At 40.2% G+C, this 288358-nt stretch overlaps 2 protein-coding genes and 1 non-coding gene across 6 annotated transcripts; all 3 read left to right on the forward strand.

Moving 5' to 3' along the window:
* Window positions 1-498: 498 nt before the first annotated feature.
* Window positions 499-126492, forward strand: GAB1 (GRB2 associated binding protein 1). Of its 4 annotated transcripts, XM_066385827.1 has the most exons (12): window positions 500-1482; window positions 88838-89132; window positions 99623-99848; window positions 100260-100340; window positions 104723-105315; window positions 106539-106624; window positions 106822-107122; window positions 117231-117320; window positions 118975-119068; window positions 120473-120596; window positions 123015-123137; window positions 126134-126492. In XM_066385827.1, the coding sequence occupies exons 1-12, from the start codon at window positions 1411-1413 to the stop codon at window positions 126290-126292; spliced, it is 2244 nt and encodes a 747-aa protein (XP_066241924.1). In that variant the 5' UTR covers window positions 500-1410; the 3' UTR covers window positions 126293-126492. The 4 variants fall into 4 exon arrangements, with proteins under 4 accessions (XP_066241937.1, XP_066241924.1, XP_066241932.1 ...); XM_066385840.1 differs by lacking the exon at window positions 117231-117320 and having other exon boundaries at window positions 499-1482; XM_066385835.1 differs by lacking the exon at window positions 100260-100340 and having other exon boundaries at window positions 501-1482.
* A 27382-nt stretch (window positions 126493-153874) lies between these two features.
* Window positions 153875-192306, forward strand: SMARCA5 (SWI/SNF related, matrix associated, actin dependent regulator of chromatin, subfamily a, member 5). Its single transcript, XM_066385857.1, has 24 exons — window positions 153875-154508; window positions 157851-157925; window positions 162520-162686; window positions 164306-164406; window positions 166292-166392; window positions 167160-167339; window positions 169366-169521; window positions 169609-169740; window positions 170296-170364; window positions 171657-171766; window positions 173569-173795; window positions 175462-175583; window positions 176049-176201; window positions 177547-177679; window positions 180298-180446; window positions 180636-180755; window positions 183325-183435; window positions 183735-183848; window positions 184039-184161; window positions 185494-185626; window positions 186167-186285; window positions 186700-186912; window positions 190416-190523; window positions 191081-192306. The coding sequence occupies exons 1-24, from the start codon at window positions 154332-154334 to the stop codon at window positions 191144-191146; spliced, it is 3159 nt and encodes a 1052-aa protein (XP_066241954.1). The 5' UTR covers window positions 153875-154331; the 3' UTR covers window positions 191147-192306.
* TRNAA-GGC (transfer RNA alanine (anticodon GGC)) lies at window positions 175626-175701 on the forward strand. Its single transcript has one exon. It is a non-coding gene; the product is annotated as a tRNA-Ala (tRNA).
* Window positions 192307-288358: the final 96052 nt, after the last annotated feature.

A 288358-nucleotide genomic window follows, 5' to 3' on the forward strand; every position in this document is an offset into this window, starting at 1 on the left:
TATGGCGCCCATCTCCGTGCCATGCCCTCCCGGTCCCTGCCCTTCACTCTCCCGGACAGTCTCCTTTTGGGCCATTTAAAGGCTGTCTAGAGAAAACTCCCCAAATTTCAGATCTCGTGCATAGTACAAACTCCGAACAGCCACGCGGTGTGCCAAGATGGCAAACCCGACAGGACATTCAAGCGTTCTTCACTCCTCCCCGAGCCCAAGCCCTGGTCTCGATGCTCTCTCCTCGGCCTCCCGGCCTTCCCCGGCGAGGAGCCAGCTGGGGGCTCAGGCTCCTCCACCACTGGGCGGCTGAGGACCCCGCTCCAGCCTCCCGAACTACAGATCCCAGGGTGCCTCAAGGACTCCTGCTCCCTCCCTCGCTCACTCCCTCCTCCGCCCGTTGCCACCTCCCTGGCCCTTGTTGTTTTGGCTGGAAGCGCTCGGGCGGAGTTTCAGAGAAAGTCTGGGCTGAAACAGGAGCTGGCCCGAACGTGGGAAGGGAGGAGAGGGAGCCGAAAGGCCGGGAGAAGGAGGGGTCGGGCCCCCGGCCTGGGGGCGAGGAGGCTCAGAACCTGCCGCACGCCCCGGGTTGGGGAGGCGGCGCGGGAGGAGCCCAAGGGCACAGGACAGTGGGGTCCATCCGGGCGTCCAGCAGCCGAGCGCCTCTGTCCCTTCGCCGCTCCCCGCCCTCTTCCACAGCGGAGAGCGTGAACCCACCCTTCGGCAGACCTGCTCCCTGCCCAGGGACGCCCCGAGCTTCGCCTCCAACCCGGACCTGCCCAGAGCCTCCTGCCCACGGGACCCTCGCGGCTTCCCCTTTCCTCCCGGCTTCCCAGGCGTGCGGGGGAAGTGTCCCACCCTCCCCCGGGGAGGAGGAGGGACAGGACTGCCCCGGGCGCGCACCGAAACCGAGAGCGGGAGAGCCAGAGTGGGCGCCGCGCTGGGCATTGTGAGTGAGTGAGTGAGTGAGTGCGTGAGTGTGCGCGCGCGTGCAGCAGTGTCTGTTTCGGAAAGCGCTCTGGGGCGGTCCCGTCCCTAGGGGGTGGAGCGCAGGGGACAGGCTTGGTACCGGGGCAGAGTCCCGTGGAGCCCGAGCCGGCGGGACGGTCGCCTGGCGGCTAGGCAAGCGCGCTGAAGGGAGGCCAGAGTGCCCTCGGCGGGCGGCGGCCCCAGCCCGGAGGTGTCGGCCTTGGCGGCGCAGCCGGCTCCAGTTCCCGTCCCGGCACGGCGCGGGCGAGCCTCGGTCGAGGAGCCCCAACGCCTGGCGCAGCCAGCCCACCCCGCCCACCCCATCGGACTGGGGTGCGCGGCCAGAGAGCTAGGTCTCCACAGCTGCACGCCCGACAGGCGTCGGCTGTGTCGGCAGCGCGCCCGCCCGCCCGCTCCTCCGTTGTCCCGGCCAGAGCCCGAACGGCGCGCACCATGAGTGGCGGCGAAGTGGTCTGCTCCGGATGGCTTCGCAAGTCCCCCCCGGAGAAAAAGTTGAAGCGTTATGTAAGTAGAGCTTATGCCGGGGCTCCGCGGGCCTCAGCGCCCGCCCCTCTCCCCCGCCTGCTCGCAGGCGGCTGCAGCTGGCCCCGCGCTGGGCTGGGTAGTCCCCATCTCGGTCCCCTCGGCGCCTGTGGGCCCGAGTCTGTACCCTTACACCCTGGCCTCCACTTTGCGGGGAAACTTTCTTCCTCCAGATTACAGATGCCTGCTCTGTGGGCCTCGTTGGCCCTGAAGAGGGCCTGGGATTTCCACTTAAACGCCCGCTACATGTTTCGATTATTCCTTTTAGAAAGGGCAGGGGGAAGAGCATTCTCTTTCCCTTGTATTTGCATGCGATCTTTATGCGACTGCTGTGTACTAAATTTCCCGCATTAGGAATACCACTGAGGTTGTAGAAGTCACCAGCCTTATCTTTGGTCCGCACACCCTCTCTCTTTCTCCTGATATGGGTTTACAGACGGAAAGCGGGCTGTGGATCTGGGAAGTTGGCATTAGACAAGCATCTGAAATCCACAAAAAGAGAAAGAATAAGAAGTTATTACGCGCCCTGCCGTTTGCTTAGCAGGGTTCACATTTTCGCGGTTTTGAATCCAGCTAGCGACAGTGGAGTTTGGCCCAAGAACCTTGGCAGTTTGCTGCGAGAGGAGGGCGCTGGAGGGAGTCTGGTGGCTGGTGTTTGGGCGTCTAGGACATGCTGTCAAATCCCGCAGGAGGGGACAGCAGAGGCCCGTGAGGATTCTGTGGTCTTTTCTCAGGCCACCAGAGTTGCTTAAATGGTATTTGTGTAATTGCTACGAGATGCCGATTATGTGTGAAACCCTTTTAGCTGTTAGGAGAAATGTTCCTTGAAAGAACCAGCCTTGCTTTGGTGGAAATCTGTGCTCTCTTCAGGGATCTGGCATCTTACTCTCTTCTCCCCCGTTGGGTCTTTGGTCGTTGTTAGCCTGCAAAGGAAAAAAGTGACACTTTTTCCCTGGCACGTGGAACAATTTTTTTCTAGCAAAATATCTTTCAAAAGCAAAATGTATGCCCCCTTAAATGTAAATTTGCTACCAATGGCCAACACTTCTAAAGGAACCTGTTACTTGTTGAAGAATATCTACACCCAGTGTTAGAATCCAGTTTAATCCTATTAGTCACTGTTTGCTTACACAAAACCATGTGAAGTAAAATACTTAGCTTCACCTACAACTGACCAATGAGTTTCTTGTTTACTTTCTGCCAGAATTTGTAATAGACAAGTAATTCTCATTTAAGAACTTGTTGCCACAAATCCTAAAAAAATTCTGCAGAGATTTTGAATCCTTCTAAATTCTGTCTCTCCACTTATCACAGTTTGCTGGTAGAGATTCTAAACTTTATTCCAAAAATTTGGGAGAGGCAGTGTCTCCCCCGCCCCCCACAGCTCTTATAAAGGTGTATGTGTGTAAGAAGAGGGAGTAGAGAGATAAAGAGATGCATTTGTTTTGAGAAGGCACATTCAGGAAAGACCTAGACCTAAATGATTGGGTTCTTGGAGGAACTAAGAAACAATAAGTTTGCTGAAATTGGTAGTGATAATAGAGGTTTAATGTATTCTTTCACGTGGTTGGTCTGTGGCCCTCTGAAGAGATGCTTGCACTGGACTAGGCACTATGAGATTAGGTAATATAGCAAGAAAAAGGCCCTGCTTCTTGGGCTTACGATTGAATGTAATATAAACCAGGAAGAAAATCAGCCAAAAATGAAAGTCCAGATTTTAAAAATGTTATTATTTCATTTGATCATTCCAACAGTTTTATGAGGTATCTGTTTTACAGATAAGAAAACAGTCTATATAATGAGAATGTGGCAGAGGCAGAATTGGAACCAGAATCTGATTGACTAGGTTATAAAAAGGTTAATTCAGACTAGATATCTCTAAAGGTCCTTTCAGATTATAATTTTTTGCTCAGTTGGTTAGAGCATCGTCCTGATAAGCCAAGGTTGCAGGACCCCAGTCAGGGCACATGCATGAAAGAATCAACCAATGAATGCAGAAATGAGTGGAACAACAAACTGATCTCTCTCTCTCTCTCTCTCTTCCCCCTCCTCTCTCTCAAAAATTAATAAGAAAAAATTTTAAAATATTATAATTTTCTAGTCTATGAGTATTAGTTCAGAATGCAAGAAAGAGGTGGGGTGTGGATTAGAAGGGCATTGCTAAAGAAACATACAACCCTTCAAGTGGCTTTCTGAGTCTAAGGGAAGATGAGACAATTGTATAAAAAAAAGTGACCTGACAGTGCGTAGTGGTTTTGGACTGTGTGCCAAGCTGAGTGCTATGTTTTTTGGGGTTTTGGGGTGTTTTTTTTTGGATAGATGTTTTGAGCTTGAGGAACAAGCTCAGTGTAGTATGAAACCATGGGAATGCTTTAGAGAGACAGTGGGTTCCTAAAATTGTGTTTTCAACAGGGGGAAGAATCTGCCTAACAGCTGGAGGGAGGTTGAGTTTTTCTTGCCTGGAGAAATACTAGTGTTTTCTTTACTCACTAGTAAAGTACAAGGAAATGGCCCAGGGAGACAGTGGGCAGGGTGGCTTTTGGGATAGAGGGGTTCAAGGAGGTGACTGGGGTGGGGGTTACAAGTGAAAATGAAGCTTGTGTGTATTTTAGCTGTCAAGTTGGTTGACCAGAAGATTTTGAAATTTCCAGATTATTGATCTTTTGACTTTGGTATCTAATTCAGATTGCCTTTGCTACAGCAGCTTTGACCCTCAAAGATATCGGCATGTATTTATGCATTTCCTATGCTTGTTTTCTCTTCATGTAATATCTTTGTTTTCTGGACAGAAGAAAACTTTGTTGGCCTCTGAGCTGGCAGAATGTTTCTTGTTAATGGTTTTTAATGACTGGGTTTTCTGTGAAAAGATATTTGGATGCATGATACTATAATTGTTAAAGGAGACTTCAAGGAGTTTGAGCATTGGTTCTGTTGGGAAACATTTGGCCCTTGGGACTTTGACCGTTGTCTCGCTCTTTATAGTATTTACGGGGTGGTCCCAACATTGATGAAGATGATCCATAAGGGCTTGTAAGTGACAAAAAAAATATTTTTAGGTTTATCTTTAAAGTCATCGCAAGTTATGGCTCAGTGCATTCCATTTACAACTCCATTTTATGTTCCCTGGGCACCGTCAACTTAAGCAGCATTATTTTTGCCTAACTGGCATGTTCATCTGACATGGAAGCTTTTCTGGAGTTTACTGAACCTAGTGAAAGGGGCATAAAAGAAAGTGAGAGAAAGGCTGGAGTAGTGAGTAGATTCTGTAGCTTTTTTGTCTCTGTAACTTTCTGTATCTTTATTTGCAAAAGGGCGAGAACCTCTCATACCTGTTTCATTCTCTGTGAATTTTTAAAATTCTATTTAAAATGGAGGTGAAAACTGACATGCTTTCTCTCAGTTTTGTGGCTACTGTATTGTCGTTTTTGTCTTGTGTTTCCTATTAAACAGCTGCTTTTTTACTTTTAAGAACCTGACTGGAATCATGCACAGATCACCGCCACTAAGGGATAAAGAAAACAAGTGAACTCTTTGCAGCGTACACTCCACAGACTTGCTCAGATTTTTAAAGAGTTATGTAAACACCAATCAGCATTTGAAATAATGGTGATATTTTCCTCAGAACTTGAAATTTTGAGCTGGGATGAAAAAGTAAGTGTGGGAACAAAGGACTGATTCACGCCAGCTGGCTGTCACCATATCTCTGCGGGAGGAGCTTCCCTCTGGCCTGCCCCGAGCCTGGAGGCCATATTTGGGCTCCTCCATGGCCCTGCTGTCAGCATCAGGCAGGTGTGCCATCTCAGCAGGAGAACCTGCTTCTGGAGCCAGGGCAAGGGGGCCCGTTAGCTGCCAGCCAGCCTGAGAGCCAGAGCTCAGCCAGTTCGCGGGTGTACGATCTACACCCAGCTTGAGATCTGCTCCCCTACTGTCAGTTAAGAAGATGGTTCTTGTCTGGACTTCCAGAACACACCCCAATTCTAGAAATGGTCCTAGAAACAGAAACAGCCTCTTCCTCTGGTTGGGCACCTGACATCTTACATGGAAAGGGGCATGGGCAGCCAGAATAGCAGCCTCTCCTTGGTTCAGGGACACCGGACAGCTCGGTGCTAAGCATTCAGTCTTTGCTCAGTAGTGTCGCTACAACAAAGAGGACTGAGATATCTGGAAGTGTTTCCTGCACCTATAGGCAGTTACCAGAAGCAGTCAGTGGATTTTGAAGCTCTTGCTTACAGTGACCGAAGTAGCAAAATTATTCTGTTGAAGACATTTTTTTTTTCTTGCAATCTTCCTGTTAGTAACATTCCATTCAAATTCCAAATGTTTTCTTTTTCCCGTTTCCAGTGCGGCAGGAACGTTGTTTCTATTAACAGAGATCATCAACTGCCAATTACAGTTAAGCCTTTATGACAGTTAATGATAGCTAATTTTTTCTCTGTGCTGGGGCTTGATGAGTATGGAACTGTCCATCTAAAACACGCTGCATTTCCTAAATCTTGTCCTTTGGGATTCAGAACTACATTAGGGAGGTGCACTGGTTTGGAGAGGAGTTTTAAAAGAGTTCTACTGTTCTAAGAATTTGTTTTCAAAAAGTTTTTTAAAGATCGTCTTTGAACATAATATAGTGCAGGGCAAGAGTTATACTTGGATAATCTGGTTTATAGCTGAATTGTTTATTTCTGTGTTTTGTCATTATAAGTCTGCTTTAAAAATATGAAAGAAATATAATGACAAAGCACTTTTTAAGGTTAAATGAATTCCCTATTTTGGAGTCAACATAAAAAGTGTAGATAAGATCTTGATATTTTGCAGATTGGGGAATTTTAAGAGGTGGTACATTTCAGAAGGTGAAGTGCCAGCATTCTGATTTTCTTACAGGGATGAACACAAAAGAAAGCAGATAGCAGTAGACTGTGTGTGACTTTGTTTTTGAACGGTTTTGGGTAAATTGTGCTATTATGTAAGGAACTCCAGACTGAAGGACAGGACTGGACTTGACCACTACCTGCATCATCTTTTGACCGATCTGATCCTCAGTTTTCTTATCTGTAAAATGCAGGAGGGGTAGGCAATAGACCTGCATTCTAAACTCCTGCAAGTTTTACATTCCTCGTCAGACATTTTCTTAGGAGATGGAGGCCGATGTGGAGACTTCTCAGTAGGCCTCCTTTCTTAAGGAGTCTTAAGAAATAAGTCTTAATTTATTGCTCATTTTAAATAGTCAATGGCTATATTAGGGACTGCTCAAGTCGAGGACCCTGGGTGCTTTGGTTAACCGAAATGCAGGCTCGCTGAGCACAGGCAGCAGTTTCTGGGCTGGGAACTGTGTCATCAGCACCCAGGGCAGTGCCTGGCTCAGAGAAGCGCATCTAATCTCTGTTGACTGAATAAAAAAATGAACAGGTATTTCTGGAGCTTTTGTATTGTGTCATGTGGAGTATAATGGAGGGAAAGGCCCACTCCCTGCCCTGAAGGGGTTTCTAATCTATTTGTGAAGAGAACCTGTAATTTATGAATGTACACTTAAATTGTTTTATAAGACATGCTGTAAGGCCATCTGTGATTAATTGTCAAATGAAATGATACAAATAATAGTTGCTTAAGAGTTCAGACTGAGAGGGGAGAGGGGAGGAGGCTGCTAGGGAAGCTTCAGACGTGCCTTTCAGCTCAGTTCTTGGAAGAACTGAGATACTGCCGGCAGAAATAGCAAAATCATAAGGGAAGTCTGATTTTTCAAGGAAGAATGAAGACTTTGTGTTGAGATTAGACATCTTCGCGAAGAGAACGGCCTGAGAACAGCTCAGGTACATAGGTGGAGTTTGCACAGAGCTGTACTTCTGGTTCCCGTTGCAGAAGTTTCTGCCTCTGCCGCCACCGAATAATGCTCCTGACCTGATCCTGGACTGCAAGGGATTTTTTTTTTTTTTTTTTGTATCAGACTAGAAACAAACAAAGCAACTTGTTTGGTCACCTGAACTGATTAAAATTCCAAGGGACATGTGTTATTTAAGATTTCTTTATGTCTGTTTTGAGCTAAATAATTCATTCTGGCAAGCCTTTGGTTTACAACAGAGAGAGCATGTTTTGGTGGGAGGAAGAATAAAAGAGCCTTTGATTCGTTTGCTTCTGAGTTGAAGTAAGGGGGCCAGCGCCGCCCTGGGCTAGCCTCTGATTTTGGACTTTGGAAGCCATCTTAGCCCAGCTGTGGGAGTGCCAGCTAGGGTTGGAGGGGAGAGAATAATAACCCACGGGGTCATGTTAAATCCTGTCTGACTGTCGATGGAGGGCTTTCTCTCATTTCACATCCCTTGCATTAACACGGTGGCTAATGTCCACGAAGTTAGAGCTCCATCTGAATTTGTCACTTGAACTTAGAAGTCATGACATTTCTGTGACTCCTTTTATCTCAGTCTGTCCACTGAATAAAGGAAACATATCATGTCCCAGGTTGCGCCCCCCCCCCCTTTTTTTCTTTCCTCTTCAGTGACAAGCGCGAATGAAATTAGCATTCTTTTATTCTTTGGATTGCTGTTGGGGGAAAGTGGCTCCTTGTGCTGTAGATTTCTACATCCATTAAATAAGTAGCCTCTTCAGTTGCCAGCTCTATGGCTAGGTGAGCCTAATGAATTGCAGATGGAATTCAGGCTTGTGGAATTACTGGGAAAGGTCATTTTAGGAACTGGAAGTTTTCTGACCACTCTCGGCTTGTATGTATGAAGACCTTAAACCATACAGAAATGCCTTACCTGGACAAAAGAGACTCGTTTGTTTTAAGCAGTTCTTTTATTCATAGGAGCAAAATTCTCCATAAGTGAAAAGAAAAACTCTGGTTGCTGAATGCATATGAAGTAGAACACAGATTGCTACATACAAAACAGTTGAGACTGTGCACTGCAATGCATGTTAGGTTGTTATCTCTGCTGCATTAGCTCTTGAAGCATTCTGATTACAACTTGTAGCTGCCAAGCCCGGTCCTGCAGTGTTATCTGGAGCAAAAATTTTCCATGTGGTTGTTTTTAGCAGAGCTACTATATGCAAACTGGACATGAAGATGTAAGTTGCAAAAAGAGCTTCTAGAAGAGGAAATGTGAGTTATCTTCATTTTTTTCTACCACTTGATTGTTCTTTACTTAGTGTGCGTTTCAGACATTTTTATCATATTTCTAAACTGAGTTTGCTTTTATTTTTATGTACTGGAAAGAATGCCAAATTCACCACAAGTTCTTCTTATGGTGGCTTTTTTTTCCCTGTCAGCTTTTTACTTTGAATTCATACTTGGCCTAGGTAATTCCCAATGTGTTAAAAAAAAATGTCCCCAAAGGAAAGAAAAACATGGCTACATTGTTCTATGAATTAAAAAAAATATACCAAGAGTCCAAATATTTCTTTTAAATGTAAAAAAAATCTTAGGTCATTTTTTTTGTAGGAAAAAAAAAGACTATACTTTAGCTATCTTGCTCATTGTTTTTCTTTTCCCCTTTTTATTTTTCTTTGTTTTGACTCATGTAGTTTAAATTTCTTTTTTTGAAAAGCAGTATTATAGGTTCTTTAAGAACATCATGCATGGAATGGAAGAAGAAAACATCAGAAGTTTATTTTACATTTGAAGAGAAAAGTGACAGGAAGACATCTTCTGGTCTAAAGGAGGGGACATATCAGTTAACATCAAGGCTTTTTAACTTCCACGTTGCTTGGGTGCGTTGCATATTGTCATTATTGTTTAGCTATTTTGCATGAAGTAAGCTGGTGAAAATAATTTTAGTTAAGAGGCTCATTTTCCTGAAATGAAAACACAGGAAAATAGATAGAATCAGGAGGTTGAGAACTCAATCTGTTTTTGTTGTTGTTTTTATTATTTAATTGGCATCAACTACCCAATTGCTGTAAAATTTTCTTCACTTTTTTAAGTGGGAGAAAGATGAAAGCATTCTTTGTCCCATGGATCCCTTCCCTCTTGCTTTTTTCCTCTTTGTTTCCATGTTTTCCTCTGTAGTATAAGCCTGGCCACCAACCTCACAGAGTATGTATGCATCCTGACACACACACTTCCACCTTCTCTCTAACGAGGGGGGTTAGCCCTGGCCTTGTAATGCGGTAATCAAGACTAGGGATGATAATGGTCCGCAGGCATGTAGGTTGTTTTTCTCTTCTGAAACGCAGTCTAAGTTACTGCTGTACTGGGAAATGTGGTTAGGCCACTTTCTGACTAGCAGAACTCCTCCCTGAGATGACTACCTGGTTAAAGAATTAAGTACCTGGTGCGCTTTCCCAGTTCCAGTCTGTCACACATTCCTGGCAGTGCCTTGGCCAGATTCTTGCAGTAACCAAGATGGAAGTGCTTCTGGTTGGAGGGATGACCCACTTGACTGGCAGGAGAGAAGTGCTTTCATCTTTGACTCTGGGAAGAAAAATACTTGCTAAAAGGCTACCTCCTGTGTTCTGAATTCCAGTGGTGTTACATAGAGCTTGATGAGGAATGATCACCTCATTTCACTTAAGGAGGTATTATTTGAACCCCCTCCCCTCTGGCAAAGTTATAATTGGCCCCGAAGTTGTGTAAGAGTATTGGATTTTACAAGTTCCCCCTGACAATTTCAGGTTTAAATGCTTGAAGTGTGGAGGAAAGGTAAAGGTAAATACTACACTAGTAAGAATGCAAAGTATTTGGGAAGCTAATTGGATACTAGTGATGCTGTTACCTGCACAACCAGAGATTCCTGAGTAAACTTCAATAGATAGACAGGTCCTCTCTCTCCAAAGAAAGGGACACAAAATTAAATTGGTACTATTAAATAGTATTTCTCTTTTTCTATCTCTTCATTCAAGCAAATAGTCAAAGCAGGAAAAGCAAAGCTAATATATTTTTTAAATATCTCTTTGTAGATGATCTTTATAATAACTCACAGTATACAAAGTAGAAGGTATATGCACTTGATTTGTTTACAAAGAAAATTAGGGCTTCATTTCACATTCTTTGGTGTTTGTAACAGGGTATTGATGTGCAGGGCACAGGGATGGCATTTGTTCTCTAAAACGTACAGTGCAGGACCTTGCACAATCTATTGAACAACATGACCAAATAACTGAAGAATTTTAAACTTTAAAGATTATAAATCATCTTGTCCAATGTTCTCAATCTTTTCTAACCCATTTTTCTCTAAGACACTGCTTGAATGTCTTTTGACTTTCTAAACCAGTGTTACTTTCTGTGATTTGTGTCACCCAAACGATAGCTAGGTTGAATATCTTTCCCAGTCATACGTATTTCCTCCCGTAGTCTAGAGTCCAGCCTCCTTGTTCTACAGGGAATGAAAAGTAGACTCTGGGAGACTAATGGATTTGTCCAAGGTCAAACTAGTTAACCAGCTGCTGTGGTAGGGCCACATGTGTCACCTCCCAGGTCAGATCCTTCAGTCACTGAAGGAAGGCCCTTTGGGAAGAATTCAGAAGAAGAGGACCAAGAGGGCACTATCTCCACTCTTCAAGAGTTATTAGGGACTTAGGATGCACTCTGTGCTGCACATTGTGTTATGATCAGTGGTGCGTGAGACAAAGCTCTGGAATAATTTAGCAGAGGGAGGTGAATTCAGGGACCCTCTGAAGCCTTAATGAAAGTGGTAAGAGAGATTTCACCGGGTCCTTAAAAGATGGGTTCAGTTTTCAAAGATGGGGCTAGAGTGAGACTCTATTCCTGCCCTTTCCAGTTAGACACTTGAGTGGGTTTTGTGTACCTGGCTGTCCCTTCTTCCTTACCTGCCATTCATTTCGTAATGGAATATAGCCTGGGTCCTTTTCCACCACTCTTGTGTAAACAGCTCCCTCTGTGGCCCTCAGTGACCTCTGGTTGCCAAATCTAGCAGAACTAGATTTGAACTTTTAGGTTCTTCTTTTTCATGGAACTCCTGATGGAGATAACCAACCCCTCTTCTCAAAATATGTTCTTCCCTGTGCCTTCCTGATACCAGGTTCTGGGTTCCTTCAGTGTTGGAGTTCCTATGGGTTCTAGTGGTGACCCTGCACGATCTCCTCTCCATCTCACACTGTTCATGGTTCTTTGTCTGGGAGTTCATGAACTCCTTTGAAAATGTGATAAAAGCTCTGGGCACTCAGTTTCCACAGAATCCTTACAAACTTGGATGCAAATGTTGTTATAACTTTGCACATTTTCTAACTGTAAAGCCAGTAGCCAAGGCCACCATCACAGCCGCCTGGCCCATGCAAGTTCACATTGGATTCGGACAGTCGGTCAAGAAACAACGGAGCCAAAAACTGGTGGGCCATCATCTTTAATCCTAGCTTGCACCCAGCAGACAAGTAAAAACACACACTGGGCTCCAAAACCCACTCATTCAGTGCTCACAAAGCTATTATCCGAGTTTCCTAGAATCAAAGGTTTCTAGCTCACCAGACTTATTCACCTCTGTTCCTGTTGGGCAGATAAAATGTATTATGCTCATTTTGTTAAAGATGATGCTGCCCACATGGAGGCCGTTGCTCACGTGATATTAATGTGTGTCTCTGTGGGCTGTGGGCAGGCAGGATCCTTGTAGCCTGGGGCTTGGTTTTAGGATTGAGCCTTTCCCACCTGTTTTGATGTAGGGTGGTACAATCCCATCATGCTCCAGATAAGTGACTTGGTATTAGAAACTTCCCTATTTTGTATATTGGATTAAAGGTTATGAATCTACACTATAAAATGGGGGCAGAACAGGAGCTTGCGCTCTTGGTTCCTGAGATTAGCATTAGAGAGCAGAGAGCAGAGAAAGGCCACATGGAGGAGGCCAGGAGAAGCAGCCAAGATGGCGGAGTGTTGAGTGAGAAGCCAGTTTGTGCAGAGTTTGTGCAGGGAGAAGGAAGGAGATGGGGAACAGAGGTGAATAAGTCTGGTGAGCTAGAAACCTTTGATTCTAGGAAACTCGGATAAATCAGTAGCTTTGTGAGCACTGAATGTGAGTGGGTTTTGGAGCCCAGTGTGTGTTTTTACTTGCCCGCCGGGTGCAAGCTAGGATTAAAGATAATGGCCCATCAGTTTTTGGCTCCGTTGTTTCTTTACCGACTGTCCAAATCCAATGCGAACCTGCATGGGCCAGATGGCTGTGATAGTGGCCGTGGCTACTGGCTTTACAGTTCCCCATCTCCTTCCTTCTCTCTGAACAAACTCTGCACAAACTGGCTTTTCCTTCAGCACTCCACCATCTTGGCTGCTTCTCCTGGCCTCCTCCATGTGGCCTTTCTCTGCTCTCCTCTCTAATGCTAATCTCAGGAACCGAGAGAACAAGCTCCTGGGTCTGCCCCACTTTATAGTGCAGAAATCAAAAACCTTTAATCCAATATACAAAATAGGGAAGTCTCTAATACAAAGTCACTTATCTTTGTGACTTTGAGGCATGATGAGATTGCACCACTCCACATCAAAAAGGGTGGGAAAGGCTTAGTCCTAAAACCAAGCCCCAGGCTACAATGATCCTGTGGAGGGGGGGGGCCACAGCCCACCCCCAACACACATTAATATCACCTGGGCGACGGGCTTACACGTGGGCAGTGCCATCTTTAACAAAGTGAGCATAATATATTTTATCTGCCCAACACTAACCTTCAAAGCCCACCTATGGATCTTAAATAGCCCCTGAATTGTACATAGGCTGATGATTCGAAGATCATATCTCAACCCATGTCCCCTCCCCATCTATGGATCTGCTTAGATAGCCTACACTACAGCAACTCAGAGTAAGCATGTCTGCAGCAGGTCTTACCAGCGCAGCCAGTCGGAACCTGGTTTTCTTAACTGTTTCCTCTTAGTCAGTTGCTCCACCATCCCTTGTCCAGTGGCTTAAGCCAGAAGGTTTTCTTTGTGGCCTCTCCCTCATTCTTCACCAACCTCAGTGACCAAATCCTGTCCGTTTTACCTCCCAAATGCCTCTTGACTTATTGACCCCTCTGTTGCCTGAGCTAGTTTTTGCCTTTCTTCTGGATTGTTGCACTAGCCAGATGGTCTCCTTCCTTCCATTCCTGCCCCTCCCCCCTCCAAGCTGTCCTTATCAAGGCGGCTGAGTGGCCTTTCTGAGCACATCTGATAATACCACTCCTCAGACTGAGGCTGTTCTTCAGCATCCCTTTGCTCAGGAATGCCCAGGCCTCTCCTCAAAGGATGTAGGGCTCTGCCACGTGGCACCTGCTGTACCTCCAGTGGCATTTGTCTACTCATTTCTCCCTCCAGCTCTCATTTCTGCTGCCCTTCATGTCCCAAGGTGGCCTTGTGACCTCTCCTTCTGACTTTTGCTCGTACTCATCGGTCCCTCCTCCAGGAATTCCTGACCCTCCCTTGTCTGCTAACTTCTGCTCCTCTGCCCCCTGGGAGCCTCCCTGAACTGCCCCAGCATCCCTCACGCACTTACATATGCACGTACGCACGCACTTATGCACGCACTTACACAAGCACTTATGCACGTACATGTACACACGCACACAGCTGGCCATTGCCTCCGAGCTGTCCTCCTTGGTTCTCAGCTGCCCCTGCAGCACAGCCGCTGTCACACCTGATTACACCCACCTGTTTAATTGCCTGTTTCCCTGGTAGATGATGGGGCCACATTGTGATTTTTGGTAACATTGGGCACTTTTGCCTTCATGCCCCCACCCCTACCTACAAAAAAAAAAAAAGAATAAAAATTATGTTTTACATCTGCGTCAATATGAAGATGAATATATTCCAAGCTGGTTTTGTTGTTATATATGCATTATTATGATACAGATATTCCTCGACTTCGAAGGGGGCTATAACAAACCCAGAGAGGTTGAAAATAATTGCCTGCTTGAAATGCATTTTATAAATACATCTACCTTACAGAACATCCTAGCTTAGCCTAGCCTACCTGAAACGTGCTCAGAACACAATTACCAAAACCGCTGGCAACTCAGTCTCCTGCAGAAGCTGTATACCCCGCTGATTGCCCAAGGACTGGACGCTGAGCCCGCTGCCACTGTCCAGCACCACGGGAGGGTCTTGAACCGATTATCGCTGGCCTGCGAAAAGGTCAGAATGCCAGATTCCAAGTGCGGTTTCTACTGAAAACGAATAACTTTTGCACCATCATAAAGATGAAACAGTCTAAGTCAAATCCTTGTAATCTGGGGACTTGTCTGTATTCACTTTTCTGATTTTGAAAAAAAAAATTAATATTAAATACTTTTTGTGGGTTCCTACAAGATTCAGGAGTCCTAGCACTGTGCCTCCGTACCTGATGGATAGTTGGGTATGTTAAATGGACAGATCGAGTTGTCAGCACCCTTCAATTGATAGATTGTGACCAGGGATGTTTCTTTATGTGGCATTTCTGTAGTGGCCTGGATAGCTTACTAAAACAATATTAAGGTGCTGTGTTTTAGTCCCTAGTAATGGAAAAATGTATGGAAAGTTAGCGTGATAAAAGGTGCATATATATATGTATATGTATGTATTATATATATGTATATATAATATATATGTGTTACATATACATATATATGTAAGAGCAAAAATCATGAGATTCATATGATATCAGAAATAGGTCCTGTGAGCTCTTTTACTAATATAAACATTTGTTCATGTTGTTTCTGTGTACAGCAGTGGTTTTTAGTGGGAACGGGGGGATGATTTGCCCCCACCGGGGACATTTGGCAATGTCTGGAGACGTTTTCAATTGTCACAACCAAGGGTACTACTGACTGTTAGTGGTCAGGGGTGGGAGTACTGTACACATGCTGCAGTGCACAGGACAGCCCCCCAGCAAAGAATCACCAGCGGAATGTCCACAGTGCTGAAAGTAGACACAGTCCTATAGAGCAGGGGTCCCCAACCTTTTTTGGGCCACGGACCGGTTTAATGTCAGAAAATATTTTCACGGACCGGCCTTTAGGGTGGGATGGATAATGTATCACGTGACTGGGACAAGCGTTAAGAGTGAGTCTTAGATGGATGTAACAGAGGGAATCTGGTCGTTTTTTAAAAATAAAACATTGTTCAGACTTAAATATAAATAAAACGGAAATAATGTAAGTTATTTATTCTTTCTCTGTGGACTGGTACCAAATGGTCCACAGACCGGTACCGGTCCGTGGCCCGGGGGTTGGGGACCACTGATGTAGAGGGATCCTTTATAAAGCGTGGTTCCTGCATCTGTATTATGTATCTAATTTATTTCCCTGCGTTTCCATCAGAAGCCATTATTCAGGGGCAAGGGGCTGTGTGGCAGCACTGGAACCAAACATTTATTTTTCTGACTTCCATGAGGCTGAGAAAAATAGTCATCGAGGTGACTGAGCTTTTGAACAACGGGTTTTGTGCCCCTTTTACATGGGTTTATATAATCGACAAAATCTTTCTCCAACTGTCTGTTGTCGTGGAAGTCATTACCAAATACTCATTTTGCCCTTGCTAATTCTAGCCAGAGTACAACCAATTGTTGTCTGGGTGGGGAGGGGGGGTGCTGAGTCATTTATTCATGCTCTTTATTACCTCTTGGCTTGAACATCACCATTCATTGTTCACAAGCCGCCCAGCTTGTTTACTTTTTATAAATTACATGTAATCACTCCTCTTGCAGGTCTGGCTACTGTAATTGGCAGTAGCCACGGAGCAGGGCTGACAGGTCTGCGTTTATGCTGATGTCTCACATTCAGTTCCTGTTGTACTTGCCGGGCTTTGTTGCCTCTTCCACCTGTGTTTTAAAAGGAAAGTGAAAAGAGAGCCACCACCATGCTGTCTTCTCATGCTCTGATGGTACTTATTTACAGCTTGGTAGAGTCCCTGTGTCCTTAGGTTTGGGGAGAGTAGAGGATTTGGGTCAGTGGTCCTCAAACTTAAGTGTTGTGTAACAATCACCTGGGTAACTTTTAAAATGAAGATTTTCCTTCCAGCTCTTTTCATTCACTTCTCCTTTTTTTTTTTTTTTTTTTTTTTTTAAATTAAGGTATACTTGACATGTAATATTATATGAGGTTCTGGGGTTCAACTTAGTTATTCAATATTTATATCCCTTTGAACTGATCATGGCAATACATCTAGTAACGATCTGTCACTGTACAAAGTTTTTTCAATACCATTGACTGTAGTCCCTAAACTGTCCATAAAACGAAGGTTCCTGAGCCCTACCTACTTTCTGATATTTTTAGCAAACCTAGGTAGAGGTCCAGAAAATGGCATTTTCTAATCCAAACCCTGCTGATTCTGATGTAGGCGGTCCTTATATACTTGGAGAAATTCTGAGTTGGGCATAGAGGAAAAAAAGAGAGGAGGAAGAAAATTCAATGGAAGTAAAGATGTACAAAGAGGGGGTGAGGGAAACAAGAACCAAAATTTATAAAATAATTTAGCCTCTTTTCTGTGAGATAAGGGAAATATGCTTAGAGTTTTATAGCAGAGACTTAGATGAGACTGTCTCCCTGTGACACTGTTAGAGGATGTCAAAAGTGAAAGGGAATTTTTAGAAATGTTAAACTATGAGAAAGTACCTAACTATTGGCAAGAGGCTCAAAATACGTTATTAAATCAAGGAAGGTATTATGTCGGTATCGATGTAACAAAGAGTGTGAGTTCCTGAAGGAGGAGTTTATGAATGACTTAAAAATGAAGAGGAGAAATGAGAGAGGATTAGCTCTTCGCCAGAGCTTTGGTTATTGGATCTGAAAGCGTAGTGTTGAAATACGGTCCAGGTTTCCTGGACTAGTTCTGACTTCAGACATTCTTTCCCATCATCTTCATAATACGTGTCTGATTGGCCCAAATTTTTGTTAGTTGAGATCTTTTTGATGTGTATGAGCACCGAAGTAGTTGTATTTGACTAAAGAAGTTCTCTCGCTTCTCTCTCTTTCTCTCTCTCTCTCCGTTTAATATGTGTATTCTAATCTGTCTCTTTCAACCTAAACTTTGATTTTAAAATCCATTTTAAAGAAAGAAAGCAAAAGACAGAGATAAGCAAGGCAGATTCTTTTTTAGAAAATTGATCAAGAAGTAGAACCAAGTAGGAATGGTTGTTTAATCCTAACAGAGAACTGACGTGGTGGAGGGGTCAGTTCCAATCACCTGCTGAACTTACTTCATTTCTACAATAGAAAGCCATGATATTTTTTGATATATTATTTCCTTAGGGTAACTTTGTGATTTCTTTTGATTACCTTGCAGAAAGATCTTGACACGCCCCTTGCCAAAAATAAGAGGAATTTGGAAAGTTACTTATAAAAATAACTCATTAGCTTCTGTTAAATCCTTTATCCTGCTCTACCTCTGCATCAGAATGAAATGAATGTTCCTTTTTACATTTACTCTACCCGAATCGTCTCTGTGTCTCAGGGTTCATGTTCCATGCCAGAAACCTAGATTACCTATAGAAGTTTCCATCATTAGTTTGCTCATCTTGCCTCCCTCCCTTCCTTTCTGCATTTTTCCATGCTACCTCCTGTCTCCATTCCTTTACCTAGCCTCTTAGATACCATACTATGCCCATCTGCTCACAAGATCTTACTGGATCTTCCTATCGCCTTTGTAAGTGTTGGATATCATTATTGTTATTCTTTTTTAATATTTTTTATTCTTCAATGACAGTTGACATACAATATTATATTCATTTCAGATGTACACCATAGCAGTTAGTATTTATATAACTTACAATGTGATCACCCCTGTAAGTTTAGTGCCCATCTGACACCATACATACTTATTACAGTATTATTAACTATACCCCATATGGTGTACTTTACAGTCCTGTAACTGTTTTTATAAGTGGCAGTTTGCACATCTTAATCCCTTCCTCATTTTCGCCCATTCCCTCAGCCCCACCCCCAAGCCTAATGTGGCAACCATCAAAATGTTCTCTGTATCGAGTTTTTTTCTGTTGGGTTTGTTCCTTTATTTTGCTTCTTAGATTTCCCCAAATAAGTGAAACCATATAGTCTTTGTCTTTCTTTATCTTACTTATTTCACTTAGCATAATTTCCTCTAGGTCAGTGGTCAGCAAACTCATTAGTCAACAGAGCTAAATATCAATAATACAATGATTGAAATTTCTTTTGAGAGCCAAATTTTTTAAACTTAAACTATATAGGTAGGTACATTCCTTATCGAGGTAGCACCCGCACGTGGTATTTTGTGGAAGAGCCACACTCAAGGGGCCAAAGAGCCGCATGTGGCTTGCGAGCTGTGGTTTGCTGACCACCGCTTTTTCAATCCATGTTGTTAACAAATGGCTTTTGATCTTTTTTATGGCTGAGCAATATTCCATTTGATATACATACCACCCCTTTATTATCCATTCCTATATCGATGGACACTTAGGTGCCTTTCCTATCTTAGCTTTTGTAAATAATGCTGCAGTGAACATACGGATGCATATGTCTTTCAAATTAGTGTTTGGGTTTCTTTGGATAAATAACCCAGAAGTGGAATTGCTAGGCCCTTCTTTGTCTCTTGTTATAGCCCTTGCTTTAAAGTCTATTTTGTCTGATAAAATTATCGCTACCCCAGCTTTTGTTTGTTTGTTTCCATTTGCATGAAATATCTTTTTTCATTCATTACTTTCAATCGGTGTGTCTTTCGATCTGAAGTGGGTCTCTTGTAGGCACCAAATGTATGAGTCTTATTTTCTTATTCATTTAGTTACTCTATGTCTTTTAATTTAGCATTTAATCCATTTACATTTAAAGTCATTATTGATAGGTATGTAGTTATTGCCATTGTATTATTCATCTTTTCAAATCTTTTCCCCCATCTTCTTAAAAAAGTCCCTTTAACATTTCCTGTAATACTGGTTTGGTGATGAAGTCCTTTTACCTTTTTCTTGCCTGACAGTCTCTATATCTATCCTTCCCTACTCCACTCTCCTGACCGGAAGTCCCTCATTATTGTTATTATGTGAAGTCTCTACCACACCCTCTTATTGCACTGACATTCCAGGTACAGTCGGTTAGTAGATCACTTCACTGCTGGAGTGAATATTAGAGGTTGCTGTTGGTGCTGGAACCCTATATCCAGATTCTACCATGTCCTCTGGCAATCAGGAAGGCCAGATTCCTGGGACTTCTACCCTGCACTGAGAATGAAGGCCGGGCTCACAACCTGTTCTCTTCATTTCTGGTAACCTTATTTTCTTGCTTGCATATGTTTTTAAAACCATACATTTGGGAAACCTCTTTTCTTACTATATTTTCAGATCTTTTTCTCTACAATTTATATGTTGTAATCCTACAACATATTCCATACGTTGGTTAACACATGGTGATAGATGTTTCAATGAATAATTAAATTGGCTGAGAACAAGTATAAATGCTCTGAGGGAGAACCATACATTAAGTAGTCTTCCAAGTGCAGCATAAAAAAATGTAGTATATACATTTTCAGTGGGAATATTTTAACTTAACATATTCTGGTTTTGGTTTAACATATAGAAAAAAGTTATAAAATATTAGGTAAGCAGATTTATTGTGGTTTGCTTAAGTTTATAAAGGGAAATGTTTATTTAATGATTATATAAGATTTATCATTAAAGTTAATATACATATTTAGCGTTATAGTAATTGTCCTTTTACTTATATTTAAATAGAAATTAATCATAGATTCACTTAAAATTCATGGAATGTTGGTACTTTGACTATTTCTGTTTTAAGGTATAATTTTTAATACTCAGAACATAAAATTCTTTAATAGCTCTGTACTTACTTCAGTGATTCTTAAACAACCAAAAGGTATTCTTTTATGATAGTTTTTAATGCATACAACATTTTTTTTAGCAAATATGGTTTTTATTCCCAAGCTGGAGAAATAGTTATATGTTGAGAAACTCATGTTTTTAGTAAGGGAAATTGGAACATGGATATTGAAGTGTTTTTAATCTTTCAAATAAGGTTCTAGCCTGGACAGCATCCCTGTCTGTTTTCAGATAGAATCTGTTGTTTTTCCAAACCATGTGTTTCCAAAGCAGAATACATATTCATAGCTTGTGAGATTTTTATTGAAGCAGTTAAGGAGAAGAAAAGGACTCAAGGAAGGTAAAGGTAATACGGTCAAGTCTCCTCAATCTCTCTGTTGTTGTTGTTGTAGTTTAATTGAGGGTAAAAACACATCACATGAAATTTGCCAGCACTTTTTGGGAAGGTGTGCACCCCACCTGTGTTTGCTCCTGCACTCTAGTAGGAAGTTAGTTCTGTGGGATTTGCTCACCTGAGCCACACAGAAGATCCTACTTGGTGCACCTTCGGAAATCCCACACCCCTTTCTGCCCCTGAGGAAATTCTTTCCTGGTCTTAGGTTCAGTGCTCAGTTTAATCTTGAGCATAAGACAATGAGTCACCCTGGGTAAGTATGTAGTCCCATTTTTACCTTCCTTCCACCCTGTCTTTCATTTTTGAACTTAAGCTAGTGGATCCTGATTTTCTTCAGGAGTTCTTGTGGTCTGGGGACTAAATTCAGAACTGGGAGATGTTGCGACTTTTTTTTTTTTTTTGGAACCAGCACTTTCTGTTCCACTGAACACAAAGCTGCATAGCCTTGGTTTTAAAATTCAGACTCCTCTGTGTGGAGTGTGTATCTGGATGAGGAAACAGGTGGATGTTTTGGGGGGGGGAGGCTGGGAGACAGAGGGAGGAAAAGTTTTAAATAGTCTGATTTTGTGGGGGAAATCTTGAGATTTTCTTTTTTAGAATAGGCACAAACCAAAAATGAGTATCTGGTTGCTTTGTGATTTCATGGTATACACAAAAGAAATACTTCATATTGGGCTCAAGAGATAATTGTTGAATAGCTGTATTAAGTGCTTAGATTTCTTGAGTTCTGCCTTTGATCCCAGTTACCATTATCCACACACCGTGTAGCTACTACTTGCATTTCTTCATTTGTAGACAGAAAACTTTCGCTGGGGAATTATTTTAAAAAGAATATTTGCAAAGCGGCTTGGAATCCTGATGGTACTTTAAATAGAGTACTTAAAAAATGTAAACTACCAGTGCGTATGTTTTTACACCCGATAGAGTACTCTGGGAGTGGGAGTGACTTGAGCATAAAAACATTCATTTGTGAAGACAGCATTCATTTGAGCAAAGCCATTCTCTGTAAATGCTTATTGAAAACTGACAGTCTTTGAGCCAACAGGCAGAAATCTCACTCAGCAAGTGTTTGGCACACCTGTGTTAATCTGCACGCACGGGTTCAGTTCACACAAAGAAAAGGAGGTGGGGTTACGTGATGAGAGCACTACGTTCGCCTCATTAACATATTTTGAATAACTGTATTAGCATATTTGCCAACTAAACTAGGCGATGTGGAGGCCTGCCCGCGAGCGGAGGGAACTTCTGAGGAATATAGAGATCTGAGCCTGTAAAGTGCTTACTTTTTATTTTTGGAGGGGGAATCATTTTAGAATATCCTATTTAGGATATTTTCCTTACTCTCCCAACAACTTTTTTTTTTTAATTCTGCAGAATTCTCGGATCTTCTCTTTTCTCTGCCTTTTTGTATATTTTTAGTAAGAGGTGAAAGATATATACTATCTGAAGAGAAACCAGAGTGTTTTTCTGTGTGTGTGTTTTTTTGCGTTTTTGTTTGGGTTTTTTTTGTGTGTGTGTTTTTTAAAGTATGTATCACACTTGTCTCAAAAATCGCTTTTAGTGTTCTCTCCTAGATAAGAGTGCGTTCCTACTCAGCCTGTTTGTTTTTGTTTTTGTTTTGTTTTGCTTTGTTTGTTTTTGTCTTTGTAGAATTAGTCCTTAAGCTCTTTCTCTGAGCCTCGCTGGGGAAGGTCTTCTGTAGGCTCATCGTGTGAACACAAACGGTTGGAACAGGACAGACAGGATAAACCAGGGTGCCTGTAGCGCCAGCTCCTACCGAATAGATGCTCAGATCATAAAGATGCCAGCCCCGCTTAACTCTGTAGTATACGGACGGTCTTTACAAGGTTCTGGTTTGGCGACCTGTCTCTGTATCTGTCAGAAATACAGACTTTGCATGGACATCTGCCTGGCTGAAACCACAACTTGACGTTTTAAAATTAGTCAAAGGAGTAGCCGATTAAAACCAGGGTTTCTCTGATAGTCTGACATGTCTGGTTTTAAGGGTGAGAAGTTGAGATGGAGGATGTTCTCTAGTTCTCGTTTGGGTGCAGCTCAAGGGAATATCAGGGAGCTTTTCCAAAAACCATTCACCGTGGTCCCCCCCCCCCCCTTGTTTACCTGTTGCAGTGAAGGGTGGGTAGAGGTGACAGTTTAATGAGATGTCATTTGAATCTAGACTCTGTGGGAGGTTGCTCCACCATGTAGTGGTTTTCATAGTTTAGGCTAGTTTGCAACCCAGCCTCATGCTTACTCTTTGGAATGGAAAGATACATCCTGATGATACCAACTCTCACTCCTCCTATCAAAGATTTTGAAATAATATATTAAATATACATTTACTATGATTGCTAAAAGAGGTTTTTTTCCCCCGGTTGGAGTTTTTTTTTCTTCTTTGTGTCTTTAAAGGTTGTTCTTAAAAGTAGTTTTGAAAAATTAATTTTAGAGAAGAAGAGGAAGAGAGAGAGAGAGAGAGAGCGCGCGATCAATTTGTTGTTCCGCTTATTTATTCATTCATTGGTTGATTCTTGTAAGTACCCTCACCAGGGATCGAATCCACAACCTTAGAGAATTAGGACAATGCTCTAACCAACTGAGCTACCTAGCCAGGTTAAGACTGACTTTTTCAAATCACAAAAATGGAATATAAAAAATGTAAGCTATTTTCCCCACCGAGGAAGAAAGAAGGGCGTAGCCACGAAGTGTGGAATAGCAAAAGCTTTATTTCAGGGGTCCCCAAACTACGGCCCGCGGGCTGCATGCGGCCCCCTGAGGCCATTTATCCAGCCCCCGCTGCACTTCTGGAAGGGGCACCTCTTTCATTGGTGGTCAATGAGAGGAGCATAGTTCCCATTGAAATACTGGTCAGTTTGTTGATTTAAATTTACTTGTTCTTTATTTTAAATATTGTATTTGTTCCCGTTTTGTTTTTTTACTTTAAAATAAGAGATGTGCAGTGTGCATAGGGATTTGTTCATAGTTTTTTTTATAGTACGGCCCTCCAACAGTCTGAGGGACAGTGAACTGGCCCCCTGTGTAAAAAGTTTGGGGACCCCTGCGTAGAGCGCTTCTCAGAGGAAGTTCTCTGGTCCACCAGATGGGGACCAGAGAAGTAGTGTCAACTCTCCTCTCCTGTTTGAGGGTACTTTTAGCGTCATTAGGGTGGTCGGGTTGATATGACATGGTGAAATTTCATTGGCTGACAGTCATTCTTTTTCAAAGGGCTCCTGGGAAGTTTCTTTTGGTGTGCATGGGTGTGGGTGGTTCCAGCCAAAGTTCCTGGGCCGGGTTCCTCACGTGACCTTCCCCCATTGCCAGCCGATCTCACAAAAAAACAGGAAAGAGCAAATGTGATCATAGCTTAAAAAAAAAACCTAGAAAATGAGAACTTAGGAAAAGAACTCTGGTACATTAAACCAAGTCCTAAATTTTTAACAGGTCTTGTATATATTTATATTTTATATACCAATCACATGCATATAAATATGTATGCTTTTAAATCTCTAGACTGAAGTTATTAAATTTCAGCTAGCTTTTGTTGAACTTCACTGATTAACTTGTGATTTTGTTAATGTTATGTGAATATTATATTTACACAATCATTATCTGCTCTTAACCAATCACAACTGATTCTTTACAACTTCTTTTCCCAATTGATACATACCTGTATACAAGAACAAATTTATAAGTGATTGTCATCATGTAATTCACGGCATTGTAAGGTTAAGGAATCCCTTTGCTTACCATTTAGTATTTTCCATTTTATTATAAAATGTTAAGTAATGTATTTATGGAGCCTCTCTATTGTGTTGGTTTATCGTATTATAGGAATACTTACGAAATGTTTCCCAGTTTCACTGTTTAAGACGGGGTAGTCAACCTTTTTATACCTACCACCCACTTTTGTATCTCTGTTAGTAGTAAAATTTTCTAACCGCCTACCGGTTCCACAGTAAGGGTGATTTATAAAGTAGGGAAGTAACTTTACTTTATAAAACTTATAAAGCAGAGTTACAGCAAGTTAAAGCATATAATAATACTTACCAAGTACTTTATGTTGGATTTTCGCTAAGTTTGGCAGAATAAATCTTTATAAAACAACTTACTATAGTTAAATCTATCTTTTTATTTATACTTTGGTTGCTCCACTACCACCCACCATGAATGCTGGAACGCCCACTAGTGGGCGGTAGGGACCAGGTTGACTACCACTGGTTTAGGACATCTTCAACATCTCTGAGGGTGGTAGATATAAAATCTGTTTCTCAAGCAAGTACATGCATGAAACTAAAACAATTTATTCAAGTCATACAGCCACACTAGTGAAACTTAAATTCTGGCCCTAGGCCCACATTTAAGCTGATAGTCTTTGTGTGTGGGAAGAAGATACTAATTACTGATAATCTCTTTATAATGGGTTAATAGTTTTAGGTCCAAATATGAGTTATTCAATAGGTATGCCAGATTAAAAAACAACAAATGAAATATAAATACTGACTTTTGTGCCCCTTTTCATTAATTTTAGTGACTTAGTAAGTTGATATTTACGGAAATACATATGATAAGAACCTTTTTTACTGGTTGTCTTATTCTCTGTATCTTACCGAGAAAGTGTTGGAAGAGAATAGTGAATGGAGAAGCTGCCTGCAGGTGCGGTGAGGTCTGACTCATGTGACCGTCCTGGCAGCTGGCTTCTCGGGTCCCTGGCTTATTTATATATCCTGCAGTCCAGACTGGCTTGTCCTGTTTGGTAGGTTTGTTATAAACTGCAGAGCTGAGTAAATGTGTGATAACATTTTCAATGGCCTCAGAAGGGAACAGCCCTTGAGGGAGGAGCGATCTGCAGAGGGCCCCAGCTGTCAGGTGCGCCAGGGTCAGCCTCCTCGGGGGCCATTTCCATTTTCTCCCAGTAACAGGAAATAAACATGAAACTAGAGCGTAACTCCTGGCCGGAGGACCACTCCTTTGCCCGGGTGACATCAGCATGCCAGGTCTGATACCAAGAATGTCTGATACTGAGAGGAGATTTTCCCTGGTCAGTTAATGAGTGCTGTACCTGTGCAGAAACCAGAAGACCAAACCGCTTTCGCCTGCCTGTGCCCAGGATGAAAACAGAGAAGGACAAAGGGAGCTAGAGGAGTCCCTGTTCCCCTCCTACTCCGGTGTGTAAGGAGAGGGAATGTTTCCACGGGCTTCATGCTGAGCGTGTCTGTTGGCTGCACAGAACTGGGTTAGGCTGACATGCAGTGCTCAACTCATCCCCAGTGACAGGGTGACTGGCTTATCGAAAGCATCCTTGTCCTATCTGTTTAACTTGATGAAGGCTGTGCTGAACCCTCTGGATGTCCCCTTCAGTGTTAGGTCTGTCCTTCTCAGATTCACTTCTCATCAGGCCCCCAGCTGGAAACTGGGATCTGATGGTGAGTGTGAAAGTCTCCCCCTAACCCACGGGGCCTCACTGAGATTTGCAGGGCTTCCCAGTGTCACAGGTTGCTGGGTGGTGGCCATGACCTCCTACTGCCATGTGATGCTCTGCAGCCTCTCCCTCTCTCAACTGTTCGTCTCAGGACTTCTCTTTGGGGGGGAGGGAAGAAAAGAACCCTAACTTAGAAGATCTCAGTTTAGCAGCAGCCTACGTTTTCCCCCATGAGTCACTCTTAATTCAAAAATATCCTAAAAGAGGTTGTCATTTCTGTAGGTCAGGCAGGTTGCAGCCTGCTTGATTTTTTTTTCTTATCTTGGGTTAATAATGATTTTAGAGGGTAGAAGAGGAAATGGCGCTTTTATGAATGTTGCATAAAATTATATGGCCACGTGCAAATGATCTAATTTCCTATGAATCCTGGCATATAGACAGAAGCTTCATGTGTGTAAGGAGATCCACCACTATCAATCACCTAGTCTGAAATAATGAGAGAGAATAACCCCATATACTATAGATCACATACATTTTTTTTTTAATTACAGTTCAGAGTTGGGAAACGTTTCCAACAGTTTACATTCTTTTGATTTTTTTAAATATTATTTTTGCTGTTTTAAATTTGCTTTCACTGTTTGAGATTAAAAAAAATGCCTTCCTATCCTAACTTTTGAACTGAAGGTTAAAAACCTATGTCCATGGAGTTACTGTCTTTTCTGTGGCTGACTGTTGGGTTCCATCAGCAGAAGATTGCTAGGTCTTCAGAGGACAAAATGGAAAAATGAAGTTAAGTTTAGGACAAGGAACTCAGAGATCGCAAAAATTGCAAAGTAAACTTTTTTAAGTGAATGAATAACTGGCCACACAGACTCTTTTCCTGTAAGTTCCCTTTTCCCAAGCCCTTGCCATCATACTAAAAAAAGTGTTTTCTTGTGTGCTGAGTGTTCTCAGAATCCTGCTGCTTACTGTTAGTAAGAATTCTGTCATGTGCCGGTTTTGTTTTTCACGTGATTTCTCCATCCATTTGGGTCTTACTGAAAAAAAAATTTTTTTTAAGTCCAGTGGTAAAAGTTAATGATAATAAGCCAAAAGAAAAATTTAATACAAACTTCTAAACAATTTAGTTATAGCGATGAGGAGGAATTAAATATATTACCCAAGGTGAATGAAGTTAGCTCATTGGAAGAGGAGTATCAATTCTAAACTAAAGATAAAGTATGGATACTTAGTTCCAGCTTCAAAAATTACATTTTTCATATCCTACCTGGCCTTTTCCCCAGGGATATGTATATTTAAGATTTCTCTGTCAAGCTAAGACAAGGCGATGCTACTGACTGAGCCGGCTTCAGGAAGGGCATTACAGTCCTTTGGGAATAATTAAGCAAGGAGATAAAAATCCAAGCATTCTGAAGGATGCAGTTGGACTTCTTGAGGAATTGGATTCTTTAGGGCATCTAAGAAAGTAGCTGTATGTTGTTTTTTTTTTAAGGGATAGTGTTCTGCCTCACTCAGTGTAATGGGAAAAAATAAATCTTATTAGATACTACTATGAGAACTGCACGGTGATGTTGTCATCCAGTCGTTCTCGTTAAGAAACGATCTCAGAAATGCTCAATAACATTTTGCGTGGCTGCTTCCTCTGACTCCCTTACCTAAGGGGAGGATCTCACTGTATGTGTTTACACTGTAAATCTTACCAGTGGCCTTTGACCAAAAGTAATAAAATGTTACCTGACTTGGCCCTGGCCGGATGGCTCAGCGGTAGAGCGTCGGCCTGGCGTGCGGGGGACCCAGGTTCGATTCCCGGCCAGGGCACATAGGAGAAGCGCCCATTTGCTTCTCCACCCCCCCCCCTTCCTCTCTGTCTCTCTCTTCCCCTCCCCCTCCCGCAGCCAAGGCTCCATTGGAGCAAAGATGGCCCGGGCGCTGGGGATGGCTCCTTGGCCTCTGCCCCAGGCGCTAGAGTGGCTCTGGTTGCGGCAGAGCGTTGCCCCTGGTGGGCGTGCCGGGTGGATCCCGGTCGGGCGCATGCGGGAGTCTGTCTGACTGTCTCTCCCCGTTTCCAGCTTCAGAAAAATACAAAAAAAAAAAAAAAATGTTACCTGACTTGGTGGTGTATCAGTCAGGATTCTCAGCTGTAAGCAACAGAAATCTCTGGCTAATTGCATCAGAAAAGCAGTTTCTTAACGATCAGTTACATAGCTTGCAGTCTTTCTGGGAAAGCGGAGGACAGAGTTGGGAACTAGGAACAATGCCACTGAACTGATCCAGGGAACGTGTCATCACTGCCTCCTGGGCCATGACCTTCGGCCTTGCATCTCACACCCTATCACCAAGGACACCGGACACTGGCCACTGGACACTGACACGACTGCCTCTGGAGGCTGCAGTCACTGCCACCCCCCGACCCAGGTTGCTGTATATTCCTTGTGTCTTGTAACCGCTTGAGAGCCAAAGGCTGGGATGAATGTGTTTGTTGGAGCCAGTTGACCTGGCCGTGTGCTTACACTCTGTTGCAAGGGCTGCTAAGAAAACAATTATCTTTAATTTTCTGCTCTGTAGCTGTAGGGTTAATGATTTGCCAAACATAGGAAGGGGAGTTCAGATGCTGGACGACCTAGAAGAACCATATGAGTCTACTACCCCTGGCATGTCGGAGGGTTAAAAATATGGACAACAGCTACCCTCCTACAGAACTTTAAAAACGTCTGCTGACAATGGGTATGAGGAAACGCTGTCAGAGCAAAATCCATCATTTTTCAGTGTTCTCGTAACAGCAGCCTCTACAGACATAAGAGCAAGCACTCTGTTTATTGAATAGCTGTTACGTGCTGGGTGGTGGATTTTTTTTGTTTTGTTTTTAATCTCTAGTCCACACAAGAATCTTGAAAAGTAGACCTCCAGACTCCATTTTTACAGGAATAGAAACCAATGCTCAGAGTCACTTCCCAAATGTTCCCAGCTGGCATATAGCATTGCTGAGATTCACACCCATTCGTGTGGTTCAAAACCTCCGTGTTTTCTGTGGTAGCAGGTTTCCTGGTCACAGAAATTCTGTGAAAAAGCAAAGATGACCTCCCTGATGTAAATCAGAACATCTGTGGGTGCTTCTGCATCGTTTCCTTCCTAACCCACTAGTTGTCGTTTCTCCTGAGTTGGGAGACCCTCCGGGCTCAGGGGAGTGGCTGGGGCTAGAGCTACAAATTCAGGAACTGTAAGACGAGAAGTGTCCCCAGGGCTTCGGTGCGGGGCTTCGGGCATCCGCACAGTCATCCAGGGGGAGTTTGTAGGGTAAGAAAAGAGATGGTGAGACACTCCAGAACCCTCTTTTGTGAGGAGGAGCAGAAGGAGAGGAATCAGCAAAAGACACAGAGTGGTTTTTACTTGGTTGAAAGAGATCCAGAGTAGAGACGTGTTAAGGGAGCCAAAAAGTCAAAGTGCGAGAAGGACGGTGAGATTGGGAGCCAGGTGCTGCAGGAATCAAAACAGGAGGGGAGGGAAAATGGCCACTGGAGTGAACTGGCTAAGCAGGGGGTTCTTGGTGGCCTTTTGTAATCTGGAATAATGTTCTCCAAATCGTCCCCCTCTCTGTAAATCAACCATGGAGTGCAGTGATGGGGGTACTGCCCTGTATTTTAGGTTTACATACGCAATGGACGCATACAATTTTGCGTTTAAATTTTTAATTCCTTTCTTTAATGATCCTTTGGCCTTGGCAGTCTTGGGGGTCACACCCAGGCAGGGAACAGTTGGGACGGACTAGAGCATTTCCTGCCTCCTGTCTGGAGTTACCCTTGTTGATTTGGGCACCACCGTCCCACAGAAACGACCCTAATGGATTCCCACTCAGTCTGGTATGTATATTTTATGTGGAAGCTCACCTGCCACTTCCCCTTTCCATTCAGGCAGCCTTGTTAGATCTTGCAACTTCTTTGTCTTTTTGAACATCAGGAAGCCTAGTGTCATCTTAAAGCATCCTTGCAACTGAACTTTGGAAAGGATGAGTGATTAAAACGTGGCTATTGACCACTTAATTCCTCCCTCTTTAGCTTAGAGTACACAGGCATGGGGCTAAAAGTATTCCTGGAGGCGTTCAAGGGGAAACTGAGGAGGTGTCAGAACAGATGTTAATATCTATGAAGACATGTGTCCGGAGCAGCCTGTCTGAGACGGGCCGGGGCAGGACGGCCTTCTGTGGTTTCAGGGCAGCCTTGTCCCATGGTCCTCCTCTGCTCTCAGCGTGATTCCTCCTGGGTCCTCTCTCTCTCTCCTTACTGCTGCAGTCGTAGGTGTGCTAGTGGGCTCCCCCAGGCCCACGTCGGTGCCAGGCACCCTGGCCCCGCATTAGTTGGCACTGGGATCTGTAAAAAGAGGTGAAAGCAGGGAAGATGAAGATGAAAGTTCTCTGTGCACCTGAATTCCAGTTACTTGTTTATGTCACTCATCGCCTCTCACCCCCATGGCAGAATGGATGCAGACAGGAGGGGGAACAGGAGGGAAGGGTGCCTGAGCTGTCTAATACTCTCTTCCTTTTCTGCTCATCAAACCTCGCCCCCCACCCCTACTCACCCTCACCCCATTGTTCCTAATCCTTCCATGTCTGTCTTCCCTATTGGACTATGAGCCCCAGAAGGAGAGAAACCATGTTGATTTTGGTCTCTGCTGTGACCCCCCTAGTGCTCAGCTCAGGACCTAATGTATACATCACCAAATATGCTTTCTTGGTTAGTGAGTGAGCAATGGGAGGCTAGTGGGAGGAAGCAACTTGTCACTTCTCCCTGTATCATTCTTGACAGCTTTACCCTGATCTGATTTCTTATTCACCTCACCTTCTCTAACCTTGAAGGAGCCTGCCTCCGGGGCAGCAGCAAGACAATGGTTCCCACAATGGGGTGCTAGACACATCATGCCAGCATGCAATTTCTGCATGGTGGTTAACCTGTTGGAACTGGATGTAGACTTCAGGAAGCTCCTGTGGGCTGGCCAGAGAAGCCAGCCATTGCATACAACATTGTTTCTATGGGAAAATGCGTTCTGAGTTCAAATAAATACTTACAGACACACTTTTGGGTGACGACCTTTCCGCTCATTGAGGACTGCCATTGCGTGATCTCCCCTTCAGGCTTTTATTCATTACTGATATATAAATGAACAACAAACCATTTCTTTGTAGAAGGAGCAGAGCCAGAGATTTTTCCCTTCCGAGATGGTAAACTGTTACATTAAAATGAATTTCATTCATCCAACAAACAGAGGAGTTTATTTCAAATGTATTTATAGAGCGCGTGGCATATGCCAGGCTTCCTACAAGGATTCCCACATGAATAAAATAGAGACTCTGTCCTAGCGAGGTCAGAGGCAGGTTTCCAGTTAGATCGGAACCAGCTCCTGTAGTCCACAAGCTCACTTCTAGCTCTGAAATTCAGCAGCTCTGTGCTTCTGAATTACTCTATTCATTTCCTCATTTTCCTCATCATCTACGACTCTGTTATAAAATGTATTTTTAGACAATAATGCAGGAAATATACTGCTCATGAAAATTAGGGGATCAGGGAACATGCAGATACTTCAGTACTTTTAGCCTTTTGTAGGGTGCATTTTCACCGTTGAAATAAAAGTTGGTTTTGCAACTCATTTGTATAATCGAACAACTTTCTCTGACTTGTCATTTGCTTTTCTGATGTTCTTGTTTAATAAAAAAAAAATCAAATGCTTTTTTTTAATCACTTCATATTCATTTTGGAACATCCCCTAATTTTTGTAAGCAGTATATTTACATTCATAAGTAACAATTAGTAGCAACAACCCCCCCTTTACAGCTTTTGAGTAATTCTAAAGTTGGTCTCTGTATTTACTATTAAGAATGTAAAAAGCTAAGAATAGTTATTTACTGGCTTTTTATTATAAATAGAATGAAGCCAGACATATCATGAAGTAGACATAAGTAGAATGATAGGGACTATTACTTTGAAAGAAGTACTAGACATAAATAGAATGATAGGGGCTATTACTTTGAAAGAAGTATTTGCAAGGACAATAAATATGGATGTTGGATTAACAATAATTTGTGGGTTTTTTCCTGCATGCTTTTCTGTAATTTTGCTACTTTTGACAGCAAGTGCGTGTCACTGCCACCATCATCCATACACACATGCTCATATAGAGTATTTCTTCAAACAAGCATTTATAAAAACATTTCAGTGAGGTGCGCCTTTCCCCCCAAATTATTTACATATGTGTCTTAATACTTGGTGAACAAAACCTAGTTTTGGGGAGCTAGGATATGGAAAATCAGGATATTTCTAGAAAAAATTCTACAGACCATTTATAAAATATACTTAGAACTCCCAGGAATAAAAAATACACCTTTTTGCACTTTCTGAGTTATGACATGATTGTGTGAAAATAGTCTTATTCTGCCCTGAAACTTGGAAAAGTTACACGGTAGTTAACTTCAAATCTGCTTTGAACCACAAACTTTATTGGTGGATCCTTTTTATTTTTAATAAATCGAAGTCTGTAATTCAAGTATACTATATTAACTGTTTCTGTCCAATGAATGAGTGGCCGTTTCCTCGCTGGACCTGGAGAGAAACAGGTATTACGTCCGGCTTCTAAAATTCCATTGAGTGATCAAGGTAACAGGATAACCCCTGAGTTAGTACTTAAACTAGAATTGGTAAGTACATTTTAGAGTGTTATTTTTCTTCTTTACAATAATCCCCAATAAACTGCATGTTTTATTGCCTTCTTGGTTTCTTATTCATCATGTTAGCAGTTTCTTTTAATGTAAAAATCCATCAGTAGTTGGAATCAGCTCCCCATAATTATGGGAAATTGAAAACCCACATTTGAGGAGTAATTCAGCTGTAGTGAAAGAACAACTCATAAATTATTCAGTAACTTGCTTCAGTGATCCTGTAAGTATTCTTTGCTGTTCTGTTGCACGCGGTGTGATAACCCATGAAGGTAGACACCACAGCTTTCCGCCAGCAAAAAGAGCTCATGATCTAGACTTGGCAAGAATCTTGAATAATTCAAACCAACTGGACTTATATTAACTTCGTCTAATCCATACTTCTTATTATTTCGCCTTTATAGAAATTAAAAGTAGAAACAATTCGGCAAGCTTATTGGAAGATTGTTTTTAACTAAAGTTTCCATTTTTTAGGAGAAGAATCACTTGATTGCCAAGAGTCAAATTTAAAATGAGGGAAAGAAAGGCCTTTCTTGATGATTGTCACATGAATGGTACACAATAAATACTAATTTCACTTAGAAGCTTAAGGCCACCTCACAGTCCACAGGTCTGCGCAGTGTGAGGCATTTTTCTTCTGTTTTGCCTTCAGTACGCGCACATGGTGCAGAATTGATCGGCTCTTTATGGTTTTATGCGCAGTTGTAGTACCTTCTTCAGTTTTTACTCTTAAAACAAACATTTAATTAAGCTGTATTTAAGCTTGTGATGAGCCAAGTTTTGTTGTATACTTGAGTTTTTTTCTAAGTTCATTGTGTACAGAAAAATACAAAGTCAGAACTTTCTGGTAAATATAACCCAGGAGAAGACATTGTTAGCTTTCTAAAGTCTTTGACCCTTTCATAGAGGAAGAGAGGAAGACACAGTAAATTAAATACTAATATCAGGCTCACTCTGTATATTAAGGATGAATAAATGAACCACCAACATAGAATAAAACCCAACCTGAAAATGTGTGATTATTCTTTTTTATATGGTCTTAGAAAACATATGCAATGGAGAACAACTTCAGGTTTCAAATTAACCCTGCTATTTAAAAATTACGCTTGATGTCATATAAGGGACGCTAATCAGTTACACTAATGACCTGTGTTCAAATATTGAGCTTCATATGACTTGTGCTTCTTTATCACTTATTTATTTATTTATTTATTGTATTTTTCTGAAGTTGGAAACGGGGAGGCAGTCAGACAGACTCCCGCATGTGCCCGACAGGGATCCACTCAGCATACCCACCAGGGGCGATGCTCTGCCCATCTGACCATTGCTCTGTTGCAACCAGAGCCATTCTAGTGCTTGAGGCAGAGGCCACAGAGCCATCCTCAGCGCCCTGGTCAATTTTGCTCCAATGGAGCCTTGGCTGCGGGAGGGGAAGAGAGAGACAGAGAGGAGGGAGGGGGGAGGGGTGGAGAAGCAGATGGGCACTTCTCCTGTGTGCCCTGGACGGGAATCGAACCCGGGACTCCTGCACGCTAGGCCGATGTTCTACCACTGAGCCAACCGGCCAGAGCCCTTTATCACTTATTTTTAATACCTGAAGGGAACCTGATTTGGGGGGTTAGGAAGATAGCAGATTCATTTCTTTGAGGAAAGTTCTAAGGCACTGAACCTGCTGTTATGTCCTCTGTACACCTGTGGTATTCTTTACATGTAGTTAACACATAAGCTGAGGGGAAAATATGTAGAGGACACTGATCTAGCTATTCAAGTTCTTTATTAACATATATCTTAAAAAGGATAAATTTTGTTTTTTATAATAGCTTTATTGAGCTATAAATCACACACTATAAAGTTCACCCTTTGCTAGTGTACAGTTCAGTGGGGTTTTTTTAGTATATTCACTACAGAGCTATGCACTCATTACTACTACCTAATTCCAGAGCATTTTTATCACCCCCCAAAAGAAACCCCATGGTCATGACAGTCACTCCTCAGACCCCACCAGCAGACACCCCCACCAGCCGTAGGCTGTCACAAATCTACGTCCTGTCTATGCGGACCTGCCTATTCTGGATGTTTCAGACGATAGAATTATGTGATATGTGGCCGTTTGAGTCTGGTTCCTTTCACTCGGCATGTTTTTAGAGTTGCTCCGTGTTGTGGCATACATTTGCACCTGTGCCTTGTCATGGCCATCCCTTGTATGGCTGTATCACACTGTGTTATACATTTATTTTTGAGCTAAAAATTTTACAATCTTTGAGGCCCTTTGTAATTTTCCCAGGCTTCTTCCTCTTGTCTCTCTGTGTCTATGTCCCACACCTGTCATGGCTGGGTCTTCACAGTTGGGTTTTTTTTTTTTTTTTTTTTTTTGCTTGAGGACTATTTCAAATGCAGCTTCCTTTCTGAATTTTCCCCTTGGTCCCATGGGTAACAAGCAATGCCTCTTCCTTCAGATTCTCACAGTTCTTTGCCTTTCCACAGTTTCAACTTGTGCTTTTGGTTATTTATATACTTACCTCTCATTTCAGATTTGAATGCATGAAACGGGGACATTTCTGTTCCTGTCACAAGTAGCCTTACAAATAGCCAAAAAAAAAATCAATAAATAGTTTTTGAAGTAATGAATGAGATCATTGGAGATCACCTGAGTGTCAATAAGGTGAAGGCTGTGATTGACATCTAGTTGGATGGATCTAGCCAAAACACTGTCTCAGGAATTAGGGAAGATAACTACTACTTTTTGAGGAAAACCTGTCTTCTCATTATTAGTGTGGTGATCTAGTGTCTGGCGCATAGTTGGGATGCAGTGTTCATTGAACTGGACCCAATATCCGGTTGCAGGACTGGGAAAATGTTCAATGTTTCTAGAAAGGAATTTCTATAGTATTTATTTATAAATATACTTAGAAGCCCCAAGTTTAAAAGGGAGAGAGTGAGAGCATATGTTGGTCAAATGAGGAAAGTGTTTGGAGAATGCCTTTCTGTTAGGAGAGTCTCAGAGCAGTTGCTTTTCGCTTTTATATTGAATATGTCCGATTTGGATAGTCAGCAAATGTTTGCTTTTTTTCCCTTTTCCCTTTTAGAGGAATAGGTTCCAGTTACACTGAAATCTCCATAACACAGACTGTGATTAGTTCTCCTCCAAGTGCAAGGGCCTGAGGGTACCACTTCCATCTTTTTGGAAGCTGAGTTTGGGCCAGCCTTAAGCCGGAGGCAGAACCGCAAGATTGGATGAAGTTCTTTAAACTCTGATGATGGGCCATTCACACAGAATGCTTCTCTTGGGTGCAGCATTGACTTTGATTGTGGGCTAGTGTTTTTAGTCACATCCAGAGGGCTTTGAGAAAGAAGAAAAATGTATTGGTAAGTCCTACTTTTGAAGAATAAAGAGTGAATGGGGGTTCTACTAGCATGACCAAGAACTTCTTATGTTCTAGTGCTAATTACTTTATGTGGTCAAAGATCAAACAAAGGACAGGACGCAGCCCAGTGTTGGAAGACATAATAAGCACCTGGCTTTTGGGGTTCTCTTAGTTTCTAATCTTTCCCTAACAGTTGTCCCCAAAACAGGACTGTGCTGTTTTTGGAGATGATGCCTCTCCATCATCTTGTGATTGTCTAAAACTTAGATATTTAAACAGTTGATAGCTTGTTACATACAGTAGGAATTTTAAAAGTTTTATGACTTTCATTTTTTTCTTCTCCATTCCTATGTCTCTTAAGTTACCAAAGACATGCCAAATTTCTATAAATATATACAATTAAACATATTTTAATTATAGTGCATAAGCAGCTGTACTTGGCAGTAGATTCCTGTGGAAGTTTTTCTTTATATTTTGTGCAGTTCTCAAGACTTGTTTCTCTTTTGTGCAATCATTTATAAAGTTGTCTTTATTTTCCATTGTCTAAATTCATCTGGTTTTATGTGTACTTTTCACACCCAATCTTTTGATTGCCTAAGGCTTGCCACGCCCCTCGGCCATATACAGAAATGCTAACCCTTACCAAACATTTTTATTCATCTTATATCACTCTGTTGGCAGTGAGAAAAGACAGCATTTCCCCAGTTGATGCATTCTTTGCAAGGTAAAAATCAGTGCAGGGTGAAAATATCCTATGGCCGTAGTAATTTCCACCAAGGGTCAGCCTCAATAATAAAAGATGAAAAAGAGAAATTTGGTGGTGTTCACAAACCTACATCTGGCAAAAGAACGTCACATAGACATGATTTCCTGATAACTGCCGTTGGTATCTAAGAGCTGATATTGTTGCACGATAAACCTGACATTGCTTCCTGTTTCTGAAGGACTGATTGCATGTGAAGCCAGTTTGCTTGGTAAGCCGGGAAACTGCGCTTACGGAATGCACAGGAAGTCCAGCTGCTTGGGCTGTTGTGCTGAGACGCAGGACTCACTGTAAGCTGCGTGGCTGGCTTTGAACACTGGTCTCAAATAAGTGAAAGGCCTAATGTCACCGTCATAGTTGCACTAAAACTAGTGAATATGAGTTACAGAGTTGGCTGAGTAGAAAGGACACATGTCTGCCAATGTGAGGTGTGCAGCCCAGCTCCCCAGACCTTGAGCCGCGCCCTCCCTGTCCCTGGAAGTGTGCTCACAGAAACTGGATGCGAACCCACATAGATGAGGCAATGGTCAGGGGGCTGCTGGGAAGCAGGTGGTGACATTCAAGTTGGATCATTTGGGAAACATTTAAGAAAGAGACTACTTACCAAAACGTAGAGTCTAGTGAGCACATAAGGGTGAGTCAGAGGGGTTGGAAAGGGCCAGTACTTACAGCTGAAGAGGAAAAAGGAGGAAGTGTTATCAAACACCAAGAGAAACAGCTGTCCTGCTGGGGTCTCCAGGCAAGGGACATGGCCATCCATTGAGAATACATAGGGTATAGGCAGCAAAGCTGCCTCCTGACCTCAGGCTCCTCGTCCCATTTCCCTTATGGCCAAACCCAACCAAAGACCAAAGAACAAGAATTTGATGCAGTCCCGAACTATTCAGCCTCCCCATGCTCAGAGTGGGGATGTACCGCATTTCCCCATGTATAAGACGCACCTTAATATTGGGGCCCGAAATTAAAAAAAAAAATGTATTACATAAAGTTATTGAACTCAAGTTTTATTCATCATAAAATTCATACAACATCTCATCACTGTCAAAACTCCCATCCATTAGCTTGTCCTCACCTGTGTCTGATGATGAATCACTGTCTTCATATATTGCCTCGTCCTCAGTTCCATCCATGGCATTTGAAATGCCACAACCACTCTATAAGATGCACCCAGGTTTTAGACCCCAAATTTTTGGGGGTGTTGGGAGAAAGGTGCATCTTATACATGAGGAAATACGGTAGGTGGGGCATGGATCTGGAGGGGGCTGTGGACACTGTCCAGGACAGATGCTATAGAAGAGATTCCTGTATAGAAGGGGTTGTACCTATCGTTTCCATTGATACAGCAGAACTCGCTTCTCTGAAGAAGCATTGAGTCTCCAAACCACTGGAGTTCACCTAGTTCAGATATCCAGAAAATGCAGATTTCCTATTCAACCAACATCTAATTTAATATTTTCAGTTATGGAGAACAACATCTTGCTTCCAGAGGCAGCTTGTTCTGTTGTTGGAACAGGTCTCGTTATTGGGAAGGTTTCTCTTGCATTGAAGCGTGCCATCCCATAACTTGTAGTGGCTGCCAGTTCTCTCTTTGGGAGCCGCACAGAAGAAGTCTCCTCTCTTGCCCTTTATCTTTTATCTCCATTGTAGCCTTTTTTTGTTGCTGTTGAACAGTCATTAATGTATTCAGCATGTATTTATTGACTTTCTGCTAGAGACCAGGACTTATTCTAGGTGCTGGATATTGAGCTGTGAACAAGACAGAACTCCTGTATTCACAGAGCTTCTAGGCTAGTGGGTAGAGACAGACACTGAGCAAATAAATATATTTATATAATGTGATGTCCAGGGGTGATAATTGCTGAGACCATCAGCTGCTAGCCATCTTCACAAGAAAAAAATGATGGTTTAAGTTTGGTCTAAATTCATTATGAGTCACCAGTGTATTGCTGTTGCCAAAAAGCCCAATTCTGTTTTAGGCTGTGTAAGTAGAATGCCCAACACTAGAGAGGTCATTTCCTCTGCTTTCTTATTGTCCTTCTGGACCTGGAGTGTTGCCTTTGCATTGTAGAGGGGCATTGACAAATGGGAATTTGTTCAGGGGATGTCCCCATTATATCCTCTTAACTAGTTGAAGAAAGCCATCATATCCCACACAGAGCATCCTTAAGGCCAAAACTGCAGCAGTTTCTCCTGTGGTGTGATTGTTACACCCTTAATTGTCCCGGTCTTTCTCAGATCATTCATTTCCTCTTAAATGTGCTCCCAGAATTTAACTTGGTTCTCCAGATGTGGTTTCAGCTTGGGTAATGCGTAGTAGACTGTTTCTCCCCTTGACCTGGTTATTTAATTTTTATAATACAGCTGGATTGAATTTTTTTTAACTGCTATGTTACTTCTGATTCTAAAGTACTGTTAAGCCAAGTCTCCAGCATTTCTGTTTGTACAATTTATGCCTTTGCTTAAACATGGGACTCAGTATTGCTATTAAAATAATCATCTCAGGGCTGTCCATGCAGAATTCCATTACATTTTACAACATTAAAATTCGCTTGAATATTACCTTCCACCTAACTATGGATTGTCTATATAAGGTCAACAGTTGCCCAGTCATCACGGCCATTCACATGCAGGTTCCCATTAGATTTGGACAGATGGTAAAGAAACAGTGGAGCCAAAAAATGGTGGGCCATTTCTTTAATAAAGTCTTGCACCGGCCAACAGGCAGCACACAGGGCTCCCAAAGCCACGGACACATTCTCCGGTTCCACAACCAGGAGAGTTTTCTCCGATTTCTCCTAGAATCAAAAGCCCCAACAGTCTCAGCAGAGCTCACAAAAGCCCCTCACCTCTGGTTCCTCCTCTACATATCCTATCCCTTCTCTCTGCACAAACTCTGCAAACATGGCTTCTCTTTTCTCTGCCTCCTCCCCTATTCAAAAACTTTCTGGCGTGAAAACCTCTCCTCCAGCAAATATGAGCAAGACAATGGCCCTTCCCAAGCAGGAAGGTAATTAGTAATTTCACAGATCACATACCTAGTGCTGCCCAGTGCCATTTTTAACAATAAAAGTGAGCAAACTCAAAAAACACAAATTTTATAAACTTATTTGCCCAACATCTACAAAATTAGTAAGCATAGTCTCAGACTTCATCTGTGTGATTAATATAATTATTTAACTAAAAAAGAATAAGGACACTGGACCTTTCTTTCAGGTTACAGCCCCTTAATAGTTAATACTCTTTTAGGATGACCTTTCAAAACACTGGGGGTGCCTAAGCTATGCCATCCATCTCACAGTCCTTCATTCTATCCAGACAGTCTTGAGGAATGAAGACATCTTCTGTTTATGGCATTTCTCTGATGCCAGCCTTATCAAAAAACACATTAGGATACTTGACACGACGTTGGAGAATACAGTAAGCCCTTGCTGCACCTGCCTACCCTCGAGTCTTAATCATCCATGGACTTGAACACTGCACAGTAGAATTGTGTTTGGATCCGCGCAGGCTCGCCCATCTGTGGTTTACCCTTCCCGCATGTACCCTTTCTTCTTCTCTGGAACCTCCCCCTTCACGGACAGGGAGCTGACTAGCAGGCGCCGTCTTGGTTCCTGAAAATGAGAGGAGGCTAAAGTTTAAAAGTGGCCTTTGTTCCCTCTTTTTAGGATGGGCTACCATTTACAGTGTCAAGTCTCTTTCTCGATCACATCTAGAACACTGGGCTAAAATAGAATTTGAATAACCAGACCTTCTGAGTTGTTGTTGTGAGGGCTGTGTCGTCTTCCCCAGGATTTTTACTTTGCTTCTCATGAGCTCCCAAGCAAGTGAGGGAGCGCTGTATTGTCATGGTGGCTGGTGCTGCTGTCTGTGCCTGGGGTCCACCTGGGCCCCCTGTAGCCTCCTCACGTACCTGCCAGCGGTGAACTCTTGCACTCAGTCTTCGGCAGGTGCCCACAGCATTAGTACATGTGTTTGGTTTGGTTTTTTATTTGTGAGCTCCCTGGCTACAGTGTTTTCTTTAGAGACCTCCTTATTGATGAGTTAGAAAAAAAAAGACAACATTGACCTCATTCTTCCTGGAAATATCATTGTTTTTGAAAGAGTTTGGTATCCTATTTTCTAGGATTTTCTAGATAAAATGTGGAACGTCATAGGCTCTGCTTAACTGCCCATGAACCCATGCACCTTGCTGGCAGTGTAACTTGAAGCGGGAGAGTTATGGAGGCCATCTCTTGCCTGCTACAGAAGTGTCCACGGACCAGAATGTGGTGAAACATGATAAACCTGCAAAGCCCGATGACTTTTTACTGAGGGTTTGCATTGACTGCAGGTTCCAGGAGTTGCTTGTGCTGATCGGAGGACCGGTATCTTAGGAGGATGAGCCTATTGACTAAACTTAACGACCAGAAGTGGTTGAACAGTTTTCCTTGCTTTTTGTGTGCCGCAGAGGAGAGACAGACCCCCTCCCAATGCTGGCTGCTGTGGGCATCTCAGACTTTAGATTCATAAACAGTGTGTTCAGACTCTCCAGCTTTGGCATTAGCTTGGGTGTGTTCTGCGCTGATTTTATACCGAGTATCAAATTTCTTTCCTTTTGACTGTAACTGATTTTCAGTTGACTAAAAAAGTACAAGTCATACCTACGTTTGGTACCTGTGGCTGTTCCAGACTTCATGTGGGCATCACTGTCCACCTGGCATTGCTTCAAAAGTACTGTCACAGCTTCAGTGAACACCTGTCTGGTTTATACTGTTGTCCCGACGTAACTCACTTTTTTTTTTTTGTATTTTTCTGAAGCTGGAAACGGGGAGAGACAGTCAGACAGACTCCCGCATGCGCCCGACCAGGATCCACCCGGCACGCCCACCAGGGGGCGACGCTCTGCCCACCAGGGGGCGATGCTCTGCCCCTCCGGGGCGTCGCTCTGTCGCGACCAGAGCCACTCTAGCGCCTGGGGCAGAGACGAAGGAGCCATCCCCAGCGCCCGGGCCATCTTTGCTCCAATGGAGCCTTGGCTGCGGGAGGGGAAGAGAGAGACAGAGAGGAAGGGGGAGGGGTGGAGAAGCAGATGGGCGCTTCTCCTGTGTGCCCTGGCCGGAAGTCGAACCCGGGACTTCTGCACGCCAGGCCGACGCTCTACCACTGAGCCAACCGGCCAGGGCCCCGACGTAACTCACTTTTGGAAGTATCTTGGGTTGGAAGGAAAATTTTACGATTCCCTTGGATACATCCCGGAACATCCCAAAAAGTAGGTGGCTCCCACCGTGCAGTCCTTGCTCTGACCGCTGGGCCTTCTTTCTTCACCTCTCCTTACAAAAAAGAACCCAGTGACTTGTAGGACCAGCGACCCAATAATCCATGGAATACGGTTAGTCTTCTTAGAAGGACATTTGATTACATCATCCCTGAGAAGGACAGAGATGATATTCATGGCGCAGGAACCAAATCTCATCATTTTGGTGGAAAGAAAACACAGTCTTAATGTAACGGAACTTTTTGAGCTAGATTGATTGATGTAAAAACTTGCCAATGAAGTGATATTTGCCGAATAAACTAAGTTCTGATGCCTAAGGGGTCTTGTAAAGATCCCTTGGGCTCTTGCAAACCACACTGCAACTTTCTTTATCCAAGTTCTGACCACTCCGTCCACGGCTCTGTCTCCTTCACTGGATGGTAGCGCGTGGCCGGCAGGGACCATGGCTTGCTCATCCCTCAACCCAGTGCTGGTCATTCAGGAGGTGCGGATAGGAGAAGGAGGGAGATAGGGAAAGAACGGGAACCATGAATAAGTCCTGTTGCTTTCTGCTTCCCTTTTAGGAACTGAAGCTGCCTGTCTAGGAAAAGAAAAAGTGAATATTTTAGGAAATGAGCTCCACACTTTTGCATATGACAAATCATTTCATTCCCCGGGTTTGTTACTCTACAGCAGGATTTCTCGCCTCAGTCCTGTGAGCGGTACTGACCGGGTCGGTGTGGTTACAGGGCTGCCTGTGCGCTGTAGGGTGTTTCATGAGCAGCATTCTTGGTTTCTACCTGCTAGAGCCAGTAGCTCACCCCACCCCCAACAGTGACATACAAAAATGTCTCCAGACACTGCCAGATGTCTGGAGGGCAAAATAGCCCCCTCCCCGTGCTTGAGAACCATGGCTCTGCAGGAGTTTGTGTCTGGGATAGAGGCAGAGCAGAGAAACCAGCAAATAATGAAATTTGGGGGTTGAGGGGAAGTTAGACATCATCAAGCATGTTGTTTCTCCTGGCGTTCCTCACCCGCTCCCACTCCAACACACACCACCATTTTCTACCTGAAGAAACTGTGATCCAGTCCTGGCCAGATAGTTCAGTGGGCATTGTCCTTATAGACAGAGTTGCTGGTTCGATCCCCAGTCAAGGCACATACAGAAACAGATCAATGTTCCTGTCCCTCCTCTCTCTCTCTCAATCTGTTTCTTCTTCTCTCAAATCAATAAATTAAAAAAAAAAAGAAAGAAACTATGACCCAGGGGATTTAGTGAATATAAAAAAGAAAAAAACTACAAGTGTTTGAGGTAATATTGATTGTGGACTGTAAGCTTCTCTGTTTTAAGTTTGTTTACAGACCAGGCAAATGTGTCTGCTTTCAAGGAACTCAAAATAAGGAAACATAAGCTTGTGGAAACAGATAAGGGGGGCTGAGGATTGCAGCGCAGAAAAACTAAAGGCAAGCAGCACTAAAAAACGAATTTAACATGCGTCTTGACGGTTTTTCAGATTACCAAGAGTAGAGAAAACCCACTAGACTCTGGCTAGATTTCTGGCACAGCCCTGTGGAGCTATCTAGGCTTAATATTCGACTATTTTAAATGCTTGTATCTAAAAAGAAACAGGAAAGAGTATTTAAAGTAAAAATAATTTGCCCTTTTCAAAAAAAATGACTTGCTCTTTCTGTCTAGATATTCAAGATAAAGCCTATCTGATGAGATATTTCTGCTGTAGGTTGTGTTTTATTAGGGGCATTTTGTATCTTACTAAGAATTCTCACAGAGAGGTAAGAACACCGAATTAAATATTAGCTGCTTGTGGTTATTTTCAGACTTATCTCAATAACTAAGAGAATAGGGTTCTCACACTTTGTACCTTTTGATTACATACAGCTTTAAACAGGTTTACACTGTCCTTCATCAAAAATTATAGAGGATCGGCAGACTGAGACGCTCTGGGAATGAAATTAGGCAATTCAGAGTTTCTCATGCGTGTAAGCTGCGTTTTGGTTTGAGCCTTTCCATTCTTAGTCTGTGTTTTCCAAGATTCTGTTGGCAGGTCTGTCCTGAGTGAGGACATAAGAGAAAATGGCAGGATACTGAGCCACCGGGTCCCCACAATACCTGCTGTTGGAGGTAGGGTGACATCCATCAGGCAGATTTTTGCCAGAACTTTCAGTTGAGCGAGTGTCATTTTGAGATTGGGTCTGATTGTTCTTTCTTTTTTGCTTTTGCTTGATTAGGTTTAAGCATAACGCAGTCATGTCTGCACCTACACAGCAGGAACGTTTCTGAAAAATTATGGGTCAGTCCATCTTTAATAAGTCAAAGAGCATCAGGAGCACTTACTAATTGAATTCATTCTCATGTTCTGGTCACCCATGTCCTTTAATAGACACAGTGATCACACCCATTCTCTGATTCACATATCAGCTGGAATTTTTTTTTAATCTTCTTAAACCTGGCACCTCAATTCTCAATGAAAAAAAAACAAAAACAAACTTCTGACCATGTACGTTGATGATTTATTGGAAATTCATAACTGAAAGCCAACCATTCTACTTTCTGGCATTTGGAATTCCTTGGCCGGGAGACAGTTTTTCTGAGAGCATATCTCTTGGAGGGCCTCAAAAAGTTAATTATTCTGGCAAAACGTCCTTTCTGAACTTTTTGAATCATTGCAATATTATGCTGATTTATCCAAAAAGTGGATTCTGACTTGAATCACTGTGCAGTCCTGGCAGCCATGAGCATGTCAGATGTCTTGGCAGTGTTTGGGGCAGAAGGGGACTTCCCACTTCTTTATGTAATCCACAGTCACAGTATGTGGGAGTTTTATGAAATTTCTTCTGTTGTACTGAAATTCTTAGCTTTTCATACTGTCCATGCAGCTCAGTGAAAACAGGCTGTGTATGTGGTGTGTGTGTCTGTGTGTGTATTTAAACAAAATGAAGAAAAGTGAAATCCAAGCAGTTCCTTAAGTTTGCTGTGGTAATTATTTTTAGGACATGTTCATGTGTTCCATACAATTTCTTTTTAAGTTAGCTGATTGGAACTTGGAACAGAGCTGCCTATAGAAACAATAGTATATAGCATATGTGGTGAAGTTTCCAGACTAGCCCTCAAAATTTATTTAACCCTTCATGTGCTAGCAAGCTGTACAATACAAGAAACAATAATGTGCAGCTTATACAGACACTGTTTAATGATATAAAACCTGCGGCCTTCTGCAATGCTAGAAATTAAATAAAATTGAAAAATGTTTTAAACATGAATACGGGATAGAAGATGGGTTTGGAGGGAAAGGACTTTTAGAGGCTTGGTGGTGGAATAGGAGAGGCCAGGCAAACCTGAAGAGGTGCTGTTAGCAGTTTGAGCATCTTGGACAATTACATCAATTTCTCAAGACTCGGTTTCTTCCAATGTCATGAAGTTGTTTTGAGAATCAGAGCAGAAAGTGTACACGAAGGTGATCTGTAATCTGTAAAGTTCTCTACAAGTGTACAGTGTAAGTTCCGGTCCTTTCTTTAATCATGAAAACTCTATGTCCTGTTCTTTTCCTTGACATGCATGTATTAGTAGCAAAAGTCTTTATGCTTAACAGCAGTGAATAAGGTCCCTTTTAGCCCACAGACAGAGTAAACGTATGTCATTTTGACTCACTTGGAAGGTAGCGACATTAGCCTTTTTGAGACGGGTGAAATTTCCAAGGTAATCTCTCTCTCCTCCAACTCATGCTCTCATTCTTCTGGTGTCCATATTCCTCCTTTCCTTTCCTCGTGTGAATATGTCTTTCTTTGCCACCTCCTCAAGTTTTAGGTTACACACCAACCAGGCTCACGCTCCAACCAGGCTTACCTCCCTGTGGCCCCGGCCTCTCTCTGACCCATGCCTCTGGCCTCAACCCAGCGCCCCGCTCCTGGCCCACCTTGCAGGGGACCAGTCCTGATGGGGGGGTTCTCCTGCCCAAGGTCTCCCCACACACCACCCCAGGCAGCTGGTTGGGCCGGAGGGCACAGAGCCTGGTTGCAGTACTTTTGGCGTGACAGGCCCGGCCTTGGGCCCTAACCCTGGAGTAATACTAGAAGTGCGGTGGGCCCGATCCCGCAAGCCCAAGCGGCTTTGCTGGTAGGAGCAGTGTTAGGAAAGGAAACGGGGGATCAGCAGCCACCACGGGGGAGCACTTTCACGGTAACCCACCAAACAAAGAGGCAGATCGACAGTTATAAATCCAAGGGCCACACTGAATAACGTTTCATATCGGAAGAGGCCTTAGAGATCAGCAGATGCGGCCTATTCATTCTGGAGCGGAGAAGGCTTTAACCGGGATGGGTGAATGATTTGCAAGTGTCTTTTACCTTCCGAACCTGAGTCCTTTCATAGCAAGGCCTAAAGACACTACATTTGGGTCGTGTGCCCCCTCTCTCCCTGGGTAAGGTTGGCATTGGTTTTGCACAGCCGTGTGCCGAGGTCCTAGGATTTGCCTCACAAGCCACAAAGACCAGAAATGAAGTAGGGGGTAGCCTGCCACACCACCTCTGACTCCCGACTCCCAAACCAGGGAGACGCAGTAACACTTGGTGAGCAAGGCCATTTGTGGGAGCTTAGGAACAAGAATTAGGACGCAGTTCCTGCTCTTCTAGAACTTACAATACCCTGTTATCTTAACCTCACTATAATGAGAGAGCCACGTCCGGACCATGAAGTCCCGATGGATGTTAGTGCACAGGGTTCTTCTAGTTTTGCCTCTTTCACTGGTTCTAGTTAAGACTCAGAAAGATTACTTACTTCTTGGGGGCTTAGTGTTTTCATCCATAAAACATGGAGCTTGACTACTAAAGCCCTATGTCTGTACATTATGTCGTGAGTCACAGTCTCACGATACCTCTTTATTTCCATCATCAGGCTTTTGATCCCCATCATATGTTTTATTTCAAGAAAATCTCAACCAACATGTAGACACTAACTAATTTATTTGTTGATGTGATAGTGAACTTAGCAATTTATTGAACCGCACTCAACTAGCGAGTAGAGTCTGGAAATGTGTAATGGTCTTCAACTTGAAGACAGGACTAGATCCCAAACCTATGTAAGATAATTTGGATTATTATATACCTCATTAGGTTTGTAAAATAGAATATACTGACTTTTCGATATCCAGAGGCTTAGAAAGTAAAGCAGAGGATGATTATGATGAAAGAACTTTTGGCTTTACAAAGGGATTGGGCCACAGAATTCCTTTTAATAGGGAGTTCCTCTAGTGCATTGAAAATGTAATATGATTTGCAAAAGCTTAGTTTACGTGCCTCAGAAATACGCAGTTGGTTGTATTACAACTCACAGTTCTCTTCAGCAGTTCTGAGTGTGAGTGTACACTCTAAATATCCTTTCCGTTACCTAATTGGGAATCTTTATGGTTTGAGAAGGTTTGGGTTTTTTTTTCCTGTTGTGTTGGCATTTCACTGACCTTTCTTCCCTCACTCTCCATGTTCTTTCCAATTGTTCATGCAGCATTTGTTTGTAAAACAATTAGCTCAGACACTGGGAGGGCAACTCTGGCTCTTGGCTGGGTTGCCCATTTAGAGGACGGACCTGTGGCTGGGGAGGTGGGAGGCTTTCTGTAAGGGCAGGATTGTGGCCTCTTACAAACAGATGTAGCTTCACATGTCGGCACTACTTGTCACTAGCATTCAGTGAGGCAGTTAACCCCTAAGAACCTCAGTTTTTCATCTGTAAAATGGGACGAATCAGAAAAATGCTGATATTACATGATAAATGAGAGCATTTATCTTTTATGAAAGGGCCGAATAAAACAAGTACTCAATATGAGGTTGCTGTGTGTCCTACTCCTCCAGTCCAGGGAGCAGTCACAACAGTAGCCCTGGGTGTAGCAGGGATGGAGGCCTCCCTTAGGTTTAGGCGGATGGGGCTGGATGCTCCAGCAGAGTCAGTGTGGGGTAGCCTGGTGTCATGGCTGAACCAGAGAGCCTGCGTTCAGCTGTCCTGCCTTCGTGATCTTGGAAACATCATTTATCCATTTACCTGTTCCTGATCTGTAAACTGAGGCTAATAGCACTTACCTCTTCAGGTTGTTGGAGATCCCTGGTATCCATCTGTGTCAAGTGCTCAGAACAGTCCCTGGCAGATAGGTCTCTGTGTTTACTACAGCCTGTTGCAAGGAAACCTTTTTTTTTGTTGTTAGGTTAAATGCGAACTTGAACGAGCTGGCATGGAAGAACTGTAGGTTTTCTAAGGAGAACTGATCTTGCTCAGCAAGGAGGCTGCTGTTTCTGAATTGCACTCGGCCCGTTTCTCTAATGGGAGAGAGATTTGCTCTTAGAAGTCTGCAGCAGTCTTTGGGCTCTTCCCCTCTCCCTGCCTGTCCACTCTGTACAGCTTTTGTTATTAATGTGGAGCGGTTGAAGTCACTGATTTGGGTGCAGGCCAGGCCAGCGTTGCTGTGGGCATATATTACTCTCCTAGACTCTGGTCATGAACAGGATGATGGAAGACAGAGGTACCGGGACGCTGTCCTTTTAGGCAGCCCGCATGAAAGGTGTGTTTGTTGTCTTCGTCACATTGATGCTAATAGATCAGAATTGTATTGAGTATCTTAGCAAGGCTTCCAGGTTTTTTCTTCTTACCCTACAACCTTTATCTCTTTGGGCTGTCATTTTGCTTGCTCTCTGGTTAGACAGACAAATGCTGTTTTGTTATGTATGCCTTTCTCCATTGTTTCATTGTTGGAAGTCTTCTTTTCAGTTAACTCAATATTTATTTAAGGCAGGTAAATTTTTTCCAAAAAAAGCTGTATATTTCTGTAGGACACACACACACACACACACACACACACACACACACACACACACTTGGAGATTATTCAGTCTATATTGTCTCTTTTTTTTTTCTCTCTGTAAATAAAATAACCCTATAGAGAAAATATTTATTGAACTAGCAAGTGAAAGTGTGTTTCCCTTAGGAATAGTGTAATTCGAGAACACACTTTTCTGCTCTGCTTTTGTACTTGGGGCTTGGGAAAGGAGTTATTGTTGTTCTGGAAAAGCAATGGAATTTTATCACACATTTTCCTGAAACTCCCTAACTTCACCTTTTCCTGAAATACTTCTTTCAAACTCCTGTTTTCCTCTATTAAGAGGTTCCATCATGTAAAAAGGAAAGGAGTTTGATTAGTTTGGACTTTTTTAACGATCTGTTGGCTTTATAAAAAGAAGAGACTGTTTGTCAGAGAAGCAGCACTTGGAGGATCATATGACCATTAGTGTGAAACTCGGGGCAGTGGTATGTTAGCTTGAGCCATTAAGATTTTTTTTTTCAGTATTGTCCAATAAATACGTGGCCTCGGACCCTGCTGGGCCTTGTGACTGGGAACAGGAGACACTTGATCCTGTTTTGGATTTTATTCCAACTTCTGTTCCCTAATTGTGGGAATTCTTTATGGTTTTATTAACTCTTATTGTGAAATAAAAACTGACTTTCTAGTTGACTTTAGCCCCACTGCTAAATTGTGACATGCATGTATTTTTAAAATATAACAGTTGTTATTGTTCTTCTTTCCTGATCTTTTTTTTTTTTCAATTTGAAAGCAGTAATTGAGAATTAGAATTCTTGGAAATATCCTTCCATAATGCTATGTCACAGATGTCTGAGAGCACCACGCACCCCGCGCTCCATTTCTAATGCCAATTTAGTGAAGATAAAATGGGGATAATAGCTGTGTTGTAATGAGTCTAGACCCTCTCTGCAGTGGCTGTGTTTGTGCTACCTCTCCTCTCTGTCAGTATGCTCAGAGCACCGAGACTTGTGATGTGTGAGTTTCTGAGGTTGTTATATACGATTTCAACATAAAGTAGTGTGCGCTGTTCCCCAAACCGCATCTGAATCCTCTAACGGGACACAATGAAAGGAGAAAACCGGCCTTTAGTGTCCTGATGTCCCGTGGCCTAGTTGTTTGAACAATGTATACTTTTATGGTATGTTATGGAAAATTTTGAAAATGCTGGGAAGTACAAGTACTTTTACCACTCAGAGAAAAACTGCTGTTGAAATGTTATTTACTTCCAATGGTCTGTGCATGTTTATATTAGTACGTTGTCATTCTTTTATTATAAGAATGTCTATAAATCTTTTTGAAACATTTTTTCTTAACATGATAATATATGTGAGGACAGTTTCCTTATCCCAGTGTATTCTTTGAAAATTTGATTTTAAATAGCTGTACTGTTTGGCATCCATTATACTTTGGCTCTGGAAATACTTAGAGATGTTCCAAATAAAAGATTCCATTTTGGGGTTGAGGTCTTCCTTCCTAATTTTAAAAATAATCAGTTTTAAAAATTAATTGAAAACATGTCAATTTTGTGCTTAAGGTAGACATTTATTCTTTGCTATATTTCTGTAACAAAACATGTTCTTTAAATATACTACAAAATCTGGGGAAAGCGACAACTAATTATAAGTCATTTTTAGCCACTTAAAGCTGATTCAACAAGTGAAATTTTCAAAGAATCAACTTATACTACTTAAAAAAACTTAAACTAATTTTGAAGTAGGTTAAAATTTTGCCACTGAATTTGGGGGGCGTTCATCTGCCATGATCAGTTGGTGCCATTTCCTGGCTTGTAATGTTGGGGCAAACTCAACTTTCCCTGAGCCTCCGGGCTGGACAGGACAGGAAAAGCCACACAGGCAGGGACAGGGAGCCAGATGGTCCCCTGATGGGTGGCAGGCTCCCAGCAGAGACGGATGCCACACCTGACTGCCGGGGGTAAACAGCAAATGTCGAGGCAGCATTGCTCACCCTTTCCTGGAGGGCAAAGAAGCCCTTCCCCTCTGCTGGCATATTTTGAAACGGCTTTGCAGGCTCTCTTCCGCCTGGAGTAGCAGGTGTCCGGGCAGTTAACTTTTAGTGGGCAGTGGAAGAGGAGGCGGTGGAGGCCAGGCTGGGGCTGAGTTGGCAGCCCTGTGGCTGTCTCATGAAATCCACATTCTGGCATTCTCAAAGCCTTTCAAAGGAATCTGGGTAAGTCATTTAACCTTGTGTCATTTTGGTTTACTTGGCTTCTAGAAAGGAGTAGTAATTAAACCAAATGGAGCTGTCAGTCAGTGAATCTCAGTGGCACGTTGCAGGTTGGCAAGGGAAGCCTGGAGTCACAGAGCCATCTCTGAATTTCATCCTCAAATTGACTACTGTGGTTTGTCTGTCCTTGACCGGAGGGAGCTGATTGAGGGAAATGAACGTGCTTGAGAGGCACATGTCCCTGAGTTAATATATCTGGGCAGCTACTTAGGAACAGTGTGACTTTGGGCACATTAATCTCTCTGGACCTCATCTGTAAAAATGATCATGATAATAATGGCTTTCAAGATAAGTGAGAGCTTGTATTTTATAAGTGCATGGCGCAGAATAAGCTTTCACCAGATATTAGCTCTCGTGATGATGATAGTTCCGTGCCGAGCCATCTGACCACAGTGTGGGTTTGTGATTGATCATTGGTCTTCCAACAGCTTTGTAACAAAGCCCTTTCCCCTTCTGAACACAGCCTCATTCACGGAGATACCCCTGAAAATGCAAAGCTTTATAAACAGATGTCCCAAAACATATTGACCTCAGTAAAAATGTTAGGAGTTTTCTTTTTTTTCTTTTTTTTCTCTTCCTGTCTCTTCCAGATGGTTCCTACTGGCCCAGGACCAGGATGGGACCTCAGTAGAAAAATGCCTTCCATCTTGTCTCTGCAGCACCATCCTGAGGGTGTTGTCCCCATCTTCACAGTCAAAGGTGACTCACCGTGATCTAGAAGTTGTACATTTTCACTCCCCTTCTCTCCGGCAGAACAGAGTCACATGACCACAGCAAACAAGGATCTAAGTGACAATCAGCCAGCTACCTGTCATTATAAATAAAACTATACTGGTACATAGCCACACCCATTCATTTGTGAATTGCCTGTGGCTGTACTCACATTACAATGGAAGGAGTTGAGTAGTTGTGACAGAGACCATATGGCCTGCAAAGCCTGACGTAGTTGCTCTCTGCCCTTTTGCAGAAATTTGCTGACCTCTCTAGGGAAAAGGAGTCTTAGGGGAGCAGCTGGTAGTCTCTGCCACAGTAAGGGCCGTGGTGGGCCAGTGAGTCACTCACTGCTTAGAAGTGCAGAGCTAGGAGTTGGTTCTCTTTTTTTTTTTTTTTTTTTTTTTTTTTTAAATTTTTATTTATTGATTTCAGTGAGAGAGGCAGGGAGAGAGGAAGAGAGACAGGAATATCAAGTTGTTCCTGTATGTGCCCTGATCAGGGATCAAATCGGCAACCTCTGTGCTTTGGGATGATGCTTAACCAACTGAGCTCTGGTGGGCATCTCATTGACTTGTATTTTTCTGAGGTGAGAAGCCAGGAAACAGAGAAACAGACTTCTGTATGCACCCAACTGGGATCCACCTGGCATATCCACCAGGGGGCGATGCTCTGCCCATCTGGGGCGTTGTTCTGTTGCAACCAGAGCCATTCTAGGGCCTGAGGCAGAGGCCATAGAGCCATCCTCAGCACCTGGGCCAACTTTGCTCCAGTGGAGCCTTGGCTGTGGGAGGGGAAGAGAGAGACAGAGAGAAAGGAGAGGGGGAAGGGTGGAGAAGCAGATGGGCACTTCTCCTGTGAGCCCTGGCCTGGAATCAAACCCAGGACTTCCACACACTGGGCCAACGCTCTACTGCTGAGCCAACTGGCAAGGGCTCATTGATTTTTTTTTTTTTTAGAGAGGAGAGAGAGAGAGAGAGAAAGAAGGGGGTAGGAGTGGGAAACATCAACATGTGGTAGTTGCTCCTCATACATACGTGCCTTGACTGGGCAGCCCACGGTTTTGAATTAGCGACCTCAGTGTTCCAGGTCAATGCTTTTACCCACTGTGCCACCACAGGTCAGGAGTTTGTTCTTGTGAAGACCAGTGACCCATGGGAGAGTGACTTGGTATGCAACTGAGTCTTGGAGAAGAAATGTTGAAGGAAAGATGTAAGGAGCCAGGCGTGAAGTGGCCTGGCGGAGCTGGAGGGGGGAGTATTGAAGGTGGCTTATCAACTGAGCTTCCATGTAAAGTGGCGCTTCATCGTGGAAGTCCCCCTTCCTGCCCTGCGGCCGGCTCTCCATCTGGCTTTGGCACTTGCTGCGGCCCCACTGCGGTCAAAGGCTCTTCACCGGTTGCCTTCTCACTGGTCTCTCCGCATAGCCTCAGCTGCCTGCGAGACCCCAGGGTGACCTCCTGTAAGTGTGGCTCTTAGGTTGCACCCCTCTAACGGGCTTCCAGTGGGTTCCTGTAGCTGCTGAGGAAAGGCCAGGCTCTGTGGTTTGCCACTGTAGGTCTTCCCACTGATGATTTCCGTTTTCCTCCAGCGTCTGGCACACGCTCAAGGCTTTTGCCTCGGGGAAACGCCTCCTGGCCGCTCAGCACTTTGCCAGCTCTGTGTCTCTGCCCCCGCTGTCCCTGGAGCCTCACTCTGTCAGGAGGCTCTGGGGATGCCTGACTGTCGCTGGCCCGGGGTAGGCGCAGTCACAGCTGGGCACGTGGGGATGCTGATGTCCTCTTAGTACCACCTACATGTGTGTTTCCTCTCCCAGCTGGGCCCCTTGTCCCAAGCCAGGGCTGAGCCCTCCCTCCTCGAGCGCGCTGTTTCTGTCATTGTGGCGCTCAGACCCTGTGGTGTGAGTTATTCCGTGCGCGGTTCCAGTCTTGCAGACTGTCAGGTCCAGATCGGACTGAACTGCTGGGTCTTCACTTTCATCCAGTAAGTGTTGGTCGGTGTTACAGGGGCGCTGTCTGCGAACAGCGCCATCCACAGGGTAGCGCTCTCACTGAAAATGTGACTTCTTACGGGGAGGAATTTAAGTGCAGAGGAAAAGAGGGTCCTGGTAAGCGAGTTGAAATTTAAGATCTTAACCCAGAGCAGTTTCCAGCTAGTTCTTTAGAGAAAGAATAGTACATTTTAAAAATACTTTCTTAAGACCTAAAGCAGTGGGAGTTACCCCCCAAAATTAAAAATAGAACTTCCTTATGACCCAACAATTCCACTTCTGGGACTATATCCAAAGAAACCCAAAACACTACAGTAATTCAAAAGAATATATCAATATATGCATCCCTATGTTCATTTACAATAGCCAAGATTAGGAAGCAGCCCAAATGCCCGTCAGCAGATGCACGGATTAAAAAGCTGTGGTACATTTAAACAAGGGAAGACTACTCAGCTGTAATTAAAAAAAAAAAAAAAAAGAAAGAAATCTTGCCTTTGATAACAGCATGGATGGACCTGGATAGTATTATACTAAGTGAATTAAACCAGGCAGAGAAACACAAATACTATATGACTGCATTTATATCTGGCATCTAATGAACAAAATAAACTTACAAACAAAATAGAAACAGACTCATAGATACAGAGAAAAGACTGGCAAAAATGGGGTGGAGGAAGGTGGAGGAGGGTAGAGAGGGGGTAGATGGTGATGGAGGGGGATTTGGCTTAGGGTGGTGAACACACAGTGCAGCTTACAGATGGTGTGTTACAGAGTTGTACACCTGAACAACAATGTCACCCCAATAAACTCAATTAAAAAATAAAAGATAAAAGTATTTTCTTAAGACCTGAAGCGGTGTTTGAACACAGTCCTATTTGGAAGTTTTAAACAGTTCCTTGAAAACCCAAGACTGAGTCAGGAATCAGACAGCACTTTCGTGGAGCACGAGGGAGGGGAGCATGTGGGCGGAACCCCCTGAGTGCAGAGATGGGCCACCCGCAGAAAAGCCAGGATTGGAGCATTTTCTAAACGCTACTGCCAGAGATATATGTGACGACCTAAAACAGGGACTTTCAACCTTTTACACCTCATGGCATGTAAACTAATTACTAAAATTCTGTGGCATACCCAAAAAGATATTTTTTGCTGATCTGACAAAAAATAGGTATAACTGATTCATTCATACCAGGGGGCTATTGTTACATTGAATGCTGTCATTTTTTTATTTGACAAACTAAGGGAAAAGAAGTCAGTACCCCTGACTACAGAGTCAGGTATTGCATGTTTTAAAAATTCCCTGCGGCAACACTAGTTGAAAATCGCTGACCTAGAAGATCCATCTAAAATCACTCACATTATACTCACAGGGGTGGTATTTTCATAGCTTCATCTTTCCACAGTTGGTATTCAAACATAAGGTGAGTTTTTATTTTTTTATAGAAATGGTTTACCCTGTGGAATGCCAAGTTCTTTTTCTTCCTCTGTCTTCTGAACTGACTGTACAACGAGGAGACCAACCTAAATATTGAAATGCTTGCTTATGCTGGCAAAGAATTCTTCTTGTTCACTCATCCCTCGTTAATTAATACCTCGTGCACTTGGCGATGATGTTGGGAAGCAGACTGGATACACATGAATTTTAACTGTCTAGTCAGACCTTCTGAAAGGATTGGAAGGAGGATGCAACATAGGCAGAATGAGTTGTGAGACTTCGCCTGGGAGTTCCATAGCTGATGAGGGAACCTCTATGGTGCCGACAGCCCATCCCCCACCCCCCTCAACAAAGGGCTGTCTGACAGGCAAGCACCAAAAGGGAAGCGTTTTCTTTTCTTGCAGTCTATGCGTTTTGCAGTTATTAAGGAGTAAGACAATTGTGGAATTTTTATTCAAGCTTAAGTTAGGGTAACCATTACCATTCTGTGAAAGCCACTGCTCCACCCCCATTACTTACCTCCACTTGCATGTACTCTTCTGTGTCCAGTGCCTGGCATAGCACTGGATGGACAGTCGGTGCCCAGTTCGTGTTTGTTGAATGAATAAATAAACAGACTCTGGCACGTCATTAGAAGAGCTTTCTGAAAGAATAAATGAATTCTTAAGCAAAATGATTTTTTTGAGGGGTAAAAGTGTAAAAACACAATAAGCTCATCTTTTCAATCCCCTTCGCCCTACCAAACCCCTCCAGTGCTATGTCCTGGCAACTGAGTTTTAAAAGTTTGGGAGGAGTAAAGGTGTGTGGCCTCGTGTTATTGAAAGGAAAACCCCAGGGTTGTGTAAGTGTTTCACGGGCCCTTTCATAATAAACATAATATGAAACACAGCCAAAATAAGTTTGTTTTGAATGCATCCTGTGTCTCACAGCACTCAGTAGAGGTACAGACCTAGGCTTTGTGTGGAACAGAATACACTTTTGGAAAGGGAGTGGAAACTTTCATCCAGAAGGCTGTTTTCACCTTGGCCTGCTATCTTATTTCTTCAGAGTGTAGGGGGTTTATACAAATTTAGATCTTCAACAAACAGATTAAGGTTATTTAGGAATGAGCCAAATATAACTTTTATCCTTGCATTTTGAGCTCATAATTTCTGCTCTAGGTAGATAAGAAAAATCTCAATTAGGGCAAGATGGTACAATTGCACAGTGATTAGGCTTCCTTTTCAGAAACATTGTTGTGTGCTAGGCATTTGAACTCGGCACCAACCAGACCTGTGGTGGATCCTTGCTTCGCCGCTCTTTGTCCTTGGGGAAAAAAACCCCTCTAGTCTCCGAATCTGTGTTTCTTCTTCTGGAAATGGAAATAATAACAGTCCTTCCCTCAGAGGCTCATTCTGGAGATTATTCAATATAAGGCACTCTGGACATTGCTACATGTGGTGCTTGAACCAACTACGATGACAACCCTTTGCTGCTGGAACAGTGACCCCAAAATACAGTGCATTAAAGGAGGTACAACTTTATTTCTCACTCCTATAGCAAGGTGAGCTTTCTGGGCTTGCAAGACATCCATGCTCCTTGCAGAAATTCAAGGATCCAAGTTCCTTCTACCTTGTTCTTTCACCTTTTCTACATTGGTGAGTCCATTGGAGAGTCCATCTGCATAGTCAGAGCAAGGTCACAGGCACTCTATGTCCCAACCTCAAGGCAGGAAAGCAGTTCAGAGGCATCGTGTCCAGGGTCTTTAGGCCCAGACCCAGAAAAGGTACCCATCTTGCCACGCACTTGTCATCGGGGAGAATTGAGTCACTTGGCCGCATCTGTCTACTGGAGAGGCTGGGGAGTGCGATGGTGTGATTTCCAGCCAGGCGCCAGGTACCGCCTTCCCACGCCTTCACTGGGGAAGGACGGAAGGCTAGATTTCAGTGAGCAACCAAGGATCTGCAGCACTGCGCTTAGTCAATGCGACCATTATTTATTTATTAGAAAAGGATATAGTTGGCCTGACCTGTGGTGGCGCAGTGGATAAAGCGTTGACCTGGAAATGCTGAGGTCGCCGGTTCGAAACCCTGGGCTTGCCTGGTCAAGGCACATATGGGAGTTGATGCTTCCAGCTCCTGCCCCCTGTCTCTCTCTCCTCTCTCTCCTCTCTCTCTCTCTCTCTCTCTCCTCTCTAAAATAAATAAATTAATAAAGAACACAAAGCAGGAAAATCTGTGGCACTGATTAAAATTAAAGTGTATGTACTGAAATTTCTTTTAAAAAAAAAAAAAAAAAAGAAAAGGATATAGTTCAAGTGATAGTTTTAATGTCCTTGGGTCTAGAGGGCAGGGGAATTAAGGAGCGGCGACAGCATGGAATCTGTGTGCCCCATAAGATGTTGTTTTGGGGGCAAGAGGATCCTTTGAGAATTGAATCACAAAGGCAGGTGAGCCGGGAAAGAAACCAGAAAAGGTGGCAAGAAGCTGTCAAAGTGATGAGACTGTGACCAAAGGAGTGAATGGTGTTGGTTCACTGTGCTCTTCCTCTCCGGACACCACTAACCAGAAAGGCCTGCTCTGTAACTTAAACTTGACCCCTTATCTGACCTGGCGAGGACAAAGTACACCAGCTTCTGGCTTCCAAAGGAACCTTTTCTAGCAGCTGAGTCCTCATTTCCAAGCGCAGAAAAGAAGGCAGAGAAGAGGAGGATTGCAGCAGGGAAAGTCACCTTGATCTTTCTTTTTAAAAGACATGCTTTGTTCTGTGGGATGGAGAAAATTGTATAAATACTCGTGGAGATTATCTCTCATGTGACACTGTTGGCAAGGGAAAAACAAAGGCTAAATACACGAGTCTCTGCATTTCGAAGTGTTTCAGGTAAAAATTAACTATTAAGCAAGCAACTTTTCTCAACAGAAGAAATGCACCAATTCTTAAGGACATCCCAGTTGAAGGTAAAGATCTGGTGTTTCAGACAGTATTTTTAACTGCTTATAAAAATTCCCTCCTCACAGATATTTTAATTCTGGTATCTTTGGCAATTGCTAAGAAACAGTAAGAGAGGATGAAGTGAGGTCCTCAGTTACTTTATAGTGTTTGAAAAAAAATCCGCAATTTCAGGCTTGGTGGGTAGCAACATACAGTGGACTTGTTTGTATGTAGGTCATGCTTGTGTGGTTGAAAGCAGGGGTGATCTTAAAGAGCAGGAATCTGTTTTTGTTTTTATAAGTAACCCATTGCCTGATTGCTGAAAACAGCTGCATTTATTTTAAACGGATGGTCCCAAGTTGATTGGGGAAAAAGGGAAAAGGAGGCTGTGCCCCGATTCTTATTTTTCCCACACTGAAAACGGCAAAAACCATGAACAGTCCTTATTGACTCTGAACCAAATGCTGTCTAAATCTTTACCTCTGAGGAACAAATTGTCTAAGAGGTGGGATTGTAGATTCAGGGAGCTGCTTGACTTCTGGAGTCAAAGTAAAATAAAGTGCTTCACGGCCTGCTTCGTGATTGGGTTATCGAAGCTATTGAGGCATTGTTGAAACAGAGCTCTTGATTTTTAAAAGAAAATTAGGTTGTGGTGAAATACGTGGCGCCTCTGAAGACTTACTTCAAGAAATTCAGGTGGTAGGTGGTGATGACATGTTCGTGTTTTATGTGAGTGGGACCTTGCCAGAGGACCAGGAAGACCACAGATTGAAAGTTCATTATCTCATGATTTCCAAATTCCACAGGGTTCTTAAGTTTGTAGTTAATTAGTGACTCTAGTTTCTGACATTGAAGATGAGTATTTGGGTAATGCAACAGTGAAGGATGTTGAAAAATACAGCATCTTTTTAAATATGCTGATGCTGTTTTCAGACATCAGTGAGCAAATTACAACAGTAATTCTGTCCAACCAATAATGTAAGGAAGATGAATATCCTAGTATTCTGCGCAATACTAGGTTGTTGAAGCTCACTAGATTTCTGTTTTTTATTAATTCCCATTCATGATCATTGCACCTGGTTCCTGATAAGCTGTACGTCTTTGTGGGTGTCCTCTCAAAGCACCTACAATTCTTTAGTTTGATATTTGCATTTTCTTTTTTTTTAAGACTTTATTTATTTTAGAGAGAGGAGAGTGAGAGAAAGGGGGAGGAGCAGGAAGCATCAACTCCCATGTGTGCCTTGACCAGGCAAGGCCAGGGTTTTGAACCGGTGACCTGACCTCAGCGTTCCAGGTTGATGCTTTATCCACTGCGCCACCACAGGTCAGGCTGATATTTACATTTTCTTTACCTTCATTGTTTTAGTGCCAACCCACGATTGAGGGGTCTTGGGCGTTCGTGGACTGCGGATTATAAATTCACCTGTCTGGAATATTTCACTTTTGCTTCTGTCTGTCTAAATGCCCAGGCTTGTATGAAGTAATGAAATCATAGCCCAGCAGCCAACAAACTACAGCCGGTAGGCCTGATTATGTCTAAGAGGGTTCTTTGCATTTTTAAAAGATTGGGAAAAAAAGAAGAGGAAAAAGAGAATGACACAGAGACCACTGTAGCCCACAAGACCTACAATATTTCTTATCTGGTTCTTTACAGAAAAGTTCGGCATCCCTGCCATAGAAAGATGGTATAATGGTACGTGATTATGGGCGCTGGGCTCTGGGGCCAGATTGCGTCGGTTCAATTTCTGTCTTTACCACTTTCCAGTCTGACCTTAGGCAAGTTACTTAATCTCTCCTGTGACCCATTTTCTCATCTATAAATGGGAATAATTACAGTGCCTACCTCACAGGGCTGTGGTGAGAACTTTGTTAATGTATAAAAGTGCTTCAAACAATGCCTGGTACTTAGTGACTACTCAACAAATGTTAATGATTATTATTATGATTTATTATGGTTGTGAGTTTTTAGAGACCATTTGAACTAGTCCTCACTTTCAACAAGTGAATGTCCAACTTATCGAAGACTATTTTCTGTTTTCTTCATTGAGAATGAAGGCCCATGTTCCTTTTAATAGTGCCTGCTTTACTGAAAAAAGAAAAGTCAAGACAGACCCATACTTGAGTGTAAAAAAAAATGCTTGAAAGCATAAAAGGAAATGATAACCGCTCTTTAAGTTAAGAAAAAGACATTAAATGTGACACTAAAAAAAAGCAAACAGCCTGACCAGGTGGTGGCGCAGTGGATAGAGCGTCAGACTGGGATGCGGAGGACCCAGGTTCGAGACCCCGAGGTTGCCAGCTTGAGCGCAAACTCATCTGGTTTGAGCAAAAGCTCACCAGCTTGAACCCAAGGTTGCTGGCTCCAGCAAGGGGTTACTCGGTCTGCTGAAGGCCTGCGGTCAAGGCACATATGAGAAAGCAATCAATGAATAACTAAGGTGTTGCAACACATAATGAAAAACTAATGATTGATGCTTCTCATCTCTCTCCGTTCCTGTCTGTCTGTCCCTGTCTATCCCTCTCTCTGACTCTATGTCTCTGTAAAAAAAAATAAAATAAATAAATTTTAAAAAAAAAGCAAACAGGCTCTTTCATTTTCTCTTTTTCTTTTTGTGACAGAGAAAGGGACAGACAGACAGGAAGGGAGAGAGATGAGATGTATCAATTCTTCATTGTGGCACCTTAGTTGTTCATTGATTGCTTTCTCATATGTGCCTTGACCGTGAGGCTACAGCAGAGCGAGTGACCCCTTTCTCAAGCCAGCGACCTTGGGTTCAAGCTGGTGAGTTGTACTCAAACCAGATGATCCAGCACTCAAGCTGGTGACCTCGAGGTTTTGAACCTGGGTCCTCTGCATCCCAGTCCGATGCTTTATCTACTGCGCTGCTGCCTGTTCAGGCGCAGACAGACTCTTTAGTGTACTTATGATAACGTGCCGGAAGAAATAAAGTGGAAATGAAAGCTATAGAAGAGGGGATAATGATTAAAGAGAGAAAGAAGAGGACACAAGAATAAGAAAGGTAGTCAGCAGAACAGGAGAACCAACCAGAACCAAAGGAGAGGCTGAGGGTTTCCCCAGGACAGCCAGCATTCGCAGCCCTCCTGCCCGTGGGAGTCCGCCGGCGGTTCCAGTGTAATCGTTTTCATTTAAAGAAAGTGAATCCTTTCATTTGGTTCTTTCCCACTGCAGAAATAATTTTTCGGCATCATATATACAAAATCATCCTCTTTTGTATATTTTTTAGGCCAAGTAATTTTCTTACCTTTAGCCACTTGCCTCAATCATCATAAAGCACTTGTGGGTTCTGAAGTAACCTTCTTCATCTTTTTTACAACCTCTTTCTGTGCTCCACATGCTCTGTTCAGTAGGAGAAGAATCAATTCATTGTTTACAAAATGTAGAAAATGTGTTTAAAAAAAAACAAAAAAAATTTTAATGAAGTGTAGTTCATGCTCTTTTTTTCCTTCTTTTCCACGTGAGTTGTTTATGGTCTTGATGCATATTGGACCGGAGAGGTTGAGTGTTCCAGGCCTGGTGTTTGATGATGTCCAGGGATTAAAGTAATGGCCTTGCATGGCGATTGCACGGTGAAGCCACATGTTGATTGTCTCGTTTTATTAGCTGATGGAGACCCTCTCAGAGGACAAGAGTACAGATCCTTCAGGCCTGCTGCTCCCAGGTGTCCACCCGAGGAGTTGGATACTTGTCACTGCCCAGTAGGGCTGTGTTGAAAATAGTTGTGGCTTCGTGTACTAAAATACATTTTATGAGAGTGTTATAACACTTCCCCACATTCTTTGGATTATTTAGGTAAAATTAGGACTTTGAAATAAACTTTTCCTTCATAGCAACCATAGAATTTTAAAGGCAATCCTACTTGTTTACTAGTTTTTGTTTTCCTCCACTAGAATTTAAGTTCGCTGAAGCTAGTGAATTTTTGTTTCTTGGGTTATTACTCCTCTATCAGCTAGAACACTGGCACAGGTAGGTGCTCAATAAACGTTTTTGGAGGAGTGAATGGATGAATGAATTAAATATAGCTACTCATTATTTCCACTGAAATATCCTCTCCAGATGCATAAGCTTACCAGTTAATGACATTTTAGATGTCATTTTTGCTAAGAAGAATATTTTAAATTTTGAATGAATTCTGTTTAATAAATATACAGTTGAGTACATGAAAGGGAAATTGAAGGTGAAATCCATGCCTTCATGGATTAATAGTATCGTAAATTAAATGGTAAACAGTAATATGTGCATGACTCAGGCAGGCAAGGGTTCCTTAGTGGGAACTCTCAATCCCCCCAAAATTCTTGACAGGACTTTTATAATACTGTTCCCTTTATTTTAAGAGACTAGCATTATAAATACTAACTTTTTTAAATGGTATTTTATACAGAGAATGGTGGGGGATGGGTGAGAGGTAAACCACAAATAACCAATAGCGGGTAACCACCAAGAGCCAAACCAGGACTTGCTTCTCTTTGGGGTAGAACTAGGGTTGGAGATGCCCAGGGTGAGTTTATTGTGTTGCCTATAAGCTCTCCTATACAATTTGATGTTTTAACCTCCTGCAGGTATGATTATAATAGAGCATTTTAATGTAAGTACTTTTATTCACACCTGTTGTTTTAACTAATGTGCTAAGAGCTTGGTGGACCAGAGTGACTCAAACAAGGAGAGTCTCTGTCTTGAAAATGCTTACAGTCCACTTGGAGAGATAGGGTGCTACACAGACTGGCAGAAACACAGTAAATATGATTGCAAATTATGATTAATGCTGTCAGTTTAATTTCATAGCACACAAAAAAGTTAGTGTTGCCTGTATAAATTTAAGTCTTTAGCAATAACACAACACTAATTTTTAAACCATCATTATTTGGGAGTGGAAACAATTCTTCCTTGACTAGCCTATTTTGCTCTATTTAACTATAAATATACTACATGCTCCAAATCAGATGTACAAGTGGAACAGCTGCCTCTTCATTGTTTTGTTCCTTTGTTACTCAATTTAATGAACAATTTGAACCAACTCCAAAACATTAAATTAGATGTATAAGCATGCTTTAAGAATTATATCATGATGTTAGTGTATTTAAAACTTAGTGATATCATTGTCTAAATATAGTAAATTTTAAGAAAGTCAATTATTTGAGCTACTTTACTCTCTATAAATAATTTGGCAGTACAACAGACAAGAGATAAAAATTAACCAAGGATCCATATCTAAGTATAGAATCAGGGAAATTCCCCACCCCCCACCTTCCTTCTTTCTGACATATGAACCTTGGTGATTACAATAAATCTTTTGAGATCCTTGGTTGAAATTTGCCTTTCCTTGCTTTTCTAGTAGAGATCGGAGCAACAACAGAGACGTTGGGAGAAACATTACAAGCACAGGAGTTTTATCCTGTCTTCCCTGATACTTCCATGGCTGACAGTTTTGTCCAAAGGGGACAGATAAACAACCAGAAGAAGATGATTTTCGACTGTCTCGTTGTTATCCCTCCCACCGTTTGTAGCATTCACAACAGTCTGAGGACAGAAAACTTTAAATCCTGTGTTTCTGTATCCTAAGCATTTTCTTACTAAAATAAACCTGTGAACACTTTATCTCCTTTGATTTAGGTTATTTTGTTTCCTCCATGAAAAGGCTGCTGTGAGGGTGTTTAAGCTGATACTGCATGTGTGTAAGGTGTAGTCATAAATCACTGGAGGCTCACTGCTTTTAGAACCTGCCAGAATGATCACACTGATGCACTTCCACAAAGGGTGTTAAAAATAGTAATTAAGTAAACTCTGTTTATCTTAGTCCCTGTATTCATCTCCATGTTTTTTTGTGTGTGGATTTTGTCACTTGACTTTTCTACAGTTCTGCTGAACAGAATCTCTGCCAATGCTGGAGGAGTGTTGTATGTACAAGTACTTGAGGGGAGAAAACCTAGAATCATTTGTTTACAATCATCATGACTGATTATGCATTCCGAGTGCACTGGAAGCTACGGCCGAAACCACTGGGCCACTGAAGTCCAGAAACTACTTCTAAGGCTTGCATTTCCCCTGCAGGGATGATTTTCGATGTTTTGTTCAGTGAGTGTAGTTTCTATAACCCTGACAGTCAGTCTTGCAAATGTGTGTCACAGGTCACAAGGGGAGGGGGTGTCACATGATTGGCTGTTTATGTAAGTCACAGTAGCCATGCTTGTCATCTTCATATTTAAGGAACTGTACATGTTGGTGCAAAACTCTGGTATAAAATGGGCAGCCAGTTTAGAAGGAAAGTCGGCTGCTGCTGCTGATGAGATCATAGAGAAAGCCCACACCCCTTTCTGGATGGAAAGATCCCCAAGGAGATACGCATGCTTTCTGAGAGGAGTCACTCAGCCACGCCTGCCACCCCTGAGCCACTGCCTCTATTTCACTTTACCTGCTCTCAGAGCTGCTGTGGAAATGAATCCATAGATTTCCAGGATCTTCTTTCTGGAAATGATTTTTGGTTTTTTGCTATTCCTATCTAATGAACACCAAAAGTAAAGTGGCCAGACCGTGTCAACTTACTAGCAGTCAGTAAATTATTTGTCTTCTTAAATATTAAGAAAGGCATCTACTACTGAGAGGTGCAGACTTTTCCATAAAAGGCAGTGATTACAGGGTCAAAGGTGCACAAGGAAATGGTGAACCTAAGTTGATGCAAAAATTTTGTCTTTGGGACAAAAGTGTTTAATAGGAATTCATGAGTTTCACTCTTCTATTCTTGAGTGACTGATTTGTGGAAAGCCTGTTGTGGATTTTGATTCCTTATGCTCTGTTCTGTTCTTTTTATCTGTTTTCTCTGATTTTTATAGTGCTTGCCTTTTTTTCTTTTTTCTTCTTTACTCATAAGGACTCCACTAGGGGGCAGACCAAAGAGTGGAGAATAAAGGGAACCCATAACAGTGCATTGTGTTCACTTTAACTTTATGCCCTGAATTTATAGCTCCTTCTGCATACGTTGGGGAAAAGTTTTCCTATTTAGTTGTGTTTAGTATAATAGCATCTAAACTAGTTTTTAGTATGCTTATTTCTACATCTGCAGTGTATTTATTTTATGCTGATTTAATGGTAATTTTTCAGTTAATTTATTGTCGTAATACTTATTTTGCTTTTTTAGCATGTTTTCACCATCAAACCACTCAATAATGAACACTTAATAATTGTTTATGGATGACTATAATGCTGATCCCTATAGGGTTCACCTTACACTGTGCATCGCGACACATTCATTCTCCTGACCAGGTGGTGGTACAGTGGATAGTGCCTTGGCCTGTGACATTGAGGACCCAGGTTCAAAACCGGAGGTCGCTGGTTGAACACGGGCTCACCAGCTTGAGCATGGGGTTGCCAGCTTGAGTGTGAGATCATAGATGTGACCCCATGGTTGCTGGCTTGAGCAACGGATCACTGGCTCAGCTGGAGCCCCTCGGTCAAGGCATATATAAGAAAGCAATCAGTGAACAACTAAAGTGCCACAACTACAAGTTGATTCTCCCTTCCTGTCTCTCTTCCCCCCCCCCCCTCTCAGTGTCGCTTTAAATAAATAAATAAATAAATAAATAAAAAAGACTCATTCATTCATTCACTCACTCAGTCACCAGTTGCTGAGTCCCTTGCCAGGCCTTATGTGTTAGGTTCTGAGAACAGAGCAGTGAGGAGCAGGCAGGTGCCTAGGTGATTGAGTATACACAGATGATTGGTTATGGGTGCCCGCGAGGCCATTTGGTATAAAGACTAGGCTGAAAGGAACCAGCAGGGATTCTTAAAGCCTACACTGCTGGGTAGTTTTTATTTCTGATCATTCTTTTCCAACTGTTCATAAAGATTAGACTGCTATCTAGGGTTGGTGTGGGGACTTCAGGTGGAAACGAGAGAACTAGCCTCTCCTCTTAACCTGCGCCGTATCTGAGAGGCTAGCTAAAGATGTGGGGTTTATGTTTTAATTTTTTTCTATTATAATTGACATTTAATATTATATTATATAGTTTCAAGTATACAGCACAATGGTTAGACATTTATATAACTTATGAAGTGATCCCCCCAAGAAGTCTAGCACCTGCTGGCACCACATATAGTTATTAAAATATTTTTTGACTATGCTCCCTACCCTGTACTTTACATCCTGGTGACTAATTTGTAACTGATATACCAGGACAGTCCATCTGATAGCCAAAGGGCTACTAAGTGACTAATGGGCGAGATCATATACAGTGTAGAGATGCTGGACAAAGGGATGACTCATGTCCTAGGCAGCACGGAGTGGGATGGTGGGAGATTTCATCACACTACTCAGAAATGCATACAATTTAAAAGTTATGGAGTACTTCTGGAATTTTCTATTTAATATTTTTCAGGCTGTGGTTGATTGTGGGTAACTGAAACCATGGCAAACAAAACCACGGATAAGGGGGAGACTGCTGTATTTGTTTTAGTCATTATTTGCTTAGAGCATCAACCACACACACAGGGCATTCTTTGACTTAAATATTTTAATTGCTGGAATGCATCTGGGGTGCTGTGCTACGTGGGAAATCCTAGGGTAAATAAATGGCTTGTGTTTTTACAATCATCAAATGTACTTTCTTGTTGGTTTTCAGAAAGCGTAAAAGGGAGGTCTCCACCTTTATTTGTATAATGCTAGCATGGTAAGCAAGACTTAGAAAAAGTCACAATGTGAAATATTAACAAATTAAAATTTTAAATCTGAGAATATTAAATCTCAGAAAGTTAAAAGTGTGGCTCATGAAATCAAAAAAGTTCTTTATTTAAAAAGTTAACTATTTAAAAAGTATGTATATGAATAGAAATTAGATGAAAACATTGAAAACCGTTTTTGGATGGTGGTGGGATTATATATCCTTTCCATAATTTTCTAGTTGAATTTGTTGTTCTTTGGAGTTTATTAAAAATAAATTTGTTAAGAAAATGCCCATATGGCTTATTCTGGAGAATATGTCACTTGAATTTAAATAATCTCCAGAAATATAGATTCTATCCAGTACTTTAAGAGGCACAGACATTTGATATTTATGACCTACAACTATAAGGCTAAGTCTGTTGTTACAGGGGTTGTTTTTTTTTTTTTTTTTTTTGCTATATTTTTAAAGCTTCTAAATTTTAAGACTTCTTAGAAGAGGAGAAGATTAAATTTATACCAGTTCTATCCAAACATTAGTAAGAGACTAAATAGACATTTTTTTCAAAATTAATAATATACTCCTTTGGCTCCTGAATGGTATTAGTACAACTGCCCTAAGCGGTTCTGATTGATGTGAGCGTTATGGTTTTTCACTGGAAAATTTGCCCTGTGTTTGATTTAGAATGACCTCACCCTTCAGGAACAGGTTAAAAATTAGAATTATTGTCCTCAAAATGTGCACACTTGTAGCAGTCGGGGTGTGGGGGTTCACATGTATGTACATGTCCCTCTTGACTTCCTGTCTACAGTTATCTGTTGCAGCAGGGTCTACAGATTTCTGCTTGCGGAAGGGGAAAGGGTAGTTCCACTGGGAAGTGGACGTGTGGAGTGGAAAACAGAGGCAGGATATCCCCTTTCAGACTTTGAAGAAGGTCGGGTCCCACCACGAAGAGTTGGGGGGGTCTGTGGCATTCTGGAGGCCCTCTGCTTAAATGGGGGAAGAGGCCCCATATTTTCCTTTTCTGCTGGCCTTCCCCCTTCCACACCCACCCCCTCTTCACTCTAGTTCAGTGCCACCAATGTGTGGTTAAAGTAAAATACTGAAATGTGGATTTCTGCGGTGAAGTGTGGGATGTACCGATGATGTCTCTGAAAAACCCAAAGCCAATCCCTGTCCTCTGGACCCAAGGTTTATATTTAGAAGACAGTGTGGATCCTGTATTTTCTCAATGCTGTAAACATGTTTGTGTGGTTATTTTTAGCTTTTACAGACTTTAGTGAGCATCCAAGTTGGCAAATCAGACAGTCAGTTGTCTGTTTCCTCAGATGCCGGCAGCCTGTGAATGACTGATTGTCTTACAGGTTTTCTAACGTGTGTAAAGCAGATGAGTGTGTAAATTATGTGCCACCTGCCTGTGGTTCACCTATATATGCATTATTAAACATACTTTGCATATATATATATGTATATGTATATAATATATATATATATTAGCTTTTATGGACCGTATAACTTGGATAAGAGTTTTCCTTGGAATTCAGGATGAGTTGGGTGCTGCCAAATGGGACTGTTACTCCTTTGGCAGAACTAGTCATTTTCTCCCCCCACCCTTCTCTCCTAGTCCTCATGCACTGAATCATGCAGACACTGTACAGATCCTTACAGTCGCTGTTATTTTCAGTCCATTGTGTTTGCTTCCTGTTGGTCACAGGTGATGAGGCTTGAGTGCTATGGGGGGAGTGGAGGGCTGACAGGAAACAGAAAGCGGGCCTCATTTGGGGCTGACACGCGACAGAAGGGACAGGATAGCCCTCACTGTGTTGAAAACAAAAAGAGGTAAATGGACAACAGCTTTTCTCAGATGAGGAGATTGCTATCTGTATATCACATGAATGAAAAAAGCCTATTTCCCCAAAGAACTATGGTTTTTAAAGAGGGTAGCGCTGCTTGACCGGGCGGTGGCGCAGTGGATAGAGCGTCGGACTGGGATGCGGAAGACCCCGGTTCGAGACCCCGAGCTCACCAGCTTGAGTGCGGGCTCATCTGGTTTGAGCAAAAGCTTACCAGCTTGGACCCAGATTGGACCCAAGGTCGCTGGCTCAAGCAATGGGTTACTCGGTCTGCTGAAGGCCCGCTGTCAAGGCACATATGAGAAAGCAATCAATGAACAACTAAGGTGTTGCAACGAAAAACTGATGATTGATGCTTCTCATCTCTCTCGCCATTCCTGTCTGTCTGTCCCAATCTATCCCTCTCCTCTCTCTCTGTCTCTGTAAAAAAAAAAAAAAAAGAATGCACTTAAAGAGGGTGGCGCTTCTGTCTTGTTACGGAGGGGACAGGGAAGTCAGCAGCAGCAGCACTCGGGCTGAGTCCCTTGTATTCGCATCCAAGACTTCTTGATGTCATTACCGGCGGAGGAATTTTTGTATCGTGTTCAACTGCGTCCTCTGTTCTCTTTGGATGAGGTTATTGTTCCTTGCATCTTGAACTTAACATGTTTTGTAGTCAGTGACTCCAGAATGCATAATTTATCTCCTTAGAAGTATGTCTTTCACAGGAAACCTTTTACTGCCATATGTCTTCTGCTCTCTCAGAAGAAAATTATAGCAGGCATTTGGGGGGGGGGGGGGGGCTTATGGCATATAAATGTAATTATGGAAATTTGGAATTTTTTTTTGTAACACTTCAGTGCTTTTCCTTTGGTTCTTAATGTGTGTGTTGTTTTTAAAATGTGATTCAAATTTCAATGTATTATTGTTTTACTTTATTATAAATTGTGAATGTTCAGTAAGAAACTTAGAAGAAAAAAATGACGTCTTTGTATGTTTTGCTATAAACTCGGAACACTATCTACCCCAGAATTATTTTGACTTGGATAATTGAACAACAAATAGCGTTTAGAAATTTGTTGGTTTTATAGGAGATAACGTTTTATTATTCAGATTGTTATTGGTGTTACGTTTTTCTAAACCTCTATTTAAGCATGCATGCTTTGCCCAAAAAATAATAACAGCCGCCTATGCGACATGTATTGGTGGCAGGGTGGAGAGTAAGTTTGCAGAACACGGGAAAATCAGGAAACAGGTTCACATCATTGTCAGCCTCTTGGGCGCAGCTGCTTACAGCACCACTAACACAATGTAAACGTTTACTTTATGTTTTATTATCACTTAGAGCTACAGTTCTTCAGTGAGTGGATTTGCTTCTCCCTCAAGTCAAAGAAATGGCCTTTAAAACTGCACTGTCTCTATGATAGCTCTAGCCACGTGTGACTCAACTGAATTCAATACATTAGACAATCGATTCCAGCCACTTTTTCAGGTTCTCTGTGGGCACATGTGGCTGGTGGCTACAGTGACGGCCAGCTTAGCCTTTTCCATCCCTGCAGAATGTTTTGTGGGGCAGTACTACTCTCAAACTGCCTTTAGAAGTCACATCTGTGCTAGAAAACTGTATGACCTTAATTTCAGATTTGATATCAATTTCCTGTCACTTAAAACAACAATATTTAAGTAAACTTCTCACTCCTGTTCTTTGATTAAACATCTACACTGATAACATAACTCATAACATGTAGCATTTGCCCTCATCTCGTTAATGACATTACATTCCACCCTCGGAGTCTAGAGTGTCCTCATACATAGACACACCAGAACAGTGTTGAGTTTGTGTGTGTGTATGTGTGTGTGTGTGTATAAAATATATGAATACGTCTCAGAATTTTTATATACATATAATATATAACTGTATATATAAATAAATATGCTAACAAATAATTTTATAACTAAAATATGTCAACATTCTCATAATATAGTAGGTTACTGTCTGAAGCTGTAGATTCTAATATTGGCATATTGGCATGATATCATATTGGCTTGTTCCTTTAGTTTCACTTTTTGTTGACTGATCCTTGTAGAGTTGGAGGTTTGGTTGGGTTTATGGCTGAATTCTTACAGTAGTAAGAAGGCCCACTGCTGGTTTGATGTATTGTGCATTTATGTCAAGACTAACTTAGGGAAGAACAGAGACAGCAGCGTCAGGGTCACCTGGACTCATTTATTTGTTCATTTATTCAGGTAACACACATGCCTTTTAAGCTGCCAAGTCCTTGCAGGCTGTTCACTATGCTAAGCACTTAAAATGGAGTAAGATGGGCTCTTGGGGAAGAAAGCAAGAATCCGAAGGATTGATTGACACGCAGGAGGAGAGAGCTCAGATAGTGGTGTGCACAAGGTGCTCAGATACCAGAGCCGTCAGCCCTGCCTGGCACAGGTGATGGGAGCCGGAAGAGGTAGAAAGGAAGGTGTGGCCAGTCTTCCTCCACACTAGCTTCCACTTACTCCAAATGGAAAAGATTAGTTCTTTGCCAAGATCTCAGTATTTTGGAAATTTTGCAAACCATGGGGGAAAAAATCTTTAAAATACCATTCAGTACTGTCATTTTAATGACTGTGTAAGACTCCTTTATAGAGATATATCATAATTTATTTACTCAGTCCCCTACTGGCACCAACTGTCCTGGTTTGCTCAGGTCTGAGGGATTTTCCAGGACGGGAAGCTTTCAGTGCTAAAATCAGGGCAGTCCTGGGAAAACTAAGATGCTTGGTCCTCCTGCCTACTGATGACTCTTAGAATGTGTCAGATATTTACTAATATAAACAACACTGAGTTGGCTATTTTGATGCCTGCATATTTAGTTCCATTTTGCATTATTTCCTTAGGTGAGATTCCTAGAAATGGAATCAATGGCTCAGTGACTCTGGGCCTGCCCGTCTGAGCTCATGATAAGGCCCACAGCCCTTGATTGTGTTTGGGCTATTTCCATCTGGATCGGTAGGAGTCTGCCTGAATGTACATGCTACCTCTGCTGTCCCAGGTTCTTAGGGACTATATTGCAGAAGTTGTTATCACTAGCTGCGGCTCCCATTCTTAAATCTCTGACTGGCCAGATTGCATAAGCCTCAAACTACCTTTTGTCTAGGTCAGAGGCAAGCTGACTCTGATTGCAAAAGATAGAGTGGACTCCCTGACTCCATTTTCCTCTGGCCACACCTTGATGTGAACTCACTGACTCTTATTCCACATAGTAGGATGGAAAGGGTGATTTTGGATGAAACACAAGGCAGGTGGTTTTTCTTCCCAATTCGAGTTCAAGTATGCATCACCCTAGGCCTCCATTCCCAGTCACACAAGACATTGCAAGCCTCCCTTCAGCCACCTCCTGGGCAGGATAGGGGAGCTTGAAATTCTGGAGTTAAGAGTATGTCCGTCAATGGACGAGTGGATTAAAAAGCTTTGGTACATATATACTATGGAATACTACTCAGCCATAAGAAATGATGACATCGGATCATTTACAACAACATGGATGGACCTTGATAACATTATACTGAGTGAAATAAGTAAATCAGAAAAAACTAAGAACTATATTAATCCATACATAGAGGGTACATAAAAATGAGACTCAGAGATATGGACAAGAGTGTGATGGTAACGGGGGGGGGGGGAGAAGGGGGGTAGGGGAGGGGCACAAAACCAGATAGAAGGTGATAGAAGACAATTTGACTTTGGGTGAGGGGTATGCAACATAATCAAATGTCAAAATAATCTGGAGATGTTTCCTCTGAACATATGTACCCTGATTTATCAATGTCACGCCATTAAAATTAATAAAAAAAAAAGAGTATGTCTCCGTAGCCCTGACAGGTGGTCATTTTGATGAGATAGGAACTAGTACTTATAAGTAAAAATACAGTATACTCGATCTGCCCCATAATGTGGTATTGAAAGTTAATTCCGTGAGGTGACCTACTTCCCTATGGAACTTCAGTAACTAAATTTCCCTGGTTGGAGGTGGGATGGGGGCGGGGGCAAGGTCTCAAATCAAACTGTTCTTTGCAAAAAGAAGTAGTATGCTGTAGTCTTATTTCAAATGTTCTTAATGTGCCTTTTTTTCTAAGGAAAGATTTCATTGCTTTTATCAGATTTTCAAAACAATCCAAGGCCCAGAAAAGGTGCAACAGCTGTGTACTTTGTATAAATGCTGAGGAGGGTTTGTCACTACCTTTTTGTTTGTTTTCTGCAGGACTTACACAGAGCTTTGGGGTAAGTATCAGTTAACAATGATTCCAACAACCAGTTCTATGCACTATTAAGTAATAGTGTGTTTAAAATTCCCTGATTCCCTCCTCCTCCGCCCCCAGCTGCTATAGTATTTCTGTTGAATTTGATGTTTTGGTCAGTGTGGCTGTTATAAAATTGTTTCTGGTGCTGCTAATTTGTTTTTGTCCAGGGTATGTATGTAAGCTCCCATTTAAAAGGTTTTTGGATTGGTTGTTAGCCTACATCTAGGCATTGTTCTGCATTATTTTTGGTGTATTCTTGTTTATATTACTAAGCTAAAGTTAGCACAGATAACACTAGGCTAGAAAATGGTGACAATAGTTTGAAAACAGGAAATTTTAGGCTGTGTGTGTTAGGAACAGATGATCATAATGATAGAGTCAGTGGAGTGGAAACTTCCACCAAGCCTGTTTTTTCCTTATTTTGCTCTTTGAGAAAAGATGGTGCTTCCTGGAAAACAACTCAAGTGTTTTAAAGCAAATGGTTTTCTTTTGTCCCTGCTTCATGGTTCATTTGTTTTTCTTTATATTATTTGCCCTGATAGTATTATTATGGAAACAATATTTTAATAAGTAATTCCCAAAGTGCTTAGCTTAGATATATCTTTAAATCTCTATGTATATTACCATTTACTGACATAGTTTGTAAATAAAATAGTATGAAGAGTATAACCACCAGACTTTATGCTAAGAAAAGAAGTTTGTTCTTTTAAGTGCTCCCAACTTTCCTTTTTTTAACCCCCAAAATTCCAGTCTTTAAAACAAAGTAGTTGTACTTTATTTATCTATGCTATTTCCTGACTGAGACTCCTTCCAGATGTATCCTGGAATTCTATATTTAAAAGAAAAGTTAAATTCATTCATTCATTAGTTGCAGAGCAAAAAGAAGAGTATGCATTTCCATATGTACATGAACTTGTCTTGTTTTGTGTACATCATTTATAGATTTAAAAAAAAAAATTTAACTTTCTTTTTTAGAGCATTTCTAGACATCAGCTTTTTAAACACATGTTTTTTAAATTATAAGAATAATAAATGAAAGTTCCTTGACAACTCAGAGTGTAAAAAAAGTATACAAAATAAAAATGTGAGACTTGTCTGACACTTCCATTTCTATTCCTGGAATTACCACAGTTAACACTTCCTGTATGTCTCCTTCCAGACCTGTTCTCTAAACATAGTTTGTGTTTGTTGTGTGCATACAAAAACACAATTGTTCAGACAAATGGAATCACAAATATATATATACAATTCTGCAGTGTGCTTTTTAAAAATTCAACAATTATCTTGTGGGCATTTTTCATGTACATAGATCAGTCTTGCTTTTTTAAAGGTTTTGTATCAATTTATTATTTTATAGCTGTCTCGTAATTTACTTAAGTTTAACTTTACCCTGCTGATGATGGAATTTGGATTAAGACCTGTCTTACTAAGAATAGCTTTTTCATCCAGCAATCCAATGCTGTCTGTTTATTGGGATGGTGGTTCTCAGTCTTGGTGGTACAGTAGAATTACCTGTTGAGCATTTAAAATCACCAATGCCCAGGCAGGGCTAGGATATATTGGATCTTAGGTGATACCCTGGGCATCAATTATTTTCTCAACTTCTCCAGAGATATAGTTAGGGTTGAGAATCACTGGACCACCCTGAGCTCTTCTCTTTTGGCTATTTTCTTAATAATTAGCTCTTCCAGTAAAGGTATAGGGGAGCGATTAGGGGGCTTTGGCAAGTGTTACACCAGGCATGTGTGCCATGATCAATACAATAGAGAACTCGGAAAACAAGTATGAAGAAACATATACCTTCAGCCCTAACACTTAACAAATTTCTGAGATTATACATAAGTTTTGAATTTTACCAAAGAACTCGCAGTAATGATCTTCATTCCTGAAATATCAGTTGTAAAATGCCTTGTAAGAGATTTCAAAATAAGAAGATTCCACAGCCCCTCCCAGCCCCCACCTCCAGCCCTGCTTTGCTAGGATGACATAGGGTTTAAGATCACAGCAGTGGTGTTACATAAAGAAAGGGCCGCTGGCTCAGGATGTAGAAAAGGCTGTTCTTCAGGTTATCAGGTCAGGCTCAACTAGAGAGGATCTGGCTGCTAGAGACCTGGCGCAGCAGGCACTAAAGCCCTTCCTGAAGTACTGGGGGGGGGGGGGGGTATGGTTGCTAACACGCTGCTGGGGAGCTGCTGCTGGGAGCTCACAGGAGCCACGGCAGATGGCTCCCTCACCTTGCGGGGAAGTGATGAAAGCTTCCAAGAAGAGTTCTTGGGCTAGGTCTTGAAGCATGTGAGTAGGAGCTCATTGGAGGAGAGCGAGACCGTGTATTAGACTAAAACCAAAACAAACTATAAAGCCATGGAGGAGGAAACAAACTATCTTACGTGGGTGTTCATGCAGTCCCCTGTAGAGGTGAGTGATCGGAGAGGTGAGGTGGGTAAGTATGATGCTGAGACCCTTGTGTGGCATCCTGGGAAAGGAGTGTGAACTTGACCCTGATAACAGTTTTGGACTTTGCTCTCCATTTCCTGAGATCCTTTCACTAAAGATCACTGGCTTCCCATGATCATTTAGACGAGCTGAACGGAAGACTTTAAAAACATTCCATCCAGGCTTCGAGGGCTTCACAATGTGTGAAGCGCTGTCACAGATACAAAAAACATTTACAGCATGGTCTCGACTTTCAAGGAACTTGAAGTCTGGTTGGGAAAATAATTCACAAGCATTTGGAACTTCTAGAAATATGCGTAGTAAAAATAACAGATGGTTCCAAACTGTTCCATCGCAATGCAAGAGACATTTCAGGGCAGTAGTTGATGGGTTGCTGAAAGCCCAGAGAGAAGGGGTGGTGAGGAAAAGGGCAGATTTGGACAGAATTCTGAAGAATGAATGAGGTCTCCAATAGTAGGAAGGAGTTTAAACATTCGTCAGTAGGATAAATATTGTGAACAAAAGTAGGGAGGGGATTATAAACCACACTGGGAAGAGCAGAAGGCACGAGAAGATAAGGAATTGGACATGTGCTTAAAATGACCTCTGATTTTTTAAAAATTCTATTTTACAGAGCAATCTAATTCTGTCTATTGATTGGATAGTGGTTCTTATTCTTGGTGGTATGTTAGAATTACCTGTTGAGCGTTTTTTTGTTGTTGTTGTTGTTGTTTGTTTGTTTGTTTTAGAGAGGAGAGGGAAAGACAGAGAGAGAGAGAGGAGAGACAAAGAGAGAAGGTGGGGAGGAGCTGGAAAGCATCAACTCCCATATGTGCCTTGACCAGGCAAGCCCAGGGTTTCAAACCGGCAACCTCAGCATTTCCAGGTCGACGCTTTATCCACTGCGCCACCACAGGTCAGGCACCTGTTGAGCATTTTAAAACTCCCTATGCCTGAGCCAGGGCTGAATCCCCATACCAAGCTATAGTGGATCTCAGGTGACGCTCCGGGCACCTTTCTTTTTTTTTAAGTTCTCCACATATTTGCTGTGTTCATTTAGGGTTGAGAATCGCTGGAGCACCTTGACCTCTTCTCTTTTGCCCATCCGTATATTTGCTGTTTCCTCGATAATTAGCTCTTCCATTAAAAGTACAGGGAAGATGTTAGGGGGTCTTGGTAAACATTCCACCAGGCACTTGCTCTGTCAGCTATACCACAGAGAACTCAGAGAACAAGTGTGCAGCAGTGACCAAGTTTTTATTATAACTGGGCCCATTTGCCATTTAGGCAAATTAGGCATATTTTGTGACTGTGTTCATATTATTGCAGATAGTGGTTTCAGACTATGCAGATTGAATTTTTTTTTAACCGCTAGGAATATCTATTGTATGTAGGGAGGCCAGGACGCCATGTGTACTTTCTTGCCAATGTGAATGTGCATATCCATTCCCTTGCTTGAATGTGACAAGTCTATCTTCAGTTTAATATATGCACTTTGCTTAAATACAGAAAGTATTTAAAAGGAGAATTCCTTTCAAATGAAGTTCTAAAATACCCCTCATCTCTGTAGAGATATACTATTTTTTTTTTTAGTAGTAGTTTATGGTTTATACACGTCTACCTTGCCTGACAATTCTTGTCAGCTGAATTGCAAATGTGCTGGGCAGGTGGCAAGCGTGTCAGTACCCCCATAAACCATGAGTAGTGTGAGAACTTCTGTATTTTACCCTTGCCCCTTTGATCAGCATGTTCGGCAGACTGGGCACCCCCCTGAGACTGGGCAAGGGGGGAAAGAAAGATGAAGGGTGACGAGATGGGGCTCCAGCCCTCAAGAAACTCACTCTAGGGGTGTCAAACACGGTAACTAAGAATGAAGCAGGAATGGCGAGCGTGGAGGGACCTGCGGGGATGGTGCCCCAAAGAGGGTGAGCAAATCCTGGGGGTGGGTTATTGTGCCAAGGAGAAGTACCGCATTTCCCCATGTATAAGACGCACCCTTTTCTGGAAAATTTCGGAACTAAAAACTGGGTGCGTCTTATACAGTGGTTGTGGCATTTCAAATGCCAGAGATGGAACTGAAGACGAGGCAATATATGAAGACAGTGATTTGTCATCAGACACAGATGAGGACAAGCTAACGGATAGCAGTTTTGACAGTGATGAAAAGTTGTATGACTTTTAAAAGTTGTATGATGAATAAAACTTGAGTTCAATAACTTTGTGTAATACTTTTTTTTTTTCAAATTTCGGTTCCCAAAATGAAGGAGCATCTTATTATACACGGGAGCATCTTATCCATGGGGAAATACGGTATGTGTAAGGGCCAGAGGCAGGGCCAGAAGCTGACTGTGAGGGGACCTGCAGGCCTTTCCAATGTGGTCAGAAGGCAGAGAGGCAAGAAATGAGGTTGGGAGAGACGTGGACCTTGTGCCCTGCCCTGGAGAGGCTGGGCTTCATCCCACAGGCACTTGTACTCACTGAGCTTAGGGACTGTGGACATGGCAATGCAAATACTCCAAACATTATGGATATTTATTTAGTTTGGCAGTCTGATCTAAACATATTTTCCTCTGGGACCCATGGACTATCCATGCTGTTCTCTTTTGATGTTAATGTAGCAGCTTGAAACCCTGACATGAGATACTTGTGTCAGAGTATGGTACTTTTGAAATGCAGACTTGCTGATGAAGTCTTATTTCTGCATCATTTATTCATTTAAAATTGCAGTGTCTGTTATATCCAGGAAATGTCAACAACAAAAAATTGATATAGTTCTTCTCAAGCAAACCAGCCAGTAGTCTAGTAGTTAAAATGATTTTTTTTCCCACATGAGTTTTGCTGAAAATTGCTTCGAGTGCTTGGTTCTGAAAGTTTCTAGAAAACTTGTCCTTTCTGGCCGTTGTGCTCTGTAGTGTTGATGAGGCAACTGGACAGCTTTCTCCAGGGCTACCAAGGCAGCAGGGATAAAAATAGGGCCAACTTTAAGAATGCCAGATATTTTCAGATAACAAAGACTGATTTATGTGGACCCGTTTTGTGCTCTGACAAAACATAGAGAAGCTTTTGTGCTGTGATTAGCAAGGGTGCTGATGTCAGTTCTCTTGTCCAGCATCAAGCTTTATTCTGTGGCTAAATTGTGCTTTGTACCATAATCCAGAGGACCTTTGTATCTGCCTTATTAAAGTGTGTCGTTTATGTAATTGCTTTTGTTTTCCAGTTTAATCTGTGCCAGATTCAGTGAGAGTGACTCATTTTGTGACCGAGACAAACATTCACATTTGGATCATGTTAAAAATATAAATAAATAAGTGGCAGGTGCTGCTTGGCTAAATTCTGCATTTGGATGCTGTCATTTCCTGCTGTAGAAGTGTCCGTCTCTTATATAATGTCTGCCCAGGCCTCTGTAATCACGAGCCCAATCTATCTAGTGCACCTCGATGCACTGCTACACACTTCTTGGCTGTTTCTTTTAGTTTCCAAGGGCCTTTTACAATTTAACAATATCGTTTTCACAGAGAAGCAGTGAAATGGATAGGGGCGCCAGAGTTAACCAGAAGACAAGAGAGTGACACATATGCTATGGAAAAAGGATACGTCTCATTCTTTTCTCTTTCAGTCATCTTCCTATGGTGTTCTGTGCATGCATTTAACTAAAGCTGCCTTATGTTTATTTTATTATACGTATGTTCAGTATTGGAGCTCTCTTCCTCTTGTGTGGAAGAGGTTTTGAAAGCACACCTTTCTATTCAACCTGTCCCAGGTAGCTAATCTAATAGTCTCAGAAAGTTTACAGTTTTATAAGCATAGGGAAATTCTATTTATTGTACAAAGATTTCTAAGTGCCAGGCATTGTGCTATGCGTTGAGTTTGGAATGACGAATAAAGCAGATATGGGCACTATCTTCATGAACTTTACAGTCTGCTTAGGGTGTTAGCTAATAAATAAATACCAAGAAAAATTGGATGCAAAGTTACAAAAATCAGGACATAGGTAAGTAACAAAGTCCCTAACACTGTGCCCTGCTTTCCATTGGGAAGGTTGGGTTGAGGGTGGTCAGAGAAGGGAAGGCCTGAAGGTCAGAGCGAGCCTGGTAAAGACTGGGGGTAAGAACAGACTGGACTGAGAAAATAGCATGTGCCAGGTCCTTGAGGTAGGAAACAGTTTGGCATCATACAGACCATATTATTAGAAGGGAGACGTAACAATGGATAAAAACAATTACAGATGAACTCTGCAAGCACAGCAGTATGGCACTATTTAGTTAGTATAAGGGCAAATGACCCTCCACACAGTTCAACACTCCTGAGAGCTTCTCCAAAGTGTCGCTCTAGAAACTGAGGTCTCTAATACCTGCCCTGAGTCACTAAGGAATGGATAGGTTAAGTTCAATGAATTGTGTCAGAAGGCATTTTAGAAAGATTTCCATGTGAGACATTAAAGTTTTAAAAAGTCATTTCTGTGGTTAAAGGTGGAAACTGCACTCTCTGGAGAAATTGATTACTAAAAGATATGATTCCTTGATGGCCCTGGATAAGTGACATAACACTATACAGTGGTACCTTGAGATACAAACAGACCAACATACGAATTTTTTAAGATACAAGCTGCAACTTGGTTCATATTTTTGTTCGAGATCTGAGCGAAATTCCGAGATATATGTCGTGATTCGGGAAGCTGCCGCTAGTTGGCGCGTTGGCGCACTGGTCCAGTATCGGCTTAAGAACTGACTTATGAGCTCTGTTGTAGAACGAATTAAATTCGTATCTCAAGGTACCACTGTATTATCTTTTCTGTTTACTTCTCTCTTACTTTTTAAAGCTTACTGCTTTATAGGGAGCTATCCATAAAGACATAATTTTACTAAAAGATGACATTTATTTATTTATTTATTTATTTATTTATTTATTTATTTATTTATTTATTTATTGGTAAATAGATGGCCCTGGACGGATGGTGTAGTGGTAGAGCGTCGGCTCAGCATGTGGATGTCCTGGATTGGATTCCTGGTCAGGGCACAAAGGAGAAGCGACCATCTGTTTTTCCCCCAACCTTTCTTCTCTTCCCCTCCTGCAGCCATGGCTCAATTAGTTCAAGTGCATTGGCCCCAGGCGCTGAGGATGGCTTTGTGGAGCCTCTGCCTTAGGCACTAAAAATAGCTTGGTTGCCAGATGGGTGGAGCATTGGCCACAGATGAGGGTTGCCAGGTGGATCCTAGTCAGGGCAGGTGGAGCAGTCTATCTCTCCATCTCCCCTCCTCTCACTTGGAAAAGAAGGGGGGAAAAAGAAGACAAAGTAAATAGATATCTTATATATTAACTGAATTGATTTTTATAATCCAGAAACTGCTAAATTCATGTTAATTTAACACTATGACTTTTCAGTATTATCTTAAGCTTGTGTAAAACTCCACATTGCCGCCTTCTTCTGGACAACAATCATTTACTTTTGCCTTTGAGCTGAAGTCAGACTAAGAAATTAATTTAAAATCTTGATGATATTAAGGAACTACATATTATTTTTAGGTCTTTGTTATTTCTGTACTAGTCTTATTAAAGGATGCCATAAGTTTTTCCACGAAAGAATGCCTGTCCATTTGTGCAGATATTTTGCCGGGGCTGCTATATTCTCACATGTTTTCTTGTATGGTACAGTATTTTCTTCATAATTAGTAAACTCTTCAAGAGTAGCAGGTGTGAATTAACTTGTATACTTCTTTCCACATGTACCTGACACACTATTTACAGTAGAATCAATAACTTATTGACAGGTAAACTCATTGATTTACTTCTTAATCTAACTTTTCTTGAATGGATACAATTTAAAGTATCTATTATATATAATGCTAAATCTAAAGTTATCACCCAAGTTAATTCAGTTATTGGTATAGTTATCCAAGATACTAAAGACCAAATGAGCTGGTGTATAGACCACTCAGGCCATTTACTTTTCATTCTTTTTGTCCCTGCCTCACACCATTGTCCCAGCTTCCTGGCTTCTCCGTCAGCAAACTACAGGTCAGAATTAACTCATTTCAAAACTTAGAAAAGTTGGTAAGGATGGAGGCTAAGACCAAACATCTGCTAGAGAAGTGTATGTGGATTTTAGTTAATTTGCTTTTCTCTCAGCTCACCTGTATTTTTCAGGATAAAATGAAGCAGTTTTTAGTTGATGCCTTTTGTGTTACCTATGCCAAAATTTGTGAAACATAAAAAATAGAAACCCTCTCATGTCATACTAGTATTGTTTTGGGTAGCAGATTTTTAAGAAAAGACTGATATGTGTTAAGGAATAGAAATAATGTTTGGGGCCCTGGCCAGTGGCTCAGTAGATAGAGTGTTGGCCTGACGTGTGGACGTCCAGGGCTCAATTTCCTGTCAGGGCACATAGAAGAAGCGACCATCTGCTTCTCTCCCACCATCCCCCCTCTCTCCTTCTTACTCTCTCACAGCCAGTGGCTCAATTGGTTCCAGTGTGGCCCTGGGCACTGAGGATAGCTTCATTGGAGCATGTGTATCAGCCTCAGGCACTAAAAATAGCTTGGTATGCGAGCATCGGCTTTAGATGTGGTTGCTGGGTAGATCCCGGTTGGAGTGCCTGCGGGAGTCTCCCTCACTATATCCCCTCCTCTCACCTAAAAAAAAAAAAATAATGTTTGAGGGAACTGGACTGTGTTATGGTACCAACATCATGAGCATTCTTTGTCTAAGTAGATTATATGTAGAGCACTAAATGTATGTACTACTATGAATAAAATTTCTGAAAATGCCATAAGCATAAAGTTGCCATTACCCCCAAGTTACTACTAAGAGAGACATACCTTGTCTGGTTATTCTTTTTCAGTAACACAGTATCAAGATGTTGTGGCTGGTTCTCCATCCTGATCTCCAAATGTACAGTGGCCATTAGGAATATTTTATTTCATTGGGGTTCAGAAACTGTCCTGTTTCTCAGTCTCCCACTTCCTGGAGTGTCCTCTTGGGTGATCTTACTTTGCATGGTCAGTCTGGAGTAGGGGTGACTGAGACTTGCTAAAACGGGCCTCTCTGCAGTCTGACTGCCAGCCAAGGAAGACCAGCAAGGAGGAAGAAGGCTTAATTTGGTTCCTGGGCAGAGATGTTAGGTTTAAAGACTGCTGAAACTGACCGTGTCAGTCATGTGGTTCTGCCTTTACTATTTGGTCATGCAGATTTTAGGGAAGATAATGGTAAAAGAATTTTAGGCGACTTTAAGCATAGTATGAAACTCAAAGTTTTCCAAAACTTGTGCAGGGAATACATAGTATGGTATGTATAGGTCCAGATTGCCAATATACGTTTGCTGAGAGCAACAGCTGATTGTTTCCTTCAACGTATACAAGTTATAAATTTTAATGTAGTTCAGTTTACTTACTTGTTCTTTTGTTTCCTATGCTCTCAGTGTCATATCCAAGACATCACTGCCGAATCTGTCATGAAACCTTTCCCTATATTGTCATCTAAGAGTTTTATAGTTGTAGCTCTTACATTTAAGTCTTTGAGCCATTTTGAGTTAATTTTTAAATAATGTAACAGTCTAACTTTATTATTTTGCATGTGGGTATCCAATATTTCTATAGTATCATTTGTCGACATCACTGTTCTTTTTTTTTTAAAATTTTTATTCATGTTAATGGGGTGACATCAATAAATCAGGGTACATATATTCAAAGAAAACATGTCCAGATTATCTTGTCATTCAATTATGTTGCATACCCATCACTCAGTCAGATTGTCCTCCGTCACCTTTTATCTAGGTTTCTTTGTGCCCCTCCCCCTCCCCCTCTCGTCCTTCCCTCCCGCGACCCCCCACCCCCACCCCCGGTAACCACCACACTCTTGTCCATGTCTCTTAGTCTTGTTTTTATGTCCCACCAATGTATGGAATCATGTAGTTCTTGTTTTTTTCTGATTTACTAATTTCACTCCATATAATGTTATCAAGATCCCACCATTTTGTTGTAAATGATCTGATGTCATCATTTCTTATGGCTGAGTAATATTCCATAGTGTATATGTGCCACATCTTCTTTATCCAGTCTTCTATTGAAGGGCTTTTTGGTTGTTTCCATGTCTTGGCCACTGTGAACAATGCTGCAATGAACATAGGGCTACATGTGTCTTTACGTATCAATGTTTCTGAGTTTTGGGGGTATATACCTAATAGAGGGATTGCTGGGTTATAAGGTAGTTCTATTTTCGGTTTTTTGAGAAACCACCATACTTTCTTCCATAATGGTTGTACTACTTTACAGTCCCACCAACAGTGAATGAGGGTTCCTTTTTCTCCACAGCCTCTCCAGCATTTGTTATTACCTGTCTTGTTGATAATAGCTAATCTAACAGGTGTGAGGTGGTATCTCATTGTAGTTTTGATTTGCATTTCTCTAATAACTAATGAAGATGAGCATCTCTTCATATATCTGTTGGCCATTTGTATTTCTTCCTGGGAGAAGTGTCTGTTCATGTCCTCTTCCCATTTTTTTATTGGATTGTTTGTTTGTTTGTTGTTGAGTTTTATAAGTTCTTTGTAAATTTTGGATATTAGGCCCTTATCTGAGCTGTTGTTTGAAAATATCATTTCCCATTTAGTTGGCTCTCTGTTTATTTTGTTGTAAGTTTCTCTTGCTGAGCAAAAACTTTTTAGTCTGATGTAGTCCCATTCATTTATCTTTGCCTTCACTTCTCTTGCCTTTGGAGTCAAATTCATAAAATGTTCTTTAAAACCCAGGTCCATGAGTTTAGTACCTATGTCTTTTTCTATGTACTTTATTGTTTAAGGTCTTATATTTAGGTCTTTGATCCATTTTGAATTAATTTTCGTACAAGGGGACAAGCTATAGTCGAGTTTCATTCTTTTGCATGTGGCTTTACAGTTTTCCCAGCACCATTTGTTGAAGAGGCTTTCTTTTCTCCATTGTATGTTGTTGGCCCCTTTATCAAAAATTATTTGACCATAAATATGTGGTTTTATTTCTGGACTTTCTATTCTGTTCCATTGGTCTGAGTGTCTATTTTTCTGCCAATACCATGCTGTTTTGATTGTCATGACCCTATAATATAGTTTGAAGTCAGGTATTGTAATGCCCCCAGCTTCATTCTTTTTCCTTAGGATTGCTTTGGCTAATCGGGGGTTTTTTATAGTTCCCATGTAAATCTGATGATTTTTTGTTCCATTTCTTTAAAGAATGTCATAGGAATTTTGATGGGAATTGCATTAAATTTATATATTGCTTTGGGTAATATGGCCATTTTGATTATATTTATTCTTCCTATCCACGAACAAGGAATATTTTTCCATCTCATTGTATCTTTTTCGATTTCCCTTAACAATGGTTTGTAGTTTTCATTATATAAGTCCTTCACATTCTTTGTTATGTTTATTCCTAGGTATTTTTTGTTGTTGTTGTTGCAATCGTGAAGGGGATTATTTTTTTGAGTTCGTTTTCTAATATTTCATTGTTGGCATATAAAAAGGCTATGGACTTTTGTACGTTAATTTTGTATCCTGCGACCTTACTGTATTGGCTTATTGTTTCTAATAATCTTTTTGTGGAGTCTTTGGGGTTTTCGATGTATAGGATCATATCATCTTCAAAAAGTGATACCTTTACTTCTTCTTTTTTGATATGGATGCCTTTTATTTCTTTCTCTTGTCTGATTGCTCTGGCCAGAACTTCTAGCACCATGTTAAATAAGAGTGGAGAGAGTGAACAACCCTGTCTTGTTCCTGATTTAAGGGGGAAAGTCCTCAGTTTTATGCCATTTAATATGATGTTGGCTGATGGTTTATCATATATGGCTTTCATCATGTTGAGATATTTTCCTTCTATACCCATTTTGTTGAGTGTCTTAAACATAAAGTTGTGTTGTATTTTATCGAATGCCTTTTCTGCATCTATTGATAAGATCATGTGGTTTTTGTTCTTTGTTTTGTTGATATGGTGTATTACGTTAACCGTTTTACGTATGTTGAACCATCCTTGAGATTCTGGGATGAATCCCACTTGATTATGATGTATGATTTTTTTAATATGTTGTTGTATTCGATTTGCCAGTATTTTGTTTAGTATTTTAGCATCTGTATTCATTAGAGATATTTGTCTGTAGTTTTCTTTTTTTGTGCCATCCTTGCCAGGTTTCAGTATGAGGGTTATGTTGGCCTCATAAAATGTGTTTGGAAGTATTGCTTCTTCTTCAATTTTTTGGGAGACTTTCAGTAGAATAGAAACCAAGTCTTCTTTGAATGTTTGATAGAATTCACTAGTATAGCCGTCTGGGCCTGGACTTTTATTTTTGGGGAGGTTTTTAATGTTTTTTTCTATTTCTTCTCTACGAATAGGTCTGTTTAGGCTTTCTGCTTCTTCTTGATTCAGTCGAGGAAGGTTGTATTGTTCTAGGAATTTATCCATTTCTTCTAGGTTGTTGAATTTAGTGGCATAAACTTTTTCATAGTAATCTACAATAATTCTTTGTATATCTGCGATGTCTGTGGTGATTTCTCCTCTTTCATTTTGGATTTTGTTTATATGAGTACTTTCTCTTTTTTTCTTGTTAAGTCTTGCCAAGGGTTTGTCAATTTTGTTGATCTTTTCAAAGAACCAGCTCCTTGTTCTATTAATTTTTTCTATAGTTTTTCTGTTCTCTATTTCATTTATTTCTGCTCTGATTTTTATTATCTCCTTTCTTTGGCTGGTTTTGGGTTGTTTTTGTTCTTCTTTTTCCAGTTCCTTAAGGTGTGAAGTTAAGTGGTTCACTTGGGCTCTCTCTTGTTTGTTCATATAGGCCTGAAGTGATATGAACTTCCCTCTTATCACTGCTTTTGCTGCATCCCAAAGATTCTGATATGTCGTATTGTCATTTTCATTTGTCTGTATATATCTTTTGATCTCTGCGCTTATTTCTTCTTTGACCCATTCATTTTTTAAAAGTATGTTGTTTAGTTTCCACATTTTTGTGGGGTTTTTTTCCTCTTTTTTGCAGTTGAATTCTAGTTTCAAGGCTTTATGATCGGAAAATATGCTTGGTAATATTTCAGTTTTTCTGAATTTGCTGATGTTATTTTTATGGCCCAACATATGGTCAATTCTTGAGAATGTTCCATGTACACTAGAGAAAAATGTATACTCTGGCACTTTGGGATGAAGTGTCCTGTAGATGTCTATCATATCCAGGTTCTCTAGTGTTTAAGGCCACTATATCTTTATTGATTTTCTGTTTGGATGACCGATCTAGAGCCGTCAGCAGTGTATTGAGGTCTCCAAGTATGATTGTATTTTTGTCAGTTTTTGTTTTTAGGTCAATAAGTAGCTGTCTTATATATTTTGGTGCTCCTTGGTTTGGTGCATATATATTAAGGATTGTTATGTCTTCTTGATTCAGCATCCCCTTAATCATTATGAAATGACCATTTTTGTCTCTGAGTACTTTTGCTGTCTTGTAGTCAGCATTATTATGAGTATTGCTACGCCTGCTATTTTTTGGATGTTATTTGCTTGGAGTATTGTTTTCCAGCCTTTCACTTTGAATTTGTTTTTATCCTTGTTGCTTAGATGTGTTTCTTGTAGGCAGCATACAGTTGGATTTTCTTTTTTAATCCATTCTGCTACTCTGTGTCTTTTTATTGGTGAGTTTAACCCATTTACATTTAGTGTAATTATTGACACTTGTGGATTCCCTATTGCCATTTTATAAATTGCTTTCTGTTAATTTTGTATCTTGTTTGATTCTTCTCTTTTGTATTTCTGTCATTTGTTTTTGTTTGTTTGTATTCCATACTTCTTTCCTCTGTTGCTACCTTTTTTAAGTCATGTGCTTTTGTGGTGGTTTTTTCAAGGGTGGTTACCATTAAGTAATGAAAAGGGTACCTATCATATTCATTGTAGTACCCTATCTTGCAAGTGTTTCTGCACTTCATCATCTTTTGCTACTGTTAATCTCTGTCCTCTCCCTCCCTTCTTTTTGCTTTTGTTGTCACAGTTTAAAATTGGTTTTATTGTGTTCTTGGTGGAGCTTTTACTCGTGGTTTTGTTTTGTTCTTTGGATCTGGTTGGAAAACCCCCTTTAGTATTTCCTGGAGTGGGGGTTTTCTGATGATAAATTCCCTCATCTTTTCTGTATTTGTGAATGTTTTTATTTCTCCTTTGTACTTGAAGGATAACTTTGATGGGTATAGTATTCTTGGGTGAAAGTTCCTCTCTTTCAGGACTTTAAATATTGGGGTCCACTCTCTTCTAGCTTGTAGACTTTCTGCTGAAAAATCTGATGATAATCTAATAGGCCTTCCTTTATATGTCGTATTCTTCTTTTCCCTGGCTGCCTTGAGAATTTTTTCTTTGTCGTTGGTTTGTGCCATTTTCATTATGATGTACCTTGGAGTAGGTTTGTTATGGTTAAGAAAACTCAGTGTTCTGTTTGCTTCTTGAATTTGAGGCTTTAGTTCTTTCCACAGGCTTGGGAAGTTCTCATCTATTATTTGTTTGAATAAATTCTCCATTCCATTTTCTCTCTCTTCTCCCTCTGATATACCTATTATTCTGTTATTCTTTTTGATGGAGTCAGACAATTCCTGTAGGGCTTTCTCATTTTTTTAAATTTTTGAGTCTCTCTCTTCTTCTCTCTGTTGTGCCTCAAGTTGCTTGTCTTCTATGTCACTAATCCTACCTTCTATCTGGCCTGTTCTGTTAGCTAAGCTTGTTACCTCGTTTTTCAGTTCATGAATTGAGTTTTTCATCTTTGTTTGATTTGTTTTTATCATTTTAATTTCCTTGGAAATATATTCTTTGTGTTCGTCAAGTTGTTTTCTGAGCTCCCTAAATTGCCTTTCTGTGTTTTCTTGTATATCTCTGAGTATTTTTCGGATTTCTATTTTAAATTCTCTGTCATTTAGCTCCAAGTTTTTCAATATATTAAATTTTTCTTAATGGCATCTGAGAGTAGTCTTGTTGATAGCACTTCACCTTCAGGGTGTGAAACTCTCGGATGCTCCAAGGATAGATTTTTCTGTCTCTGGTTGTTGAACTTGTTGAAATTTTGGGGAGATTTTTCAGTCCGTGTCCTCACGGCACCATTTCTATGACATCACTCTTGACATCACTGTTCTTGTAGTTAGTAAACACTAAACCTTCCTTGTTTTGTTGACTTGGTACTACGTATCGGTATAATCTCTTCTAATATTAGTCAGTATCTTCTAATACTCTATTAGAAGACCTAATAGAAAATAATAAATATATATATACACACATTATTAAGTTAATTTGGGCATCCATAAACTGCTGGAGTAATAGATTCGGAAACAAAGAAAACGTTGTATGTAACTTTTTTTCTAGATAATGGCTTTGTAAAAATTGATTTAATAAATGTCTCAAATTAAGAGGAGATGGATATTTTTGTTTTTTTTCTAGGCATGGAAGAGGAGATGGTTTGTGTTACGCAGTGGCCGTTTAACTGGAGATCCAGATGTCCTGGAATATTACAAAAATGATCATGCCAAGAAGCCTATCCGTATTATTGATTTAAATTTATGTCAACAAGTTGATGCTGGATTGACATTTAACAAAAAGGAGTTTGAAAACAGCTACATTTTTGACATCAACACCATTGACCGGATTTTCTACTTGGTAGCAGACAGTGAGGAAGAAATGAATAAGTGGGTTCGCTGTATTTGTGACATCTGTGGGTTTAATCCTACAGAAGAAGGTAAGTTCAAGGTTTTGTTATTTATGCTTTCTTCTTTATTACTACATTTTAAGAACTGCTATAAAATTCTGTTATTTCAGTTACATAATGTAATATTTGGCATTTCTTATAATAGTAACAATATTTGGGGGGAAAAACAACTAAACCCGTTCATCAGTTTGGGCAGAAACTTTTTATAGATTTTAGAAAGAGAAATTTAACCATTGTGGGGCAGTGTCTAAATAAATGTCCTGAAGAAGAGGGTGACCAGAAGACATACTATTTAAGAGCCTTTCTTGAGTTCCTACATAAATGTTAAGTTGAACCTCATGATACTGCTAATATTTGACTGTTTCTGACCTATTCAAAGCAGCATTTTCACATGGCTCAACTTAATTCTTTATATGTTATTTTTAAAACTATGTTGCCAGAGTGATTATCAATATCTCTGAAAAGCAAGTGAGAATCAGTCACAAAACATGATGATAAGGTAATAAACCAATGAGTTTACTTAACACAGAGGTAAGAAGGAGTTCATGTTTGGATAAGAGGTACTGGAGAAAGCTTCTCAGAGGAAGACACGTTGTAAATTGCGGACTTTTAAAGGAAGTAGTATTTCTACATACGAGATACAGAACTCCCCAGGCTTAGGAACTCGAGAGAGGAAAGACCAAGGGAAGGAACAGAGTCTGCTTGACGCCAGACGGCAAGGGGAGGGTTGCTTCAGGAGCTGAGATATGGGGTGCTTGTCCTGCAGAGAGGTCTGAGGAAAAATTTTACTAGTGGAATTCCTCTCCGGTTGTGTTTATATAGCTGTCCTGACCACATATTCCTTGTCTGCTTCTCTTTTTAAACAAACACTAAGAACCTATGTAAGGGACTCCAGCTATGCATTTCGGTTTGCAGAGCCAGTAATCATGAATTAGGTCTCTGACCTTAATGTCTTCGTGGTTATGCTCACATTTACAAGTGTGCATTTCCAAATATCTATATTTAGAAGCTGGAGATCCAGTGAGGGGGCGGAAAAATTGTATTAACAGTCAACATCAAGTTTTAGATTGAAGTGAAACCGTAATCGTCTCTAATTAGCTCAGGTCAGTTTGCTGCTTACTCTCTGGCCAATCAGCAGCCCAGGCGAAGGGCCTTCCAGAGCTGGGATTGGCCCAGTGGGGCCGGGGAAACCCCTTGGTGAGGACTCCAGAATGCCCAGGGAGCAGGGCGCAGAGGGAAGGAGGCATCTCGCTTAGACAGGAGGTGGCTAATGATCTGGAGACTTCAACAGAGCTCCAGAGATTAGAAGCCTCAAGACAGCGTTTCATGTGGGGAATTAAGACTTTGTTTTTGTCAAATTACTAAATGTGTTCATATTATAAGTAGGAGAGGTTATTATTTCTAATTCCAGTTAAACTCTTTTCCTTTCTTGTCTGTGTATAGAGTCTTTTTACTTAATGGTTACTTAACAACCACTCAGTAATGATAATTATTGGATTTAGATACTACATTAGTTCTGTTATGTGATGTTTTCAGTTAAAATAATTTAACTCGTTGTATAATCTTTTTGTTGATATTCTTTTTCCTGCTAACCTTTTCAATTTAGAATTTGTTTTGGGAACATAAAGGCAGGCGTCTGTCCCCACTGGTTGTCTGTATAGTTTCTACTGATCTGAAGACTAAGTGGGTGTTCTTCCATCTGTCTTTGTTTTCTTTGTAATTCTTCTAAATATATTTAACAAAAGAAATGCAATGCCCTCCTCAAGAGCTATATTTTTAAGTTAAGAAATGTGAGCATCTAAGTTTTGCAAGTCCATTCAGGAGCGAGTAAGAGTTGAGAAACCCCAAAATAAGAATTTCTAATGCTCATCATGTCTCAGATTAATTCTGCACGTTTTAAGGCATGGAGTCTAGTCCATTTGTCTGCCTTTGAATGATTCTTATCACCTGGGAGACTGATGAACACCCAGTCAGCTCTGGGAAGAAGAAAAGCTTTGTCTGCTTTAGAAAGTTGATTCAATAATTTACCAAATTACTTGAGTTTACAAGCACTTGACTAGGCTTTGGGCATTTACTCGACCAATGTCTACTGGATGACTAGTTAGGGAGGCAAATGGCCAACATTGCACACATGGACCTAAACATCTAGTGGGAGAGGATTCACACCCAAAATAATTTATTACAGGTGTTGATGAGTGCAAGATGTCTATATGTAGATATGTATATATTTTATGTACATATATAAAATTATACTGTAATATATATTTAATTTATATAATATATATTTAATAAAGTATTACTGTATAATACAAAACTATAGCTAGTAACACTGGCCAGTGGCACAGTGCATAGAGTGTTATCTCGGAGCACTAGTTTTGCTGTTGTTCCTGGTGTCTCCTGCTCCAACTTGGGGGCTGCCAGCTCGATCCTGGGAGTGCCAGCTTGACTCTGAGGTTGCTGGTTCGAGCCCCAGTCAGGACACATATAAGAAGCAAGCAGTAGGTGCACAACTAAGTGGAACAATAAGTTGATGCTTTTCTCTCTTTCCTTCCCCCCTGAACTTTTCCTTCCCCTCTTTCTCAAAAAAAAAAACTATAATTAATATGTAATATTAAAGTATGCTAAAGTGGTACTATATAAATACAGTTCTTGCCCTCATAGAACTTGCAGGCAGTCTAGTAGAAGAGACAGGCAAATAATCTGGGAATTATATACCAGTTGATAACCACTCTGCTAAAGAAAAATAAATTGCATAGACAGCAGCTGCATTTCGTCTTAAGAGGGTCAGGAAAAGCGTAGGTAGTTTTAAATGGCTCTGGGACTATAACCAAAAATGTACCGAGGACTTTATTTTTGTACTTAGTGGAACATTTTCTTTGATATTAGTAGTCAGAATTCATCACAATGTTGTTTTTCAGTTTATAAACCTACCAGTATAGGGAGAGGGGGAAGTTCTGAAACTTGAAAGCTACATTGACCTCTTTAGTGGCAAAACTCCCAAATCTTTATAAACAGATTACAAGTATATTTGCCTTGAGTGAAACTCAATTTGTGAACTTTTTATGTTCACAATATTCATAAAAGGGGAAGTTATAAGAAAAGTAATAGTATGATTAATCAAATTTGACAAATATAATCTGAGTTGGTTACCAAGAACAGCGGTGCCAATCACAAATCATTCTTATCTGTTCACTCAAACAAGCCCCTAAACTTCAGTTTGCCAGTGCTTTCTGAATTTAGTTCATGAGCTATAGCTAAATGCAACTGCATAGTTTTCAAAATTCTACAATTCCAACTGTTTGCAAGTTTATCCTGGTCACATCCCACATAGCCAGTTAGAAACGTCTGACTTGACTATGTTGAAAATTTGAGTTTCTTAGAAGAAATCAGTAAAAAATGAACAGTCCATCATTGTGTAGTATCAAGAACCACAAAAACATTTTATTTCACTTTATACTTTGGGGTTTTGATGCCTAGCAGCAAAACTGCAAAAAGGTTGTAAAATCAAACACTGTACTTCCTTATTCATTTATAGTAGCTGCCTTTGCTAAGTGCTTTTTAAAAAACAATCTAAACATTTAAAGATTTGTATCAAATTCTAAGCCTCCGAGAACTGTTATTATCCTTTGTGGTCACATTCATACAGTTTAATATGACAAGGTAAATATCGAAATGTCTTTGTTCCTCCATTGACTTTGCTGCCTGCTCTATGTTCTCTTGCTTCCAAACAGACCCCCGACCAGTCACTAAGCAGGAGTTTTTGTTATTACCTAGACCTGTCCCCTGAGCCCTGTTCTCTTCCCATTTCAGAAAACTGAAGACAATCCTACTCTTGACTTAAAACTAATAACACAAAATGGTATTTCATTACACTAGTTTTAGGCTAGACGTGGGAAGAAGTAGACTATGCGTGGATATTACAGTCTGAGAAAATAACTATCCCCAGTCCCTAGGAGAATAACTAATTTTCTCCTGAAAACAAAAGGAAAGGGGAAAAATCTGACCTGTGTTTTGATTCCAGGAACCTCTCAAAATATCGTTACCATGTTATTTCCGCTGCCCGAGGTGACCACGGCTATTATTGAATACGCAGAATGCTGGCAGGCTGAATCTGTTTTTAAATGCTAGCTCATTGAACTGTGTGTGGTTCCTATGAATGCTTTTATTTAGTAGATTTGAGGGTAAAAACTAATTTCTTTTGTTTTTCTTGGAAATGTGCAGATTTATTTTTGTTTCTTCACCGACTTGGAAGCTGGTTAATCTGCTGAGCAAAGGCCGAGAAGCACAGCCTGAGAGTTGTGTGCGGCTCACTGGCTCAGCGCAAAGGCTCCCGGTCTAATTTCAGGATGTGCCATTAGAAAGTTGCCTCTCAATAGTTGAGCTGCTTTTCCCAACATGCCCAACTACTAGTGGCTTTAAAAAAAGTGTGATTCTCTGTTGGATTTTCTTCCCTTTGGGAAAGTAGGTTAGTGAAGTATGTGATCACTGTGCCATACACCTGAAACTAATGACCAAAAAAGTAAAATAATAATAATAATAATAATAATAATAAAAAGTAGGTTAAACTAACATGTAAGAATATACGTATGCTCCCTCTCCTCTAAAGTGGTGCTTCCTACTTAGGAAACTTAGCTTTCTTTGTATTCACCTTTTAAATTTGTGTATCACTTACTACTATGAAAGCACAGAACTGAAGTGTACAGTTCAGTCTAGTTTTATATATCCGTCTATATCCATACATAGAAATAGAATCTGTGTAATTGCCATTGAGATCAAGAAATGGACATTTCTAGTCCCCCAAAAGGTTTTCTCATTCTTCTTCCCAGTAACTCCTCCCCCCCAAAAGCCCAAATAGAACCATTATTTCATTTTTATAACCTATACTTGAACTTCATAGAAATCAATCCTTCGATTCTGGCTTGTTTTTCCTCATGTGAAGTCTGTGGGATTCATCCATGTAGCAAGTGGCAGACCTTCCTTCTGTGTAACATAACTATTGATCTGTTCCAATGCTGAGGGAAATTTGGGTTGTTTCCAGTTTTTAGTTAATACAAGTAAAGCTGTTGTGAATGTTCCTATATGTCTTTTGATGGACACGAACACTATTCTTTTGCATATATACTTGTGAGTGGAATTGCTGCAACACTATAAACACACACACACACACACACATATTTAGCTTTAGAAGATTTAGTAGCTTTACTTTTCCAAAGTTATTAAGTCAGTTGCTTTTCTGCCGGCAGTATATGAGACTTTTAGTTACAGTGGTACCTCATGGTGGTTTTAATTTGCATTTCCCTGGGGACCTCTTCAACCAGAAAGTTTGTTTTATCACAGTTCTCAAGCTATTGCCCTTGAGATCTTGATTCACTGAGTCTCCTGAGATGAGGGCCAGGTACCTAGATTTCTAAAATACCCCACAAGTGATTCTGATTTCATGACACCTCTGAGATAAGATTTAGGCATTTGTCACCACTCCCTAAAGATTTATTTTCAAAGCCTCCAAGAAAGTTTTCACAGTCTGTTAAGGAGATAGTCATGACAAATAAGGTAATGTTCCTACTTGAAACATGTTAAATAGATCAGGCTATGATTAGAGGTCCTTCAATATTTGATTAAATAATTTGAATAAACTGCAGGTTGCTTCACTGAAAATTGCAACTACTGCTGTTTCTTGTTTATATCCATTTGTGAGATTTACTTTTATAAAATGTTCTTTCGTTTAAAAAGTGGTGTGTTGAGAAGGGGGAAAATTATTTTAGCATTAATGATAATGCATACTCTTTGTGGTCTCTTATTTTCTAAGTTAATTAGACATAGATCTATTAAAAATGCTTTTTGATAGAGGGGAAAAAAATCCACAGGCTCTAGGTGGTTATCTCAGTTGGTTAGAACTTTTTCCTGAAACACCGAGATTGAGGGTTCGATCCCCAGTCAGGGCACGTACTGGAAGCAACCAATGAACATACAACTAAGTGGAACAACAGCAAATGCTTCTCTCTCTCTCTCTCTCTCTTCCTTTCCCTCTCCCTTCTTTCTTTCTTTCTAAAGTCAATCAATAAAAGAAAATTTACTAAAGACCTGATAAATCAGTAATCTGTAGAATTAGAATAGTCTTGACCTATTTACCATTAATTGTGGTAACACTTTTGCATTAGAAACCAAAAACATATTCTATCAGGAAACGGCACCCATCTTCAGAGAAGAAGATCGCTCCTGATCTCCTGACAAGGACCTGAGCAACACCACAGTTTTATTACCACCTGCTCAAATACAGTATGTTTGCAGTTAAAAAATTAGAGGACCTGTGACATCAACTTTGAAATATTCTGCCTTACCAATAAGAAAAGTAGAATTGCTTTCCTGGGCTAGAAAAAAGATGTATTATTTTGAATGTTTAGAGAGATTATCTGGGCAACCCAATTTCTGTGAGGACATTATGGTTCCAAATAGGATAAAACTGTGCATTAAGGTAAGGACAGTTGTGGACCAATTTATTATTTGTGGTTCTCATATAATAACCTACATTTATCCCCTGAAAGCTGGTTAAGGCTTTCCTTAGCAGTGTTTATTAGTTTTCGAGTTTGCTTCAATAGCTTATTAGTCCTTTAATGGACGCTAATTATACTCTACGTGTCTTCTGAATTAAGAGACAGGAAGTAATTTTACACATATAAGCAAACCCTAAACTGATGTTTGGTTCTCAGAAACTTGACCTCAGCACTACCTGGAGGGAAACCAAAGTGAGGCAAAAAGCAACAAACATGGTCCCTCGACTACTTGTAGAGTCAAATGGACGCAAATCATGTGTTTTTATAAGGCAGAACAGAAGCATCTTTTTCAGATCAGTTGACAAACTTTGGCCAGAAATTTTATGTTAGAGCGTATTAAGACACAGAGCAATGCTTACCTTAAAATATTCAGCGCTGGGGTCAGATGAACATGAGTGAAATAATCCAAAGACTAAAACTTCTGAAATAGCGCATGCTCTGAGTCAAAGAGGTAGAGCTGTGTCGCTTCCCTTTTAAAGACCTTTGTATGCTGTTGTTTGGAATGATTGGGCTTGCTTTCTCCAGCTGTTTGAACGTCTTTTCTTTCGTGAGCTTGCTAGTGAACAGGATGAAAGTTTCTCTCTGCTTACTGCCTCCTCGAAATACAGTTGACCCTTGAACAGTGTGGGGACTTAAGGATGCTAACCAATCCATAGTAAAACATTCACCCCAAAACTCACTTGTTCCTTGGTATCTGCAGGGGATCGGTTCCAGGACCTTATATAAAAGTCTCTCCAATTAAATAATGTAGAACAACACATACAGTTGGCCCTCCTCATCTGTAGATTTCCAACCACAATGGAAAATACTGTTTTCAATCCATGGGTGGCTGAATCGGAAGGTGTAAAACCTGCGGGGTATTCAGGTTTCCCCCGACTGTGTATTTATTGAACCTCATATAAGTGGATACTCACAGTTCAAACCCATGTTGTTCAAGGATCAACTATCTATCTGTTTCCATATCATGAATAAGATTTTTTTTTTTGAAAAAAGAATCTTTGAATCCCAGTCCTTTTCCTCCCCACCCCCAAGAAAACTAAGAAGATCTTGCAACTATAAAGAGGGTTAACACTTTTTTTGTGATTCACAAGTGGGAAAAATGGAAGGTTGAAAATGAGATGGTCCCATTGTGTTAATAAAACAAGGTCAGACAAACGTGATTGATTGGCTGAGTAGTCCCCCCTCCGCCCACTTATACACACACACTTAAAATGAAGCGTGCCCTCAGTCCATGTAGCCCATAACCATCCAGTTTAGAAAAAACATTAAAGAAAAGTGTATCTGTAACAACAACCACCTGGTTATTGTCCAGATGGTTATTCTAGGAGTTAGCAGTTATTCTAGGAGTTAACAGTTGAAAACTAGAATTTATTGTATTTTATATAGTAATGTATTTCCAGGGATTAGTTTTATTTTGTTTGAGTCAGAAGTAAAAGTTGAACTGGATTATACAATTTTACCATGCCTCTTAGCTAGGGGAAAGAAGTATACTGCTCGCAAAAATGAGGGGATATTTCAAAATGAATATGAAGTGATAAAGAAAAAGAAGCATTGGATTTTTTTTTTTACTAAACAAGAACATCAGAAAAGCAAACAAGTCAAAGAAAGTTGCTCAATTATGCAAATGAGATGCAAAGTCAACGTTTATTTCATTGGTGAAAATGCACCATACAAAAGGCTGAACATACTAGAGTATTTGCATGTTCCCTGACCCCTAATTTTTGCGAGCAGTGTATATAAAATATACTTGTGAATACAGCCCATAGTGTACTATAACCACTTTCTAATCTCTCTGCCTTTTTTATTTTCCCTCCTGTCTTTCTTAAACTCTTCTGAAGGTAAATATTTTTCATAGTTCTGTTAAGATTAGCAGATCCCAAGGACTTATTCTGAGTCACTAATCTATTGCATTTTAAATCCCCTTAAATAAATCTCGGTATATCTGCAACTGCACCAAAACAGTAAAACGTTTCATAGGGTTTGTTATATACACTATTTATAATCAACATCAATTAAACACAAAAGGGTATTTATGAGTTCCCTCTGAGATAATGGCATTATGCTGTAAAAATGTCCAAAAATTCATTTTTTCTATCTGCACCATTTTCTGTTCCTGCCTTTCAGGAATAAGAAGGAATTAATTCATTAACTCCTGGCATGAAGTGTTAGATTTTGTTGGATGAGCTTATGTGAAGACTTGACGTTGCATGCAGTGTCTAAAATGTTAGACATTAACTCAGCTTCTGTTAGCTTGGGCCAAACTCTCCCACCGAAAAAAGTGTTCGGACACCGTTAGCCTCTCCCAGGGCTCACAAATTTCTCGAGGGCTAAATCTCAAACTGCACATACAAGTCCATGGGTCTTGCAGATTTGGGAGTGCCCCTTGCTTTAATCTCTTTCAACTTGACAGAGGAAGTGCTAAGTGAGTTTGTTTGGTGGATAAACCATTTTTGACCATCTAACACAGTGGTCGGCAAACTCATTAGTCAACAGAGCCAAATATCAACAGTACAATGATTGAAATTTCTTTTGAGAGCCAAATTTTTTAAACTTAAACTATATAGGTAGGTACATTCCTTATCGAGGTAGCGCCCTCACGTGGTATTTTGTGGAAGAGACACACTTCAAGGGGCCAAAGAGCTGCGTGTGGCTCACGAGCCGTGGTTTGCTGACCACGGAAACAGATGGAAGGCACAGCGAAGGATGAGAGTTCTGGTCATTTTTGTTTGTTCTGGGGACCCACAGGTACAGATAAACTGCCATAGGTAGCCATATCATGTGTTATTCAAGCTTCACAATTAGGGTGTGCATTTCTATGTCTAGGAAAAAGCCATAAAATGAGCTACATAAACTTGGCTGTGATACCTGTATGAATATTAAAGTGGCATGTGTAAAGACCTGATCAAACATTATGTGGACTTCATCTGTAGTATCTAGAGAAGGCAGAGGTGACACATAACTAACTCCCTGGTGAATGACCAGGCCACATGACCTGCATTTGATTTTACTTGGGAGAGCATATTAGTGTAATGAATAGATTATGAATAAGATGTGCATACAGTATAGAATTAATATTACCTAGCATGAACAGACAACAAACACATGTATTCGTTCATCTGTAAGCATTTACCTTTTTCTAGATTTATAGCCATTAGTGTCTAACCAGACTCACAGATAATTTTTACTCTGGGCCCTTAAAAATGTACTTGATTCTGTCCGTGATCACAGTGGGATTTTATTTTGAGATTTTCAACTCATTTTAAGTCACTTCCTTCTGCACAATGTAGCCATTTTCATATGTCTTCTCAGGACATAAAGTGCTTAATAAATTACATCTTTACCTGCTGACCCCTTTTGCACGAAAATCCTACAGAAACCCAATAGATGGCGGAGGAGACGATGAACTAAGGGAAGAGGTGATGCCTTCCAGAAAAGCTCTCTCCCAGAACGTGAACCCCACAAGTAGCGCTGTCTCCCCAGAATCTGCTGAGAAGCAGACGGGGTGGACAGCGGAATAAGGATGAGGGTGGGACCTGGTCCTGGCACTCACAGCGCCGTGCTGTGGACCTCTAGGTGCCACGCAGTAACATGGGTCACCTTGGAAGGCTGGCTTGGCTTAGGGAGCGCTTGATTATAGCACAGGGGAAAGACTGCCTTTTGTGCTCAGAGTGTAGAACATCTTCCTTCCAGGAGCCTCAAAACGAAAAGCCTGGTTCAAGGCCAGACTAACCAGGTTTCTTGAGAGTCTCTGGAAGGAAGATCCCTACTCTGCGGATCTCTTTGACACTGCCACTTATTTTCTGTGTAAGTGTTGTCATTTAGGTTGTAGTTGTTTTCACTGACGTGAGTATGGTGTAGCCTGTTTCCGTGTATTGAAGCCATTTATCTCCAAACTTTCAAGTGGCTTTGCTTAAGAAAAAAAAATGTTCAAATGGGAGAGAGAACGGTAATCCGATTTTGCTGTCGCAGATCCTGTGAAGGCCCCCGGCAGCTCCTTACAAGCACCAGCAGATTTACCTTCTTCTGCAGTCACCACACCGCCGTCCGCCCAGCTGGACGCATCCTCGGCTGCCCAGCCTCCTCCATATCAGCTAATTAACCTCCCGCCACACCTGGAGACTCTTGGCATCCAGGAGGATCCTCAAGACTACCTCTTGCTCATCAACTGTCAAAGCAAGAAGCCCGAACCCACCAGGTAAACCACAATACTCCCGTGTGTGTGTGTGTGTGTGTGTGTGTGTGTGTGTGTGTGCGCGCGCGCGTGCGCGCTCGTGTGTGTACACATTTAGGCATCATTCTTTTCAACATTTTTAACCCTGATTTGAAGCTTTAAAATAATAACAAAACACCTGGATAGGCTCATACTTTAGGCTTATATTTCAAGTTTATATTCCTCCACTAATCATGTCTGGTATTCATGAAATTTTATTGAAGAAACACACTCTCTAGCATCTTGGGCAAGGGCCACATTTACCAAAACGCTCTTTGGGGAACCTGCCTTCTGTTTTACAGTCTCTGTTACAGACTCGCAGTATTACTTGCTTAACAGATTTCACTGATTTATAAATGGTGATCTTGCTCCATTTCTTATGTGATTGTAAACCAGCCAGGGTTCATCTTTTGTTTCTGAAGAAGGAGAGGAATACCTACTACTAGAAGATTTTGAAAGCAAAACGATTCCATTGCAGTGAGTCTGTTGTGTTTGCTTTGGCTCGGTGTGAGAAACTAATCGTACAGGCAAAATCCCAATATAGCAAAATCTATGGAAACTACAGATTGGGCTTTAGTGAAATTTGATGAGATCAGATAGATGGCTGAAAGCTATGAAATTTGAATTTTCATGCCTAGCGATGAAGCAAAGCTTACCCAAGCCTTGATCATACAAATTTTTAAGTAGAAAGAAGTATATGGATTTCAGTGCTTGACCAGAGGTAGCATGAAGACCTTCCCACATGCTGGTTTTCCTGTCATCTCCATTGCTGCTCCAAGACCCCTCTTTTCTCCTAAGCTATGATACATATTTTAATTTGACACCGAGTAATCGGAAGGCTTGAGGTAATGGTAAGCGCTGGAGCTGAAAAATAATGAGCAGGAGGCCTGTCTGTGCCATTAACAGCTGTGACAACTAATGATATCAGGAATGTTTATTATCTTAATTTGTATTGTAAATGTGGGGTGAACTGCATAATAGATGTAAAAGATTTTTAAACAGGCTGATTAGATATTAAGCCTTATTTTTTATAACAGAAAGATTTTTTTTTTCATGTAGAAAGTGTTACTGAGTTAGGAATATACAAAGCACTTGTTTAAAATTTTTTACCTTGGCCTAGTAGCTTAGTTGGTTAGAATGTCATCCCCATATGCCAAGGTTGTAGGTTTGATCCCTCCCTGGTCAAGGCACATACAAGAATCAACCAATGAATGCATAAATAAGTGAAACAAAAAATTGATTTCTCTCTCTCTCAAACTCACTCACTCTGTTACTTTCTCCCTCCTTCCTTCTCTGCCTTTCTCTCTCTCTCTCACTAAAAATTTATATAGAATTTGTTAAGATCCACAAATTAGTTTCTGTCCCTAAGATAATAGAAGCAGCCTGACCAGGAGGTGGCGCAGTGGATAGAGCGTCGGACTGGGATGCGGAAGACCCAGGTTCGAGACACCGAGGTTGCCAGCTTGAGTGCAGACTCATCTGGTTTGAGCAAAGCTCACCAGCTTGGACCCAAGGTCACTGGCTCAAGCAGGGGGTTACTCGGTCTGCTGAAGGCCCATGGTCAGGGCACATAGAGAAAGCAATCAATGAACAACTAAGGTGTTGCAACGCGCAATGAAAAACTAATGATTGATGCTTCTCATCTCTCTCCGTTCCTGTCTGTCTGTTCCTGTCTATTCCTCTCTCTGACTCTCTCTCTCTCTGTCTCTGAAATAAATAAATAAATAAAAATTAAAAAAAATAAATAATAGAAGCAAGCACTTCAAAGATGGATTTCTATATATTTGTTGTAATGGGATTTTACTTGTAAGTGCAAAAAAAAAATTTGTTTTGATCAACACTAGTTAATAATACCAAATTCTAACTTGATTTTGCTGTTTGCTGTGAGTATTTAAAATTACACACTTGCAAATTTGTTACCTATGCTACTAAGATTTTATTTTATCAACTTTTTAAAAGCCAACAGCCAGGTGACAATTTTCAGTACAATTTCTTTCTTTTTTTATATATTGTCTTTCATTGATCTCACTGTTCTTGCAACTTCCCTCTTGTAGTAGAAATTATGCTCAGATATATTTTGCATCTACTTTTCTGCAAAAGTGACACTTAACAAATATTTATGATGTACCCACTATTTTGTTAGGTTCTATGCAGGTACAAACTAATTACGTAAGTTACAGCTCCCTCAGATACAGTCACCTCCATGGTTTACAAGTCAACCTTGTGGAGAAGTTAAAACGTGTGAGCATTTAGTAGACGGAGGCCAGGTGTGAGAATTGCCTTGCAAACCCTTGTTTTGCCTGCGAGCCTCAGCTCAGACATGTGGAAGAAGCATTCCCCCCAATGCCCAGGCTGGGTTAAATGCCTCTCTGGGTTTTCACAGCACCCTGGTTGTACCTCCAACTAGGATGATTTTTTTTTTAATTCATTCTCCACTAAACTATACGCTAGTCAAAGGCAAGAAGGTTGTGGTTCATTGTACTCTTAGTGTCTTATAACTCACGTGTTTTAATTCAGAGCAGTGCACATCTGAGAATATGAGAGTATGTGAAATTCCTGTACTGGGAAGGGCAAGATTTGAACTGCACCTGGTTGGTGAGAGAAAAGGAGACTGTAGTTAGTAATTTGCATAAAATACTTGAGGGGAAGGAGACAGTGAGAGTGATAGGTAGAAGAGAATGAGGAGGAAGGTCAGCTTGAAGTAAAGTAGGAGGACATACATAGGGCATAAAAGGTGAAGCCAGGTTGTCAGTAGCCTCAGTGCCAAGGGGAGTCGTCGGTGGGGTTTTGGAGTTCCGACACCTGAGGGGACCCTAAACAGGATTTTCTCTAAGTGAGTGATATGAAAACCATGTTTTGAAAATGCTGCTCTTAAAAAAAAAAAAGAAAAAAAAAGAAAATGCTGCTCTTACCGCAGCGCCACAGTGTGATCCTGTGCATAGACTGGAAGAGAAGCTAGACGAAGTCCATTGAGGAGGGTTCAGTGGTGTAGAACTGAGCAGATACACAGACTCCATCTTGGGGTGGTGACAGTGGGAATAGAGCAGGGGATGGACACGTGGTTAGGAAGGAAGACTTTGTGCCTGAGTGATGGTGGAGATCAAAGAGAACAAGTGAAAGCTGATTGGGCGTGGCGCTTAGGAACCCAAATAGAGACGTTTCCTCTAACAGCAAGTTGGAAAGGGCGATCAGTGGAGCAGTGAGTTGGGTTTGGCTCGGTACACACGAGCAAGGTAATCCTGGGATAATGAATTAGAATTCGCAGTATATTTAAACAGTTAGAAGATATGGGACCCAGAGTTTAGTGAGAAGATGGGAGTTGTCAGCATTCAGTGGAAGGTGGCCATCTGAGGCGGGAGAACTTTTTAATGGTGTGTGTGATCAAGACTGCGCGAACTAAATTCTATTGGCAATTCCCAGGAGAAGAGACGGGAAGAAGGGGCAGGTCAGTAAACAAGAAAATAATTGGTGAGGGACAAGGAAAATCAGGATATCACAATATGGGCTCTTAGTAACAGCAGAGAAGAGTCTCAACCAAAAAATGGAGTACACAGAGCAATCAGGGAAGATAAGCCGTTAAGAAACTATCGCAAGTTCATTTTTTTTTTTTTGTGTGTTTTTCTGAAGTTGTAAATGGGGAGGCAGTCAGATAGACTCCCGCATGCGCCCAACCGGGATCCACCCGGCATGCCCACCAGGGGGCGATGCTCTGCCCATCCTGAGCGTCGCTATGTTGCGACCAGAGCCACTCTAGCGCCTAAGGCAGAGGCCATAGGGCCATCCCCAGCACCCAGGCCAACTTTGCTCCAATGGAGCCTTGGCTGCGGGAGGGAAAGAGAGAGACAGAGAGGAAGGAGAGGGGGAGGGTTGGAGAAGCAGATGGGCGCTTCTCCTGTGTGCCCTGGCCGGGAATCGAACCCGGGACTCCTGCATACCAGGCCAACACTCTACCACTGAGCCAACCAGCCAGGACTTCGCAAGTTCATTTTTAAAATGAGTAAGTTGAAACTCCCATGGAACTTCAGACAACACACATGGGTAGTTGAGGCATTCTGCCTAACATGACAGTGTGTGAGTGTGCTGGTGTTGGTAGCTTAACTTTGCCTGACACCCAAATTTTGTGGTACCACAAAGTGCAGAGACTGCAAATGTACTCAAAGTATAAAATATACTTTAATGAGGTTCCTCAAGGTTAATTATAGTTGGGAATCAGCTCACTCTAGCTTGTATTGTGTTCCTCTTTAGAGTATTGGCAAAATGCTTGTTAAAAAAAATTAGTAGAAAGGAAAATACGCAAAGCCTTTTAAGTGCCACCTCCTTGCAGATCACACTGACTTGATTCATTTCCAGATAATCATTAATAGACTTCCAGTTTTACCGCCACTGTATTTTCCATGGGGGGCCCGAGGAGCAAATGGCTCACCTGCATACATTGTGTTGGCACGAGGTGTTTGCATGCTTTTCAGCAGAAATGCTTTTCTTTATGTCTGTGTGTTAATCATTTACTTTTCTCAGATTTTGTACCTTACTAATTCCGATATTTCAGGGATTATAGTTTTATGTGTGGATTTAATAGGTGGAGTTGGGGGTCTGGGCAGGTCCAGGATGGAAATTAGGAGGAATGTTTTTGGTGGTTTGTGGTGGTGGTTTTGTCATCTGGTGTATAATCATAAAAAATGGGCGGCATTCGCGCTTGAAATCTTATGGATCAAACCAAAAAGAAAAAAGAGAGAAAAATCGAGTGGAGAAAAAACCATGGATTTTGATTGCTAAGCTAGAAATATATTCATTAAAATGTTGTCTCAATGTCTTCACCGTGTTTTATTTTTTTCCGTCATCGACAATTTTTTTTTATTTAGAACGCATGCTGATTCTGCAAAATCCACCTCTTCCGAAACAGACTGCAATGATAACGTCCCTTCTCATAAACACCCTGCTTCCTCCCAGAGCAAACATGGAGTGAACGGCTTCTTCCAGCAGCAGCTCCTGTACGACTCGCCGCCGTCCCGCACTGCGTCCATCTCCGTGGACTCCAGCCTCTACAACCTGCCCAGGAGTTACTCCCACGATGTCCTACCAAAGGTGTCTCCATCCAGTACCGAGGCGGATGGAGAACTCTATGTTTTTAATACCCCATCGAGCGTAGAGATGCCGATGAGGCATGTGTCTCTGAGCTATGACATTCCTTCCACACCTGGTAATACTTACTATGTTCCACGGACATTTCCAGAAGGGGCCCTGGGGCAGACGTCAAAGCTAGACACTATTCCTGATATCCCTCCACCCCGGCCACCGAAACCGCACCTGGCTCACGAGCGGTCGCCAGGGGAAACGTGCAGCCTCCCACGCACGGCCTCCGACACCGACAGTAGTTACTGTATTCCCACGCCAGGGATGCCGCCCTTGCGCAGTAACACCATCTCCACCGTGGATTTGAACAGCATGCGGAAAGGTCAGCCATCGTTGGCTTGCACTCTATTAGAGATTCATGATAGAGCATCGGTCTGGCTATTTGTTCTCTCCAGCATAGTAGGAGGTCAGAGGAGAGTCCCCAGCCCTGCAGTGACCCACTCAGGTAGCTGAGACATCCGAGTCTGAGTAGGTTCCCAGGAAGGTGCCTGTGTGCTGTTCTGCAGGAAGGGAGAAAAAGTTGGGGGAGTTTTTCATCCCTACAGAAGCAAGGCCTTAGTGATTCCTTGCTGCTTAAGGAAGTATGCACCCCTCTCTCCCGCTTTCTATGGATCCTGGAAAGGGGGGTGGGGTGACAGACCCTCCAATGGGGCAGAGGAGCAGTAAATGGACCAGACTCACAGCGTCTGCGACTCATTCATTCCCTTTCCTGCACTTGTTTGCCACTATGGCCACTTCTGTGTATCACATCTACTGGGCTCCATTTCCTTCCTTCCTAGACAAGCAGTTTTTACATTGTGTCTTACAGGTAATAATCAGTCCCAGTCAAGCCACTCTGGTTTTTGTTAGGTGTTACTTATTTTTTTAAGCACTGAATCTTCTCTCCCCTTATTCCTGCTGCCTCACTTATTTCTACACCGTCCCCCAGAGCCTGCCAAAAGTGACAGACCTTGACAGGAGAAAAATTGAGTCTGGGTTATACCCTGAGATTCTTGAAGGTATCCGACAATAGAAAGCCGAAGTGTAAAATGCATATCCTCTAAAACCGTGTGCTTATATAGTTGTATTTTGTGGTAGAGTTATCCAGCTGTCTTAGAGAAGATAAAGATTTAATGCATAATGAATAGTTCTTACGTCAATGCTTATTTAGCCATTTGGTACCAATTTATAACTCCCTTCTTGAAGTATTTGTATAATCTGGGTATAAATCAGTGAGATATAAATTAGGCTCAAGGTGGTGTAAAAGATAAGAAGATAGAAGTATATCTTTCTCCATATTTAGACAATCCATCTCATCCCAGAGTTAGTCACTCACAGTCAGAATCAGATACTGGTGCTGATTAGCATATGGGTAAGTGTCAACATTTTGTAGTGATTTAGTGTGCCAATTCAAGATACTGTCCCGTGAGCTTCCTTTTTAAAGTGTGTGCATATGTGTCTGCCTGTGTATGTGTTTAAAGAAAGAAAGGAGAATAGGTCCTTCCCTATTACCCTGAAAACTGGCAAATATGGGAAGAAATGTTGATAGTTTGTTCTTTATTTTAGATGCTAGTTCTCAAGACTGCTATGATATTCCACGAACCTTTCCAAGTGATAGATCTAGTTCACTTGAAGGCTTCCATAACCACTTTGTAAGTATAATTGACCCTGGCATAATTGAATGTATATTTCATTGTCAAAAATCTTCACGCTTAGTTCCCCAGGACTAAATGAGATGGTGAAATAAAAGCCCCTGCTGATCCAATATGAATAGGTGTGACATACAAGTGTGTTTTTCCTATTTGACCAAAGGTTTTTGTTTATTAAAAGAAATGTATGTGTGTTTTAGAAAATCAAAAATGTGTTGACAGTGGGAAGTGTATCAAGTGAAGAGCTGGACGAAAATTACGTCCCGATGAATCCCAACTCACCGCCGCGACATTCCAGCAGTTTTACCGAACCAATTCAGGAAGCGAACTATGTGCCAATGACTCCAGGGACATTTGATTTCTCTTCATTTGGAATGCAAGTGCCTCCTCCCGCTCATATGGGCTTCAGGTCCAGCCCGAAGACCCCTCCCAGAAGGCCCGTTCCTGTTGCAGACTGTGAACCACCCCCCGTGGACAGGAACCTCAAGCCAGACAGAAAAGGTAAGGAGAACATGGCGTAGGTCAAGGGTCAGGGTCGCTCATGTCAATCTACACTTAACTGTCATTAAGTCCAGAACAGAATTGGGACTAGAAATACTGAAGTATTTTATATTACCTTAGATATTAACTTGTTTAAGCAATACTGCTGTTTATTGATTAATAATAGGTTGATACCTAAGTGAAATCTTTAAATCTCCTTGCTCTAGGATAGAGGTTACAAACTAAAACACTCACAAAGATTGGCAGGAAACAAAAGAGAGTTATAAACTCGAATGCCCTAATTGGAGTAACTAAGAACTCCTTGGCTACAACCCTTTGTTGACTTGTGAAAATAATAAAGACCTGTTAACCTTCTGATATATCTAGAGAAGCCAGAACTTTCAGATTTTATGTGTATTATTTTTTGATGTTTAAGTTCTAACCGCTAATTTAATTATTTTGAAAGATCAAAACATTGCAGACCAAATCATAGTCTATACTAGTATCAAATCAGACGAGATTATTAATGCACCTGACAGCCAGGTTGCCTGTATAATTTTTCCACTCTGTTTGTATAACAACTTCTTAAAAATTATTCTGTTTTTGCTGGGGTATAAATAAATGCTTCTAGTCTGTTCTTTCATAGTGGCCTTCCTAAGTAACATTAAGTTATATCAAGCAGCATGGTTTGTTAAGAGCTCAGTGTTAAAAAACCTCTTCAGCCAAACTGGTGATATGTACCAAAGTTTTTAAAGTTTGGGTTTGAGTGGTTATAACCCAGACAGCTAAGCTGTGTTGCAGTACACTGTCGGTGTGACATAATCTAAACAACCAAGCAAGTCACTATATCACCTGTGTAATGAGTGGCACAATTTTTGGGGTAGTCAGCACATTTAAAACATCTCAGGTGCTGAATGTAGCCTTTTAAGAGCATGCAATATTTGTGTAAATTTCTCATTAACCTGATCTTGGGTCATTAATATTAACTTTAATTAAGTCCCAGTTGTGGGGAAGAGAGACAGACTTACTCAGAGTATCTTAAGAAAATAGGTTTTGTTTCTATTCTGCTGTCAGTAAAGACACTCCTGAGCTGTAGTGAGCAAGTGATTGGGAACAGCGGACCCTGGAGGAGACTCCCACTTTGTCCTGCTCTCTGCATTCTCTGCATGCCTGTCCTGGGGGAAGTCTTTGCACCTGCTTTGTTCTCTTTCACATTCTGTCCTTCTTTTGTTTTCTTCTACTGTGAATCCTCTGCTTCACGTGATTTTCTGCTTGCCCAGGACTTTGGCTTACAACGCCCCTCTGTGGCCTTGGTTCTTCCTAGTGGCTCATGCCCTGGTAGCTGCCACACCTCCTTCATTATTTATTCATTCTGGGTTGCTCAGAGAATTTGATTGGTCTCATTTATCCTTTTATACCAAGCCACATTATAGATTGTAGGTCAGGCCGTAGCTTGGCTGCTGTTGGGGGTCAGGTGCCCATCTTTGGCCCACCAGCTGGAAAGATAGTCCTGTGTGACACTTACAGCTGCCACCCCAACTCCCCCAGAAGCAGGGCCACAATCAGCATGGTTACCTTAGAAAAGGTAGGTGTGTCACCAGCTTTTTATTTAATCACTTTTCCTTCTGTTACTCTTTTTCTTCAATTGTCTTTGAATTTATTTAGACATGACTGGTCATTTTATTCTGAGCCTACAATATGTGAAAGTATGTTTGGACATGTACACATTTATCCTGGAGCTCATGGGTTGTGTAAGGATTAAGATACAAGTATCCTGAGCGCTTTGAAGTATTGAAGTGTTCATGTTCATGCTCAACTGGCTCTTTTTTTTCCTGTAATTGATGCGTGTTAGACGTAGAGCGACACTTTTTTATCCCCAAGTGTAACAATTTCATATCTTGCGCTCCCCCATCAGTGTGGAGGCGGTATGGATGGGGTAAGGGCACAGGCTTGGAGTCCCACCAGCTTTGCTCCCCACCTGCCCCTTCCTCCCCTCCCGCTGTGCTGAATGCAGTTTGAAAATTCCCAGTAGCTTTTCCAGGTAATTATTCTGTGTGGTGAGCATAATGCAGAATCCGAAAGATCCCTATTTGTATGTTTTAGAAAAGTTGATGCTTTTAGTATCATCTAGGTCTGGCAGACACATCTACCCCATATTATATTTTTCATAACAATAAGGCATGTATACAATATGTGATATATTATATACGTATTACATATTTGTATAATTATACCTCCTGATGTGTATAGTGAAAGTACTGTATATTCTAGTACATGACAGATTAATTGTGCTAGTCCTCTAACTGCCGTAAAGTGACTTCACACTAGAACAGAACTAAGTAGGTTCTTGGTTACATCTGGTGATTGTGTTCAGTCTTTTAAAAACGTAACTGAACTGTTGTGAGACCGGCTTGAATTTATGGGCCAGATTGTTCGTTTGGTATCTTTTCTTAGATACACAATGAACTGAGAAAGCACCCAGAATAAATACCCAGAAAGATTTTGACAAAATCAAGGAAAATGGATTTAGCAAAAACAGTAAAGAGGTTACTAAAATCATAGTAATAATTAAAATGTTTTTGCTTTTCTTTAGTTCTTTTTCAGCAAAATATGATGCAAGAGAGGATGCATGAGAAGGCATTTAATATTACAGGGCAGACTTTGTCAACCCACTTGAGAAAGTTTTAACTATCCAAGAAAAACTCATTTTAAAACCCAAATTCAGATCTTGGAGCAAAGTTTACTCTTCAAAACTTAAACTGTACCCTGGCTGGTTGGCTCAGCGGTAGAGCGTCGGCCTGGCGTGCGGGGGACCCAGGTTCGATTCCCGGCCAGGGCACATAGGAGAAGCGCCCATTTGCTTCTCTACCCCCCCCCCCTCCTTCCTCTCTGTCTCTCTCTTCCCCTCCCGCAGCCGAGGCTCCATTGGAGCAAAGACGCCCCGGGCGCTGGGGATGGCTCCTTGGCCTCTGCCCCAGGCGCTGGAGTGGCTCTGGTCGCAGCAGAGCGACGCCCCGGAGGGGCAGAGCATCGGCCCCTGGTGGGCAGAGCGTCGCCCCTGGTGGGCATGCCGGGTGGATCCCGGTCGGGCGCATGCGGGAGTCTGTCTGACTGTCTCTCCCCGTTTCCAGCTTCAGGAAAAAAAAAAAATATATATATATATATATATATATATATAAAAAAAAACTTAAACTGTATACAATGTCTTATTTGGTCATGAAATTCTTCTCATTATGCATAGAGCATCAGATGAGTCTGTTCTAAATATCTAATTTTGTGACATCAGGTACATGACTTAATCTGTTATTCTAGTATCTCTTATTAACTAAACCTAATAATAAGCAAACCTAATTCTATAAGATATGGCTTGATTTGTTTCAGAGCCCAATGTAACTAGTTCAACATCCAGTATAGCCAGTTTCTGGAGTGTCTTCTTTGGAAGAGAATGCACTAAATGAATGACATTCTAGCCTTGTTTATACCCCAATTATAGATGTCAGCTGCTGTAGTTGGTAATACAGATGAGTTTTTCAAATACTTCTGAGTAACTGAAGCGGCAGAAATATACAGATATTTTAAACCTGTATGTTTAATGTATTTTTATGGATCCTTTGCCCACCCCCTAACCTGTAGCAGCTTTAGTGCCATCTATACCATTTCTGCCATGATAGTATTTGTTTTGAACCAAGTTTTGTGAATATTACTAGAGGACAAAAACATAATTTTCATGCATTGTATTAAATATTAGGAAGGCAGATAAGTCATGGGAAATGCAGCACACGTTATATATATTTTGGTTGTTTTTATTGAAACTTTTCTATTTTAATGGAAAAAGAATTGTAAAGTTTGAGAGGTTTCTATAAGATAGCTATCATGGCTTCTCTTTAAAGTCAGTTCTCACATAAATTTACCATATTTAATCACTGCCTTATCTAAGCTCCTTCCCCCATCCAGTCTCCTTCTAACATGATGGAGCAGCTGTTTGAGCCTCACATGCTCTTTCTCTTTTGTGTCATTTGGTTTTGTCCTTTCATGGCTTTGTGCAGTAGTTCTGACCATTAGTTATGGTATTGATTTTTATTTTAATTTTTATTGATTGATTGACTTTAGAGAGGAAGGAGGAGGGAGAGAGAGAAACATCAACTTGTTTCACTTATTCATGCATTCATTGCTTGATTCTTGTATGTACCCTGACCCAGGTATCAAACCCGCAACCTTGGCATATCAGGATGATGCTCTAACCAACTGAGCTACCCGGCCAGGGCCTAGGATTGATTTTTAAAATGCAGCACAAGGTTACTTCTGTTGTTTTTGTACATGAGTTTGATTCAAGTGTCATTATGTCTGGGTCCTCATTTTGGTGTAGGAAGCACTGGGAAAACCAATCTGAAGGACCTTCCCTGGGTGGGTCTTTTCTGGGCAAAGTGATATATTTGATATAAATATATATTTTAAATATATATATATTAAATATATATTTATATATTAAATATATATATTTCATCTAAACATTTTTTAAGACATCTTCTAAAGAAGTTTTTGAATGTAATTAAAAATTAACCAGCCTTCTCAGAATGACTTATATACTATAGTAAATGTTTGTAAAATGGATGAATGAAACCAGTAAAAGCAACTAGATTTTAAGAAACAAGCAGTACAACTGAATCTTTTATTTGGCGTTACATTTTAAAGGAAGTACATTTTTACAGCATAGCCTTTACATGTGGGATTTTTTTTCTCCCCTAAATATGCTTGACCTTCCTATATAATTACCATTAATATATTCTTCTCTATACAATGAGACCATTAAAACAAGTGTGAAAGTTTTTAGGATGCTACCTTGATTACTTTTTGGAATTAGCAGAGGATAATACAGTGGTACCTTGAGATATGAACAGACCAACATATGAATTTTTTAAGATACGAGCTGTGACTCGGTTCATATTTTTCTTTGAGATCAGAGCGAAATTCCGAGATATAAGTCATGATTTGGGAAGCTACCGCTAGTTGGGGTGTTGACGCACAGGTCCAGTATCGGCAGTTTGATATAGGAGTTGACTGACTTACAAGCTCAGTTACAGAACGAGTTAAATTCGTATCTCAAGGTACCACTATAATGTGAATTGCTTTTCTTCTTTCTTGAACTTTGAGATGCCTAATGGAAATAGTAGTATAATTTGGAAAACTTTGGAAGAGTATAAGTAATTCCACGTTGAGCTGAATATATGTAGGCAAAACGTATTAAAATAATACTCCATAGTGTACAGACTTTGCAAAAAAGGATTGCATCTGCTTATCTGAAACAACGTCGTGTGACTGACTGCCTTGGCCCTATTTGGGGATGACCAACTTTTAAAACAACATTCATTCGCTCTTTTTCCCCTTTAAAAGGACAAACAAAAAATTATGACCCTGATCGGATTATACACCACCAGCTTTAAATGTGGTGGATTTAAGTGTTTCCCAACTGTAGGATATGCCCTCAGCTAAGTCTTGGGTCTTTAGACACAGGGAAGAAAAGATGGCTTCCTTGAAGAAGCTCACAGTCCAGTGGAGAAGGTAGAAAAGTAAACACATTATCATAATGAGCGTGGAAGGGGCTGTGGTTGAGGTAAGCTCTTGGCACTATTAGCTAAGTTCCCCTGAGGAAAGTCTGAGTGGGTGAGTAGCAATTAAATGATGGCAGAGGAGGGAAGGATGGTGGAGGATTTCTAGTCAGAATAAACATCATACCCAAGTTCTTCAAAAAGAGGGGAGATGGGGCTGACTCATCCTGGGTGGGAGGGAAGGAGGAAAATGTGAATGGGGGGACGAATGCCAGATGCCTTGCAAGTGCCTGATCCTGAGAGTATTCTGATCCCCGCTGAGTTAGGGCTTTATTTTGAGTACACCATTAAAGGGCTTTAGGCAGGCAAGTTAATATCATATAATCAGTTTGCCCTCTAGAAAGCTTGTTCTAAGATTCAATGATACAATTTAAAAAAATTACTTTTTTTTTTGTACTTTGTATTTTTTTAAAGTGAGAAGCAGGGAGGCAGAGAGACAAACTTCCGCATGCGCCCAACCAGGATCTACCCAGCATGCCCACTAGGGAGCGATGCTCTGCCCATCTGGGGCGTTGCTCCATTGAAATAGGAACCATTCTAGCGCCTGAGGCAGAGGCCATGGAGCCATCCTCAGCGCCTAGGCCAACTTTGCTCCAGTGGAGCCTTGGCTGTGGGAGGGGAAGAGAGAGACAGAGAGAAAAGAGAGGGGGAGGGGTGGAGAAGCAGATGGGCCCTTCTCCTGTGTTCCCTGATTGGGAATTGAACTGGGACTTCCACATGCCGGGCTGACGCTTGACCACTGAGCCGACTGGCCAGAGCCAAAAAAATTAAATTTTTAAATGTAGAATGTCATAATGTCATGCCTTTTTTAGCATCTTTCTCAGAGCGTGCTTTGCCCCATTTTCCAAACCCAAGGTTCTTCAAGCCTTGGTTTAGAGATGATCAAACAAGAAAGACCTAACAACAGTCCCCTTCCTTGGCTCTTAGTTAGCCCCTCTTCAGGACTTAGTGATTTTTGAAGTTTTGAGGGCACTGGGAGTGTAGGGGGAGGTCATTTAGCCATACAGTGGGAGCTCATTACTCCCAGGAAAACCAAGTGAGTGAATGCACATTAATAAAGGAAGGAAGGACTTAAGATTCTGGATTTTTTTAATTCTTGGGTGAAGGAAATCATTACATTGTCATAATAAATATAACGTGAAATTGTTATTGGGAGATTAGAAAGAAAGTGGAATCTAGAATGAATCCCTAAGAGGTCTGATGTGGGAACTGCAAGTATAGGAAACAAGGCAGGTTTGTGGTGAGTCAAAAAGGAGACATTCCATTTTGAACATGTAGTGTGAATGCCTGCAAACCAACCATGTCATCCATGTGGGTGGTTGTGTGGAAATGTAGATTAGGTGCTAGGGGAAAGATCTGAACCAGGTGAAGATTTACCAACTGGTACTTCAAATAAGAGAGCAATCACATGACCCAGAGATTGACAGTCCCAGGTGAGATCAATTTAGCCCAGGGTTCCCCAAACTTTTTACACAGGGGGCCAGTTCACTGTCCCTCAGACCATTGGAGGGCCAGACTATAAAAAAAAACTATGAACAAATCCCTATGCATACTGCACATATCTTATTTTAAAGTAAAAAAACAAAACAGGAACAAATACAATATTTAAAATAAAGAACAAGTAAATTTAAATCAACAAACTGACCAGTATTTCAATGGGAACTATGGGCCTGCTTTTGGCTAATGAGATGGTCAATGTCCGGTTCCATATTTGTCACTGCTAGCCGTAACAAGTGATATGATGCGCTTCCGGAGCCATGACACGTGCGTCCTGCATCACCGAAAGTAGTACTACACGTGAGTGACGCCGTGCTTTGTGGCACTGCCACATACAGTATTCCAGTACTCTCACTGACCACCAATGAAAGAGGTGCCCCTTCCGGAAGTGCGGCAGGAGCCGGATAATGGCCTCAGGGGGCCACATGCGGCCTGCTGGCCATAGTTTGGGGACCCCTGGTTTAGCCCATAAGGGTTAAAGCACAATAGGAATTTCACCTGTAGTCAGTGCTGTTTGCTAAGTGAAAAAACGAACAAAAAAAAACCGTTGCTTGCTTTGTTCCATTCTTGTCTAGCTAAAGGCAAGTTGTAACTGCCTTGGATTTGAAAGTTGAGGCTCAAATGAGTTCCTCTTGTTTGTGCTCAGAATGTGAGAATCGGTGTGTTTTCAAATTGGTTCAGTTTTACCTCTACTTTAGAGTTTTTATTTCTTATTCTTTGTTTTCACACTTCAACAATCAGAAAAACATTTAAGTATTTGCTTACAGGCAGTAGAGAAGACAGGGCTAAGACAAGCATTATTTGTACCTTGAACTTCTTTTCCTTTCTTTCCTTATAAGTAATACTGAGCTATCACCTGGGCATGACCTTTATTTCTGACTGGAACACAAATGTCACATTAAGTTTGGAAGGATACACAAAAATGTCTAAGTGTCTCTGCGCAAGTCAGCACAGCATATCTATGACGCGACCTTTATCCTAAAATCAACCTTAAGCTTTGGATGGAGTAGAAAATACATGTAGATTTTTATAAATGCACTTTAACGATCTCACACAGTACAGTATTTTTCTGTTAAGAAAACCAAGGAATACTCTTGAGAGTACCTGAGAGATGGCCTGGGTTTGGAGGCAAGATGATGATCTCGGTGTCAAGTGTTGGAAGGACAAATGGAGGTGACCTGTTAGACAAACTGAAGTATATAGAACGAGCTCATTACTAGGGAGATTTAGAAGCCACGTGGCCTTGATTATGTAACCACAAATATAGGTAAGATACTGAGGGCGTAAGCTGAGAGACGTAAAGAATGACCGCTGGTAGATAAACCGCAGTGCAAAATCAGGTGGAAGTGCAGAGAAAGTGGGTCTCTTTGGAAAGGGTGAGGGCAGAGAACACGCTGAGTAAGTGCCAATGAACTAAAACTAGTGCAAAAATCAATTTGTAATTTTTAAACATCATCTCCCTCACCGGTCCACCATTGGTGGCATTCACGTCGATGAAAGATCTCAAACAACTGAGGTTTTAAAACCGAACTCCAAACACTGACTTTCTAAAATTCTCTCTATCCCAAAGGGACAGAGAGGTACAGCAAAGCGGGCTAGTCCAGGGGCATCGCACCAGCAGGTAGGAGACTGGACGAAGCCTTGATTTAGTCTCCAATTAAAGGTGACCTGAGCAAGTCGCTTAACCTCTTTTCGTTCTCCACAAACTGAAGAAGCTGGGTTTGGTCTGTAAGGGCCTTTCAGCTGCAAAGTAAATGTGTTTTTGTATGATAAAGCTTACCCTCTGCCTCCTACTTTTTCTTTTTAAGAGATGTACACTGTTTTGGAGGAGTACAATAAGCTGACATGCCCCTTGGTTTTAGAAAGAGGCCCTGCCAGCGTGGGCCCTGGATAGGTCAATGTCAGGGATAGGATCATGGCCCAGAATTTAAGCACCCACATCTTAAAGCAGGCCTGCCTCATTTCTGAATTAACTCAATGTATTAATTGCCTAGCTTAGAAAATTGGTTAAGTAGAGAATTTTCATGTTGTGTAATCGAAATAATCACATTTTAAAGAACATGGAGATTTGGGTAGATGAGGTGCTAGATGACACTGCATTTTATTTTACCATCTAATAGATTTCAACTCAGCTTTCTAAATGTCATGAGAAAAGAAAATTTGGTGCCATTCAGAATAGAACAGCTTATATAACCTACTCAAATAATATCACTACTCTGACATCCAGGCTTCCTCTGGGAAAAAGTTTGAGGCCAACTGCTGGGTGGTGACGCTGCCCCTTCCACAGGTTTTCCATCACTACTTGTTTGTGCCAGAGAGTAAATGAAAAGAAAATGATTGCAAATGAATTTATGCTCTCACAGCCTTAAGTTAAAACTAGACAACCAGCAGTTACAGAATCTAGACATCTGACCCTGGCAAAATGGTGATGTCACCAGACAGCCACTTAGTATCCAGGGGAAACAAATGTCCGTTGTGGATTAGCCAACATTGTAGCATACACCTGCTTCTCTAGAAGGGGCTTGGTCAGGAGAGGAAAGAATAGTCAGATTAAAGTTTTTAAAATACCTCCACCAAACTAAGAGGGTTATATTATGAAAGGAGATAGGTCTCTGTACTCTCTTATGACACACCAGCCTTGGAAGAAAAAGTGTACTGAAGATCGGATTGAGATTTAGAATGTCTTCATATGACCCAGTTTCTAAGGAATGTTAAAAGCGCTAACATGCTTCATGTTCTTTCTCCTTCCCACCAATAAAGAACTAACCAGGCCACTTATCCTACTAAAACCTTACCATCTTTTATAACACTTGGCTTATTACATGGGTGCACGCAGCTTCCTCCTTCCCAATGTATTGAGCCTGGAGGCTATGTAGCAAGATGGGAACAGTCCCCACAAACAAACTTTTGTTTATGCTTTTGAGATGTAACATTTCTGCTCAGGGCTCGTTACTTTTTTTTTACAGAATCCATTTTTCCAATTAAAAAAATAACATATTAAGAAGAGTCTTCTTTTTACCAATTAGGTCAAAGTCCTAAAATTTTAAGACCCAAACCCCATGGTTTAGAGCGAACTGATTCACAAACCATACGTGACTTTGCTACGAGAAGAAAGGGTATGTACTTCATGCTGGATGGGGCGTTGGGAACTTCTTTATTTTGTAGTTGTTGTTTTTTTCTTTCAAAGTTAAGAGCCTTAAATGCAACTGCTGTGGTAAATAATGCTTCCCTGCAGTTACTTCTAAAGTGAATGTTTGCCATAATACATCGTGAGTCTCCTTGTTGTGCTATTAACACGGCATGTGAAATATTTGATAATATGTGATATTCAGTCTTGTCCTTTTGCATTCTTTTATCCCTTTAGACATCAATACATTGTTTTCTTTAAGCTTGTGAGCTGCTTGTGAATTCTAGTTGTCCCCTGTATTTATATATAATGTATGCTTTCTGTTCTGAGATAGAATACAGATTCATGTCTATGGATTAATTATTTTATGGCATGACTTAGAATTTAACAGCTAGACTGCTGTTAACCTTTGGGTTTAAGAAAAGTGAAACAGAAGAGTTACAGAAATACTTTCATTTAAAATATCAGCACAGTATTATTTGGCATGTGTCCATTATAAGTATAGAGATGAGCAAAATTACTTTACCTTGAACTTAAATTAATCTCGTCTTCAGAAGATCACATGGAGTTTTTGTATTTGAGTTAACAAAAATACCTCATTATAAGCCCCAGAGAATCTGCCTAGCCCATTAAAATGACTACCTATTTTATAGCTTGATGGTAATTATAACATAGTTGATTAAAAGTATACATATATGGACAAAGACTAGAAGAAGGAAACCTGGAAAAATGAAAAATTTTTTCTTAGAATAGCAGGATGAAAGGTAACTAAAAATGCTTACCGAGTATGTTTAAGTGGTCTCCTAAAATATAATATTAACAAATAATATCATTTTTAATTCTTTCACTCATTTTATTACTTTCTGAAAAATGTTTCGGTCTCGATGTTAGCGGCTGAGAGCTCTGTGGTATGTACTAACATAGTACTGTAACTGTCTTCTGCAGTAATGAGGTCAGTAAGCAAAGACCGCTATAAGTAACTATAAGAATATTAGCATTTATTTATTTTTATTTAGTTTGTTCAAGAATACTGTTGGTTAAATTAAAAATTTGAGATAATGGTTTAATTATGGCTTTTTCTCAGAGCTAAGTTTGAGTCTAAAAATAAGCATATGGCTTTATTTTATTTGCTTCCAGATTGGGCGTGAATTAATTTAGACTACTTGGTCGCTAATTTTTTTTTTTTTTTTTTTTGGTTTGGGTTTTAGCAAAGTTTTATATTTAATACTTTTTATACATTATTTTATATGTATAGTTGTATAACTGGTACTTCAATTTTAGGATAAAATTAGGTAATAATGAAACAAGAAAGTCATGAAAATTATAAATCAACCACAAAAGAGTTGCATCACATTACTTACTCTCATTCTCAGTCTGTCTTTATAAAATGTTTACTTAAGAAGCAACATATTATAGTAAAGCTTTAGGCTTTCAGTCAATAATCATGAAACATTATCTGATTAACTTTGTCACTCATTGTTTAGCTGTGTAACCTTGGGTGAATCACATGACATCCATGAACCGTGAAACCAGCAGGTCTTAGGTGTACTCCAGCGTTACCATGTAAATATATAGGGAGAGGATCTGGTTTTGTATCTCAAATTTCTGTATACTGAAATCTCCTTTTCTCTCTTTTATTTCAGCCAAGCCAGCACCTTTAGAAATCAAACCTTTGCCAGAATGGGAGGAATTACAAGCCCCAGTCAGATCTCCCATCACCAGGAGTTTTGCTCGAGAGTAAGTCTTTGTTTATAATATGTAGCTTGATTGTTCATTATGGTGGAAAACATCTAGAATAGTGGTTTCCAAATTATGGCCTAGGAAGCCCCCCTTTTGGGGGTTCTGTGAGTTCAAAACTATTTTCATTAAGACACTAAGATGTCATTTGCTTTTTCCACTCTTCTCGTATGAGTGTACACTGGAGTTTCTCAGAGGCGACATAGTATTTGATGACATTGTGTAACAGCTAACAGAATGTGTATTTATAGGTTTTAATTTTTTTCTACTGTTTGTAATATGCTAAGTATCTATAGATATAACCCATATAAACAAAAGTTCCTTAGGAGTTCTCAGTAGATTATAAGAGTGTAGAAGGCCTGGCCTGTGGTGGCACAGTGGATAAAGCATCTACGTGGACTGCTGAGGTCACCAGTTTGAAACCTGGGGCTTGCCACCTCAAGGCACATATGGGAGTTGATGCTTCCTGCTCTTCCCCCCCCCCCTCTCTCTCTCTCTCTCCTCTCTAAAATGAATAAATAACATCTTTTTTTAAAAAAATTTTCTAAGTCTGTAATGGTTTCATGAGGCTAGAAATTTCTAAGAACTAGTGATCTGGAAAACATGGTAGATTCTTGTGGGAATTATTTAATTAAGATTTACTTAAATGTATATAGAAGGGCCTGACTAGGTGGTGGCACAGTGGATAGAGTGTTGGCCTGTGACACAGAGAACCCAGGTTCAAAACCCCAAGGTCACCGCTTGAGCGTGGGCTCATCTGGCTTTATCACAGACTTACCAGCTTGGAGTGGGGTTACCAGCTTAAGCATGGAATTATAGGCATGACTCCATGGTCACTGGCTTGAAGCCCAAGGTTGCTGACTTGAGCCCTAGGTCACTGGCTTGAGCAAGGGGTCACTCAGTCTGCTGGAGCCCCCCTCCCCCTCCCTGTCAAGGCACATATGAGAAAGCAATCAGTGAACAACAACTAAGGTGCCATAACGAAGAATTCATGTTTCTCATCTCTCTCCCTTCCTGTCTCTCTATCTCTATCTGTCCCTCTCTCTAACTCTGTCTCTGTAAAAAAAAAATTGTATATAAAGGGGAAATGAATATATGAAGTTACAAACTTGTGTTGAGTATGTGTTCTTATTGCATGTATATACACATAGCTATTTTCAGTAAGAATTCTTAAATCTTTCTTTTTATATCTGCGACTTTCTACTTATCCTCTAAATCATTAGCAATACCTTTTCTTTGTTCTACACAGGTCATTTGATGCCCCCAAATACACATTTTTCAAGATAGCTGTAAATATTGGTTGTGCATTTGAATGTATGGAATAAATTGTATTATACTACAATTGGAAGTGATTTTAGAAACGTCGTCAGGGCTGATGTGTGTAATGATGGTTTCTGTCATTAGCTCCTCCAGGTTTCCCATGTCCCCCCGACCGGACTCAGTGCACAGCACGACGTCAAGCAGCGACTCACACGACAGTGAAGAGAATTACGTCCCCATGAACCCGAATCCTCCCGTGGAAGACTCAGTATGTCCAGTCTTCATCTGCACTTCTCTTCTCTTCCCTCCCACCTGTCGTCTTATCTTTACATCTTTCTTTATACTTGAGGAGAAAGGATAAAAGACAACTTTTTCTAATGCTTTTTTTAAAATACTATGATAAAGTCTAAAACCAATAGAGGGTCAAAGTATAATATCAATTTCTAAAAAAATTAGATATAAAATTAGTTTAAAATTCTAAAAGGTTCCCAGTTATATAGTTCTTTAAGATAGGCTTGAGTTTTGAAACTATACCAGAAAATACTTTTTACTGGATGCTGCTTACTCATTTATACAAAGATCCAAAGTCAAGCATTGCGAACTGAGCCCTTAATGTGACTCCTGAAATTCACACAATAATTCAGCATTACTAAAGACAAATATTGTTACATAATAATAGCAATAAAAATATGTTCAATAAATTTATGTGTTTTTAAAAGAATTTAGAAAAACAAAACACTACTGTTGTTTTTATTTTTATATTTTAATTTGCAGAACACTCAAAATAACTCCTAGAATCTTAGGATTTTTCTAAACTGTTTTTGTGAAAACACTGAATTAAAGGCTAGAATACAGTAACAGGCTGTTCCCAGTTGAGATCAGATCAAGAGCAAACAGACTTCCCTATAGGGACATAAATTTTTTTTTTTTAAATAAATTTTTATTAATGGTAATGGGATGACATTAATAAATCAGGGTACATATATTCAAAGAAAACATGTCTAGGTTATTTTGTCATTAAATTATGTTGCATACCCCTCACCCAAAGTCAGATTGTCCTCCGCCACCCTCTATCTAGTTCTCTGTGCCCCTCCCCCTCCCCCTAACTCTCTCCCTCCCTCCCTCCCATGTCCTCCCTCCCCCCACCCCTGGTAACCACCACACTCTTGTCCATGTCTCTTAGTCTCGTTTTTATGTTTAGGGACATAAATTTTAACAATACTTCAAGATGAAAAAATTTCCACTTCCAGTAATAATTAGAAAACAGTTTAACTAGCCATTCTGAGAAATTCTCTTTAGAATAACTCATTGAGTACATTGTATGTGCACTCAATAAATGCGTACATCATATGAACTCATAGGTTCCTTGCATAGCCGTATGAGATCTGTGAATTCTAGGTATTTCCAATTAGGGAAATTCCAGGTATGGGTTCTTTCATGGGTCGCATTTGAACAATGTTTCTCACACATACACATACACACACACACACTCCTGCTTGATTTTTTTTTAATGTTAGAATGAAATATTGATTCATTTAGAGAAAAAAAATCTGTTTATTTATGAATTAGAAAACAAGGCACGAAGAAAATGGCTATTTGTGCTAATTGAATACCAAAACTTGCTTTTTTTTTTTTTTTTCTTTTTTGGTGCCCTCCATATTGTTATTGTCAATATCTTGCAATGTTTTATTAGAAGTAGTTACAGATTTGGTTTAAAACTCTGTTCCTACAGATAGGGCCGTCACATTGAGTCGTGCTGAGTATTTACTGCACAAACACCCTGTACCCAGCATGCGGTCTGCACACCATGCTGTAGTCCTGACCCTGTCCCGCTTGCCAGGCGGTAGGCTGTGCCGCAGAACTATGTCACCCCAGAGGAAGGAGCACCTCTCTCTTTCTAACTCACAAAAACGTTGTATATGTACTCTCAGCAGCCCTGCTTAGAAATGAAGAAATACGCTGTATTTTTAGCAACTGTCTTTGCCATGAGTCCCACCTTACTCTCTGTAATCTGAGCAAAAATTCCTGTCCACTACCTTCCTTTTTTCTCTCTCTCTCTCTTTTTTTTTTTTTTTTTTTTTTTTGTGATGAGACAAAAAGATGGACAGATAGGGACAGGCAGACCAGAAGGGAAAGAGATGAGAAGCATCAATTCTTTGTTGCAGCACCTTAGTTTCTCATTGACTGCTTTCTCATATGTGCCTTGATTCAGGGGGGCTAGAGCAGACTGAGTGAGCCCTTGCTCAAGCCAGCAACCTTGGGCTCAAGCTGGTGAGCCTTGCTTAAACCAGATAAGCCTGCGCTCAAGCCGGCGACCTCGGGGTTTCAAACCTGGGTCCTCCACTTCCCAGTCTGATGCTCTATCCACTGCGCCACCGATAGTATTTTAATAACATTCAGGTCAAGCTATTGCAACTAATTAATGGTAGCTTGACATCCCAGTCTCAGTTTGAAACAAGTTTGACTTTTGAAACTACTTTTGGCTTATTCGAAGCTAAGTCTAAATTCGTTTTTTAAACATCACTTATTTTGCCCCAGTCCTAAAAGGTTTTTTGGTTTTCTAAGCAGACATGTTTCAAGCTATGTCCTCTTAAAATAAATATTTAGGCTTCAGTAGATGGCAGGCGAGGAAAGCACTGTGTCACGTGGCTGTTCAGCAGTTGATTTTGTTGTATTGTACTTTCAGAATCTTTTTGGCAGTAACAGCCTTGATGGAGGAAGCAGCCCTATGATCAAGCCCAAAGGAGACAAACAAGTGGAATACCTCGATCTAGATTTAGATTCTGGCAAATCCACGCCACCACGGAAAGTAAGTGAATCCTCCTTTTATAAGTACAGGGTGGGCAAAGGTGGGTTTATAGTATGAGTACAGGAAACACAGAATCTATTCTTGTACTATTATTTATTAATTATTGTATCATTTTCTATATGAACAACTGGAAACCTACTTTTGCCCTACCCTGGACAATTAGTTCACATTTTAAACCTAAAGAATCCTGTCTCCTTTGTGGGAATTTTATTAGTATGTTTATATAAATTTAGTAACATCTGTTACCTAATGCAGTTTCAGAAATCACAAGTAACAAAGTGATGGAGACAAAAAAATTAATTTTTTCCTTTCTCATGGGTTGGAAGTGATACGCTTTCTACTCTTTTAGTGGTTACCATTGAACTGCTTATGATTAACTTAGTACATCCTAGAGTCAATCATCTTCGCTTTCTCCAATGTTAGCTCCAATTACTCGTAACCCTTCTGACTTTTGTGCTATTTTTTGTCCAAAATTTCAGTTTTTTAATTTTGTTAAAACCACAGATGAGACAGTAGTAGCAGTAGTACTCTTATTATATGGACAGTGTTTGTTTATATATATTTTCCTGCACGTTGGCCAACTTCTCTTTTTATTCCTTGTATCATGAACCTTCCTCCTCTAACCGCTTTTTTCCTCCTGAAATACACCCTTTAGGAGTTCCTTTTGTGGAAGGATGCTGGTGGGAAATTCTTGCAGTTTTTGTTTAACTGAAATGTCTTTATTTTGCTTTCATTTTTTAAAAAGAGGTTTTTTGTTTTGTTTTGTTTTGTTTTTGAGTTCATGCTTATTGACTGACAATAAATTTCTCTTGACAAGTAGAAGATACTGTTCACTATGGTCTGGCTTCCGTTGTTCCTGTTGAAAAGTGTGCTGGCTGTCAGTCTAATTGCAGTGTCGTCGGTAATCTGTCTTTTCTTTCTGGCTGATGGGATGCTCTTTTCTGTGTCTTTGATATTATGCAGTTTTACTACAGTGTGTCTAGATACCTAGAGATAGGTTTCTTTTTATTGATCCTGCTTGGTAGAGGTTATACTCTCTTTATTAATGCTTTTTTTTTTTTTTTTTTTTACCAATTCTGGAAAAGTTTCAGTTGTTATCTCTAAATGCTGATGTTGCTTTTCCACCATTCTTTTTGCATTCTCCCTTGCAGTTTCTGATCAGACATTAGTTAATATTTCTCATTGTTTTTTGTACCTCTTATAGCTCTTTCATATCTTCTTTTATTGTCTATTTGTGCTTACTTGCATAATTTCTTTAGATCTATCACCAGGTTCACTAATTCTCAACTCTTTTGTTTAACCCATTTGCATTATATTTAATTTCACTTATCTTTTATTTCTAAAACAAAGTTGTACTTGGGGTTTTTTCCCCCCAAATATGCCTAGCTGATTTGAATTGCTTCTTATTTTTTTAATTTAGTTTTATTTTTTTGAATTTCTTTAAGCAGTTTATACATATACATTTTATACTGCTTATGAAATAATTTCAATAGCTGAAGTGCTTGGAGGTCTGAATCTGTGCTTATTGATTTGCTAACTCACAAACTTGATGGCTTCTTTCCTCATGTGTTTTATACATTTTTATTGTGAATCCATTTTTCTGAGGCTCTCTGTGGGAATCCTGCATTGACTTCTGCTAAGAAGCAGGTGGCGCTACTGTGCTAGGGCTATGTCAGTTCTCTTCAAGGGTCTCTAGCTGAGCGGGGTGTCCTGGTTCAGCATGCTCTCCCACTCCGGGGCCTCTGAGTGCATTGATGAGATTGATGTTCACCCTAATGACAACGCTGCCTTTAACATTTGGCAGCTCTCTGCTCCCTCTGTTTGCCTCACACCTTGGGTGTTTTCCTTATATTATACTAGCAAGCACAACAATCCATTAATAATTACTTTTGTTTTAAGTTAGCTAGTATTTAGTTATATTTTAGGAGTAAAAGGGCCAGCCCATCAGCCTATCCCTGGTAGGCAAACTGTGGCTCATGAGCCTCATGCGGCTCTTTGGCACCTTGAGTGTGGCTCTTCCACAAAATGCCACGTGTGGGCGCTGCCTCAATAAGGAATGTACCTACCTATATAGTTTAAGTTTAAAAAATTTGGCTCTCAGGCCCTGGCTGGTTGGCTGAGTGGTAGAGCGTCGGCCTGGCGTGCGGAAGTCCCGGGTTCGATTCCTGGCCAGGGCACACAGGAGAGGCGCCCATCTGCTTCTCCACCCCTTCCCCTCTCCTTCCTCTCTGTCTCTCTCTTCCCCTCCCGCAGCTGAGGCTCCACTGGAGCAAAAGACGGCCCGGGTGCTGGGGATGGCTCCTTGGCCTCTGCCCCAGGCGCTAGAGTGGCTCTGGTCGCGACAGAGCGACGCCCCGGATGGGCAGAGCATCACCCCCTGGTGGGCATGCCAGGTGGATCCCGGTGGGGCGCATGCGGGAGTCTGTCTGTCTCTCCCCATTTCCAGCTTCAGAAAAATACAACAACAAAAAAAATTTGGCTCTCAAAAGAAATTTCAATCGTACTGTTGATATTTGGCTCTGTTGACTCATGAGTTTGCCGACCACTGGCCTGTGTAATTTGCCATTCTCGAAATACTGCTTTTCAAGAAACATTTCTTAGCTCTGAAAGTAAGCACTGACATGTGCTGTCAGGACTTGAAAGAGTCAAGCATAAGCTGAAGGTGAAAGGGAGAAGCAAGTTGTATATGTTAAGATGAATCAGGTATCTGCTGTCCTTATTCTATGAGAATTTCATCTGTGACTAGGAATATTAGTTTGAATTCTTATTATATATAGTACTTTTATATTTAAGGATAAACAGTGAACAGTGAAGGGAGAGATATTTTTTAATTGAGGTAATATCATCTGCTTTATATGTGACCAGATAGAATTTCGAGAGTTATTCATTGTGCATGTGTATCTGTGTTTTAATACTGAATTTTGCTCAGGAGCTCTCACTTTATATGTGGAAATTTATGAGATTTTTTTTATTTGATTTTTTTTTTTTTTTTTAAGCAAAAGAGCAGTGGCTCAGGAAGCAGTGTGGCAGATGAGAGAGTGGATTATGTTGTGGTTGACCAGCAGAAGACCCTGGCCCTAAAGAGCACCCGGGAAGCCTGGACAGATGGGAGACAGTCCACAGAATCTGAAACTCCAACCAAGAACATGAAGTGAACGTGTGCTCTGCCATGTCTGAACACAAGAGAACTGAACTGTAAAAACAAACCCTGTTTGACTGAAGTTGGCTTGACGTTCCTACTCTAGGTAGATCCTCAGCTGAGTAGAATTGAAGTCAAAGGACCTTTCAGACACAATCAAGCAATTTAGACTGTCAGTGGTGCTTTGAGGTATCGGAACAATTCAGAACATGTAGATGATGCGGGAAAATAGGACTGTTTAGCCCACCACCACCCCCAGAAAAAAATTGGTTCCGTAGTTGACACACTTGTAGTATTACTGTATTTATGCACTTTTTCATTTAAAACCTTGGTTGGGCTGTTCCCAAATGTACCTTAACATAATTCCTTTGGGAGCTTTTGTTTTTCCTCACACTACTCTCTATAACAATACTAAGTTAACTAAGCTACTTTTAGATTTGGGGATCACTCTTTAAACTTCAGTGTAACATGTAGATGAGAAGTAAATTCACAAGTTACCTTTCCACCTGAAACTTCAGGTGGTAATCATTGAACTGCAGAGTCTAGTTGGACTCATCATTCATTGTCTTCTAGAATGCTAAGGATACTATATGTACTGGTATTAGGACCTAGTTCTCTTGTTCATGTACAGTTAGTTCTCAGTGGTAGAACTTGATTTTGTTAATGACAGTGTTCCTAGTTCGCTGGGTGAAGATTCTGTGGGGTGGGATCTTGTACCTCGGAAAGACTGAATAATTACACTACCAAGTAAGCTTACAAATCACTGATGGCATGAGGTGATGATGTGCTCTCTCTCACACTTGTTAACATGCGTTAAACTTTACATTATTTGCAAACCGTAGTTTATATAACTAATCAGGTACGTACCAGGCACTGATGTGCTAATACACTGATCAGGTTTGGACAGTGAGCTTTTGTTGTGTTCTTGTTAGTCCTAATGTTTGGTTTCCTGTTTGGAACTAATGAAACAGTTGACATTCACTGTTAGTTATAGCTGCATACTGTGATTTTTTTAATTAGACAATAATTGAGATTTACTACTCTAAGAATGAAATTCTATCTTTTGACACTATAATACCCTTTCTATAATTTTTTTTAACTTTACTTAATATTCTTCTTGGCCTTTATATTTAAATCCCTATGCAATTAATATTTTATACTTGCATTTTTTTAAAAAAAAAATAGATGTTATATAAGTGATTCTCATATGTAGCACCTGTTGCTTTCCAGTTTAAAAAAAAATTAAGGATTTTGTACTGTGATTTATATTCACTGCCCCAATTCAAGAACTATTGGAGCCTTGCTATAATGTGAAACTTGTAGTCGTGGACCTCTTTCAACCAGGTTTCTGAAACCCGAAGAATCATATCATTCTGTCTCACTTGTAATATGATCCTGTGACATGGACATCAAGACCACAATTATAGTGAGGCTACAATTGTATGTATCTGTCTTGGCTTTGCTACGTAGTTTAGAAAACAAAGAGTTGTTTGTTTGTTTGTTTGTTTGTTTAACTAAATGACATACAATCTCTTATTGATTTGAGACCGACTGATAGTTTTTAGAGGGGCATGGAGACAGGAGTGCCCATAGCTGAGACGTGACCCCCTCCTTGCAGAGCCCACTCAGTACACAGATGTGCCCTGATGTCTGGCCTCGTGGCCCAGTAATGTGCCTGATCAATGTGATGGGTTTACTTCCCCGATCCACGAACTCAAAATGTTCATAGCAAGATGAATTGTAGACTAGTAACATTTGATGCTTTTTAAATGTTTTCTTCTTTTTAAAACGAAAATTAAAACCCAGAAGTGAATTTTAAGGTGGCCTTTTAAATAAAAAGATTGTCTGAGTTTGGCGTGCACAAGCTGTTTTATAATGAAACCACAAAATAAAGTCTAAAAGCATTGAAGTGTGCCTGACCGTTCAAAACACAATACAGTTGATGTGTGATGATAAGAAAGTGTGTTACGTAGAGGAGGACCATATTTTGAGACTAAAACACAACAAATATATGAATTCAAAAACAGAAATCTTGGCCCTGGCCGGTTGGCTCAGTGGTAGAGCATCAGAAAGGCGTGCGGGAGTCCCGGGTTCGATTCCCAGCCAGGGCACACAGGAGAAGCGCCCATCTGCTTCTCCACCCCTCCCCCTCTCCTCCCTCTCTGTCTCTCTCTTCCCCTCCTGCAGCCAAGGCTCCACTGGAGCAAAGTTGGCCCGGGCACTGAGGATGGCTCTGTGGCCTCTGCCACAGGCGCTAGAATGCCTCTGGTTGCAACAGAGCTACGCCCCAGATGGGCAGAGCATCGCCCCCTGGTGGGCGTGCTGGGTGGATCCCGGTTCGGCGCATGCGGGAGTCTGTCTGACTGACTCCTGGTTTCCAGCTTCGGAAAAATACAAAAAAGAAAACAAACCAGAAATCTTGTTTAAAGCTACCTATCAGAAGAGTCTAAGGCAATTATGAATTTTTTAGTGTAATTCTTTATTAGGAGTTAGGATTTTTGAAGACCTGCAACACTAATTTGTAGAAGTGTTCCATTTATGCAGAGGAATTTAAGAATTGAAATGTCTTAGGCAGCCTGTTTCAGATGTTAAACATTGTATTAACGAATTAAATTAAAAAACAGATTTTTTTTAGAGCACTATTTTCCAAACTTTTTTTAGCACTAGAGTCTTTTTTAAATTATGTGCAATCCCAATACATAAAGCCTGAAAAGTTTATCAGTACAAATGTATATTAAGTTCACATTTATGTTCACTTATTTTAGTCCATGACTAAGAAGAATATTTCTTTTTTCTTTTTTTTTTTTTTGCATTTTTCTGAAGCTGGAAACAGGGAGAGACAGTCAGACAGACTCCCGCATGCGCCCGACCGGGATCCACCTGGCACGCCCACCAGGGGCGACGCTCTGCCCACCAGGGGGCGATGCTCTGCCCATCCTGGGCGTCGCCATGTTGCGACCAGAGCCACTCTAGCGCCTGAGGCAGAGGCCACAGAGCCATGCCCAGCGCCCGGGCCATCTTTGCTCCAATGGAGCCTTAGCTGCGGGAGGGGAAGAGAGAGACAGAGAGGAAGGCGCGGCGGAGGGGTGGAGAAGCAAATGGGCACTTCTCCCATGTGCCCTGGCCGGGAATTGAACCCGGGTCCTCCGCACGCTGGGCCGACGCTCTACCACTGAGCCAACCGGCCAGGGCAGAAGAATATTTCTTAACACAGTATGAAATTGGGGATATCGAGAGTTGGTGAAAAGTTTCACCGCCCAATTTATTTCTCTACCTTGTTTTATTTGTATACTGTCAAGAAAATTTGGATTCACACAAACATAAGGAAGTGTAAATAATAACAACGTTTAAACACACATCTTAGGAGGTTCTTAAAGTTATATTCCAAGGTCGAAACTAAAATACATTATTCTGGTAGTGGAAGTTACTACATTAGCGGTCTCCAGTATGGTAAAATCATGATATGTAACGGATTAGAATGTGTCCTTTTATTGGTTTTTAAGTGTGTACTTATAAAAACAAAATTTGAGTCAAACCGTTTTAAAAACCCTACTCACCACTTCTAGGAAGCTGAGTTTCAGCCAGGCCTGGGTGGAGCACCACTGATTTAAACATGACAGTCATAAGTCTGAAGTCTTTTTCTCCCACGTGTTTGATGTTCTCTACCTTTTCTTCCTTATTTTGAAAAATGGTAACAATTTCATGAAGGTTTGAATACCAAAGCACAGTTCTGTTTCAAAAATTGAAATTCAAACTTGAATAATATAAGCTACTTAACCCCCAGAGGGTATCACTTGGTAAACTATAAAAGTTGGTTTTTATCTACATTCTAGTATATACATTTTCATCTTTATTTCTATCAGTACCATATAAGCTACTGTGAACATTTCAGAGAATTCCATAAAGGTACTATGAGTGCATGTGTGTGGATAGATAGCATTGTATTTAATTATTTACTAAATTTAATTTGGTAGAGAAATACTGCTATACTTGTAGTACATTAAGGTCAGAAGTCAGAATTTATACTGGACTCTTTACATTTAATTAATGGTGGGAGGTCACAATCTTCATAAGTGCATTTAAAGTGGAACTCGAACACCAGTGTTTATTTTTCCTTTCCTACAAATGGGATGTTGTCTGCTTTCTCATTTAGTGAAATCTGTATTTTTTTAATATTTGGTAAAATGCTCCCAAACACTCTTAGTGCCTTTTCATTTGGCCCCTTAAAAGTACTGGTATTAGTATGTTGAATGAATACAAAGTGTTCAGAATTTCAGAAACAGTGAGGCAGGCTTCTCCTTCAGTTCTTCTCGTCCTTAGATCATTCTGGTAGGTCTTGTTCTCCATTGTCAGATAAGCAGTCAGGCCCATGACAGAGATTGTACATATGACCAAATCAAGTGAATACAGAGAGAGAGAGAGAGAGATCCCAGGATAAGAATTATTGTCGCTAACATCTGATATATATAAATCTGCATATAATTCAAAATACTTAAAAATATGAGATGAAGAGCCATGGTGTAAATGAATAGGGTATATACATCATAGACTTGATAGTATTAAAAATCAAATGTCAGATTGTAGCAATAATTGGTTTTATTCTGACTAAATATGTTTATACAATACTACAGCCTGAAATAATTTAGTTTGTCTTCTCTTCCAAAGATTAATCTTTTTTTAGTTCAGTAGATGTGTTATAAGTTTCAACAAACTATTTAGTCAAGGACTTAACATAGCTTCCGCTTCCTCTACATAAAAAGACATGGCTTCATGTGAGTTCTTGTAACCTAAGTCAATTGTTGATGATCATCCCAAATTTCAACAGCAGAATCTTATGTGTAAATTGATTTCTCCCCTCTTGCACATCTTCTTTTGTAAAGATCCAACTGTAGATGTTTTCTGCTACTAAATAAACCTTTTCAAACAATTTGGTTTCAAGACCTTAAAATAGTCCATTTGAATACGAAGATTGTGAATCAATAAGAACATATAAATTTATATTTTCGACATTTCCTTAGAGCCATTCTCTAAATCAAAATTTTAGTTCTGTATTGACTCTGTTTTCCAGTCCTACTTCTATAGGGTCACTCATTTGCTGTAACAAAGATGTCGCTAAGTCATGCTAAAATACAGTGGTCATGCTCTAGGTAAACAGGAGAAGCTTCTGAGACTGCTGTCACATGCACATGTCTTTGTCTTCTTGTCATCTAGCCAGTGCCACAGGCCTTTTGTTCAGTAAAAGGCCAGCAATAAATAAGGATCTGTGTGCAGCTTTGACCATCAGAAAATAGGTTTTACATGTAAAACATGACTTCGGAAAGAAGTGGCTGACTTTTTCATTTCTATGAAAGTTTTCAGACACCTCCAGTATTTTGTACACTCCAGGGATTCCTCTAAGTCAGTCCTTCGGCCTACTCAGCCCAGGATTTTGGGGCTCTGACTCATTAAACCATAAATGGGAAATTTGGGATTGGTGAGGTTATCTTCTTTAAGCTCATTCTGGTCTCATGTCTTTCTGTCACTTTATAAATAGTGAAATTTCTATTGGGAAAAGCATCTTTCCTTTGTTAAACACTTTTTTTTTAATTACAGTTTTGTTAGAGTTTTATGGAGAGTAACTTGGCTTCTTTATGACTGTGTTATTGCATGTTTAAAATCTGAGTCGTGATAAGGAGGCATTTTATTAACTGTTGTGATAGGTAAATTCCTTCCTCAGAGTCCCTGTTTTAAGATTACCAAAAAATTAATTTCTTAATAAAATACTAAATGAACACCTATAAAAAGTTTCTCGGATGTTTCTATAAACTTTATTAGAATTTTATTACTATTTTTAAAAAATTTTTTAGATTTTCATTTTTAGAGAGAGAAGAGAGAGAGAGAGATGGAGAAAGAGAGAAAGAGAAAAGGGGGCAGGAGGAGCAGAAAGCATCAACTCCCAGTTGTACCTTGATCAGGCAAGTGCAGGGTTTTGAACCAGCGACCTCACCTCAGCGTTCCAGGTGGATGCTTTACCCGCTGTGCCGCCACAGGTCAGGCTAGAGTTTTATTACTATTTCTAATGGTTATGTGGATAACTAACTTTCAGCATAATATGTCTCTGATTTTGTGGTAAATGGTGCTCACAAAATTTTGAATACTCAATGTGTGGGATGTATGGTGGGACAGAAAAGAAAAAAAAATCTCTCAAAATAGCCCCCTTTCTCAAATACGGTATAGTGATGACTAAAGTGTCTGCCAACTTAGCTGGGCCATAGTGCCTGTGTTTATTCCAACACTGGCCTAGATGTTGCTGTGGAGGTATTTGTAGATACATGATTAACATCTATAATCTGTTGACTTTAAGCAAAGCAGATCATCTTCCAGAATGTGGACAGGCCTCATCCCAATCAGTTGAAGGCTTTAAGAGCAAAACTGGTTTCCCACAGAAGAGTTCTGCCTCAAAACTAGAACATTGCATCCTGCCTGAATTTCCAGCTTGCTGGCCTGCCCTGCAAAGTTCAAGTCAGCCCACAATTGTGTGAGCCGATTCCTAAAAATAAATCTCTCCAGTGGATGATGAATGGATGGGTGAATGCATGGATGAATGGATGGGTGGATGGATGGGTGGATGGATGGATGGGTGGATGGATGGGTGAGTGGATGGATGGGTGGGTGGATGATTGGATAAATCAGTCCTATTGGTCTGTTTCTCTGGAGAACCCTGACTGATACAGGTATTAATTCATTCATCTGAGTGCTTCTTACACATGTACCAGGCAATGGTTTTGAGGTTTAATTTGAAATAAATTGGTAAAATTTTTTTCTCTTCTAAAATTGAAAGTGTTCGTGACTTTCTGAAGCCATGTGTTAACAGTAAAACATGTTCTGCTTCTGGTGGCCATAACATTTTTGACGTTTAGGAACCATTAAATGAGCATCTCCAGTGAGGGCAACAGTATACTAAGAGGAACAGAAAGGTTATTATTGGTTTCTTGGTAGGTGGGGCACAGAATTTCATTTGCTACCAGTTGGGTTGTATTATTTAATTATCCCTGCTTTAAACACCCCTTTTGTATGTAAAACACCTGCCCTTTATACCTCTACATGTACTTTTTATCAACTTTGTAAAAGCAGTGATTCTGGAGGCTGCTTGTTTCAGTCCTTAGACAAAGCAATAATTCCAGAATTCAGACTCAGAAGAAAGCACTGCTGTCTCAGATAGTTATTCTAGTGGATGATGCCCTATTAACAATTAATCATTTCACTAGAGTAGCTGCTAAGTGTGAGGCATCATGCTAGGTGCTATGAGAAATCCAGAGAAAACCTATATCATCTTTACCTTTAAAAATAATACATGTGAAATCATAAATTATATGGGATGAAAAATAATTTCTTCTGACATACTGAGAATGAGCTACTGAAAGAATGACTGTCAAAGTATGTAGTCAAGAAACACTTCATAGATTCTAATTGGTAGTTACAAAACCATCACAAGGATGTTCAAGTACAGCATAGGGATTACAGTCAATAATCTTGTGACAGCTATGTGTAGTGTCAGGTGGGTACTGGAAATGTTGCGGAGAACATTTTGTAAAGTATACGATGGTCCAGCCATTATGCGGTGCACCCGAAACATACAAAGTAATATTGAAAGTACACTATAATTGAAAAATAGTAAATAAGTAAATAAAACACTTCATAGAGGTTGAGCTGCTCTTTGGAGGATTGGTAAGAAGGAAAAAAGGAGGGCTTCCAATAGGAGAATAATAGGAACAATTTATTAGTTTGCTGTGGTTTATTTTATGAGGAGTATAAAAAAGAGAAGAAAGAAGATGGAGAGCTGTATTGGGTGGAAGGTTATAAGTATTGTATTTAATGTATCCATGTAACAAGCCAAACTGTAAGGGCATTTTAAAAAGTAATCTATTTTCATAACTTCCATGGTCAGAAAAAGAGTTTTGGTGGGCAGTTCTGGCTGAGAGGCTATCGAAATGACAGTCAGATCAGCAGAGACTGGAGTCATCCTAGGGCTGAAGGATCTGTTTCCACAGTGGTCCGCTCACATGACAGGAGACCTGTGTTCCTCTTCATGTGGATTTCTTCACCAAGCCACCTGATGTCCTCACAGCATGGTGCCTGGCCTCCCCCCAAGCTAGGAATCCCAGAGGCCAGGCAGAGGCTTCAATGCCTTTTATGACCTCAGCTTAGAAGACACTCATTGTCACCTCTGCTGTACTCCAGTGGGTCACTCAGTCCACTCCTGGTTCATTGTGGAAGCAGACTCACAAGGACATGAATAATCAAGAAGGATCCCCAGGAGCGTCTTCAAGGCCAGCTGTCACAAAGGCAAAGCGGAGTGTTAAGAAAGATGGTATATTCTGCTGCCTTGTGTAGCTGTGAGCACGTGATCCGGGACTCAGCCATTGGGGTTGTGGTTTCCTGAGCCAGCTTCCCGATTTCTGATTGTTCCCGTGGCTGGCAGTTCAGTGGCATCATTCTGAAAATCATTCCTAAAGGCCTTTCACACCCACCAGTGACTGTAAATTCCTTCATTCTCTACATCAAATTCACCTTTGTTTAGAAGTACTGGAGGGGCATAAGTCTGAAAATTGACACAGAGGTCAACCCACTTGCATTCTGGAATATTTTTTCTTACTCTCATACTGTGAAACTGTATAATTAAAAAAAATTGGGGGAGAAAGAGAAAGAATGCTCACAGACCATTACTTTTCTATCTTTGAATGTGTAGTTGGATTCTGCTTTTTTGCAATGACTCCTGTCATGTTTTCCCAAGTGTTGAGGATCTGACTTGTCATCTTTTTGTGTGTGTGTGTGTGTGTGTGTGTGTGTGTGTGTGTGTGTGTGTGTGTGTCAGAGACAGAGAGAGAGAGGGACAAATAGGGACAGACAAGAGATGAGAAACATCAATTCTTCGTTGCAGTTCCTTAGCTATTCATTGACTAACCTCCCACATGTGCCCTGACCAGGGGGCCACAGCAGACCGAGTGACCCCCACTCGGGCCAGCGACCCTGGGCTCAAGCTGGCGAGCCCCACTCAAACCAGATGAGCCCGTGCTCAAGCTGGCGATCCCGGGGTCTTGAACCTGGGTCCTCCACGTCCCAGTCCAACACTCCATCCACCGCACCACCGCCTGGCCAGGCTGAATTGTCATCTTTAAAGATTGCATAATATTGTCTGAGCTGTGGTGGCACAGTGGATCAAGTGTCGACCTGGAATGCTGAGGTCCCCAGTTCGAAACCTCAGGCTTGCCCGGTCAAGCCACATACAAGAAGCAACTACTACGAATTGATACTTCTTCCTCCTCCCCCACCACCTTTCTCTATATATATGCTCTCTCTAAAATCAATAAATAAAATCTTAAAAAAAAAAGACTACATAATATTTCTTCAAATATTTAAAAATACTCAGTGACAATATCCAGCACAAGTGTGGAGAGTGGAACATGATCAGATACTACCAATGGAATCATAAATTGGTACAATTTTTTTAAAAGATTTGATTTCTGGACTTTACAGAGAAAGGAGGAGGGAAACAAGAAGAATCAACTCATAGTTGCTTCACTTTAGTTGTTCACTGAATGCTTCTCATATGTGCCTTGACCAGGCAAGCCCAGGGTTTCAAACCAGTGACCTCGGCATTCCAGATCAATGTTTTATCCACTGTGCCACCACAGGTCAGGCAGGTTAGTACCATTTTTTAAACAGCACTTGATCATCCAATCTTAAAACTTGATACTATACTTAAGCTTTAATCCAGCAATTGCATTTCAAGGAATTAACCCTGAGTCATTAAAGGTGTGCACAAAAATTTATCTCCAAGGAGTTAGGAGCATATCCAACAATGGAGGAATGGTTAAATTGTACATACATATGTATGTAGCCATTTTTAACATAGAACAATAATCTTCAAGTGTGTTTCTTTAACAGGAAAGACCTCTCAAACAAGAGGGAGACCATCCAACCCTCTTTCACTTGGTTTAATTAGGGTACCTACACTTTTTCTTTGCTCTGAAGTCTACTTTGTTTTTCACAAGCAGAAGGCAAATGCACAAAGAACAACACACACATGGACACTTGATTTATGATGAGGTAGCTAGCTCTGCTGAGCAGTGGAAAAATAATGTTATTTTCAATTGTGGTGGACAAACTGGTTATTCATATAAATAAATAAATAAAAGAACATTGACTTCTAGCTCACATCATAAACAAACAGCAATTCCCTGAACCTTGTAAACATTGTGAAAGTCAAAGCAACACAGTTAATATTGGATAATTGTATCCTGATTTGGAGTAAGAAAACATTTCTCAAAGAGGACTAAGAAAAGAATTAGTCAAAAAATAAAAGATTGATAGATTGGATTATATCAAGATTAAGAATATCTGTTCATCAATAGACACCATTAAGAGAGTCAAATCAAAACACTCTGTGTTAGCCTGACCAGGCGGTGGCGCAGTGGATAGAGTGTCAGACTGTGATGCAGAGGACCCAGGTTCAAAACCCTGAGGTCACTGGCTTGGGTGTGAGCTCATCTGGCTTGAGCATAGGCTCACCAGCTTAAGTGCGGGGTCACTGGCTTGAGCGTGGGATCACAGACAAGACCCCATGGTCACTGGCTTGAGCCCAAATGTCACTGGCTTAAAGTCCAAAGTTGCGGGCTTGAACCCAAGGTCGCTGGCTTGAGCAAGGGATCACTTGCTCTGCTGAAGGCCCCCCTCCCCCCAAGGTACATATGAGAAAGCAATCAATGAGCAACTAAGGTATTTCAACGAAGAATTGATACTTCTCATCTCTCTACCTTCCTGTCTCTCTGTCCCTATCTGTCCCTCTCTCTCTGTCTCTGTCACACAAAAAAAACACCCCACAATACTCTGGGTTATATTTGCAATCCATGTAATTGACAAAGTCCTTATAACTTAAATATATTTAGAATTCCTATAGATTAATAAAAAGAACAAAACAAAAAAATCCCAGTAATCCAAAAAGGGAAGGAGACAGAATTTTCACAAAACATATAAAAACTCTGAAATATATAAAATGGCTCGATCTTCCTAGTAATGGGGAACTGTAAATTAAAACCACAATGTCATAATACTGTACATCCACCAAATAATTAAAATGGAAAAGACGACCAATATCAAGCGTTAGCAAGAATGTGTAGCAACAGTTCTCATACGGTGTTAGTTGGGAGTTCAAACATACAACTGCCATGACTAATTTTTTTATGAAAGTTGGCACATGCACATACCCTGTGGTTAATAATTATATTGCTGAGCATGCTTATTTGGACAAAGAGACATATACTAGATTGTCCATGGTAGCATTTTTTTATAAAACCAAACATGCAAAATAACCCAAAGAGTGGAAAAGATAAATAATGTCAATTTTTGCAATTAAGCTATGACTGAACTACTATGTAAATGACCTGCACACTGATGATCTCACAAGTACAATGTTGACTAAAAGAAGCTAGACACAAAAGAATGCCGGTGTGATTTTACTCATAAAGTTCAAAAACGAAGAAAACTAACTCAAGGAGGGTTTGTTTGTTTTTAGTGTGTGTGGGGGTGGACAGACAGGACTGGCTGAAAGGGAGAGAGATGAGAAGCATCAATTTTTTATTGCGTCATCTTAGTTGGTTATTGATTGCTTTCTCACATGTGTCTTGACAGGGCAGGGGTGGGGGGAGGCTCCAGGAGAGTGAGTGACCCCTTGCTCAAACCAGTGACCCTGGACTCGAGCCGGCGACCTTGGGCTTCAAGCCAGCAACCTTTGGGTTCAAGCCAGTGACCATGGGGTCATGTCTGTGATCCCACGCTCAAGCCAGCAACCTCGCGCTCAAGCTGCTGAGCCCACATTCAATCTGGTGACCTCAGGATTTTGAACCTGGGACCTCAGTGTCCCAGTACAATGTTCTATCCACTGCAATACCGCCTGGTAAGGCAATTATGGTTGTTTTTTTAAAAAAGATTTTATTTATTGATTTTAGAGAGAGGAGAGGGAAAGAGAGAGAGAGAGAGAGAGAGAAAGAGAGAGGGAGAGAGAGAAGGGGAGCGGAGGAGTGGGAAGCAACAATTCATAGTAGTTGCTTCTCATATGTGCCTTGACCGGGCAAACCCAGAGCTTCAGGTGAAGCTTTATCCAGTGCACTACCACAGGTCAGGTAAACCATGGCAATTGAATGTATACTTAAGATTGTAAAACTACAAACAAGGTAAATCCATTTCCATAAAAACAAGAATAGTGATCATGTTGGCTGGGGAGTGAATAACTGTGAAGGGGTAGACGAGGATTTCTGGGGGTTCTGGCAATGTTCTTTTCAGTGACCTGAACAGTGGATATATAGTTGTGTTTACTTTATCATAATTCATTGTGCTGCATATTTTTGTTTTGGTGCACTTCTATGTGTTTGCTTTCATAATAAAAATGTTAAAAATAATCTATTGTCAAAAAATTTAATCTGAACCTAACTTTCAGAGGACATAGCACTAGGAAGCAATTAGGCAAAATTTAGAACAGTCCATATAAAACAACTTGCTAGTTTCTATTTATTTTTTTAAAAATCAGTAAAAAATAAAAAATGAGGGAATGTTCTGGAGCAAAAGACTGAAGAGACACAACAACCATGCTATGCATAAATCTTGATGGGGGAAAATACTGCATAAGACATTTTAGACACAAAGAAAAACATTTAACTAAACTAGATAATAAATTACATTAAAGAATTACTCTTAATTTTCTCAGGTGTCGTAACAGTATTATGGCAATGTAGTTGAATATCTTTCATGAAATAGATCATTTCATGAAATAGATCACCTTAATAAAATTAATTAGGGGATCAGGGAACGTGCAGATACTTTAACCTTTTGTATAATGCATTTTCACCAATGAAATTAAAGTTGGTTTGCATCGCATTTGCATAATCGAACAACTTTCTTTGATTTATTGTTTGCTTTTCTGATGTTCTTGTTTAATAAAAAAAAATCAAATGCTTCTCTTTTTTTTCACTTCCTATTCATTTTGAAATATCTCCTAATTTTTGTGAGCAGTATATTTAGGGTTAGAGCACCTGAAGAAATATGACCTGAAAAACTCTAGGGGGGAGGGAGATGCTCACAACACACACACATGGACAGAGAAATAGGTTTAAACAAATAAAGCAAAATATTAATTGTTATCAAGATGGTATTTATTGTAATGTTGGTTCAACTTTCTATTGAAGAGTTTGATAGTAAAACATTCAAAAATAATTGGACAATTGTATGTCCCTATACCCAGAAAGAAAAAAAAAAGCAAGAAAGGAAGTTGGAGAGGGAAGAATAAAGGGAAAATGGAAGGGAAGAGAGAGAGAGAAAACAGAATGAGAATAAATACTACATGGGGGAATACTTGTATATGTTTTTAAAAAGCTGTTAGTATATATGGAGACTATTTTTTAAAACATTTAAAAACAATCTCTTTATAGTTTGCATATATTTTCCACATCCCTTTGATTAAATCCATGTATTAGTATAAATAAGCACAAAATAATTTTCCTTATAAGATTTTTCCTATCATATTTTAAATAAACAATCACATATCTCAAAACATAAAAAGCATAAAATATACAACAAAAAGCATCCCTCTCATTCATGCCCGTGTTTGTTTTTCCAGGTCTTGTGCACTCATAAGCAAATTTATCATATTTATATATATTAGACTTGTAAATGTCAATTGTTTTTGATGATGCTTTTGCCACTGAGATTATATTTGCATATTTCCAGTTGCTATAAACAAATTTGTTACTTGGTGGACAGCGAGCGCCCTCTTGTGTATAAACCTGAACCTACATGGTAAGTCCTGGCAAGAAGTGAAATAAATTTATATGAATATTCTTTCATGGAATTCTAGTCTAACTTTGTCTCTGTAGAGCCTCCTTTTTGAGAAATTTAATACAAATGGAATCATATGTGATGTGGTCTTTTGTGACTTTATTATTTTCACTTTGCCTAATGTGCACAAGGTTCATTCGGTTGTAGCATATGTCAGTACTTTGTTCCTTTTTATAGCTGAATAATATTCCATTGTAGGGTTGCACCACATTTTAATTATTAGTTGATGGACATTTGGATTGTTTCCACTCTGGCTATTATAAATAATGCTGCCACAAACAGTCAATTGTTTTCCTTTTACAGTTGCAAAGATGGAAGTCTTCTGAGCTGAAAAGAGAACTCTTAGGCTTGGAACAGGAGGAAGGAATTGTCCTCCTCAAGACTTTGCTTTGCCCACTGACAACATCCACTATGCCTGGGGGCTCCTGCCATCCCCGGTCACCCCAACCTTCACCTGAAGTCCTGTCATCCATGTATCATTCCAGTTCTCCAACCCCCAAATGATCACCCCGTCAGCTGCCCCAGTCTCCTGCCCTTTTCCCTTTCCCAGACGTTTCCTCTGGTTCTCTGCAAAATTTCATCTGGATTTTATGCCTAATTTGTCTTGATGGAATATGGGCTCCCCTGAGGACACACTTCCCCAATTCTTCCACGTGGAGCTATTGTCTGTCCCACGACCTGGGAGCAGGAAGTGAGTCTCCTTCCCTCTCCAACACTGCTTCAAGTAAATTCTTGTTTCTCCTCCCCAAATCCTAGTAATTTGGGAGTTTCAGACATCACCCTTCTTGTCGCTATAATCTAGTGACTCCTGGTCACCTCTTCTTATTCAGTGGTCACTCCCTCTTGCTCCCTCATGGCTCACAGTCCTTCCTCCTCCCTTCTCCATTCCTTTCAACATTCTGGGTGATGTTCATTTCCTTCTGACTTTTATATCCTCCTGAGCAGTTCGGACAGCACTCTGCCTTCTCTTGGTTTCCAAATTCCACCTGCTCCAGCTGAAGCACAATCAAGTTTCCACCCTCGGTCTTGCAGAGTCAGGTCAATTCACCAAATGAATAATTGGCAGAATTTACTTAATTCTTGTTAATTTTAATAAGATTAAGAATTCCCTGCCTGTCAGTAATGATAGCTTTTTAATATCTGGACTGGAGACTTAATGTATTTATTGTCTTTATGTTTGCTTGATCTATAACTGAAACTGGAATTTTAAAATAGAAACTGTTCTCTGTCGATATCTGTAATGCTAGAGAACCTTTACTTTTCATTGTGTGAGTGTCAAGGTTTTTGCATCTCTGGATGTTATTGGTAGATTATATTTTACAGTTTTAAAAGGTCCTTTTCTGATTGGCTGGTAGGGGTATATAAGCATTGTCACGAATTGAATGTTCCTGAAATTCTCAGAAAGTAACAAATTTGTAAGGTGACCAATCGTCCTCCTTTAGGGAGGAGTCCTTTTGTAAATTCCATCCTCCCTCAAAAAGTACCCTCCTAGCCTGACCAGGAGGTAGCACAGTGAATAGAGTGTCGAACTGGGATGCGGAGGACCCAGGTTCAAGACCCCAAGGTCACCAGCTTGAGCGCGGGTTCATCTGACTTGAGCAAAAAGCTCACCAGCTTGGACCCAAGGTCCCTGGCTCAAGCAAGGGGTCACTCGATCTGCTGAAGGCCTGAGGTCAAGGCACATATGAGAAAGCAATCAATGAACAACTAAGGTGTTGCAACGAAAAACTGATGATTGATGCTTCTAATCTCTCTCCATTCTTGTCTGTCTGTTCCTAACTATCCTTCTCTCTGACTCTCTCTCTGTCCTTGAAAAAATAAATAAATATTTTTTTAAAAAAAGTGCCCTCCTACATGTCCTCATTTTTGATATTGGAAGACTCATTTGTAAATGTCCATATTTGATCTATGCAGAGTCAATCCATTGCGTGTGATTTGATGTATTTGTATTTGACATGACGATTCGTCAAGGATCCATACAGTGCAGCAAGACGCATTTATGAGACGCATGCACTCCACCCGAGAGACCTTGAGAGAGCACGCGATATACCGAGTGTGCAAATGGCTTTGTGTACTTCCTACTGAAACACAACATGGCACATATGACATTGTAGATTCACGATTATTTCTTTCTCAGTGAATATTCAATCATAGACAGGTAAGCACTATTCACGTTTTATTAATTCATTATCAATTTAATAATTTCCAAATATATATAATTTTATTTACAAGTATTTTTCTGAAATTCGAATTTCAAGGTGAAAATCTAACCTCAAAGCATACCTATTAATAACGCATTTTGATTAAATAGTTGCATAAAACAGACGGTTTTTTAATTAGAAAATGATAAATACACTTGAATATCACTCCAAATTAGTGGTTTTGTTTTTATTTAGTTTTACTAAATGAGTACTTTTTTCTTACAATTATTACTAAAAATTAATAGGCATGTAAGCATAATTACAATATAAAATATTACAAATGTTTTTATTATGCATTTATCATATTATAGTGTATTATTGCAATGAATAAAATGTTTCTTTTATTTATGATATTGTTTTCAATTATTTTTGTCCTCCTTTTCATTGTAAAAAAGTCGGTCACCTTAAAATTTGTAAAACTTTAAATGTGCTAGATAGACTCTAGAAGGAAATAATTCTTAATAAAATTAACCAGTCATGTTTTTAAGAAGCCAAGTTCACAAAATTTAGTGAACCTTTTGCAGACATGAACAGTTTAATATTTATTTTAAGAAAACTAGCTGTCTTTTCTGGTTTATCAGTGTTAAATACAACGCAAGCTTGTATTTTATCCTAGTTGAGAATGTTCTTCCTAAATTTATACTGGTTTATTGACCAAATAAGCTAGCATTACTTCCAGTTAATGTTTAAGATTATAAAATATAAATTATTGATTAGAGATATTAAATCATTATTCTGATTTTCAATAGTTAAATTCTATAGTATATGCAGACTTGATAATTTCTTTAGGTAACTTAAAGCCTTAGACTTAAATTCCCAGATAGTCAGTGGATACCTAAATCATTTTTAAGTAAGATATCACACTGAAACATTGATTACTAAACAAATTTTCATTTTACTGTAGATGCTTTTGTTTTATACCTTAAATGCTAAAAAGAGGTTATTCCTTTGGGTCTGTCAATGAAGGTGCTTATTTTGCCACTTTGAGAATCCTTATAAAGGGTGTGTCTGGCTGTAGAAAGTTGAGTTTGTTATACTCTGCTAAAATGCCAGTGCATGACATACAGTTAGTTCATAATTACCTGCTTTGTGTGTTCTGCGAAATAAGTGACGTTGGTTATTATTACTACAAATGATTGAGACTATACTTAGGAGCAATTGTTTCAGAGAAATACAACTGTGCGCATGCTTTTGTTTTTGAAGAAGAATACTAGTTTTTTCCTAAAGCACCCCCCCCCCTCAGGGTTTTTGGTTTAGAAATTCCCTTGCATCACATCTCTACCAGCAATGTAGGAGTGATTCAGTTTCTCAGTATCTGCAGTGACGTTTGGTGTTACTATTTTCTATTTTAGCCATTCTGTTAGGTATAAAGTGGTATCTCATTGTGGTTTTAATTTGCATTTCTTTTACAGCTAATGATATTAAATGTCTTTTCATGTGCTAATTTGTTTTCTGTGTATCTTCTTAAGTGAAATGTCTATTTATTTTCTTCATGTTCTAAATAGCCTGTTTGCTTTTTTCTGTTGAATTCTTTATATATTTATATTATAGATACTCATCCTTTCTGTTTGCAGGTGATTTCTCCCACTCTGTAGTTTGTCTCCTCACCTCTGACAGTCTCCCAAAAGAGAAAAGTTTTTAATTTTGTGATATTCAGTTTACCACTTTTTCTTCTCATTGACCAGGTTTGGTTTTATTTATAAATAAATTTTAATTAATTTTAATGGGGTGACATCAATAGATCAGGGTACATATATTCAAATAAAACATGTCCAGGTTATCTTGTCATTCAATTATTTTGCATACCCATCTCCCAAAGTCAGATTGTCCTCTGTCACCTTCTATCTAGTTTTCTTTGTGCCCCTCCCCCTCCCCCTCCTTCCCTCTCCACTGCCCCAGGTAACCACCACACTCTTGTCCATGTCTCTTAGTCTTGTTTTTATGTCCCACCATTGTATGGAATCCTGCAGTTCTTGTTTTTTTCTGATTTACTTATTTCACTCTGTATAATGTTATCAAGATCCCACCATTTTGTTGTAAATGATCTGATGTCATCTTTTCTTATGGCTGAATGGTATTCCATGGTGTATATATGCCACATCTTCTTTATCCAGTCTTCTATTTTTTTTACACTGATTAAAGCCTTTAAGCAAACTCTTGGCCAATACAGCAAGAATCCATAAAAGAGTAGTGTCCTTAACATGTTCACCAAGTCCAAGTTGGCACCATCACCATGCCAAATCCCTGCAGATGCAACCCAACCCCAGTTCAGTCTGTTAGGAGCTGTTACAGGGAGCAGGAGTCCAGGAAAAGTCCATATCCAGGAAAGGTCGCGTGGCACTGGGATTGTTGTCACAATTCTATACTTTACAGCTCATGTCCAAGTCCCAGTGACCGCTGCTTCTAGCTGGTAATGTTTCAGGTAGACTGGAAAATCCATCTGCAGCATGTGTGGAGATGGAGCTTCTGTTCTCCTCTGCCTGGAGAGATGAGACCAGGTTGCTTTTCCCTGGAGCTCTGAGACTGTGGCATGGTAAAGAGAACCTTGGGATACACTAAGCTGAGTGGTAAAGGTAGATTCATAATAGAAGTTGGCAAAAGGGGGAAAGAGAGCTCTAAATTAGGAGTAGGTCCCAGCCTGAAATATGAGTGGGGCATTGAGGTAGGAGGAATAAAGGAAACACTATATATTAAACAAAGCAGCAGAAAATAGGACTATCAACACCCACAACAGACATTTTCGAGGGAAGAATAAAAAACCTGACTATTCAGGCAAGACATAGTTAAGTGGCCCTTGTACAAATGAGATCAGTTTACCTGCTTCTTGGAAGAAATACCCTAGGCTTGTCCACAGTGTCGTAGATGGGGCTGATGACCCTGGGCACCTTCAGCCTTCCGTGGCAAACCCCAGCATTCTGAGCAAAGTTAGGTCATAGGTGGCTGGAGCAGGGCTGGAAGAGACTGCACCCTCTCTTAGAGGAGCGAGGGGGAAGCCTACCTTCCAGTGTCCCTTTTTCCTCACAGCAAAGGCATGTAAGTCTGGCAGGCTTTAGCTCAATGACCTTCCTTTTCACTATTGAAGCAGGACCCAGATGGCATCCTATGAGACCCCTTTGGGGCATTGGAGCCTTTAAGGGCGTATCTTAAAAGCCGGTAGTTCACCTGATCTCTATTGGGCTTTTTCTGCCTCTAGGTATCTTAAAAGCCATGCTCAGAAGATCTCGCTGAGTGGTTTGAGGATCCCCATCTGCCTATATAAACCTTTTCCGTATATCTGGAGCTATTTGGAAAAAGACAAAACAGTGTTATTAGCTGGATCAAATAAAAGAAGGTAGAAGTTTGCAGGAGAAAAAGATTTGGCATCTCCTGTTCATCAGCATTCAAAAGAAATTTAAAATTTTTTAAGTAAAAAACATGATATGGTAGACCCATAGGAGTTCCAGGATATGACTCCCCCCTTTTAAATTTTTTTAAATTGACCTTAAAATATTTGCTGGGTACACTTTAATAATACCTTGACTTTAAAGATTGTAAGAAATACACATAATTTGAAAGGTTTGACAAAATACAGTAAATGCTTTTGCTCCATATGCAGGAGCATTGTAGGTTTAACCAGTTTAGGAAATCCAATAATAGAACAATGCATACAGACAATGAGCTATAACATGCTTAGCAGCCTCTCCTGTTCTGGCAGAGGTTACTATAAATCCAGAATAGGTATCCACTGTAACGTGGACATGGGACTGTTTGCCAAATGAAGGTATATGAGTAACATCCATTTGCCAAAGTTGTCTTGGTAGGGGTCCTTGAGGGTTAACTCCAAATTAAGGGACAGATTGTAGTATAGGACCCTTTGGATAGGATTTCCCAATCTGCTGTGCTGCTTCCCAAGAAAGCTGAAACTGTTTACACAGGGCTGCAGTGTTCTCATGATGAATAGTATGAGACTGAATTGCTCGATCTGTCATGGTTGCCCCAAATAATTTTCTTTTGGGTAGCTTGATCAACAAGGGCATTTCCTTGTGCTAAAGCTCCAGGGAGCATTTGTCCCTAAGACAACAGTCTTTATAGTGGAAACACCATAAGTAAATATTTGCTGTCTGTATATAGATTAAAGGAGGAATATGGCAAATGCTGAAAAGCCATGATAATGGCATATAATTCTAATCTTTGAGCTGATTTTAAGTTGACAGTTTCAGTATAAAGTTGTCCATTGATTTGCAAGAGCAATTTGCCATTTAGTGGAAGTTTCCCAGAGCCATTATTGTTGATCCTTTGAAAAAAGGAACAACAATAATTTTGAGGCTCAAAACCTATAAGCTGTAAGGGTCGCCTATGCCCCTTGATAATCCAGGAGGCAACAAGATCAAAATATGGAAGTGAATTCCATGGGCTATTAGATGGTTCAATGTGCCCAAGCTGTAGCTGCTCTTATACCAATTGAGCAGCTGCCCTAAGTTTCTCCTGAGAAAGGAGCCATTGGTCTACCCATACAGGATTATCTGATTTCCGAGTAATTGGGTCTGCACAATACATTATTGAGGTAGCAGGAGCTACCAAGTCCCCTATGCTAAAATTTGATATCCTAATCCACACCTTCTGGTATTGGGTCCCACTTCTATGGGGGTGAGAATTCCTCGTTGTTCTTTCCCTAGTCCCTTGATGGGCAAAAATCCCCGATCAAGCATCTGAGTACTGACTAAACCATTAGGACTGACAAGCAATGCTCCCATATTTTTCAAAACATCTCTACCCCACAAATCAACTGGCCATCCAGGGAGCATATAAGGCTTAAAAAATCCAGAATGACCTTCTTAATCTTCCTTATGTAGAAAACTAGAACTTTGTTGAAGGGATTTACTTTGCCCTATACCTTGTAATTCTGTGGCTGCTGCATGAGTGGGCCAGGAAGGAGGCCAATGTAGCTTAGCAATAACAGATACATCAGCTCCAGTATCTAAAAGTCCTTTAAATTTATGCCCATGTATTGTTATTGACCTGTTTTTTTAAATCCAATTGGCAAAATCAGAGGAGCCAAATCACCAATTTTCTTGGGGCCCCTTTTGCAGGATGTGGCCTGAGAAGCAGAATTAGCATCCTTATACTATTCTTCTAACTGCCTGAATTAGCCGTGAGACAAATTCTTTTTTATTATTATTAATTTTAATGGGGTGACATTGATAAAATTGTCTTCTGTCACCTTCTAACTGCTTTTCTTTGTGCCCCTCCCCTCCCTCAACTTCCTCTCTCTCCTCCCCCCCACCCTGTAACCCCAACACTGTTGTCCATGTCTCTGAGTCTCATTTTTATATCCCACATATGTATGGAATCATGTAGTTCTTAGTTTTTTCTGATTTACTTATTTTGCTCAGTATAATATTATCAAGGTCCATCCATGTTGTTGTAGAAGATCCGATGTCATCATTTCTTATGGCTGAGCAGTATTCCATAGTATATATATACCAAAGCTTTTTAACCCACTCGTCCTCTGACGGACACTTGGGCTGTTTCCAGATCTTTGCTATTGTGAACAATGCTGCCACAAACATGGCGGTGCATTTCTTCTTTTGAAACAGTGCTATGGTGTTCTTGGGGTATATTCCTAACAGTGGTATAGCTGGATCAAAAGGCAGTTCAATTTTTAATTTCTTGAGGAATCTCCATACTGTTTTCCACAGTGGCTGCACCAGTCTGCATTCCCACCAGCAGTGCAGGAGGGTTGCCCTTTCTCCACATCCTCGCCAGCAATTATTCTGTGTTGTTTTGTTGATGAGCGCCATTCTGACTGGTGTGAGGTGATATCTCATTGTGGTTTTAATTTGCATTTCTCTAATCATTAGTGATGTTGAGCATTTTTTCATATGCCTACTGGCCATCTGTATGTCCTCTTTGGAGAAGTGTCTATTCATTGCTTTTGTCCATTTTTGGATTGGATTGTTTGTCTTCCTGGTATTGAGTTTTACAAGTTCTTTATAAATTTTGGTTATTAACCCCTTATCAGACACATTGTCAAATATATTCTCCCATTGTGTAGTTTGTCTTTTTATTCTGTTCTTATTGTCTTTAGCTGTGCAGAAGCTTTTTAATTTGATAAAGTCCCATTTGTTTATCCTGTCTTTTATTTCACTTGCCTGTGGAGACATATCGGGAAATATATTGCTGCGAGAGATGTCCGAGAGCTTACTGCCTATGTTTTCTTCTAAGATGCTTATGGTTTTACAGCTTACATTTAAGTCTTTTATCCATTTTGAGTTTATTTTTGTGAATTGTGTAAGTTGGTGGTCTAGTTTCATTTTTTTGCAGGTAGCTGTCCAATTTTTCCAACACCATTTGTTAAAGAGGCTGTCTTTACTCTAATGTATGCTCTTACCTCCTTTGTCAAATACCAGTTGTCCATAAAAGTGTGGGTTTATTTCTGGGTTCTTAGTTCTGTTCCATTGATCTATATGCCTGTTCTTATGCCAGTACCAGGCTGTTTTGAGTACAATGGCCTTATAATATAACTTGATATCCAGAAGTGTGATACCTCCCACTTTATTCTTCCTTTTCAAGATTGCTGAGGCTATTCCTGTTCTCTTTTGGTTCCATATAAATTTTTTGGAATATGTGTTCAATATCTTTGAAGTAAGTCATTGGTATTTTAATCGGTATTGCATTGAATTTATAAATTGCTTTGGGTAATATAGACATTTTAATGATGTTTATTCTTCCTAACCATGAGCATGGTATATGCCTCCACTTGTTTGTATCTTCCCTGATTTCTTTTATCAATGTTTTATAATTTTCTGAGTACAAGTCTTTAATCTCCCTGGTTAAATTTATCCCTAGATACTTTATTTTTTTGGTTGCAATGGTAAAGGGGATTGATTCCTTAATTTCTCTTTCTGACAGTTCATTCATTGTTAGTGTATAAAAATGCCTCTGATTTCTGAGTATTGATTTTATATCCTGCCACCTTGCTGAATTCATTTATCAGGTCTCGTTGTTTTTTGACTGGGACTTTAGGGTTTTCTATATACAATATCATATCATCTGCAAATAATGATAGTTTTACTTCTTCTTCTCCAATTTGGATGCCTTTTATTTCTTTTTCTTGTCTGATTGCTGTGGCTAGGACTTCCAGAACTATGTTGAATAAGAGTGGTGAAAGGGGGCACCCCTGCCTTGTTCCTGATCTTAAGGGGATTGCTTTTAATTTTTGCCCATTGAGTATGATGTTGGCTGTGGGTTTGTCATAGATGGCCTTTATCATGTTGAGGTATGTTCCCTGTATTCCCACTTTGCTGAGAGTTTTGATCATGAATGGGTGCTGGATTTTATCAAATGCTTTTTCTGTATCTATTGAAATTATCATGTGGTTTCTCTCCTTCCTTTTGTTTATGTGATGAATCACATTGATTGATTTGTGAATATTGTACCAGCCTTGCCTCCCCAAAATAAATCCCACTTGATCATGGTGTATGATTTTTTTCATATATTGCTGGATCCGGTTTGCTAATATTGTGTTGAGGATTTTAGCATCTAAATTCATCAGGGATATTGGCCTATAATTTTCTTTCTTTTTGTTGTCTTTGCCTGGTTTTGGAATCAGAATTATGCTCGCCTCATAAAAGGAGCTTGGAAGTCTTCCTTCCTCTTGAATTTTTTGAAATAGCTTGAGCAGGATAGGAGTTAGTTCTTCTTTGAATATTTGGTAGAATTCACTTGTGAAGCCATCAGGCCCAGGACTTTTCTTTTTTGGGAGTTTTCTGATAACTGTTTCAATCTCATTTGTTGTAATTGGTCTGTTTAGATTTTCTGATTCTTCCAGATTAATTTTTGGAAGATTATATGTTTCAATAATGAATTTGTCCATTTCATCTAGGTTGTCTAGTTTTTTGGCATACAGTTCTTTATAGTATTTTCTTACAATATTTTGTATTTCTGTTGTGTCAGTTGTCATTTCTCCATTCTCGTTTCTAATTTTATTTATTTGAGTACTCTTCTCTTTTTTTCTTGGTGAGTCTGGTTAAAGGTTCATTGATCTTGTTTACCTTTTCAAAGAACCAGCTCCTGGTTTCATTGATCCTCTGTATTGTTTCTTTAGCCTCTATGTCATTTATTTCTGCTCTGATATTTATTATTTCCTTCCTTCTACTAGCTCTGGGCTTTACTTGCTGTTATTTTTCTAGTTCTTTTAGTTGTAGGGTCAAGTTGTTTATTTGAGCTTTTTCTAGCTTCTTAAGGTATGGCTGCAATGCTATTCACTGACCAAGTTTTTTGTGTCAATAGTTAACTCAACACCTAACCCTACATCTGAGTATTGTCTCCTTTTTTCTAAAAGTTTTATAGTTTTTTTGACATTAAATTATCAATTCTGAGTTGCTTTTTGTGTAAAGTGTGAGGCTTGGGTCAAGTTTCTTGCTTTGTTTGTTTAAATGTATGGATGTTTCTCCAAGACCATTTGTTGAAAAGCCTATTTTCATTGAGTCCACATGTTTATTGCTGGTTTTAAGAAATATGGTTGATTTTTTAATGTTTATCTTGTATCCTGAAAACGTACAGAACTCAGTTATAAGATTTAGGATGTTTTTTGTAGAGTTCTTGGGATTCTCTATGCCATCTGTACCCAAGGGCCATTTTTTCTTTCTCACATTGTGTTGAGTATCAGTGGTGTGAGCAGAATCCTAGCTTGTTTCAGATCTTAGGGAAAAAGCAGTCTCATTGAGAATAATGTAGGTATTGTGGGGTTTTTTCTCATTAGGTGAAGAAAGCTTCTCTCTGTTCTTTTTTTCTGAGAGTTTTATTAGGAATGAGTGTTAAAAGTTTATCAAATGCTTCTTCTGCATCTATTGATAAAATCATGTGCATTTTCTTCTGTATGCTGTTAATATGGCCGTTAGCATTGATTTTCAAATACTGAACCAGACCTGCATATCTGGACTAAATCCTCCTTGGTCGGTGTGCATAATTCTTTTTAAATACTGCATTGTGTAATACTCTCTAATACTTTAAGAATTTTGCATCTATACTTTTTGGAAATATTGATCTGCTAGTTTTAATAGTATCTTTGGTTTGGTATCAGGATTATAGTAGCTTCGTAAAATGAATGGAAACTGCACCCTCTTCTATATTCCGGAGGAGATTGTGTAGAACTGTGTAGAAATATGATATTTGGTAGAATTCTCTAGTAAAATGACCTGGGCCTGGAATTTTCTTTTGAGAAGTTTTTAAGTTATGAATTTAATTTTCTATATAGTTGTATTTTTCAAGGAAATGGTCTATTTTATTTAAGTTGTTAAATTATTGTTTGTAGTAATACTTTAACCTTTCGATACTTTCAGGGTCTGGTCCTGTGAAACAGGGATAGGTCCTGTTTCATTCTTCATATTGGTGATTTGTGTCTTTGGACAGTTTTCCCAGAGATTTGTCAATTTTATCTTTCAAAGAGCCAGTTCCCTGTTTCATTTTATTTTTTCTATGTTTTTCTGTTTTCAAATTTATTGATCTCGACTCTTATCTGTATCATTTCCTTCCTTCTGATTACTTTGGGTTTATTGTTCTTCTTAGTCTGTGTTTCTGAGATGGAAACTGAGATTGGAGACTATTGCCCTTTTTTTTAATGTAAGCACTAGTGCTACAATTTCCCTATCAGCACTGCCTTAGCTGTGTTCCATACATTTTGATATACAGGTATTGCATTTTCATTGAATTCAATATACTTTTGACTTGAGACCTCCTCATTGACCCATGGATTATTTAGAAGCATGTCATTTAGTTTGGAGATATTCCTTGTTATTAATTTCTAGTTTGATTCCATTGTGAAGGACACAATGTATGATTTCAATTTTTAAAAATTGTAAAAGTTTGTTTTATTGTCTATTTTGGTATTATTTTGGTGGATTTGTCAAAATAACATTCATCCTCCTATTGTTCTGTGAATTGTTCTCTAAATGCCAGTTAGATTCTATTAATTGGTGGTGGTGAAGTCCTCTATATCCTTGTTGAATTTCTGCCTAGTCGTTCTATCAGTTACTGAAAGATGCTGTAGTTTTCACTTATAATTGTGGATTCTGTTAATTGGTGGTGGTGGTGGTGAAGTCCTCTATATCCTTGTTAAATTTCTGCCTAATTGTACTATCAATTACTGAAAAGATGCTGTTTTCACTTATAATTGTGGATTTGTTATATCCTATTCAGTCTGTCAGTTTTTGCTTCACATATTTTGCAGTTCTATTGTTTGGTGCACATTTTGAATTGTTATGTCTTCTTGGTGGACTGACACTTTCATCATTATATAATGTTCCTCTTTGTGATTTTCTTTGCTCTGAGGTCTATTTTACTTGATAATGACATAGCCACTCCTGCTATGTTTTGAATGTTTACTTTTGCATCCTCTTAATTTCAATCAATTGAACAGAAGCACCCCAAAATTTCTTAATCATAGCTTTGGCTACGATTGTTTTTGAAAATATTTCAGGATCAGTGGTAGTTAAAATTTAACTTTGGAAAATTATATTTGGGTTTCTAGGAGTATTTAACCGAAAACCAAGCAGGAAGGAAACGCACAAAGAAACTGAAATTTTAAGTTGTAAAGAGGAAGCAAAAGGCAACTTTAAGTGACCATATAAACCGTCCATGTATTGTTGCTGACCAATTATGAGGAGAATGTATTTAAGCCTTATTTATTAAAAGCATAACATGTTTTTTGTTTTTTTATTGAAATCCCCTTACATGGCAAATAACCTATATAAGAAAGTTCTGAAAAATATACATAGATGCGATCACTGGTATCCAGTGCTGGAAATTCCCATTGTTAGGTACAAACTCAATACTGATTCATTGGTGCACTAAAATAGCCATTTTCTTTTCCTACGGTTTCACAAAACAAAACAAATATGCAATGAAGAAAGGCCCAGCGTTCCTACTTTGCTTTTGGTTAACTTAATTCCTTTCTGTTACCATTCAAGGCCAGAATGCCGAGATAGTGGCGGCTCTGGCAGCTTGGGTCTTCTGGCGATAGCCCTGCTCCTTCTTGTACTCTATTCACTACAGTACATGCTGTTTGTTCTAGCACAGCAAATCTAACAAAAGGAATTTTAGGTATAAACATGTACATGAATATTTGAGGTAGAACCTATCATGGTTTTATATAGTAACAAAAAATTGAAACGTCACTTGGTATAACCATAATGTCGTCAGCATTGTGGCGTCACGCCTGTAGAAGTAAGTATTAAGGCGAGCACAGTCATCCAAGTTTCTTTAGGTGGCGTAAAGCCCAGGCAAGTTTTCAGCGAGTGACACCAACCCGCTGAGGCCGATAAGATACCTCGGAGGAAGACACCTGGCCGTTAGGGAACACGTGGAGGGCCGCGCTCGCGTCAGGACACGGACCCGAAGCTCTAACCTCAATCCTCTAGCTTGCCACGAAGGCCCCGCCTACTCCTCAACCCACTGGGGGCCTTGGAAGGGGCGTGGCCAATGGGGTGAAGCGTGGGGAATGCGCATGCGCACTCACTCGGGACCCAGTCAATTAGGCAACAATCAATCTCGCGAGGGTTGGAAGTCGGTGGCGTAGGTTAGGTGTCCTGGCTCCTGGCGAGGTAGATGATCTCGACCGAAGAAGACGAGGTGGCGAACCTGTTTCCTCGCCTCGGTCTTTCTTGGGCTTTCTTTTCCCTCTCCCCCAACTCTCCGCCCTCCTGTAAATCAGCCCGCCTTTCCTGACCTCAGTGACCCGGGTGACCCCGCCCACTCTGGTCGACGTGATTCCCGCCGTGAGGTAAGCGGCGGCCGAACCCGAGCCCGGCGGAAGCGGAGGACGACGAGAGCGGGAGGCTGCTGCGCTCCGCTCCGCTCAGGCTCAGCGCGGAGCCCCGGCGCTGGGGGCACTGGGGCGGCCCTCCCTCCCTCCCTCCATCAGCCCGGTGCGACGCAGGCTCCCAGGCCTAGGCCTCCGCGCCGCGCCCGGCCTCCGGCAGCAGCGGGTGACGCAGACGGAACATCATGTCGTCCGCCGCCGAGCCTCCGCCGCCCCCGCCTCCCGAGAGCGCGCCTTCCAAGCCCGCAGCCGCGGCCGCCAGCAGCGGGGGCAACAGCAGCAACAAAGGCGGCCCCGAGAGCGTCGCGGCCCCGGCGGCTCCCTCCGCGGCCGGCTGCGGCCCCGCGGACTCCGAGATGGAGGTGAGGGCGGTGCGGGGTCCCTGCCTGCGTGCGTGTGAGCGGTCGGACGCGGAGCGGCTGCCTCCCCGCGCCCCGCTCGCCCTCGGGCCCGGCGGACCGGAGCCGGCGCTTCCACCGTGCAAGCCGCCCTGTGCCTCTGACCTGCCCGCACGGCCCGGGGCTTTCTGGCTCTGGCGAGTTCTCGCGGATCTTGCCAGATCTTCGCTCTCATTAAACAGATGTTCTTGATTACTGAGGTGGAGAGGGAGCTACCCGTCCGTTTGTTTTTTTCCTCCCTGGACCCCCATCGTTCCTCCGCCATCTCCGAATCTAGGCTTCAGTTCTGCTAAACTTGGGGGAAGGGTGCGGGTGCCTCTCCTTAGGAGCGGGGGAGAGACGGGGTAGGGGGCATATAGGACGCGGCGTGTCCTGGGACTGGGCCTCCTCTTAATCCCGGTGCTTGCGGGGGCGGCTTCTGCTCTGGGTAGAAAACAATGGCGAGAGTTGAGGGCCGAGTGCGCACTGGGGCTGAGCGCGGCGCAGCTGCTCGGGGAAGGGGCTGGCGGCCCCTCCCGGGCACCGCTCCGTTGGGAGGGCGGAGACCAGCTGTCCCGGACCCCTGTCTGTGAGGAGGGAGTGGGTGGGTTGGTGGGCTTTCAGTTTAGCTCAGTTCCTCTTGGGGGCCTTGGCCTTTTATTTTGAAAATTGGTGCTGCTCTCCGCCGAGCCTGCCCCCCGGGTTGGGTTGGGCCATGGGATGGGGAGCGTACTGGGGTGGGGGCAGACATAAGGGAGCGCCAGGCGGGTCTCTTGGGTGTGCTCCAAGGCTTTGCGCTGTCCGGGAACAAAGTGCTTCCTTCTTCCAAATTTTATTCTTGGCCTTCGATTTCGATCTGTTCAGGCTGTAAGCCCAAAGATTTCTGGGATTTTTCCATTCTTGGATAGGCAGACTGGAGGTCTACGACTCTAGAAATGAACCTTGATGCAGAATTAACACAGTAAGGAAACGGTAGCGCCATTTACCGTGGAAACATTTGGCGCAGTAGTTGATTTGGTTACCTAAGGTCTCATTTAGGGTGAAGTAACATTATGGTTTACTGGTTTTTGAGAGAACTTTTAGTGATTAGGTAGGTTTTAGTGGACTAGGACATCTGATACACGTACTGGGGTTTTCAATGATTTGAGGTATGTCTCAAATTCTTATCTGCTGTTACCTGTTATTTTCCCCTTAAGGTTTTAAATGGTTCTTTTGGATTTCCAGGGCTGTTAAATCTGCTCCATGGCGTTGAAGGGGATTTGAACATCTGTGACACTGAAATTGTGTCTTAAATGAGCAGCTCGTTGCAAAGTGATGGTCATAGTATTCATTAGCTTCTCAAAAGGATCTCATTTAAATTTTGGAACAACTAATGTCTTGCTATAAGAGATCTTATTTAAGTATCAGAAACCAGTATTTTAAACCCTAAACTAAATATGTATTTTGTTAAGTTGCTGTTTTTGTTTTTTTTTATGCATATGTTTTTCAGTTGCTTTTTGAAAGGTTTAAGTATGAATATTGATCTGGTAACTACAAGTACGGTATGAAGTCAGTGGTATTTTTGTTTGCCTGGTGAAGAAAGTAGAACTTGTCATAGAATCTAGGTCTGGCTCCAAGACTGACCCTTTTCCAACGCTGTGCCCAGTCATTGTACAAAAAAGGATAGTTAACAATTTGATTTACTGAATAGTGATTTAGTTATTTTTAAGTCTCAGTTTAGGAATATCAGTAATCTAATCTTTTATCAATCTCTTTTCATTGAATACTTGTAATTTTTATTTTTTTTTTTTCACATAGTGTGGGTTTTTTTTTATCTTTTAAAATGAATGTACCTTTAATTTTTTTTAACTGAATTTAGAAGTCATTGAGGTTTACTTGTAAAAACTAAGTTGGAACATACATGCATAATAATACCGATAATCTGTTTCACAGTTGAAAGAAAAAAATTTATTGCTCTTTTCTTGTTTGAAAGTAGAATTTAAGGTAGGTTTTTTTCCCCCCAGAATAAAAAAATAAATGAAGCCTTGCATTCAGGATTTATTAACTGTGAAAGAAATAATAATTACATTTAGAGAGCATATTTTTAGGGTATATTTGTTTTTTGTTTTTGTTTTTTGTATTTTTCCGAAGTTGGAAACGGGGAGGCAGTCAGACAGACTCCCGCAGGCGCCCGACGGGGATCCACCTGGCACGCCCACCAAGGGGGATGCTCTGTTGCAACCAGAGCCATTCTAGCGCCTGAGACAGAGGCCAGGGGCGATGCTCTGTTGCAACCAGAGCCACCCCCAGCGCCCGGGCCATCCTTGCTCCAGTGGAGCCTTGGCTTCGACAGAGAGGAAGGAGAGGGGGAGGGGTGGAGAAGCAGATGGGCGCTTCTCCTGTGTGCCCTGGCCCGGAATTGAACCCAGGACTCCTGCACACCAGGCCGGTGCTCTACCACTGAGCCAACTAGCCAGGGCCTTTAGGGTATATTTGACCTTTTAAAGTACCATTTTGTGAGGTAGGTTAGGTAGATGGCGTTGTCATTTTTCCTTGTGGAGACCAGATTTGTGATGAGATCAGGTTACACAAGTGCTTGAAGGTTAGCAGTGAAGTTAGACTTGAATTGAGATCCTTTGACTTTCTTATTCTAGTACTCTATCGGCCCCTGCCCCCCAACTTTTTAATCACAGTTTTATTTTACTATGTATTACAAGCACAAATTTGTATACCAATGAAAATTATATTTACCAGCTATTCTTTTGTTTTTTTAAATGGATGATTAGAGTTTTGCAGTGTAGAAGTTAATGCTGTTTTTTTGTGGTGTGGCATTTTTAACATCGGGGTGATTACATTTGCAAGAATAGCACGTTTATTACCAATGTAGGAATCAGATTGTATTTGATTTAGGCTACATAAGAAATTTTTTTGTAATATTCCAACAGATGGAAATCAGGGTGACAATGCTACTTTCCAGGTACTGTAATTTTACGATTAAAAAAAAACCCATTTTCTTCACTTTTTATATTATTTTATTTGATTTCATAAATAATTTTTTTGATTAGAAAAGAGACAGATTTGCTGAAAGTAATTTTGTTCTAAGATATTATGGATAATCTTCATTTTGTTTTTGGCAGTAGTCATGCAGTTTACATTTTTGGGTTGAATAGGTTGTGTCGTTTTGTTACTTCAAGGTTTCCTGTCAAGTTAGGTGACAGCAGTATAAGTATCCAGGAAGTTTCAGACAGAAATATATTACTTAGAATGTGTTTTGGAGCAGAAATCAGTCTAATGATGGTATGTTGACCAATCTTGACCAACAGTCCATGATTTCTTTACTCCTACCAGGAAGTATTTGATGAGGCGTCTCCTGGAAAGCAAAAAGAAATCCAAGAACCAGACCCAACCTATGAAGAAAAAATGGTATGTTTTACACATACGAATAGTCTATAATGATAACTTTTGATCGAATGGTAACTTTTTGATTGAATGTACAAAATTTCTATGTTTAATTTTTATAATTGAAGCACAAATAGCCAATTAAGATGTGTGTAATGTGGGGATACTATGACTTTTGTATTTTAACTGCTTATACAAAGCAAATACAGAAGTAGTACATGAATTCATATAACATTTTGTGACTATATGGATTGGGTTACCCCGTTCATTTTAAGTTTTAGCATCATTGAGATGAGTTCAAGACCAGAGAAGTTATTTTTAAAGAGAATAATATGCTCCTTGCCCATAGCATTCAATAACTTGTTAAATAATATCCCTCCACAGCACAGTGTGCTCCTTAATGGTAAGAGCAGTGTCTTAATCTTCCAGTCTTCAGCACACAGATTTTTTTTATATTTTTCTTTTTTTTTATTTATTCATTTTTAGAGAGAAGAGAGAGAGGGTGAGAGACAGAGAGAGACAGAGAGAGGAGAGAGAGACAGAGAGAAAGAAGGGGGAAGAGCTGGAAGCATCAACTCCCATATGTGCCTTGACCAGGCAAGCCCAGGGTTTCGAACCGGTGACCTCAGCATTTCCAGGTTGACGCTTTATCCACTTAGCCACCACAGGTCAGGCCACAGATTTTTTTTTTTAAGTAGGAGGAGAGGAGATAGTGACGCAGACTCCCACATGTGCCCCAACTGGGATCTACCTGGCAGCCCCTGTCTGGGGCAATGCTCAATTAACTGAGCTATCCTGAGCGCCTGAGGCTGATGCTTGGACCAGTAGAGATGGTGGCTATGAGAGGGGAGAGAAGGAGAAAGGGGAGAGGGAAGAGGAGAGAAGCAGATGGTGGCTTCTCTTGTGTTCCTTGACTGGGAATTGAACCTGGATGTCCATATGCCGGGCCAACCGGCCAGGGCTCATAGTAGATTTTAACTAAAAAAAATTTGTTTTGAAAATTTCTCCTTATCACTTTGACATTCTCTTTAAGATCATTAAATATTTTTTAATCTCTTAAACACAAAATCCTAAAAATATAGGCTGTTTATTTTATGAACACAGTGTACATAGTACATATAATTATGTAAAATCTAAGTGATTTATGGTATATGATTTTTAGTGCATTTTATATATGTGTATACCTGTAACTGTCTTATCTCATTTGTTTGCTGTCAAACTTATTTAAAGAAAAAAATATTTGCAAGTTTTACTTTTTCCATTCATTCATTTAACTGACACAATTTAAATTCTGTGATGAACACTGATTATTGACCACTCCTCAAATTTCTGTGCTTGCCATGAGAGACCCTTTATTCTTTGATGATATCCTATTTACTTGACTGTTCCTTTGTCCTTCATTACATTCTGACCATTTTTTCTTAGACATTTTGAACTTTATCATTGGGTTTCATCTGCCATATTTATTTATAGCCCAGATGCCTTCAACCATTGTATTTACATTTAAGTCCCTTTAGTACCTCTTAGTAATAACCAATGCTGAATTTATTATGTCCACACATCTATTTAGTGTCTTTTCTATAAATTTCTTTTTTTTTAAGATTTTATTTATTGATTTAGAGAGAGGGGAGAGAGAGAGAGAGAGAGAGAGAGAGAGAGAGAGAGAAAGGATGGGGGAGGGAACAGGAAGCATCACCTTGCTTCCTGTGTATGTGCCTTGACCAGGCAAGCCCAGGGATTCAAACCAGCGACCTCAGCGTTCCAAGTTGACGCTTTATCCACTGCACCACCACAGGTCAGGCAGTGTCATTTCAATGAATGAATGTTTCTCTATCCATGAAAATACCTCATAATTTTAATGTCTTGCAAGTTTAATCTCATAAATACTATTTCTTTTGTCTTTTCTCCTATTACTCTACCAATGGTTTATTTCATTGGTTTCTTTATTTACCTCCTGTCTTTTGATCTGGCCTCTTCCAAATCTCTTCATATTTTTGCAACATAATAGCTGATGACAAATGGATGATGTATTGAAGGTTTTCAGTGGGTCTTTTACAGTGCTGCTTTTCATCTTCATGTGGTCTTAATGCAAACTGGCATCTCTTCCAAGATGTATTTCCTTTTTCAAAATCATGATCTTCACTTCACAGTTTTCTTCTCAGCAAGCTCTCATATCATCTGCTAGTTCCTAATCATAGATAACTCTTGATATCCATCCACTCTTCATTCTTCAACCCATGGTGCTAGGTGCTGTTTGAGTAAATGAAATAATAGTGCTGATTGTACCAGAATAAATTTGTGGTTTCTTGCTCTCTGGCCTTTCAGTATTTATTAACAACAGTCCCATTTATTTAGCCATTCCTAAACTTGTCCACTCTATTTAAGCTTTCTACTCCGTATCTGCCAGCACCTTTATTTTGTTTTCCTCCACAAAGAATTTCAGGTCTGTCTTAACTTTATTTCCTCTCTGTTTCCAGACATATATGGCCTCTGCTGTCCTAAGTCATTTCCTCCTGTATCTGAGAAAGAAGCTTTTCCAAGTCTGTTGATTTTAAAATTCATTTCTTTCAGGTTTCTGATTTTCAGGAACAACAGTGAAATGTAGTTTTTCTCCCTTTACTTTTCTTTAATACCTCAAGTCATTTTTATTTTAACCATCTCATTATCTCATGCAACCAGTTCTTTGCCTGTTTTTCCACTTAATCTTTGTCACAGCTCTACTGAAAGTTTATTAAATGATCTGAATTCCTTGGTTTTTTTGCAACTAGTTTGTAACCCCACCAATACTTGAATGACTGCATAGTGGGAATTTTGAAATCATTGTGTAGACTCCCTGGTAAAATTTATACTTAATTCCTTAAGGCAGTACTCAGACTTGATTATATAGAAGGTAATAAAAATCCTTGGATATTTTTGACCTGTGTGTCATGAATAACACTTTGAAAACATATTATCTTAGACATGTGGAGCCATTAAAGGCTTTTGAGCATTAGAGAGGTTTGCTAATGTCTAAGAAGGATGAGCCCTTCCCCTTTCTGTGTTGAGACATAGCCTCTCTTAGGGTTTTCCTGATCACCCTCGTGATCAGGAAAAAACCTGAGCGCCGTTCTCACCTCCCATCTCCCCCCATACCTTTATTTTACTTCTAGCATTCATCACCTTCTGACAGCCTTACATAATTAACCTACTGTTTCTTTTTAATCTTGGACTTCATAAAGAGACGAAAGTGCCTTTTCTGATAGACACACGAGTATCTGTTAAACAGCTACTTAAGATGATAATGTAGAAGAAGTGAAGAATATTCAGTGATTTGAATAATGTAGAACAGCTTTTACCTTAAACTATCTAGGTTCTGATTTATTTCCAGAGAGTATTTCTCTTGATTCCAAACAATTAAAATAATTGAATAGTCTTTTCAAACCCAGCATCTTCTAGTTGCATGTCCTTGGCTTTTCTCCTATTGCATATGAATTTAGAAATGTAACTGTGCAAAATACACACATGCACATATATATATCTTGCGTAGTTCAGTACATTAAAACAGTTTATAAGATGTCAAAACAACTGAAGCTTATCATCTTTAGAACATTACTAGGGAGAATCATGTTATTAGCTTATTAATGGTACATATTGGGCTACTTCAAAGACTCATTTTTTGCCTTAAAACTTTCTCACCGTGTGCTTTCAGTTTTTATATTGGTGTGAGTTTTTTAAATTGTATTTTCCTTTGAAAATACATAGCTGTTATAACACTATAGTGTTTGAATACCTCTGGTGTTTGCTTTGCTAGGTAAAATATCTTTGTAACTTACTGTAAAACTGACATTTCAACATTTATAGGCAGAGATCTTGAATAACTGGTTTCTCTATTTGTTGAGCTCGTTTCCTCTTTTCATAACCAAAAGTGTATTTGTAAAGGGTTTGTTGCCTAAAGACTAGATTTCATTATATTAATTTTTATGGAAACTTGATTTCAGTGATCTTAATTTTTTGTTCAAATTTGATCTTTCTCTTGATATGGTAATAAGGAACATTGTGAAGTGTCAGATGTTAGATATGAAAGGAAGAAATAGTATTAAGAACTGCATTGGGTTAATGAGTAATGAATGAACTTAATAGATGTTTTTCATGTCTGGTACCTTTGTAAAATTGGCATAGCCTAACTGATGAGTGACAGGTGCAGTTTTCTCCTTTTGAATAAATTCAATTGTATGACAAAATGTCTTTTAATTTTGTATTTGATATTTTTTGGTCAACTCCATTGAAGTATAATATATACAGAACAATTTTAAGTTTGTGATTCAGTAAGTTTTGGTATATCTATGCAGTCACTTCACCACCACCACAATTATGATGTAAAATAGTCCCCTTGTCCCCACAATATTTGTTCCTTCCCTCTTCCCTTAGCCATTTCATATCTGCTTTCTATCATTAAAATTTCATATAAGAAGAATCATACAGTGACATAGTCTGTTGTGATAGGTTTCTTTTATGGAGCATAATGCTTCTGAAACTCACCCATGTTGCGTGTATCAGTAGTTCCTTTTTATTGCTGTGTTCATTGTCTGGGGGCATGTTGAAACTTTGATTTCTGAAGTGCATCTTATTTTTTTTGCAGCAAACTGACCGAGCAAATAGATTTGAGTATTTATTAAAGCAGACAGAGCTGTTTGCACATTTCATTCAGCCTGCTGCTCAGAAGACTCCAACCTCACCTTTGAAGATGAAACCAGGGCGCCCACGAATAAAAAAGGATGAGAAACAGAACTTGCTATCAGTTGGCGAGTGAGTAATAATAATGGTTCATACTCATAGTTGAGCCAATTTTATTTTTGATAATCGTAATTAGAAGCATAAAATCATTTCATTTAAAAAATTGTTTTAGTTCTGTTCTTTATTTGTCCCCAGTTGGTTAGGCAGGATATAGTCATACATGTATAAATAAATAAAAAAAGCCCTGCAATGCCTTCCTTTTTTATAGCATTATACAGTTTGTGGATTGCAACAGCAGTATGGAGTAGGGAATTCAATGGCATGCTCTTCCTTAAAGAGGAAACAAATGCACAGGTTCAGTGGCCTGTTTAACATAACGTATATTGTGATTTAGATTTTTTTGTACTAGTTGGGTAACTTAAGATGTTTAATAATAATGAATAGACTTAGGGCACTCTCAGCTCTCTGAATGGCCATGTGAAAATGAAATGCAGTAAGGAATGAAAATACTCAAGTTTACCTAAAAGAGGAAATTACGGATTTATCAACCATCTTAAATTTACTATACATTAACAGAAACATAAGAAGTATCATCTCTGTCTGAAGGAGGCTATCATCAAAAAGCAAAAACATAAGACCTCATTTTATTTGGATTTTCCACTCATCCAATGGATCTTATTCCTTATCTGTTGTATATAAGTCGAGTGCTGATGATTTAACACTTAAAAACCTTCATAAGAGAGAACTTTGTACTTCAGATGTATTTAAATTGTTTCAGACTTAAGTTTACAGCTGTTGAAAGTGGCATCAGCCTCATATGGAAATGTGAACTCTAGTGGATGTTGTAATAGGATAATCAGTATGGTATCATGAAAAACACTTCCTGTAGTAAATATAAAATTGTTCAGCTTGATCTACTTGTTAGGGTTATTGGGAGGAAAGACTCAGTTAATAGGTTTCTTCTCTACCCTTGGTAGAAATTAAGCTATAAATTAGATTTAGAGTTCATAGGAGTGTCATAATTTGCTCTTTGCTAATTTAAATGAAAACATTGAAAGTATAAAGGTATAAAATTAGATACTTCAGAGTTGAGAAGTAAGTAGTTTAGTAATTTAAACCCTTTAGAGATTAAGAAATTTGGTGATATTATAACTTCAGAAAATTAGTTTTTAAAGGGATGTATGTGACTCAGGATATCGAATCTGGGATAGTGTTTAAAAAGCTTTGAGTAATTCTGATGAATCTACTGGAGTCATTGCTCCTAAGTATCTAATCTGAATTTTCTACAGTTTTTGGTGAAAATTAGTTTTTAAAATGTGATTTCTGGAACTATTTTTTTTTTCTGGCAAAAATACTTAAAAAGGTAACTTCGAAATACAAATTAGGAAGTTTTACTGGCTGCGTGTTTCCTTGACAGTAAATGGTCACATTTAAGTTTATCAGGTTCTGGTTAACTTAGGTATTACAGTACTTTAAGAATTCTATATTTTAGGAAACTATGTAGAACAGTTCAGTTTAAATTTACTAAATATTTCTACTGTTCACTTTCTTAATCTTAATTTAGTTGCCTGTTGAAAATTACTATTGTGGGTCTTGGTCACCTAACTTGGCTGTTGATGTTGAAATATTAGCAGCTAGTTAAAACTGAAGCCCAAAACCCTCCCACTTGATTTTTTTTTTATTCTCCATAGCTACCGACACCGTAGAACAGAGCAAGAGGAGGACGAAGAACTGTTAACAGAAAGCTCCAAAGCAACCAATGTTTGTACTCGGTTTGAAGACTCTCCTTCATGTATGTTGTACACACTTTATTACTGGAGTTTTAAGAAAATCTTCTAGATTTTCTTTAAGACATCCTTGAGTTCATGTTTTGGATTTATCTTGGCTATAATTTATAAAGGGAATTTTTAATAATCTTTTGAAATATACTGAGTGTGAAGTAAACCAGATTTTTTTATTTTATGGAAATGATAGTATTTTAGTGATAGTGGTGCTGTATTTCAGAGGGGCACAAATTGCCATTGTATTTATTGTCTGAATGAGGAGGTAAAACTGGAAATAGTTTTTGCTTTATATTTGTCCCAGGTAAGAAAACTAATGTATTAAAAAGGGCACTTGAAGATTTTTGCTTGTTCATTTTCCTATTTTGCACTGATTTCTTTTAAATCTTTTTTTCTGACCTTTCTTATTAGTGGTTTTCTAGAAGGAAGCATGGTTAGCCAGGTTTTGGTTTTACCCGTGTGCTCTTGATCTGTTCAGTGGCACAGAAGCTTCCATTTATCTTTGCTGAAGCCTAGTGTTTTCTTCCCACCTTCCTCTGTATCACGTGATGACTAGTTTGTGTGATCATAGTAGTTGTGAATGAAAAAAATTACAAAGGTCAGTATAGAATATGCTATTTGGATTTGTTTTCCAGTTGCTGTTAACCTGAATTCTTAGCAAGTCAGTCCTCAGGCAGACAGAATCTAGCCAGAAATTCAGCAGTCTACTTAATTGTGCGCCTTTACTTTTGTGGAGGCGGGGCTATGGAGTTCTTTCTCAGTTTCCATTTCTTTTCATGAAGCTAGAGGTCAGAGACAGTTGTGTGATACAAGAGAGAAGGAAATTCAGTTGTCTGCCTTATTTCTTCCTCACATTCCAACATTGTAACTAGCTTTCTCAGCTTTGGGTAGCTTTTCATCCTAAAATAGTGATTTTCAAAAGAGGATGGGATACTGAATATACTAATTAAAAAAAAATCAGGTGATTATGATGTGTATATACTTGGTAATTGTGGAGGGGGGATATGTAGTAAACCAAGAAAGAAATACTGTCTGTGTAGGAACTCTTTTTGAAGTGATTTATGAAGGGTAAAGGAAAAACTATCTCTTTTATTTCCTTATTTCCCCTTAGTTAGGAGGAATATAAAACCCTCAGAGAACCTCTGTTTGGTTCATCCTAGAAGGTAAAAACACTTGGTTAGAAACATTTGTGATGAACTTAGAAAAGGAAATGGAGCCCTGGCTGGTTGGCTCAGTGGTAGAGCATTGGCCTGGCGTGCAGGAGTCCCAGGTTTGATTCCCAGCCAGGGCACACAGGAGAAGCGCCCATCTGCTTCTCCACCCCTTCCCCTCTCCTTCCTCTCTGTCTCTCTCTTCTCCTGCAGCCAAAGCTCCATTGGAGCAAAGTTGGCCCGGGCACTGAGGATGGCCCATGGCCTCTGCCTCAGGTGCTAGAATGGCTCTGGTTGCAACAGAGCGATGCCCCAGATGGGCAGAGCATCGCCCCCTGGTGGGCATGTCGGGTGGATCCCGGTCAGGCGCATGCGGGAGTCTGTCTGACTGCCTCCCCGTTTCCAACTTCAGAAAAATACAAAAAAAAAAAAAGAAAAGGAAATGGAGTCCAGGTCTCCAGGACAAGTGCATGAGTAACACAGGAACTGGGTGGTTGGGTGGGCTTTCTGTCTGTAGTCATGTTTCCTGCACTTGGTCATCTTTCCTATCCACCTACTCCTGGTCCTCTCAGACCACAGCAGCTGCTTCCAGAGACTTGCCAGTTTCCCATTCTAAAACCTAGTAAAAGAAAGTCAGAGTGAACCCATGTGCCCCTCTTAAACCTCTGAGTATCAGTTGAAGAATACTGTTTACCTATATTTCTTGTATTTAACATGTGCATTGTGTTTTCTCTTTTGTTCTTAGATGTAAAGTGGGGTAAACTGAGGGATTATCAAGTCCGAGGATTAAATTGGCTCATTTCTTTATATGAGAATGGCATCAATGGTATCCTTGCAGATGAAATGGTATGTTTGGTAGTATTCAAGGAGGTTGTATTTTGTAATTTAAAATATTTTATACCATTAAGTTTGTAAAAGTGAAGACAGTATAACAGTTTTGTTGATTATAATCTAGAACTGTTAGCAAACTAGTTCTCTGTCAAACTGATGTAAGCAGCTTGCTTTTGTTGCAGAAATGGGATCTAGACTTCAATTGTGAGTAGTTTTTTTATTATCTGTGTAATACATTTTTAAAAATATATTTTGAAAAACATTCTTCTGGTTGACTTTTGTAATAGTCAACCATTACAACAAATTTGGCCATTTCCCCCACTTTTTTAAAAAAACAGGTGAGGTAATTGAATGTTTAATTTATCATCTATAACTATTTTTCCAGGGTGGCAGTTTATATAGTTCTCTCATAAAATGTTTCATCTCTTGTTGTTAAACATTTCCATCTACCTGTAGTACTAAAACACTCGATTTCTCAGAGAAAGCATGGAGCCAAAAGAAATGGGTTGTTTCAGTTCTAGCTCTTCTGGGTGACCTTGGAAAAGTCATTTAAACTTCTGGGCCTTATCGGGATGGTAAGATAGTACCTCCCGCATAGACTTGTTTAAGATTAAATGATACAACATTCATAAACTTGACATATACCAAGTTTTTGCCATTTGTTAGCTTTTAGAAACACATAGTTTTGCTTTTAAATGTCCCTGTATATGTCAGGAAGTATAATTATGGAAATGTTTTGTTTTTGTTTTTAACTGCTTTGTGGTTATTCTGAAATTTTTCAGGGCCTGGGAAAGACTCTTCAAACAATTTCTCTTCTTGGATACATGAAACACTATAGAAACATTCCTGGCCCTCATATGGTTTTGGTTCCCAAGTCTACATTACACAACTGGATGAGTGAATTCAAGAGATGGGTACCAACACTGAGGTCTGTTTGTTTGATAGGAGATAAAGAACAAAGAGTAAGTTTCTAGTATTTTTGATATTAAAAGAATTTGAATTCAGTTTTGGCAGAGGGGGATAGCTAGAGGAGGGATAAAAGAGCAGGGGTCCAATAATAAACTTGGTCTTTACAAATACTAGTAATTTGTAGTATTGTCTTGGTTAAGAATCATATGGGGGGATTGTAGACTATAGAGAACTATAAGGATATAGTTTGTTTCTTCTTTTGCATGTGGTTGTATAAACTCAGAGGCTGTGTTCTCATTCTAGTAGCATTTTCTTGTTTATAAAAGAAGACAAATGTGTGAAGTGGTTGGAAATTTAAGGAGCCAGATTTTTAGATTGATGCATATAATGGTTATAGTCATACAACAGAATTTTTTGAGTCAGTTATAATTATATGGTGAGTTGGTATGGATAGCTATAGAAATAAGTTAAAATGTAGAACAATTGACACATCCTTTCAGAGAAGTAATGGAAATGATACTATTAAAAATAAAAAATTTAGATTTGAAAATTTATTCAAGCTGTATTGAAAGATTATGTACTAAATTTTGTTTTTCTTTCATTTGGTTATCAGTAATAATTCTAGGTTGGTTTTTTTTTTTCATTTTTTTCTTTCTTTCTTTTTTTTTTTTTTTCATTTTTCTGAAGCTGGAAACAGTGAGGCAGTCAGACAGACTCCTGCATGCGCCCTACCGGGATCCACCCGGTATGCCCACCAGGGGGCGATATTCTGCCCCTCTGGGGCGTCGCCCTGTTGCATTCAGAGCCATTCTAGCACCTGAGGCAGAGGCCACAGAGCCATCCCCAGCGCCCGGGCCATCTTTGCTCCAATGGAGCCTCGGCTGCTGCAGGAGGGGAAGAGAGAGACAGAGAGGAAGGAGAGGGGGAGGGGTGGAGAAGCACATGGGCGCTTCTCCTGTGTGCCCTGGTCGGGAATTGAACCCGGGACTCCTGCACGCCAGGCCGACGCTCTACCGCTGAGCCAACCGGTCAGGGCGGTTGTTCTTTTTTTTTCTTACATTAAGTATTTTCAGTTACCAAATTACTTTTTATGTTTTGGAGACTGACTGTTTACTCTTTGCTTTACTTTTCTCACTTATAAAATGAGAATAGTAATAGCAGTGTTTTAATACATTCATAAACATGAAAGACAGGAAAATGCTTACTGCAAACTATCCTTCAGTCCACTGTCTTTTTTTTTTTTTTTTTCTTAAGTGAGAAGTGGGGAGGCAGGGAGACAGGTTCCGCATGTACCCCGAATGGAACCCACCCAGCAGGCTCCGCTATGGGGCGATGCTCTGCCTATCTTGGGCCATTGCTCAGCAACCGAGCTATTTTAGTGTCTGAGGCAAGGCCATGGAGCTATCCTCAGCACTCAGGGACAGTTTACTCCAACTGAGCCATTGCTGCAGGAGGGGAAGAGAGAGGTAGAGAGGAGGAAGAGGGGGAGAGATGGAGAAGCTGATGGTTATTCCACCTGTGTGCCCTGACTGGGAATCGAACCTGCGACATCTACACACAGGGCCAATACTCTACCACTGATCCAGCAGGCCAGGGTTCACTTTCTTTATGTCAGAACTCTCCACCCCTTCCACTTTGCCTAAACCCATCTCCTTAGAATGTCAGGACCTAGTAGAATTAAAGGAAGAAAACATTTTAAGAATCTTAAATTTTCTGATTTTTTTCCTAAATGGCTTTTAACACTTACATGATTAATGACATTATCTTTAGTGATAAGAAAGCTTTTAGCGGTTCTCAACCTGTGGGTCGCGACCCACAGATTGAGAACCGCTGGCTAGATTCTTGCATAATACAGATCAGTGTTTTTCAATTACCAGTCTGCCAGAAATTTATTGTGGGTCCACGAGTTAACCACCCTGCAGACTTCAGGATCCATGGTTGAAAAACACTGATATAGATAACTCTAGCCCTTTTTATTATTCCCACTCCTCTTATACATTAGATTGCTTATTGTCAACACACTTAATGTATAGTTTTTATCTGTATGATGTTTTTTTTTTTTTTTGTCTTGCTACACAGGCTGCTTTTGTCAGAGATGTTTTATTACCAGGAGAATGGGATGTATGTGTAACATCTTATGAAATGCTTATTAAGGAGAAGTCTGTTTTCAAAAAATTTAATTGGAGATACTTAGTTATAGATGAAGCTCACAGGATCAAAAATGAAAAATCTAAGGTAATTTGATATTTAGACGTGAAAATTATTTGTGCTGTTTCCTGATCAATATACAGAATATACTAAGGATGAATTTGGTTCTTTCAGTTGTCAGAAATAGTGAGAGAATTCAAGACTACAAATCGACTACTACTGACTGGAACACCTCTTCAAAACAACTTGCATGAGCTCTGGTCACTTCTCAATTTTTTATTGCCAGATGTCTTTAATTCAGCTGATGTAAGTATTCCTGATTGTTCTCTGGCTGGACTAATGTTTTTGTTTAAATGTTAAACACTTCCTTATATAGAATTGGCCTGCTTTTCAGTACTGCTTGAGGTAGATAATCATTAATTTTTTTGTGCTTTTACATAGTTGGCCTGGTGTAACTTAGTAAATTTTCTGTGCATCTTGAGAATTTAATTTTGTGCCTTTTAACTTTAATCTCATTTTATAAATTATTGTTTTCTCTCTTTGCAATGTCATAGATTCGCATTCCTGTTTGGTAATCATGTTGGCCTGACTTTGTTTCAGTGGCTCTAGGTGGACTGCTTGTATTTTCACTGAAAATTGTTTTGATATTTTTTAGAAAAATGTTTGGAAGCAGTATTCTCAAACTAGGTATAAAGTTAATTGCGAACAACGGTGCACATGTGAAAAACGGGATTGAACTAAAATGACTTGTGATTCACATCTCTTAACAGTTCTAGAAGTCAGTTATACAGCTAGCATAGTAGAATTATATGTAGTTAACATTAACTCCAATCTTAGTATGTGTTTTGTTGGTTAATCTAGGACTTTGATTCCTGGTTTGATACAAACAATTGCCTTGGGGATCAAAAGCTAGTTGAGAGGCTTCACATGGTAAGTATTTACAGTGGGATTAAAGCACATTTCCAATGGGAATAATGATTGAGATTTAAACTAGTGGATGCAGAGGCTTTAGAATCAGGTCTGATTGAATCCTGCCATCTAACTGTTTGATCTTAAAATGGAGGGAAGAAGTGACACATGCCAGTTTTAGTGTTGTTAGAACCTGGGATGCAATCCTCGATTAATGACGGGAAAAGTAATCCCTTAGAGTTCAAAAAAAAGTACAGTGGGGGAAAGAAGAGTTGCATAAGGATTAACATAGACAAGTTTTCGAAGGTAGTTCCATTTACCTTCTGTAGAAGAATCAAACGGGTTCCATTCTGAAAGGCTAATGCTCCATCTCTTAGATCCTGTGACTGTGTATCAACAACTGCTAATAGTGCATTGTCAGCAGAGTCATTATGTTTTTGCCCTGTTCCTTCCTATGAAGATTCATGAGTGAAAGCTGGTAGACAGAACTTTTTCTAACAGAGCCCCGGATTAAGAAATTCTGGTCAGCAGGATAAAGCCAGGCCTTAAAGCAAGGCATATGAGGCCTTTCATGACCTAACTGGCTTTCTTAGCTTCTCTTGACATTTCAGTCTGGATAATTCTTTGTGGGAGGGGGAAGGTGGTTTCCTCTTAACAGCATCCTGACTGACACCGGAGATGCCAGTAAGCAAGCCCATTTGTGACAACCAAAAACATCTGTAGGCATTACAGATGTTCCCTGAGCGGGGCATTGTTTCTCCCCTTGCCTCCCCATTGCCTGATCTAACTATTCTACATCTCTCCAACTTCTCTTTCACTTCATTAAAAAAATTGTTTTTTTTTAATTACAGTTGACATTCAATATTATCTCAGTTTCAGGTATACAGCATAGTGGTTAGACATTGGTGTAACTTACGAAATGATCCCCCCCCCCCCCCCCCCCCCCCGTCCTCACCCCCGGTGAGGACAAAACAAGTGAAATAACTAGTTAAAGTCTAGTTATTTCACTTGTTTTGTCAAGCTTTAATGTACTAGAACTGCTGGATCCAGTTTTAGTTTTCTGTAAACGTTCTAAATTTATTGGAAGGATTGTAGAATATATATGTACACTCTGCTTTACTAGATAGCTGCTTTAGGTGAAGCAAACTAAAACACTCACTAATAAGTTATTACATATTTGGAAGGGAGAAGTCCTAAGACTCACTTGATAGCCAAGCAGATGAATTTTTCCATGTACTTTAATAGGCAATTTGAGATCCTGAAATTAAATACTTAGGTTACAGATGAGGTCTTCTCTCTTTTTCTTCACTAAGGTTTTGCGTCCATTCCTCCTTCGTCGAATTAAGGCTGATGTTGAAAAGAGTTTGCCTCCAAAAAAGGAAGTAAAAATTTATGTGGGTCTCAGCAAAATGCAAAGGGAATGGTATGTGATATCACTATTATTTCTTCACTAATTTTCATTTGTATTTTGATTCTGTAATGTGTGACTTCCAAGAATTTCTGTTTGCTGGATTGAACTCATCCTGAGTTTTCTGGGCATATAACATAGGGCTTACCAATCAAATTTATGATACAAAGTCTTGAAACTGTTAGGTGATAGAATTAGGATGGGAGGTTTATGAATCTGAAAATTAAATTTGTGGTTTGGTTTATTAAATAGGAATACAATATAAAGCTGTCTACTTGAGGTTTGTAAAAGGAAGCTTTGGTTTCATAGACGTGAAACGTAGAAGTGGTTAGCTTGGTAGGTCATAAATACTGTATCATAAATTGCTGCTAGTCTCTGATGAAGTTGTAGATTATTTGTACAAATGTGAGAAAATAATCAGTGATTTTACTTCATAAAGCTACATTGATTTAATCTAAAACAGTCTGTTCCTTGTTATGTGTGAAACTGGTGATGGTACATGCTAGCTGTTTTTAAATACCTGCATAGGACACAATTTCAAAAACTTGAAAACCTTGTAAGTTTCTTCTGTCTTTTCCCTTTTTTTCCTAAATTTTATGGGCATATGAAATTCAAAAGGCTAGAAATCTCTGATTTAATTTGGGTTTTTTGTTTTTTTTTTGGGGGGGGTGTTTGTTTTTGTGAGAAAGCTTAACATGAACCAACAATATGAAGTAGCTGCAGAGAAAAGATACTATAATGTAGCACATGTAAGTGTAGTGGTTAAAGGCAAGAAATAGCCACACTATTCTTTACTGGTTATACCACATCTCAGGCACATTCAGTTCTGTCCTTAGTATTGGTAAGTATTTACCCAAGGGGCCAGAGTTGTGGGAAAACATTCTGAAAGGCTGTAATTTAAAGAAATGGGTATGTTACCTGGGAAAGAACCATCACAGAAGGCAGACCATCATCGTAAATGTCCTCAAAACTTTTGAAAGTCTTGTATAGGGTAGCAGAAATGCTTGGCATATCTTGTATGGTTCTAACACACAAAAGGAAAACGTGAGTCAGTGCTAAGAGAAGACAAGTCTTTTTTAGTTAAACATACTGGTAAACTGTTTGAGTTGTGATGGAAAGTGTTGCCTTTAATAGTAAATTATTTGTGCCTCATAATTGGAATGGGTAAGCATAGATTGCAGAGGTTATTTTATTCAGAGATTTAAGGTTCTGAAACTTTGGTATTTGGATATATTGCTCTCTCCTGCAGAGTAATACCTAAATTCTTAGTGTGCATTCAAGGCTTTTTACAAGCTGGCCTGTGGCCATCTTCATTGCCCCTCCTGTGTACCTTTATTTAGATTTCATCTCATTGTATTCATCTGCTGGTTGTCCTGCCATACCTCGTGAATCTTCCTCCTTCCTCAGATTAATGTTCTTACACAAGTACTGTACTAGCTACAGTGCATGCAATTAGTGACGTTCTTTTGTTGGAAAAGACAAGTTAAAATTATGTTTAAAACTTATAAATTATACTTTTTATTTTAAACTGTGGTATCATACCATTTTGTTTTAATTTATCCCAAGGAGATGAATTTATTCTGTTTTGGGCCTCAAGTCCCAAAGCATAAAGGTAGCATTAGAACACTGAGGGCAATACAGAAAAACAAGCACTAAGAAGCAGGGAATGTGTGGTGAGTATCCTCACCCTAGAAGTTGATGGGTGGTTTTACAAAGGTAATTTTGGGTTGAGATGGAGAAGGGGATTGAATATGTAGAGTGGCAAGGACTTATCAGGGAACATTTGAACCCTCTTGCGATATTTTTCTTCTCAATAGGTATACCAGGATATTAATGAAGGACATAGACATACTAAACTCTGCAGGGAAGATGGACAAAATGAGGTTATTGAACATCCTGATGCAGTTGAGGAAATGCTGTAATCATCCATATCTCTTTGATGGAGCTGAACCTGGTCCACCTTATACGACAGATATGCATCTGGTTACCAACAGTGGCAAAATGGTAGTATTAGACAAGCTGCTTCCTAAATTAAAAGAACAAGGTATCTGTTTTACTGGTATAAAATTAAGAAGTAATGAAAACTTTCTTAAAATTCTGATGTTAAAATACCTTGAAAATACAACTCTGGCATTTCCTGAAGTTGAAGTGTAGAACATTTTAAAACTATCCATTATCTGAGCTCCCCCTAAATTATAGGCCTTAATCCTTTTTAGTAATTAGGGCAACCATACTCCCTGGATTTGGGGGGAATAGTTCTCATTTTATATGTGTTTTCTCAGAAATACCAACCTTTTTTGTTATAAAATACCAAGAATGCTCTTCTACCTGTATACTTAGTTTGCAGTTCTCCTATACACTGTCCTTTGGTAGACAGTGTTGTTGTGTTTGTGGTATTGTTTTTCAGTTATTAAATATTATATGCATGGGTCCAAAGCAGTTTTATTACAACATGCTGACTTTTATGTCAAAGTGAGTATGTAGTGTGTGTACAGGTGCATTTAATTACATAAATGTATAGCAAACTTAGTATGAAGCCAGCTTCGACAATTAGAAACTCATGGCAAAACTTGTTTTTATCTATATTGTACCTGCTTGTCTTAGATTTCAGATTTCTCCATTTGTGTTTCTCTGTATTTTGATAAGAATGACAGTTAAACTGGTAGATGACTCGAATAGGATATTGACTATCAAAAACATTGTAAAAGTTGTTAGTGAATTGTTTTTCTTTTTTCCTTTTTATGCCTTCTTGTAGAACTGTATTTCCTAAAAAGCTTTCTTTGAAAGCTAATTAGTTACAGGACTTGAATTGCTGGGGAGAAGTGGCAGTTGCCAGACATTAATGGAAGCTGTTAGAAACTGTGGGGAAATGGAGGCTATTGAACATCTTTATGTACACTCGGAGTTGTGGGAGGGCACCAGCAGGTTTTCATCCAGCCAGATCATCAGTTTTCAACATAATCCCTTTGCCGTCAGGCATTTTATTGAAGGCATCATGCAGCTGGCTGAAGAGATGGGAGGCAGGTGTATAATTTTCAATAGGGCAGATAAGTGAGGGACACAGTTACGGTCTTTTGGTTCAGATTGAGTCTTCAGAACTGGATTAAGACCTGGGTATTGGATGTGTGTGTATTCAGGCCATGCATGGGGAAGAGTTGTATAGTGCTGTAAGGTTATTTTTAAATGTATGCATAATGAAAAGATAATGATTCAGCCTTTGGGATGGCAAGGCCTCCTAGGCCAGACACAATTACCCCAAATTAGAGGATCAAGTCCCAAAGCATAAATGTGAACGTGCAGATGCTCCGGCACTTTCAGCCTTTTGTAGAGTGCATTTTCACCAATGAGGTAAAAGTTGGTTTTGCATCTCATTTGCATAATCTAACAACATTCTTTGACTTGTTTGCTTTTCTGGTGTTCTTGTTTAATAAAAAAAGTGCTTTTTTTTATCGCTTCATATTCATTTTGAAATATCCCTAATTTTTGTAAGCAGTATATTATTACCCTTTTCTGTTTGTATCATAATGGGAAAAATGGGAGGAGTGACTGATTGGTGTGCTAAATAATGTATAGTTTTCCTTGTAACCAAGTAGGTAACTTAGAATTAAGGGGTAATTGGCTAGTGTTAGTTTTGGTTAGCTTTAAATTTTTTTTTTTAAATATTTTTACTTTTAACGCTTCCGATAATGTACTATTATATTCACCAATAGGTTCACGAGTACTAATCTTTAGTCAGATGACGAGGGTATTGGACATTTTGGAAGATTATTGCATGTGGAGGAATTACGAGTATTGCAGATTGGATGGACAGACACCCCATGATGAGAGACAAGTGAGTAAAATTCAAGAAGGGGAAATTATAAAGAAAGATAAGGCCCTGGCCGGTTGGCTCAGTGGTAGAGCGTCAGCCTGGCGTGCTGGGGACCCGGGTTCGATTCCCGGCCAGGGCACACAGGAGAAGCGCCCATTTGCTTCTCCACCCCCCCCCCCTCCTCTCTGTCTGTCTCTTCCCCTCCTGCAGCCAAGGCTCCATTGGAGCAAAGATGGCCCGGGTGCTGGGGATGGCTCCTTGGCCTCTGCCCCAGGCGCTAGAGTGGCTCTCATCACGGCAGAGCATCACCCCCTGGTGGGCAGAGCCTCGCCCCTGGTGGGCATGCCGGGGTGGATCCCGGTCGGGCGCATGCGGGAGTCTGTCTGACTGTCTCTCCCCATTTCCAGCTTCAGAAAAATACACACACACACAAAAAAAAGAAAGATAAAACAATTGTCTGACATTTGTTGTGCTTTATGTCTACAGGACTCCATCAATGCATATAATGAACCAAACAGCACAAAGTTTGTTTTCATGTTGAGCACACGTGCTGGTGGTCTTGGCATCAATCTTGCTACTGCTGATGTAGTAATTTTGTACGATTCAGATTGGAATCCCCAAGTAGATCTCCAGGCTATGGTAAGAGATCAGAGATAAATTGATTTCCTGCTAGATTTTTTTTTTTTTTAGTTGGAACAAGCTAATAAACAATCTTCTATGCCAGTGACATAACCCAGTAGAATGTTATTTTGTACTTACCTGATAGTTTAGTGACTATCTTCTGCAGGTGATCTTCCATCTAAATCAGGATACAGATGCTCTTCAACTTAACAATGGGTTATGTTCTTGGGACATAATCCCATAACGACTTTAAAATATTAGAAGTCCAAAGTGCATTTAACCTACTGAAAATTATAGTTTGCCTAGCCAGTTTCTGTGGAATGAATATTGCTTTCACACCATCAAAAAAGTCAAAAAATCCTAAGTCTGGGACCATTCTATTTCTATCTCATAGTTCTGCCTACCTTAGGACCGTGGAGCCCTGCTCTACCGTCTGCATTCTGGTGGCAGAAAGGGGAGGAGAGAGAGCTGAGGAATTTTTTATACATTAGACCTAAAAGTGCCCTCACATTCATTTGCCAGAGCTAATCACATAGCGTATCTTCCTGCAAGGGAATTGCTAAATTACGGTACGGTTGTGCCCTTGGAGGAGAGGGAAATGGGTATGGTGAGCTATGAACCCACTCATCAATTAGATGCTTAAAATTTAGGCCCATGTGCAGAAACACCTTGACCAGATCAGGAAGAGCATTCTTTTTTGAGAAAATTTATGATCTATAGATTAAATAGAAAACTTACAAATTCTTAAGACTGATACTGTTAAGGACTTGACCTTATTGGTGACCATAAACCCAACTATTAAATAGCTGGTGTTGGTCACTTTCATCTTGTACTCTAAAGATAGCTGGGGAAATTGATCATTTTGACAGGGATATTTAGTAGGAATATGGTTTGTGAACTTACCAGAAGTTAAAAAGAAAATGGAATTATCATTAATTTGACTACTTGTCTGTAGTTAACTTGGTAATACTGAAAAACTGGAATTTTTATATTGTTTTTAGAGTTCATAGCAGTGAAAATAAGACATATCAAACTTAAAAACTATAATTACCTCTTCTTGCTAGAGACATGTATATTTTATCTTGGTACAGTTCAGTAAAATTAATCTGATAGTGTCTCAACAGACTCACCAGCTATGATGCGTTCCATGCCTCCTAAAAGTTTTCTTTGTGAGATAACCAGTTAATTTGATTAAAGCAAAACAATTTAATAAATAGTAACATACTGTGACTTTTCAGCATAGTTTTTTGTTACATAATTTTGTAAAGTTTTGTACTTGAGAGTATAATTTGTTTCTTAGTATACACACTCAAATGTTAAGTGAATTTTTAATTTGACTCAAACGATGTGATACTTTTCCTAGGACCGAGCACATAGAATTGGACAAACCAAGACTGTCCGAGTGTTTCGCTTTATAACGGATAACACTGTAGAAGAAAGAATAGTGGAACGTGCTGAGATGAAACTCAGACTGGATTCAATAGTCATTCAACAAGGTTAGCCTTATTATATTAGAACCTTAAAAAATTTCCCGAGTTGGGTTGATGCACATCTTTTTCTTGGATTTTTAAGGAGGTTCTTATTATCAAGCATCTGTTGAATCAGGCTATTTGTATTCCAGAGATGATAAGCTTTGGTTTGTTAAGAGGGTGGGTTTGGGCTCAGGAAGGTTTACTTTTGAATATTGACTCTGCCAGTTAGCAGTTCTTTTATACGATCTGAGCCTGCTTTTCATCTGTTAGATGAGAATAAAGATAACTACTATTTAGGTTTCTTAAGGATCAGAGAGGACAGTGCACAAAATACCTAGCATTCAGAATGGGACATATTTCATAGAACTGTGGTGATTGTGATCTACGCGTACTGACACTCTATTGATTATCCAAGGGATCCCAAAGAAATCAAAATGAAACTCAAAGAATGATTCTTCTTTTTCTAGGCTGCAGGTATTTATTGAGCTCCCAGCAGATGCTAGGCATAGGTCCCAATGCAGACAATACAGTGCTGAATGAAACTGATATGTTCTTATTTTTAAGGCCTTTAATTTAGTGAGAGGGAGACATGAAATAAACATTTATGTAAATAGGGCTAGAGGAAAGGGATTTTATTTTAAATTAATTGAAGGGGATTTCTAGTTCTCAGTGCAGATCTGCTTTTAAGGAAAGCATTTATGTTTTTGTGAAGCTTACAGTAAAGGTGGTGTCGGGGGGGATATGTAAAATACCACAATGGAAAAAAATTTCTCCATAACTTCTTCCTCATATTACTTTTATCTTTCTATATACAACTGAGGAATACAGGTAACATGTTTACTGATTACTTTATGTATGTCTTGATTTTACCAACCATTCTCTAATTTCTGTGTAAATGTTACATTTCTTTAGTATCCCATAATGCCAACCATAGTGTAAGCCATGTGTCTGAATGCCTGAAGACAATGAATGATTGCTTACTAGTTGGTTTTGTTAATACTAGCTTACCAGGGAGTGCTTGCTTTCTGCCAGGCAGTGTGCTAAATGTCTCACTTCCATTATCTCCTGTAGTCTTCATGCCAGCTTGAGGTTGACATCAGCTAGAAGCAAGTCACTTGTCCACTGTTTATACAGCTAGGAAGTGACTCAGACAAGGAGTCAAGAGAACTGTATTAACTATTAGGGTGAAGTGTTTAATTGGAAAAGTCTCTGGGAACTTCTGGGGCTTGCCAAAGAATGAAGTTTCTATGGATGATGTAATGACTAGTTTTTCTCACATTTATTCATGTGTTGAGAAAACACTTGCCGTGTGGTTCTTGTTCAGTTATTCTTGTGCATGAAACATTTTTTAATTAATATTTCTTTATAGTCAGCTTAGAAAATCTGTTTGAGTTTCTCAATTTAGTTATTTTTTACTGGTCATATTTTGTGCTAGTAGCTTTGTTAATCCTATTTGTAGATACAGCAGTCTAACAGCAAGCTATTGTATATTCTAACTTTAAAAGTCACAGATGTGCCTGACCAGGCAGAGGCTCAGTGGATAGTGCATCGGACTGGGATGCGGAGGACCCAGGTTCGAGACCCCAACATTGCCAGCTTCAGGGCGGGCTCATCTGGTTTGAGCAAAAGCTCACCAGCTTGGACTCAAGCTCGCTGGCTCAAGCAAGGGGTTACTTGGTCTGCTGAAGGCCCGTGGTCAAAGCACATATGAAAAAGCAATCAATGAACAACTAAGGTCTCGCAACGAAAAACTGATGATTGATGCTTCTCATCTCTTTCCGTTCCTGTCTGTCTGTCCCTGTCTATCCCTCTCTCTGACTCTCTCTGTCCCTGAAAACAATAAACAAAAACAAAAAAATAAATAAATAAAAGTCACAGATGTTTGGTTGTGCAGTCTATTAGGGATTGTTCTAATACCAAGTACTGAACCTTTAAAAAATATGTGTGAATGGCCCCAAGGGTGAAGACAGTTCTATGTGGTGTTTCGTTTTGTTTTGTTTGATGCTTATATTTTTGAAAACACAAATTGTAGAGTTGGTGAAATTCTTGCCAATTGAAGATCTTAATTACATTTCTCTGGTGTTTTTTCCTATGTTCAGAATAAGCGTTCAACAGTTTCAGTTCTTAAAGATTGGAATGTTTTCAGAAATTGATGCTGTATATTTTGGTCCCTACATAAAATTTAGCAGTATAAAGGGTTTTTGTTTTTGTTTTTACTTCATCATTCTAAATAGAAAAGGCTGATTTGGGAGTTTTAGCATTAATATCTTTCTACTTTCAGAAACTTCTTTTGTTTATAATACTGTCTTCTATTGGTAATTAAAATCTTGCAAATTTTTAGATTTTTCACATATCCCAAATTACTGTTATTCATCCCACTCAAGTATATATTTTATTTATTGACAGTATAAAACAGGTTTCATTACATAATACGTAAATAGGTTTAGAAACATTTCAAAGCTTACCAACTGAAAATGTGATTTTAAATTTCATGTAAAAATGAAAATGATCATTTGTGAAGAAACGAAACTGATTGATGTTTGAGGCAAAATGACACGGTATTATATCTGACATTTAAAATTCCAGGTTTCCAGTAAATAAAGTTTGTTCAGTTAACAATATCCAGCCTAATCTTTTTTCAGGAAGACTTGTGGATCAGAATCTGAACAAAATTGGGAAAGATGAAATGCTTCAAATGATTAGACATGGGGCAACACATGTATTTGCTTCAAAGGAGAGTGAGATCACTGATGAGGATATTGATGGTATTTTGGAAAGAGGTGCAAAGAAGGTGAGATACAGATTAAATAATGTTTTTAATATATAACATTTTAAACCAAAACTAAGGAAATACGTGAATTATAGATAATGTTATCTCCATAAAAAGTAGCGTTTGTGTGCTGTAAAGCCTCCTCCACGTGGACTATAATTCTCAGGCTTTGTAACTCCTAGTTTACCCATGTGTGTCTCTGCTCCCTAGACCGCCGAGATGAATGAGAAGCTCTCGAAGATGGGGGAAAGCTCACTGAGAAACTTTACCATGGACACAGAGTCCAGTGTTTATAACTTCGAAGGGGAAGATTATAGAGAAAAACAAAAGGTAATTTAGAGATTTTTGACTACTTGAAGGATTTATTTTACTTGAAACTTAGAATTTTAAATGTTAGTTGTAAATTTGTCTTAGCAGCATCACTTTTTTTTAAATTAATTTTAATGGGGTGACATTGATAAATCAGGGTACATATGTTCAGAGAAAACATATCTAGGTTATTTTGATATTTGATTATGCTGCAGTCCCATCACGCAAAGTCCAATTGTCTTCTGTCACCTTCTAACTGGTTTTCTTTGTGCCCCTCCCCTCTCCCAACCTCCTCCCTCTCCTCCCCACCCCATAACCCCCACACTCTTGTCATGTCTCTGAGTCTCATTTTTATGTCCCACCTATATATGGAATCATATAGTTCTTAGTTTTTTCTGATTTACTTATTTCACTCAGTATAATGTTATCAAGGTCCATCCATGTTGTTGTAAATGATCCGATGTCATCATTTCTTATGGCTGAGTAGTATTCCATAGTATATATGTGCCAAAGCTTTTTAATCTACTCGTCCACTGATGGACACTTGGGCTGTTTCCAGATCTTCACTATTGTGAACAATGCTGACATAAACATGGGGGTGCATATCTTCTTTTGAAACAGTGCTATGGTGTTCTTGGGATATATTCCTAAAAGTGGGATAGCTGGGTCAAAAAGCATTTCGATTTTTAGTTTTTGGAGGAATCTCCATACTGTTTTCCACAGTGGCTGCACCAGTCTGCATTCCCACCAGCAGTGCAGGAGGGTTCCCTTTTCTCCACATCCTCGCCAGCACTTATTCTGTGTTGTTTTGTTGATGAGCGCCATTCTGACTGGTGTGAGATGATATCTCATTGTGGTTTTAATTTGCATTTCTCTAATGATTAGTGATGTTGAGCATTTTTTCATATGCCTATTGGCCATCTGTATGTCCTCTTTGGAGAAGTGTCTATTCATTTCTTTAGCCCTTTTTTTTTTTTTTTTTTTGTATTTTTCTGAAGTTGGAAACGGGGAGTCAGACAGACACCTGCATGCCATGACCGGATCCACCCAGCACGCCCACCAGGGCGCGATGCTCTGTTGCAACCAGAGCCATTCTAGCTCCTGAGGCAGAGGCCACAGAGCCATCTTCAGCGCCCGGGCCAACTTTGCTCCAATGGAGCCTTGGCTGCAGGAGGGGAAGATAGAGACAGAGAGGAAGGAGAGGGGGAGGGTGGAGAAGCAGATGGGCACTTCTCCTGTGTGCCCTGGCCAGGAATCGAACCCGGGACTCCTGCACGCCGGGCTAACGCTATACCACTGAGCCAACCAGCCAGGGCCCTTGCTCATTTTTGGATTGAATTGTTTGTCTTCCTGGTATTGAGTTTTACAGTTCTTTATAAATTTTGGTTATTAACCCCTTATCAGATGTAGTGTCAAATATATTCTCCCATTGTGTAGTTTGTCTTTTTATTCTGTTCTTTTTGTCTTTAGCTGTGCAAAAGCTTTTTAGTTTGATATAGCCCCATTTGTTTATCCTGTCTTTTATTTCACCTGCCCGTGGAGATAAATCAGCAAATATATTGCTGCGAGAGATGTCCGAGAGCTTACAGCCTATGTTTTCTTCTAAGATGCTTATGGTTTTACGGCTTACATTTAAGTCTTTTATCCATTTTGAGTTTATTTTTGTGAATGGTGTAAGTTGGTGGTCAGCAGCATCACTTCTGATTATTCTTGTCTAAATTATTTTTATTCTGTTAAATTTATTGCCAGATTTCCAGTTCATAAGCTCCGAAGTGGTTTAGAGGCTTATGTAATGAAGAATATGGTATATTATGTAGTATAACATTGTGAAATATATAGTAGTGAAATACTGTGTGGGGGGCAAATGCAGTAATTTGAGATATTTGAAATAAAATAAATGGCAAAAATTGTCACCACCTTATTAGAAGTTTTTTAATAGCATAATTGGCTGGTAATGAAAAATTTTATAAGCAATACTTGAAATTATAGGAAAGTTATAAATAACTCCAGAGTACATAAAAAAATAAATAAATCTGCTTAGTGTTTTCCTAACATTTAGACATGTATATTCTCTGAATATTTTCTAGCCTAAATATGTATCTACATCAGGGGTCCCCAAACTTTTTACACAGGGGCCAGTTCACTGTCCTTCAGACCGTTGGAGGGCCGCCACAGACAGTGCTCTTCTCACTGACCACCAGTGAAAGAGGTGCCCCTTCCTGAAGTGCGGCGGGGGCAGGATAAATGGCCTCAGGGGGCCGCATGCAGCCCGCGGGCCGTAGTTTGGGGATGCCTGATCTACATTATTCTCCTAATTTGGATTGTAACATAAATTTTGTAGCTTTTATTTTCCCAACAGAATTATTAACTTGGTCAAAAATTACTTATTGAATAGCCTATGCTGTTCACTAGACACTGTCCTATGTGTTAATTACACTTTAAAAAAAGTAGGATCCCTATTCTTACAGAATTTATAGTCCAGAATTTTATAAACAGTCTTAACGATGTACACCACCTGAGTCGCATTCTTGTAAGATACACAACTGCATGTAATGAAAATTGGTGATTTCAATTGTTTCCTGTGTGCTAGATTGCATTCACTGAGTGGATTGAACCCCCTAAGCGAGAAAGAAAAGCCAACTACGCTGTGGATGCCTATTTCAGGGAAGCTCTTCGTGTCAGTGAGCCTAAGGCACCCAAGGTGAGTTGACTGCACAAAAATGTCAACTGATATGGGAAAGGTAAATTATTTTTCTTATATTCTTACAATAAAAACAGATCGAGAATCAATATTTTGTGTGACTTCAGTTTTTAATTGTTAAAAGTTTTCTAAAAATTATGTTGAATCTCCATTTAAAATTTGTTACTTCATTTTTGTTTAAATATGCATTCATCCACTTGCTTTGAAAATTGATTCGCTGTCATGGTTTATGGAATAAAGACGATTAGAGATAGGTTTGAGCGAAGTGGTTCCTTTACTAGTGCTTTTTGTTTGTTTAGGCTCCTCGACCTCCCAAACAACCCAATGTTCAGGATTTCCAGTTCTTTCCTCCACGTTTATTTGAATTATTGGAAAAAGAAATTCTATATTACAGAAAAACTATTGGGTACAAGGTAATACAAATAACACTTTGTTCATAACTAATCTGTTTTGTTTTTAATTTAATAAATGTAAGATGTTGGTATATTTTCCTTCGGGGTTGGATTAAAATTTGTGAAATGTCATTTAGTTGGTTAAGAGTTGAGTCCATGTTGTTTTTCCTAAAGTTTACTGACTGCTGACATTGAAAAATATATTTTTTAGGTACCTCGAAATCCCGACCTACCAAATGCAGCACAAGCACAGAAAGAAGAACAGCTTAAAATCGATGAAGCTGAGCCCCTTAATGATGAGGAGTTAGAAGAAAAAGAGAAGCTTCTAACACAGGTGTAGCCTTCAGTCAACACAACATTTCATAGCATACTTTCTAAGGCACTCGGTTAGGTTGTGTTGACATATGCAAAAAAAAGAAGGGTTTTTTTTCTTTCAAAGTGCAGTCATTGGAGATGACAGCATGGGCACATGGGTAAAGGCTCGTTCTGGTTATCTTTAGTTAAGATAGTTGAGAAGGGCCTGACCAGGCAGTGGCACAGTGGATAAGAGTGTTGGACTGGGATGCGGAGGACTCAGGTTCAAGACCCTGAGGTCGCCAGCTTGAGCGCGGGCTCATCTGGTTTGAGCAAAAGCTCACCAGCTTGTACCCAAGGTTGCTGGCTCGAGCAAGGAGTTACTCGGTCTGCTGAAGGCCCACCTGCGGTCAAGGCACATATGAGAAAGCAATCAATGAGCAACTAAGGTGTCACAACGAAAAACTGATGATTGATGCTTCTCATCTCTCTCCGTTCCTGACTGTCCCTATCTATCCCTCTCTCTGACTCTCTGTCTCTGTAAAAAATAAAAGATAGTTGAGAGATTAGAGGTTTGCACTGGCCTTGGTAAAGCGGGCGTCCCTTTAATTACCTTTCTTCTGGTGTGATAATCTTAATTTTCCTGCGAATCTCCCCCATTGCTACTAAGTCAAAATTCTCAGTTATATATCTCTTCTTGGTACTTTTTTACTCAACATCCTTTTTAGGGTTCAATAAAGGCCTTTCAGAATCTGGCCTTCATTTATCATTAAAACTTTGCTTTCCCACCTCTTGTATATCTGCTCTTTAACTCATATTTATTATTCCTGGCTGATTGCTAATCCTTCAGAGTTCAGTGAAAATGTCACCTTTTCATGCATCATTTCTTTTTTCTTATTTTTTTTTTAAGAAAGAGGGACAAATGGGGATAGCTGGCCAGTGACCCCTTGCTCAAGACTGCAAGTGACCTTGGGCTTCAAGCCAGTCGCCTTTGGGTTCAAGCCAAGGACCATGTGGTCATGTCTATGATCCCACACTCAAGCTGGTGTCCTTGGGTTTCGAACCTGGGTCCTCTGCGTCCCAGTCCGATGCTCTATCTACTGTGCCACCACCTGCTCAGGCTTCATGCATCTCTTTTTACTCTCTTCCACTCACATTTAATTGGTTTATCTAAGCTGTGGATGATGTAATGCTAAATATGTACATTTATGTACTTGAAAAGTTACCACTTAAAAAGAATTGAATTATAAAAGATAAACTGGGAGCAACCGAAAATTATTTTCTGTAATACTTAAAAGCATTGATGAAGTATAATAGCACCATTTCCAAGTTCATTGTGCTGTGATTAAATATTGTTTCTGTTGCTTTGAAGGGATTTACCAACTGGAATAAAAGGGATTTTAACCAGTTCATCAAAGCTAATGAGAAATGGGGTCGTGATGATATAGAAAATATAGCAAGAGAAGTAGAAGGAAAAACTCCAGAAGAAGTTATTGAATACTCAGGTACTCATTAATTTTAACAGAGATAGAACGTTCTCAGGCTCTTGGCGAGCGGCTGGGAAGCTCACATTTTCTTCGAATTACTGTTTTGATAAGCAAAACTTTGCTTCAGCTTGGTGCTTTGTTTTGTTGTTCTGTTTCTTAAAATCTGAGTTAGAAAATGTTTCTTTCTTCAAAATGGCATAATTGTTTAATTATTTACCCTGGCTACCTAAGTAGTTAGAGGAGGAAAATAAGTTACTCTGCACAGCTTCTCGAACTTTGCCTGTTTTGTGAACTCAGCCGGATTGTCCGGTGAATATGGGTCCACTCAGAATTTCAGAATAGCAGAAATGAAAGAGTTGGAAGATGTTTAATAAAGGCATCCAGTTTGTCACATTTTTTTACAGTTAAGGAAACTGAGAAACTGTAAGGACCTATTTACTTTCTAGTATTAATGTGTAGGAGGACAGGAACATTTCTTAGCAAATAAAATTAAGAGCATTAATACTTCTCCTAACTTCCTTCACCCATTTCATCTCTCCAACTTTTGTTCTTTTACAGCTGTGTTCTGGGAAAGATGCAATGAGCTCCAGGACATAGAAAAGATTATGGCTCAGATTGAAAGGGGAGAGGCAAGAATTCAAAGAAGAATTAGTATCAAAAAAGCACTTGATACAAAGGTATTTTGCATATTAATAAATTTGCTAGTTACCAAAATAACGCCTATTTTTTAGTATGAGAGTGAAAGTAACTTTAAGAAAGGAAAGGAATGATGATATAAAATTTAAATTTTTCTTTAAAGAAAAACATTTAAGTGTTACAGGTATTCTCTCAGCAGAACTCACCTCAGTATTTCAGTTGATATATCTGGGTCAGAGGCATTTAAATTAGCTCTTTCCTACAGATTATCAGAAAGTCTGTGTTTTTCTTTAGAACAATAAAGACAGAATGTTTCAAGACAGGTGATATGATGTACTTTAGAGGTGTTAGAGATAGAAAATTTCAATTTGAAATAATATAGCTAATTTTACTAACGCTGGTGCTGAAATACAGATTATATAGGATTTATATTTTATAAAATCTGACTTTGATAGATTGGACGGTACAAAGCTCCTTTTCATCAGCTGAGAATATCATACGGAACTAACAAAGGGAAAAACTATACCGAAGAGGAGGATCGTTTTCTAATCTGTATGCTACATAAACTTGGGTTCGACAAAGAAAATGTTTACGATGAATTGCGACAGTGTATTCGCAACTCGCCTCAGTTCAGATTTGACTGGTTTCTTAAGTCCAGAACTGCAATGGTGAGTGCTTGGGTCCTTCTGTGTAATGTAGCAAACAGTTCAGAGTAAGTATATTCTTTAATATTACCTAACTTCTTTTCTTAGAGAAAATTGTGGCTCCATCTTACCTTTGAGGGAAATTTTTACTACAGTATTGCTAGTATCATAGGTTAAATCAGTTTCTTAGAAAACAGTTGATATTCATAGTTAAAAACTCCATACCATAAGTAACTTATATTGGTCCTGTCCTTTAATGTTATAGATTTTCTAACATCATTATAGATCAGTGGTTCTCAAAGTGTGCGCCCTAGAAGATTTCCAGGTGTGCCTTATGGTATTCCAGAGAAATATGTGCCTGTTGGGGACCAAAAAACCAACAGGGTTTTTGGAGTTGAGATATTTGGGGGACAGAGGTGTGGGGAATTGGCTGTAAGCTGACAGTCTGCCCAACTCCCAACCTCATTTGTCTGATTAAAAAAGCTATTAAGCTTTGGTACTGGATTGTTTACACTACCCCCCATGTTCCCCAGAAAGACTGGAGGCAAGTTTCTTCTATCCTTTGTTTGGTGTAAAGTTAAGGTGATTTGTATGGTGGGGGTTTTGAATTGATGATTAAACAGAAGGAATTGTCTCTTGAAGCCTTTTGGATTTCTATAAAAGAAGAATATGTAGCAATATCTTAAAAAGCTTTGAACATTTTACTACAATTTTCAACACCCTACTTATGTGAATTAGGATTTTCTACCCTCAACACAATTAAGAGTAAAAAGAGAGGGATTCTTCAATGTATTGATGAGAAAATGAGAGTTAGCCTTTCAAATATATGCCCAAATATTGAAGAAATCACGAGGACACATCAGGCTCGTGTTTCTCATAAACACAAGAATGAAAAAACTTAATACATTCGTGCCGGGACCTGCCGAATTTACTAAATCTTACTAAGAATGTATCTATATATATAAAAAGATAACTTTTTGTCATTTTTATGTTTTCTAACCCCTTTTTTACAAATTCTAAAAAGCATAACTCAGAAATGTAACATAAAAATATTTTTTAATGTCAAAATAAATTTAATTTTGTCATATTTATTTTGTTTAATTACCATAAAAGCACGCTTGGACTTTGTTTTTTTCTTTAATATTTGACTTAATTATTATAACATTTCTCAGAAATTTGTGTATAGTGCGCCTACAATTATTTGTAGGATTTTAAATGCACCCCGACTTCAAAAAGTTTGAGAACCACTGCTATAGATAATAGGACTAGCCTTCCACATTTAATTTAATCATGTTCTAAGTAGCAGGAGATGTCACTATCAGTTTCAACTTGAATGTGATGATTAGCATTTAAAATTTGCAGTGGTCTTGTAAATAACGTCTGGCCATTTCAATGCCGAGTCTGGGTTATTTTTAAATAGCTTAATGTAGTAGTGAAACACTCGTTTTGTACTGATTTAACGCTAGGTTTTTATTTATTCCCAGTATCTCGCTATTTCTGTTGGAAGTTCTGTTTCTAATGATGTGAAATTAGAACTCAGAAAAGTTTAGCTTTAATAGATTGATCTTTTTCTTCATACCTTACCACCTTTGACTTTTAACTTCATTATGCTCTGCAGGATTATGCTAGTGCCCAAAAGTTCTGCAGTCTTACGTTTGGGAAATGCTGGGATAAACAAAGTGAGAGTATCTTTATATTTATAATACGGTTTCCTTCAGTGTATTTAAAATGTACTGTCACTTTTCAAGATGGGGGACAGTGTGCAGTCTTTTCATGTGTGACCACTGGAGGATTTTTGTTTGTTTTTTCGGAAACAACCAGAAGAGCTACTGTTTTCTCAAGCCCTAGTTTGGGAAGTGTTGCAGTACAAAAAAAGCATTGTAAATAGGCAGTTCGTAGAAAGACAGGTTCCGTTGCTAAAGGCTGTCTACCTGATGGGTTTTTAAGTATGAATGATGTATGTAGTGAGTGAGGAAACATGCTTTTGTCCTGGATGAAATGGGTGCAAGGTCACATTGACTTCTCAGTACGGTGCCATGCTCAGAAACTGGATTGCTTTTGTCGTGGCATATGGCAAGGCACACACAGTAATATAAGCATGGCCCCTTGCCATAAATAGTTGAGACCCGGTCCTCTCCTAAGAGCCAAGGGGATGTTGACTTCAGCACGTCTCTCACCATTCTGGATTGCGTGCCTCAGTGCACCTGCTAAAGCAGCGGTTCTCAACCTGTGGGTCGCGATCCCGGCGGGGGTCGAACGACCAAAACACAGGGGTCGCGGATTTCCGATGGCTTTAGGCGACCCCTGTGTTTTGGTCGTTCGACCCCCGCCAGGGTCGCGACCCACAGGTTGAGAACCGCTGTGCTAAAGGAAACACTGTTCTGCCTTCTTTGCTGTACACTTGCAAATGTTCCTAAACCTTGCATGGTGTGTTGTATTAAACAGTATTTTTAAATGTTTTTGCTGTGATTGTGTAGTAGTTTCACTTACTACAAGAAAAAAAGAAAATTTTGCTCAGTAAGGAAGGTGGCTGCTAACCAGCAGCGATTCAAGTAGACTCCTATTTTCTTCAGGGTTACCCACTACTTCTACACTATGTGATACAATCTTCTGGAGGCTGTATTGATCACTAGGGAGGATGAGGTAGAGCCATCAGAGATTTCCGTGGCTGTTTTTGCAGAATTGGGAAGGGTGACATGTGGTAATTGATTACTGTAATTCTACTGATCATGCTTTTAAGGGAAAGATAGTATGCACCTCTTATTAAAGTTCCAGTTGATTTTGACTTTCAAAGATGCACACTGTTACTTAAGTATGAATATAAATGACAGTTCTTAGGCATAGACACTATGCAGTGGTTTGCATATGTTAGGAGATGTTCACTTTCACTGTTGTTTTGTGGTTGTTTTTTTTTGTATTTTTCTGAAGCTGGAAATGGGGAGACAGTCAGACAGACTCCCGCATGCGCCCGACCAGGATCCACCCGGCATGCCCACCAGGGGGCGATGCTCTGCCCCTCCAGGGCGTCGCTCTGTCGTGACCAGAGCCACTCTAGCGCCTGGGGCAGAGGCCAAGGAGCCATCCCCAGCGCCTGGGCCATCTTTGCTCCAATGGAGCCTTGGCTGCGGGAGGGGAAGAGAGAGACAGAGAGGAAGGAGGGGGTAGGGCTGGAGAAGCAAATGGGCGCTTCTCCTATGTGCCCTGGCCGGGAATCGAACCCGGGTCCCCCGCACGCCAGGCCGACACTCTACCGCTGAGCCAACCGTCCAGGGCCCACTTTCACTGTTTTAATTCTTATTAAGAATACACAGTAGTGTGGCTTCAAATAATAAAATCAAAATATTTACATAGCTATTTTTTATCCTTTACCGTCTATGAAAATCAGTTCTTTTGCTTTAAAGTTTTTTGTCTATTGGGGTGATTTTATATTACCCTATTAAAACGTATTTATTTTTTAAAACGGCAATCATGAAAACTTACAGGTGGAAAATACAGACTTACTGTGTAAATTTTTGTTCGCAACTCAGGAGCTCCAGAGGAGGTGTAACACCTTAATTACCTTGATTGAAAGAGAAAATATGGAACTAGAAGAAAAGGAGAAGGCAGAGAAAAAGAAAAGAGGACCAAAGCCTTCAGTAAGTAGTCACAAATATGTAAGTGCTCGCTTGAGTCTTTTTGAGAATTTGCACATACTTGGCTATCATTGATGTTAGATATTTTTTTGTTCTGTTGCTTTTGTAAGTAATGCAGCTTTGAATCACTTAAAGTATAAATTAAACTTGATTGCATTGGGGAGAAAATCACATTAGGATGGCAGTCCATAATATTTTTAAGGTAAAGCCATCTTGTTATTTATTAATAGTCCGTTTATAAAATTATAAATAAGTGAATGTTTCTGGATAATATCTGACATTTACATAACCTCACAAAATACTTTTTATTACTTTCTTTTGATAAGGGCATTTTATATAATTGGTATATTACTGCTAATTCTGAGTTAGTGATTTATTTCATTTTTAGCATTAAAATTTTTTATCATGTTAGTGATATGGATAAGGTTATTCTGGGTAAGAGCTTCTAATAGCTGTTGCTATGTAGCAGTTATTGGTAAAGTGCTGTGGTGTATCTGTCCGTGTATTTCATGTTAATGCTTGTCTTGTGATGAAAAGTGATCCTCTCTGTTTGTTTATAGACACAGAAACGTAAAATGGAGGGAGCACCTGATGGTCGAGGAAGAAAAAAGAAGCTGAAACTATGAATACACATTTGTTTCATAATCACTAACTTTAAACCAGTAGTTCTTTAATTTACGGGTCTTCATAAGATGTACTGTACAATGCTCAATTGTTATGTCATTCAGAGACATCAGGTTCATCTGTTTACTGAGCTAGAAACATAGTATGTAGTTTTCACTTTTTTAAATGCAACAGCTGTGCTGAAATTTTTTTATCATTAACACTTGAAAAATAAAATAGGCTTCATTTATTAATAAATGTTTCATTTGATTTATTTTTCTATTACAGTTCCATATGTGAAGATTGTGACTTTTTGTTTATCAGTTATCATTTCTACACTCGTAAGGTTAAAAACAAACAAAACAATTGCAAATGTTTGTCCCTTCAGTTTTCACTTAGTTGTGTAATTGTTTTAAAACACTTTGCCTTTGGGTATCATCTTGTTGTGCTATTGAGTCTCATGTGGAAAGATTATATAAATTACATTCTCCTTGTTTATTATATGGTAGAATGGCAGAAAAAGGCAAGAAAAATTACCATTATATTCTATGCATATTTCTGTTAATGCTTTCTGTTTCAGTAATTGGTTGTGAAGTGAGTACGCCCTATTCTGTTGGGAAAATGGCCTTTTAGTTGTATAGCCAAAGACATTTAGTATCTTCTAGTTCCTTAATATGTCGTACCATTTTATAAGAGGAATATTATTTTTTTTAATTGTTTGGCAAAAATTTTGACAAAATACCTTCTAAAGCAGCCACAGCTTATAAAGATAATGTCAACACTACAGTGATCATTTTTTCCCAGACAAAATGAGGTGTGAATTTGTCATGTTAAATTGAAATGAGAAAATGTATCCCCTTCCAGTTTACCTTTTTTGAGTTTTAGAGATTTGAAAGTTTTATTTTATTATATTTTAAAATAATTTCTACATGTGAGCCATGAGACTGACTGTAATTCCAGTGTTTAATTTTCTATGGACAGACTTGATAAACTGGAGACCTTGCAGCAGGATTACCCCAATTGTAGTGTCAGGATTTTAGCTGTACCAGAGGCCTTTATGTGCTACACATAATTTGTATAAAGTTTTATATGTGCAAATTGGGTACATAAACAGTTCTCCATTTTTCTAAGGGAATGCAATAAATGTAGCATCGTGAATAAATATAACTTTTATAATCCTTAAGTGGTCTTTTCTTTGCATTTCTTAATTTTTTTCTCATTTGAGATTTATTCACTTATTTCCTTAGGACGTTATCTTTTCCCTTAAATTTCTTGGTTTAAAATTTGTCAGTTGTGTTCAGCTGCCCACACATAATTGCAATTTTTATTGATAATGCTGATTTCTATGGTAACGCTACTAATACTGCATTTTCCAGAATGTGGGATTGCTACCATCGGTTCCAAGCAGAACGGTGTTTATGGCAAGTTGTTATTTGCATCTGTGCCCCTGTCACATTGATTTCTATACTACCTCGGAGTCCTAAGTGACAGTTATGGATCTAACGTATGCAGAATTTTGAGGAAAGCTTCCTTTATTTCATGAAAAGAGCTATTTAGAGTGGTGACCTCATTTGGGGGAAAAATAATTGGAAAGATACAAGCTTGAAGAAAATGTTACAGGGGTCACACCAAAGAAGTGATGTTTCCCAAAGGAAGAAGCATTTGGAAGCTGGGGGGTGGGCAGTGGGGAGAGAAGGGGGGAGTGGAAATGCAAAATGAACCCAGCATAGTGTCCTCCCCTGGGAGCATGGAGACTCAAATAGGAAAGAAACACAGGAAAAGCACAGAAGAAACATTCATACTTAGCACGATGTGGACCACAGAGCAAGATCACAGCCGTTAGGCGGGCCGCACTAGGTCTACAAAAGGCAACTGTTACGCAACACTTTTCTCACTGCAGTTGAAAACAAAAAAAAAGTACAACAAGCACAATAATCGTACATGCAGTTTACTCAGTGTCACAAAACGACCAGAAACTAGTTCGCATCACAACTGCTGTTAACTAAGCTAATATCTAGCTAGGATGCTAGAGAAATGAAAAATACAAGTAGGCCCCTAGGCTTACTTAATTTTATCCAAAATATTTTGAACTTCGTGGATTAGTCTGTGGGCTGCACAAAATTGTTCGGTGGGCCGCATGCGGCCCGTGGGCCGTGAGTTTGAGACCCCTGGTCTAGCCAGTTTTTCAGACTGGTGTTTCACAAGTCCGGCTATTGCTACTGTATGTTTATAATAATGTAAAGCCATGTTTTTATTTATACTGTTAATTGAAGGAAAAAAATGGTTCAGATAATATGTTTTAAAGAGGAATTGTTGTAGAATATAGACTAAAAAATGGGAGTATATTTCCTGTTTCTCGATTTCCATTGAGGAAGAAGCTTTAAATTAGAAAGGTCCCTGAAGCCGACCTTGAGGAGGCTGGGTGTCTGGATGAGCAGGGTTGTAGTGGTTTGTTACCCAGAAGATTTCCTTAACTAATTGTGTAAGGCTTTATATATTGTTTAGGAAGATTATATTCTATGGAGATCCAGGTAAAACTGATAATCACTACTTTCAACTTTCATATGTTAAATATTAACAAAATCTTGGAAAAAGGAATGGAGATTTTTTTCAAGAGCAGCTTTTTAAAAATTTTAATTTACAGTACTTTACATATAGTAGACAAAGCATGCCTAATTTTATAACAGTTGGCAGTATCTTGTTAAATGAGTTAGATACATCAGCAAAAAAGTAAACATCAATATTTTTAGTGTTGAACATTTTGCCAATTGGCCTACCAATGTGTTGGTAGGTTTCAAATATTTTTCTCAAATAGAATTCTGCTTTATAATAATGTTTTATGTAGTCTTAAAAATGTTTTGTTTTTAAAACAGACCTGCATGTCCTTAGAGTGCTAGATAGGTTCAGGTGTAGTAACATGTTAAGGAACATTTACAAACCTTTTTTTCTGAGAAGCCCTGCAGCCCTTAACACATGACACCATTCCCTGGGGAATTAAGGGCAGTCTCAAGTTGAAAAAGTCCGAGGGCCTCACCAGGTGGTGGCGCAGTGGATAGAGTGTTGGACTGGGATGTGGAGGACCCAGGTTCAAAACCCTGAGGTTGCCAGCTTGAGCGTGGGCTCATCTGTTTTGAGCAAGGCTCACCAGCTTGAACCCAAGATAGCTGGCTTGAGCAAAGGGGTCACTCAGTCTGCTGTAGCCCCCTGGTCAAGGCACAAATGAGAAAGCAATCAATGAACAACTAAGGCAGTGGTTCTCAAACTTTTTGAAGTCAGGGCACATTTAAAATCCTACAAATAATTGTAGTGTACTATATGCAAATTTCTGAGAAATATGTTATAATAAGTCAAATATTAAAGAAAATACAAAGTCCAAGCATGTTTTTATGGTAATTAAGCAAAATAAATACAAGATTAAATTTATTCTGACATTAAAAAACATTTCTATGTTCATTTCTTAGTTATGCTTTTTAGAATTTGTAAAAAAGGGGTTAAAAATTTTTAAAAATGACAAAATAGTTATCTTTATATAGATATAGATAGATACATTCTTAGATTTAGTAAATTTGGCAGGTCCTGGTGTGAATGTGTTAAGTTTTCTCATTCTTGTGTTTATGAGAAACATGAGCCTGATGTGTCCTAACAATTTTCTCAATGTTTGGGCATATACAGTGTCCGTAAAGTCATGGTGCACTTTTGACCGGTCACAGGAAAGCAACAAAAGACGATAGAAATGTGAAATCTGCACCAAATGAAAGGAAAACTCCCAGTTTCATACCTATTAAGTGCAGTTTGATGTGGGCTCACGCACAGATGTTTTAGGGCTCCTTAGGTAGCTATCCCGTATAGCCTCTACAGACTCGTCACTGACTGATGGCCTACCAGAACAGGGTTTCTCCACCAAACTGCCGCTTTCCTTCAGAACTGCTTATCCCACCGAGTAATGTTCTTCCTATGTGGTGGCGCTTCATTATAAACGTGCCGATATTCATGTTGCACTTTGGTCACAAATTCGAATTTAGCGAGCCACAGAACACACAACTTTCCTCTGTACTGTCCACATCTCGACTGGCATGGCCATGGGCCACTCCGCTGTATACATGGTGTTACGTCATCTGCGCATGCGCACATGCTGCCACATCATCCTACAGACACTGGGAGAGTTTTCCTTCTATTTGGTGCAGATTTCACATTTCTATCATCTTTTGTTGCTTTCCTGTGACTGGTCCAAAGTGCACTATGACTTTATGGACACTGTATTTGAAAGGCTAACTCATTTCCTCATCAATACATTGAAGAATCCCTCTCTTTTTACTCTTAATTGTGTTGAGGGTAGAAAATCCTAATTCACATAAATAGGATGTTGAAAATTGTAGTAAAATGTTCAAAGCTTTTTTAGATATTGCCACATATTCTTCTTTTATAGAAATCCAAAAGGCTTCAAGAGACAATTCCTAATGTTTAATCATCAATCCAAAACCCCCACCATACAAATCATCTTAACTTTACACCAAACAAAGGATAGAAGAAACTTGCCTCCAGTCTTTCTGGGGAACATGGGGGGTAGTGTAAACAATCCAGCACTCCAACTTAACAGTCTTTTGCAACCTAATCAGGCAAGTGAGGTGGGGGGTTGGGCAGACTGTCAGCTTACCGTCAATTCCTCATACTGTCCCCCAAATATCTCAACTCCAAAAACCCTGTTGGTTTTTTGGTCCCCAACAGGCACATATTTCTCTGGAATACCATATGGTGCACCTGGAAATCTAGGGCATACCAGTGTGCCCTGGCGCACACTTTGAGAACCACTGATAAGGTGTTGTAAGGAAGAATTGATGCTTCTCATCTTTCTCCCTGTCTGTCCTCTTCTCTGTCTCTTGTTCTCTGTCACAAAAAAAGATAAATAAACCATATATAAAAAAAAGAAAAAGTATGAGGAAGTTAAATTGAATGCACACTACTGCACTTGTTCCAGGCACAGAGCACATTCCTATGGACACTTTAAAGGAAGGAGCAACTCTTTTAAAAATAATAACAACCTATTTCAGTGAATCTGTAATCAAAACTGGTGCACAGGCCCCACAATGAGATTTATGCAGCCAAAGTTGAGAATCTACTTAGGTAACCACCCATCACTGGTGAAACAGCAAAAGCATACTCTTGTCCTTACCGCGTGCGGCGTACACACACTCTGTCTTTCCTGAAACCACTTATGTCTCAGGCATCACTGAGCTTGGCAAGTTTCACCTGAAACGTGTCATACTGAATCGCACATATTTTGAAAATTGAGATCACAGTAAACTGCTATAAGTTCTAAAAATCTTTAAGTAATGTTCATTATAAGGCCCTGGCTGGTTGGCTCAGTGGTAGGGCGTTGGCTGATGTGCAGAGTCCCGGGTTCGATCCCTGGCCAGGGCACACAGGAGAAGCACCCATCTGCTTCTCTCTCCATCCTTCCCCCTCTCCTTCCTCTCTGTTTCTCTCTTCCCCTACTGCAGCCAAGGCTCCATTGGAGCAAAGTTGGCCCGGGCGCTGAGGATGGCTCTGTGGCCTCTGCCTCAGGATCTAGAATGGCTCTGGTTGCAACAGAGTAGCGCCCCAGATGTGCGGAGCATCGCCCCCTGGTGGGCAAGCCGGGTGGATCCTGGTCGGAGCATGAGGGAAGTCTGACTGCCTCCCTGTTTCCAACTTCAGAAAAATACAAAAAAAAAAAAAGGTAATGTTCATTATAATGTAGATGGGGACTTTTGTTATTATCAGTTAGCCTGTGGAAGCATGTTAGAAATGCAGAGTACCCGTCCACCCCGGGGCCGGGGGGGTCCAGCCTGTTGGGGAGTCCAGGGAGGCAACTCGCCCCCCTCGGTGTCTAAAAAAAAAAAAAAGAAATGCAGAGTATAAAGTTGCAAGCCAGAATTGCTAAAGTAAAATCTGCATTTTATTAAGATCCTCAAAAGTGATTCATATACACAAAATACGTGAAAAGCACTGTTTTTGCCAAAGCTATTTATTTAACAGGTCTTTAGATTAACATAACCTCAGGGTACCATGGTTTTGGTTTTTGTTTTTGTTTTTGTTTTTTGCTTAAGTGAGAAAGACCATTCAATAGTACTTCAGAAAAAACGGTTTTACTTTGTATCTTGAATTTTGGATATGCAGAGAGCATACTAGGATTATTCTGGGGCAGTTTTAAAGTCCTCACTTAATGTCTGGTTAGATTCTGTGACTTCTAACGAAACCAATTTTACCATAGGCTAATTGATAAGAATTAAGTTCCTAAGGCATCCCATCAATGCTATAACAAACACTACTTGAGGATCTGCGGTAGTCACTATGCTACTTGCATTGGGGTTCTTGGATCCCCAAGATAGAAATTGAGAGGAAGCCCCAGAGAAGTCTCCAGACAGATTTTATTAAGCTTATGCTCAAACACAAGGGAGGCAGCACAGAGGAAAGGAAGCTCCTGTGATCAGGCTGAGGGGCTGGCTCTGCTTGGCTGCTTTTATAAGCAGGCTTTGGAAAAGGACTTTTTGAAAAAGCCAAGCTTGCAAAAATCTTTTCAGGGTCCAGGGACTTCCTTTCCCAGCTGTCTTGCCTGGTAACTGTTTGTGCTTGTGCTGTGGGGGCAAGCTGGTGGATTCCTCGTTGCCACCACCCCAGTAAGGTCATGTAGGGATCAACCTCATGTTGGTCAGTAGTTTCAACATCTGCAAGGAAGCAGGCAGTTAGAAAAGGGAGATAAAATCAGCTACCTCTGTGTTTTTCAGAAAGGAGTGGAAGTTTTTGTGATCAGCTTATCCCTCTTTCCTTCTGAAAGCCTGGTTTTAACTTGGCTTCCTGGCCACCCAATATTTTCCATTCCTGGGTCCAAGTCCCTACGCTTTCTCAACTACACTCCATTTGTACTAGAGCAGTGTTACCCCAGTATATGATCCGAGGACCAGCCACAGAAACAGCACCTAGGAGCCTGTGAAACATGAATGAAAGTATGTTGGTTATTGTTTTTCTTTAAATGGAGTGTGTAAAGCCAGTAGCCACAGCCACCATCACAGCCGCCTGGCCCGTGCAGGTTAGCATTTGATTCGGACAGACGGTAATGAAACAACAGAGCCAAGAACTGGTGGGCCATTAGTTTTAATCCTAGCTTGCACCCAGCGGGCAAGAAATACACACAGTGGGAAAACACTTCCCTTTCCATTCAGGACTCCCAAAGCCACTGACTTATCCAAGTTTCCTAGAATCAAAGGTTTGTACCTCACCAGCCATATTCACATCTGTTCCCTATCTTCTTCTCTCTACACAAACTCTGCACAAACTGGCTTCTCCTTCAGCACTCCACCATCTTGGCTGCTTCTCCTCTCCTCCACATGGGCTTTCTCTGCTCTCCTCTCTGCTCTCCTGCATGGGCTTCTCTGCCCCATTTTATAGTGTAGAAATCAAAACCTTTAATCTAATATACAAACAAGGAAGTCTCTGATACAAAGTCACTTATCTGAGGCATAAATGGGATTCCTCATAAGAGTGCACCACCCCCTATCATGCAACAGTCAAGGGTGTGGGCAAAAGCTTACTTTTAAAATTAAGCCTTAGGCTACAATAACTTTGCCTGTCTTCCACACACAGTGCAAAATATGAGCGAGCAAACATATACCTTATATTTACAAACTTATTTGACCAACAGAGTGTTACAGTATTTTTTTGTTTTTTGGGGGGTTTTTTGGATCATGAGTTGCTTTTTCTTACCTTCACTTTTATAACTTTAACCACAAGACAGTTCCAGAAAGGGGACCTGGTCCAGAGCAGGTCTGCCTAGGGCCAGCCAGTAGTAGGTGGTTGACTTTGTGCAGGAAAGATTTCACAACACGAGTCCAGGTGATTCTGAGAAGACACTTATTAAAGCTGGAGCCAGTGAAAAAAGAAGGCCCTAGAATAGAAGAAGCAACAGGAGAGAGCCTGGGTGGGCCACTTTGGCTCACTGGAGAGTTAGAGAAAAGGGGCCTTGGGACAGGTTCAGGGGGCTTCCCATTGCCCACCTGGTTGCAAGTCTCATTGGGTCCCTTCAAGCTTAGGAGGGAGAGGCAAGAAAAATGCTCCTGGAGTTAAGAAGAGGCAAGGTGGGGGCTTGCTCTTAGGAGGGAGAGAGCTCTGGGTCCTTCGTCCTAATGGTTTTCAAAAGGTGGAGATTTTAGGGGAGGCACCAGGGTAGGATCTCAATAGAATAGAATATACATCAGCTTTCCAGGTGTGTCCTGTTAGGATCCTGGTCTCCACTGATTGGTTGGCACCAGGGCTCATTAGTCAATGCAGCTTTTCCTGAGGTCAGCCCTGGTATCTATTGCTTGTCTGGTTCTGCTGAAACACACTGAGGCCTACATGTTATCAGTAGGGGTTAATGCTTAAGGGCTAGTCTCCAGCTCCCTTGTTCACTCCCAGCTAAGGAGGTCTAACCAGCATGACCAGAAACATTCCAGTGGAGGGAAGGTTACCCTGGGGGCAAGGTTCTTGTTCCCCTAGTTTTCCCTTTGCTGGGCACCTTGGGGCTTTCCAGTATGTGTCTGGCCTATACAGTCCTTTCTCTCCTCATGTCCATCTAACTGCCTACCGCAGACTATAAAAGGAAGAATGCTGTTTATGTGGGTAAATAAATGAATGACGCTGAACAACCCCATTCTTACGGTGAATGTAAGGTAGAGAGGCACCTTTCCTTATCCATCTGATTATAAGTGGTGGTTAAAGAATGAGACCTGGTTACCGAATGATTTTGGATGATTATGTCGTCTGTGTCACAGGAAGGATCATTTTAAACATCAAAATATGTCAAGAATCCTCAGCTCACTTTTAAGACATGGTCAGTCTGGTTTGAAGTCAGAAGCTTGTTTCCACATTGATGCCCAGACGATGTAGAGAGGCAGATAGACTCCCACATGCCGCCCCACGGGAATCCACCTGGCATGCCCATCTGGGCCATTGCTCCACTGCAATCAGAGCCATTCTAGCGCCTGAGGCGGAGGCCATGGAGCCATCCTCAGTGCCCGGGCCAACTGTGCTCCAATGGAGCCTTGGCTGCGGGAGGGGAAGAGAAAGACATAGAGAGAAAGAAGAGGGGGAAGGGTGCAGAAGCAGATGGGTGCTTCTCCTGTGTGCCCTGGCCGGGAATTGAACCCGGGACTTACTTCCACAAGCGGGGCAGACGCTCTACCGCTGAGCCAACCAGCCAGGGTCTGCTTCCAGGTTTTGGTTATTAAGCTCAACTTGGCAGAGAAGGCCCTTCAGTCTTCAGCCGATGATTTTGACGTTTGCATAACTATATCCGTGGGCTTACCGCCTGGTTGCTGTCCAAGTTGCTTACAGATGGGTCATTTTTCTCACTGGAGGACAGACTTTAAATCTAAGTAGAAGAGAACTTGATAATAGGATTCAGCTCAGGAGTAAGACACCAAATGCATCCTCCCAAATGAACATGGTGCTGCTTCGAGGGTACAGACTATCATTTTTAGTCCTGTTTGCTCACGAGCCCTGTGTAGGGAACAGCAGCTGTGGTTAGGCTTGTTTGCTTGTTTTCGGGCAGCAAGCACTTTGCATGCTTAGTGCGTGAGCATGTGGCAGAAAGCCACGTGTGTGTATAGCCTATGTAAGGATACAGGTACTTTTGGGGGTGGTTTCCCTGATCACTTGCCCACCACTGCGAAAAGCGGTTTGCCTGTTCGCTCGCCAGCTACCGCTAGAGACGGTTTCCCCGTCTGTTCCTCGTGAAAATCCAATAAACGGGAATGGCACAACACCTTTGGGCTCTGCCCGAATTCGATGTGAATCTGCCCAGCCTTGACCACCAAGCGTTACATCTTGCCACCTGGGGACAAGTCTAGAGTGAAGATGGCTGTTTTAGGCCGTTTCAGGGTGGTGTTACTAGTGCCCCTGTATTTACCCGCACCTGTGTCTTGAGACCGAGTCAGGACCTTGGGATTGGCTTGTCTGTGTTTTAAGGTTTGGGCCCCAGCAAAAAGAGAGTTTGGACTGATAATATTCCAGGCTCCTTTCCCCAAACACTCTGTTTGCATTCTTTCCTGATATAAATTGTACAAACTATCCACTCTTCCGGTTGCCGCTGTAGAAAAGAAAATCTGCTTTGAGGAAGTTAACAAAGTATGACAAGTGGGATGAGGTGGAGAAGTTGGAGGTAATTGTTAAAATGTGAGCTGTGGGACATAAGCTTGGAAGGGAGCGGCAGAAGACAACGGAAATCATTAGATCCTGGCCAGGTCACCAGAGCTAGTACTCCCCTGTGGTTTGTGGCCAGTGGAGCATCAATATCCATCCACATTATCAATTTTTCTAACTCAGAGTCTCTGGCTGTGCTGTATCCTAGAAGTTAACATGACATATTTGCTGTTAGCCTTTAAACCCTGGTATTATTAAAAAGTAGTAATCAGTTTCTCCCTGACTAAAGTGTAAACTTTTTATTTCAAGAATTACCATTTAATAAATTTCATGAAACTGGCCTCAGCGTATCTCACTGACCAGCCACATCGTCCACTGGTAGCAATAATATTTCATTTTGTAATTCCCTCTCTCTCCCTAAGGTAATAGACTACTGACCATACAGCAGCTGGTTAGCAACAGAGCAAGAACCACATACCTAAGGTGACCAACTTTTCTACAATGAAAAGGAGGACAAAAATAAATAGAAGAAAACAGTATCGTAAATAAAAGAAACATTTTATTCATTGCAACAATAATACACTATAATATGATAAATGCATAATAAAAACATTTGTAATATTTTATATTGTAATTATGCTTACATGCCTATTAATTTTTAATAATAATTGTAAGAAAAAAGTACTCATTTAGATACAGATACGTCACATCATACGCAATGGATCAACTCTGCATTGATCGAATATGGATATTTACAGATTAGTCTTCCAATATCAAAAAGGAGGACATGTAGGAGGACACTTTTCAAGGGAGGATGGAACTTACAAAAGAAGGACTGTCCTCCCTAAAAGAAGATGATTGGTCACCTTGACATACCAGACTTTCAATCCTGTGGATTAGGGAGCATGGATGAGCCAAGCAGCCATGTTCCCTATGCTTTGGGTTATATTTGGGAATGTATCTATCTGTTCCCATACTTGGGAACACCTTCTCAATGTTGCAAGTAGAAAAGTCACCTGAATTTCAAACTGGGACCACTATTATACGACCATAGGTCATTGAACTCAAAAGAAAACATGTAAGTCTGATGTCATGTTGAACATAAGGGAAAAATCATATCAGCTAAAACATGTCCATGAAGTTAGCGTCCTTCCTTCCCTCCCTCTCTCCTTTTTTTCTTCCTTCCTTCCTCCCTCCCTCCTTTTTTCTTTCTCTCTCTCTCTTTTCTTTTCTTTCTTTCTTCCTTCCTTTCTCTTTCTTTCTTTCTTTCTTTCTTTCTTTCTTTCTTTCTTTCTTTCTTTCTTTCTTTCTTTCTTTTCTTTCTCTCTCTTTCTTTCTTTCTTTCTTTCTTTCTTTCTTTCTTTCTTTCTTTCTTTCTTTCTTTCTTTCTTTCTTTCTTTCTTTCTTTCTTTCTTTCCTGATGCAAAGCTAGTGATTACAAATATTTCAAAATAAGGGAAAAAATCATAAAGACCTAAAGGAGACATTTTCCAGATCTTATCAAAAGCAGCCAATATATCGCATGCCACGTATAAGGTTTTCCTAGAGATTCCTAATAAAATCATGAAATACTATGCAAGTCTTTGAAATAGAAGACGGCATTGCTTTCTCAAGGTTTCATTTTTTAATAAATAGGTTACTTAGGCTAAGGAAATGAGGAACTCTCAAAGTTGACTTCCAAATGTACTGTTCTGGTGCAATGTAAGTTTTCTTTTACCAATAAATGAAAATAAAAGACTGCATGACTAATGGTGGCCTCCTCATCAATGCTGCTTCCATCATTTTTTGTTTTGTTTTGTTTTTTTAGGTGAGAGGAGGGGAGCTAGAGAGACAGACTTCTGCATGCGCCCCGACCGGGATCTACCTGAGAACCCCCCATCTAGGGCTGATGCTCCAACCAATTGAGCCACTGACTGCAAGAGGGGAAGAGGGAGAAAGGAGGAGAGAAGCAGATGGTTGGTTGCTTCACCTGTGTGTCCTGACCGGGGATCTAACCCAGGATGTCCGCATCCCAGGCTGATGCTCTATCCATGGAGACAGCTGGCCAGGGCCTGTTTTGTTTTTTGTCTCCTTGTGCCTGTGGGATCTGTCAAGTGTGACGATTGTGACAAACACCCAGACTCACACGGGGCCAGAGGAGACTGTCGGTCTGGGAGGTTGAAGCTTTCTTAGTTTGTTCTGCCTGCCCTGCACTTTGGGGATATCTTATCATCTTATCTATTCTCATCAATAGATGTTTTTGCTACATTCATAGTTCTATCAGTATAATGATTTTATATTGAGTGAAAGAAATTCACAGGATACAATGAAAAATAAGTTATGTCTCCTGTACCCTTTAAAATGTATTCTATGGAATTGATTCTCCTGTTCCTCTGTCAAAAGCTGAGCAAACCCCATTCCTATTCTGGGCACTGTTAGGTTATTCAATGGTACAGGCATGTAGGTGACACTGGTTAGAATTTTGTATTGATTTTTGCTTAAAGGATTTGCTTCTTAGGAATTTTTTTTTTTTTTTTTTTTTTTACAGGAACAGAGAGACAGTCAGAGAGAGGAATAGACAGGGACAGACAGACAGGAACGGAGAGAGATGAGAAGCATCAACCATCAGTTTTTTTGTTGCAACACCTTAGTTGTTCATTGATTGCTTTCTCATATGTGCTTTGACCGCGGGCCTTCAGCAGACCGAGTAACCCCTTGCTCAAGCCAGCAACCTTGGGTCCAAGCTGGTGAGCTTTTGCTCAAACCAGATGAGCCCACACTCAAGCTGGCGACCTCGGGTTCTCGAACCTGGGTCCTCTGCATCCCAGTCCGACACTCTATCCACTGCACCACTGCCTGGTCAGGCGCTTCTTAGGAATTTCTTGTGAGAAATTTGCTACATATGATAAATGCTTGAATAAAGCAGAAGGCTCTTACTCAATTATTATATATTAATATCACTAAAATACCCTTGTCATCATGTCACTCCTTGGTTTCCAATATTTTCTTTTTTTTCTGACTTTTAAAAATTTTTATTTAGAAAATGAAATTTAACAGGGTGACATTGATCAATAAGAGTACATAGGTCTCAGGTAAACATTTCTATAGCATTTGAACTGTTGATTATGTTGTGTACCCATCACCCAAAGTCAAATCATTTTCCGTCACCTTATATTTGTCTCACTTTAGACCCTTTCCTTCACCTCCCCCACATCCCTTCCTCCCTGGTAACTACTTCACTTTTATCTATGTCCATGGGTCTCAGTTTTATATCCTACCTGTGTATGAAATCATACAGTCCTTATCTTTTTCTGATTTACTTATTTCATTCAGTATAATGTTCTCAAGGCCCACCCATGTTGTCGTAAATGTCACCATGTCATCATTTCTTATGGCTGAGTAGTATTCCATTGTATATTTGCACCATGTCTTCTTTATCTAATCCTCTATCAAGGGACACTTTGGTTGTTTCCATGTCTGGCTTCCAATATTTTCCCTTTGTGATATCTCTCACCTTTCTGCCTTCATTTTCTCCCTAGTTCAGACCTTTGCTCACACCTACACAAGCTAACACCCACGCCTGAGGGATAAAATTTTCTAATCAGCTTCACTCCTATCACCCACTCCAGAGTCAAATTTTAAGGATGTCAGCATAAACTCAGCATGGGATCATGCTGGTTTAATAGGTTGGATTTCTTTCCTATAATCTTATGCTGACTTAATTATAAAAATGTGAATAGATTAAAGGTTATTTTTTCCCACAAACTTTCAATTCAAATGTGAAAAGTCTGTAGATGAAGGACAGAGCAATTAACTGGAAAAGTTCAAGGAGGGTAGAGCAGTTCTTGCTTTCATTATTCTCTGAGCTCTCTTGCTCCGCTCCAGATGGCACAAGCATGCTAATCTCTTACTGTTTTCAATTTGTGAATCACTTCAGAAACAAAGTTAATCTCATTTTCTCTTAGTTGGTTCAACATTTTATTTTTATTGAAAAAAGTATATTTAAAAAAGTACTCTTGGTGCTTGGGTCATCCACGTGATTAAACCAGCCAATGATCCTGTTAAATCTGCTTTAAAAATATATACAAAATTGTCTTGTTTTTATTCTTTATTTTAAACTTTTTTTTTTATTTACTCATTTTAAAGAGGGGAGAGAGAGAGAGAAGGGGGGAGGAGCAGGAAGTATCAACTCCCACATGCGCCTTGACCAGGCAAGCCCAGGGTTTGAACCAGCGACCTCAGTGTTCCAGGTCAAGGCTTTATCCCACTGCACCACCACAGGTCAGGCCTATTCTTTACTTTAAATAGTCAACGTAGTATAAGAACATTCTCTGACCATACAAGCAGGTTAAGATTTAGATTTTTTAGTTTATTAAAAAATAAATTTAAGTTGCCAGGCCCAGATATGTACATAATATTATTCACTTAATTATCACACAACAATGGAAAGCCATGTTGATTTTTATGAAAGTGGAAATGGAATATCACAAGAAGGTACTTCTTTGTTTTTATACTCCTTTTAAGTTTTATTACAAGTAAGTGACAGGGGTACAGTCACAAAACCTTAGTCTGACAACTAGGAATTTCTTTTAGATTATTTAAACCAATTTCCAAAGCTTTATTAATAAGAAAATCTAGGACTGAATGGATTAAAGAATTTAATTGAGAATACTAAAAAAGAATTTGATGGCTACCTATTAAAAAATTCACCTGCATGTTAAATTCACACATCTTGTTGCATTTACAGAGTTATTAAGTTTTTTGGTTTTTTTGCAAATAACAGTCATTAATTCTTCTTTTTCTCAGGATTCTCTGACCATTTACATAAATAGCTCTTCTAGTGGAACCCAATGAATGTGTCAGTCAATGGCTTGGAGAAGTTCATGTTGTAAACTTAAATTTAAACGAGCCATTTATACATATGTAACATTTCACTTTTTTCTTTTTATTTTTTTATTTTTTTTACAGAGACAGAGAGAGAGTCAGAGAGAGGGATAGATAGGGACAGACAGACAGGAATGGAAAGAGATGAGAAGCATCAATCATTATCAGTTTTTTGTTGCGACACCTTAGTGATTGCTTTCTCATATGTGCCTTGACCGCGGGCCTTCAGCAGACTGAGTAACCCCTTGCTCGAGCCAGCGACCTTGGGTCCAAACTGGTGAGCTTTTGCTCAAACCAGATAAACCCGCGCTCAAGCTGGTGACCTCGGGATCTCGAACCTGGGTCCTCTGCATCTCAGTCCGATGCTCTATCCACTGCGCAACTGCCTGGTCAGGCAACATTTCATTTTTTTTAATGAAAAAAACAAACAAACACCTTGTATTGACTTATGTATTAAAGGATGAATGTGTCATTTTATATGTCCATGTCTGTAGCTACATCTATGCATAGGTACACATGTGTATGTACGTATGTATACAAGGCATTTCCAAGTAAATACTTTATTGTTGTGACTAAAACTATCACCATTAGTGTATTACCATATCTCGCTTATTCAGTAATAACAAAATAAGATTATATTTACTAAAAAATGAAAATAGATTCAGAAGTTTAGGATGAGAAGAGAACTTAGATTTCATCTATGATATTACAAGCCTTTCATTTGACAGCATAATCATTAAAATACAATAAAATAGAATAGAATAAGTCAGACTTAGAGAATTGCAGATGATGCTTACTGAAGTTGTGAATCAGAATTCAAAATCAATGAACTATAAAAATTATGCTAACACACAAAAGCAAGCATGAAAGAAAATATTTGTTCTTCATTTTGAAATACTAACAAATAGAGGCATTTTCTGTTGCTGAGTCACTGGACTCATTATGATGACATTTTCATCCCAGAATTGTACAATTTAGGAGTGTATACAATTTAATAGTGTGTCCAATTTACATGTTAATTTTTTACTTCACTGCAGTCTCATGCCTTTTAGTCTTCCAAAATTTGGCTTGGTGAGAAGATTCTCATTGATTAGGTTTCTGCAGAAGCTTTATAAAGAAAAAAAATACAATAGAATGAGACATAGTTATATTTAAATTCAACAGGAAATTAATGCAAAAATTAATGTCAGAATTCTACATTCTTACACTGTTGTTCTTACATATAATTGTCAGGAAATTTCCTTTCAGTTATGTGTAAAGATACAGAATTTCTTAGAAAATCTATTCTAAAAGCTTTAGGTTAGGAATGAACGTAATTGCTCTGCTCCTACTTTCTACAGAAATGAGAAACTAACACAGAACTTGTATAGGGGCAGAATATAGTGGGAAGGCAGTTAGTGATAAATTACTTATGGGAATAACTTTGTGTCTTACACATAAACAAGAAATCTGTACAGAAATTCACTGGTAGCCTGACCAGGTTGGACTGGGATGCAGAGAACCCTGCCAGGTTCAAAACCTCAAAGTTACTGGCTTGAGCATGGCTCACCAGCTTTAGCGCAGGGTCACTGGCTTGAGTGTGGGATCATAGATATGACCTCATGGTTGCTGGCTTGAGCCCAGAGGTCGCTGGCTTGAAGCCTAAAGCTGCTGGTTTGAGCCCCAGGTCGCTGGCTTGAGCAAGGGGTCACTCGCTCTGCTGTAGCCCCTCCAGTCAAGGTACATATTAATGAACAACTAAGGTGCCTCAACAAAGCACTGATGCTTCTCATCTCTGTCCCTTCCTGTCTGTCTGTTCCAGTCTGTCCCTCTCTCTGTCTCTGTCAAAAAAGAAAGAAAGAAAAAAAAGAAACTCACTGGTAAATTTCTCTCTGATTCTACCACATGGTGAAGGGCACTGGACTAGTCTCCACCAAATCCAGTGCTCCATCTCTCTTGGTTGGAAGGTTGGATTGTTACTCCCAGAGGGTATGTGAAAGAGATGGGAAGAGCCCCTGCTCTTGTGGAAGCTGGGCACTGTCCACAGTTTTCTCCTATTTGGGTTGTCTTAGGAACTGTGCATCCCAAGCATTATCCAATGAGAAATGGGACAGTGGAGTCACAGGTAGCCAACACTGTGGGCAGGTGACTCAGATTCACTTATTGTAATTTCCTACCAAGCACAAGCCATGTGCAAATTCAAGGAGGATAAAACAATTCATACTTTATATCCTAACATCTCTAGTTCTTAGTAAGATGACACTGATCACTCTAATCTCTAACTGCCTTTGGTTTGTAAATTACTTTACAGCAGTGTTCTACAAGAATAGAACAACAGCATTTTTTTGAATAGTCTTATGTGTTTTCTTATGTTTCCTGTGAGGTGGGATCAGGTTTTACAATCCACTTCACTAACTTACTAGGACACATTTAATAACCTCATTTACACAAATATGGGGCATAAATGAGCCTGCAGTTTGGTTCACCTGACTTTCCACTGCTTTATGTATATTGGAGACATGAACAGGGAACTGAAGCATTAACCTTCTACTGGGGAAACGCATGATTCCTTGGACACACCACATGTAGTTTGTCTTCTTCCATGTCTTTGCTCATGCTGCCCAACTGCCTTACCCTAAGAATGTCTTCTAAGAATGGTTCCAGGTGATTCTTACCCAAAGCTTTTGCTCCCTGTCCTGCTTTCTTTCAGATACTATCGCCTCTGCACCTTCACTGCAGTTACTATACTCCATCTGTTTCCCCCACTAGCCTATCAGCTTGGAAAGGACAGAGACTCATATCGGTACAGTATATCCACTGCAGCCCCCTTGAACTTTACTGTTTGGAAAAGAAATACAAAAAATAGCTTTGTTTTGCTTTATTTACAGTGCTTGTTTTATTTTTATTTTTTTCAGTGAAAGAGAGAGACAATGAGAAGGACAGATAGAGACAGACAGACAGGAAGGGAGAGATGAGAAGCATCAATTCTTTGTTGCAGAAGCTTAGTTGTTCATTGACTGCTTTCTCATATATGCCTTGAGTGGGGGGTCTCCAGCCAAGCCATTGACCCCTTGCTCAAGCCAGCGACCTTGGGCTCAAAGTCAGCGATTGTGAGGTCATGTCTATGATCCCACGCTCAAGCCAGCAACCTAGAATCAAGCTGGTGAACCCGCGCTCGAGCTGGATGATCCCACACTCAAGTGTGAGCAACCTCGGGATTTTGAACCTGGGTTCTCTCTGTCCCAGGTTGATGCTCTATCTATTGTACCACTGCCTAATCGAGCTACTATCGTTTTTTTTTTTTAAGATACTTGATGCCTAAGGGAAAATATCATTGTGCAGCAGACAAATGTTCATATTAAATAAATAAATAATTATCTGGCCCTGGCCAGTTGGTTCAGTGGTAGAGTGTTGGCCTGGCGTGTAAAAGTCCTGGGTTCAATTCCCAGTCTGGGCACATAGGGAAATGCCCATCTGCTTCTCCACTCTTCCCCCTCTCCTTCCTCTCTATCTCTCTCATCTGCTCCCGCAGCCAAGGCTCCACTGGAGCAAAGTTGATGCAGGCTCTGAGGATGGCTCCATGGCCTCCACCTCAGGTGCTAGAATGGCTCCGGTTGCAACTGAGTAACGCCCCAGATGGGCAGAGCATCGCCCCCTAGTGGGCATGCTGGTGGAAACCGGTAGGGCGCATGCAGAAATCTGTCTCTCTGCCTCCCTGCTTTTCACTTCAGAAAAATATTAAAAAAAAAAAAAATCTTACAGAGGCAGCATTGATCAAACAGGATTCAAATTAATTCTAATTGCACACACCCTTTCCAAATCAGAAAGAAGTGACTCATTGATTTATTTCCCTAAATAAAAGGTAAAAGGCAATAGGCACTAAGAATAATTGCACATACCTGGATTTCCTGTTTCGACAGAACTTAAAGGAGCGTCTGGGTCAAGTGAGAGTGGAGGCTGTTCGTCAAGTGAACTTTTCTATAAGTAAAAAGCAGAAAAACATTAACATCACAGTTTTCTAAACTTAAGACACTATGAAGAAAAATGCCTCAAATGAAAAAATATTTTTTGGCTAAAATTGTCCTCTTTCTGATTAAAATTTACTTTGTAGATTTTTTTGTAAAGTCATTAATAGATATTTACAAACTTTGATACAAACTTGTATTTGTACTTCTAAATAGTATTTGTCATTTCTATAGGGAGATTATCTCAAACATTGACTCTGTCATATTTGCCTCGTATGAAAAAACTGAAATGGATATTCTTTTTTAAAAAGAGATAAACTCTCTTAGTCATATTGACCATGATCCAACTCTTGTATATTCATACAGATTTTCTCTGAATTTTGTCAACTAAGTATTTCATTAACTTTTTCAGATTTTAGATTATCAAGTAAGAGAGAAGACAAAAGCATAGTTTGTCAGAAATGCCCAAACATAAGGAGACATTATTTTTCTCAATATTTATATTGCAGACAAGAGGACTAACCCTCTACAGTACTCAAGTCTTTACCGAATCTCTCATATTAGAGCTAACCCTTTATTACATGAGTTTGAGAAAGTATTCTTTAGAGAAGATCCATTCACGTGGAGTAATGATAATCAATCATAGCTTTAGAGGATTACTTAAATCACATAAAAGAAGTAGTTAAAAAAGAAAAGGGTGAAGGAATTTAGTGTAGATTTACCATCCACCTTGCCACAGCCCCACCATTGCAGTGTTGTTACCCATTTAAGCAAGTCTTTTTACAAGAATATTATATAGTGGTTACGGTACAGAAAGCACAGATAGAGATAAAAAATAGAGGATGAATAAGAACACAACTGTACCATTCTTTTGTGACCAGACAGTTAATGATTTAGGATTACAGTTCCAGTGACAGTGTCACAGACACGTGCCCAAAGGTTATGTCTGACACATCTTAAACAGAAAGTCATAGTAAAGGTCGTGTGCTTTGGGATGCGGTGTCACTTGGACTTAGACTCAGCTTCAGAACTTGAAAAGATCACTCACTCCGCAAAATTTGGGAGTGAAAGTTTGAAGAATTTGTTGCAGGAAATAAGATAATAAAAAAAATGCTTTAAACATCTGTAAATATATCATGTTATTTTAAATATTTTTATATGTAAATTAAATGTATATACTAAAATTATAAATTTGATTATTTTATCTATAGCCACCAAAATATATTAAACCAAGTTAGACAAAAACTTTGGAGGATCTTTTATTGGAAAATGGGGATAGAGTTATCTTTGGGGTTCTTTTACAGGCAAATGCAAGGAAACTGTTTACTAAAGTAACTCATTAATTTCTCTGTGTCCAGCTGAAAAAGATGGATTTTTGTGCAGTTTTGTTTCTCCGTGACTTTATTGAACCCAGAGGAATAAGCACTCCTAGCGATGTTCACACCAGCATTTACAGCAAAGTTAAAAACTGAATTCTCACCTTACTCAGTTTGTTAACACTGTAGGTAAGAAGGAGTATAATTCCAAGGATACCAGCCATCACCCCAAAAATAATGACTATTATCACTACGGGAGAAAAAGAGAGCAAAAAATTACAAAAGTGTAAAATAAGTTACCACGTATCAATTGAAAAATAAAACAGATGAAATCAGGGTAATATCCCTTTGCCTTTTTATAGAAAGAACATTAGTAGACTTTTCTCTATATTGTCTTTTCAAAAATTAGGTTTTTCATAGTAACCATGAAAGAAACTGAATCTTTGAATAGTAAAGTCTTTTGTCCAAGGTCACACATCTGACAGAACCAAGATCCAAGGGCTCCAAGTTCAAATCCCAGTGTTGTTTATAGGGGCTCACAGGCACAACTGTGGATGACAGCTATGCAGGTGCTCTACCCCAGTGGTCCCCAAACCCCGGGCCGTGGACCGGTACCAGTCCATGGGCCATTTGGTACCGGTCCACAGAGAAAGAATAAATAACTTACATTATTTCCGTTTTATTTATATTTAAGTCTGAACAATGTTTTATTTTTAAAAAATGACCAGATTCCCTCTGTTTCATCTGTCTAAGACTCACTCTTGACGCTTGTCTCGGTCACGTGATACATTTATCCATCCCACCCTAAAGGCCAGTCCGTGAAAATATTTTCTGACATTAAACCGGTCCATGACCCAAAAAAGGTTGGGAACCACTGCTCTACCTAATATGGGAAAACCATAAAGTGTTTCATATTTTCAAAGTGATGAGAGCATATAATGTCTCGGGTATTGGGCAGAATCGGAAGTTTGGAAGAAAACTGGTATCAGTAGTTTACAAATGAGGAAAAGAAATCTAAGGAGATTAAGTTACTCACCTAGGTGGGACCACTAGTTAGAAGTAACATGACTATAATTCAGGTCGCCTATACAGTATTCTGAACTTCTGTTCCTTCTACATTACCCTCATGCACCCTCTGCAATATAATCACTAAAATATGTTTCCAAATCTTGTATGTGTTGGGAATACAACAAAGTTTAAGTTAGCAGTACTCTCGCACACTCATAGCATATTTGTAGTGATTCCAAATGAACTAAAATAGAAGGCAAAATGTATAGGTAACATGGCTTACTTATTTGGCTAATTTATATATATATATATATTTTTTTTTTTTTGATGGCTAATTTATATTTAAAAGTCTCATTTTGGATTAAAAAAAAAGTAAAAAATCACTTTTCCCCCCTGGCATTGTTCAGCCTTCCTGTCCACTTAGCTTTAATTTACAAGACAGTGACTCAGTTCCACAATCTTTTTTTTTTTTTCTTGTGTGAAGTTTGGACACAGGCCAAGAGTGAAGGGAGGCTCAGCACTGCAGAATAGTGAGTGAGCACAGAAATGACTGGAGCCAAACCCGCAGCAGCACCGAAGGGGCACAGTGACAGTCTCCAGTTATAAAGGCCCCAAAGTGATGGCAAAGGGCTGTGCTGATTGGGATTGAGACGTGAATGGTCTATATTTGTTCTTAATATGTTGTCAGTTAATGAGGTAATTTTAAACTCTGCTTTCTTCACAGCAGGAATATGAGAAGTTCAATTTTATAAGCTCTTAAGACACCTTTCTCCTGTTAACCATGGTGGTCAGAAAGCTAAAAAACTCTAATTCAAATTATTTTCAAGTTATGTATCACTATTTCCGAAAAGTGTAAGAAAATAAGAAATGCCTATTTTAATTTTAAAGAGTATATCTTGTTTGCCTTTCCAATTTGGTGGGGTTAAAGTTAATAACATTCACTTTTGTTTTTAATATTGACACTGTCTTATTTTCTTAGGCATCTGGAACTAGCAATATGTAATTGATACTGAAAAGATTGTCCGTCCATGTAAATATTAACACACCTGGTTCTGAGAACTTGTGAACAAGTTGTTTTCTTGCTCCTAAAAAGACAAAATTTCAAAATAAGTCAAAATGCAGAAGTTAGCACGTCTAAACATTAGCATTTTGGAATTAGATTTTTTAGTGTTTCTTTTTCTCAACTGTGTGTAGGGAGCTAGCATTCAGGTTTCAACAGCTGGTAAAACTTATGAGATGCTGTCTTCCTATTCGTGATTCCTATACCTACCTTCAGCTACCCAACAAGCTTTCATGGGTCAGAACTAAGCAAACCAGCTCATTGAAAGGCAGGGGAGGAGAAAATATTGAAACAACCAGCTATTGATTTCCACAAGAACAAGTGCATTAAAAAAACGTAAAAATGAAAAAAAAATTCATTAAAAACAATTTTTTAAAGAATTTTTTTTAGATTTTTTTATTCATTTTTTTTTATTAGAGAGAGAGAGGAGGGGGGGGGGGAGAAAAGAGATAGAGAGAACAGGGGGAGGAGAGGAAGCATCAACTCCCGTATGTGCCTTGACCAGGCAAGCCTGGGGTTTCGAACTGGCGACCTCAGCATTCCAGGTCGACGCTTTTATCCACTGTGCCACCACAGGTCAGACCTCATTAAAAACTTAAAAAAAAGTTTTAATGTAAAACTGATGAGCAGAAAGAACACACATTGAGTCACCAACCCACATGGACTTTAGTCCAACTCCAAAAAAGGTCATTTTGCTATCAATTTTCTAGATCTATGCCATGGGCACCAACTGAATCCAAACCCTTACTGCGTCTCATCTGAGCTTTTGTCAACAATCCCACTCTGCTCTGTCTGCAGAAGTGTGCAGTACAGTTGCCTCGAAGCTTTGCCGGAGTTAAACTCTCCCTTGTCAGTCTATACTTTACATTTCTTTTTCTGTCTCTAAATGCCATGTTATATCACGAGGCCCTCTTGTTCCTACAACTACACAATTTTCTTGAATTACAACAAATAACATATTGCACTCTATTATATCGCATAGGTTATGTCTGGTCATTCTGTAGCCGTTACTTATCAAGGTTACTTGGGGCTTGTCTTCTCTTTCTTTGTGGCAGGCGACAGCTGTGGTTGGTGGATGAGCTCCGGCATCGAACAGACTGGGTTTCAGTGTCGTACTAGTTGGGTGGTCTTGGACAATTAATTTCTTTGTACTTGCGTATCTTTTGAGCAAATGAAGACTAGAATACCTATCTCTTTGGGTCCTATAAGGACCAAATCAGGTAATGCAGGAAAACTCTCAGCACAATGGCCCCCCATTTTAACTGTTATTTACAGGAATGACAGCATGTACCACTGCGTGTTGTTGTTGGCCCTTACATGCTTGCAGGTTTGACACCACCACGTTGACTTCACATTGAAATCATTTTGAAAATTTCATTGTTTAATTGGACCCAGAAGTCTAATCATTAGTTCCAAGCACAATGGTTAATTTTTCTCTTTTTGGTCTTCCTTAAAATTTGTTGCTTCCAGGCCCTAGCCAGGCGAATAAAGTGCCGTCCAGGTATGCTGAGGTTGTGGGTTTGATCCCCAGTCAAGGCACATATGAGAGGCAACCAATGAATGTACAACTAAGTGAAACAATGAGTTGATGCTTCTCTCTCTCTCAAGTCAAGGGAAGAATAAAATTTAAAAAAATTGTTGCTTCCATTTATCTCAGTACATTTTCTCAGTGTTTTTATTAGCTAATGACCCTATAGCCACAGTAAGTCTTCGAGGCTTTATTTTAAATCTGGAGTTCTTGCTTCTACCACACCTACAAGGATTTTCTACATTCCATCGGCTCTCGTAAAGTCTTCTTCTCCCAGACCAGAGTGGATCTACTGCTTGACCACCCTCATCTCAGCCCCCCGCCTGGCTTATAGTTCTCGCCTATTAGGCACTTCGAATGTGTCAGACTCCAACCTAAGCAATTTTACACATTTTTATCTGTAGAGAAATATCTTGAGATAAGTATTATGGGCCCCATTTACAAATTAAGGGGGCAGAGGCCCTTAGCAGAGAGTCACTCACGGTCAGTGGCTGGAACTGCTGAGCCCCACGTGGATTCGCTGTGGCCCCTCCTCACCTCTGCATTTCCGGCTCCCTGAATGTGGTCCACCATTTCATAGTCATGTTCATCCTTTATATGCTTTGCTAGATTGTTTGCATTTCTTTAACCCAAAGTATTGTTTCTGTGAGATAGTCCAGAAGTGAGAATTCCTCAGAAGTATGGGGTCTGTGTCTACTGATAAGCTTCCATTTTTTAGACTTTGTCACAGTTTTCTTGCAGTGATAGGTCTCATTAAACAGTATTTTTGTGTCATAACAATAACTTCAGGGCAACTATTGTGAAACATGGACAAACCTCTTTCCTCTGCTCCTCTTCCCTCTTCTCTTAAGATGGGTGTACTGCTCCTAATGTCATCGGTCTGGATTCTCACCTTTTCAGTAGTGTGACTGCCTGCTGATACTGCTGTAGAAGATAGAAGTTGAAAGAGGCATCAAGAATAAGGTGACAGAGTAGAACATAGAGCATATCACAAGAGACAAATTTATTCCATGTCTCTCCCATTTACATAACATTTTACATAACTTGGGGAAATTGTCTGTGTTTCATGTCTCTCTCACTCCATCTCCCGGATACAATCTTGTTTCCTTGGTAAAAATGAAAACAAACACTCTGTTGTTGTTTTTTTAATTGAATTTATTGGATGACATTGGTGAATAAAACTATATCAATATCAGGTGTATGATTCTATAATCCGTCCTCAGTATACCACACTGTGTTCAGCACCCCAAGTCAAGACTCCTTCCACCACCAGGTACCCCTCCTTTACCCTCTCCTTACTGCCCCACCCCTTTTCCCTCTGGTAATCACCATACTGTTGTCTGTGCGTGAGTTTCTTATTTGTTTGTTTCTGCAACAGAGACACCCTTAAATTCCATTTTCTTCTAGCCTCATAGAAGATAAATCGGTTCCACGTGTCCTCACCCATAGTTCTTTTCTCTCTTTATACTTACTTCCTCGGGTGCTTAAGCTGAGGATGGATAACCCAGTGTTAACCCTTGAAAGCTCAAATTTCAAGGTAAGGAAACCCAAATTTTACAATATGTACCCTCAGCAACCACCAAGAAGGTTCTAACGCTACTTCTGATAGCCACACCCCTCACGTCTATCTGGGTCTTCCAGGGTTCTCAGGCCCTAATCAGCTAATAGACATCTGTGGACAGAGTTATGCAAAGTTGTAAATTTCTGTGAATAAGCAGATTTTAAACAAGGCTTTTTACAACAGACTCTTTAGTTGGGGCTAGTTGGTAGAAAGGGTCTAAGTAAACTTGTAACCACTGAACAGCAGATGCGGTTTACCTAACCCTCCTAGGGACTGGGTCATAAGAAAGACCTCTCTCTGCTCTTTCCTTCCCTCCCTCCCTCCCTCCCTCCCTCCAGTCCTTCCTTCTTCTCTCTCCTGGGCTCTGGGTTGAGCTTTCTGTAGTCAAATCAGCTTTCAACAAGGCTGTTTGCATTGTTTTCAGATTAAAGGTCAATTTAACTATTGTTCTATTTCATTCAGAATGTACTTTTACATTACAAGGTCACTTGGAATATTTAATCCAGCTTCCTTACTGTACAGGTAAGAAATCTGACATCATCAAAATTAAATGATGAACGCAGGTTAACACAGTTGGGAAGGACCAAGACAGAGACCTAACTGCTGACTCCCACAGTCAGTCCAACTTCCCAGATGACCTGCCTGCTCGAGCTCTGGTCGGCAAGATTTCTTTGATGTTTTAGCTTATTAATCGATGAACACTGGGGTGCACTGTACACAAAACAAGCAAATTTCTTTAGATTCCTGGACATCCTAAGGGCTTAAATTTTAATAATAATCAGGTAGTTTTCGTTTTGATGATTTTTTCATATCAATTTATTGTGCTGCTGATATATGTCTCTTAGCCCCCAGTGTCCTCTTGTTATTAAGAGAGACTGTTTTCTGCTCTATCATTGTTGACAGGTGGGTAATTACCTTACTCTCTTTACCTTTTCTGCTAGAAACAGATCAGACTATACTTGAAAAATGCCACCTTTCTCTCCAAGAGAAGTATATTGACCTTGAGGTATTATGGGAGATGTGTCCAGTATCTGGCAACTCAGCAACAGATGGACTTTGAGTCAACACTGCATCTTTCCTTAGCTTTTCTGAGCTCTGAAAATCTTACCCCATGCCTACTTGGAATGAAGCACTCACTGGCTGAATCTTGAATGGCAGGTGGAGCTTTAGGTGAAAACGCAGAGGAGAAGGAATTACAGTAATGGAGGAACATGGGCTAAAATAGGGAGATAAGAGAGGATGTGTGCATTCACAGGAGGCCAGAGGCAGCGAGCAGGCCTAGGTAGACACGCTCTCAGATCAACAAGAGTTTAATGTTCAAATGGAAAATTAGTGCAAAATAAAATAGAAAGGTAGGTTTGGCAAAGTCTCCAATTCCTAGTTCAAAAATATGTATATTTTTTTCCCTAGACACTGAACTGGCATTTGCTATGGTGCTTTGTACAAAGCACATATTTGTGACTTGAACTGCATGCCTTAATTTTAGGTTTGGGAAGGATGGAATGAATGAATGAATGAACGAATATATCCAGAATATAAAATATTCCAAATTTGCATGGTTGTATAATCTCAGGGTTTACACTTGCATTACATTTGAATTATTCCAGAACGTTCACATGACTCTTTTGTCTCTTACCCTCACTGCCCTGACCTCACAGTTGCTCAGGAACACTCTCCTAGCCTGAGATGTCTGTGTGCTGGGGAGGGCTGAGAGGGCCCCTGCACTGTTTCTCTTGTACCAAGGAGGTGGGGCGACCTGTGGGCCCAGAACACTGGTGAAGAGCCAGTTGGGAATAAGGGTCCCGCCTCCAAACAGTGTGTGTTCTATACTTTACCCAGAAAACCACATGGCTTTCCTAGCAATGAACATTTCTAACATGGAATATTATTAGACAGGAAAACAGCAACGTGCAATGCTGGACGAATACCCTGCAGTTTTGCTCGAGGTCAGACTCCCAGTAGCTGCGCCCTGTTGTGGAGTGATAAAGTCAGCTCACTCAGCTCCTGGCTGGGTTTTGGCTCCCTCCTGACTCACAGTCGATAGGAGTCTTATCTTGCACAAGCAAACTCTTACAAGGTACACCCTGCATATGAAATGCCTTACATAGTTTCCAAGTCAGAAAACTAAATTTTCTCAGTATTAATAGGTTTTGGCATTGTGATGACCCTGAAGACTGATTGATAAACTGATTTGTGGAAGTTCTAATTTGCGGTAAAGCCAGGACAAAAACTCATCTGTTGATTTTCAATCAATGTATTTTTTTTTTCTGCTGAACAATACTGTTCTATAGGGAATATGTGTGTAAATGGGGATCTCGCCCATTCTTGATAGTGTTTGGAGAGGGTTATTCCTGTGGAGCAATATTTTAAGGGAAACATTCAGTTTTGTTCCTGAACCAAAGGCTTGAAAAACTCAGTCTGAACGAGAACAGAATAAAAAGACAAACTACACAATGGGAGAACATATTTGACAATACGTCTGATAAGGGGTTAATAACCAAAATTTATAAAGAACTTGTAAAACTCAACACCAGGAAGACAAACAACCCAATCCAAAAATGGGCAAAAGAGATGAATAGACACTTCTCCAAAGAGGACATACAGATGGCCAATAGGCATATGAAAAAATGCTCAACATCACTAATCATTAGAGAAATGCAAATTAAAACCACAATGAGATATCACCTCACACCAGTCAGAATGGCGCTTATCAACAAAACAACACAGAATAAGTGCTGGCGAGGATGTGGAGAAAAGGGAACCCTCCTGCACTGCTGGTGTGAATGCAGACTGGTGCAGGCACTGTGGAAAACAGTATGGAGATTCCTCAAAAACTGAAAATCGAACTGCCTTTTGACCCAGCTATCCCACTTTTAGGAATATACCCCAAGGACACCATAGAACGGCTCCAAAAGGAGAGATGCACCTGCATGTTTGTGGCAGCATTGTTCACAATAGCGAACATCTGGAAACAGCCCAAGTGTCTGTCAGAGGACGAGTGGATTAAAAAGCTTTGGTACATATATACTATGGAATACTACTCAGCCATAAGAAATGATGACATCGGATCATTTACAATAACATGGATGGACCTTGACAATATTATATGGAGTGAAATAAGTAAATCAGAAAAAAAAACTAAGATGAATCCATACATAGAAGGGACATAAAAATGAGACTCAGAGACATGAACAAGAATGTGATTGCAACAGAGGTGGGGGATTGGGGGAGGGGGGATGGGGTGAAGAAGGAGAGGGGTTGGGGGAGGGGAGGGGCATAAACAAAACCAGATAGAAGGTGACAGAAGACAATTTAACTTTGGGGGAGGGGTATACAGCACAATCAAATGTCAAAATAATCTAGAGATATTTTCTCTCAACATATGTACCCTGATTTATCAATGTCACTGCATTAAATTTAATAAATAAAATAAAATTTAAAAAAAGAAAAGAAAAAGAAAAACTCAGTCTGGGTCTAGTTGTAATAATATAATCATATGTCCATCTGTCTGTTGTCATTCATTTTTCATTTTTGGAAGGGCTTTATTAAGCTAAAGTAGGCAATTAAAATTTAGAGCTATTGAACTTTCTAACAGATTGAGTGTGGGGTATGATAACACTTTGGATAATTTGTTTCAACTCTCTAGTCAAGAGCCCTTAAAGAAAGCCCCAGCCTGGTAACAGGTGCAATTAGTGGGTCAGGTGTCCAATGCAAGGCTCTTACATCACCTTCACCTAGAGCTGGAACAACTTTAGCAAAACATTTAAAAATAATAATAAGAACATAATGTACTGGAAAAAAAAGAAGAAAGAAAAAGAAAACCATTTGCTATAAGCCTGATATGCTTGAGAAATAACCTTCCCAATTTGCCATATTTCTTGTTGGCATTTATTGTGGTTTGGCTTAGCAAGCCTCCTCTCCCCAACACTGGATTCCACTCTACGCCCTTTCCAAAGGTCAGTGCCTCAGCACCTGAAGCGGAGAGAGTGGACTGACCCTGACAGAAACCGGCTTCACAGGCCTGGATCCTAGAACCTTGAGTCCATGGCCACTTGGGAGCAGCTTTGAGAAACTCCACAGGAATTTAGCTTAAAAATCCTCAGTCTAAAAATGAGTTTCCAAATCGCAGGTTGAACTTTCTTGGTATAAGACTTGGTAAACATTTTTCTGTAAGGGGATAAAGAATAACTAGTTTTGGCTTCATGGGCCACATGGTTGGTCTCTGGTACAACTCTTTAACTCTGCCATTATGGTACCAAAGCAGCCATAGGCAAGGGTCAACCAAAGCGTAAATGAACGAGTAAGGCTGGGTTCCAACAATTATTTATGGATACTAACATTTTAATTTTGTATAATATTCACATGCTACAAAATAGTCTTTTGATTTATTTTTTTAAATAATTTTATTTTTTTAATGGGGCGACATCAATAAATCAGGATACATATATTCAAAGATAACAAGTCCAGGTTATCTTGTCGTTCAATTATGTTGCTGATTTATTTTTAAGCACTAAAAAATGTCAGAGCCATTCTTAACTTGCAGGCCATAAAAAATCAAGTGGTAGCCTGGATTTGACCCAAGGATATAGGTTCCTGGCCCCAACATTAGTGTAATCAAAATTTCTGGGGCTCTTAGAGCCCCTCGGAAGACATCAAGATGCAGTCAAGATAGTGAAGTACCATGTTAGGGGGTCATGAAATCAGTTCACTGGGTTGTCACTGGCACAAAAGCATTACATTGTATGAAATAGAAGAGAGCACATCAAAGTGCACCACACATAGTAAAGACAGTTATTCTTTTGTAGAATTGTGTTTCGTACAGATATATGTTTCTCTCCGTGTGCAATGAGTTGCACTGTATATTCACTATGTCTTTGTTGTATGTAGGAGATGACCCTGCACCAATACAAATGGCAGTTAACTGCAGAGCAAGGACTACTTGGAGACAAGAGATCTTGGAGTGTATTGGCCATGGGGAGACATTGGCTTGGGTTACTTGATTGCAAGTACGCAGAATTCTTGGAGGAATGCCTCCAAGTACCAGGTGTCCTTTGTGATTGATAAGCTCTGAGACTCGGACTCTTCTTGTGTCCTTGTTCATGAAAAGAAACAGTAGACGTGCAGGGATGGGGATGAAACGGATGGGAAAAAAGGCTTGTGTAACTTTCTAGTTTTATCTGCTGAGCTGTGGCTTTTGGAACTCAATAAATATGCAGAGGTGCATTTCTCAGGGCTGAATCTGCCTAAGAGTTTCAGCCCTCTGCCCAGTTATTTGAATCTGGTATGTCTTTTGCCCTGCGAGTTCGAACCATTCAGAAATTCATAACAGTCGTACTTGACTGTGTCTTGAGGTTGAGACACCCGGTTATACCTTCTCTGAATCCCTGGCCTCCAGAGAGGCTGAGGGGATCCATAGCCCATGATACAGCTGACATTCATTCAAGCACCTGTGAGCTTTCGGCCAGTCGGATCCAGCCTAGAACAACCTTCCCCAGCTTGGATAGGGTCCATAGAGCAGTGAAAGTTTCTATGTGTGCCGAGCCATTAAAATGATTTGGAGTGCTGAGAGTCAAGGCTTCTAGAAGCATAAAGTTAAACAATGGCATAGTTACCATGTTTGTATACCTTCAAAACATATAAGAGGATAAAGGCAAATAAGGCACAATGTATAAATCAAAAGATAGGAAATAAGAAATAATTTCATAAAAGAAAGTATGAGATAAAGATAAAAAATACTAAATGTCAGCTGTGAATTCATATATGTCTGTGGATTAATTTCTGTATTAAAAAGACACAGACCTTTAGATTGAGTCAAAGTAGACAGGAAAACAAAAACAAAAGCCCAGTGGGCTGTACAAAATCACAAGGAACTCAAATAAAACAAAAGAATGCAAAATGTGTAAAAAAAGATGAAAAAGTATATTGGGCAGCCTGACCAAACAGTGGCACAGTGGATAAAGCATTGGTCTGGGATGCAGAGGACCCAGGTTTGAAACCTTGAGGTCACCTACTTGAGCACAGGCATATCTGGCTTGAGTGCAGGCTCACCAGCTTGAGCGCAGGCTTGCTGGCTTGAGCATGAGATCATAGGGATGACCCTATAGTCACTGGCTTGAGCCCAAGGTCTCTGGCTTAAAGCCCAAGGTCACTGCCTTGAGCAAGGGATCACTTGCTCTGCTGTAGCCCCATGGTCAAGATACATATGAGAAAGCAATCAATGAACAAATAAGAAGCTGCAACGAAGAATTGATGCTTCTCATTTCTTTCCTTTCCTGTCTGTCCCTGTCTGCCCCTCTCCCCTGCTTAAAAAAATGTATACTGGGCAAATTAAAATTAATAAAAACAGAAATCACAATTTTAGTAGTAATACTACTAAATTATAGTAGACAAAGTAGAATAAAGGCAAAAACATTAAAAAGGATACAGAAGATTAATTTATATTGTAAAAGGATATAATACACAATGATTCTTAAGTAAATAAGGATAGTTATACCACAATAATATAAAAAATATGAAGCAACAGAGAAAAAGCAGTAGAACTAAAATAGCAGTGAGAAAACTTAACAGTTTTCTTCAATTGTGATAAATCAAGGATGCAAAAAATAAACATGGAGAAGACTTAAAAAATGTCTGCCTTGCCATCACAAGTGACTGATGTAGTATACCTCTTATGGCTAATAAATCAATGAAGATAAACTTTATCACATGTTCCCACATCCCCATATATTCATTTTGAAGTGACATTCATGAATTGCCTAACAAGATGTTTTTGAGATCTATTACTATGAGGCAAATTTTTATTGAATGAGATTATTATTAATATTGTTAGATGCTATTATTGTGAAATAATTATTAATTATGTGACATGTCAAAATAATTGTGGTTATTTAGGAGAATGTCCATTTAGGAGATGCATGTTAAAATGTTTAGGGGTAAAATGTTGTGATGTCTTTAATTTACTTTCCAATAATACAAGAAAAGCATATATGTTTACATGCTTACAGAGAGATAAAGCAAATATGGCAAATTATTCATAATTATTGAATCAAGGAAGATAATATATGAAGAGTCATTTAGTTTTCTTGGATTTTTTTTCCCATGGGTTTAAAATTTTTCAAAATGAAAAATCTGGTGTAAAGAAAAACAATAATATAATTTATCATATTCATGTATATACAAAGAAAAAATTTTATTTTATAAGTGAGAGATGGGAAGGCAGAGACATACTCCTGCATGTGCCCAGACTGGGATCCACTTGGCAAGCTCCTTACCAGGCGATGCTCTGCCTGGCTGGGCAGCAGCTCTGTTGCTTGGCAACTGAGCTATTTTAGAGCCTGATGCCAAGGCAATGGAGCCATCCTCAGCACCCAGGGCCAAATTTGCTTGAACTATTTGGGCCATGGCTTTGGGAGGGGAAGTGAGAGAAATAGAGATGGGGGGAGGGAGAGGTGGAGAAGCAGATGGTCACTTTTCCTGTGTCCCCTGACCAGGAATCGAACTCAGGACTTCCACATGCTGGGCTGGCACTCTAACACTGAGCCAACAGGCCAGGGCAAAATTTTTTTTGCCCTGTTTAAAACCTATTCTTGTTTAAAAACAAAAAACCTCTTTTACCATAATTGAAATTTTTTTTGCCCTGTTTAAAACCTATTCTTGTTTAAAAACAAAAAACCTCTTTTACCATAATTGAAATAAATGGCTACTTCTTAAAAAAAAAATTTAAAGAAAGCCTGACCCATTGTGACACAGTGGATAAAGCGTTGACTTGGAACCCTAAGGTCACCAGTTCAAAACCCTGGGCTTGCCTGGTCAAGGTACATATGGGAGTTGATGGTTCCTGCTCCTCCCCCCTTCTCTCTCTCTCTCTCTCCTCTCCAAAATGAATGAAGTCTTAAAAAAGAAATAAAAAAAAAAGAAATAGATGTTTACTTCTTCACAATATTTTTCATGCTTACAATTGGCATGTAGTAATGATTAATATTTTTAAATAACATGGGCACAAATCTATTTAGATTTTTTGGTAGCAAAGACACATGTGTATAAACAAATATAGATATGAAGATCTTAAAACAAATATTAAATGCAGTACCATATTAAAAGAATATTCTGCAATAGCCAAGTGGTTTATACCAGGATGGAAGCAGTGCAATATCATGTCAAGTGATATAAATCATCATTTTAGCATATTAAAGAATAAAAATACAGCCCTGGCTATTTGGCTTAGTGGTACAGTGTCAGCCTGGCATATTCATGTCCCAAGTTAGATCCCCAGGTCCGGGCACACAGGAGAAGTGACAATCTGCTTCTCCATCCCTCTCCCTTGCCTTCTCTCACTTTCTCTCTTCTCTTCCTACAGCCATGGCTTGATTGGTTCTTGTGAGTTGTCCCTGGGGGCTGAGGATGGCTCAGTTGGAGCCTCTACCTTAGGTGCTAAAAATAGTTCAGTTGCCAAGAAGTGGCCCCAGATGGGCAGAGCATTGCCCTGTAGGGAGCTTGCCTTGTGGATCCTGGTTGGGGTACATATAGAAGTCTATCTCTCTGTCTCTCCTACTCTAAGAAAAAAAAAGAATAAAAATACAGGAATATCAAGAGAATCTAATATGATTACTAGACATTCTTTAAGAAAAAAAAGTTTAAACAGTTCCTGTTATAGTTGGTAGAACATGTTTTCTCTCACAATAACTGTCAGGGGATTTATTAAGCTATGGGAGTCAGCATTTAAAGTATCAATGGTGACACGGAAAAGGTATTTTATACAATTTAATATCTTTGCTTGATTAAATCTCTTAGTTTAGGACTAGAGGGAAGTTTCTGAACATGATAAGGATTATTTACTGAAAGCAGCAGACATTATAATCATTATATAGTGTTGTTCTAAACGTTGTAACAAATGCAATCTGGTAGGAAAAGAAGTGTCTATAAATATTTCAGTGAAGAACCAAAATTATCATTTTTATAAAGAATATGATTACTTAATTTGAAACCAAAAAAAATGAACTATTACACCAAAATCAAAGTTAACAACATCACTTAAACAATGAATATACACAAAGTAACAGCTTCATCTTGGGCCATCGATAAACAGTTTGAAAATATTAACAAAACCTGTTTTAATTAAGACAATACCAAAATATATAAAATACCTCTTAGAAAAGGAAATACATAAAATTTATCTTAAGTTTACTTCAGATAAATTTTTTGAGGGGATTTGTTTCAAACTCTTCAGAGAACATAAAAGAAGATAGGACTCATTGGGAAAAAGTGATTTATTCCCTGTTGAAAGATTTAGTATTATCAAATGGTTTGTTTTCTGTGAGCTCATCTATTCATTTAATCCTATTCTAACCAAGTAAGACTGGGAATATTTTGATGTTAAGGACGACTTCCCCAAAGGATTCTACAAATCATCTGCAGAAATAAAGAGTTCTAGCTTCCAGCCCGGGCGGGCGGGCTGGCTCAGGGCACTGCAGAGGAAGTCTCCGGCTCAGAACCAGGAGGAAGCTGCCCTGACCGCAGGCACTTGAGGGGGGAAGGGAAGTGCGCAGAGGTGACCTTGACTTTGGCCACTAGCTGTCCTCTGGAGACATCTGTCTGTTTACAAGTGGGGCCTGAGAGGCTCTGAGGTTTGTCCGAGACTTTGATGATCTCAGAACTAGGGCAACTGAGTGCAGGGCCCATGGAAGAGGAGGAACCGGGTCAGACACTGCACGTTGTCAGCCAGGCCCCAAAAGGCCACTCACTGCACTATCGTCAGCCCAATGCCGATTCTGAAAAATCCCCACTGTGTTGAAAATGTTGATATTTTATTCACCATTGACTGTTTTATAATATTGCATTAAAATGTTTATCTTGTTGACGAAGGTTTGAGCTGCTCCTTAAATTTTGGGGCCACTATGAGTTCCTTACTTGCTTCACCCTAATCCCAGCCCTGAATCCTCCACTCACAATGGAATGAGTGAATTCCATTGCATACAAATTACACCTTAGTAAAGCTGTTAAAAAAATAACACAGGAAGGCCCTGGCCTTGGCTCAAGGGCTAAAGTGTTAGACCAGCGTGTGGACGTCCCGGGTTCGATCCCAGGTCAGGGCACACATGAGAAACAACCACCCCTTCCCTCTCTTTCCCTCACGTTTCAAGTGTTAGTCCCCATTGTTCCTGTCGGGGCATGTACATGAGTCCGTCTCTTTATCTCCCCTCCTCTCACTTAAAAAATAAATAAATTACATAGGAAAATAGTTGACTTTCACTAGTAATCAAGGAAATCAAAATTGAAACATAAATACACCTATTGCAAGGGTAGAAGACACATGGCACACAATTTGGCAAGAAAGTACAGAAGCAGATACTCTCAAAATTTATTGATGGGGCTATAGATATTGGTATAACTTTTGGGAAAGCAAATTTGGTAACATTCATCAAAACCTTTAAAATGTGCACATTCTGGGCCCTGGCCTTTTCGCTCAACGGTAGAGCATCAGCCTGGTGTGTGGAAGTCCCAGGTTTGATTCTGGCCAGGGCACACAGGAGAAACAACCATCTGCTTCTCCATCCCTTCCCCTCTTGCCTTCCCGCAGCCATGGCTTAAATGAACAACTTGGCCCCGGGTACTGAGGATGGCTCCATGGCCTCACCTCAGGTGCTAAAATAGCTTGGTTGCTGAGCAATGGAGCAGTGGCCCCAGATGGGGTTTGCCAGGTGGATCCTGGTTGGGGCGCATTCAGGAGTCTGCTTCTCCACCTCCCTGCCTCTCAGTTGATAAAAAAAAATTTTTTTTTAATGTGCACATTCTGACATGGAAATATAAGTCTACAAGGATGTCTATTGTAGCACATCTAAAAGAATATAAAGTAGAAACAATCTAAATATTCAAAAACATGGCAGAGGTTAAGTAAACCATAGTTTATGCATCAAAAGTAATATTATGAAGCCATTAAAATGAACATTGCCTGACTTCCATGATGTGAGAGAAATCTCTCAGTGAATAAATTGTCCTAAGGCTCAATATGTGACTACTTTTCTGATACTCTTAGCTACTGGGGTGTGGTTGTTGGGGACTTGGGGTGTCATGACAGGAATAAGCCATATAGAAAACAGAAAATGGAGTCATTACTAATGATGGGTTATCACATGTTTACCATCAATTGTTGCTCTTTTCTCTGTCAGACCTCTGACATCAGTTTTAGCATACATCAAAACCACGATGAAATGAATGTTGGAACCCTGGTTTTCCTTTGTTAATGTTTGCTGACGTTGTTTAATGAATTATGTTTGTTCAGTTCACTTGTGAAAAAATTTTAAACTTTTCCTGATTACAACTTATGATTCTCTCTGTAGAAAAATAGGAAAGTACGTATTAAAAAGCAGAAAAAAAGTTACTCACAATCTCCACACCCAGAGATAGCCCTGGGATGCTTTTAATATATATATATATATTTTTTTTTTTTTTTTTTAATTTTTTCATTGATTTGAGAGAGAGGAAGGGAGAGAGGCAGGGGATTGAGAGAGAGAGAGAGAGAGAGAAAGAGAGAGAGAGAGAGAGAGAGAAGAATCAGCTTGCTCCATTTAGTTGTGCATTCTTTGATTGCTTCTCATATGTGCCCTGACCCGCGATGGAACCTGAGACCTGAGTGCACTGGGACACTTTACTGAGCCACCTGGCCAGGGCTCTTTTCAGTGTTTTTGCTTTAGTTTTAGTTCAGCTCATATAACACAGAAAACCACACTGTGTAGGTAGGTACTTAGCAAATATATGGATATGATAATAGTGGCTGGAAATCTATTACCCACTTACTTTCGCTGGTTACTTACGTAATTCAGTAATACCGCTCGGATAAGATGAGGAGGTGGCAATTGAGGTAGAAACATAACCTACAATGACAAGTTGGGGGAATTACTTAAAATGTGCTTTCCAAATAGGTTCATAAATGTTTTCAATAATCCTCTAGAAATCAAAGTAAAAAAAAAAAAAGATCACAGATACGTTCAATTCAATTTTGCAATTTAGAGTCAGTGTGAGTTCATTCTGAGACACTATTCATTCTTGTCCCTCTCTCAGGACTCCTTCTTCAAAGGAACTCATAGTGGAGTGCTCATGGCTTCCTAATGACCTAATTTCACACCAAGCTCAAGAGATTTATAGGTTTGAGAACAGTCTCCAGCTCATCTCAGGTTGACCTTTGGAGACTCATTGAAGTTCAGAGATGAAAGGGAGTTTAGATCCTATCTATTTTGTGCTTTAATAGGCACGGGGAAACCGAGGCCCTTGGAAGCTCGCAGATTTCGCACAGTTAAAATTAGTCGGCAATACAATTCTGGTTATTTGTCACTTATATAAACTACTATTTATTTATTTAAAGCATTTTGTTGTTGTTGTTGAATTTATTGGGGTGACACTGGTTAATCAAATTATACAGGTTTCAGGCAAACAATTCTACAATGCATCATCTGTACATTGCATTGTGTTCACTACCCCAAGTCAAGTCTCCCTCTATCACCATCTACCCCGCCTTCTACCCTTCTCCACCTCCCCTTACCCCACAACTATCATTTATTGAGTGCCTACTCTGTGCCTAGCAATGTGTAGGATATGTAAATGAAGGCCCAAGTTCTAATTCTAAGAAACATACATAGTCTTGTGGTCTCTGAAACCCCACTCAGAACTCTTTCCTGTGACAATTAAGTGGGCAGAATGGCTCTTTTCTTGGATCACTGAAGAAAAAAGACATGGCTTGCTTTTTTACATCATACTAAGCATATGCTTTTCAAAGTAGTGTACAGTACCTGCTAATGTATGTAATAAGATGCGTTGTAATCATTGTCTACCAACACTGGGGCCCTTATTTTCCCCAAGCAAACAAAAACAATACTCTCTTTTTGCCTTCTGCTTCCTCCTTTCCTTCCTCTCTCTTCCTTCCCTCTACTTTCTTCTTGCTGATTCAGCCAATCTCTTACAAATAGTTCAAGAGCTGTGCTAGAGTCTGGGGTTACGCCGAAGAATAAAGCAGGTGTGATGATACCTGTCCCTTTGGATTTTCCAATTAAATCAGTACGTTATGACCTAGAATGCAAATTTTGTATAAATTTTTTTTTTTTTAAGTAGAACCAGGACATTTTAGAGAGTCCTGGCTTATGACATAATGTCCTAGCTGAAGAGATATGATACTGTGTGTTCAAATCCTTAGCCTCTGGAGCTGATTGACAGCTAAAGCTTTGCCTTGTCCTCGGGCCGCACTCAGAAATTTTGCTACCTTTCTGTGCCCTTCCCCCTCATTTTGCAAAGTGGGCTTTTTCTCCCTAATCAACTCTCAGCATAAAGAGCACCTACTAGAAAAAGATGTCCTGCTACCATTTCAAAAGCAGCCTCTGTGTTACATTTATCACCTTACTTAATTTGATTTTTTCATCTTTTTTGTTTCTTCCCTTTTATATTTCTTTTTTTATTGATTTGAATTTATTGTGTTTACATAGATTCTAGTGTCGCCCCGAATGCATCCCCCTCCTCTGTATTCCCCTCAACATCTCTCTTGCCCCCCTCCCCATAGCGCCCTCTCCCCTTCTCTTCAGGTTTATCCCATCCTATCATCCCCTTTCCCTCTGTCCTCTTTTCCTCTGGTCCCTTTGATCCCTCCTCTGTCTCAATTCCATTCCTCATCGTTTTTTTTTTAAACTGTCAGTTGTTTAACAGCCTACTTGCTGGGTTGAAAGTCTGTGTCCCCGCCCACTATCTGTCCCGCCCCCACCTCACCCCCACCCTCTCCCCTGAAAGCTCTTTTCTCTGGGAGCTCACTGGTCTACTGCTCTGGCCTCCGCGTGGGGCACCTGACACAGAATTACTGACAGAACAAATGAGTGGATGATTGGAAATGCAACTATTTGCCAAAAACTTACTCTCCACGTGGAGGATGACTTCTGCAGTTTGAAATGTTGGCTTTAACCTTAAAGTTCCTGGACAAAGCAAAACCTTGTTTCTTTTTTCTTAGCCAACGATATTTAACCTTGCTCATATTTTCTGGGGTCACCTCTTCAACTAAAAAGTAAAAGGGGAAACCGTGTTCCCACGCATGTCTATGATTCTGTGGCAGTCACATCAAGAGACTTTCTTCGAAGGGCTTCAGGAGATGTCAAGGTGACAACAGCAGGGGCCTTGAAGGCCGAGGGAGCCTCCAGGGTGGCCCAGCCTCGCTGACTTCCTCATGAAGGGTCACTTAAGGCACTGACCCACTATCTGCTTGAACAGTTGTAGATAGGAAGAATTTACTTCTTTTCCAGGAATCATTTCCAAAGTTTGGGCAGCTCAAAGAAGCATAAGGTTTCACTAGATACTGTGCCCCACCTACGTAAAAGGGTAGTGTGTACTTTGATGAGTAACCCACTTTACCCTCTGAGACAACGAAGAGAAGACCTCTTCTCCCTTCTGTGTAAAACTTTACAAATATTTGAATACATTTCAATATTACACCACATATTCTCCATCTGTTTTTTCAAGCTAAATGTTTTCATACGTTGCTATTTGAAAAAAAATTTCGAGCAGCTTTGTCAGCCTTGTTTTCCTGTAATTTTCCCCTTCTCAGAAATCACCATTTCATATTTAGCTTTGTCCCTGGTCCTTAATTATTATCATTGCTAAATACTTGTTCAGTCCTTTATTATGTGGTAGGCACCGGAGTAAGTACATTACATTAATTCCTTTGTTTGGTCCACATGTGATTACTGTGAAGCAGGTCCCAACACTGTCCACATTCCATAGATGAGGGTGTTGAGGCAAAGAGAGGTAAGTCATTGGACTTTGTTGTCCCCAACCTTTCAGATGTAGAACCAGGTTTGAGCCCAGTTCTCTCTGTTCCTCATGCTAGCGCTTTAACCATTACACTATTTGATCCCCTGAGGTGTCTCAGCAAATGCTGGCCCTCTTCCTTACCTCCTACAGAGCACCCAGGAGATGCCTGATACTTGCTCTGACTGGAGTTAGCCACAATGTCTGACATGTTACATACACTTCAAATGACTACCTCTTCATACCTACGTGCTGGGCGCTGGTATTTTAACACATAAACACTGCATTTCGAGAAGATGATAATATTCTTGGGAAGAGACCAGAAACAGTAATTTAATACAACTTAAGAATAACCCTACATTATTCCTTTATTTTAATGAATTGATCTAGATGTGTCCCCAAACCGGATAACACCTAAGCCAAGAGATTTCTTTTTTCTCTTTCCTGCCTCCCATCTCAGTAATGGACCCACACAGAGCTCATGCTTGTAGTTTTACCATTCTGACAGGAGGAGGACATGATAACTTTTGGAAAACTTTTTCAAAATTGAGGACTGTGTAGCCATCATCCTCCCCATCAATGACTCTTTCATTTAGAAGTTAACCTCATTCCAGCCCAAACGAAAGCATCCTATTTATTCACCAAGAAACAGCTTTCACAATGTTTGATAGACTGCTTCTCATTTTCGGGAGGCTTAGAATTCAAGCAGGCTGCTCACACCAGTAGATGCGGGGTGCAGCCGCTGTTAAGGGCTCCCCCATGCCATTTCCTCCACCTGGGCAGCTGAGTCCCAACAAAGTCTCCCCAGCAGACTGGGCTCTGAGAACATACTCATTTATTCGTTTAAGGAAGACAGAACTAAAGTAGGATAGTTTATATTTTCATCTCACCTCTAATATAACAACATCAGGGTAAAAAAAAAAATTCCACTTACCTGACAATAGCAATCCAATGATTATTTTTTTGTACATCCTGAGACCATGAGACGGTTCACCCAAGTCAGCGCAGGGAACGCCGCAGCGATGAGTCGCAGCGCCGGCTCCGGGGCTGCCTGCTATCTCAAGGGCCCACCTTCCCAGCTGTGGTCAGCTGATATAGGCTGGGGTGGCATTTTCAATGATGCAAAGAGATACAGGGATATCTGCTTCAATGGGATAATTAAAATGTTAAGTAAAATCTGCACTTCAAGGACCTGGCAGCTACATGTTAATTTCACTTTGCATAAATAAAGTGGGCATTGGAAGGTGGTATCATTCAGGAGCTTCCCAAGTGGACAGACAAGAACTTGACCGTGCAGGCCTGAGGCCAGGACATGAGCCAGGCTGCAGTGGCTGTTCTGGAGTTAGGAACCTTCCATTTTAAATTCTGGGTTGCCTGGAGGAAAATGACTTCTCATACGTGAAATAAATGAACTTGAGAATGTTAATGACTGTTTGCTCTGAGATGTGAAAAAAAACTCACCCTCCTGACAAGGCATACAGCAACCTAAAAATTCATGGGACACAAGCACTCTCTAATTCAGAATAGAGTCTGAACTGAACAGCTGCCCACACAGCTGCACCCCCAGTGAGTGTTTCTCTGTACATGAGGCAAGCGTAAGTTAATGCCAAGACAATAAATACGAATGCTCAAAAACAGAAGCAATCAGGCAGACCTAAATCCTTGCTTGTAAAATGAGGGCGTAGGGCAATCTGAGGACCATTGGCTTTAAAGGCAGACAGAACAAAACCAACATGAATTAGATCTGAAACAGCTCTAAAGAGAGGGGTGAGATGCCACCTAAATTGTTTCCCCTCCTGTAAGAGTGTTTGCAAGAATTGTCAAATAGATTATATTTAATTTTTACCCCAAAATGTAACTAAAAAGGTTATAAAATGATGTTTGCAACTTCAGAAATTGAGTCATAGAGAAAAAAAAATTTACTGGGGAAAAGATGGAGATAAATGTCAGCTAATATCCTAAGGGGGGGGGAGGCGGAGATTGAGGAGGCCACTGGCAGGGGAAATGAGGATTTGGGGGAGGTTAGACTGAGGGACACAGAGGGTGCCTCTGAGGAATGGTACAAGGATCTTAAAGCCCCAGAATCCTTGAGACCCTCTTAAGGTCCGTGGCAATTCATGCAAAACAATGCAGCGAAACTTACAAACAGTTTAATTGAACCATCATTTCGTAAACCAATACCTTGCTTAAATTTTGTATTGTTGTGGGTGGATGTCAAACTGAGTTGCAGAAATTGTTCTCAACAGACAGTCAGATGAAGGAGAGTTTGTGAATATTAATATAATGAATGAAAGAATTATTTCATAGTGATTTTATATTGATAAGGGGAAAACAATTAGCATGAGCCTTAAAAATACTACTTCTCTTGGAAAATGGGTAAATAAAATAATCACTCTCTTCCCAATGAACTATTAGGCAGCTATTAAAATCATATTTTCCAGAATAGTTCATGATTTGTAGACTCAGGATAAAATAGGTAAATGGAAGGCAGCAAGATCCAGAACTGCATGTGCAAAAATAAAACTCTGTTTGAGTCTTTTTTGATTTTCTTCTTCTTCTGGGTTATGTTGCTGCTGCCTGAAACATGGTTATTCTCTTCTTACATAGCCTACTTCCATTTTGCTTAGAGTCTCACTAGTACTTCCTCCTGGAAGACTTCCCTGACTTCCTAAGTCTTCATCAGGGGCACCTGCTCTGTACTCATATTGTACCCTGCTCTTCCCCTATCATAGGACTGTCACACTGCATTGTCATCATCTTTGTGTCCCAGTGGCGTATAAGTTCTAAGTGGGCATGCCCTCCTGGGGCTATCTTATCTACCAACCGGTGCTTGGAACACAGTTGACAATAAATATTTGTCAGGTCAACAGATGACAAATGATTATTTCAATATAGAGAAAAGCAGCTTCTCTTAGGCTGTCCTGGGGAGGGGAGTGGAGGTTGGTCTTTATATATACATCCTATGTCATATCTTAGTGTCAGGTTGCCCCATTATGGAAGTCCTTCACTAAGGGAGGAAGGAGAAAAGGAAATCGGCCTAAAGTCCAGGTCTCATCCCTTCTTGAGCCTGCAGTGACCTGCCTCTGAGAACGCCTCCTTCACGCAAGCTCCTGCTTTCCTAGAGAATCGCTTTTTAAATCCCTTTTGGGACTCCTGTAGCATGTCCATGCAGTCTTCCATTGTTTGTCCAGCATGGTCCTTTTCTTTGGATGCATAGGTCCCGTCTCCCCTGTTCTGTTTACAGCTTCAGGCATAATACCCCACAGAGGCAGAGGGACAATCAGTAAATGGTCATCAGTGCTGGCAACCATATGACATAGGTTGCCACCCACGTAAACATGAGGCTACAGAAAAGGAATGGGTGATTTGCTCTTGGTCATCTAGGAGGGCTAGTCAGGTCTTGTTGGGGAGCGGGCACTGACCATGGGTTTAGTAGGGTTTGGAACTTCCTGCGGGCAAACACATTGACCTGATTGTCAGAGCTGTTATGTGCTGTTGAGTAGGCTCCGACTTGTGGACACTCCATTATGAGCATTGTCCACAATGTCCTGTTCTCAACAGCTCTGCTCGGCTCCAGTAGACTCATGCCTGTGGTTTCTTTAACGGAGTCAGTCCATCTCATATGTGGTCTTCCTCTATTCCTGCTGACTTCTATTCTTCCCAGCATTATTGTCTTTTTCAAAGAACCCTGCCTTCTCGTGATGTGCCCCAAGTATGACAGCTTCAGTTTTGCCATTTCTGCCTCCAGTGATATTTCAGGTTTAACATACTCAAAACCTGTAGCATTCTCTGTGTAGAAATTGGAAGTCAGACATAGCATTACACCCGGTGTGTGGACGCAGAGCTCTGCAGTGACCTCTAGTGGCACATATGCATAATGGAAGGAAAACTGTGAGACCTGAAAACGCAACAACAAAAAAATACGTATCAGGTGACATGCTTCCTTTTCAGGCATTTCCTCCATCTTCTTTATAGTCTCTCTGGAAGCCATGTTCAGGATCACTATTATTTTGTCCTAAGTGGTTTTGAAGACATATTGATTTAGTTGTCAACCTTTAAAGGAAGAATATACAAATTACAAATCAAGAGGGGATTTAATTAAAAACCCGGCCCTTCCTAAACAACACGAAGACCTATGAGGGTGACTTTGCATTACCACCTAACAAGTTCACAGGAGATAAAGATGGCTTGACCCTTGGGACAGGCGGGCCTTTCGGAATAAGCTACGCCATCCACCTGCTGTTTGCAACAGTCAACTTAGATTAGTTAGTTATACTCTGATAAAAATCTCAAAACGTCAATATCTTTATAGCAACATTGGTTCATTTCCTGCTCAAATGACATTGTCCATGGTGGCTACAGGTTCTGGGATACAGACTGAAGGAACAGCCTCCATTTGGAATATGCTATTCTTGCAGCAGAGGACAAAGAAAAACAGTCATGTGGGGCAAAGGCTTTCAGTGCTTCTGCTCACATATGGTATATGTTGTTTACGCTCCCATTCTGTTGGGCAAAGCGAATCACAGGCCAAGCTGACATCAACAGGGCAAGGAAGTATGCTTCCTCTGAAGAGAGGTCCTCCGAGTCATATGGCCATGGTGAGACTATATACAATGCTTACAGGAAGGCAGTGAATAATTAAGAACGAGAGTATAATCGGCCACATTCATCTGGACTCTCTGCCTAGCTCCTTTCTGCATTGGTTTTACAAATCCAATTTAGATAGATATCAGCAAAATATAAAGGACAGATCTATGGTAATTTCTTACATTTATTTTTTTATTTAGATGTAGTATACTGTACACAGATTTTCCCTCTCCCTGTCCTTTCCACTTGGGAGATAAGCTGGTCTTTTCAACACACCTCGCTCCCTGGTCACCAGGTAAGTGGCTGTGAGCAGTAGTTTCTGCTCTTTTCCCTGGGGTGAGATCCCCTCTGGGCTCTCAGCCTCACACCCCCCCCCCTCCGTTCCTGTAAGTAGGGGAGATTCAGGCGCTCCCTACCAGGATTGTTGTGGGTTCTTCTTTGCTCCTTGGTTTTTGAGAGCTGTTCTTGCAGTTCAGAGTTGGTTTTTCATGCTGATTTTTCCTAAATTGATTTGTATTCCAGTTTGGTGGTGAGAGCTGGACGTCTGTGCGTCCGCCTACTCCGCTGCCATCTTCCTCATCTGTACACAGATTTTAAGTGTGCAACTTGATGGATCAGTTATCCACATGCACACACACATACATATATGCACATGGCTGTGTGTGTAACCACCACTCAGATCAAGATCTCTTCATTCTAGTCAATGCTTCTCCTGTATTCAGGGAACCACTGCTGTGACTTCTAACACTGTTGAAGATGAGTCTCACTAGAGTATGCTGAATTTGAGGTTTTTCTGGAAGATCCTAGTGGAGAGGTCCAGTAGGAGGAGGGATGATTACATTTGCTCTCAGAAGAGGCAGCTGGACTGGAGACAGCGACACAGCAGCGGGAGCCTGGGCAGGGGAGAGCGGGAGAATGTAGGTAGTGACGTACGCACGCACGGGAGACAGGGAAGGTCTAGGCAGGGGAGAGGGAGAGAATTTAGGTAGTGACGCACGGGAGACAGGGAAGGTCTGTCAAGCATGATGGACAAACCCCAGAGTGTCTCTAGCCTAAGCCTTAGGAACTCCCATAAGACGTGGAGATGACCAGGTCACATTGTCTCAACTAAGTTCCAGGTTCCTGTAGCAACCATCTGGAGTCTTATAAAAGATACCTTTTGCCCAGAATTAAAAAAAAAAGAGTATCTCCTTCCTCTTCAGAGGTGGGCCCACTGTAGACATTGATTTTATTATGTGGCCATTAGTTTTGACTATGGCTGATTAGCTCATACGTGGGTACCTGACCCAACCTGAGCCCATTTGATTCCCCTCCAGAGCATGTTTTAATGAGAAATAGAGATGATGGGGAATTCGAAGTTCAGCCCTACTAACAATGAAGTTCTCGGGTGAATATCAACAAAAATTTTCTGAGCTCCATGGGACTGCCCCGGTTCCCACCCTTTCTGACGCCTGCAGTCTAAGCCTTTCTATTAAATTCTCTCATTCTGTGAAGCTATTTTGAAGTGGGTTTGGGATACTTGTAACCAAAAGAGTCTTAATTAGGACAGGCCTTGATGTGTCTAATTAGGGGATCATTAACAGCATGAAGCAAAGGCTGAGGCTGAGCTGAACTGGCCAGGGACCAAGAGAGGCAGCTTTACAAGTCTCCATGACAGGAGAGTGTGGTGACTGCGCTCTCTGAAGTCATTGCAGCTCATTGGCATCAATGACTAAAGGGCCCTTTTGTGCCTGGCTACTCATGTGGGGACGCTTAGCACAGTCCAATACGCCCCTTGGTCTTGCCCTGACACTCCCATAAGTGAGATGTGAGCCTGCACTGTCTCTTCCAGACAAACCCTGCTGGGTTTTTTCTTTCTTTCTTTTAAAAAAAATCTTTTTTTTTATTATCTGTCTAGTGGAGAAGGGATTCAATTACCCTTTAGCCTTAAAAATATGCCAAAGGAGAGTGCTGGCCTTCTGTGGCTTGGAACTAACTCATATTGCACAAATCTGTTTCTCATTTATGTCGTTCAGCCAAATCACTAGGGTTGTTTTCTTCCCTCATAGAATGTGACAGCACAGAAGGCCGGGACCCTTTTCATTTGGGCATTCTACGCAGACCCTGGATATAGCGGGGAAGGCAAAGAAATTATCAGAAAAATTTGATTACTATCTTCATAGGACAGGAGCTCTCAGGATAAAAAAAATGATGAAAGAAGTCATTTTCAGATACTCAGTTTCTGTATTACTAGCTCACATTCTATTAGCGGGGTGATTTAATAAATGAGTCGTAGGGTGATGTTTCTGCTGCATGCCTTTAGAGCCCAAATTGTGACTGATGCTAGGTCAAGTTTAAAAGGCTATGCGGGAAAATACCATGTTTAAGAAAGAAAACAAGCTTCCTGGAATGTAATACTTCAAGAGAGGCTTAGGGGTTTGTTTAAATGTTATCTATTATAATGATGCTGCAAAAATGCCATAGCTAGGAAAAAATTAGAACCTAGAAATGACCCAAGTTATTTCCTAAAAATATCTACATAAGACTGTCAACGAGACGCCTAACTGACATCATTAGTTATCTGGGAGAGAACACTAAAATATAAAATAAATACGCCCCGTTCAATAAAGTAAAGTGACTTCGGTCCTGTATACCTCTTTGCCTTGGGCGAGCAGGGCTGAAGTGGAGGCCCGTGTACGTGCCACAGGGTGTTCTGAGTGACGGGATTCAGACACAGAACATGGCTTGAGCTGGTTCTTCTTATTCAGGCCCTGTTCTTTAATACCCTTTTCCTGGATCCCCTGAGCTACTCTATTTTTTTCTTTCTTTATTTCATTTTCGCTTTTATTTTTTTTTGGGGGGGGCTCCCATCAGCCAGCATTGGTTTATTTTGCTTGCAGCCATATAATCCTAACTGATACAATAGAAGGCACACGCCAGAGAGAAGTAGCCTGAAATTCAACATCAGCGTCAGTGCCACACCCAAGGACCAACATACCCAGATGTAAGCCTGCCCCTTCTAATTCAAGCATCAGCATCTTTGTGCTGGGAGAAGATGAAGGGGCCAGACTGGGCGGCCCCTCTCTTTCTGGAGGTCATGCTTCTGCTTTTGTGACTTCATTTTGGAGAAAAGCCACAGTGGCTATTTGGAGCCTTTGGGAGGCCAGCAGTGCCTTGAAAGTGTGGCTTGAGAACAAGGACAAGTGGCTGGACCTTGTAACACATCCTTCAGCATCACCAAATGACAATCCGAGGGCAAAGACCTGGCGTACACACATTGTGATGCCTTTCGGTCTTTTTAGCTCATGACATCCATCCCTTCCATCCTACTTTCATTTTTTTTTTTTCCTGTATTTTTCTGAAGCCGGAAACGGGGAGAGACAGTCAGACTCCCGCATGCGCCCGACCGGGATCCACCCGGCATGCCCACCAGGGGGCGACGCTCTACCCACCAGGGGGCGATGCTCTGCCCCTCCGGGGGCGTCGCTCTGTTGCAACCAGAGCCACTCTAACGCTTGGGGCAGAGGCCGAGGAGCCATCCCCAGCGCCCAGGCCATCTTTGCTCCAGTGGAGCCTCGGCTGCGGGAGGGGAAGAGAGAGACAGAGAGGAAGGAGAGGGGGAGGGGTGGAGAAGCAGATGGGCGCTTCTCCTGTGTGCCCTGGCCGGGAATTGAACCCGTGACTTCTGCACGCTAGGCCGATGCTCTACCACTGAGCCAACCGGCCAGGGCCCCTTCTTCCATTTTAATCAACCCAGAAGATGACTGATTTTTACTTTCTGTGTTCAGTATTAAGAAAGAAAGGGTATATGAATATATATATATTTTTAATGACACAGTCTCATGACACTGTAGTACATCTTCCTGGGAACGAGAAGGGTGTGCAGATTAGTGGCTGAATACAGTACATCTGCTTGACTCTGTAACTCAGAAAGCAGTATAGCCAGGAAATTTAATGTATACAGTCAGAAAGCATTTCAGAATGCGCTACCCTTACTTTGATAATTGCAAAAACAGGTAGCCAGAAGATTTCTTCTCCTTATTTACTCCTCTATTGCAAACTTCACCTGAGCATTATGTATCTTATACAAAGAAGAAAGAGAATTATGTAATTTTCTTGTGAATGTAAAAGCCATAAAAATAAAGTCTTCAACAAACATTCTTGTCCATAACCTACAGCCAGTAGCTAGTGAATAGATACTTTGTGTAAGATTAGCACTTGTTGCTGATGTGAGAACCATGTGTTCACATGTGTTTACAAAACAGAGTTCTTTGGACCCAGATAACTCTCTACAAATTTATATTTTTTCAAGTGGCATAACCTTAAATTACCAGACAAGGGCTGTGATGCAGCTCATACAGCATTTTTTTTTTTTTTTTTATCATTCTTGGTTCCCTGTTCAGCCATGGACCCTTGGAGGAATGCTCGAGTGGTAGCTATACCACGAATTATCGTCGTTTCCAGATATCACATGAGGCCTTTGGCTGACACAATGGTGTCTGGGTGACCATTTTTCTCTTCCAGAATCATCTGCAAATGTAATATTATGTATTGAAAATCATACTGTTTTGCACATTTTTTGAACCAGAAATTTTATTTCTAAGATAATCTTAATGCCATTATGCCAGAAGGGTTTAAAGACTTAGCTTCAAGTATAATAGAAACACACACACACACACACACACACACACACACACACACACACACACACACATCAAAACAACCTAAATAGCCAACGATAGAGAATGTTTTAATAAATGATGATGAGAGAGTACAGGGCCAATTAAAATAATATAGTGAAGGATATGAAAAGATATTCACACTGTACTCTTAAAAAATACAAGTTGCAAAATAAATTTCCTGTACAATCGTTTTATGTAGAAATACTTACTCTTTGTTTTGTTGGGAACCTGTATGTAAATGCCTGGAAACAAGACCAAAAAGAATATACTTGCAAATAATATTTTTTCCTCCTTTTGTTTATGAACTATTCTACCTTGATACTACTACATGGCTGTTTACTAACAAGAAAAGTCAGTTACACTTATTTAGAGACTGGGTAGAAAAATGACCATAACAAATACTATATAATTTCTGACTTTGGAAGATTCCTCTCTTCTAGAAAAACAACAAAGCAAAAAACGTGGCAAGTTTGTTCTCAGTTTTGATCACTAGAGGTCACCAAAGTCATAAAAATTATTAGAAATTTTTTCTATCGTTTATATTTTGAGTCACAGAGGGATGTTTCTGGCTTCTCCTCTTGGGCAGTTTTAAAGCATTTACTGGAAGAGTTCTTACTGCTTCGTTTTAAGGGGAGTAAACTGTTTGGACTAGGTTTTTTTCTAACATTAAATATTCCCTGAAACAGGCGGCCATGTATCTATGGGACTATTCAAAACAGATGGGTGTTCCTGGAGAATGTGATTTATTTCCCCTCTGATACCAAAGGGCCGCTGGCCGATACCTGGTGAATGTGAGTTCTGAGCGGCGTTGTTGAGACAGAACCACAGAACACCCAGCAGCAGCACACACCGTTTCAAATGAAACAGCATGGACCATTTCAAGGAAAAACGTCGCGCCTTTACTGGTAACGTAACGTGTGGTGTGTGAGGGCTTCAATGAAGCAGAACATGCAAGAACACCCCTTGTATCTTTTGAATTACAGGCCACACTATCTTTTTGCATGTTAATAATTCTGCATTTTAAAAATATAACAGAAGTCCAAATCCCCAGACCCTAAAATTATAGAAAGGCAGGGAAGATTACAAAACCAGACTGGAATCTTGCAAACATTCAAAGAAACTGTCTCACTCCAAAGGGTCTATCTATCAAGCAGAGAAAGAAACGAATAGTAACTAATTTCAATGTTCCTAACGTGCTCACATTTCAGGGAGGTGTAATTTATATTAAAAAATAAAATTTCTGTAATCAAGATGCAGCATGCGAACCGTGTCTGTTGGTCAGGAATGAAATAAATACAATGAACAAACACAATAGGGTGAGGAGACTCACAGTTTCAATGTTTTAAATGCCAATAGGTAATGAGTTGCCTGGTCATGTAGATGATTCTGTGTTTGAATCTGTTTTGCGAAGGAACTAAACCATTCTTCTTCATAAGAACTCCCAGTGCTCAGATGCTTAGATACCTGACAAACCCAAGGTCAAGGCTTTGGAACAAGCCAGAAACTAGGAGATTTCAAGCCAATATCAACGTGACACATTTTGCTTTCAGACCTGCTCCTTATTCAGGACTTTATTTGACTTTGATCTTGGTTAACTTTGAAGTATTCAAGGTTACCACTTTCCATGGTTTTTTTTTTTCTTTCTTTTCTTTTAAAAGTTGAATCAGACAAGCAGGCAAAGGAAATCTAAACCTTAAAAGAAGTGAAAACAACGAGACACAGATTATTTTCATTACTTTGTCTAACGTAGCCTATTGCTGTACTTAACACACTTCACATCACTGAGTTATTCATTAAGTCGTAGATAAAAATCACATATTCTGCTGCATCTTAGGGAAGACATTGGCAAACGTTGTTGAGAACCTGTTGTGTGGTTTATGCGATAGGCTTAGTGAAGTGTAAAACTACAGATTGTTGTAAATGATGACCTAAAGACTATTGCCCCAAATGGTTGTTAACTTAAAAGAAATATTTATATAGGAGTTCTAATATTGGAGATCTTATATCTGAAAGTTGGCTCTTCTATGCAATTTCACAGCCTATGTATTTCAAAGTCTACTAGAAACTTGGGGTTGCATTTGTATTTATTTATAAAGTAATTCAGACCCATCTCTCAAACACTCATTTGTTTTATTTTACTTATTATGCTTCAGATCATGGGAGTATTTTTCTTATTATCATAAAGACAATTTCATTTAATAATGAAGTACATATACACAACTACACACATGTGTATATGTGTATGAAATGATCATTTGGCACAAAAATAGACTCAATTATGTATTGTTTATAAAGTTTGTCTTAGAGAGTATTAAGAGAGAAAATTCCTTTTTTTTAGAGAGATATTCATCCCACCAGGGTACATTTATCTCTTCTGTGATACCTCATTCACCCATCTTCCTTTGTCTAAATCTGCAAAATGAAAGTTCCTTCTATTAAAGAAAACATCAAACTTATATTATACCAGGTTATTAGCAGAATGACCTGGGGGCAGTTCATGTTATTATTTCAATTCTATTCCAGAAAGTAGAAATATGTAGGGTTACCTTTTGGGTCATCTAGAAAGGCTGAATTTTCTTTTGAGGAAGTTTGAGCTGTCAGAGTACAGATCCAGTATCATTATTGTCCATATAATCCGAACAGCGATGCACGCAAGAACTTGGTGCTGTTGAGTTACCCAGGGTCCTGAGAAACTCTCTGGAGTAGAATAAAAACTCTTCCTATATCTGGAGACAACTTGAAGTTTCATGTCCACACCAGCTCTTTACATTCTCACGGCTATCTGGAGGAAAGCCAGAAAGGGACTTATTCACTTGTGTACAATTGAGAAGTTTAGGGGTGAAACTTTAAGGAAGAGAATTTAGAGATATAATGGTGATTGGGATAAAAATGTGGAAGCCTCACTATGTCCTCTCCCAGATGAAAAGTGCTACGATAGAGTGACATCTATGATAGATGCTAAGGCTGCCATGGCTTTGTGTTCTTTGGGATGATGATTCTGGGGACCAAGGATGATAGTTGTGTATGTGTACTTCATTTTTAGGCTGGGATGTCAGAGGCAGTCCAGGTCCAGGCAATGGATTTTGGTTGTCAATAGTCTCAGCTAGAGTCATAAATCAGTGTCATACTGAACAGGATATACTTAACCCTTTTTTTTTTTTTTTTTTTTGTATTTTTTCTGAAGCTGGAAATGGGGAGAGACAGTCAGACAGACTCCTGCATGCGTCCAACCGGGATCCACCTGGCACGTCCACCAGGGGCAGACGCTCTGCCCACCAGGGGGCGATGCTCTGCCCCTCCGGGGCGTCGCTCTGCGCGACCAGAACCACTCTAGCGCCTGGGGCAGAGGCTAAGGAGCCATCCCCAGTGCCCGGGCCATCTTTGCTCCAATGGAGCCTTGGCTGCGGGAGGGGAAGAGAGAGACAGAGAGGAAGGAGGGGGGGAGGGTGGAGAAGCAAATGGGCGCTTCTCCTATGTGCCCTGGCTGGGAATCGAACCCGGGTCCCCCGCACACCAGGCCGACGCTCTACCGCTGAGCCAACCGGCCAGGGCCTACTTAACCCTTTTAACCCTGAATTTCCTCACCTGTAAAGTGGAAATAACACACACTATAAATAATTGAAGAGTCCCAATGTAAAGCACTACCATGTTCGATACTGGTTTGTTTCCTTCAACAGAGAATTGTTGTCGGATTAAATGACAATGTTGGTAAAGTGTTTTGTTAACTACAAAGTGTTCATCAAATACTGGTCATTATTAATGTTATTTTCAACTTGTATTTGGTATACACTTAGTTCTTTCGAGGAATTTGGGGCATCAAAATAGATAGAACTGATATGGGAATTCTGCCAGATAACACGAAGCCAAATTTAAGAGTGTATTCATTTCCTTCGAAGAAAAATCATATGATAATTAACAAAAAAACTACTTTTATCATTTGGAATAACTATCATCTTTCTTCTTCCAAACACCAAAAATGCTCCAAAGGTTGGTTAAGAACTATTCAGGGTGGGGGTGGGGAGGCCAAAGAAAGAAAGCAAAGATCTCAGGGCTGTGCTAACACGACCTTGTGGGTGACTGGAGATGGAATGTGATTCTAATTACTGAAAGGACTGAAAGTCATTTTAAAATGTAAGTTGTTTTGAAAGACATTTTTTGACACCTACAATTAGACAAATATGGCTAAACAGGTACGGAAAGGGCTGATCAATTGAGGTGAAGATACACTTTTGAGGAGCAGGAGGCTATCCCTGAATTTCCCGTGTGTGTGCACATGTGCACGTGTCTGTATTGTCTGTAGGGAAAGTTTAAATCATGCGGAATAAACCATAAGTCCATCCTTGCCAAATCTGATGCCACTTGAAGGTAAGACCCTGTGACTTCAGTACCCTGGGAGAAATACTATTGTGTGTCCCCGAGGGGCCACTAAATAACGTAACAGTGTGTAAGTCACAACAGCACAGAATATATACTAGTTTCTTCTGTAAGCAGGAAGCAATTGGAATTTGTTAAATTCAAGTTAATGTTCTGTGATGTTTCTTCATAAATTAGGATCCTAATGTACAGTGACTTTTTCAAAGTCTTAAAAGATATCTTAGATGAATGAAGGTCATAAGTCAATCTGATATGGCGTGGAGCCACAAGAGAAGAAACAGCATCAGAAGGAGGAAAATTTACATTGGAGTTAAACCAGCCTGTTACAGCCCCGGACTTTGTGACTTTGGTCAACTTGCTCAAACAACAAGCTTCAACTTCTTTATCTAGAAGATGGAAAAAATAACAAATACTTTGAAGCACTGGTGTGAGGATGAAATGAGAAAATATATGCAAAGGTTTTAGCACTGTACCCAATAAATAATTATCTATGACCATGAATAATATTAATAAAGTACTCTAGCAGGAGGATAGGGGCCTCCGAGCAAGGACACTTTATGGAACTATGTTAGGAATGCAGGGGCTGTCCTGAAGAATGTTCGGTGCTAATTTTAACTGGGAGTGAAAAACGACTGCTTAGATAAAAAAGAACCAAACAAAATGTGAATCTTATTTTAATTTGTTCTTTGAATGTCTCTCCTATAATGGTTAGATTAAATTAAATAGAAACAGTCTCAAATTAGAAGATGCATCTCTTCAATTGCGGAAACTGTCCTTGTGCCCATAGAACTTAAAACATACTCTTTGTTTTTAGCTCTGGAAAAGGCATGGTTTAAAAATATGTTTTATTTCATTGTGCACTGGTCAGCCATAGGAGCTACACTAAAACTGCTACATTCCAGTGAATATCTATGACATACGTTCAAACTTAAGTTTGATCTACACTTGGTTCTTTTTTGTAACTTCAGCCAACAACATAGAAGACCCAGAATTGATATGGGAATTCTACAAAATAATCCAAAGCCAAATTTAAGACAGCAACCATTTTCCCCTCAAGAAAAATGTTATAATAATGCACAAAGAATTAACTTTATTATTTGGAACAACTACCATCTCTCTTCCTCTGAGCACAAAAGTATGCCAAAGCAGGCAGCTGTTGAAAGATGTGGGGAAAATAATGTATCATTTTCAATGTGCATTTTTTGCTCATTGTCTATACTTTCTTCTAGTGCTGCCTGAGTTGGCTCTAGTCCTGTGGTCTGTGCCAAATCTGTTGTGAAATCTACCTGGAAGGGTGGGGCAGGGGGCTTCTGAAGGAAGATAAAACACAACCCCAACTAGAAGGAATGTTCTGAGAGAGGTGGAAGAAGGAATGATTCTCCCCTGGGGCAGATTTTCTCTCCTCACTGCTGAGATTTGCATCTCCAACTCCCAATCTTTGTGGATGGTTATTGACAAGTCTATGTCTTGTCACAGTCATGGGTATAATTTGTTAGGGTGTGTGTGTGTGTGTGTGTGTGTGTGTGTGTGTGTGTGTGTGTGTGTGAGAGAGAGAGAGAGAGAGAGAGAGAGAGAAAATAGTGGTGGTCTTTTCTACATACAATATTAGTATCACAGTGTTTAGTATTGCAGTCATAAAAGTGGAAGGTAATAGTAGGTGGTTATACCTGAATGAAATAAAATTAACCTGAGTTCTCCCTGGTTTGCACTCAGGCAGTAGCTGTGGAGCTGGAGAGGAGAGGGAGGTATAACTAGAAAGCACATTAGAATATACATAAGGGTGAGATAGCGTGGTCAAAGATGCCCTCAGGTTTCTGGATTGCTAGACTGCATGGATGGTGGAGCTATTCCCTGAGATGAGAAAAAACAGAATGAGAACAGTATGGAGAAAAAGAGAATGTGTTTGCATTGAATGGCTGAATCATCAGATACAACCGGTAAGCGAGTGTGGTGATAGCCAGAGGGAAAGGGGCATGAAGGTTTGTGGACATGGGAAAGGGCAGAAATGGGAATGAAAAGAGACTTTGCTTGGGGTGATGGGAGCACGATGCAGTGTGCAGATGATGTTTTGTTGAGTTGTACACTTGAAACCTGTATGGCTTTGCCGACCAATGTCACCCCAATAAACTCAACTGAAAAAATTTCTGGTGATTCTGGCTCAGGGTGTCTCATGAGATTTTAATCAGGCTATTGGACACTCTATAGTCCCTTCGCAAGGCCTGAGTGGGGCTGGAGAAGCCATTTCCAAGCTCACACACATGGTTATTGGCAGGCTTTCTGGATGTTGGCTGGAGGCTTCAGTTCCCCACCATGTGGGCCATGTCATAAGGCTGCTAACAACATGGCAGAATACTTCCCTCAGAGAGAGAGAGAGAACCAGTTTAATATGGAAGCCACGATCATATAATCACAGAGATGACATTCTGTCACTTCTGCCCTATGCTATTGACCACATAGACCAATCCTGGTCCAATGTGAGAGGGACTACACAAGGTATGAGGACCAGGAAGTAGGAATTGTTGAAGGACATCTTGGCATCTGGGTACCACCATAGGGCAATGTTGATGATAAAATATTAACTGACCAAAACAAAGAATAGAAAGTGACCTTAAGGATTTAAAAAATATAGGGAAAGACAATATGAAGACATCAAATTATTAATTATGTCTATCTGTGTGGCAAAACTATCATTTATTTCAGTTTCTTCTTTATAGTCTTTAATATTTTATAAAACTTTTATAGTCACCATGTATTTTATTCCTTATATCAGTGATGGGCAATCCTTTGAGCTTGGTGTGTCAAAATTCGCCAAAAAAACAAGCATAACTCGGGTGGTGTGTCACTTCAAGAAAAAAAACCATAATTTTGTGATATCTATAGTTTAAATAACAAAAATGTATAATTGTAATATATAACCATATTTAATAAACTAAAAACTAATTATTTAACTTACCTGCTTAGTAACTTCTTTGTTCATCTGTCAGTTGGTTTCTTTTGTTGCTCTTGATATTATTTAACTTGTGTGGGGTGCCATGAACTAAGATAAGTGAGGGGGAGGGGGAATTCTTTAACTAACCTGCCTATTAGTGACTTTTTTGTTGCTGAATTTCATTGGCTAAATCTTCAATTGAAGGTTGGTATTTTGTACACTTCAAGCCCAAGCAAGCGCTACTAACTTCATCTGTCAATCTGTTTCTTTTGTTGGTTTTGATATTATTTAACGCTGAGAATAAGGTCTCACAAAAGTGCATAGAGGGAAAATTGTGAGTAAAGCCATTGCTATATTTTTCAGGGTACTAAAAGTGTCTGGTAATCAGTTCCAGGCACTCCAAATTTCCTGTTCGTAGTGGCACTCCTCTTGATTCTCCAAGCAGCACCTTCCCAGATTCTCAAGCTTTGACCTTAAGTCGACAAACACCTGAGCCCAGATGCCATCTTGAAATTCTGCAAGTTGCATCTTCTGTAAATTAAGACGGCTGCTGCTATTTCTAATGGCGGAAAATGGCACCCATAGCACAGGCAACTCGTCTCTCCCAGCCTCCCCCTCACTTATCTCAGTAATGATGGTCAATTAGAAATCCCCGACACCCCAGAACAGTAGATTGGGTGATGGTTGCTGTGGTTATGTGGTTGCTGGTAATGGCGATCACAGGACCCCCAGAGATGTGTTCCCCACAGCATTCCGCTGCTCCCCGCTCGTGAGGTCAAAGATCCCCTAACGGCCTAACCGGAAGTCCCAGAACTAGACGTTCTGTGCTGGAGTTCTGTTGTTTTGGCCTACAGAAATTCCGGCACAGACTGTCTACACTATAGCAAATGTTTTATCCTCGGCTACTGCACCTGGCCATGCAGGAGCCAAGCATGAAATGTCCTTCTCGGCATGCGGCCCCATACTTCTCTGGTATGCAGCCACATACGGCCACGTGTCATCGAAAATGGCTACGTTTGTCAGTGCTGACACGCGTGTCATAGCTCACCATAATGGCCTTATATTCTTTATAAATGTTAAAGAAGCTAAAAAAACACATTGAGCTTTTAATTTTAATTATTTTTACATTGACTAGAAGGTGTTTCAATAAAATTTATGTCACTTACTAAAAAAATAATAAAGTATGTTACTAATTTAGTACAATTAGTTAGGCTTAGGATCAAGAGATTATATTTTGATGGTTTATTGAACAGCTCCAATATACTATATCTCCTACAGTCAGTATTTTATAGAAATTCAAATGTAATATGTGGGCTCTTAGGCTGATGACTATTAAGATGTTTTTGTTTTTCAGCTTGTTTACTTTATCAAAAGTATTAGGTACCTAGGTTAGACAACTGTTAAGGAAACTTCTAAAATGCATTGATTTTTATTAAATACTTAATAAGGGCCTGACCTGTGGTGGTGCAGTGGATAAAGCGTTGACCTGGAAATGCTGAGGTCGCCGGTTCGAAACCCTGGGCTTGCCTGGTCAAGGCACATATGGGAGTTGATGCTTCCTGCTCCTCCCCCTTCTCTCTCTCTGTTTCTCTCTCTCTCTTCCTCTCTCTCTCCTTTCTAAAATGAATAAATAAAATAAAAATAAAATAAATACTTAATAAGTACAAGGCATAGTGCTTTCTTAGTCAACTGTACTAGTACAGTCCAAGAATCATGAGAAATCTGAAGATGTTTTTGGAAAGAAAAGTTGGTGCAAATGTTTATATTTTAGTTGTACCATGAAATCTAGGCCCTGTCCCAGCACACCAGAGGTTGGCATTTGGAGATGTAAAAAGCAATTACAGAAGTTTCAATAGCTTGCTACATGGAGTGGGGACATTTGTGGACTTCCTTAGTCCTGAGGAGTGTCTGCAGATACCCCAACAAAGGTCTTTCCTGGTGTTTTAATGTTTACTGGTATTTCCTCCTGCAGGATATCCGCTCTGCTTGTCTTCCCGCATGAGAGAGTGCAGATGTTCCTGAAAGCATCTTTGCGTGGAGTGACTTGAAGCAAGATGCTGAGCAAAGGGGGAAAAGTCAACAGGAGCCGTCAGTGTTGGGGGGGCACTGGGTAGTGCTTCCCAGGCTGCACTAACATAAGCTATTCTCTAGAAAATAAGTTTCTTTCTTTCTTTCTTTCCTCCTTTCTTTCTTTCTTTCTTTCTTTCTTTCTTTCTTTCTTTCTTTCTTTCTTTCTCTCTCTTTCTTTCTTTCTTTCTCTCTCTCCCTCTCTCCATTCCTTCCTTCCCTCCCTCCCTCACTTCCTCCCTCCCTTCCTTCCTTCCTTCCTTCCTTCCTTCCTTCCTTCCTTCCTTCCTTCCTTCCTTCCTCCCTTTCTCTCTCTCTCTCTCTCTCTCTCTCTTTCTTTCTTTCTTTCTCATGAGAACAGGTTCTTGCTATTACAGAAGAGAGATGTTCTTGTACTCTTTGAAAGTTTTAATATCCAAATATGCCCCTTCTGATGACACTCTTGGGTGTTTTGTTTGCCCTACCGAGGTCACAAGATTGCAATCCCATGTCTTTTAATTGGTGTTTTAAAAGACTAAATGACAAACGTTTCTCAGTCTGAGATAGAGATGACCTGGAGGTAGGAATGGTAGGTCCCAGGGAGAAAGGAAGACCTGAATTGATTCCATGTAAGTAAAATGAATGAGTGATGATGAAATCTAGTCAAATAAATTATGTCAATACTTCTCAAAGTTGCACGATAAAGCTACTGCCACTGTGAAAAAGGAATTTGCAACTGGGCATCTAAGGTGTGGATGAGCACAATGGTAAATCAATAGTTAAACACTTAATAATCTGTGGTGTACTGGACTCTTTCTTACCTTCATGGTAAGAAAGCACTGAGTTTTGCTCGAGGGAGCTGAGGGCTTACTAGAGAGGGAGAAAGGCCTTGAGGTTATTGCCATCAAACAACTAAGTCAAATAGACAAATTTAGGAGAATGAGTACACGCTGTGATAATAAATACATTCTAAAAAGAAAGGGGACTGTACTCTCAAAATGGCACATAAAGCAATGTGCACCAGGTTATTCACACTCTAGTTTGTGTGCTGTGGGTGGAGCGCAGAGTGCATTCCTAGAAGCTGTGGCTGATGCAATGCTGTGAGAACACTCTAGCACCTGAAACCCTCCTAGGCATACCCAGGAAGGGAGCTCGCCCACTAAAAGAAAGTGACTCAGCGCCAACCACACAGCTCCCTGATCTTTTCAGCCATTGGCTTTGAGGGACACGCTGTAACACCCTATAGGTTGAACCTGTGTATATAAGCTAGCTTACTTCCTGGATAAAGTGGATCTGCGTCACTGAAACTGGTCCCCGGAGTCAGGTCTTTGCGTCTCCCTCATCCTCACCCCTGGCAAGACTTGTCCAAAGTGTGCTATGACAGAGCTGTTCTAATGGGAGCACAGAAGAAAGCTATGCATTTGTACTAAAACCAAACCAACCCGGTATGCCAATGAACGCAGAAACTTGTTGACCATGGTCAAGTCACAAGGCAGATGGAGAATCCATAAAGGATTGTCTGAGAAAAAAAAAGTAACCCACTGATATCAACTTTCTCTAAAGGTTCTCCAAAGTACAATAGCTTGCCACAGAGCTTAAGTTTAAATGAATGAATAATGAGCACAGATAGAGGAAGATGGGGAGGAGGCCTACTGAGAGGTAGTTTCTTCCAACCAAATCTTTAAATGTGTAGCCATGGCCAGAATTATAAAGAAACGGTCCTCACCTGGGTGGACAGTAATGCGTCTCCTTTTAGAACAATGGATTACTCTCTCCTCCCCTTCTTTATCTATAATCAGATCAAACCACTTTTGCCTCCATGATATTATGTCTAGTGCTTCCAGGAATTAAGGACATATGTACGTTTTCCCCTGGAACGTAATTGAGGTCACTGGACTCAGCTGTTTGGGGGATGCTCCTACCACCCCAGAACCTGGTTGTCCAGTTATAACGATAGTGTAATAGGTGTTCTGTACCATTTGTTTTGCTGCTACTTCTGTTACTAACCTTGAAAAGAAGTATATTAACTTTTGGATACTCATGCCTTGCCTTTCAGTGAAAGGAATTATTGCTCATCTTTGTGTGAGTTAATTAGTTCCACAAGAAAGAAAGCATTTGTTTGGTAGATTCCTCATGTTAAGATGTCAAGGGCTCTTTAAGGAACAAACGAGTTCTCCTTGTTGTCTTATTAGTTGTGGAGACACGCAGAAAATTTATCTATTCTAGCTCTGCCTCTTCTTTGTCACATCCTTCATCACAAGGATTAACCTTCACTTCCTCTCTGGTTTGAGACAGCAGCTAGTATATGAACGATTAGTTACATTAATCTAGATAGAATAGTTGGTACAATGTTGTTTCCCAGGGTTAGACAGAATTTTTTTAAAGTTGCTCTTTAACAAAGTAAACAAATAAAATAAGGAAGAAAGAAAAGAAAAAAGGAAAGAAAAAAGAAAGAAGAAAGGAAGGAAAGCAAAGAAAAGAAGAAAAGCAGAAATCAAAGAAAAAAGTTGGTTAAAGAAGAAATGAACTGGAAATGAAATATGTTTGATTTTGATTTTGTCAATATGTTTGATTTTGTCAATATGTTTGATTTTGTCAGGTACAAAATTCATCTTTTATAGTTATTGTTTTGATGAGATAGAAGCTATATCACACTTGTTTCCTTCAGCTACATCAAAACTATTTTCCTAATATGAACTGAATGGAGATGACATCAGAGTAATGGTGGCATGAAAAATACTCCTGGATGATGTCAGAGTAATGGTGGGGTAGGAAGCGATACCGATAAATCTCCCCCAAAACTCAACAAGATCTTCAACCAGAAACAGAAAAACCTATCCTTGGAGCCTCCAGATGTTTCGCAATACACCTGAAGGTATGATCAAGTGAAAAATTGGTTAAATATATAACCAAACCCCAAAGGAAATAGGGAGTAAGAAATGCTCCGCCTTCCTCACTAACCTAAACAGGGCAGATTTCACTGGGAACTGAGAATATAGAAACTGAGACGGGCAAAGGGGGTGAATAGATCCAGGCCGCGGCACAAACGGCTGAACCAGGCTGTGGCAGGGAGATCCAAGCCGAGGAAAAACTGTTCCTGTGACAACCCGGGCAATACAGCTAACACTCGCGCCAAACCCAGACAAAGAAAGACAAGCGGGGCAGTCATTTTACCCGATCTCCTGGTCGGCGTGCACAGATAGTGGGTGAGAGATTTCTTCCAAAGCCCCGAGAGTGGGTGCCCGTGTTATCCCACAGAGAGGCAGAGTCAGAGGCCTTTGTGTGGGCCGAAAGCGGAATCTCGGGCCGCCCCAGCGCCCTGAGGGAGCCGCGCACGGGAAGGGAGCAAGAACTAATTCCAACGCTGGAACTTTTCCGTGCTGGTGGGGGTTTCACTCAGAGGGTGAGGCGGCTGGCCTGATATCCTGGTCTGCGCGTGCAGATAGTGAGCGAGAGATTCCTCCGAGTGCCTCGGCAGTGTGCGCCAGTGTTACCCCACAGAGAGGCAGAGTCAGGGGCCTTTGTGTGGGCCAAAAGCGGAATCTCGGGCCGCCCCAGCGCCCTGAGGGAGCCGTGCACGGGAAGGGAGCAAGAACTAATTCCAACGATGGAACTTTTCCATGTGGGCGGGGTTTCACTCAGAGGGTGAGGCAACTGGCCTGATATCCTGGTAGGCGCGCACGGAGAGTGGGCAAGAGACTCCTCCCAGCACCACAGGAGTGGGAGCCCGTGCTATCCCACAGAGGGGCAGAGTCAGGGGCCTTTGTGTGGGCCGAAAGCGGAATCTCAGGCCACCCCAGCGCCTTGAAAAAGCCACACACGGGGACGGAGCGAGAGCCAATTCCAACGCTGGAACTTTTCAGTGCGGGCGGGGGTTTCACTCAGAGGGCGAAACTTCCGGCCTGACATCCAGGTCTGCCTGCGCAGATAGCAAGCATTTCCTCCAAGCGCCCCAGGAGTGGGTGCCTGCCTGTGTTACCGGACAGAGTGGCAGAGCCAGAGGTCTTTGAATGGGCGGAAGCCCCGCCTGATTATGCTAGCAGCTCTGACTGACTGAGCCTTACCCAGAGCCCTGTGCTGAGTGGGAATAGAGTGGGGAGTTGCCAGCTCTTTGAGCCTCTTACTATCCAGGCAGAGTCAGCAGCAACCCCATAGCTGGATCATCAGGCTACTAATTGAGGAAGGAAAGACTAGGAGAGAGGCTCCAGGAACACGGACTCTCTCACTGTCACTGTCGGAACCTATAAATGCTAATGAGCCTCGACTGCCAACGAGACTAAAACACAATACATGACATTGCCATAGAGACTTATCAACTGCAAACCTCTACCTGAGCATGCCAAAGGGACAGAACCCGGGGTACAGAGTCACCGACCAGGAAGAGGGAGAGAAAAGAAAAAGCAAGAAGATAACCTCCCAAAATCAAGAATAATCCGCAGACTTTATAACCTATCCCATTTCATTATATTTGTTCATTTGTTTCTCTTATCTTCATTCTTGATATTTTTTTTTCCTCCTCCAATTTGGTTGTTTAACTCTCTGCCAGTCTTACTCTCTCCTCTCCTCGAACTACACTACCCATAAGTGTTACATCTCCCATTATCTTTTCTTTCCTCTTCCTTTCTCTCTGTGAGGGTTGCACTCCAAAACCCTTAACTCTCTCTCTCACTCTCCTTTTTTTTCTTTTAGTGGTTTTCTCTTTCTCTCTCTCTCTCTCTTTTCTCCCTCTATATTAGTTTCTTCCTTTCTCCTTTACGTCTCCTCTCATTCAAACCTCAATAACGAACAAAGTATCTTATCTGGGTCTCAAACTTATGTTTGTGGCATTTGGGGGGGTTTTACTTCACCTTTTTAACTCACTAGCAGTGCTCCCATCCCTGGCTCTCCATTTTATCTAGCTCTTGTTCTACTAAATACAATAGTAATTTTTTAATTTGTCCCCCCATTTTCCTGTTTCCCTCTTATTCCTCTCATCATAACTATTAGTCAACCAACACCTAAACGCAAATCATTTTATTCTTGATGCAAATTTTTTTATTATTTGCTTTTTGTGGGTCCATACCCCCCCTTTTTTCTTTTTTTCTTTTTTCTTTTTTTTTTTTTTTGCCGCTTTATTACTTTTCCCCAATCCAGGCCCTCCATTACAGGCATTGTTTGTTCTATTTAATACAATATAATTCACAGTTCACCACAAGATTTTCTCAAGAAAGAGGGGAGAGGAGAGGAGAGGAAAAAAAGGAGGGGGGGGACAATTTTCTTTTTTTTAATTTTTATTTTATTTTATTTTTCTTTATTTCATTATTAATTTAAAAAAACACAACTTCTTTCAATTTTTTATTTTTTTTAACTTTTTATTCTTTATTAAATCTCATTAATACTATCAACAAAACCACCCTCAGATGCCATTAAGGAAGAGAAAATCAAATATCATGGATACAAAAGAAAGAGAGGTAACACAGCTAGATGAGGAAAATCTATGGAGAAAAAATTTAATATATTGGAAAGCTTGGAGCTAAATGACAGAGAATTCAAGATAGAAATCCTAAAAATCCTCCGAGATATACAAAAAAAACACAGAAAGGCAATTTAGGGAGCTCAGAAAACAACTCAATGGACACAAAGAATATATTTCCAAGGAAATTGAAACTATAAAAACAAATCAAACAGAAATGAAAAACTCAATTCATGAACTGAAAAACGAGGTAACAAGCTTAGCTAATAGAACAGGCCAGATAGAAGAGAGGATTAGTGAAATAGAAGACAAGCAACTTGAGGCACAACAGAGAGAAGAAGAAAAAGACTCAAAAATTAAAAAAAATGAGATAGCCCTACAAGAATTATCTGACTCCATCAAAAAGAATAACATAAGAATTATAGGTATATCAGAGGGAGAAGAGAGAGAAAATGAAATGGAGAACATACTCAAACAAATAATAGATGAGAACTTCCCAAGCCTGTGGAAAGAACTAAAGCCTCAAATTCAAGAAGCAAACAGAACTCCGAGTTTTCTTAACCCCAACAAACCTACTCCAAGGCACATCATAATGAAATTGGCACAAACCAACGGCAAAGAAAAAATTCTCAAGGCAGCCAGGGAAAAGAATACAACATATAAAGGAAGGCCCATTAGATTATCATCAGATTTCTCAGCAGAAACTCTACAAGCTAGAAGAGAGTGGACCCCAATATTTAAAGTCCTGAAAGAGAGGAACTTTCAGCCATGAATACTATACCCATCAAAGCTATCCTTCAAATATGAAGGAGAAATAAAAACATTCACAGACACAGAAAACATGAGGGAATTTATCATCAGAAAACCCCCACTCCAGGAATTACTAAAGGGGGTTCTCCAATCAGATACAAAGAACAACAACAACAAAAAAAACAAAGCCACAAGTAAAAGCTCCAAGAAGAACACAGTAAAACCAAATTTAAACTGTGACAACAACAAAAAGAAAGGGGGGAGAGGATGGAGATTAACAGTAGCAAAGGACGATGGAGTGCAGAAGTACTCACAAAATAGTGCGCTACAAAGAACAGGGTAGGAACCCTTTTCATTATTTAAAGGTAACCACCATTGAAAAAACCACCACAGAAGCACATGAGATAAAAAAGATAGCAACAGAGGAAAGATGTATGGAATACAACCAAATAAAAACAAAAGATAGAAAAATGAAAGAGAAGGATCAAACAAGAAACAAAACTAACAGAAAGCAATATGTAAAATGGCAAGAGGGAACTCACAAGTGTCAATAATTACACTAAATGTAAACGGATTAAACTCACCAATAAAAAGGCACAGAGTAGCAGAATGGATTAAAAAAGAAAATCCAACTGTATGCTGCCTACAGGAAACTCATCTAAGTAACAAGGATAAAAACAATTTCAAAGTGAAAGGCTGGAAAACAATACTCCAAGCAAATAACATCCAAAAAAAAGCAGGCGTAGCAATACCCATATCTGATAATGCTGGCTACAAGACAGCAAAAGTACTCAGAGACAAAAATGGCCATTTCATAATGGCTAAGGGGACACTGAATCAAGAAGACATAACAATTCTTAATATATATGCACCAAACAAAGGAGCACCAAAATATATAAGACAGCTACTTATTGACCTTAAAACAAAAACTGACAAAAATACAATCATACTTGGAGACCTCAATACACCGCTGACAGCTCTAGATCGGTCATCCAAACAGAGAATCAACAAAGATATAGTGGCCTTAAACGAAACACTAGAGCACCTGGATATGATAGACATCTACAGGACATTTCATCCCAAAGTGACTGAGTATACATTTTTCTCCAGTGTACATGGATCATTCTCAAGAATTGACCATATGTTAGGCCACAAAAACAACATAAGCAAATTCAGAAAAATCGAAGTTGTCCCAAGCATATTTTCTGATCATAAAGCCTTGAAACTAGAATTCAACTGCAAAAAAGAGGAAAAAAATCCCACAAAAATGTGGAAACTAAACAACATACTTTTAAAAAATGAGTGGGTCAAAGAAGAAATAAGTGCAGAGATCAAAAGATATATACAGACTAATGAAAATGACAATATGACATATCAGAATCTATGGGATGCAGCAAAAGCAGTTATAAGAGGGAAGTTCATATCACTTCAGGCATATATGAACAAACAAGAGAAAGCCCAAGTGAACCACTTAACTTCACACTTTGAGGAACTAGAAAAAGAAGAACAAAGACAACCCAAAACCAGCCGAAGAAAGGAGATAATAAAAATCAGAGCAGAAATAAATGAAATAGAGAACAGTAAAACTATAGAAAAAATTAATAGAACAAAGAGCTGGTTCTTTGAAAAGATCAACAAAATTGACAAACCCTTGGCAAGACTTACCAAGGAAAAAAGAGAAAGAACTCATATAAACAAAATCCAAAATGAAAGAGGAGAAATCACCACAGACACTGTAGATATACAAAGAATTATTGTAGAATACTATGAAAAACTTTATGCCACTAAATTCAACAATCTTGAAGAAATGGATAAATTCCTAGAACAGTACAACCTTCCTAGACTGAGTCAAGAAGAAGCAGAAAGCCTAAACAGACCTATTAGTAGAGAAGAAATAGAAAAAACCATTAAAAACCTCCCCAAAAATAAAAGTCCAGGCCCTGACGGCTATACCAGTGAATTTTATCAAACATTCAAAGAAGACTTGGTTCCTATTCTACTGAAAGTCTTCCAAAAAATTGAAGAAGAAGCAATACTTCCAAACACATTTTATGAGGCCAACATAACCCTCATACCAAAACCAGGCAAGGATGGCACAAAAAAAGAAAACTACAGACCAATATCTCTAATGAATACAGATGCTAAAATACTAAACAAAATACTAGAAAATCGAATACAACAACATATTAAAAAAATAATACATCATGATCAAGTGGGATTCATCCCAGAATCTCAAGGATGGTTCAACATACGTAAAACGGTTAACGTAATACACCATATCAACAAAACAAAGAACAAAAACCATATGATCTTATCAATAGATACAGAAAAGGCATTCGATAAAATACAACACAATTTTATGTTTAAGACTCTCAACAAAATGGGTATAGAAGGAAAATATCTCAACATGATAAAGGCCATATATGATAAACCATCAGCTAACATCATATTAAATGGCACTAAACTGAAGGCTTTCCCCCTTAAATCAGGAACAAGACAGGGTTGTCCACTCTCTCCACTCTTATTTAATGTGGTACTAGAGGTTCTAGCCAGAGCAATCAGACAAGACAAAGAAATAAAAGGCATCCATATCGGAAAAGAAGAAGTAAAGGTATCACCTTTTGCAGATGATATGATCCTATACATCGAAAATCCCAAAGAATCCACAAAAAGACTACTAGAAACAATAAGCCAATACAGTAAGGTCGCAGGATACAAAATTAACATACAGAAGTCAATAGCCTTTCTATATGCCAACAATGAAACAACTGAGAACGAACTCAAAAGAATAATCCCTTTCACAATTGCAACAACAAAAAAATAAAATACTTAGGAATAAACATAAAAAAGAATGTAAAGGACTTATATAATGAAAACTATAAACCATTGTTAAGAGAAATCGAAAAAGATATAATGAGATGGAAGAATATACCTTGTTCTTGGTTAGGAAGAATAAATATAATCAAGATGGCCATATTACCCAAAGCAATATACAAATTTAATGCAATTCCCATCAAAATTCCAATGACATTTTTTAAAGAAATAGAGCAAAAAATCATCAGATTTATATGGAACTATAAAAAACCCCGAATAGCCAAAGCAATCTTAAAGAAAAAGAATGAAGCTGGGGGCATTACAATACCTGACTTCAAACTATATTATAGGGCCACGACAATCAAAACAGCATGGTATTGGCAGAAAAGTAGACACTCAGACCAATGGAACAGAATAGAAAGTCCAGAAATAAAACCACATATATATAGTCAAATAATTTTTGATAAAGGGGCCAACAACACACAATGGAGATAAGAAAGCCTCTTCAATAAATGGTACTGGGAAAACTGGAAAGCCACATGCAAAAGAATGAAACTGGACTACAGTTTGTCCCTCTGTACTAAAATTAACTCAAAATGGATCAAAGATCTAAACATAAGACCTGAAACAATTAAGTACATAGAAGAAGAAATAGGTACTAAACTCATGTACCTGGGTTTTAAAGAGCATTTTGTGAATTTGACTCCACAGGCAAGAGAAGTGAAGGCAAAAATTAATGAATGGGACTACCTCAGACTAAGAAGTTTTTGCTCAGCAAGAGAAACTGATAACAAAATAAACAGAAAGCCAACTAAATGGGAAATGATATTTTCAAACAACAGCTCAGATAAGGGCCTAATATCCAAAATATACAAAGAACTCATAAAACTCAACAACAAACAAACAAACAATCCAATAAAAAAATGGGAAGAGGACATGAACAGACACTTCTCCCAGGAAGAAGTACAAATGGCCAACAGATATATGAAAAGATGCTCAGCTTCTTTAGTTATTAGAGAAATGCAAATCAAAACTGCAATGAGATACCACCTCACACCTGTTAGATTAGTTATTATTAACAAGACAGGTAATAGCAAATATTGGAGGGACTGTGGAGAAAAAGGAACCCTCATACACTGCTGGTGGGAATGTAAAGTAGTACAACCATTATGGAAGAAAGTATGGTGGTTCCTCAAAAAACTGAAAATAGAATTACATTATGACCCAGCAATCCCTCTACTGTGTATATACCCCAAAAACTCAGAAACATTGATACGTAAAGACACATGCAGCCCCATGTTCATTGCAGCATTGTTCACAGTGGCTAGAACATGGAAACAACCAAAAAGCCCATCAATAGATGACTGGATAAAGAAGATGTGGCACATATACACTATGCAATACTACTCAGCCATAAGAAATGATGACATCGGATCATTTACAGCAAAATGGTGGGATCTTGATAACATACAAAGTGAAATAAGTAAATCAGAAAAAACCAGGAACTGCATTATTCCATATGTAGGTGGGACATAAAAGTGAAACTAAGAGACAGTGATAAGAGTGTAGTGGTTACGGGGGAAGGGGGGAAAGGGAGAGGGAAAGGGGGAGGGGGAGGGGCACAAAGAAAACTACATAGAAGATGACAGAGGACAATCTGACTTTGGGTGATGGGTATGCAACATAATTGAACGACAAGATAACCTAAACTTGTTATCTTTGAATATATGTATCCTGATTTATTGATGTCGCCCCATTAAAAAAATAAAATTATTTAAAAATAATAAAAAAAAAGAAAAAAAAAGAAAAATACTCCTGATTTCTCCCCTTGAAATTTCAATATATTGAACAACTATAACACAGGGAAGGAACCCCAGCTGGCTCACAGGTACACAAGAAAGATCCACTCATCGAATGGACTAAAGGTGGGACAGAGTGAAAAGAGGGGTGGAGGATAAAATGCATTCATGGTGGGCTTTGGAGAGGAGAGGAAACAAACCTGAAGTGATTCGGGTTTTTTTTTTCTTTGCTGGGCTATGGGGAGAAGGGTAGCTCAGGCTCTCTGGATTTTATCTGAGGGGTAAGGAGAGGGAAAGCCAGAGTGACTGGGTCTCCCTCTGCTGGGAGGAGTGGTGAGACAATGGGACAGAGGGGGAGATAAACCAAAGTGGCCAGAGCATGGGGTCACAGCCAATGTTACCATGGTCTGCCTGTAGCCTGCACTTGGCAGAGACAAAGAAAGCTAAAGTGTGGCCCCAGCCTCCCAGATCCTGCCCTCCCTCACCTTGCGGTACAGAGAGTGGAAGAGACAAACCCCACAGCTAGCTCTCCAGAGCCACTCTCTGCCCTGAAGAACAGAGATGCTCAACATCCGATCCCTGGGTCTGTTGAGACATGGGAGGGAGCACCCAGAAGCCTGAGATTGCCATTGCTAGAGCTGTAAAGCTGGAAGGCTGAAGCCATAAAGCCCTCACAACATGCCCCACCCTCCAACACGACTGCAGCCCTGCCTACATCATTGTGGCAGCAACATCTCAGTGGAGGACAGTGTAGGAACTTTCCAGAGCTAAAAGTTATAATATTGATACAACGATGCCTACTGGAAAAAAACTCTCAAAACCGAATTTATTTTTCCTTTTTCTCCCCTTTTTTCCTTTTGTTTCTCCTTTTTTCTTTTTCTCTTTTGAATTTCATTTTCTTTAATTTTTGTATCTTTTATTCTTATTTTTTGTGGGTGTTTTGTCTCACTGTCTTTTTCTATAGTTCTTCTCGTCATAATTAACATTTTTTATATTTTTTATTGTATGTTTTATTTTAATTTTTATCTTTTTAGTTGTTCTTTTGTTGGAGTTCTTAATAATATCACTTTCAAATGTCATCAAGGAAAAAGAAATTGAATATTATGGCTACACAAGACAGAGACATAGTTTAGAAAGAAAATAAAAAATCTCCAGAAAAAAATGTCAATCACATGGAAACCTTGGAGTTAAATGACAAAAATTCAACACTGAAGTTCTGAAACTACTCAATGAGATGCAAGAAGACACCAGTAGGCAACTTAATAAACTCAGAAAACAAGATGAACACCTTACCAAGGAGATTGAAATTTTAAAACCAGAGATGAAGAACTCAATACATAAATTGAAAACTGAGGTAGAAGTTTCGCTAATAAAACAAGCCAGATAGAGTAAAGAATCAGTGACATTGAAAACAAGCAACTAGAGATGCTATAGAGAGAAGAGGAGAGAGATTCACAAATTTTAAAAAAAACTGAGAGAGCTCAACAAGAATTGTCTGACTCCATCAGAAAGAGCAATATAAGAATAATGGGTATATCAGAAGAAGAGAGGGAAAAGAAAATGGAGAGCCTTTTCAAACAAATAATTGATAAGAATTTCCCAACTTTATGGAAAGAGTTAGAGCCTCAAATCCAAGAAGCAAACAGAAGGCCTAGTTATCTTAACTCAAACAGATCTACTCCAAGGCACATCCTAATAAAATTGTCAAAAATCAATGACAAAGAAAGAATCCTCAAGGCATCTAGAGAAAAGAAGACCATAATATATATAGGAAAGCCCATTAAGTTATCATCAGACTTCTCAACAGAAACTGTACAAGCCAGAAGAGAATGGACCCAAACATTCAAAGTACTGAAAAAGAAAAATTATCAGCCAAGAATACTATATCCATCAAAGTTTTCCTTCAAATATAAAAAAGAAATAAAAACTTTTATAGACATAAAGAAGCTGAGGGAATTTATCACCAGAAAACCCCCACTGCAGGAAATACTCAGGGGGGTTATTTGACCATACACAAAAAATCAAACAGTTCAAAATTACAAGTAAAAGCCCCAACAAGGTCACAATAAAAACAAGGATAATCTATGACAACAATAACAGGGGAGAGGATAAAAATCTGCAGTAGCAAAGGAAGATGGAATGCAGAAGCACTCATAAGACAAATAACTCTTGTACATATGAACATTTTTCTCTTAATAACCTAATGGTTACTACCCATGAGAAAACTACTTCTGAAACACACAGTTTAAAAAAAGGAGAAACAGGGAAAAAGTATGGAATACCACCAAACAAGAATAACTGACAGAAACAAAAAAGAGAAGAACCAAATAATACACAGAGCGACCAGATAACAAAACATAAAATAGCTATAGGAAATCCTCAAGTGTCAATAATTACCCTAAATGTAAATGGACTGAACTCACCATTAAAGGGGCACAGAGTAGCAGATTGGATCAAAAAGCACCCAAACATATGCTGCCTTCAAGAGACACATCTAAGCTGCAAGGAGAAAAGTAGATTCAAAGTGAAAGGTTGGAAAATAAATCTTCAAGCAAATATTATACAAAAGTTCACTGTTTTCTTATACGCCAATGATGAAACATTGGAAAATGAACTAAAAAAATTCCTTTTACAATTGCAACAACAAAAAATAAAATATTTAGCACTAAACTTAACAAAGGACCCATATACTGAAAACTACAAAACATTATTGAAAGAAATTGAAAAAGACACAATGAAATGGAAAAATATTCCATGTTCATGGATTGGAAAAATAAACATAGTTAAAATGGCCATATTATCCAAAGCAATGTACAAATTTAATGCCATCTTCATTAAAATCTAATATCATTTTTTAAAGAAATAAAACAAAAAATCACCAGGTTTGTATGGAACTATAAAAAACCCCAAATAGCCTGACTAGGTGGTGGCGCAGTGGATAGAGTGTCAGACTGGGATGCGGAAGACCCAGGTTCGAAACCCTGAGGTCGCCAGCTTGAGCATGGGTTCATCTGGTTTGAGCAAAAGCTCACCAGCTTGGACCCAAGGTCGCTGGCTTGAGCAAGGGTTTACTCGGTCTGCTGAAGGCCCGCGGTCAAGGCACATGTGAGAAAGCAATCAATGAACAATTAAGGTGTTGCAATGCACAACGAAAAACTAATGATTGATGCTTCTCATCTCTCCGTTCCTGTCTGTCTGTCCCTGTCTATCCCTCTCTCTGATTCTCTTTCTGTCTCTGTAAAAACAACAAAAACCCCCAAATAGCCAAAGCAATCCTGAGGAAAAAGAATGAGGCTGGAGGTAACACACTACCTGACTTCAAATTATACTATAGAATCATGATAATCAAAATGGTATGGTATTGGCAGAAAAACAGACACAGAGACCAATGGAATAGAATCGAGAACCCAGAAAGAAAACCACATATATAAGGACAAATCATCTTTGACAAAGGAGCCAAAAAGCACAGAATGGAGAAAAGAAAACCTCTTCAAGAAATGGTGCTGGGAAAATTGGAAAGCCATGTGCAAAAGAATGAAACTCGACCACAGTTTTCTCCCTGCACAAAAATTAATTCAAAGTGGATCAAAGACTTAAATAGTATAAGATCCAAAACAATAAATGACATAGAAGAAAACATAGGTACTAAACTCATGGACCTTGGCTGTAGAAAACAATTTAAGAATTTGATCCCAAAGGCAAGGGAAGTAAAGGCAAAAATAAATAAATGGGACTGTATCAAACTAAAAAGCTTCTTTTTTTTTTTTTTTACAGAGACAGAGAGAGAGAGTCAGAGAGAAAGGGATAGATAGGGACAGACAGACAGGAAGGGAGAGAGATGAGAAGCATCAATTCTTCGTTGTGGCACTTTAGTTGTTTATTGATTTCTTTCTCATATGTGCCTTGACTAGGGGGCTACAGCAGATGGAGTAATCCCTTGCTCAAGCCAGAAATCTTGGTCTGGTGAGCCTTGCCCAAACCAGATGAGCCCGCGCTCAAGCTGGCGACCTCAGGGTTTCGAACTTGGGTCCTCTGCATCCCAGTCGACGCTCTATCCATTGTGTCACCACCTAGTCAGGCTCAAATTAAAAGGCTTCTGCACAGTAAAAGAAACTGACAACAAAACAAATAGGCAGCCAACTAAATGGGAGATAATATTTGCAAACAACAGCTTCGATAAGGGGTTAATACCCAAAATATATAAAGAACTCACAAAGCTCAGCAACAAACAAGTAAACAATCCAATTAAAAATGGGGAGAGGACCTGAACAGACTCTTCTCCCAAGAGGACATACAAATGGCCAACATATATATGAAAAGATGTTCGTTTTCACTAGTTATTCGAGAAATGCAAATCAAAACTACAATGAGATACCACCTCATATCCATTAGATTGGCTATTATCAACAACACAGGTAATATTGAGTGCTAGAGAGGCTGTGGAGAAAAAGGAACCCTCATTCACTGCTGGTGGGAATGCAAAGTAGTACAATCATTATGGCAGAAAGTATGGTGGTTCTTCAAAAATTAACAATAGAACTACCATATGACCCAGCAATCTCTCTGCTGGATATCTAACCCCCAAACTTGAAAACATTGTTATGTAAAGACACATGCACCCCCATGTTCATCATAGCATTATTCACAGTGGCCAAGACATGGAAACCACCAAAGTCTCCCTTGATAGAGGACTGGATAAAGAAGATGCGGTACATATATACAATGGAATACAACTTAGCCATAAGAAATGCTGACATGGTGCCATTTACAACAATATGGATGGAGCTTCATTCAGAACGTTATACTGAGTGAAATTAGTAAATCAGAAAAAGCTAAGAACTGTATAATTTTACACATAGGTGGGATATAAGACAGACTCATAGACATAGATAAAAGTGAAGTGGTTACCAGGGGGAAGAGAATGTAGGGGAGGGGAAGAAGGGAGGAGGTTTGGAGAAGGGTATAAAGAGGGACAAATATAAAGTGACAGAAAATGATTTTACTTTGGGTGATGGGTATATAACATAATCAACAGTTGAAATGCTATTGAAATGTTTACCTAACATCTATGTAATCTTATTGATCAATGTCACCATTAAAGTTAATTTTCTAAATAAAATTTAAAAACTAAAAAAAATATATGAACTAAACAGACAAAGCTATTTTTAAACCTTCTTATTGCTATAAAATACACATGCCAAAGTGTGTGTTTATCTTAAGTGTACACCCTGATGATTTTTTCACAAACTGAACAAACCTGTGATACTAGCACCTAGATCAAAAACAAACAACCACCACCCTAGAAATCCACCATGTTCCTTTCCAGTCATGAATTGAACCACTATCCTGACTTCTAACTGCACAGCTTAGTATTATCTCTGTATGTAATCATACAGTAGGTACTCTTCTGTGTCAGACTTTTACTGAATAGTGTTGTGGTTTTTTTTGCAAGACTTAACCTATTGTTGCATATACTAGTAGACCATTCATTCTCACTACTGTATAAAATCCTATCAAGTAAATATACCACCATTTATTTATACATTCTACTGCTGATAGACATCTGGGTAGTGTCCAGTTTGGTTTGGTGCTATTATAAATTATGCTGCTATGAATATGCCATTTAAGTCTTCTTCTTGTAAATTTTAGTATGTGTATTTGTTGAAATATATATATATATAAATTATATTATATATAGCTAGAGAAGAATTTTTGATATTGCTAAACAGTTTTACGAAGTGGTTGTATCCAATTCATACAACTACCAGCGATGTATAAAGATGTGAACTGCTTCATATCTTTTCCAATACTTGGAATTTTTTCTTTATTGTTTTAGCCAGTCTGGTGGGTATTTGGTGGTATTATATTGGGTTTAATTTGCATTTTCTTGGTGACAAATAAACTGGAGAATATATTCATTTGTTTATTGGCTATTTGGATATCCTCCTTTATGAAATACCTGCTCAAATCTTTCAACCTATTTCTCTATTGAGCTGTCTGCATTCTTCTTACTTATCTGTAGGAGTTCTTTTTATGCTCTAGGTAATAGTTCTTTGTGATATATATTGTAAATATCTTTTCCTATTCTGGGGGTTGCCCTTTTACTCTCTTATGTTGTTTTTTGATAAACAGAAGTTCTGAATTTTAATTAGAAAAAAATTATAAAGCAAGAACGATACTGTGCTAAGCATTAAAAAAGAGGCAATGTGATTTCACTAATAGAAGAGAGGTTAGGATTCCCAGCACTGCTGGGCTGTCTATCAGACTCCCAAAAGACACTTAACATCTTTCTGCAACTTGTTCTATCCAGCCATAATGTTGGGAAATCCACAGTTGCCCAAGAGTCATAGGAATAATGGGTGGATTTTTGAAATGGTGTTGCCATCTGAAGATTGAACATAATGTGAAAATCTTAGCAAAGATGGTTAGAACAGTAAGGGCACTAGACTGGAGAGTTTTCATAGTCAAGCTGATACTAGCCCAAGACTCCTTCAGGAAACTGTTAGTCTTCTAAAAATAGTTAATCAGAAAATTTATTTCAGTTTTTGATAGCACAGTGAGAATGGCAGTGAGAGGCACTATGTTAAGTCCAAAATTTATCTGTGAGAGTCTTTTCAGGCCCCAGTTGTTAGGTTCTACAGTGATGTTTTTATTATTTATTTATTCTTCTTTTACTTAAAAAAATTATTTGTTTAAATTGAGTTTTAGAGAGACAGGAAGGGAGAGAAAGACACACACAGGGTGCTTTGGCTCCACCTGTTGCTGGGGTATCAAACCCTTAACCTTAGCCCATCAGGCCAATGCTCTTGATCAGTCTTTATTTTATGCTGAATTCATTCCTGGGCTCTAAGTTTTTTGTTTCTTCAGTTACTTCTAGACCATCTTTTCCTTCTGTGCAAACTCCTCTTCTGGTTGAGGAACAATCTGCTCCTTTCAGTAAGGATCATCTCAGTGGGGCAGGGAGAGGTCACGTGCGGGTCAACCTGCCCACAAGCTCTGCAAGTTCTGGGCCACATCTTGGGAGCTCTGTTCACCTGGTTGTGCTCGATGGCCAGAGTCTGTGTCTAAACCGTTCAGTTCAGCAATATTCTGCATTTTTAAGTATATGCAGCAAAAATTCAGTGCTCTTTTGGGGTCCTCGACCTTTTTGTACAGCTCCACTGTTTGGCCTGAACACACCTGCCAACTCTGCCCTTGTAACGACGAAATAGCCCACATTACTTCTGTGAAGTGACATTCTTCAGTTACTTGGTGGCTTTTCTGATATGCATACCCTTGATGGCCCGGGCAGTTTCACGAGTGTTCTTAAAGTGAACATGAAATTTGCACCTCATGATTTGCATGATTTTGTAGGACACAAGATAGTATTATTTTAATGCCTAGAATTGGTTTATATCCAACATAAGATTCATGTTAAAACAACAAACAAACAAAGCAGATTATAGCTCTCTATACACTAGCATGAATGAATGGACATATTCCCAAGAAAATGGAATTTACTTTGTGAAATATCATAAATAAGGCACATTAGAAAAAAAAAATCTTGGCTTTAAAGTGATTTGGTGAAATGAGTATTTTCCTCATAAAACAAAATAAATTCTTGTCATATCATTAAACATTTTACAACCTCAAAATGCTGTTTAAAAGTAGACCAGCTAGAAGTTAGGATTAAAGCTTACTCTATTATGGTCTGGTCAGAGTTTAGGTAGAGGGCACGGTTGCTAGAAGTTGCTCCTTTGGTCTGAATGGCAAGGATCACTCAGCTGTTTTTCTGCCTTGAGCCGGCCTCAGGGTCATCGTCTCTATATGCTCCATGTCCTAGTCCCTGGAGAAGGGGTCCATTACTCTAGTCTTTGCCCTATTTTTATATTTTCATCATAGTTAATTACAGAAAACTTTGTTGAACACAAATCCCAAGTCAAAATGCATAAATAAGCAAAAAAAAAGCGTCATAGAAAAAACCTCCAAGAAGTATAGATGAGTAGAAATAAGAGATTAAAACATTACTCTTTCAGATGTCGCAGGATTTGTCTATAAACCATGAGATGCTTGTGTACTTTGCTAAACAGTCCACTCCTCAAAGGTAGACGCAGATTTATTCACCTCTAGGGCTGTCTTTGTTCCCAGCCGACTGCTGCACACACACCACGTGCCCAGATTACAACTGTGGACTGACTGAAGGTCAACGTTAACCTTTGAAAAAGTAAAGTATGAGCTTAATGGATGTTGTCTCTTCTTCACTTTCTAACTACTTGGAACTTAGAAAGTGGATCTTTCAATAGTCAACTTTTCTCTCTCGATCCAATTTTTTTTCTTTAAAAATGTAATAAAAAAAAAGGAAAATGAACTGGAACCATTAAAAAGTTTGTAAAGCACCAAATCTCTCTTCTAAGAATGTGTAAAGAGGTCATTTAAGGGCGGCCTACCATCATTTCATTATGAGTTAAATTTTCTCTAAATGTGATCTCATTTCATTTTGAAATACACATTTTTTTAAAAGCATACGTTGTAAGCAAGTGGAAAATTGGTTTTAAGCACATGTGATATAAGATTTCACAAATGTTTAGAATCATGGTGTTATTTACATGACTATGAGATTTCATAAACACATCGTATAGCAACCATTTATGGTTCAGTACGCCTCTGCATAACTGAGGTGGCTTATTTCACATGAAGGCATTTTCTATCCATTACTCTAAATAGTTATGTTTTGTGGTATTTTAAGTGAACATTTTACACACAGACCTTTGCAAAAGGTAAATTTTTTAATGTTACATATAATAAGTACATATATAGCTTGCAGTCTTTAACCCCAACTAATGTCCAGACAACCTTATGAAGGTAAAAAAATCAATTTTTACCTGTAAAATCAATTATATTTTTGTGTGCTGCATTTAGCACATTAGCTGCTCAAACTGCTCAAATTAATAGAATTTTCATTCCCTATTTAGCCTAGTGCACTATTAACTTGGTTTACTTTTCCTTACCATGCAGTGGAATTAAAACTATAGAGGCAAATCTCCTTTTGGTATTACTGCTGAAAAAAAAAACACAACTCATATTCTGTGATATCTGTTTCTAATTTGTCTTTGGGGAAAGGAATGCCAAGTAGTTGCCTTGTTTCCCCCTTCAGACATTCAGAACCTCACCAAACTGCAGTCAAACCAGGATGCACACTCCAGCATGTGACCCCCCCCCCCCACCAGGATCATAGTCAATAAATTTGATTAGTTTGCAAAGCATTCCAAGCCACCAGCCCACAAAGCAGGTTGAGCCAATACCTTCACTCACTCCCCGTTCCTTCTAGACCACCAGGGCTCTAGTTTGTATTTTTAAACCTGGGTTAAATTGTGGCATAACCACAAACCATTGTATGCTATTAACAGTGGGGTTCCAATGAATGACTGACAAACAAAATCTTAGCACACGAAGTCTAGTTCTCTCAATGGTAAACACATGTTATTAATGAAACGTTTCTAACGGGCGCAGCCAGCTTGAAGTCTGTCTTGACGGACAAGACTGTATTTTGCTATCTGGGCTAAACAAACAAAATAACGCATTTAAAAATAGTATATGAGAATACATGTTGGTGAATCACAAAGGCATAATGTGCAGCTCTGGATTCTTAACTTCCCCCTCCACCAAACCTGGATTATTGTGTGATAGTTCTCCAGGGTTCAAAGGCAGCGCCTAGTTCCTGGATCTTTCTTACGGTCTTGCTGGCATTCAATTCAGACTTTTGCCCAGTTCTTTGGTGCACAAAGAACTCAACACAAGTGTTACATTGGTTACTGGGGAGCATCCAGGTGCATGTCTGTTTTATGTGCAGACCCAAGGCTCAGAGTCTGGGTGCTCAGAAAGAATTGTGGCCATGAGGTAGGATGTTCAGTAAAGGTCAGATGTGACTCATCCTCATTTTCCTCTAAGTTCACGGGGCGAGGAGTGGTGACTTTGTTCCTGCATATTTGATGTTTTTCTTTATCAGTAACACTGGCTACTTAGTACGTAGGCATGCATGAAAACAGTGAGTCTTTTGTGCAATTTTCCCAAACTCCTGTTTAACATAAAGGGATAGCAAAACCCAAACCAAATAAAACAACACTGGCATTGCATGTTAGATGTCTTTGAAATGTTCCAATGTTTTGGACCACCAAACTCGAACCCATGATGGTTGCATTTCATTTTGATCAAATTGGGCAGTGCTGCCTCAAGCTGGTTTGCATTTCTTCTCCTCAAATTTACTCGGACTTTGTGAGAGGAACCAGAGAATTACAGAAGGACAATGCACCGTCAATCTGTTCTCTAAAGTTCTTTTGGAAAGAAACTGAGTAGGGGGGAAAAGAGGGATGGACTCTGACTTCAGAGTGATAGCAGTATCATCAACACAGTTCCTGATCACAGGAGTGGATTTTCACTATCTGTAACGACATCAAAGGAGACAATCAAAGGTAAGACTTTATACAAATCAAATATCCATGCTGTAAATCCTTCTTTTCCCTGAATTAACTGAATTACTTTCCCTTTGCTGAATCAACAAGATAATGTCACAGGTATGTTCTACAATTAAGCTGAGAGAGTATACCCTAAAACAGTTTAAGAGCAGAGTTGAAGACAACATAGTCTAGGCTATGCATGAATGGATAAGTGTTTCAATGAATACTTCTAACCAATCACTCATACCTGTACCAATCTTTGTTTCTTTTTTTGTTTATTCCACACTGCCCTATTCCCAACCAAAGTCATTGTCTTCATCTTCTGCCTTCCACTTGCCCAGTTTGCTCTCCCGTGATCTGTGTGGTCTTTCTATTTGCCACATGGTCTTTACTGTTTAATTTTCTCTGAAGGACAGCACAGCCAGGAGCATGGGGGTCCTGGCACCACTGTACTGGTGCCCAGGATCTTCTTCCTGCTCTCAGGGCCTTGCAAGGCAGACTCCCAACACTCTTCTTCATTAAATCCATCCCACTTGCTATAGGAGGTCTTCCGGTTATGACACAATTCCGTTCCTACAACAATGATGTCACCCGACTTCTGCTGTAAGTCAAAACACACCCTAGCCTACGTCACTTACTTATCCTAACACAGTTGTAAAATCATAATCTAGAACATAAAAACACAACTAAGCCACAGAAAAAGAAAAAGAACGTAAATATACTGTACTATGTACATTGTATTGTAGTAACAGTCCAAAATGGTGTAGGTAAGCACACTGGGGGTCACCAACTCCCTCACTTATAGGCCGTGTTATTGCTTATTGTTCTGCCATGCAACCAAACTAGTTTGCCCACATATTACATAAGTATGATGCTAACGATGTAAGCTGAAACACTCATGTCTCAATTTTTAAAAGTTTTTATGGGAATGAGCGTGGTAAACTCAAAACATTGTATGTCAAGACTGTCATAACCCGAGGACCCCCTGTATTTGTGTCTCTAACACTGCTGCTAGTGGACTTGCTAATCTAAAAATACTCTGTCAGGTCAAGGTGATAATGATGGACTCAAACCCTGTCATAAGTATTTCAAAATAGAATGCTTGTAGAAACCATGTCTTAAAACTTATCAATGAATTGTAACTGATGAGCCCTGGCTGGTTGGCTCAGCAGTAGAGTATCAGCCCACGTGGAAGTCTCGGGTCTGATCCCTAGTCAAGGCACACAGGAGAAAGTGATCATCTGGTTCTCTACCCCTCCCCCTTCTCTCTCTCTCTGCCTCTCTCTTTTCTCTCTCTCTCTCCCCTTTCCACAGCTATGGCTCTAACTATTTGAGCAAGTTGGCCTTGGGTGCTGAGGATGGCTCTGTTGGAGCCTCCTCCTCAGGTAATAAAAATGGCTCGGTTGCCTAGCAATGGAGCAGCAGCCCCAGATGACTAGAGCATTGCCCTTAGGGGGCTTGCTAGGTGGATCCTGGTCGGGGTGCATGAAGGAGTTGGTCTCTGCCTCCTTTCTTCTCACTTAATTAAAAAAAAATTTTTTTCAGTAAAAAAAAAAATGAATTGTAACTAGCAAACATTGTAGGTGAGATTAGGTAGCAAACAGAGGCCACCAGTTATCCCACTCCTTCCTCCATAGCTGAGCAGCTGCCCTAATATCTGTTAAATGCTGCCTGGAGCCCACCTACTCTCCTCTGCCTGTGTGCGGTGTTCAGAGAGTTCACAGTCTGGTTACTCACATTCCCATTTCTCAGGTAAAATAAAACAAAAAGGGGTTATTTTTTTTTGTTTGATTAAAGAAACTTGATCTATATTTATTTGATTTGATGAGTGGGTAGAGAAAAATACAGGATGCCTCTCACATACATGTTATGATAGACAACTAAAGAATTTAAAAAAATTTATAGCTGGTAGGGAACTAAAGGAACCAAAGCCAGAGAAACAGAAATGATTAATAAGAGAATGAAGATTGGAACCTAAGTCTTTTTGGCTTTTCAATTCAGGATGTTTATATGGCATCATACATTGCAGTGAAAATTATATTGAATAAATTTTTTAACTATATTATTTGTAACATAGTTCATGTAAAAGTGCTTAAGTTTGGTACCTAGTAACTTGGTTGACTAGTACTTAAACTAATGGTACATACATATGTGTGTATATGCACACACACACATAAAAACTTGGGGAATCAGACACTTAACTTTAACTCTTTGAGTAGTACAAACGTTCATGTACGTCCTTGTGCCTCCTGACCGTCAGAGTACAATCGTACATGTGGAAGGCAACATTAAAAAAGGAAAATATATGTTCTTCTTGTTTCCATGAATTGGTTATCGAACAAACATAATTTTAAGTTAATGAAATGTAACTGGAACTAATTTCATTTTTTGAAAAAAAAAACACAACAACTCACTCCTGGGGTCAGCGAGCATGAAAAAAACTCACTACTCAAAGGGTTAAATATACTTTCAACTTGTTCTTTTAAATTTTATATTCTTACAGATTTCAGGATAAAAAAAAAGCTTTTATGCCCTCATCTCAGTATTTGGACACCAGCCACAGTAAAACATCAACATCCATGTCTTCTTGCCTTGGTTTGTCCAGTGGTAAGTGCTCTGTCATAAAATCAGTGCCTCACAGATTTAGGAGAAGATGAACCTGGATGACACTAATACTCCATCATGCATAATTCTCAGATCTCATCCTAAATGAGGCACTACAGCATCACTGAATATTTTGTTCACTTGTTCATTCCACAAGTATTAATGAAGCATCTCTAGTAAGCCAGGAACGGTGCCAGGCACCGGGACACACACAGAGTGGAATTAAACAATTCTGCCTGTGGCAGTGCCCATCAATCCTTTCCAATCTTTGTGTCCTCTTCTTTTCTGGGAGGCACACAGCCAGACTGCATTTACCCATGTTCCAGCCAGCAGAATAAAAGTGGAAGTGTTATGTGCCTATCCCAGACCTGCCCCATAAATCTGTCTCACGTACGATTCTCTCTTCTCTGTCTCATCTGCTACATAAATGAAAAGGACTCAGAGAACCTAGAAGAGAGAGAGGAATCACAAGAAGACAAGAGCCTGGGTCCCTCAATGGCTGTGTGGAACAGAGTTCTTCCATCATCATCAACTGACGTTGAACTGTGACTAACAAAAATAAATATCATGGTGTTAAGTTACTAACTTGTCAAAGCAGTGAGTCCCTGTATCAGTTTTGCTGTATAATAAACAACCCCTAAACTTCATGGCTGAGGACAACAACCATTCTGTGTCGGCAGTTGGGATGTGGCTCAGCTGGAATGGCTCTTCTCTCATCCTTGTGGCCCTGGCTAGGCTCACTCATGAGGTCAAGGTCAGTTTGCAAGTCTGGTAGAAGCCGGCCAGTATCAAATGGCCTCTCTCACAAGCCTGGCAGTTGGTGCTGGCTGTTTGTTGAACCATGTTTCTAATGTGCTAACCTGGAATCCAGAAGAAAGGCAAGCTCTACTCATAAGCATTTTTAAAGGCTCTGCGTGTATCACATTTACTAGCATTGCACTGCCCCAAACAAATTGTATAGCCCAGCTTAGAGTCAGTGTGGGAGAACTACCTGGGGTCATGGAGATGGAGAGGCATACCTCATCGGGGCTAGCATTTTAACAATCCCCACGCCATGCCTGATGAATGAGTTGCTTAAGGAGCTCAGAATCCTAAGAGAGAGGCAAATAAATAAGTAATTACAACACTCTGTAAGAACTGTTAGAACTGAGGCATGAAAACAATGCTACAGGGGCACTAACAGAAAACAGTTAATTCTGTATGCCCTGGGCATAATGGCAAAACTTTTATAACGAGAAGAATTTTCTCAGGAGTGCCAGGAGCACATGACACAGTAGTGGGAGAGGAGAAGGGACATTCTAGAAAGGGGAAATCATAGCACAGGAGGAAGCATGGCTGTCAGGAAGGGGAAGTGAGGCCTGGGGGGGGGGGGGACAGAGAAGAGTTCCAGGGCACTAGGGCTTTGGTGGGAAGTACAGGGAGACGGTGCACACGTGAGCAGGGCCAGGTGCTGATGCTAAAAGTCTACGCCACAGCATTAGGCATTTACACGGACAATGCTGGATCGCTGTATAAACTTTATCAGGGAACTCATAATTTCAGTAACCAGACCACAAGTGGTGACCCTGAAAGATGACCCTGAATTAGACTTTCGATGGCACCTGCTGGCACAGGAGGGAGAGTGGGTCTCGGTGCACGTGTGTGAGTATGCAAGGAAGGTTGTTCTCTTCATTTTACTTATAATTTTGCTTTGATTGCCTGACCTGTGGTGGCGCAGTGGATAAAGCGTCAACCTGGGAACACTGAGGTCGCTGGTTCAAAACCCTGTACTTGCCTGGTCAAGGAACATATGGGAGTTGATGCTTCCTGCTCCTCCCCCCTCCTCTCTCTCTCCCTCTCTCTCTCCTCTCTATAAATAAATAAATAAATAAATAAAATAAATTTTGCTTTGATTATTTTATTCATCGTTATACTTAATTTTTACTATAATTCAATGTATTTTCTGTCTTACAACCCCCATTCTACAGGAGTGACAAAGAATTGATCAGTAATTTTAAAATCTTTTAATTCAGAGTTGTGGGTAGGCTTTAACCTGTCTGAGACAACTGGGTCTTCCACAGAAATTTGCAAACAAATGAACAGATGGTCTTTGGGAACCAGGCAGGAGCTCTGGTGTACTCGGGGCCCTCTTCTCTGCTTCGGAGCTGACTGGGTCTTTGGAGTCCCTGGACCTCTCGGCCAGCGTGGAGAGGCTAATGTTTGGGAGCCATGTTTCTTTTGAGGTAGAAAAGCAGTTTGAATAAAACCCAGCCAGTCAGCTTCTAAACAAGGGTGAAATTCAAGTTCATGAAGCTGACTTGCGAGCCCGAGGCAGCTTATTTATACATTTCTACTGCTTGCCTTAAAAAAAAACTTTGGTTCTATGTCTTTCGTAAAATGCTGAATTGAATACTCAGCAAAAGCAAACTTAAATTGCTTCAAAACTTTCCCTCCAACCAGGGCTGGTAGCAGCGGCATGGTGATAGCACCCGAGCCAGGCCCCGGGCGGCCAAGCGGGAACTCTGAGAACCCTGCCTGTCCGGGCACGAAGGAACTTTTGACCTTGGACAAGTCACTACATTTCCCTAGGTCAGAAATAGACTAATTTATTAGACAGGATGCCTAAGGCACTCAAACATGTTAATTGCTATTTTCATCTGACTTTAGGGTTGAGGAATCTGAGTGTAGTTAAGCCACCTGTCCCCAGTCAAATATTGAGTCAGTAGGCTAGGAATGGCCTGTGTGCCCTTTGAGTCCCAAGCTGGGACTCTCTCTGTCTCCCCCACGGCTTTCCAGACGCAGTGGTAGCTCAGCTGTTTCTCATGAAAGGCTCCCGCTGTTCTTGCCACCCACAGGGGAGCACTCTGACTCTGGGGCTCCTACCAGGTCTTTCTAGCATTCAGGGAGGCTTACCCCACGAGCTCCACCTGCCTCAGTGGCTCCGAAGCACAGCCTACCAGCAAGCCCAGGGCGTAAGGAATAACGCTCTGTAGTGAACAAATACTGTCTCAAGCCCCGAACATGCTCAGAGAAGCATTGCTTGGATTAGTGGATTAAATGCATCAGTCTAAATGATCTTACCAATTTTGTGTTATAGAAGAAGTGAAACCTCGGCGTGATGGGAGTGTTATTTTGAAGAGCCAGTGAGAGCTTTCTAAAGGACAGTAGTCGAAGGAGAAGGGAGGGGACTGTGACACAAGATGCATTTCATCTTTGGGCCATTGGAGTGCCTCTAATGCAGTATACGAGACAGCAAGGCCAGTTTCCGATGTTCTCGGGTCAGGGAGGATAAAGAGAGAGGCAGTGGGCTCCCAGACCCATGATGCCCCAGGTGGTCTCCAGAGCAGGCTGCAAAGATGGTTTGCTCTACAGGGGCCTTGTATAGCCCATCTTCTGTCCCAAAAAGCCTTCAGTTACAATAGATAGTTTGCTCTATACGTGAAAAGCCTTAATTTGATTTTTCCATGTAAAATCTACTTTACTCCCACTGTACAGTTGATATATAGCTATGACCTCAGATGGCAGTCATCCAGGATTACGAGAACCCTCTATTTCATTCAGTGAGTGAACACCCAGTTTATTAAGTTCTTGTGGAGATGATATGAGGATAGCACTGGCCCCTTGCTGCCACAACCTGGGAGTCCCGAGAAGAGAGGCGGGGTGTGTCAGACCCTCCTGCTCCTGGCTTCTCTTTCCCTCCTCTCCACACATCCAAAGGCCAGCTCACCTTTGAACAGGCTTACGATTGCCTCCTCGGAAGTTAAGTTGTTTGAACTGAAACAGCTCAGCACGGTGCCTCGATTCACACTGGCTTGTCCCTGACCTTGCCTCCCTGGCTGAACGATGGGCTTTGACCTTGAATCTGGGGCATGAAACCTCTTTCAGTTTTGGTTTCCTAGGGCTCCAGCACCTTCTGCCCTGCTCCTGCCGGTCCGCACCTCCAGCAGCTGAGGGTATGAGCTTGGGTTCAGGTCTTTGCTTTGTGTTTATTAGTGGGATGACCTCAGGCAGAATTGTTTTTAGGGTATAATAATAATAATAATAATAATATAACCTATCTCCGAGAGTTGGTATAAAGGTTAAATGAGATACAATGTATAAAGCACTTAGCACAGAATCCATAATAACTACTCAATAAGATTAAGCAATTAATATTAATATTAATAAAATACATACAGAAATATAGCAATTCTATTGCTCTCTGTTTCCTTTGTGCAGAGTAAGAGTCTTTCCTCCAAACTGAATTGTAGATTATTTTAAAAGTCAGGGGCTATGTCTGAAAGGGCTTTCAGATCATCTCCAGAACTGAGCCAAATGGAGGCCACCTGTTGAGAGTGAATAGAGTTTTTGGTTGATTTGAAACCAGAGCAAGGTATAAAATAATATCCTATCACTACAGCTCGGGTTGAAACTCTGTACATTCATACTGAGCAAAGGCAGACTAAGTCCGTCTTCAGAGAGCAGGAATGGTGAGCCCTGTCAAGACATAGCACTCTGACCCCAGGGCGCACCAACCACAAAGGACAGACCAGGTCTTCAGCTGGCCCTGGGTTACTAAATGCTCTATCCAGAAGGCTGCATTAAAACCAAGCTGTCAGTGTAGGCCTGCAGAAAGGATGCCCAGTCTGTACACTAAGCCTTCTTCAAAATGGTTTAAGTCAAGCACTCTTGCTCATCATATTTGACTCTTAGTTATTAATGAGCTGATCGAGCAGTCGTAAAAACCCAACAGGTACAGCTTTCCTCTGTTGGAAACTCGCTAGAAAACAGTTCTCAGAATAGGGAAAAGCAACACACATCAACCATCACAAGCAAAAAAACAACTCTCCGGGTGTTTATATGGATGGCAAGGTTTTTGTTTAAACACAATGTGGTAAAAAACACAGATTTATGAAATCCTCTCTTTCATCAATGAACTATGGCAAACTTGAAATACATGGATTATATTTCTGAGTGTTGAAATCCAAAAGGCAGGAAAACATCCCAGGAACAGATTCTCAACAATAACCACACAACTTTTACTGGTTTGGAGCCTTCCCCTGACATTCTCCCTCACTGTGTCTAGGCATTCAAGCATGAGCCTTCTTCTCAACTTTTAACTAAAATAATCTTCACCATCGATGTTGGTTGCCCCGGGATGTAGCCAGAGAAAAGAAAGGTGAAACGCCCTGGCCAGTTGGCTCAGTGGTAGAGCATTGGCCCAGCATGTGGAAGTCCTGGGTTCAGTTCCAGGTCAGGGCACACAGGAGAAGTGCCCATCTGCTTCTCCACCCCTCCCCCCCTCCTTCCTCTCTGTCTCTCTCGTCCCCTCCCGCAACCAAGACTCCATTGGAGCAAAGTTGGCCCTGGTGCTGAGGATGGCTCTGTGGCCTCTGCCTCAGTCACTAGAATGAGTCTGGCACAACGGAGCAATGGCCAGATGGGCAGAGCATCGCCCCCTGGTGGGCATACCAGGTGGATCCTGGTCAGGTACATACTGGAGTCTGTCTGACTGCTTCCCCACTTCTAACTTGGGAAAAATACAAAAAAAAAAAAAAAAAAAAGAGAAAAAAGAAAAAAAAAGAAAGGTGAAACAATCAGGGGTATTGTAAGCGTAGTTCTTAGTTCTTAGTAATTTGGGGAGCATGAAGATGTAATTAGTCTCAAATCACCAGCACATGTTCTTTGAAAGTCAGGATTATGCTCAGAAAATTTAAGGGACAACACTGTGAATTCTATAGGAAGAAATATTTTGCTCAGTTTGTTTCATTGCATGGATAAAGTAACAACATCTTCAGTCACTGTTGGCTTTACCATTAATTATTAAAAGTAAAGAGTGAGTTTCCCCCATGGCTTGCTTTCTTTCAATCATTGTTCTGATATTTTCCTACATATTTTCATCTGCTCCTGCTTATTTTTTTAATATAACTCTCCTTTTTTTTTAAGACTTTATTCAATTTTCAGAGAGGGGGGAGGGAGAGAGAGAGAGAGAGAGAAAAGGGGGAGGGGCAGGAAGCATCAACTCCCATATGTGCCTTGATCAGGCAAGCCCAGGGTTTCAAACCGGCAACCTCAGTGTTCCAGGTCGATGTTTTATCCCACTGCGCCTCCACAGGTCAGGCTGCCTCTGCTTCTATTAAAGGTTGGTGTTGCAAGGAACACTGGGCAGTTTCTAAATTTAGGTCAAAGACCACTTTTTTTTTATTTTTTTTTTATTTTTCCGAAGTTGGAAATGGGGAGGCAGTCAGACAGACTCCCGCATGCACCGACCGGGATCCATCCGGCACGCCCACCAGGGGACGATGCTCTGCTCATCTGGGGCATTGCTCTGTTGCAACCAGAGCCATTCTAGTGCCTGAGGCAGAGGCCATGGAGCCATCCTCAACGCCTGGGCCAATTTTGCTCCAATGGAGCCTCGGCTGTGGGAAGGGAAGAGAGAGACAGAGAGGAAAGAGAGGGGGAGGGGTGGAGAAGCAGATGGGTGCTTCTCCTGTGTGCCCTGGCCGGGAATCAAACCCGGGACTCCCACATGTCAGGCTGACGCTCTACTACTGAGCCAACGGGCCAGGGCCAAAGACCACTTCTTTTTAAAAACAAAAAGAGAGGGCCCTGCCAGTTGGCTCAGTGGTAGAGCGCTCAGCATGTACATGTCCTGGGTTTGATTCCCAGTCAGGGCACACAGGAGAAGCAACCATCTGCTTCTCCATTCCTCCCCCTCCTCTCATTCTTCCCTCCCCTCTAGCACCCATGGCTCAATTGTTCAGAGCATGTTGTCCTGAGGCACTGAGGAGATAGATGGCTCCCTAGCCTCTGCCTCAGGTACTAAAAAAAATGCACTATTGCTGAGCAACAGAGCAATGCCCCAGATGGGCAGAGCATTGCTCCCTTGTGGGCTTGCTGGGTGGATCTAGGTAGGGGCACATGTGGGAGTCTGTCTCTCTGCCTCCCTTCCTCTCACTAAAATAAATAAATAAATAATAAATTTTATTAATTTTTTTTGTTTAAAAAGTTCTTGTTCTAATAAACAAAAGCTTAGCAGGGTCTAAAGCAGTGTTTGCTTGGAAATATCAAAACTGGTTGTCTGAAAGAAAGTTTTATAAAAACGGTTCTTTTGAGTTCACGTGTTTCGTAGATTTGCAACGTCCTGAATTGGATGTAAGCACGTCCAGTTAGGATTTGTTGATATGAGGGACATCAGCCTGCTGGCTAGCCACTTGGTTTGCAGTATGTTCTTTCCCGATCATTATGTGTGTTTCCATGTGTACAATGGTGTGTACCCAGTTCATACTTCCTGTGGAGACTGTGTAATATTCCCTGTGCTCTCTTCTCTTCATGCTGCCACAATTCTCCTTGTCCCTTCCTCCCTGACTGGTGTGCGGCATCTATACATCCACATTTCATTATCAGGAAGGCAAGTCTATTTAACAGTTATGTGTATTGGGGATTTCCTCTCTTTTCTTCTCTATCGGAACAGCCCAGTGCAGCAATACTAGATATTGTGGGTCTATATTTTCACAAGGCTTGGATTCAGGGTGTTAGGAGCATAAATGATTTTAAAAAGTTGATAACTCATTGGCTGCCTATCTAAGCCATTACCTGTGACTTAGCTATTGCACAAACTTGGCATTTTAATCACTAACTGGCTGACTCCTCATTCAAATATTCAGAAGGTAGGCCATTGTTCAGAACCCGGACAAGGTATTGTTCACTGGGCGCCTTCAAATCCTATCAATTATGTGAAGACCCATGATCCAAATTTTCCAGTTTTCCCACTGATTTACTTGGTCTAGAGATTGTCTCAAATAAGGAAGGGCTGAACATGAATCTCAGGTTGAGGGCGACACATTCAGTAAGAATGTGGAGGTGTTTCCTTTCACATTCCTACAGCTTTTATTAGGTGACTCTGTAGTAGCTGTAAAGTAGTTGCAGTTTATATCACTTTAAGATTATTTTGTTAGAATTAAGTCTTTTTTCTAAAAAACAAACAAACAAAAAACAAAACAAAAAGATCTCCAATTTGCTACAATATAAAATTTCTCAGAGAATTTCTAGAATTTAAACTATTTATGTATTGCCAACATGTGTCTGCAATTACATTCTTATAAACAATGGAGTTTACTCATACTCAGTGAAGTTGATTTCTGACAACCATGGTATAAGCAATGTTCGAGAAGCAAATGAACTCAAGTCAGAGCATGTGGACCCTTAACGTATAAGCTTAGACCCATTCCTTAACTGTTCTAGATGTGTTCTTCTTACCTGGACCTAGAGAAAAATAACACTTGTCTTGCCTACCTCAGAGGACTGATGTGAAGGTCAGAGGATGTGAAAACTAGATGAAACAGAAAGTGTTTGCTACTTTCCTTGTTTGACCAGTTCCCTAAGTACAATACCATTCAGCATAGATGACCCCTCACTGTTCTCTTGGCATTTTGACACTCATTTTCTATTTTTTTCTACCACTTTGGCTTTCCTTTTTAACATCTACTGAGCTGGCTCACCTGGCCCTTTTCTTACAACAGTGCTAGCCTGAGTTTCCCCAGAAAGAAGATAAAAGCTTGCAGGCAGAAACTTCCCTTGGACAGTGATGCTAAGAAGCAAGGTTGAGAGACCAGAGATTGCGACAGGAAAAGAGGAAAGCCAATGTTGAAATGAGTTGCCATCTCTTTGGGAAATGAGTCCTGAATTTGGCAGGAGCTTTTGAGGAACGTTGGAAAATGCATCTCAGAACTGTCTGCTGGGCTGAAAGGCAGAGGCATCTTTCTATCATCTCTGGACCTCTTATTAGTGATCCCCTGGGCAATAACGGTCCTCGACTTCCCGGTTACCGTTGCACGAGTGCAGAATGCTTCCTGAGAGTGTCCCAAGCAGCACAGCAGAGACGCTCCAGTATTGGTAAGAAGTTCCAGGGCTGATAAGAGAAACTGCCAATTAGCGCCTGTGCAATGACCTTGGAAGAGTGCTTGGAGCCAGTCACCAGAACAGTGGCTGACATAAGAGGAAGGTCAAACGGACTAATGGGTACAAAAGAGATGCAAATATACAGACATCTAGATAGGGGGTTCCTAGATACTGTTCTCTGTTAATATATCATACATTCTAGGTGCTCACATCTAGTCTTATGGTTGAAATAATTATCTATAAGCTTATTCTCAAATTTATGTCATTAGCTCGGATCACATTTCTGATTTCCAGGTGTTCTGTCCTCAACAGGGCACCGACTCTGAAATATTTCAAGGAGTACACAGTTCTATGTGTAAAAATAACTCTTGATCTTTCCCAACAAATCTATTCCTTATACAGTCTTTAGCAGCTTAGTAAATAGTACCTCCCATTGCTAAAGCAAATGTATTACTTATCTTTTGCTGTGTGACAAAGTACCACAAAATTTAGTAGTTTAAGGAACAATTTGTCACCTCCCAGTTTCTGTGAATAAGGAGTTCAGAAGCAGCTGAGTTGGGTGGTTTCAAGTTGGGGTCATTCATGAAGTTGTAGTTAAGATGTTGGCTGGGGCTACAGTTATTTGAAGGCTTGACTAGGCCCAGAAGTCTCACTTTCAAACTGTCCCCTCCCATGGATATTAGCAAGCAGCCTTAGTTTCTGGACGGCTGTTAGCAGGAAGCCTCAGTTTCCTGCCACACGGGCCTCCTCATAGGGCTGCTCACTCAATAGCCAGTGATTCAAGCAGGAGGGAGCAAGGCAGAAGCTACAGTGATTTTTATGACCTCGCCTGGGAGTCACATGTCATCAACATGGCCTCATTCTAGTGATCACACCAGAGGCCAACCCTCTCTTACAGTGCAGAAGGGAGTCACACAAGGCTGTGAATTCCAGGAGGGAGGGAACATTGGGGCCTTTATGGAAGCTGTCTACCAGCGCAAGAGACTTGAGAGCAAGCCTGGACCTTCCTTCTTCCCAGATTCATTGTCTCATTGACTCCTGCTGATTTACTCCACATATATCTCAGCTCTGTTTCCTTCTTTCTTCATTGCCGTGTCACCAATCAAATCCAGCATCGTGTCTTGCTTGAACTGCAGACTTCTAACAGTCTTTTATTTTATTTTTTTCCATCTCTACTCATGTTTCCTTCTAACCTATTTTTCAGAGTTGTCAAAGTGATTTTTTAAAAATATACCACATTATGTCCCTCTGGCAGTTCCCCAACCATGTCACATTACTCTTAGTATAAAATTCAAAACTCTTGAGCTTGCCGGGCTCTTGGGGTTCTGGCCGCTGCCCATGTCTCTGACCTCACGGGTCACTGCCCTCACTCTTTGTGATACAGAGCTGTACCTCCCCCTCCTGACACACCGCTCACCAGCTATCTGCACATCCACTCTCTTTCTCTGACTTTGACTAATCTTCAATCATCACATTACATTTTAGGGAGAACTTTCATAGCTCCCTAATTATGTCTCATCCCTTTATCCTCTGGCCCCATCTCTTGTTTAGAACACTTACTGATATTTAGCACTGGAAAAGTTGCAATGCATTAGTTTGATATCAGCAGGAAGGGACCATGTCTATGTCGCTCACACATCTCCACGCACAGACATGCACAATCCTTAACATAGCATAGTCATTAATTAAACAGTGGTTGAGTAAAGGAATGCTATACCCAAGAAAGTCTTTCTGTTGTCACAGTTAAAACAAAAAATAGTCCTGTCTCCTTCCATCAAAATTTCCCACAAGTTATGAGTGATTGTTTATTAAAGAATAAAGAAGAATTCAACTGAAAGATATAAAGTAAGGGTCACTGTCCTCATTGCTATAAACTTCATGGAACAAGATACAAGCAACCAGAAAGATAACAAACACAGAGAAACAAACAAAAAGTTATTTCAACTGAGGCCGCAGAACTCATGAAGTATGTTGTTATAAGTGACCATGCCAACATAGACTTGCAATATAGTTCGAGTTCAAGTCAAACTGAAAAACAAATGACTTTACATGTAATGTTTTGCTTTCTAGATGATTAATCTCCCAATAGTGACAAAACATGAAGATAAAGCTAACATCTTTGAAAAGTTCACTGTTCAGAGGCTGTACCCTGAGCATGATTAATCAAATGCAATCGTTTGTATACAAAACAACCCCCTCCTTTTTTTCATTCTTAATGGTATCAAGCTGAAGCTTATTATACACAGAAAAACTGAAGTGTTCACACATGCTCTTCACACCATAGGTTACTCCTTCAGACGAGAATGCTTCAAATCTTTACCAAGTTACAGCTTTTTGAAATTATTTCCCATTGTCTATCACTATTTGTCTTTATCCACAAACACTCATGTTCAGCATTGTGTAATTCTTTCTCCTTTTTTACAGAAAAACCAGTGTTTTTTTCCCTTTCAAATTCCATTGTTATTTATACAATATGCATTGTGTAACACCCAAAGGCATTGAAATATTATCTCTTCCCTCTTCTCTTCTTCTATCTTCTATGTCCTGTCTTCTCCTTGCCTTTTCCTTTCAACCACCCACACATCAACCTGGGGGACTGTAATAAAATTAATTACCATTTTTCACACTCATCCCTGTACAAATTGTTTTGTTTTGTAAACATTTAACAAACCTAGCTGATGAAGGGGTGTGTGGGTGGGGGTGGGGGGGAGAAACGAACAGCTCTAAACTTATGAAGGGCCAACTATAACCATTTCATGGACATATATAATCCAAAGAGAGTTCTTTTTCAGTTGCCGAATTGAGAACTAAAGCCTCTTTGAGACTATGAACTTTCAGTGTTGCTTCTATGAGTTCCCTCAGCTTCAAGAAGCAAACTTAAAAATTACCTTCCCATGGTCAGTGGAGACCAAACTCCTTGGAATGAACATATAATTTCTTAGAAGGTGATGAAAGAAACAGTAAAAAGAAAATGAATTTCAGCACTTGGTCATATAAAACATCTCTGGAAGCTCTCACTACATCTGCAAAGTTGATCTGGCCTAATGAGCAAATAAATGTTTCCTTAAGTAAAGGGAAATATATATTTTAAAAAACCCTATATACCCTTTAAATTGAGTTACAAATACCTTGGAGCAACAGGTTGGTGTTCCAAAACAAATTTTTCATGCATTTCAGAATTGTTGATAGAAAGAGACTTTAAGAAATATGAAGGGGGACTTGTTGATAGAATACACATGTTACTATGGTGATATTTTTGGATCATAGTGTTTGCCAGGAACATGGTGTAATTCTGGCTAATTTCAGTTCAAATTAAAGGCTGTTGTGACAAAACAGAAATGTCTCTAGGTCACATCAGTGTGATTTGCACTGGGAAATTAGATTAGTCTTCATTGCAAACATCAGCTACAAGGCATGACCACACGGCTTCATAAATCTTTCTGATTTAGAAATGGAAAATGTGCTCTTGTAATGTAATCATTATTAATAAGTGTTCTATACTCTCAGGATACTCATTTGTAACTAGAAAACAACTTGAAGCATCACTCTTCTAACTACTACTCCAACAAGTCCTTCTCCAAGTTCCAGGACTTAGCTGATGGGGCGTGGAGCCCACACAGAGAGCATGGCTGAAGTCTGGGTCACAGCTCTTTGGAGCAAGAGTGCAGATGTTAGTGCACATCTTGGCCACTTCCATATCATGGCAGACTCTGTGCTTGATTCTGTAAGACCTTGCCTAATTTGATGTCTTTGTGTGGATGTGCAAAGGCATCTGGGAGATAGATTTATTCTTTCTGTACCATGGAGTGAGCAGCAGCTAGCTCCACTGTTCACTATGTGACGCTGGGGATCTGTGGGGACCTGGGAGCTAACCCACATGCAAGCTTTCCTGACGTCAGTCGATGTTCTGAATGTTCAGGTGTGTGGGTGGAGAGCAGATAAATGTTTGTTTGAATGGCATTTATTTTTGTTTATCTTCTTAGTGATCCTTTGTATATCTCAAGTATAGATGAACCCAGCACTTCCTAACCGTCTGCCAACAGAACACCGAGGAGATAGCATTTGTACGGCACAGCCAGGGAGGTGGATGGAGTTGTTAGAAGCTGGAGGTAACCTGCTGAAGACTCCAGGCTGGATCTGCTGTTGGGAAGACCGAGGTGCTCAATGTCTGGGAGTGCCCATTAACTGTGACAGCTGAGGGTGCCATGGCTGAGGTATGGGAGGCCCTGGAAAACCATTGTGTCTCTGCTTTTCCACAGGTGCCTGCAGTTATTTCCCCTAATTCCAATTGAAATCACCTGGACCAATTTAAATTGCACAGCCCAGAACTGTGTCCAATGTTGTGGACAAGTCCTGCTGGGGAGGGGGGGGTGAGGACAAGGGAGACACAAAGACCCCTCCCGGGGACCAGGTTCAGTGACGCAGATCCACTTTATTCAGGAAGTAAACTAGCTTATATACATGGGTTCAGCCAATAGGATGCTACAGCTTGCCCTTCATAGCCAATGACTGAAAAGATCAGGGAGCTGTGTGGTTGGCGCTAAGTCACTTCCTTATAGTGGGCAAGCTTCCTTCCTGGGTATGCCCAGGAGGCTTCTGGGAGCTGTAGTATTCTCACAGCATTGCATCAGCCACAGCTGCTAGGACTGCGCTCTGCGCTCCACCCACACAATGTCAGGAAATTAATGTGATAAATTTGTTTAGTTATCCTTTAGTTTCTGCAAACTATGGCTCTAGGTTAAACATTTTAGCATCATGTTTATTTTTCTAAATAACAACCACAGGCACCAACCAGGTAACAACAGAAGTACCATATTTCCCCATGTACAGTATAAGACACTCCCATGTATAAGATGCACCCTAATTTTGGGGCCCAGAATTTGAAAAAATAAATGTATTACATAAAGTTATTGAACTCAAGTTTCATTCATCTACAGCAATGAGTGCAAAAACAAGCGTGAAAAAGTGGGAAATGCAAATAAAAAAACTACAACCACTGTATAAGACGCACCCACTTTTCAGACCCCAAATATTTCAGAAAAACATGCGTCTTATACATGGGGAAATATGGTACATCTTTTAATGCAATTTGTTGTCAACTGTAATCCCTGAACTTTGATTAAGTAATGCCCCTATTACAATTTCCTGAGGGCCAGTGAGCATTAGATATGTTCTTAAGAATCTAAATTTGGTAAATATTAAGTTCTCTTTAAAAGTAAGGTAAACCTGCCTGACCAGGTGGTGGCACAGTGGATAGAGCGTTGGACTGGGATGCGGAGTACCCGGGTTCGAGACCCCGAGGTTGCCAGCTTGAGCGTGGGCTCATCTGGTTTGAGCAAAAAGCTCACCAGCTTGGAGCCAGGGTCGATGGCTCGAGTAGGGGGTTGCTTGGTCTGCTGAAGGCCCACGGTCAAGGCATATATGAGAGAGCAATCAGTGAACAACTAAGGTGTCGCAACGAGAAACTGATGATTGATGCTTCTCATCTCTCTCTGTTACTGTCTGTCTGTCCCTATCTATTCCTCTCTCTGACTCTCTCTCTCTCTGTGTCTCTGTAAAAAAAAAAAAGTAAGGTAAACTCAAAGATATTTGGTTTAGATATTTGACCCTAAAATGATAATACCTTCAATGCAAACACCTACTATTCAGAGTTGGATGAAATCTATTAGTGACCATAAGTCTTTCTTTTCTCCGTAGTTTGGTAGGCCTCCTGTTCT

This window comes from Saccopteryx leptura, chromosome 1 (assembly GCF_036850995.1).
Source record: "Saccopteryx leptura isolate mSacLep1 chromosome 1, mSacLep1_pri_phased_curated, whole genome shotgun sequence".
Lineage (NCBI taxonomy): Eukaryota > Metazoa > Chordata > Mammalia > Chiroptera > Emballonuridae > Saccopteryx > Saccopteryx leptura.

What these genes read in the sequence shown, in the direction of transcription:
- GAB1 (XM_066385827.1), top strand. Translation starts at nt 1,411, where the DNA reads ATGAGTGGCGGCGAAGTGGTCTGCTCCGGATGGCTTCGCAAGTCCCCC. An exon ending in GTTTAATCCTACAGAAGAAG is followed by an intron (nt 89,133 to 99,622) that starts GTAAGTTCAAGG and finishes TTGCTGTCGCAG; the next exon opens with ATCCTGTGAAGGCCCCCGGC. An exon ending in AAGAAGCCCGAACCCACCAG is followed by an intron (nt 99,849 to 100,259) that starts GTAAACCACAAT and finishes ATTGTAAACCAG; the next exon opens with CCAGGGTTCATCTTTTGTTT.
- SMARCA5 (XM_066385857.1), top strand. Translation starts at nt 154,332, where the DNA reads ATGTCGTCCGCCGCCGAGCCTCCGCCGCCCCCGCCTCCCGAGAGCGCG. An exon ending in AAGTAGATCTCCAGGCTATG is followed by an intron (nt 176,202 to 177,546) that starts GTAAGAGATCAG and finishes TACTTTTCCTAG; the next exon opens with GACCGAGCACATAGAATTGG. An exon ending in AAAGAGGACCAAAGCCTTCA is followed by an intron (nt 190,524 to 191,080) that starts GTAAGTAGTCAC and finishes GTTTGTTTATAG; the next exon opens with ACACAGAAACGTAAAATGGA.